Source organism: Anthonomus grandis, chromosome 4 (assembly GCF_022605725.1).
Source record: "Anthonomus grandis grandis chromosome 4, icAntGran1.3, whole genome shotgun sequence".
Lineage (NCBI taxonomy): Eukaryota > Metazoa > Arthropoda > Insecta > Coleoptera > Curculionidae > Anthonomus > Anthonomus grandis.
In genome coordinates this window covers 18,145,196-18,384,070 of record NC_065549.1, presented here as the reverse complement: position 1 = coordinate 18,384,070, position 238,875 = coordinate 18,145,196, and the positions used below count along the sequence as shown (strand labels likewise).

General features: G+C 31.4%; 11 protein-coding genes, 4 long non-coding RNA genes and 1 other non-coding gene across 19 annotated transcripts; 6 read left to right on the top strand and 10 right to left on the bottom strand.

Moving 5' to 3' along the window:
• Positions 1-2,257: 2,257 nt before the first annotated feature.
• Positions 2,258-3,077, bottom strand: LOC126735174 (cytochrome c oxidase assembly factor 1 homolog). The gene has a single exon (XM_050439123.1). The coding sequence runs from the start codon at positions 2,755-2,757 to the stop codon at positions 2,356-2,358; it is 402 nt and encodes a 133-aa protein (XP_050295080.1). The 5' UTR covers positions 2,758-3,077; the 3' UTR covers positions 2,258-2,355.
• A 2,678-nt stretch (positions 3,078-5,755) lies between these two features.
• On the bottom strand, positions 5,756-16,247 carry LOC126735173 (microsomal glutathione S-transferase 1). 2 transcript variants are annotated; one of them, XM_050439122.1, is made up of 3 exons: positions 15,936-16,247; positions 8,528-8,604; positions 5,756-6,365 (listed from the first exon to the last, which is right to left on the bottom strand). In XM_050439122.1, exons 1-3 carry the CDS (start codon positions 16,065-16,067, stop codon positions 6,119-6,121), a joined length of 456 nt encoding a protein of 151 aa, XP_050295079.1. In that variant the 5' UTR covers positions 16,068-16,247; the 3' UTR covers positions 5,756-6,118. The 2 variants fall into 2 exon arrangements, with proteins under 2 accessions (XP_050295079.1, XP_050295078.1); XM_050439121.1 differs by lacking the exon at positions 15,936-16,247 and adding an exon at positions 8,686-9,101.
• Positions 16,248-25,281: 9,034 nt separating this feature from the next.
• Positions 25,282-29,647, top strand: LOC126735554 (uncharacterized). The gene is made up of 3 exons (XR_007660439.1): positions 25,282-25,374; positions 29,161-29,246; positions 29,314-29,647. It is a non-coding gene; the product is annotated as an uncharacterized LOC126735554 (long non-coding RNA).
• A 15,154-nt stretch (positions 29,648-44,801) lies between these two features.
• On the bottom strand, positions 44,802-94,560 carry LOC126735367 (paired box pox-meso protein). The gene is made up of 3 exons (XM_050439335.1): positions 93,781-94,560; positions 49,090-49,270; positions 44,802-45,806 (listed from the first exon to the last, which is right to left on the bottom strand). The coding sequence occupies exons 1-3, from the start codon at positions 93,791-93,793 to the stop codon at positions 45,242-45,244; spliced, it is 759 nt and encodes a 252-aa protein (XP_050295292.1). The 5' UTR covers positions 93,794-94,560; the 3' UTR covers positions 44,802-45,241.
• On the bottom strand, positions 64,018-64,448 carry LOC126735368 (uncharacterized). Its single transcript, XR_007660386.1, has 2 exons — positions 64,271-64,448; positions 64,018-64,189 (listed from the first exon to the last, which is right to left on the bottom strand). It is a non-coding gene; the product is annotated as an uncharacterized LOC126735368 (long non-coding RNA).
• Positions 94,561-96,272: 1,712 nt separating the features above from the next.
• Positions 96,273-100,794, top strand: LOC126735582 (uncharacterized). The gene is made up of 4 exons (XR_007660456.1): positions 96,273-96,414; positions 96,557-96,665; positions 96,733-96,770; positions 100,705-100,794. It is a non-coding gene; the product is annotated as an uncharacterized LOC126735582 (long non-coding RNA).
• Positions 100,795-103,908: 3,114 nt separating this feature from the next.
• Positions 103,909-111,647, bottom strand: LOC126735555 (AP-2 complex subunit sigma). Its single transcript, XM_050439589.1, has 3 exons — positions 111,492-111,647; positions 111,224-111,373; positions 103,909-104,380 (listed from the first exon to the last, which is right to left on the bottom strand). Exons 1-3 carry the CDS (start codon positions 111,492-111,494, stop codon positions 104,105-104,107), a joined length of 429 nt encoding a protein of 142 aa, XP_050295546.1. The 5' UTR covers positions 111,495-111,647; the 3' UTR covers positions 103,909-104,104.
• A 3,049-nt stretch (positions 111,648-114,696) lies between these two features.
• LOC126735082 (integrator complex subunit 9) lies at positions 114,697-125,629 on the top strand. Of its 2 annotated transcripts, XM_050438979.1 has the most exons (12): positions 114,697-114,878; positions 114,940-115,131; positions 120,681-120,883; positions 120,945-121,146; positions 121,203-121,449; positions 121,504-121,709; positions 121,768-121,875; positions 121,939-122,041; positions 123,299-123,543; positions 125,063-125,215; positions 125,277-125,429; positions 125,484-125,629. In XM_050438979.1, the coding sequence occupies exons 1-12, from the start codon at positions 114,870-114,872 to the stop codon at positions 125,601-125,603; spliced, it is 1,941 nt and encodes a 646-aa protein (XP_050294936.1). In that variant the 5' UTR covers positions 114,697-114,869; the 3' UTR covers positions 125,604-125,629. The 2 variants fall into 2 exon arrangements, with proteins under 2 accessions (XP_050294936.1, XP_050294937.1); XM_050438980.1 differs by lacking the exons at positions 114,697-114,878; positions 114,940-115,131 and adding an exon at positions 116,874-116,963.
• Positions 123,751-178,457, bottom strand: LOC126735081 (uncharacterized). 2 transcript variants are annotated; one of them, XM_050438977.1, is made up of 9 exons: positions 178,233-178,457; positions 167,715-167,787; positions 163,056-163,145; positions 161,590-161,807; positions 145,855-145,976; positions 145,479-145,754; positions 133,454-133,573; positions 130,729-130,904; positions 123,751-130,663 (listed from the first exon to the last, which is right to left on the bottom strand). In XM_050438977.1, the coding sequence occupies exons 1-9, from the start codon at positions 178,274-178,276 to the stop codon at positions 128,363-128,365; spliced, it is 3,420 nt and encodes a 1,139-aa protein (XP_050294934.1). In that variant the 5' UTR covers positions 178,277-178,457; the 3' UTR covers positions 123,751-128,362. The 2 variants fall into 2 exon arrangements, with proteins under 2 accessions (XP_050294934.1, XP_050294935.1); XM_050438978.1 differs by lacking the exons at positions 161,590-161,807; positions 163,056-163,145; positions 167,715-167,787; positions 178,233-178,457 and adding an exon at positions 153,913-154,250.
• On the top strand, positions 160,425-161,840 carry LOC126735083 (uncharacterized). The gene is made up of 2 exons (XR_007660275.1): positions 160,425-160,776; positions 161,597-161,840. It is a non-coding gene; the product is annotated as an uncharacterized LOC126735083 (long non-coding RNA).
• A 3,722-nt stretch (positions 178,458-182,179) lies between the features above and the next one.
• Trnaq-cug (transfer RNA glutamine (anticodon CUG)) lies at positions 182,180-182,251 on the bottom strand. The gene has a single exon. It is a non-coding gene; the product is annotated as a tRNA-Gln (tRNA).
• Positions 182,252-182,411: 160 nt separating this feature from the next.
• Positions 182,412-193,710, top strand: LOC126735085 (E3 ubiquitin-protein ligase TRAIP). The gene is made up of 7 exons (XM_050438983.1): positions 182,412-182,639; positions 192,119-192,331; positions 192,381-192,641; positions 192,696-192,818; positions 192,872-193,124; positions 193,186-193,302; positions 193,362-193,710. Exons 1-7 carry the CDS (start codon positions 182,527-182,529, stop codon positions 193,602-193,604), a joined length of 1,323 nt encoding a protein of 440 aa, XP_050294940.1. The 5' UTR covers positions 182,412-182,526; the 3' UTR covers positions 193,605-193,710.
• A 3,906-nt stretch (positions 193,711-197,616) lies between these two features.
• Positions 197,617-200,791, bottom strand: LOC126735601 (uncharacterized). The gene is made up of 3 exons (XM_050439646.1): positions 200,489-200,791; positions 198,311-198,525; positions 197,617-198,253 (listed from the first exon to the last, which is right to left on the bottom strand). The coding sequence occupies exons 1-3, from the start codon at positions 200,694-200,696 to the stop codon at positions 197,693-197,695; spliced, it is 984 nt and encodes a 327-aa protein (XP_050295603.1). The 5' UTR covers positions 200,697-200,791; the 3' UTR covers positions 197,617-197,692.
• A 3,287-nt stretch (positions 200,792-204,078) lies between these two features.
• LOC126735026 (protein CLP1 homolog) lies at positions 204,079-216,599 on the top strand. Its single transcript, XM_050438896.1, has 5 exons — positions 204,079-204,744; positions 210,851-211,021; positions 211,086-211,276; positions 216,066-216,382; positions 216,451-216,599. Exons 1-5 carry the CDS (start codon positions 204,261-204,263, stop codon positions 216,560-216,562), a joined length of 1,275 nt encoding a protein of 424 aa, XP_050294853.1. The 5' UTR covers positions 204,079-204,260; the 3' UTR covers positions 216,563-216,599.
• Positions 216,600-216,687: 88 nt separating this feature from the next.
• On the bottom strand, positions 216,688-237,561 carry LOC126735027 (ADP-ribosylation factor-like protein 2). The gene is made up of 6 exons (XM_050438897.1): positions 237,397-237,561; positions 231,691-232,010; positions 231,502-231,612; positions 231,284-231,446; positions 216,967-217,047; positions 216,688-216,907 (listed from the first exon to the last, which is right to left on the bottom strand). The coding sequence occupies exons 2-6, from the start codon at positions 231,753-231,755 to the stop codon at positions 216,773-216,775; spliced, it is 555 nt and encodes a 184-aa protein (XP_050294854.1). The 5' UTR covers positions 231,756-232,010; positions 237,397-237,561; the 3' UTR covers positions 216,688-216,772.
• On the bottom strand, positions 232,423-237,390 carry LOC126735025 (uncharacterized). The gene has a single exon (XM_050438895.1). It carries the CDS (start codon positions 237,266-237,268, stop codon positions 235,835-235,837), a length of 1,434 nt encoding a protein of 477 aa, XP_050294852.1. The 5' UTR covers positions 237,269-237,390; the 3' UTR covers positions 232,423-235,834.
• Positions 237,562-238,875: the final 1,314 nt, after the last annotated feature.

The window sequence follows — 238,875 nt, the reverse complement described above, 5'->3', positions numbered from 1 at the left end:
AATATTATATATATATATTTGTTATAAAATGTTTTTTTAACTTCACCAACAGATAATTTTGTTATTATTACATTAAACTCCTCTCCAACAGTTTCTTTCATAAATCTTATATTGGGTCAAAGAAAAATACACCAAAAGTTTTAGTTTCCTTTTAGTTTCTTACAAAAGTAGGTATTGTAAGAAACTGGAATGGTAATCGTTAATTGTGAATTGAAGCTATGTACTTTCTAGAGAATATTTGAAGAAAGGATATGGACCAGATACATCGGAAATTTTCTGCAAATATCAACTTTATCAGTTTTCGTGACTACTTTATCAGTTAAATTAAATATTTTAATTTAACAAACAGCTTTCCAATTAAAAGAATCATAAGTTTCTATTGCAATGCAGAACAAATCAGTGCCCTAAGGATGACATTATAAAAGTTGAAACGTCGACATTTAGGCCAAAAGGCTTTTGTTTCAATTGGACTCCTATCCAATAATTGCCTTCATGCGCCTGATATTGGGTCACAAAAAATACAACAAAGAATTTTTTTTATAACAAAGGAACTTATATCATAAACATTTAACTTTTTGATCTAAGAGGCGTCAAAATTCTATTAAAAAAAGCAGGAATTATTCTTCAGTGTTTAGAAAAAACTGGCTATAATACCAGCACTATTCCTACAGTGCTAGGTATCATCAGCAAGAAACCAATAAGTATAAGGTTTAGATGCTTAACATTTGGACATAAGCCAGTCAGTTAATCTGGGATAACATTATTTATCTATAGAATAATTATAATAATTGTAACAATTTGTACAAAGAGTCTCCAGAAACTTAAGGGGTGATTTTATATAGGGTTTTTAAAGGCTTCTTTGGATTTAAATGAGTTCTTCAACATTAACCATCAGTAACATTTCAGCTCATATTTTTGTAAATTTGAATGATGGTACATTTTCTGTAAAGGAGAACTAAAAAATCATATACTGAAATTCCCTACATTTTATCTGCCTAGTCACAAAAATTTAATATTTTTTGAAAATTGGCATTGATATATTTCTTATGAAATGAAATCAATTATGTTGTATCTAACAGGTCAGAATTATGCAAATTAAATTTAGACTTCAATTTTATGATGTAAGGTGTTTTTTTTTAAACATTTAATCCTGTAAACTTTCTTTTATATACCTAGGCACTTTGTTACTAAGTTAACCAAGTTGTGTTGTAAGCTTCCTAATCATTATAATAACAAAATAACAGCAATAACTTGGTTACAAACCTTATAAAATTAGCAAAACAATATAAAATGAATTGAAATAACTAAATAATGAAAAAAATAACACTCAATAGATAATTCCAGACCAGATGTGAGAAAATTTCTAGGTAAAATAAACTGAATGAGCAAACAACTTTTCCAGCTCATGGCTGACAACTCAACACAAGAAAGCCCCAAAACATGATTATCAAATCTTGAACTGAAGAAGAACACAAATTGACAACAATTCATAACCTTATCAGAAACCCAAAATAAAATTTACATTAATATTGATTACACATTTGTTAACTGTTCAACTTTGTTAAGGTCCTCCTATAATGAGGGATCTAACTACTTTTTGGTCTTTATTATGTCTCAGAATAGTATCAAAATTGGCAAACATAGGTTGCATTGGTAGGTAAAGAGATTTGGTCATTGACATATAAGAGAAATAGGACTTAACACAGACCCTTGAGGCACTTTAAACTTAGTGTGAGCTTTGGACAGATCACAGAAAATTGCTGCTGCTGTGTCTTTGGTGTTCACAGAGAGATACACATGCTACAAGATTTTGCCAATGACACACTAAGTGTCTTGTTTTAGGTTAAAAAAAGAGAGTTCTTTTTGCCAGCCTTTTAAGAACCTTAGTAAGCATAGATAAAATAGATGTAGATACAGTTGCTTCTTTTAAACAGGACAGAAACTTGCCCCTTAAATAGGTATGTTTTTAAACAAAAATATAGGCAATTAATAAATAATTTAATTTTCTTGAAGAGGCCTCACATTAAATGGCAACAAAAAAACATTTAAGAGGAAAAAAACATGTTTCAATACAACAGTCTAATCCATGGTTAAATGTTTTGCTTCAGTGAGTATAAAAATCTAAAGGTTAATAGTGAATTGTATAAATTGACTATTTGGTGGTCTAATGATGACTTTGATTAAGTAATAGATGCAAATTATGTAATGGACCTTGACTTTTTTAAAATCTCCATTTGGGCAATGAAGAAGAATGCAATTTAATCAAAAACATTTATTATAGACTTACTTTTACATAAAACTCTTGCAACAACAATAATACTACTGAATTATAATATAAATTAAAATAAAATCTTACTAACTTTCAGGTTTTCTTATTATTAATCTTTTGTTAGGTTGATTTTTAAATTCAAGTTCAATTTTATCAAGACTCCACTCCAAATCTTCATCCTTTTTCTTTACATAAAGAAACATTGTCCCTTTCTGTTTAGGGGCCTTTAGTGGCACCTCAAACTGAGCTTGATTACCATCAATAAAATTTTTTTTGTTATTACCAACATCAATTCTACCAACTCTTATAGGTTCTCCAAATAAATGTACAGCTGCTGGATGGCTCCTCACTAATTTCATGCTCTCTTTGAAAAATGATGTTTCTGTTATGTTATTTTGGATTTTAACTTGTGTCATATATCCCAGTGCTACTGTCGCTATACCCCCAATAGAGGCTATTTTTACCAAGGTCCAATTATTTATTGTCATTTTGTATACCTTCTATTTATTAAGGACTTTCAATTTTTAGGCCTTAACGTAAATTTTATATTAGTATTACTATTCTTGCTATTGAGCAGAAAACACAACTATTGAGGTTAGAAACAGAAGCTTGTCTTGTCTTGTTTATTTACATTTTATTTTTGACATCTCAGTAATGTGGGAGCTGTGTAACATTGTTTAAGCCGTGTTCTCACAACATGCAAATAAAAGCGACAAAACGTTTCGTTCGTAAGATACGTGTTTATCTTTTTTTAGGCTCAATTTATCGTTAGGCTCAATATGAACCCGCCGTCTGGAATAAAAAGATGAATATTACAATTTTTACCAAATTTAAATAGAAAAAAAAGATTGATGTCACAGAATAGTCTAAAAATAATGCAAAGAAACGTCATACAAAAATTTAAAAAATCCTGGAATGTGCTGTAAAAATCTAAAACAATATGTTATATCAATTTTTTGATTGTTTTATCAATGATTTTTAATCTGTCTTTTCTGTCATATCATTTCTGATTTTTGCAGATGATGTAAAAATGTTTAGGGTTATATAAATAGCCACCTTCCGATTGTAAGTTGCTGCAAAATGATGACGGCTTTTTGCTGTGGTGCAATAAAAATAGATTATTTTTGAATACCTATAAATGTAAAGTTGTAATGTCCTTTAGTCGTAAGAAGAATCCATATACTTTCAAATATCAATTGGATGTTTTGTATTCAAGGATGTTTACATTTACATTGTTTTTTTATTAATTTCATTAAGTTGGATATTAACATTAATGTACATACATTGTGTCCCATTTTGGATGAGATTGCAGGGTGTTTGTCATTTTTTAAGATATAAATATTTAAATACAAAGAACTATCTCACATTTTGGCATAATAAATTAATAATTTGAATTGAATTCTTCTGATCCCTAATGTCCTTGTAAATCATATGTATAACATTTAAAATACATAATATGATGATTTCAAATTCTATTATGACATTTTAAAAAAAGTGACAACAACCAGCATTCTCAGTTTCTTCTTCATTATCTTGAAAGGCTGATATTCTTGAAGAAGAAGAATATTCTTGAGCCAACGACCTGGCAGTCCTTTGCCCGGGAAAGGACCTATTGTGGCGACGTATGCAGGACCCTGCGTATAAAAAGCAGGACTCTTAGTTTTCACAAGTAATTTTGACACACTAAATTGTATCTCTGTTAAAATTCAGACAGGATATCTTCAATTCTGGACGTCACAACTTATAGTCGGCATAGCCAAACGTGTAGCTGTCGCGTCACTAACGAGTCTGCTCCACAGCAAGATACTCCGGCGATGGACGGAAGCACCTGGCATAAGACAGGCCACCTTCTTATAGAAGTTAATAAGTTTATAGAAGTTAATAAGTTTTGGTGGCAGCAGATATGTCCAGATATGGATTCGCTTTGAGACTAATAACACAGGAGGTGGGTACAGTGGCTTCCCTTTCAGCATATCATGCCTATATACAGTCCAGAGTCAGATATGGTATAATTCTTTGGGGGAATTCGGGGGACTCTGAAAGAGTCAAAAAGCAAAAAAGCAAAAAAGGTGCTTGAGAACTATATTCAATTTACCCTATCAGGAATCCTGTAAACCATATTTTATTAATCATAACATCCTAACATTTTATTGTATTTATATCTATGAATGTGTTTCGTTTATCCTTGACAATAAAATCTTTTTTGAGAATCTGAAAGGGCAACATCCGCATAATACTAGGTTCAAAAACAATTTCAAGACTTGTAAACCAAATTTTACATTTGTTAAGAAAAATGTGGTACATAGTATTTTAGATGTCTGGAATAAACTCCCAATAAACTTCAGAGAAAAATCAGATAAAGAGATAAAGAAAGATCTAAAAATATATCTGCAAGAAAAGGCCTTTTATTCTCTTCATGAGTATATGGCTGAAAATTTAAATGAAACTCTCATCTGGTATTGTGTATTAGTGCATGAGTTAATTTGTGAATGAATGTTATATTTTCTTGTTATTTAATTTTTGTGTACTCGCGTTTTGCCTTTTTATTTATATTTAAATTTAATATTTTGATAAATCATGACATGAATGGATAAGTAACTGAATGCTTTAAATTTTATAAATATTTTAATTGTATACTTAATTAAGTTAGAATTTTTTTACTGACAAAATCCACACCTCACATAGGTAATAAAAAATGTGTATTGTTGTAACTACATGTTTTATGAATTTAATAAAGGATTTATAATTTATATAGGTATATGCAGGCCACACAGGGGGCTCTCTTATTAGACAATTACTGGACATTAACACATGTGAAATCCCGCTAGTGATAGATTTTTTAACTGGACACTGGAATTACATCCACACCTTAGGTATTGCGGAGTGCCGTTGGGAAGAGGAAGAAACTGAAAATTACGTCATCAGATAGTGTCCAGCGCACTCACATGCGCTTGGTTTTTTAATTTCGTAAGGTAACTGGGAACAAAAGTGTAAAAACATATTATGCCTCCTTCCGGCCCCAGAGTTCATTACAGCCTCTCGTACGAAAAAAAGGCAAACATCTTGATTTCAACTAAAAAACGTAAAAAGTAAAATAAGTGTTAAATTAAAATTTCCATATAAGACCAAAATAATGGTAAAAATAAAATTCTATAAATAATATAGAATTTTTTCATTTAGAAAAATTAAACGTTTTTTAAATAAATATTTTATCTTTTTTTAAATAATAATAATAATTCTAAATAATAATTATTACAAACATAATTTTATTTAAAATCAGATAATTTTTTGGTTCCAATTTATATTTCATTAAGTTTGCTTAAAGCCTCATAAGGGCTTAAAACAATTTAAAATAAAACCCCATCCTCGCACTGGATTGGAGCCGGTCTATTATTTAATGACCAGTATAATTTTATCCTAAATCAAAAATCTACAAAGGGATATGTATTATATATAATTTCCAATTAGGATATTAAAAATCGATAGTAATTTAAAATATTTATTCTACACAAAACCAAGCCTACAAGTCGGTATCAACAATAGTAAAAATAGTTCGCATTTAATCTATTAAAAATTTTAAATACCAAATATTTTTATATTAACAACTAGGAACCTATTTCTATATTAACATTAACTTCTTTTTAGCAATTTTATCAAGTATTTAATCCAAATTCCTCTTAGACCATACTATAGGGATTAATAACTCATAGCGGCAGTTTATAACCATAAAATTTATAGAAAAAAGTAAAAAAATTTAAAATTATGTTCACAATCAACTTATAAAGTATTACATATCATTTATAACATTTTTAACACTTAAAGTAAATTTAAAGAAATAATATGACTCCACTAAGCCAAATAATGCAAAATGGATGTAATACTCATGTAAATAGTTATAACGTATCCCGCAATCCAGGCTAAGGCCCTAGCAGGTTGAGGGATTACCACAACAGCATAAACTAGTGTGTGAAGGATTCTTGCAGCAGTAAAAACCCTAATCAAGGCAGATGCTACAATTGCTGAAGGGTTTGTTGTAAGATACACCAGGCAAACTATGATGAAAACTGGGATGTTTTCAAGGTCATTCAAATGAGCCCTAGAAATAAATAGGATAGGTTAAAAAAAATCTCTGAATACACATTACCAATATTTTGGTGTCAATGATGAGTTTTAACCAATTCCTTACAAGAAAATGTAGGATTTTGAAAAAAAAAATAGAAAGAAGCTAATATATCCTTTTTTATGATTAATAATGGCATGCTTAGACAATGCATTTTTTTACCAATTTTGCAATAACATTTCTCTATGTTTCGAAACAAAAGGCAATTACAAAAATTTAAATCATTAATCAGAATAATGTTATTGTCAGGAGGGCCTTTATTGCCTACACAAGCTCTAGACTGCCAGATAAAATAAATCGGTTTATTTTTGAAGCCGCCTAAAGAGTCTTTCCCTCCAAGTCTTCCGGACGCTTTTATCATTGTATGCTTTTTGGAAAAAATTAGTCTATAGGGAAGCAATAATTAATTACCTGTATCCAACTATCAATTATTAAAACTTAAATTTGAAGTATTATTTTCGTTACCATTTTAAATATTTTCCTATCATTTGCTTTTAAACAATTATTATAAGCTGCCCTCCCTCTTAAAGATGATCTCACAGAGATCAAAACGTCGCCCGGCGATATTAATGTATGGAAACCTCAAAACCTTGTAAAAGTTTGTAATGTGAACTATATTCGAAAAATGCTTCGTTACAAAGATACAGGGTGTCAAAGTTTTAATTAAAATATTTAAATTTGATTATATTTTTAAAACTAGATAACAAAGGTACATATTATTATTATTTTACGTCCACCAGTGGCGTGCGTACGGAAACACCTTCGCCCAATTTGATTGAAAAAAATTGTATGTTATTGATTTTATTTTGAATAAAAATTATCCTTGCTTAGGTTACAACAAAAGATTATTTATTTATTAATTTAATACATATTAGTATGCTAAAAAAAGTTTAAATTCATTAGACAATTGGAACTTAGTTTTTTTCAAATTTTGGAGAAGGCCATGAATTTGTTTGTATTTTATTATGATGGTTTTTTAAAATTTACGTCATTTATTTTAAAATTAATTAATATTAACATTGCCATTAAAGTTGTCGGTATTTAGGTATTAATCTAAACAATGTTGTTTTCTAAAAATGAATACTCAGATTTTCATTTTTGCTATGAATTTTGTGATGAAAATGAGGAAGCAGGAGTTCATGAATATTGTAGACGCTATCCTAATAAAAAAATTGCAGGTGCTCACGTTTTAATTAGAATTCATAATTTTGACCTTCATGGTAATAATGAACAAAATAAAAATTAGCTCTTGCAAAGCAGCTCAGCATCTTCAGATATCTAGGGCTAAAATACTATAAACACTACAGCCAGTTCAGGATTTGCATCCCGGCGACGGGAAAAAAGAATAATGTTGCCCATGGCTTTTAGGTTTAATGGAGGAAAATCCAAAGGTTTTAAATAAGATTCTTTGGACAGATGAGTCTTCTTTTACAAAATGTGGGGTACCAAATTACCATAATATCCATATTTGGGCATATCAAAATCTCAGAGAAATTCAGCCAAGATCATTGCAAAATGAATTTTTGGTAAATGTGTGGAATGATTATTAACAATATGTATGTTTGTGGTACACATTTCCTGCCTCCAGGATCGAACTCAGGACTGCTTATGGAGTTTCTAAATAATGATCTGCAGGATTACCTAAATGATTTACTCATTAATTTATGAATGAGAGTTGGATATTTAATTGAAGTAAACTATATTTATTATTCATATGCATGACACCATCGAACAGATCAATTACAAGTTCAAATGTCCCTCAGTTACAACAATATAAACTCCTCATACAAATGTGGAAAAATAAGAAATTATTTACATGTAGGTAAAAAAAATGGCTGCAAGTGTTTGATATATTAAAAGTGACTTCATGAAATTAAATATCATTTATGTCATGAAGTTGCTAAATCTGTTTTTATGGCTAGAAAAAAATAAAAATAAAATAAAATTATACTGGAATAAAGATTTACATAAGAAATTTTTAAATTGGAACACAGAGGTTACATCTGAGTACATTTTCTATTGTTGAGTGAGTAATAATTTAAAAACTAGTACTTTCATCAATTAACATAATTGGTTTAAAATACTAATTCTGAGAGATTGGAAGGACTGACACAAAATATTCCAAATGAACAACTTACCTCCTCACCCGCTCAACATCTTCATTAACCTTGACTTTCAGCTTTCTAGGCTCGGCATCTTCAGGGTTTGCAAATGCCTAAAGTAACAATGTGAGTAATTAAGTATATAGAAAATATTTAAAAATATGTAAAACAGATTAAAAAAAACTAAAATTAACCTTATTTTTGAACCTTTGTATGGCTGTTAGAACAGACATGAGCAGCATTTTTATACCTAAAACAGCTACATAAAACAAATATGTGCGGAAAATTGGCTGTTGAACAAAACTTTCTAGCACTGCTTGGGCCATACTTGCAGGTTATTTGACAAAAAGTAAGACAAAAAATCACTGATATTTTTAGTAATATGGAATAGTCTGTTCTATTTACTGTTAAAATGAGCAGAGCTCCAGTGTGATTACACCAAGTTTTTCGAAATTACAACTGATAGACTGACCAATGATCGAATACGTAATATTTAAGTAATCGAAAGATAATTTTGGCTTAAATTAGCAAAGTTGCCTCATCACGGTTTCAAATTATAGGTACGATAAAATACTTGTTTTTCGAAAAACTCGTTATGTATATTATTTTGAACTTTGAACTTTTGACGTAAATATAAATAAGCAAAACAGCAAGTTAAGGAACAGCAACTAAATCGAGAACGCAGCATATGTCTGTCGTTTGCCGACATAGGCTGTCGATGTTTATAGTCCGCGCCCGCTGTTATTTAATCGATGTAATGCCCGTATCTCCTGAAAATCCCAAGGGATTGTAATAATTTTCTTGTCCAGATATTAGGAATAAATAACTAAATCGATTTATAGAGGTTAAAAATCTCCACAAACTAAGTTTTAGTTGTAAAAACTAATTAAATAGTCAAATGTTAAAAAAAATTAAAATGGCTTTAACTTCCAAAGGATTTTAATAGAATTTAGTCCAGATGTCAATAATAGGTATTGATTTGATTTATAATTATTTCAAACCTCCACAAACGAAAGCTTTTTTGTAAAAAAATATTGAATAGTTCATTTTTAAAAAACTCAAAAAGTCTGTAACTCCTAAACAATGAAAATTTGTTATAAAGTCAAAAATCAATATTTAAATCTTTTTATACAGGTTTTAAACTTCTACAAACAAAATGTTTTTTTTTTTCATTATAGGTTAAGTGTGAAGCTAGCGTGCGATGCTAGAATTCCCAAAGGATTTAGTTAAAACTTTGTCCTGACATTTATATTAAAAGTAGGTTGCAAAGTTTTTCGTAAAAAATAATTAAATTGCTAGAAGTAAAAGAGAAACTAAATGGCTATAATTCACAAAATATTTGAATACAATTTTTTTTATATAAATAATAAAGGTCTAAGCTGATCCTTTACAACCGAAAGTTTTTTGGTAAAAAAATATTGAATTCAACCCAGCCCAACCACCCCCTACCTTGTATTCATGACAATTATCGTATTCGCCTGCGGCTCATGCTATAGGGAAGTTACTATAGAATATTTAGAAGAATAGTATACGTAGAATACTACCAAAAAAATCGAGAGCGAAATATAACTATCAAAATAAATGTATATGTAAATTGTATAATGTAAAATATTATCTAAGGAATGAAAAATAAAATACCATCACAATCCGGCAATGCGGTAATAGCAGTTACAAGTTATAAGTTTGATTCTCCTGAAAAGGTTATGTCCATTTTTTTTCGTTTACAAATGCCCCATCCAAGGATTTTTTTGTTTTAATAAAGTAGATTTAAGGTATATGGAATTAAATCTAAAAACTGTTGGGTAGTCAATAACTCCTCTATCACCCTCAAGAAGACTGGTAGGAGGAGAAATATCTCCTATGGCTGCATGCTTTATTTAACTGTGTCACAGCACGCCGCATTGTTTAATTTTAAAAAGCTATATTATTTTCAATTATTATGTTTATACTCCTTCCAAAAGAATTCAAATTATGAAATGAAGACAATTCTGTAGTACAATATAGAGATTTGTTTTTAAAATTACATTCGTCAAATAGATCGATTCCTTGCGAAAAACAAATTTTAAATACGACTTTGAATTTTAATATATTTTGAAAGGGTCCAGGAGTAAGAACGACTGGAAGAAATGGTTTGTAGTAACCTAGAAGGGGATTCAACGTGATCAAGAAGAAGTGTTGGAGAGAAACTGGGTATGTATTATAAAGCTGTTACCTATATTTGAACAAAACAGGGGTACAAATGTTTCAAATATTCGAAAAGCCAGGAGACATTTCCAAGGACAAGTGGCAAATAACAGAATTGTAAAACCATGATAGAAAAAGTAAATGAAAATGTGTAAAAATATTTTTTTTATTTACGAAACATTCTATTTGCAGATGAATCTTCTCTCTTAAAACTCTCTTGTAAGGAGTATAAATAATCGTAATAAGTTGAGAAAAAAATTATACCGTTTTAAACTTCACTAGTGCAGTCACACAAAAAGCACACAGCAAAATGGAGCAAGCCGATATTACTATTGTTATTCTGTAAAAAATAAAATCAGGAAATACCTATTAGACGACCAGACGCGGCCACTAGAGAGAAAACGGTCTTGCTATTAGTTTGGACAATGCGAAATATTTAATTTCCCAACCTGTATACTTGGTTTAAAGATCCAAAAAAATAAAAATAAGCCAAGATAATATGACACCAAACGCTAAATCTACTACCCGAAAATGTCTAAGGTTGGTAAATACACAGCCGACTTTACTCATACTCTGCCGCAAAATAATAGTTGGCAACGTTGCATCACGTGGGAGATTCGGATCCGTTTTGGTGGATCCGTTTATGCTTTGAAAGCGCGGCTCTGCCGAGATGGACGTTCAATTTTGATTTTGCTTTATTTACAAATGAGAATATTTTATTTATGTGATTGATTTATTGCTTCAAATACGTATAGGCGCCGTTTATAATTATATAAATGCATTATTAGACTTTTTCCCCTATATTCTAGTCTTTTAGTTATATAAATTTCATCAATTAATAAATTAACAACTTTCTCAGTCGGTGCTAAAGAAGTGGATACAATGTTTAAATAATTATGGTGTTATCATTATCGTTAGTTTAATTTAAGTCAGAATTTGGTGACACATCAAAGCTAGAAGAAAGATACTGTAGGTACCTCTTGGTGGGTAGATTAAAATAATCTCCAAGCAATTCATATGCGGAAGGGGATATAATATACAGATCGTGTTTTCGTTCGTTACGTATAGGAAACCGCATACAGGCGAAATTTTGCAACGTCGCGCGTGTACCAGTGCCTGCGACAGAGCACCGCCTCGGCCGGCCCGAGGACGGGATCATAAGTAAATATATAAATCACAGAACACAAATATAGGTACACAGAACACAAATATAGGATATAAATACGGGATTATAGCAGAGACAACCAAAGAGACGTGCAACTAGATAGAAATTTTTATCCTATTGTTGTTGCTCTCTTTAATCTGTATTTATTGTATTTCGTTGTCTCACTCTTCCTTTATAAAAGGTGAGCTAAGGTGGCGCAACAATACTAATCTTCCGCAATGATAAATGTATTTAATTATCAGAGCAGTCAAGAGAAAACATTCTTCCATCTCCGTCCAAATGAATGCAAAAATACGGGATAGCTTGTGTCCAGTCCTCTAGTATTTCTAAAATTATAATTAAATACGGCAACAGTGCAATCCTTGCTTAACATGAACACGTGAATTTCAATATGGCTGAATAGTTGTTGTTGCTGATTAATTTTTTTACATCATTAGTTGAGATTTTGGATGAGTGCTTAAATTTTACGTATTTTATTACCTACGGGATTTAGGTGAACTTGGTTACAGTAGTTAGTAGTTGTAGTTTTTTGTAGGTTACAGATTTTAGTGTTTTGACTTGTGTTAGGAACAGAAATATGTTTAATAAGGTAATTGTTAAAGCTGTAGCTAAAATAGGTATTCCTAGAGGTTCAAAAGGAAAAGTTAAGAGATTTGCAAAAAAACATTTAAAAAAAATTGAAAAACTAACATAAATAGTCAAATGAATTTAATTTTTATAATTAATAGAATAGAACAGACTTATCTATTCTTTACTACTTAGTAGAAAAACAGTTTACCAAATCAATTTCATTTATTCTGGATACCTGTTTCGCTAACGATATTAGCATCTTTAGCAAAACATTAAACTTTTTTTATTTTAAGTATTACACCAAAGGATATATTTTTTGGAATATTATTATAGTACTGTGATAATAAAAATCTTATCTAATCCTCTAGATTTTAATTGCATTTATGTATATGCATGTTACTGTTACCGTCTTAAATTATAAATTGTGAAAATAATTAAGAAAATGCATGCACATATTATAGTTATACCATATACTGAAAATACAATACAAAACGTTTCAGAATTATATTTAGTTTATTTAGTTTCCCAATTTAAATGTTATTAAATTGCATTCTTTTAATTAAATCGTTCTCGTTTATCGTTCTGAGCAATTAAAAACTTATCAATAACTTTTTATTTGTTTTAATTAAAATCAGCCGTTCTGTCTCCGAACATAATTATGATGTTCTGACTTCTGAGACATAATGGCTGATTTTAAATAAAATAAATCATTAAATGCTTAATAGCCGAGGTTTGAATTATGGCGGCAAACGCTATCTGCGCCATCTACGTTCACCTTTCACGAAGAGAGACAAAGATGGCAAATAATCGGATATTTTATTAGCGCACAGTTGGGTGTCTCTTTAATTGTCTCTGATTATAGTAAACATCTGACTTTCGTGAGAGCTGCGTCGTTTGGCGACAAAATGTCCCAAAATATTACGCGAAAATCCAGGCATTTTTAAAATATTTATTCTAATGCGGGTTTTACAGACATGACAATGTGTAAAACCCGCATAGAATCGTAATCTTAAAATGTTTAATATGCTGTGTTCTGCATAATGAAAATTAATCCGTTATTCTAATAAAAAACAAAATATCAATTCTGATAAAAATATAATAAAAAATCAGAAATAAAACTCTAATAAACAAACTTAACAACATATCATTTTTTAAATAAAAGGCTCAAATAAACCGCCTTCTTTCGCTAAACAAAAACTTAACCTACCGTAAAAGCTATTTCGCACCTCCAAAAGAGTTTCAGGTAAAATGGAATTGGTACCTTCGACAATTTTATTTCGCAACTCCTCTAAATTTGTTGGCCTACTAAATTCATGCTTGTAAATGGTCTGCTTAAGGTAACCCCACAGATAAAAGTCATTTGGAGACAAATCTGGAGATCTAGGAGGCCATTTAATATCGTCACTGAAAACAAATCTCTACATTGTACTGCCGAATTGCCTCCACAAAACCATTTAATTAGTTAAACTCTTTCGGAAGAGGTATAAACAGCCATAGTGAAAAAAACACGAAAATAACGCTAAAAAATTATTAATGCAACGTGCAGTAACACAGCAAAGTGAGGTCTGCTGACTCCCGGTTCAAAAAATAAAAACGAAAAATTCCGCCGCCTACAAGCCGCAACCAAGCGGTGTTGCCATTATTTTGGGTAATACATAGCTCACGATAACACGATCTGTATAACATAAAAGACATTACTATAATTGACGGGCAATAACGTTTTTGCTGTAAAATAAATAAAGTTATTTGGTCTATTAAAAGTATTACTCGATTATAATTGTCACTATCTTTTTCATCCTCTAAGTTATGTGAATCAGAACTTATAAAAACTCCAATAAATTTAATGTCTGTTTTAAGAAATCTGAACTTTGGATCATGAAGTCATGAAACTTCGCTAGAGATGAAGAGTATGGTTTAAATATAAATATGGATGGTTTAAATATGAGTATGGTTTAAATATAATAAGCTCACAAGAAGACTTATACCTAGTTAATAGATTTTCGAGTTGAAATCATCTACTTAATTTCAATTCGAAAGATAAAATCCATTTTAGGTCATTTTGGGACAACTCATTGTTTTTTGAAAAGACTTTAACATATAGGTCGCTATCTATTGATATTTGATCAATAATATTTATACAAGGATCATTCAAGTTTAAAGTATAGATATATAGTTTTGTATGCCCAACAATTTTTACATTCCACGGGTCAGATATTAGAATTTTTTGGGAATAATTACTCATCAGATTTTGAAAATTTGTTATGAAATCAGTAGCTCAAAGGCTTCATTGGCAAGTTCATTACGTTTTTGTTGTTCACTATTATTTCTTTTGTCTGGACTTTTTCTAGGAAGAGGCACTGTTTTTGTTAAATATGCAGATAAATTTGGAAAAATTCGAGGCAGTGCTGAGCAACTTAATCTTGCTTAATCTTAGTGACTGTGGCATCAGGTAAAAGATAATCATCTTCACGGATAATATCATTCAAAATGTAAGAGTAGGAGCCCAATTATCTCTAGGTATGGTTTTTAGCCATTTAATTTGTTCATCAAAACAGAAATACTTGTCTCCCCTGCTCTTAAACTACTTTTGTAATTACATTTACATCCACAAACACAGCAGGGACTTGGCATGTTTCAAAAGGCAAAAAAGTCTTCAATGAATTCCTATATATAAATAAAGCTAATAGATTTACCTATACTTACTTATACTATGGGTATTCCTTACCAGATTTCCTCCAAATATCTTTATAAATAAAACAAAACCTACATTTTTTGATGTGAATAAAGCATTAGCCTTGGCTCTTAGGTATAAATTTATAGTTTTAGTGGAACGAGAATGGAAATGAAAACGGATCTGAAAGCCATGTTGCCGATGTTATCATTTCGCGGCTTGAGTAAAGTCGGCTGTGGTAAATAAATGCTCTAACTAGACGGAGAATATCAATTTTACCCTACTTTGTACCAACAATTTACCGCCTTCTTTTACCAACAATTGTTATGAGAGATAAATAGTAAGTAAAAATGTAATTTTAATATTAGAAAATACTCCTTAACCGTTCATCATTCTGCCCTTAAAATCCACCATCAATAGGATGTTGCGACTTTAAGCGTTGCGCTTTGCAAACTTATGAGTTGGGCTTAATTGATACTCCAAATTTGTATGTATGAGGAGACTTTCCTCACTGTCAAAAGTTCAACCTTACTATTGTCACTTGTCATTCTTATCAAGATTGCCTGCCATAAGTGCCATAAATGATAAAAATGCAAATTGTAGGTAGATATAACGCAAAAGTAAGTAAAAAATGTAAAAAGTAGATAAAAATGCAAATTGTAGGTAGGTATAAACGAAGCGGCTGCGGAACTACAGAAAAACATTTCGGTAATAAAAAATGTAAAAACATACAAGATTAAAAATATAAATTGATTTTACCTTAACAAAATAAGTCTGATTTAAAATAATGTTAGTTACCTGTGATGTTTATCAAGGCTATATGAAACTTGTAAATACATACAAATAAAACTTACCTTGTTTTTGTACCTTTGTGCCCCAGTTAGAACGGACATTAGCAACATTTTGAACGATAAAATCCCCACATAAAATAAATATGTACGAATGACCGGTTGACTCAGGAAACTCTCCATCACTTTTTCTGCCATTTTTAATTTTTTTTTTGAGTTGATTTTCACTTTATGCTCCTTCGCTTATAGGTGTATGCAATAATAATGATATACTAATTGATAGTTTCCTTATTTTTACTGGTTAATATTAGGTATAGAATGACCTTTAGAATCGTAACAGAATAGATGCTATTGAACGGATGATTTCATACAATTGCTTATTTAATTATTTATAAGTACCCGACCAAACTTATGCGCAGTGGGAAATAAAACTAATATTCCATATAACTAACCTTGACATTTCTGGTGATCCTGAAAATAAAATCGTTATGACAATATGATGAAGGTGCCAGGAAACTACACTTAATACATTATCCGATGGCTTTAGTTGATTTCCCGATAGCACAGATGTTTAGGGAACAAACCTTTTCAGTTCTAATAATCAGGGCCGTTCCGACCCGGGGGTGCAGGGGGTGCGGGGCACCCGGGCGGCAGGTCAAAAAAAACTAAATAAATATTTTTAAAATTTAATAATTTGTTTCAAAAACTATTATACACATATTATTTTAAAATATTATACATATGTAAATATTATTAATTATTAATTAATGTATTAAAGTTACTTTATATCATTCTAAATATTATTAGTTATATTTCCGATTCAAATTTAATAGGTATACCTAGATATACGCTTCAGTCCGCTTCAGGTCGCAACGAGTTGGAAAAAATATGTCGCGACGAAGATTTTTCAGGAAAATACTTGCAGTGCGTGCACTTGTTTCATTTTACATTTTAAGCGTGTAGCCTGTAGTCGTGTAAATCGCAAGTCGTATAAAAGCTTTTGTTTAATATTGTGGTAAAACAGACAGTAAAAATTAAAAAGGTAAGTATCTCCACAGATACGTTAATTTGATTACATTTTTTTTGAGCTGTCATATAAAATTTAAATATAGTTTTTATATTTTTAAAAAATATAGGATGTTTGGAAAATGGGTAGCCAAACGGAAATGGTGGATGATTGAACCTACTGCCTATTTATAATGTATAATATTTTTTTATTTTTCCTGAAATGAGTTTTTTTTTTCCTTTTTTTAGATACCTATTACTCCTATTAGAAATCTCCCAATTTTTTTACTCTTGAGATTTTTTAAATTTTTTTTGCACAATTAATTTTATTTTAAAAAGTAATGTTGACTTATTTAGAGTCAAATAATATAATAATAACTAAAAAAAAATAATTAATTTTGAACTTGAGGAAAAAATGAAAAAATTATATGCGTTATGAATAGCCAGTAGTCGCACTCATCAATATTAGTCAAATATTAGTTAAATATTAGTTATTTGCTTAATAAAAAAGTAGCATTTAATCTTAATATTTTTTTTTTTTTATTTGAAACATTAAAAATATATCTCTTTATTCATTCAGGCAAAATATAGGATAACTTGGATTTATTTTAATTTTGGGTTTGTTTTATTATAGATTTCTGATAATCGAAAAAAGCTTTCTGGAGCACAGTACAGAAGACGAAAGCGTAAAAAAGAAGAATTAACTAAAAAGGCTTGCAGTTCACTCCAAGCGTTTTTAATCCCAACAAGATCACATGACAAACCATCAAGTTCCCAAGCCCGAGATGAAAATGTGACGGAGACTATATGTATAATGGTCAATAGCGGAGAAGAGAAGGAGAACTCATCGAATACCAAAACTATAGTGGAAGGTGATGTTTTATTAGCAGAACAAGGATCTGAAGTAAGCTTTGACAATATTAATGTCATAAGGATCCTGGCTATTGGCCAAATGTTTTATTGGATAAAATTAAATTAACTCTGATAGAGTTAGGGCCTACGCAACTAACGGAGGCTGATATGACGTTTCCTTTAAATAAAGACAATAGAGGATTCTCATCTATTTATTATAAAAAATCAACTTATAGAAAGACATGAAAAGTCAAAGGGGCATATTTGTAATACAAAATCTTGGCTTGATTTAAAACAATCAATTTCTTCTAAAACGACAACTGATTCACTAAACGAGAAATTAATAAACATGGAAAAAGATAGATGGGTTTCTGTTTGGAAAATTATAATTTATGTTGTCAAGTTTTTAGCCGGTCAAAATTTGAGTTTTAGAGGTGAAAATAACAAGATATACGAGCAAATGGAAACTTTTTAAAATTAATCGAAACAACTGCCAATTTTAATGAAACAATATGCGATCACATTAACAGGATTAAAAGAACTCCATCAAATATGCCTCATTATTTAGGTGTTCATATTCAAAATTAATTAATTTTCCTTCTGGGAGAGCAAATAAGACATGACATTATATCTATGTTAAATGCTAGTAAATATTTTTCAATTATTTTGGATACGACTCCCGAGGTGAGTCATCAAGACCAACTAATTATTGTAATAAGGTTTGTTTTATTAAATAATACATCAAAGCAAATCGAAATTAGAGAGCATTTTTTGGGATTCATTTCAATATCAGATTCGACAGGACAAGGCTTAACCAATCTTTTATTGGATTTTTTGGAGACTCACAACATTTGTTTAGGCGATTTAAGGGGTCAGGGATATGATAATGGAGCGAATATGAAGGGTCGCAATAATGGTTTACAAAAAAAAATTATTGAATTGAACCCTAGAGCTTTTTACGTGCCTTGTGCAGCCCATAGCTTAAATTTAGTTGTTAATGACTCTGCAAAAGCATCTTTAGAAATTACAAGTTTCTTTGCTATTGTGCAGGAACTTTACGTTTTTTTCTCCGCATCAACTAAACGTTGGCAAGTTTTAAAAGATGAAATCCCAACGTTAACACTAAAACCTCTTTCTAGTACTAGATGGGAAAGCAGAATAGATGCTCTGAAAGTTCTTAGACATAATTTAGGAAAAATATATGACGCTTTATTTGCACTTTACTCTGATAATAACAGGGACTCCGATACCAAAACTATGGCTAATTCATTACTCTTAAAAATTAAGTCGTTTCATTTATTTGTTCCATTATTATATGGTATAATGTGTTAACAAAAATTAATATTGCAAGTAAAGTGATGCAGGAATCCGATGTTGCCCTATTGCCCTACCTAATATTATTTTAATATTAAAACAGACTAAAACATATATATCTAGTATTAGATCAGATGAAGGTTTCACTAATATTTTAGAGGAGGCCAAAAAAGTTGCCGAAGATATTGATTGCGACCCTTCGTTTCCTCCGATTAATATTGTTAGACCCCCGAACAAAAAAGCGCTTATTTGACTATGAGTGTGTAGACGAGGCCCCTAAAAATCCAGTTGATCAGTTTAAAATTAATTTTTATTTTGTTATATTAGATACTACATTATTAAAATTGGAAGAAAGATTCGAGCAAATGAAGTAACATGATACGTTGTTTAATTTTTTTAACAACCTACATAGCTTTCTCCAAACAGAAAAATCAATTAGGTTTGCAAAATGTGAAGCTTTTGAGAAAATTTTATATGATCCATCAAAAAATGAAAAAGATATTTTAGCTCAAGATTGATCTGATGAAATTGATAATGTTGCACCCTATATTTCCCCTGAAATGAATGCCTTAAATGTTCTTACCTACCTATTTGTAAATAACCTCATCTATGTTTTTCCCAATTTAGTAATTTCCATTAGAATTTTCTTAACATTACCTGTCACAGTAGCTAGTGGAGAAAGAAGCTTTTCTAAACTCAAAATAAAAATTATTTACGATCCACAATGGGTCAAGAGAGGCTTTCTGACTTATCAATAATTAGTATTGAAAAAGAAATTGAAGAAAATATAGATGTGTCTAACATTGTTAAAACATTTGCATTAAAAAAAGCGAGAAAAGCAAACTTTGTATAATCATTGGATATGTTAGCTACCTGCCCCTTTATGTATACATATACATATTATAAAGTGCATGTTGCGTATGTAAATAATATGTATGTATGTATTTAATTACAACTTATTTGTAAATACATTACATTACAAATTATTATATATATAACAATAAATTGTAAATAAAATTATGATTTAATATAAAATAAAGTGTTTACGTTTCTAAAATGTTGTTTTTTTTAACGTTAAATTATTTCAAGTTATTTATTTACAAATGTTTATCAAAGCCCGGATTCGGTGGGGTAAAGGAGGGGCGGCAAAATTTTTTTCGCATCCGGGCGGCAGATACCCTAGGAACGGCCCTGCTAATAATGTTTGAGTATTCTAAACTTTGGGGGCTATTTCTGGAATGTTTGTTCAAAAATGCATAGTTTGAATATTCTCAATCAGTTTTGGTCAAATAAATACCATTTCTTATTCAATATAAGAAATTTTTTTGGATTTCAAAAATTTATCATCGTCTTAGATGCTATTTTGTCAACTAATGTTTCTGAGAATATATTTGAGCAGTAAAAACGGGATTCTGGGTTAATTTCGGGAAGAATATTTTCTCAACATACTTTGCATATTCTTAAAAGGATTTTAGTTAAAGATTATTTTAACCCTAATGTTTTTATATAAAGACGTTTCTTGTACTTAACTTAAAAAAGTTGGGACCAATTTTGTCCAACATACCAAATTTGAAATTTTTGCAACATAAATTATTAATAACTAAATAACATAGTTAGGGTTAATCAAAACTTGCCTATCCAAGATAAGTCCTAACGAAATTTTCTTTTTCTAAAATTTTTTCTTCTGTATTTTCTCGTCGAGAAAAATTTTGGTTTTTTCTACAAAAGCAAAAGCATTTTTTAAAAATTTTTACTTATTCAAAGTTAAAAAAATTGAGTTACAAGGTAAACATGTTTAATATAACAAAAATAATGTAATCAATTTAGAGATTACACACTGCTTTGCATTTTGTTTAAAAAAGGTAATCTGGCACAAGCACAAATTCATAAAACTCTAAATAGCTCATATGTTTCAAATTATAGGTAGTCATAATTCATAATTATTCCTTTCACAGCTGATAAAAGAAGGTCCCCTGAGCAGTGATAACTTAAAATCTATAATAATTTTTCCACATTGGTATTGCGACATGGGATTGCAAACAGAAATTCGGCTGTTTTAAGTAATTGTGAAAACATCTCTTCAGAAATACTTACACTAACATATTTTGCCCATTTTTCGTTAGTAGCCAAATTGCGGTTATAAGAATCAAACTTTTCCATTATATTTTTTAACTTACAAAAATTCATCAAAATAAAAATAAGGACAATCATCAGTTTTTTAAATATTGAATTAAATTATGATACAAAATAAAGAACTCTAATTTTATTTGGTCACATTCGCATTCTCTAAACCATTTTCAATTCACTAATTTAAAATTTCTCGAAGTTTGAGTTTCTAAAATTTCCATTATCCACCACAGAATTGTTTTGACATTGAATCTTTTCTATATTTGAATGGAAAACAGACATCAAAGAATGGACAAGAAAAAGATAGGCTTCTGAAAAATCGTTAGCATCAAATGATTTTAGTATATGAGTAGTATCTTGAGACAAGAAATATGCCTTAAGAGCGTGAACGATTTTTAAAACCCTTTCAATAGCGGGATAGAACATTGAAAGGCTAAAATTAGGATTGTCGTGGAACTATGGGCAGTTTGTTTACTTTGGCAAAGTTACATGAATGCAGATAACGTATATTAGAGAAAAGGGCAACAACATTGCAACGCCGCTTGATCGCATTGTTGATTCTACCGACACAAGGAATCTTTACCAGTGACGTCGTCAAAAAATATTTACATAATAAATAGTTATTAATTATAAATTATGCTTTAAATTATAAACAATACTACCGTTTATGAACTCTATGCGTTTTTAACGTACTTTATTAAAGTAATGGTACCTCTAATCAAAAGCATTTTTATGGAAATTAAATATTTTATAATTATTATAGATTTCTTAATATTTTTCTATTATTCTGCGTTTATGTTAACGGTATCATGATGTTATGACAGTATCGGTATTTACTTGTGAAAAGATCGGCTTGAATCACATTTTTTTTTAACCAAGAGCTAAAGAAAAAACGCAGAACTTCACAAATGCCGAATGTAAATACAAAGCCGTTTGACAAGATAACATTTCGCAAGAGCTTAGCTTCCGGTGTTGCCATTCCAATTTTTTAGAAGCGGTTTTGGTAATTAAATTGTTACATAAAAATTTTTTTTTGCTTTGCAGATCTTATTTTTGCGCTTAGTATAAATAAATAAATAAATAAATTTTATTGACGGAATTCCCATTTACAAAATTTACATATAAAACAATATAATAAATAGCGGTCTTAGTATTCTACAAATACATTAGAAAAGTTATAAATAACCTTTAGGTATAGTACAATAGAAATATAAATTAAAATTAAAATTAAAATATTAAAACACAAGTTATTTTTTGACAACAACAATCTTCAAATGTACTACAAACCGTCCCCAGCAAAAAACAAAAAGATGAAATTGTGTTCCAAACGTTACCTCATACCTATTTCTCCTAACAGGTACATGCAAATTAACTAGAGCAAGGAGATTAGGAGAATTGATCATACCATTCAGTAATTTAAATAAAGTACATAAATCTATATAAGTTCGTCTGTCTATTAATTTAAGATATATCTATATCTACTTTTTATTTTAAGTCTATTAAATTTTTATTAATCCAAAATCTAACAGCAATAAGTTAAATTGACATTATTATATGCGTTGATATAAACTGAAAATTTATTTTTTTGAAACTGTGTGTAAATAAAACACTGCCCTTGCCCCTGCGCACATGTTGAACTGAAACAAATTTGTTGTTTACTAATTCTAGTCTTTCAATGTTCTAAGGATAGCCATCTAGTTTTACAGTGATGTAAAAAAGTTTTATAATAAGTATATTCTGCCTATGCCATCAAAATTCGTATTGAATTTATCCCCTGAGGCCTAAACGTATCTAAAATTAAATCTCAAATTGTTTCTGCGGTTTGGATTACTCCTAATTTAGTTGAACTTGTACTATTAAATTTATCGGACGTAGCAAAACCCCTGAACATGTCTGGATTTATCCGGTTATTTGGTAACCCTAAACATAATGACCTAGGAGTTATTTAAAATATTTTCATATATTTTTACATTCATATAGAGAAGCTCTTTAAGATTTCTTCGAGGGTAAAAACGTGCAAATGGTTTAAGAATTTGGATAGGTAGGTATATTAACACTATTGTTTTATTAATTGTCTTATATCAAACTATTATAAGCCGCTAGGGGAACAAACGGTTTACTGTACGCATAACTGAATGGTTATAAGGTGTAACCTTAGAACATTGAAAGGCTAGAATTAGCAAACAACAACTTTGTTTGAATTCAAGATGTGCACAGGGGCAAGGGGAGTGTTTTGTTTACAAACATATTCATCGATTCTCTGTTGTCAAATTTGCAAGCATTTTCAAAAGAGGAAATTTTCAGCTGTATATCAACACATATATTAATGTTAATTTAACTTAAAGTATTTGTGAAGTTTTGGGTTTTTCTTTAGGTTTTGGTTAAAAAAGAAAAAAGGTTGAGTCATTTTAGTGTTTTTGTGAACTGTTACGATAGTAAAAACTTATGCCGTTTGTGTCGCATCATGGAAAAAAAGCGATTTAAGCCGATCTTTTCACAAATAAATACTGATATTATCATAACATCATATCAAGGGACAACCGTTGTCATAAACGTAGAATAATAAACACCTATTAAGAAATCTATAATAATTATAAATATTTAATTTCCATAAAAATGCTTTTTATTAGATGTTAGAAGTTACTCTAATGAAATACGTTAAAAAACACATAAAGAGTTCATAAACGGTAATATTGTTTATTGTTTATAATTTAAGGCAAAATCTATTAATAAATATTAAAATATTTATCATGTAAATATTTACATGATTACTTGTGTCAGTGGAATCAACAATGCGATTGAGCGGCGTTGTGATGTTGCCTTTTTCTCTAATATAGATACGTTATATACATTCATTTAACTTTTAATGTTGACTTCTTTATAGAGCATCTTATCATATTTTATGGAAAAACAATGCTTCATATTCATATTTTATTAAAGAAAAACAGTAGGTATTATTTTGCGCCTGTCCAAATAAGTGGTTGGATAATATTATAAAGTGTGTTTTTTTTGTCATTTCTACATAAGCATTTGGCATCAATGCATCAGAGATATTGCAAGCAAACAAACTGCGCATAGTTCCACAGCAATGCTCAATCTAGCCTCTCAATGTTCTAAGGATGTAACTTTGAAAATGTTTTGCTAAAGTTACCTTTTTCTAATGTAAATAAATATTTTAAACCTAAACAAACTTTGTAACAATACTGTTAATTTTAAGTAATATAATTGAATTTGAGTTTGAATTTTAAGGTAAATTTGCAGAGCAAAAGCCAATCCATCGTCTCATCTATAATCCATTTCAAAAACTCTCAATCTATTACATTAGTACAATCAATCTGGCATTTAAAATTAAAATAAAACTTTTTCAAAATGTTTTTTACCTATCGTTCGAGATCTTTAAAGAAAGGGTTGCATAGGGTGTAGGCTAGTTCGCACACTCGCTCGGAACAATTTATAAATTAAGTCGGGCTTTTATAAAATTTGAGTGATTGATTAACGGGAGCGATCAAGTTGACACTCGTCGTGCCTGATTTTTGTGCAAATTTCAATTGTTAATTTTAAAGTGGATATTTATTACTGTTTTTTTTTCGGGCGACTATGCAAATTTCAGAAACTTCTTGTAATAACGTTTTGCAAAATATTTTTTTATTAGGATTTACGAAGAGTACAGATTTGCTGGCGAAAAAGGAATAGAAGTTTTTATTTATTTGCTGGATTCAATCAGCACCATTACTTAAAAAAAAAAGCCAGTACTTTCATTAAATTTATGTTATAATTTTCTTTCGGTAGCCATTTTCCCCCATTTTTTTAGATGTTAAATTGGCACAATAGATATGATCCGTAATTTTTACCGTAAATGACAACGCTTTATCCGTAATAATTATATCTCTAATGATGCACCTGTAAATGTATTAAAAAGAGCATCTATTTCATGCATTTCACAGGTATAAAGATATTGTGTCAGCAAAAAATTCGAGTATTTCATAACATGTCTATTATGAACTATACTTCTTATCAGTTTTCGACGCGAGCAGTATGAATTCCAAATAACATAATATTATTTAATGATTGTGTTTTGCTGTATCATTACACTTTTAAACATAAAATTTGAAAACAAAAAGTAATGGGGATATCAAATAGAATGACAATTAACATCTTAAGTTATAATATGTACGATCTTTATCAGTGACTTGTATCTGTGAAAAGGGTTCGTATTAAAACAATTTATAATAAAAATCTGTAGTATTTATTAGGAAAAATAATTAACGCTAGACAAACATTAATTTCTTAAAAATTATTTAGCAATATCGGTAATATTTGTTACTCAAAGAATTGTAAAATGATATATTATGCATACTTTTAGATTTTTACAGATTTCCATAAAATTGCGTTTAAAATTTTAAATTTCGATTGAAAAATCGCTTTCCTACTCTATTTTTTTACTGGATGGTATGATTTGTTTTTCACGTTAATATATTTAGTATTTAATTTTTTCTGCTTTACGCGATTACGGCTCATTATTTAACTTACTATAATACTACGCTATAGCGTAGTTTTATGATAGTATGTTATGTATTATATGATAGATGGTAGTAGTATTATTGTAGTATAAAGTAAGTCGTCAATCTGGCGCGCTTCAAGTAAGTATACTTTTGGCGCAATCAATTTCCGTCTTATACTTAATAACTTATAGGTCAGGTAGGTATACAGATAGGTATACAGACTTAAATAGCTCCAATGTCCAATACTTCAAATATGTCTTAGCTTTTTTAAAGTTCTTAATTGGAATATGAAATCGTAATGGAAATATGGACAAAGGATTAAATTTTTAAATTGGTTTTATTTATTTTTGTGCATAATTTTAATGTACTTAAAGTACCAATTTTGGATACTTTTGCGGGGTATCTCTGTTATTTTTAACGTTACGGGATGCGACAGGTCCTACTTTTTCGTAAAGCTAAAGATGCCATTAACAGAATTATACATTTCTTTCCATGGAACGCAGTGCTGTAGATAATGTTTGTAACATATTTACTATTTTTAAGTAATAAATCAAACTGTCAAAAATGTTTTTTTAAATGGAACACCCTGTATATTTATAGAGCATACAATTTTTCAAAAATTCAAAAATATATAATAGTACACATTTTTTTTCATAAATACGTAAATAAATGACTGAGATAATGAATGAGTTTTCTAAAATTAAAATTAATTTCTTAAATTTTTTGAAATAGTTTATAGCATTTTTGAAGGAGATTTTACAGCACGTAGATAACTAGAAATCATTACGGAATTTATTCCAGAACTGCTCGAAAATATTTTATTAGCCCAATATAATGCTGTTTACCCACAGAAAGATGTGCACCAAGTCAATAACTCTAGACTCTTATAACCATTTCTTGATAATAACTTTCCTCAAAGATAGATAGGTGCCAACCTGTAAATTTAAATTTTTTTTATGGGAGTTTATACAAAATGAAATATATAAAACATCATATACCATAGCAGAATTTCGACAGACAATTCATTTAGCCTTTCAACATCTGCGAAGGAGACTAATGGTTCTTTTTAAGGCTATTCAAAGAATTACAAGCATACACCAATTTTGCATTAGAGAAAATGGTCCTCATTTTAAACATCACCTTTAGAACTTAGTTTTTTCTTTTTTTTTTTATAAAGTTATTTTTCTGTGTTTGTTATATTGTTACTGTATGCTACAAAACTGTTGTTAGAAACTCTGTTATAAAGAAACTCTAAGTATTGGAAATGCTTTTACAAAAGGATACGTATCTGCAAGGTATCTAATTCTTCATTAGTAATATGTAATTGTCAATTATTTATTATTGTTACTAATAGCCTACTATTAAATATTAATTATGCATTCAATTTTAGAAAATTCGGTCATTTATTTGCTGTTTATGAGAAATTATATATTTTTGAAACAGTAAATAAAAGACAAATTTTATAATCTATAAATATAATATCTATATTTGTACTACTTCATTCTACGGAAAAAAATCTAGAAGAATATTATTTAAAACAAACCATAAATCATCTGGAGCTGATGGGATATCTTCGAGGTTCTCTTTTTGCCTGATTTAGCCTTAAATGCTTTAGTTTCTGCCATAAACAATTCTTTACATATTGGCATTTTTCCTTCATGTTTAAAAGAGGCAGTGGTTCTCCCTCTTCATAAGGGTGGAGATTTGGATCAGTCTTTCGTCAGTAATTTCGGTCCCATTTCTATTTTGTCTACCCTCTCTAAGATAGTTGAAAAACTTGCAAAAAGCAGAATTTTGTCCTTTTTACATCATAATGGCATTTTGTCTGCAAATCAGTTTGGATTTCAAGCCGGTAAAAGGACTCATGATGCTGTTTTTAGCTTTTTGGAGAGCGTCTATGTGTCCTTGAATTCTGGAGAGTCATCGGCGGCAGTGTTTTGTGATCTATCCAAAGCATTTGACTGTGTGGATCATGGAATACTGTTATCTAAGCTCGATAAATATGGTTTTAGGAGCGTAGCGTTGCGATGGCTTGAGTCCTATCTATCAAATCGTACTCAGAAGATTACAGTGTCAGGGCGTTTGTCTGCTTCTAGATCCCTGAAATGCGGCGTTCCCCAGGGTTCAGTGTTGGGACCACTATTACTTTTACTGTATGTGGATGACTTGAGTTCATTCAAACTGCAGGGTAAAGTGGTTCAGTTTGCTGATGATACCACCATACTATGGAGCCATACAAATTCTGATTATATTAAGACTTGTATCCTTGAAGACCTTTAGATTTTATCAGGGTGGTGTGCTTCCAACAGGCTCGTGTTTAATGTAAGAAAGACGTCTATTATGGGGTTTAAGTGCGATGTTCAGGGTCTGATGTTTGACGAAAATTTCCTCTTGCAGAATAAAGAGTGCTGCAAGTTCCTAGGAATTACCATTGATGGTCGCCTTCGGTTTGAAGATCATATTTTACATTTAGCTGGGAAATTATCTTCTAGATGTTTTTCAGTAAGAATGGCAAAACAAGAGCTGGGAGGGGTGGTTGCACGTTCAGTGTATTTTTCACTTATTGAATCTCATATTCGGTATGGCTTGCCTTTTTGGGGTTTAACCAATAAGGGGCTACTTAACATTGTGTTTGTTATTAAAAAAAAACAGTTAGATACCTGTGTTCTGCTAAGTTAAGAGATTCTTGCAAACCCCTCTTCATTTCTAAAAAAATCTTTTTTCACTCTTTATCTTAGAAACAGCTGCTCTTATTCACAAAATTCCCAAACTACCCTCTGACACTGGCCATTTGACTCGTCGTGTAAATGATGTTCCTCTACCTATTCCTTCGTCTTCCCTTACCAAAAACTCATTAATTTACATAAGTAAAAAAATTTACAATCATGTTCCTCTATGTGTTAGACATATATCGGATGTTAAGAAATTTAAAAGAGAATTAAAGACGCTTTTATTGGCTAAGGCATATTATAACCTAGATGACTTTTTTAATGATAGGTTTTAACCTTGGACATGTTGGAAAGTTCTTTTTTTCTCTAGTTTTGTCAACAAGTTTACCTTTATTTAGTAATTGATTGTTTTATTTAGTTGTCTTTCATTCAAGTATGTTCAAAAAGTTCTTCTTGTGTTTAATTTTATTCATTGTTTTGTCAATTTTTGAAATTGTATTTTTGTTTTGTTTTTGTAGCTTATAGGATGCTTGTACACAAGATTATTCTTACGTAATATAGCACATTTTCTTTCTATCTTTTCGATAAGTTCAAGGATAACGGAGATACGAGAAAGGCCCAAAATGCAACATTTTGAAAAATGTCCTTTAGTGCTTGTTTAATTGTTGATTGTTGAATTTAATAAACTGTATTTTATTTGATAAGGAATAATTTATTGAGGAAATTAGAGAACTAATATATAGAAGGCACCCATATGGTAGCTCTCCAATTTGTTTATTAGAACATCATATGTGATACAGTCAAATGCTTTGTTTATGTCAGATAATGAAGCGAGCTTACCCTCTTCTAGTGCTGAAGTTAAAGTCATTGTTACTGAAGATTTGGGTCGGAAACCACATTATGTACTGGTAAGTAAGTTGTTGACTTTAAAATATGGCAATGAGCGGCAGTTTGTAGCAGATTCTATTATTTTAGATATTATGGGAGTTATGGAAACTTGATTTTAATTTCATGAATCAGCTACTGGACCTTGTCAATCAGACTTATTCTGGACCATTTTCTAACATGGAGTTCCTAAAGCAAAACAAACATCTCTCTGGACAAAGAATTCTTAAGGTTTTTAATCGATCCTTATATCATCTTATATCACTGGAGGTTACAGAATCAAACTTTTATAAGCTAATTCAGTTATCTACTGGAATTCAGACACTCAGAAAATCAAAGGAAGATTTTCTGGATTTATTAAATTTTCATATTTTGTGCAATGCGTGTAAAGTAAACTTTGAAATACGCCATAGTAGGAATATTAGACAGTTTGTTTTTTATTTATAAGCTTACAATTTGTTTGTTGACTGACCTGGCTGTTTTTCTGATATCATTAGTTCAATTGAGGTAGGTAACTATTAATCTGTCTATATAAAAATTCAGTAATTTGTTATTGATATAATGAACTCTCAGTATACAAAGTCTGTATGTTGCCCTGTATAAAACGGTACGACGAAATTTGAAACGACCCGTGTCCCGAAAGTTCTAGTGGCGCGCCCACTTCCTTTTGTCCGTCATTTGAGGTCCCCCAAAAGGTTATCCCGGTTAATTAGCTACATCTTTTCCTTCTCTCCCGAAACCCGACGTAATAACTCATATCTCTTTTGACACACTATTATGATTGCGATGTACAAATTGAAAAATCAGTAGTACTTACGAGATTTAAAAAAACAAATTTGATTTAAATGCATCTATCACCCTATACATTTTTGATTTCTAATTGTTAAGAAGGTTAAGAAATATTAAAAAATACACTTCATAACTTTCCAAATCTTATTTTTGTTTGAAATATTCGTCTCATCCTATAAAATTAAAAAAAAGAATATTTCAATGTTTTCAAGTCCATATCGGTTTCTCAAAAAGAGCCGACTTTTGTAATTAACCCACTACAAGTGAAATCCGAGAACTGGGTACGGCCCACTATATGACTTTGATGTCCCGACCCGAGAAAGAAACTTTTGATATGATATTTTTGAACTTTTTTCGGGGGCCTTTACGACTCTTACAGATGGTTTTTGCCATATTAAAACGACGAAGCTCCTTTTATTTCTTCATCTTTCTCTGGGTAGTTTATCAATTAATAATTTGTGGACTTAACTTCCGGCTGCTTTTATGTTAAAAGAAAATGTCAATAATAAAATTAGGCATTTTCACGCCTTGCATTGCCTTTGTCGGATGAAAAAGGCAATGCAAGAAAAATGAAATTATGAAATTAACCTAATGAAAGAAAATATAAGATTTCTTTTGAATTTAACAGACTTTAATGACTGCTAGTTTTTTAATGCAACTGGTTAAATTTTATAAAATTAAAGCATTTTTTAAGAATCATATAGGTCTAATTGTTAAGTTTCTAAGTCGGTTCGATTTATTCTAGACAGTCATTCCAGTGATTTTTTATTGTAATATCTTGATTTTCTACAGGATTTTTTTCCTTATGGTTAAAGCCACTTTAATTTTTTTCTCGCAATTGAATATATTTTCTATTTCAGTTACAGTTGGCTTATTTCTGTCTCAAGTCAGTAGCGTAAATTGTAATTTTTCAACCATAGAACACAAATATATAGAGAAGTAGTGGTTGCATACAGACTGAAATTCTTCTGACAAATCAGCTAGCATCCTCTCGCTTGGCAACGGAAACTGTTGTAACTAACTTGACAGTTTAACGTGCCTAATTGGACCAATCAAAATGGTAGAAGGGCGTGGCCAAATTAAGGCGGGAAATCAAATTTGATTGAATCTTACAATCATTTAATCGTAATATCTAAAGCAAATGCCTAATCAAACAGGTTACTCATAGAGAAAAGGGCCTTTTTGATTAGGTGTTAGCATCAGCAGATATTGATCTGAACAAAAATCAAACTTTTCAGCTTTATTTTACATAAATGAGTTAAAGTTACTTAAAAAATTTTTAAGTATCTTTAACTCATTCTAAAAATTACCCATGGACGACAACATGAAATAAAAACCAAGGATAGTTATAGTATTTTTAAAATACCATTATTTTTTTGAACCTTCATCGCCCTGTATCTCAGAAACAAAGCAACTCCCGACATACGTTCATAGGAACTTTTTTTCATAAAACGACCTAACGATTCACCCTGTATAGTTTCGTACCGTAGTTAGGGAACACCCTCTATTTGTTGGTCTCTTATAATACTAACAACATATCTTGGAACTATAATATTAATAAAAACTTGATTCAAGGACAGATGTTTACATAAAATAAAAATAATAAACTCTTAAAAAAACACAAGTTGTAAGAAAAACATTAATTCTGATCCATTCCGGATGCTCAGGTCTCTTAGTCTCTATACCTATGTCTCGTCTCAGTGAACACAGGAAGTGGTATGATACGAGCATGAAATAAAATAAAAAAATAGGCAGTGCAAACCTTATAAATCAATTTACTAAATGATTCATGTAATAAAAAGACAAAATAAATGTTTAAATAAATATGTATTGTAGTGTAAAGCCAGCAGTATCAGCATTATTAAAATTTGTGGAGAAAATTAATCAGAAGAAATTCTAGAGCTCAAAGTCTTAATGAAATTTACATTGCATATCGCTCTCCATGTTTTTCTCGAAATGAAAAACAAACTCAAATGGTATGACAATGACAAATGATGTTCTATCAGTCAATGTCAATAACTGTCTGTCAGGTCCCTGTCAATTTTGCCAAGCAAGATGGCCGACATACGATTCCGATTTTCACCATACAAGCTTCATACATGTGCTTTCAACTCTGTAAGGAGGATTTATGTCAGGAGTCGAACAATTATTGTTGAAAATCCGGAATCATCGCGGTGATGCAAGCGGGCACACGACAGACATCTTGACACTTTGAAGGCACTTGAAGGTTGACATTGATTGACACTTTGAAGGTAAGCGTATCTTCCGAAACCAAGGTTTAGCGAGTATATCAGGAGCCCTCACCGCCAGGAAGCCATTTTAAGTCGGAATGTTGGCGCGACTTTTAAATCGACATAAACTGAAGTAAGTTAATACAGTATAAATAAATCTTTATAGTAGTCTTAAGTAATCGTATTTAGTGTGTAAAATAAATCAGTTGACTTTTTTTGTGCATTAAGTATTTTAATTCACACCTACCTAACAGTAAAGACGCTACAGTATTTTTGCTAGCAAGTTAGATAGGGTATGGTTTTCATGATTTCACATTCTTCAATTTTTTTAAGATGACTGGAATCATTAGTTTCTACCTCACATGGGAATTATTGTCTTTTGGTAGTTTTAAATTTTTTAGATAGTTTGAAAGTAATTCTGTGTTTCGTCCAAGCAGTAACCGTTTTTCATGTCCTTCAAGCATTTGATGCTGCAGCAATTTTATATTGCTTATATGCAATACATGTTTCAGCCGTAACTATTCTTTTTGTACGGGCTTTATATTTTTCCAGGCAATTTGCCTATCCAGGGCAAGTTTCTTTCTTACATTGAAGTCATCTTTTATTTCTTTTGGCAGTTGAAATGTTAATACTTTTTTTCAGATAACTGGACAATAACTAGGAAATCATTAGTTTCTTCGTAAGAATAATTTAATCTTATTTATTTTTGGATCAATTTCTTAGCTCTTTTACATCTAGTAGAGTTATTTCCTTCTTTGCTTGAAGCAGCTTCAATAAGTTTATATTTCTCTCATGCCTTTTAATTCATTTCCATTTTGGCAATATAAATAGACAAATTATTTATGAGCGAACTGGACTGATTGCTTATATTGAAGTTCAAGAATAATTGGAATAGCTTTTATTTCTTCCATGCCTTTGAAGCAATTAGAGCTATTCTCTATCTTATCAAGGTGTAATTTTTTCTGGCTGTAGGCAATTGAGGCTATTTCGCTCTTTTCAGGTAGTAAAGTCTATATATCTTCTTTGAAATCACTCAAAGTTTTAACTTTTTCTTACAATTAGAGTTTTTTTTTAAATTTTTTTGGCGATTTTAGAGCAAAATTTTTCTGTATTTTACCAAATTGCAGTGACTTTCTGATTTCCAGTTAATTAAAATCATCTAATATCTTCTTTCAGGCAATTTTATTTAATCCTTATTTTTCTAATAGGTCCAGAAAATATATGTAATTTTTCAGTTTTTTCCTTAGCTAGATAAAGTCATTTCCGGTTTTCTTTAGCCAATGGATCTAATCTCCCAATTTTTGTCAGGCAACTGGATATATTTGCTTATTTTTAATTAAAATGGCATACAATAAATTGAATCTTTTTTTCTTCAACTAATTATTTATAATTATTTAGGCAGCTAAAGCTGTTTTTTACTCCTTCCACGCAGTGACAGGTTGGCCAAATTTCAATTTTTCTTACCAGTAAGTTTTTATTTGGGCAGCTTTAGCAAATGTTAGTTTCTTCCAGATAATTGCAAATCTTGCTTATTTTCTTTTATGTAATTAAAAGATAGATAAAGAACGATTCAGTATTTTTTACTTTTTTTCAGTAAGGTGACAGATAATTTTAAATTTCTTTAAATTAAATTGGAGCGTTTAGGTAATTGTTTCTTTTAGGTAATTATTTTTATGTATAACATTTTTCATTCGCCTAAAATTATTCTTCTGAAAAAATAGAGCAAATATCAAACATTCTTCTGATTTTGGGCCTTAAAGATGTTTTTCCAAATAAGTCTTTTTACCAAATATTGAAAAAAAAATTATTGAAATTCGGGACTGTTAGTAAAATATAAATAATGAAAATTATATTCATTTAAAAACACTAAACGAAAAATGCCATTGCCGAACTTTAAAAAATTTTATAGTATTTTTTGCCATTTAGAGAGTTCTTATAGTTTTCTAATAGGTGGAAGAAGGGAGTAATTCTCGTAAAAAATGTAGACCACCAGTCAGAACTACTCTGGGCAGTTTAAAATTTAAGGTAGAGGAGGTGAAAATGAGATAAATTCAGGTTTATTTTATTACTTCAACTATTCTTTCAAACCAAACCAAGACGTTTTTGAAATGTTCAATAATTCAAATATTTCAATTACGATACTAATTTTTTTTTCGTAGAACGTGCAACTCCAATATTTATACAGAGAGCTCCGATATACAGCAATCATTCGACACCTCCTTTGTTTATTTTACGGTTCATTATCAAAAGAGCCATAAAACTTAAGCTCCAAATTGAGTTTTAATAAAGTTACCAAACTGACCGCGAAGTGAGAAAAGGTGTAGAGTAACCCGGCCCTGATTCCCTATACGGCTGTCAGTTTGTTTTAATAGGCTTTGGTCATGGTAAGTTGAAGAAAACGTGTTTATTTTTCAGTTCGTCGAACGCTTTGGAATATTACAACTGAAAAACAATCATAATGCATATACCCGGATAGAAATTATCACAACTACCGTTTGGCAACTAATGAGGCCCATAAGCTCCTCTTATTACTAAGATCGTTTGTTCTTCGGCTTAACAAATTGCAGAAGTGACAACATCTGTGAACCAACTTTCCCCGAAAACTGAGATGGGAAAAAAAAATCGAATTCGGCATTAGCATACCGCCAGATTTAAATAGATCGCTCTGTACGGTCTTTCTTCGCATCAGTCAAACGGTTTGACTTCAAATAGGCCGACGGTCGTTCGTTATTAAGCCGGAACGCCCACAACTTGATAATAAGAGAGTTCTGTTGGTTTTTTCTTGGCAGGTTTATTTTTTCGACTGTTAGGAAGTTGATTCGATCGAGTGGCTCTTGAGAGGGTGAGAAATTAAAAGCAATTTGCACCTCTTGTTGAAAGGAAATTAGTTTTGGGGGTAATCCATCATTTTCCACCTCTATAAAGTGAGCGGTAGCAAAAAATATTTTTTCCTTATTTAAAAAAATTGTTATTCTTGGCTATTTAATTTAGTTGAAAACATTAGTAGAAAAATTTACAAAAAGTTTTTGTGTTTTGACATACCAAATTTGTCAGGAGTCTTTTAAATACCTATTACTGGAATATAGGAAAGTCGCTTAAACACATTATTGTGTTTAACAACTAGAAATGTGCGCTCATGTTTTTTGGGATACCGAATTTGTGGTTGGAAATAAGTATGGAAACTATGTATAGGGTGTATAGGTATAGTGTTGATAAGGGCAGAATTTGCACCTTGGTACAGCAGCAAAAGGCGCTCTTTGATTCAAGCGTACAAAAAAAATGTAACCTTAGTATTCATACAATAAAAAAAGCTATGCTAAATGCTAGTTTTATGTTAACTTCTCTATTTTTGAAACAATGGTATTTCTCTATATTGGCTTTCTCATAAATGATCTTCATAGATTAATACTTCTTAGACAGGAAACTCCCATAAAAGTCAATAGAACACTGAACGTCGTTTGACTGTTGCGCCCTCTGAATTTCGAAGATTGGTACTCTAACTAAAAGTGAAAATGGGGTTGTGACGTCATAATGGCGGGTAATTTAAAATTTGATAATGGCGCCAAATTTGAATTTCGCTCTACCATACCGTGCGTTTAAAATTAGTGGGAAATGTGAGGTTCCTTTGGAAATTATAGTAGTATAAAGAAAAAGTGTCAAACTGGAATGTTTTTGTCCCCATATTAAATAAAGTCCTCGATCTGCCACTTTTTTTCTATTTGAGTACTATAATTTCTGAACAACCCATCCATTTCCTACTAGATACAAAGGTCTGCGTTTCAAAAATTAAGCAATAAATATTCACAAAATGTATTACTATATTATTATAGCAAGAAAATCACAAGTTATAAATAAAAATAGTTATAAATAGTTTAATTAAAAATGTTGTAGTAAGAACAACAAACTTTGTAAAGTAGAATTTATTAAGGGTGTTCCAAATTTTACAGCACATGTATAAAAATACATAATCATACATATATAATTATATAAAAATACAGTCAATAAATATTTAATAAAATAACCAAGAAATTACTGCATACTCATTTCACCAGTAATGTTCCTTAGCAAATATTATAAATTAAATAACTAACAACAAATTAGTAATAAAAGAGGCAATAACTCCAAAACTGCTCATGCATTGAAACTGCTGAAATTGCTCAGGTTTGGTGTTGGATTTAGAGTAAGTTGTGATATTGAGGCTTTCAAAAAGTTTATACAGAAACAAGATGAATTCTGCTGCGTATTGAGCTTCACTGGGTAATTTATTTTTGGCTCCAATATCAAGAAATAGAAAGCATATTTTGAAGTATTAATTTTTAAAATTATTCAAAATATAAAATCTTACCCCATTTCGCCATATTGTCTATCTAAAATCATAAGGTATTACTAAAGACCTGGGTGCAGTTTTTAATTTATTCTGTTGTCGGCTGCTGTTCTATGTGATCAAAAGTGATGGGTTCTTTATAATCGTGGTCCTCCAATCCAATATCCTATACATTTTGGACTGAAAGAAATAAAAATATATTATTTTATTGATTTCAAATATAGCATACAAAACATCATTTGGCCACACACCAGTGGCGTCAGTCTAAGAGACATATTACTAAGTTAAGTATAATTTTTTTACCATGATAAAGTCAAATTATTAATTAAAGAGCTTAGCTTAAACCAAACAGTTTATAATTAAATTAAGCCTAAGCTTACAAGCTTACGTATGGAGAGGTCACTTGTTACGAAGACTATTCTAACTGATCTTGGATTAAGCGTTGGCGGTTAACCGAATGTTCTGAATCTGGTTTAAGGCCCCTCCTTGAATTGAGAATGAATGAATCAAAAGTAAAATAATTTTCACATGCATAAAATTTCAAATAAAATTGTTTATTACTGAGATTTTTATGGTTCCAAGGCTTAAGAATCTGAACCCAAGTATTAAATATATTAGGCCTATTAAAAAACCAGAAAATATGAGCAAATGTTCCGGAACATTGTTTCCTAATATATAAGGAGCCCTCGCCGCTAGGAGGCCAGTTCCAGTTGAAATATTGGAACTTTTAAATTGAACTAAATAGTAGAAAATAAATAAGTATGAACGTGTATAAATCAGTTTACTATATTTGTGCATCGAGTGTTTTAAATTATACCTTAATGAAGGGTAACAACCGCTACAGTATGATGAGCCGAAGATTTTCAAATTTACGAGGCAGTTTATGTTTTAGCAATTTGGTAACGAGAAGAATCACAGAAATGTGGAGTATTGTGTTTTGATAATCGAGTGCACTAAACGTCTTTGCCATATTTAGCCAACCCCATTGTTGAATTGGACCGGATATAATATGATTTCCAGGTCTAAGACAAGTCAGTCTTGCGCATGCATTTTGTATAAGTTGGAAACGCCTGCAGTCAACATGTCTTTAGTTACCGCCATATATCACAGTAACTGATATGTGGTGGGAGCAGAGATTTTTTGTAATCTATATTACGTGAATGCTAAAATAAAGCCTACCAGCCAGAAACAACCTGATATTTTTGATTGATTGAGGTGCCAGGATAAGAAGTTGTAGAGAGTATATCATCTGTCACTTTAGCAAGTGCACTGGTCGCTATATCCTCTTATAAAGTCTGATATTGGAAAAATGTTGTTATTATCATAACGCATTGGATATGAATTTCTAGATTTTTTTTAGACTGTCTTACCTAATTCTCCCTAGCATAACACCTGTTAATTCTTTCGCCATTTACCACCACTGTTACACATAAATAGCACAATAGAACGAGAGATTTTATCGGCGATTCGCAAGCTTAAATCAAAACCCCCTTCAGGTCCTAATACATATAATTCCCAGCCCTCTTGATTCGTATTGCCGTTTTGTATTTGTAAAGCCACTTAAAATACTATTTAACCTATGCCTTCAATATCTAAAAAACCATCTAGATTGCGAAATAAATCCAAAGTGTGTCCCATATTCAAAAAAGGAGGCGAATTGAATGAAAACTATACACCAATCTCAATTATTTGCAATTTTGCTAAAATTTTCGAAATCCAATCAGTATGGATTTTTTAAGGGCCGTTCAACAATATCCAACTTGATCCTAAAACCTCATGCTGAGTCTATTGATCGGAGCTACCAAGCTGACGTCATATATCTCGATTTCTCAAAGCGTTTGATAGGCTCGATCATGAAATCGTTTTGCTTATATTATCTAATTTGATTTTTTTAATAGCTTTTAAATCTTTTTAATTATGTACTACCTTTCAGACCGTTGCCAGTAGGTTACAATGAATGGTTTTTATTTTACAGAATATTTAGCAACCTCAGGTGTTCCGCAAGGCTCAGTCTTCCTTGGTCCTCAGGTCCTTGCTTTTTTAACATTGTTATAAATGACATCGGAGCCTTGCTTTTCTTAAATTAGCTACTATGCCGATGTTGTAAAATTTTATACTAAAACAAAATCTATTGACAATTGTCTTGCTATTCAAACGAACTTATGACGAATTAATAATTAACTTAATAATTTCCACTTAAACATACTAAAATGCGTTGTTCTATCTTAAACGAAGAGAAAGTTTCTTTGACTTGCATACACCTCGTACAAGCGTTCTTAAATTTCCACCGGTTTATTCAATGTGTGACCTATTTCATTCATCATCATTTTGCAGTAATAAAGTTTAAAAATAATATTTGAAACTATTGTTATTGACATCTATAGAGGTACAATGACAATTTTTCTGTATAATTTTAAATTAGTAGCAATATAGCTGCTATTATTAAATAATATATTATTGTTAAATTATTTTTAATAATTTGTTTTATTTAGTATTTATCTCGCTATCTATTTCAGTATTTGCTTTGATTTAATTTGGTATTTTATTTTGTAGCCTACAATTTTTTTTCTATAATCATCTGAACTTTAACGTAGTTATTTGCTGTACAATTTTTAATACTTATCTACATATAGGTACTTTATAATTGAGTTTATTACCTGTAAGGTCGTTTGATCTAAATAAATAAACCATATAGCAAACTAATCGGTTTATGATTTAAGAACTTTACCACCTTAAGAATTAGCATCTTATTTGGTAACACCTTGTATATTTTGCCTTCTAAAGTAGTCAGTATTTGTTTTACAGTAAAAATACCATTAAAGGTCATTTGGGGACACACAACTAAAATATTTTAGCTATATTTTAGCTATATATAGCTTTGACATTTCTAGTTATATCGGATCTAAATATCGACTTCGATAATTTAAATAAAATATCCTATATATTATTCAATTTTTAGATGCTACGTGTTGTCTTCTCTTAATTTTCTTTTATCTTAATTAGATAGTAGATGATAAACAAAAAAAAAAGTGTAAAGCGCAAAAGCTAATTTCGGTTCAAAAAGCGGTAAAAAGCGTTAAAGTTTTCGGGGATAACGAGTCCGCAGAGAGACGCGTTGACAGCTTTATAATCCCGGGGGATATCCAGACAGCCGATCGGGCGAGACGTCCCGTGACGAGACACGGTCCAGTGGAAGGCTCGCGCGCTTCGTTGCTAACGCACGTGCTATCCGATTTTCAAATTTTATGTCGGCGTGTTGTTTTTTCATTTTTCCAGATTTTTATTTTTGGCCGAAGTTTGGACGCCCAAGACGATTTTTAATTATTTTATTGGTAAACACACTACATTATTGATAATTCTAAATTTAATGTTTCTTTAAACCACATTCACATATCCTCGTTTTTTTTAAGATGAAAATAACCATTAATGAGGAGATTTGTGCAAAAAAAGTGTAAAGCAGCTTCTATCAAATTTACACACTGCAGAAATTCGTCGTGTATTTGGTTTAGTTTTTTCGGCGTTCAATTTAAAATATTCCGCCAAAAAAATACTACAAAGCCCGATTGCTTACTTGAGGACAGAAAGAAATAAATCTATAGCTGCATTATTGGAGTTTAGACGATGATTTTACATGATTTCTCTTATGATGATTTCCATGATTCTGGAATATTTTCCGAAAAAAAGGGAGAACATTGGGTTTATGGAAATTTTCGGTTAACTCACTCATCAATTTGGTTGAAATATTAGCTGTTTTTGAGGCTAAAAATTGCTCCTATAAGTACGCCAATCATTAATTATACAGTGTATTCGTAAAGTAGCGGATAAATTCAATAAAAATGAAATGGACCGTTTCTGAAAAAAATGCCCGAACCCGTCGATTTTAATATTGGGCTTACGGTTTTTCTACGTGGAAATTTAATATACAAGGTTTACTCAAAAAAAGATATGACATCTTTAATGTGTTTTTTAAATGGAAACCACTATTTTTAATGCAGAATCAGAAAGAACGCATCTTTTTACAAAGGATATGGTACAAAATGATTGGTTTACAAAGGATATTGTACATAACCAATTTTGAACGAAAAATGATAATAAAATGTAAAATTAAAGAAATATCTTTGGTGCAACTGTATGCGTTTTATTAGTAACTAGACTTTATTATCTACTGTTATTGTATGAAATATGAGAAAATTAACTGAAGATGAAAGATTCGAATTCTTGTACATGATTGGTTTCAGAGAGATGTCTCGTACTCAAAAGAGGTTCATTTGTTTAATGAAACTCATCCTGATCGGTCGCTTATTAGCCAAAGCATGGTAAGCAGAGTTGAAGCAAAGTTTCGTTAATTCGGGCATTTTCGGGAGACTCAAAAAGCTGGTCGTGGTTAAAAAACTGAAGAAGATTATCTTAACGTTCTGTTAACGGTCCAAAATAATCCGAAAGCCACAATCACAGGCACGGCACGAATTTTGTGAGCAAATGCAGCAATTATATTATGATAACAATTATTTTATAAAACGGATAATATTTTCTGACGAAGCAACGTTTACTCCAAACGGCCATGTAAACAGACAGAATTGTCGATACTGGGCGACCGAAAACCCTCATTGGTTCCCAGAATGTCATACACAACACCCTCAGAAAGTCAATGTGTAGTGCGGTATAGTGGAAGAAAGAGTGTGGTGAGAATTATTTGGCCTTTCTTCAAAATGATCTTATCCCCACTCTGATAACTTTATATCCGAATTTGAAAAAACCCGACATGCACCAACCTGATCTTTTTTTTTCAGCAAGATGGGGCCTCGCCACACTATGCTTTCGCAATAATCTAGATGAAGTTTTTCCAAATCGTTGGATAGGTAGACGAGTGTTCATTGAATGGCCACCCAGGTCGCCAGATTTAACTCCCCTCGATTACCTACTTTTTATAGGGATACTTAAGAACTAAAGTGTATGTCACTGAACCAGCGAGTTTAGAAGATTTAAAAGAAAAAATACGCCAGGAAATTAGAAATATTACTCCAGATGTCATTGACAACGTTCAAAAAGAATTTTTAAATCGCCTTGGTTATTGTCAGGTTGGTATCGGTGCTCAATTTAAACATTTAATTTAGATAGGTATTTTTTTAATTTTTACATTTTCCTATAGTTTTTTAAGTAACCACTATTCATTTGTACCATATCCTTTGTAAAAAACTGCGCTCTTTCTGATTCTGCATTAAAAAAATGGCGGTTTCCATTTAAAAACATATTGATGACGTTATTTTTTTTCGAGTCACCCTGTATATTTAATTTCCACCCTACACCAAATATTAAAATCGATGGATTCAGGCATTATTTTCAGAAACGGCTACTTTACGGATGCACTGTAGTAGTTTTAATTTTCATTTTTAGTTGAGAGTCTATTGAGAAAAGAGTATCTGCCTAAACAAAACATCAGTTTTGAAATATGAATTCTCGACATTTTTGTGGTTAAAAGTCCATTAAAGCGTGTAAGTAACATTAAAATATTAACTGCTTATACCACCAAAACCTAAAATTTTATTTGTGTAAAAAAAAACACTCGAATAAAAAAAAGACCAATTCTTTAATCTAGTAAATTTGGTAATAAAATATTTGTTAATAAATTTTATTCCATAACCGCATTATTAGAACTCAATACTGGTAACAGTTTTATTGTCCATTCCCAGTTGGTTTGTTTCGTATTGAATGAATTGAAAAAATTTCAGTTTGATCGTATTGAATCCACCTAGGGCACTACAAACTATTTCTTTCAGTCGTTCTTGCTCCTGGACTCGAAACTCTTGCGCTCGAAGGTTCTTGCACTTTAGTGCGGCATATATGAATCTTGAAAACAAAAAGATGACTCAAAATTTGAAACCACATTTACTTTTTTTTTTGGTTTGAAATCGATGTATTTTCAAGTGTAATTAAAACCAAATTTCTACATTATACCGCCGAATTACCTCTATAAGACCAGTTAATAATTTGAACTTTTTCGGAAGGAGTATAAATAGCCATTGAATTTAAAATTAAATTTAACAATGCACCGTACAGTTGAGAGGCATGCCGATATTATAATTGTTATTTTGCAAAAAATAAAAACAGCAAATACGTATCAGATGATCAAAGGCGGCCGCTCGTCGATCTCGGAAGCGGTGTTTTCATTAATTTGGACAATCTTCAATTCCCCAACCTGTATACTATCATTGTATATGCCATATGGCATTTGTGGTATAATTAATTAATATAATAATTTATGCATCAAAATCACAGTGAGCTTTGCAAGAATATGAATTCCTCTGTTCGGAATTTTAGCCTGTGTCTGAACTTCAGACTCCAGACTTCCGGGTAAGCCAAACCTTTATATAGACAGTTTTACAAATTTTACAAGAATGAAATGTTTGTAATTATTTGAGAATTTCTGGAAATCTCTGTAATATATTTATATTGTTATGAAAATTTAACAAAAAAACGTTATTTATTATCACACTTATTGTACTGTTTTGCTCTTATTTTGAAGTTTAGATTCGTTATTTAATGTTCTTTTCACCTATATAGGATATAGTTTTAAGTAGATGATGAACATCTTATTTGAAGACCCAATTCGAGCTTCAATTTGGGTTATTTAGGTTATTTTATTGTAAATCCTACAGCTTGCATTTTCTAGATTCTATAAGTCAAAACTATGTAACATGTTCCAAGTGTTTCCGAATTATTCTATGGGTCTTTAAAAGACACGAAGCGTCATGACATCTTTCAATCAGGAAACAAGAAAGGCAGTTACCGCAAGACAGATGAAAGTCTTGTAATCTCACCTTAACAATAAAAAATGTTTCAGAGACTACTTTGCATTATAGTTACCTACATTGGGCGATCGACTCCGTTACTAAGAGGACCGCCGCTCCACGACCAGTAGGGCCGGGGCCCTTCGTGGGTCTGACTATGGCGAATATGAAAGAACTAATAAAATCGTACTTTCAGTTCTCACACGCTTTTCAAAAAGCGGTGGGATGATACTCAAGACGCAATTTTCTAAGGAGCTTCTCAGATACCCAAACAAACTGCAAATTGTGTCTGACTAAAGGGAAACTACGTTTTATAGGTACCAGACATACTACTTACTAGTCAATGTCAATTAAGTGACCACTGTTTTTACATGTAACTAAACAGGAAGGAGTCTACTATGTAGGGTAAGCAACCATTAATACAAGATAATGAAACAACTACTTTATTAAAACCGAAGTAAACATAAACACAAAAACATTGAAATTAATGATTTTAAATCTGTACCTGTAAAGTTGAACATTAGCCCGGTAAGGAGTTTCACAAGTGTTAATTTATTGAATTATTATAAGGTGTATTTTTTTAAATAAGAGGTATGAATATTCTTCAAATAAAACATGAAAAAAAATGCCAGTGATATTTAAATTTCACTTGATTCTAAAATTTTTAGAAAATATGCACTCTGGTCAGATCTAAATGAAACACGGTTTATATTTCATACTCGTATAACGTTTATTGAAAAAATTCTCGGACCCGTCAAGGTCTATTTTTGGAAGAGTTTTCATATATCATGAGCTCTGTCACTTCAAACCACCGTGGGGGTGAGCTCTAACTTCAAAATCTTATGAGGGAATAATGATAGCGACTTGAGAGATAACTTATGTCAAAAAATCCCCTTTTTAAAACGATAAGCTGCCATTTTTCAGAAAATAAGGGAAGAATTGTTACAGCCTGTTGATTTTTATTTCTTATCTTCTACAATTTTCACCTCTTTCAACACCCCGCATGAGTAAGCTTGAACCCTTAAATTAAAATGGTATTAAGCTTTTTTAGTAGATCTTAAAAATCGTCTTTTAGTAGATTCAACAGTAACGTCTAAAATCAAAATCGACCAAAAATTATTTCCCTGAAACTAAGTATTTTCTTTAGCAAATGTCAAATCCTAGCAAAAAATTTATTTTATTCGATTTACCCTGATTTTTCAGCAGTATCCTCTGTAAGGATATATTTTGGTATTGTATGTTATTATTTTTTAATTTTCAGTAATGATAGAATTTGTGAATAGCATATCTAGTTCATTATTATATTATGCTCGTAAACGCTTCTGCAGCAAAATATATCTAAGACATAGTTTCTCCCACATGCACTCATGTTCATTGTAGGTAACCCAGTTGGCGCCGCCCAAAACCTAGTTCAATGGCACTTTGACAAAAATAAAACAAAAGATAAACAAATAAATAAATTTAATAATTTATTATTTACAAAATCATAAGTAAAGCTTCCGATGTTACAAATTATCATACAATATTGGCCATAACTAAGTGAGTAAAAACTATACGAAATTTTTTAAAAACTTGACTTACTTTCAAATATAATACATTTATTTAGTAACATATATATTAAAAAAAACATATATTTGAATATTGTTAAACAATCCTCTAAACTTTATCATTTAAGTATTTCTACCAAAAAGTATAAAAACACAAACTTATGGCTAATACTGACATACAAGAAGGCCCTTCACATCTTAAGATCCAAGCATAGGTAATCAAAATTATAAATTTCCATATAAATACCTACCTATCCATAATGTTTGAATATTAATATCTATATGTACATGAACTAACAGCACCATATTCCTTCCCCCCCAAATAATTCTCCCTTATAATCAAATATGAGGACCTCCCAGTGGATGTGGTGGCATCCCAGAATTCACCATATGCATCGCTGTATTGCCCCCTTGTAAATACATATAATAATTATAATTTTGTGTATGATCGGGTACTGGAGGTGAAGGGCCTGGTGGTAGGGCGGCACCTCCACCTCCATGTGTAGGCCTGAAGGTAGCCGCATGCACTCCTGCCAATATATCTTGTACGGAATGTGAACTTGGCCAGCATGGTGTATTAGCATACTTTTGGTGCGGACTTGGGGGTGCCTTTTGCTGCTGATAGGTGTAGCTTGGATAAATATTATAGATGGAGTGACCATGATGGTTAGAGTGCACTAAAGATCCAATTTTGTTGCGAAGAATTCTACTTATAGAGCTTACGGAGGGCACGTTGTACTTGTCACAGATACCATCGGACAGAAGTCGATCGCGAATTTCCCAAGCGAATATTCCTGGATCTTTTTGTTTAAGATTTTTGATATAGGCCACGACTTTAGGGGTTGTTACGCGCGGTTTGGATCCTCCAATTGCACCAGGAAGGATGGACCCAGTCTCGTGGTATCTGGAAAAGAATTTAATGTTAGTATTTCATACAAAAATCTGCTTTGATCGTAATGAATTATAAGTAATCGGACTACTTAGAAACTGTAAATATTAAATTAGGATGACCATTGATATCTTGACAACCATAGAAGATATAAGATCAGTTAACTTATGGTAAAGTTGCATAATTTGATTCTAATTAAAATGCCACTTAGAAATTTAATAAAATGCGAATATTTCCAGAGAAAAAAAACAAGACATTTTCTTTTTAATTTTTTTTTCTGCAGGTATTTGAAAATGTACTAGCTGTGCATATTAAAAAAATTAAGGTTAAAAATGATCTATTCATCTCTCTCTTTTTAATGGAGGTCTTATGGAAATAAATTATATATAAGTTAATAAATCATTTACGTCTAGTGAACAAAACCTGTGATTCTTTAAAACAAAGTTAGTTCAAAGTTAGCCTTTGAGAAAGTTTGTTTCAATAAAAAATCAGTGTTCTTTTTTATATGTACGGTTTTAACATTAGTTTAAAATATATTTATCCAGTTTCAATGTTTTAACTTTAGCTTTCCTGGTTTTAACTTTAGCTTTACAATATATTTAAATTTACGTAAGATTTAATTTTTGAGTTATAAAGCATATTGTATTTTCTGGTAGCACTGATGCTAAATAGATACTTTATTTATTCATTAATAATATTACAAGCTCTATAAAAATATTATTGTGAAATGGTATTTTGAAAACTCTTACAATGATTTTATTTATTTTAATATCATATGAAAATTATTAAGCCTCTGTACCAAAAAAGTTTCTTTATAAATGCCACCGTTTTGAAGTTATTGAATTGAGTAGTCTTTTATTAATTACTAAAATGTTGATAGTGTCACAGACTTTATTGATTTTAGTTCAATAAATTCGATGAAATCAGAAAGCTGATAAACTTCTCTTATGAAAAGTTATTAAACATATAAACGGATAAGGTCACATCTTCATGTGAATTAGTTTGGATTAGTTGTGATAAACGAAAAAAGAATTGAGAACTGAATGAACCCTCCATTAATACCACTGCGTCTCATTTCAGTTAATTTATAAGGAAGATACTTTCTTAGAAGGAAGTCTTTTTTCCATAAAGTCAAATGTTAGTAGTCATGGTGAACGAGGCTAAAATGGCTCCTTAGATAAAGTTTTTCATTTGTAAAAAGTTCATTAGTCTTGTAGGTGCCAATGAAAGTGACGGAAGTGCGGAGGCAGATGCTGATCTGGTCAATAGACTATTGAAATCAAATTTCTTTCAATGAAAAACAATATGAAACACTTCATATCTTTTTGAAGTACTTACAGACACTTTAAGTCTTATTTGTTTCAAAAGTGCTGGACAATCAATTAAACCGTAAAATTTTTCTTCTATGTGATAATGATTGTATACTGAATTTAGTTCTGAGTTATGATGTTCTGAACCAAAATCTGAACATATTCAAAATTATCCATGCGGATATCGTAAAAAGGAGACAAATATAACGATGGTTGACAGATTAAAAGGTACATAAGGGTCTCGTTGAGTGGCCAGATGTGAATAATACTAGATATGAAGTTTCCTACTATAACTTTCTGGGTATGACTAACCAACAATCTTGCTTTGTTATTGGGTCTTTAGATGCTGTAAATAATTTTAGACCAGTTTCCCTTATTTCGAATGTATCCAAGATAATTGAAATGATTTTGAAGCAAAGAGTAAATAACTTTTAAAAAAAATATAAGATCTTATCCCCAAACCAGTGTGGGTTTCGGAAGAAGACGTCAACCGAGGAAGCCAGTCTTTTTTCTATAACAACTGTATTCTCTTCTGTCTACACAGGAGAGACCTGGCAAGCCCTAAAACAAACAGCCGAAAATGATTTTCAATTAATTGCAGATTGGTTTAAGAAAAGCAAACTAACATTAAATAGGCAAAAAACAAAATATATTAGTTTTACTTCTTACACCAGAAATCTTCCCCAAATAGGTGCTTTAGAAATTAGTCAATCGTTGTCAATTGCTGCATCACCGCCATAAAATATTTGGGTATTATTGTAGACCAACATCTTAAATGAGATTTACAATTAAAGCAGTTGACCAATAAAATTAGAGGTTTGGTTTCAACTTTTAAATATTTAAAACAATACCTAAGTATCAAGAATCTTACCATAATATATTATTCGTTGGTTCAATCTCATTTGACATATGGATTTATCGGGTGGGGTGTGTCCGGGATTGCCACTTACAGCAATTAACCATCATTAACCATCATTCAAAAATGGATACTAAAAATTGTATTTGAAAAAAATCGAAATTTCCAACCAATTTACTTTATAAGGAAACAAAAATAATGGACATGAGCAAACTTTACTGTTTCAATTTAAGTATGAATGAAGAGAGAGAAGTAAGAATATTAAGTATGGGGAAAAAATTATTCTTGAAACTTTATCGCACACATACTCCACAAGAAATAGGTTTAATCAAAATGTGCGTGTTGGCGTTGACTGAAAGAGTTTGAGTTCTGAACTCTTTCAATCAACGGTGTTGGTAAGAACAAAAGAAGTATTGGTCAGCGTCATTTCAAATATTTAGCACCAAAACTTTATAATATTATACCAAGACCCATACAGGAAAAAATGTCTACAGCAACGTTTAAAGTTCATGTAAGGCAATGGATTGAACAGACAGATGTGGCTATATTTCATCATTTGGTAAATAACTTGCAGCTTGTTCTTATTATTTTTGTAATAACAGAGCGATAACTTTTATTGAACGTTTGATAATTCCCAAGTTACCATTCTTTTGTTGATTCCTATGTGCTACTGTGAGTATTTAAATTTAAATAATGTTGTCTTTTCTTATTGTATGTGTTGTACAAGATGTAGTTGTCCTTATTTTTAATTTTGTTTTAAAACCGGCAATAAGAATAATTGAATATGGACAGATACAAATAAATTATGAGTGATGTATTGAAATACCATTGATGGAATATTTTTTCGGACTTGACAAGAAAAACCCGATATTGACCTTTAAATCCAAATTGGAGTATATATATCCCTAAAGAAAAAGTACCAGTATGTAATCTGTGTTACAAATATTTGGAAGCAGCCAGTGAATTATTAACACATACATAGAGAAATACCAAAAAAATAAGATTAGCTATCAGATATTCGGGAATATCGTCAGATTCGCAACTAAATTACTTCGAAGTATTCAAGTTCATTAAAAATAATATATGTGCTTAGGAAAATCTAAATTAGCAGATAGTGCAGTATCCAACTTACCTTGCTAATATTTTAGAAACACACCCATGCGACACCCGAAGCTGCCTGGAAATATCACAAGGGCGGATTCCCACTTGGGAAAGCTCAACGATTCTCAATCTGACTGCGTTGGGAAGAGGCCTACCATTGACGAAAACTCCCCCTAGTTGATTTACTTCCCCATATTGTTGAACTTGAGCTTCTGTAACAAAAACAATCAGTATTATGACGTGAACATTACTTTTAATAGTTAGATTCTTATGTTATCTATGAGGCGTGATCTAGCCGTTGGTATCACTTACACTCACTAAAAATTTTGTTCTTTAATTTTCAATTTCTTGTAATCCCTAAAATTTTACTCGGATCCCGGTATTTGTGTGATCTATAGGGTAAAATTATTTAACGCGCTGATGCCATCAGAATGAAGATTGACAAAATTGATTTTTTTTGATAAATTTCCATGACAGGAGGTAGTGAAAAATTAAGACATCTGAAATTTTTAAAAATTTATTATTTCCTATATATCCTTTCAACTAAAGTTAAAAATAAAAGTTTAAAGCTATAAGCCGAGAGCTTCTTACAAATTAGTTCCATGATAGAGATTAAGTAATTTTGCAAAAAAAAAATTCTTTCAGAATGTTCACCCTTAACTTAATATACTGTTCTTAAATTTATTGATTTACGGTTCTATATTTGGTATCTTTAAAAGTCGCACTTCAGAATCCAAAGAATTCTTAACAAGATCATTTTCAAACGCCTACTTGGGGTTAAAATTCCAAAACCGAAGCTGTTACTTATTACATGCCAATATTTGAGGGTTAAAAGCCACAATCCCTCTTGATTTGCTTGTCAGTTAGTTGTAATACATCGTTTTTCTATATTTAGAGACTTTGAATTATTATGGGGAGGATATGGGTTACCGTTTTTGAATATGCCTAAATTGGATGGGATATAACTTAGGTATTAACGTAATGAACTGTACAGAAAAAAGAGTAAAATTCCCTTTAGCGAGATACTTAATCCGTCCCAAAACAAAAAGAGGACACCTCCGGCGTCTGAAATCCATTTAGTGAACAAATTTGATTAGTCGCTCAAATATTTACCCATCCGTTGCGGATTATTGGTTTAGGTAGCCCGAACACCCGGCTTAACAAATTTAATATACCATCGCCAAAATATTGACACGCTGCTGATGGTATGCTTTCTCCGGTGCGATGGTTTCTTGGAACGAGACCTGCAGAAGTGTTTGGCATAGTTGTGTTAAGACACCGAAAATACGTTTATTTTGGGTGACATGGTTCTCCAGAGTTCGATGACTTTTTTTGTTTAGCAATAATTTTAATATCTTCATAAATTGAAAAATTAATTTCATGGCTCGTGGATAATGGCCACTATTGAATCTTTCATTGAATGGTCTACAATCCACATCCTGACTTATCTAAGACGCTACTATAATTATAAACTATTTTACTTCACATCATAACTCTGTAAGAAGAAAACATGAAACACCGCTTTATGTTCAAGGGAATAAACTAGTTTTCAGTCTTTCATTGCCAGTTTAATTATATTTATAAAACGATTAATAATTAAGACAGTCTATATATGTCAACCATAATTCAATTCTACAAACATATTTCGATTTTCTTTGAAATATATAGAATTGAGTAAAATGTTTAAAGAAAATAGGAATTTATGACTTTTCAGTTATGCATAATAAATAGTTATTTAGTATGTTTTGATAACGATATTTATTGTATAGATTATGTATTTCAAGACTTTATAAGAACTCCAGACCAAAGCTATTGGCATTCGGTAACCCTCGGTAAGAAGCGACACGTCCATTGGGAGACTTATGCACATATCAGCATCCTTTGACCGCCCACTGTTTTAAAATTCATAACAATAAGTAAATCATTAAAATCATTAAAATACCCCCTATTAGAAGACAGATATTCAGAATTTTTTTCTTCAGGTAAAAGTCTTTTGCTTTTACTTTCTAATTCTTCTAGATTGTATTCGATGACCTTATATTCTTTCGGTAAATTAAAAGTAAAATAAAATATCAATAACATCTGTACAGTTTTCATGTAGTTAGGAATTGAATAAAAGCTGGTGTCTCAAGAATGACCAGAGTCACCATAAACTTAAAATTTGAATGATACCTTTTAGCTCATCCATTGTTCACCATTTGCCTGCTATTTCTTGGACTTTCAACTCAGTGTCAATAATGGCAGTTTAACTTACCTTAAGACGTTCTGGGTCCGATTGCCACTTCTTCCAGGCTTGGATTAATCTCAAACTCATTGCGGGCGTGTACTTCCATAAAAATAAGTATAATCTCTAATATATTCAATTAATATTCCTCGAATATTCAGTTAGCTATCAACAAATCTTTTATAAAGTTATAAAACATTTCAGGATTGTATATTGTGATGTACTTTTAAGTGTATTAGAAGCAATTTTCTAACTTTAAAATTATACTAACTTAACTTGTTAACCGTTCTAAACTTTTTTCCTACTACACAAACCAGAGCATACTCTGATGAAGTATCACTTTGTACCACCTCTTATCCTATCTGTTTTTATCATCTTCATTGATTTTGAGATCTTTATTGATTCAATGATAGGTTACTAGTTGCTTAAAGTTGATAATTTAAGTATTACTGAGTGGAGGCTTTGGAATTCAATAAAGATCATCGTTGTTTTCTTTATCCCAAGAACATTTCTTCAACTACAGCTTTTGTCCTCTATTGGTGACGTAAATAATACATGTTCTTTTATATGCATTGGCAGGATGTTTAAGAATTTTTATATGTTGTATACTTAACACGTACCAATATTTACAAATACCAATATTTTTTTATGGAACAGGTATACAAACAGAATATATCTAAAAGAGGAGAATTTATATTCTCCTACATAGATCTGGAGTTAAAAATTTTTAAAACAGTTTTTGACATACGTTACAATAAGACGTTTTTTAACTTCTCTTCAAAATGAATTTATGTCATCGTAGATATACTTGAGACGTCTCTTTAAAGCCTTTTGACGTATTCAATACGTTAATATGCTGCTTATATCAGATTGAAATAGGAAGCTTACTCTTCAAGCCCTTACTTCTAGGAATCATACCTAAAGTATTTTAAATTTCTAATATCTTATTGTGTTGCCAAAAAAGAGCTTCAACAGCTTTGAGAAAAACGCATTAACGTTCGACTTTAATCATTTTCTTGAAGGTCTTATTTAATATATCTTATTCATCAGAAATTATTTACACAAGATTCATAATAAACAATGCATATGAATATAAGAACATACATATATGAATTCATAATATTACCCCTGGTTCCCCTAATCTGAACTGACTGGAGCCTATAAGTTAATATTTGGATGTTGGCCAGTTTTGAAATTTAGTCTCGTTCTATAGAAAATTGGTTTAAAGCCTTTGTGTTCAAAAATGAATTACAATTATCTTTTGTGTAAGGTTTATTGTTTATCTGCCTGCCAAGTTCCATAAAGTGTTTTTAAATGGTTTTCTAAAAATAAATCATATTTAAGGGATATAAATTAATATATTAAAATCGGTTATGCTATGGGTAAGCTCCTGAGCCTCCTATGGGGCATGGGGTATTTCAACGATTGTTTATTCTCCAATCTTTGGAAAACTGGGTGAATAAAAATGGTCTCTAAGAAATAATAAGATAATTATTTACATTTCCACCTTGAGAAGACTTGGTTATATGCTTTAGGGAGTACCGTATATTTTTGGGGTTTCCGAGTTTCCAATTACTTTACTAATACCGGGTTAACATTTTTGTCATAAATTCTCATTATTTCTAATGACTTCAACAAATTAGCTTGGCTTCTCCGATTTCCTAGATACCAAGAATCCTGTCGCATTCCCCGATATCCATCAGGTACTTTTTCACGAGTTGCCAAGAATCGCGGCAGGCAGAAAAAATGCAGTCCGCAACATGTCATCGCATAAATTACGACTTTGCCAGATCAAAGCTGGCTGTGGTCTGGCTCAACGTCATTTGTTTCGTCGTTTTTTTCTCTGTTTAGTCGTGGCAGTCGACTACGATATGTTGATATTGTCAACACGTGTTAGATCATGTATCTTTCCAGAATCGAGATGTTGCCGGAGTTAGAAAAATGTTGGAAATTTAAGTTTTGTCTATCCAACGTGTTTTTCATTAAAATTACATAGATTTTATATTACATTTTTTTAATACATATATTAACTGCATGATTTTTTTAATCTCATCAAATGTATTACATCTTTGGGGCACAATAGGACTGCAACCACAAACTTAATAAATATACTTGAACTGCTAACGCATATGGCCACGATACCCAAAAATTACCACTGCCTGGTGGCTGCCATTTTTATAGTGGTTGTGTCCTTTTTATGTTGGTCACTCTGAACATTTGTAGTGTTGCCAACAAAAAATATATTAAATAACAGTAATGAAATTGACGACGCTGACGTTTGACGTGTGAGTATAGCGGATTGCATAGTTTTTGACGATTTGTAAACGACGCTTGGGTATATCGTCTGGAACAGGCGATGTATCTTTCTCCTTATTTAATACGTGAATAATGTATCAGCATCTTTATTTAAAGGTATTTGGTTCAGTTTCTCAAAACTGAATTAATGTGAATTGTCTGTCTGTGTTGTTTATTATAGAATAATATATAGAGTTGTTGACAGAACAATATAATTATTTTTACTATATAAACCCTTGCTAATTACAAACCCTCATAAAATCTTCTATATTTTGATTTTACATGAAACATACATGAAACGAAACTAAAAACTCGCAATAGTAAAAATAGAAAGAAAATAAAAGTGTTTTTAATTGAATTTGTTAAGTAAATACAAGCAAAAATTTAAATGAATATCATCATTTTCATGGTATTAGGATTTATAAGATTCAAGATTATCAGAATAATAAAACAAATATTTTAAAGTGCATGCATCTATTCCAAGTTGATTGAAACTTTGTCTCATTTTAGGTGAGGATTACTTTCTTTCATAAATTTTTAACGAAATTCTTAAAGAAGTACCAGAAAAATCACAGATCTAACGCAACTATGTTAAATTCTTACCTATATGTAACTTTCTATTTTGTATTTTTGTAAACATAACCTCTTACAAACTTTAATTGTTTTGTTTCCCTACAGTTGGCACAACTAAAATTTGTCAGAGTGACCAACATCGAAAAGACACAATCACGCAAAATGGCGGCCCTGTGGTAGTGGTCATTTACTTTTCATTGAATTGGCAGTCCAGGTATATTTATAAGTTCGTGACTGCAACAGAGCAGACCTCAGTGCAGGGATTATGCAGAGATTATATCTTTAATAATATTCTGATTAATATAATAGTTTGTTAATCAAATTTAGCTTTTCTTTTTAAAGAGTGAGAGCTTTTAAGGTAATTATTAAGTTCAGAGAGAGTGAAGCTACTATTGAAGCAACATTTTTTGGTGGAATTTTGTATCCAATTAGTGGATTTTAGTATTGCGTAGAGTTCGATAGGAATACTGGAAAAAAATGGGAGTAATCGTGGGGGGTAAAAATCATATTATTCCTATTTTCCTGTCCGATTTTGATGCAAATATAATTTCTTGGTTTCTACATTTACAGTGAATCGAGGCTGTGAAAATTTTCCTAAATGATTGGTTGTTGAACCATTTGGGTATTATAGAAGAGGAGGTGGAAAAGGTTAATGTAAGGTAAAGTAATTATCGAAATATTCCATATTTGAGGAGATAATGATGTCTTAAAGGAAATAAAAATCATCATGTTAGTAATATGTACTACACCATTGAAAGAGCGTTTCTTAGACAAATATGATTGGGTTTCAGTAGTTACTTGAGATTATGTAAGAACTGTAAACAAACAATATTTAGAGTTCCCAAAAAGTCTAGAGAGAACTTTATACTTTAGAAAATGAGTTGAGTAAAGTGAAAAAATCCATGAAGTTCATATCAGATTCTTTTGATGAGCAAAAATTGGAAATAAAAAAAATACGAGAAGAATTGAAGCAGACACGTAATGGAAATAGTTTACTTAAACCAAAATTAAGGATTAGATAGCAGAATTAATACTATTAAATAAAAGGAAAAATAAATGAACCTTGTAGTGGTCGGAATCTCAAGAAACAATACGAACCTAACGAATGCATTGAGAAGGTATTGAAAACTAAAAGTAACTAAAGAAATAATTGAAGTATAAAGGATTTCAACAAAGGATGATGCACTATAGGATGAAACAAAACAAAAAGTCTTCGAACATCATCTTTCGAGGAATTAAAAGTAATTGACTCCAAAGGGGGAACAAAAACTTTTAAAAAGTGAAAAAATTTACATAAAACAGAATGAATCTGATAGGGTAATACAACTTAAAACTGATGCTGAACTAGTGCAATAAAATAGGTTAGTTATAATTAGATAATTATCATAAAATAAAATAAAATAAAATTATTATTAATTATTAGAAAATCAATACCAACAGAATGGTGCGACATGTCACAATACACGCCAAGCTCTTCAGTTCTTGCAAGGAAAGTTTCTTTATACACTAATAACCCAACAACAATTCCACATATTGAAGAACCAAAGTAAACGCATTTTTAGCGAAATTGAGCCACAATTGTATGAAAATGTAATTAAAAGTTTCTCAAAACGAATAAGAGTCTGTAACCAAAGTCGAGACACCAACTTTAATGACAGTTTATTAGCTTTAAATTTAAAAAATAATATTCAGTTTCAGTTGCATTCTTATCGACTTATTATGTGGAACATAAGTTACATTTTTCTGGAAAAATATTTATTTTTATTCGCATTTCTATATTCTATTTTTGATATTATTTGATCATACCGATTATCCTCCTAAGTTTCTATAAAGTTTAACTAAAAAGGCTGCTAAGCACTTCAAGTGAAGCCATCAGTCAGCCTTAAATGCTTAGTTAATATAGATAGAGAAGGGAAGAGTTTAATAAAACTTTAAATATGAAATTAATAACTAATCGTTTACCTAATTCTCTTAAACGCGTATACCGCACTCCATTATTCTTAAAAACTATTTCGTTAATAAACCTATATAGGAAACCCACCGCTATTATTCTAAGTATCCGCTACCTTTAACAAATTTCCCAATATTTTTCCTTTTTACTTGGTCTATAAACATAAAACGAGAAGCAACAAAGTGCCGGCTACCGGTATTCGTCTACATCACACAAATGTCAAGTACCTTCTGGCTCTAGACGTACTTTTTCAATAATTCCCAAGCAAATACTCGTAGAACCGAAATTTGAAAGCAAACACTTTAGACTAATAGCATCTTTTCTGTTTGGGTTAGTTTAACCGCTCTGATGCTCAAAATAATGATAAATGTTTTTTTGCTATGATTCATCTCCACATTTATTAATACTATTGTTCTTTTGACAAACTTAAATGGCCGTAAGGATTCTATAAAGCCTATAAAATATACATTGAAGACATATATAATATAATACATACATACATAATATAATACTGTATTGTATATTCTGTAAACTTTGGCAGTAGTTTTCAATTTTAGACGATGATGGAAGATGTCACTTAATGCATGATGTTCCGAATAATATTACTGTGTTTCTTATATAAGTGAATTAATGAAAAAGCTTTCTATATTGATGGAGTTTCATATATATTTGACAAAATTTTGCAATTATTTCTAACAATTAATTCTTAAAAAAGCTTTTGCTCTTCCTTTCTAAACCATTAAATGTTATATTAAAAATAATTTTACAGATATTAAGTATATAAGATTGTCGTGTAGAGTCATAGTAGAGTGTCGTGTTCTTTAATAGACAATTTTGGGACCAGAACATACTATAAACTTTACAGAATAGACTATATAGTATTTTCTGTAATTTATATAGTAATTATATAATTATATATAGTATATTCTGTAAACTTTGCTACTATTAAGTAATTTGTAGTAAAGGGAATTCTTCCCTGTAGACGAAGAAGTGTTTAACAAAAAAGAAGTTACGTACAATGAACCGGATTTAATGATAAATAAATTATCTCTATGTTGGTCACTAAGATTGCCAAATCACATTAAAAAAAAACGAACTTTGTAACACCAAATAAAATATAAATGAGCCCCGCTAAACATGTGACTTTCCAACCGCCAACAAACGGCTTAGAACAGCCTCTTTTTATGGCTTGTTGGCACATTTACTGTACCGTATAAACTTTATGGAATTGTTGGGGCCATTTAAGCTTCTCAGAAGAGTAAAAGTACTAGTAAATGTTAACATGAATCATATTAAAATAAATAAATATCATTATTTTTGACATCAAAGTGGGTAAACTATCCTATACTGAAAACATGGTAATAATTAGTCTAAGTGTAAAATGCAAACGTTAAAGTTTGATTTCTATTACTTGCGAATTATAGAAAAAGCGGGTCTAGAGTCATATATAGAAAATTACACCTAAAATTATTGGAAGAAAATACAATTTATTATGGAGAACGTATCGAAACTGCCTTCAAGAAAGCATTTTCTTGCTATCTCCTATAGAAAAGCGCCATTTTCGAAAATGTTTAGTTTTAATCGACACTCTTACGCTCCTTCTGTAAGTAGGCCTTTTAACTGATCTTTATCTATTATAGTAATTTAATGGTCACGTTTCTTGATAAATCCCCAAATGCAAAGAATCAAGAGAACGGGATGGCCATCTTAAAAAGGCCAATCTTGTTGATTATTAGATCACTGGCTATTATTAAAAAAAAGGATCACGGTTTACAAATCTAACGCTTTGAATCTTTAAAATTACAGTGAAACCCATAAAGTTTCTATTAAATCCACTACTTCTTCTTCGAACTCGCAACCGGGCAAATCTACACACCTCCCTATACAATAGAATTCGCCGAAGAGCAAGTCTCTAAATTACTTCCGATTGATCATGTATGAAAAACGAAAGCTTCCTGGTGATTTAATTTTACATTCAGAATCCTTTATAATTATTTAGGATGTAATCTAAACGAACTATTTGAAAGAAATCAAGATATTATACTTCGCAATCACACTTTTGACAATACGTCAAATGTTTTTGCCTAATAGAGTGCTCGATGTTTGGATTCGTTACCCATAGATGTCATAACTGCTCCTTCTGTAAGCTGTTTTAAGAATCATCTGGAAAAATTGGACATGTTTAGTGTTTAAATTTGGAAGCTGACATTTGAAGATTTATTAAAATATATTGTAAGGCCTACTTAGTTCCTAGACCTATACAGAACGTAAATTCTTGGCTTTTATCTAATAAAATAGTAATAATAATAACAAAATAAAAATCAATCAATTAGAACAACGACTAAGATCATCATGAGATCGTACTTTAAAGAGAAATAATAAATACGCGAAGAAATTAGTGACAATAATGGGAATTCTAGAGCGAATATTAAAGAAGACACAAAATGTCAGTAGTTCTATGATACTTCCCACGGTAATCATCAAATAGTGACAATAAATACTGAGATTTAAGTGCAGGTCCAACTGCAAAATCATTAAAAGCTAACGATAACCAAGTGAAACCGGATTTATTAGATACTACTAGCTTTTGGCGTTTAAGACTTTTATAAATTATAATTTTATTTTATCCTTTGTTTATTACTGTAAATATTTGTGAATTATTTTAATGTTTTCTATATATTTTTTTAAAACTTATAAAAAATGTTTTGGAAATACTGATAGATTTTGATTAGGTGATCAGTCGAGTTAAAATGACTTTTACCCGTTTAATAAAAAATATATGATTAATCGATTGACCTACTCATTCATAGTACTTGGTATGTCCATTTTTCAACAGATAATACATAGAAAAAAACAAAGTCAATATGGCAATTATTTATAATTTATTATGAGTTCCTATGCGATTGGGCATGTTTATTAGAAATATACTGGTAGAACTACAAAAACATTTAATATTGAAATCAGCCTTAGATAGAGATTTCATGCACAATTTCTTGAACGAAAAAGTGTCTTAAAACAAAAAAGAAACTGCGTGCTGAAATCGGATTTTATGTTAAGGGATTGCATGTATATGTACTAATGCTTAATGCTAAATTTAAGCTGAAAATTTCAATTTAATCAAAACACAAGTAATAGATAAATAAAGTTTAGTAAAATGCCTCCACATGTACCTCAAACGGCTAATAAACCACTTAATTAGAGCAAAATTCATCGTGAAAATACTGTCTAACAATCAAAAGAGACACAAAACAAGTACTCAAAATCCACAGTATCACAAAAACATGTGATTGAAACTATGGTTACCCCCTTAGAACATTGAAAGGCCTTTAAATGTTCTAAGTTTGCCCTACTAAGGCATCATCAGACCATTACCAAATAAGTTTTTACGACACCCACGACACAAACATCAGATTTCTTAAATACAAGCCGTCAATTTTTTTCGAATTTATATACGAACTGATGATAGTCGATTTCGTTCTCGTCCTTTGATTTAAATCGTCCTTTGACTTAAATCTCCTTTGATTTAAACCTCTCGGTTTGATTTAAATTTTTTCATGGATTGCATACATACGTCATCAATTCATAGTACTACAATTTTCTATATTTATACTTATATAATTTTCTATTCATAGAACTACAAATTTCTTCGAGAATATTTGTCAGGATTTGTAAGGAGTTTAATGTTAAAAGAGACTGTCTAGATTCTAGAAGTACCGGATGACAGAATAGGAAGTGTGAATAAGTTATCTTAATAGGTTTCAAGGTTTAATGTGGAGGATAAAAGAAGGCGACTTTGCAATAATTTTTATCACAATATGCCATAATTACACCTTTTAGGTACCAGTACATAAAAAATTTCATATTACCTTTGTTTTCAAATTTAAAAAAATAAGGAATTATTATTATTCATATTCATAGACATATTAATATTCTAGCCGCGTAAAAATTTTTATTTAGAAAATCAAAGTTGTATTTGTTTAGATTCAAAATTTAATTTTTTCAGATATGTGAGAATGTGAATGCGAGTATCAATATTCGTTTTATCTGTTTCAGTATATTTATCGGCATCTTACTTTTTTCTTCCCTTAGACATAAATTTCCGAATATTTCTTCACACTAGTTTTAGATTTCAAATTCGGTACCAAAAAAACGAGAATAAATAAATTCGCAGCCTTCAAAAGCAAGTATTACAATTTTTTTAAAAATGTATACAAAATAGTAAAAAGTTTTATAAACATTTACAGTAACAAACAAACATTAAAATAAAATCATAATTTATAAAAATATTAAATTTCAAGAGTTAGTAGTATTCAATAAATTCGGTTTTACTTGGTTCATCTGGTTATTTTACTACTTTTGGTTTTCAACCAAGACAGTTAGCTTTTAATGATTTTGGAGGATTAAAAAGAATGGGAAATATTTGAGATATCTATTTCCCCTTGGTACAGGTAGTAAAATTAGCTCTTGTTTATAGGATTAAGACTGTTCAGGCTATAAACATTGAGGTAAAAGCCTTACTTTTAATTTTATTTAATATAAAAATACATAATAAACTAAAAATACTTAAATTTAAAAAAAATTAAAAGAATAATAATTTATTTACAATAGAACTAAAATAAAAATTGAAATAAAGTCGATGTTGAAATTAAAAAAAATCGGATTTAATATTCTATATAAGGCGAGCCTCAAAACTTGTTATAGAGAAAGAAGAACGGTAAAATGAGAAAGGTTTTTTAATGCAACTTTTCATGTAGAAAATTATTTTATGATCAAATTATATTTACAATGTTTTGTTTTGTTAAAATCATCATATTGGATTTTTACATCTATAAAGACCCTGTTTTTTTACCTAATGTTTATAAACAAACAAACAAAAAACAATGTCACGGTCTCATAAGCAAATTTTTTTGGCTACACATGTTTCGCTCTGTATAAGCAGGGCATCATCAGGCCTTAGGACCTACACGTACACTGTAAAAATAACAACAATAATTATTGTTACTGTTGTTATTGTTGTTGTTGTTATAAAAATTTGCTTATGAGACCGTGACATTGTTTTTTGTTTGTTTGTTTACATTTGGTGTGGTCTCTTGGAGAAAATGGATGAGGATTTTACCAATGTTTATAAGTTTATGACGGGAATATTAATATATCTATTTACTTTATTGTCAAAAAAATATTTAGATATTTTGTATATAAAGTAGGTAAAACATAAAAAAACGAACAAAAACACAATACAGAAAACATGCACATTAGAAGTGGGTTTATTACTCAAATAACCTTAAAATCTAGATCCTCTTGAGACCTTAGAACATAATATTTACAAAAGTGGATATAAAAGTCTATGTTCTTATGTATGGATATCCTTCATTATTCTAATAAAATTGAGACATTAACAGCAAATACTAAGAAATATTTATAATATGTGTCATTATTACCTATTTTTCCCCATAAAAACCTAAATATAACACATAAAGGTGTTTTACTTAGTAGTTTAATAATACCAAAAGTACACACTTAAGTTAACACAGCTAGTTATGTAGTTAATTAAGCCAATCTGATATATGCGTTTTACTCATCATAATTTATCTTATTTTTACTGTTTGTTTTGCGCGCGACAGACAAGAAAATTAACTGAAAGATCGCGAAATGAGAAATAGATCTAAGCTGTTAGAGGATAAAAGGCCGGCATTCAGTACGATCAAGATCAAACAATTTAATGACCAATGATTCCCAACTGACTGTTGCCGCCATTGTTCGCCATCGAGTGGCGGTATCCAACTGAAGCTGCTCATATAACTACCATAATATATTATTCATAAAAATTTGCTTAATGCAATGGTAATAATTCAAGTTTAATACTATATAGGTAATACGCATATGAAACAATTATATAGTATAATTCAACAGTCACTAAATCTAATATTCACTAAATTAACCTTACTAGCTACCTTACTACCAATTAACTGATACGAAGGCATCGTAAAAAATCCCTAATCTTTCTACGAAAGATTTGAAACTAAATGAAGATGAAGTTCTATTAATGCTAAAGCGCAGTGAATTAATTGCATGAGTTGCTGAATAGCTGAAACATTTAAAGAATTAATTTTTCTGTCTTGGTGTAAAGTACCGATCACCATGACAAGTCCCAACCGAACCCGTAGCATGGAAATCAGAAATAGTGTTAAGTCTCTGGTATAGGTAATCTGGAAAATGACTTTGTCTGGCTTTTAAGACCAAATATGTAACTGGTATCTTTCTCTTATAGTAAGCCAGCCGGATTCTTTTAGATGCGGTGATATATGATCAAATTTACGAACGCGATAACTAAACCTCAGGCTAATTTTCTGCAAAGACAAATGATCATGCTTAACAGCTGCAGTTAAACAAGACATGTAAATAATACTACAGCCATGCAAATGGATTAGTACTAATGAGTGACACAAACTTAGCCTAGTTGGTATATTAAAGGCTTTTCTATGCATATACAATAATCTAAGTTTTGCATAACTTTTTTGTATTACTGATGAAACATAACCCGAGATTTTTTTTATTATTCAAAATGTTCGGAACTGACTTAACAAAAAAATCGCCAAGGGAACCTGTCAGTTTCAGGCCGACCTTAATTTATTAAAAATAAATGAGTGATATAAGGTTATGATATACAGGGTATCCCGCCAAATAAGGGACAAAATTTCATTACGTCTTCTTTACGTAAACTCGAGTCGAAAACATCCTATGAACATGAGCCCACAAATGCTTCCTTACCAAGATATATTTTTTTTTAAATGTATTAGTGATATTGTGCCGAGTTATTAAAATTAATAAGTTAAAATTAATAAGTTAATAATAAAGTTATTTAAATATATATTAGTTATTTTTTAAATATTCAGTTACATTTCTTCTACTGTGAGGCGGAGCACCATCATGTTTTAATCACATTTGTGATCTTCTTTGAATCAGAATCTCTTCTAACAACACAGGAATTTCTTCTCGTAAAAACTGAATGTAAATTTCAGATGGCAAACAACCGTTAAATACATAAGGGCCGACTAATTAATCTCCTAACACATGACACCAAACATTAACCGGAAAACGGTGTTGGAAATGCCGTTCGATTGTTGCATTAGGATTTTCAAGCTACCAAGAATGAGAATTCTTTAAATTATTGACACCGTCTCGGGTGAATGTTGCGTCATTGGTGGACCAAATGTTATTAGCCAAATTACGACGTGCAATGAGCCAATTGAAGAACTGCATACGAGGACCCAGATCGGTGGGTACAAACCAAAGTTACGCATTGTTCTCCCTACCGGCATTCGGGTAAAAGCAGTGCGATGTTATATTCTGCGAACACTAGTTGATAGTGACCGCTTAACAGTATCCAGTAATACATCTTGGGCAACTGCTGATGGATGTATGAGAAAAGCATTTAGAAGTGATTCTGTTGCTCTCAGTTCACTAAAAATTATCCCAAATGGGCTTTAACTCTTCCAAATGGCGGCGGTATTTAACAATTGCTAGTCTACCACTTCCGTTACAATATCCATATTCTAGCAGCATGTTTGTGGTTTCTTTATTTGTAAAAACATACATGACACTGATTTGTGCAAATTTGTGTCAAATTGATGCAACTCCTGTAACAAAATAATAAACGAAAGAAGTATATATGGCACTCGGTCTCATTGATGTTGATATAACGTCATACTAGAGATAATTACGATTAAAAAAGAACACCAAAAACTTCAAAATAAGAAAAATATTTTTAAATTTCTCTAATTTATAACAATAATGAATAATGAGTTGCAGTTGAGTTACAGATTTCCCAAACAACACAGATACGTACTAGAGATCATTTTTTTTGTGTGGTAAAATGTATTTGGGAGAAAAAAACTCATTTATAACAACTGAAAATATGTTGGTTGTAAAAAAATATATATAAAAATATAAAACAAAACATGCATATGTCTAAACAGAAAATAAACGTTTAAGAAAATAGAAAAAAAACACCATTTGTCCTTCGCAACTATTGTGAAATACAGTCTTTAATTTTCTTTGTGCTTCCAATCCCTGCTTGTAGTGCTGCACCTTAAAATTTTATTTTAACTTGGGCAAATTACCAAATAAGTAATTCATTGCTACTAAAATGAATAAATAATATGCTCTTACCATGAATTGAGCTAGATCGTAGTCTACTACAATCCTTCCTATCACTGAGTGAACAGTAAAACTAAATTCAAATGTAAAAAGAAAGAGTTATTATAAGTCGAATTTTGATAAATCGTAAATTCACAGAAGTGTAAACTTTTATTACAAAGGGTCAACCCACGCTATGACGCCAATATTGCCAAGCTGACTGAAAGAAGGGCGTTCTTTCTCGCATCTGTGGCTTGTCTTAAACACTGTCAACAGTGTCAACTCCATCATGTTGCCAACTACTTTGACAGTCAGTGGGGGCAACATAAACACTGGGTTGCTTTTGCGACGATCTTGATTCTTTTGATAGATTATTATGACAAATACTATTATCTATAGTTTTTAGATGTTTGAAAATCCTATACCTAATCACTTTTCGACCACATTAACATGTAAATTAACTAAATTTATACTATTATTATAGGGTATGTTAGTCCTTTGGAAAGAGGGAATCTCGATTTTACAGTTGCTGTCTGATTTATACCGAATTCGGTGACTTTTTCTGTCACAGCAAAGAAACATGCAATTAGTTTTTTTTTTGTTTACCCTACTGAAATTAGAAATATTAGAAATAAAATTAGAAGTATGTAAAAATACTTATATTTGAAAAAAAAATCTTTCCTGTCATATAGTTTTGTGTATTAACAAAAATCTATGTTTTTTTATTCTTGTATACTACACAAGAGCTAAAACATTTTCTAAGTATTTATATGTACATCTACATATGTACGTCCTCGAGACGTACCTAATGTACGTACGAACTACGTATCCAACAGTACGTACTAAATACGTTTTTTTATAACAATGGACGTATGGACATAAATATGACATCAAAATTACATACCCAGGACGTATGATGCTGTTTGGATCTCAACAAAATACTGTAATAAGTTGTCAATACCATCCTCGAGCCTCATACAGTCCAGCTTAGATTTAATTTTTAAAAGGCAGTCTGATGATATTATTACAAATTACAAATAAAAGTGATTCAATATGGGAGCCCTCTAAGACCGTGAAAGATAGGCATTTTTCAATGAAAGCAGAATAACCCTCCAAGGAAATATTAAAAAATTCATAGTTATGGTTTTTATTAGCTACTTTTCCTCATAACAACCTAAACATAACACATAAAGGTGTTTTAGTTAGTAGTTTTATAATATAAAAAGTACACACTTCAGTTAAATGAATTTAACAGTGCTAATACAGCTGGTTATATACTTAATTAAGCCTATCTGATAAATGTATCGCACTCATCATAATTTATCTTATTTTTACTATTTATTTTGAAATTAATATCCGCGCGACAAACATGAAAATTAATTAAAAGATCGCGAAATGAAAAACAGATCTAATGACCGTTACTTAGAGGATGAAAGGCCGGCATTCAGTCTCATCAAGATGAAACAATTTAATGACCAATGATTCCCAACTGACTGTGGCCACCATTGTTAGTCGTGGCGCAGCATATTGTGATGACGACTGGCCGTCGTCGTCGTCAAAAGACTCAAAGACTCTCAAGTGGACCATGGACGGTTGCCATGTCAATTTCGCAAAAACATCTGTCTGATGCCGTTGATGCGGCTACGCTTTCTAGGTGCCAAATGGCGCGGCCATAACTTAATCAAACCGTAAGATATTGTAATTTTCGACGTTCTACTTTGGTGCACCTAGATATTTATTATATTTAAAATATCAAATGTGTTGGGCAATCGGATGATTTATGCCGCAATTTTTCGGATGGCGCGTTCAAATCGTCGCGAATGTTTTTTTGGCCCGCGTGCTGTTATATATATATGAAATTTTGATTAATATCTTAACCACGGTTGCACTACTATTTATATATTCCTGGCTTAATAGATTAAATTTACGAAATTGCTAAGCAGACATGAAAAAATGTTATTTTACGTAAATTGGAAAACCTCCCTCGGACTAGTTATAGTTATTTATGTGACAACCTTTTTTTATTAATGGAAAATTTCTTGCATTGGCGTATGTCTCTTGCGGCACATGCCTCATCCTTAATTTTAAAAATATCTTATGCTAATTAAGAAGAATACGATCCTTAAAAAATTTTAATAATATAGTTACATTCATATTATTAAAAAGGATTTTTAATTATTATTATTAATGTAATAAATATTTTTATACTGAAGTAAGTAAGAACATTATTAAAACAAGCATACATAAGTATTTTAACGTGTAATAAAATAAATAATTCAAATATGTAAGAAATATTAATGTGGGTATGACCGCTACCATGTATAAATTTTTCATTTACATTAAAAGTTTTCCTATGGTTAGAGCCTTTGGTATGGCACTTAAGTAATAAAACAGTTTTACCACTAACCAACTTAAGATTTAAGTATCACACCAAAGGTTCCAATCATAAGGCTATTAAGGTGGCTTCACTTACTAAAATTAGAATAATTAATGCAGATGTTTGGTTTCTAAAATCTGGCAAACGCCTTTCAGTCTTGCTAAGCAAAAATGGCTACATTTAGAGATTAACCATTTGTTTAGTATACGTAGCATTTTAGAGTTAGAAGAGTTAGAAGCATACACACTCTTTAATAAAACTCACATTTAGAAAAACTAAGAGATTTTCTAATAACTATATAAAAAACGAATATAGAATCTACTAATAGATCAAAATTGCAATGGCTTTAAAGTATAAAGTGATCTGTATTACCTGTTTGTTATATTAATATATTTTAATATCATAAGCCGAAAATGTTACTCTTTAAGCATCAATAATAAATGTACATGTAAAAACGCATGTCCCTACTACGAATTTTGAATACAGTGCTCATGGAGTTCATCAAGTTTCACGTAGGGTTTCAATTAATTTTCCAGATTTTAAGAATTTTCTTAATTTACGTGCAAAAATTAATCCAAAAATATAATAATTTCATCTTCCACCTACTATTTCACCGCACTATCCACCTGTATCTAGTATAATCGATCTTATGTAAGCTTAAGAATAATTTTTGCACGCAGGTATAAAAAAGTATTTTAAGACCACAGAAAGGTTAATAAAGCTGCATAAATTGGATTACCTGTTGGATTAAATTTACCCATTGCAGGTAAGCGCAAGAGTTTGGATTTCTATTGGCTCACGAGGTCAACCACCCCCAGGGATATAAATAGGAAAGATAATTTTTACATTATTTATTCAAGTTCGTTTATCAGTCGAAACAACATCTATTTAAAAAAAATGTGTCGATCGAAAATAGCCAAAAAGATGAAAACCAGCAAAGTTTCAACTAGTAGATCTCATAAGCCAAAATCGGCCAAACTTCGTCCGATCCCTTCGAACTTGCAGTACCAGCCTTTTCAATTCTTACCAACTAAACCTGAGGATATGAGTCAGGCGGAGTTTTTTGTCAATTTTTGTTTGGCTACTCATGCCATGCAAGATGAGATGAAAAAGAGGCGGCCACGAAGGAAGATCGCGAACTACGAAAGAACGAGATCTGCAACTACTACGAAAAAGAGTAAAAAAAACCATCGTAGCGACCTATCAAAAGTGAAGGATGCAAAGCACAAGTAAATATCCAGAGAATTTGATGCTGCAGACAAAATCGCAATTTCCCGTGAGCCAGAAACTGTGATGTAGGGAATAATTTATTTATATTGTACCTATGTATATGTAAAAAAAGTAATGTAAATATGTAGATATATTTTAAGAAACGTTCAATTTCTCCAAAAATATTATAGTTTTTATTTTTTTAATTAGGGCTCCACGAAAATTGATAAAAAGAGTATTATTATTTCTTTTGAATCTGTTCGATTTCAACCAATAACATAACAACTCTGCTTTTGGGAAGAATAATTGATCTTATTATAAAATCAAGAATAAAATGCTAATTATTATTATTCTTAACACGTGACCATGGACACATTAAGCCCCATCATGTGATCTATGAGATCTAATGTGGGATAATTCACATAACGCTCATGCGACATTTTGTAAGCAGAGCCTTAGGGACTATTATACAGAAAAGTGATTTTTATGATTGTAATTTTACTCTTTTTGTGCCGAGAAAAACATTTGATAATGCTCTTTACTACTATTTCAAATTAGAATCATGTTAGAATGTGGCCTGGTTCTTGATTGTTTTCTAGAGCAGGGATGTCTTCACAATTTTTATAAACCTTTGATCACTTCTTCTTGAAATCTAGGGATGGGCATTTTATCATTTTTTATTTGCTGATGCCAGATTTATGGACGATGTTTTCGCTTCCTGAACTAAACCTACAATTATTAGACTGCTAGCTTTTGGTAACATTTTATTTCACTACGCAGAGCAGAATTAATTTGATTACATATCGATATAGCTTTATTAACTATATTAACTATGTATGTATGTATGTATTTGTTTTTTTTGGATTGAAATAAAAATACTTTATTATTATTATTATTATTATTATTATTATTATTATTATTATTATTATTATGTTTCTTATACAAAGCATCAAAGTCTCGTTTTATTTTTATTTATACAGAGTTCTAAGTATATAAAAAATATTTGATATACAGGTTGAGGAATCGATTCGCTTACAGTCAAAATATGGCAACTCGCACGCAGTTTATTCGTGCGCTCTGCTACTCACCTGCTACGTGGTTGTTTTTCAGTACGACCTTAGTAAGCGTCTGACTTTGATGGAGGTAACTATATTATTTGAATTAAAATATTGAGCGGGGATAAACTAAGGATACCTATATAGGTATGAATATTCAGGAGTGAAAGGAAATGGCTGCGAAAGAGGGAGAAGAAGACTCGCAATATCCTGAAAAAATAAATGCGTGGGCCGGCATTTTCGGTAATCATTTTGTAGGACCTTTTTTTATTCCTGGAAACTGGGCGGGCGAGATGTACTTAGACATGTTAGAAAATACAATAGAGCCCCAAATTATAGAAAACCAAAATAATAGAAAATGACGTTAATTGGAATGAAAATTACATTTATTTTTAACAATATGCACCACCGCACTATGAGGGTCGAGATACTTCATTAAGTCAGTTAACTTTCGTTGGGTGCATTTGAGGAGTTGAGTTAAGTTTTTAGTACGAAGCAAGTGTCTTCGTTCTAAATCTTCGGGAGCAAATTATGGCAAAATGTAGACAAATAGCTCAAGATTGAAAATGTAATAAATAGATTCGAACTAATTTTTTAATATTGCATGGAGGAATTGGAACCTTTTTAATCTTAGTTCTTGCTCTACTACTTCTTGTCTTCTTTTGCAATCTATAGCGAAAATTTTTTCTAGCAAAGTCATATTTCTAAATCAGATTGGTATGCTAGAATCACATGAAAATAGCCTGGACGACTAATTAAAGCAAAGTATTTGCGGTCAATTTTTTCGTCGCCGCGATGGTAATTTGTTCGTTTGGCGTGGCACATAATTTTCTTAGCGGCCACGCAACACTAATCGCGCAAAAGTGATTATTTCATTTTGGGGTACGCCGCCGCCGCTTCTCGCTTTCCTCTCTGGTTTCTGCACGTATTAAAGGCCTTTATTGCGGCGTGTCTAATGTTTATGACTTCTCAGGAATAAGCCGTACTTGCTTATAGTATTACTTTCTCGGAGGAATAATTAATATTTTACTGCACAGCACTGCGCGATTTATAATTAACTTTTGAAATTTCAGACCAATACGAAAGCAGAATGCTTTTCATATGATGCCGGGCTATAAAACAGGCTGCATTAATTTACACGTATCAAAAAGAAAAAAAGACTTAAGGGAAAAATTCTATTAAAGCGTTTATTATAAATTTCTGAGTGTAATGAGGAAAACAAATAGCCACACGACCCATCAAAAACCTAAGCGAAAGCAGATTTATGATTTCACAAATGCGAAAACACGTGTTTTCCCGTCCAGAGCTCATTAGTTGGCGCTTTTAAAAATAGGTTACCCAATTTACAAGGATTTTAATTAAATTTTTCAAAAAAGCCCCGCTAATGCAATCACGACTGCAAGTCGACCGTCGTAATTTATTGAACTTCTTTACAAGGGGCGACGTAATGCACATGTAAACTAATTAAAAGAAATTAGAGGTCGTTCTTGGCGACTATAAATCCTGTCTGTACAAATGGATCCCGAAAGGAATAAGACATCATACGACCTGCTCTGTTGCCAAATGGTTTTTAATTTTCTGGATCGAATTTGGTATAACGTTTGGCTGACTTGACAGTTCATGCCTATCTGCGATAAATATTAGACTATGCTGAATAAGTAGGGTAAATTTTAATTAATATAAATAGTAGGAAAACATTGACATATTTCGCGCCAAAATCATTCCAATTTCTTTCTAATACATGCTTTCATCACTGTTGCATCAACAATATATTGAGCACCTATAGGATAAGAAAAGGATTGACATCAAGAATACGTTTACATTATCCCGAAAGAGTATTAACATTATTTAGCCAATTTCCGTAAAATAGGAAAGGCATGCTGGGGTAGAAAATGGCAAGTAAGTACTTACATTTTAAACAAAATTAGTATTTCATTATATTTTCGTTCCGACCGTAAATTTTTGTCGAAAGTATGAGATTCCAAAGCGTTCAATTCCTTAACCGAAGATAATGCCTCGCACAATGCAAGGCAAATCGGGTCGTTTGGGTAAATAGTATGTTGAAGAGACGATGAAGTAGACCAATAGACCGAATGTAATGTAATGTATAATAGACGTTTTGCTTTTCCATACTTGCTTTGCTTTAAGAAATATATGTATGTAGATATCAACCAATGGTACTTTAGGGAGTATCTAAGATGCTTGTTGCAACGGCTTTTGTTTTTATGCTGATCATCAATATTTTATATTTTTGCAGCTCGTAATAAGAAAAACTGTACTCGCATTTAGGTAAAAAAGAATTCCTTAAAAAGAAAGATGTTTAAATACTCGCAAAAAGATCTTAAAGGCTAAAAGACTATCAGGAAAAAGACCTAAGGAACTTCCGAAAACCTGAACCTCCTTCGTTTCTAACTCAAGCAGGGAAAAACGTATTAAGAACTGGGTTGTCAATATTGCTAAACTCATATTTCCAATACAAAAACATATTCAGAAACAATGATTGCCAAGATATCCATTAAAGCAGTATTTAAAGATAACATACCAGGGCAAAGCTGGTATTTCAGATTCTTAAGAAGAAATCCAGAAATATCTCTAATAGAAGCCTAAAGCGTTAATAAGGCTAAGGCCGATGTCACTGAAAAAAAAAATTTAGATTCACAAGAATACTTAACTGAAATGATCTCATGGACATACTTAATGATCCTACTAGGATCTTTAACTGTGAAGATTCAGGATTTTGTCTATGTCACCAGTCATAAAAAGTTCTGGGACCTAGAGACTACAATCTTTATAATATTAAGCTTGGGAACAAAAAGAAAAACTTAACTTCTTCTTCTTCTTCTTCTTTAAGTGTCTTATCCTGTACGAATGTTGGCAATCATTAGCTCTATCTGTAATTTGTTAAGCGCTCTTCTAAAGAAACTTGTCTCACTATACTATAAATTCAACAAACATTATAAAAAATCTTGTTAAGCCACTGATATTTCTGTTAATGAGCACAAATCGCACTTAACCATCGTCTTTGAGTAAATGGTACGGGAAAAATCAAGTTTTGTTGTATGCACTACTCCTAAACACATCCCACATGCTACAAAGGGCTGATAGTAAGTTTGTTTAAACCCATGAAATCCGATTGAGAAAAAAAAACAAAAAAAATCAACTTAACAGTAACAAAAGGAAATTTTTGCAATATTTTTAGGTATTTTTTAAATTGACATACAATGTTAAAGAATTTTAAGTTAATATAAAAAATGGTTTTCGAAAATCTTATTTCCTTTGTTTTTAGATTAGGTTGAATAGAAAAAATGTGTCAAGGATGATGCCGAAGCTCTATCGACAAAGCACAGGTAATCAGGCGAGTAACATTTCCGATCGGCAAGAAAAGTAATCCATTCAATTAAAGAAGATTTGGAATCCTATGAAATTAAGTAGGATATAATGAGATCAAGAGTCTTCAAAAAGAAAAAAAATCCTGATGATCCAAATACTATAGATAGACAATGGTTTAAACGATTCTCACTGCTCTACTCAACCTACAGTTACACCTTATGAACCTAGAATGAATCCTCGGTCTCAAAAAATCCTGATTTGCAAGATGATTACTAGTTAGTGGCAAAAATTTTATGAAGAGAAAGAAAATGACAAATAGCAAAAAAAATTAAAACAAAAGCCAATAAAGAAAAAATGGCAGAAAAATAATTGTGCAAACCCTGAAAACTTGACAGAAAAGATAAGTAAAATACCGTGGCAACATGCTTCGAAGAACTTGACAAGAACGGACCACGATAATAGAAAAAAGTATAGGATGTAACTATTGCGAAAAATGCTATTACAAAAAACTTGTGAAATATATTCATACTTTGTATACAGTGCGAACGTAAAGGTTGGAATAAATTCATTTAAAATTCAGGGGTATGTTCAAAAAAAAAACGCTCGGACATGTCGATTTTTATTTTTAACTGCGGGTTTTCTTACTATAATTTTATGTATACAGGGTGGCCCAAAAATAAGTTACGGTCATCAACGTAATTTTTTAAAATGTAAACACCTATTTTTTATTTTAGATTTAGGTTCTACATCAAATTCTAAGTACATTTCATGTACCATGTCCTATACCTAAACTCGACCGTTGACGATTGAACACAATAAAAGGCTTATTTTATATCAAGCAAGAATACATAAAAATATTTTAATTAATTTATTAAGTGTTGAAACTGGCTGCCACGAACCTCTTGGCAATATCCCAGTCGATGCTGAAATTCTTGTAAAACGTTATCGATAACAGAAGGTTCTATCAATCTTATTTCTTCCGTTTTTCTAATTTTTAAGTCTTCAATGTTGTTTGGCCGATTAACATAAACTTTGGACTTAAGATACCCTCACAAAAAAAAATCTAAAGGAGTCAGATCCGGCGATCTGGCCGGCCATTCAATTGCACCCCTCCGACCAATCCAACATCCAGGGAAAACGGTATCCAGGTACTGGCGCACGGGACGAGTGTAATGGGCTGGAGCTCCATCTTGCTGATACCATAAGGAATTATCTAATATATCCGGGTCTTTTGGATCGGGGTATAAAGTGGCAAGGCATGGAACCAAGTCATTTTCTAAAAACTCTAAATACCTCTCACCATTCAAGTATCCTTCAAAGAAAAAGGGCCCTATAACCCTGTTTTCAATCACCCCCGCCCAAACATTTACTTTTTGAGGGACTTGGCTGTGGCACTCCATCATCCAGTGCGGATTTTCAGTAGCCCAATATCGGCAGTTTTGCCGGTTTACACTACCATGAAGACAAAACGTTGCCTCATCAGAAAATACAATTTTTTTTGAAAATTGTGGATTAGCATGGCACAAGTCCATAAGTCTCCCACAAAATTCTAAACGCCTATCTGGGTCATCTTCATTTAGTTCATGAACCAATTGAACTTTGTAAGGGTGCCATTTATTTATACCTAAATACTTAACGACGGATGTCTGGGATATCTGATTTTCTAACGCAATATTGCGAGACGTTTTATGGCAATCTTCTTCAACTGCCAGCAAAACATTTAGTTGCTTCTCTTCTGATATACTTGACCGACCTTTCGTATAATTATCCCTGACATGACCCAAATCCCGATATTTCTGTTCTATTTTACTGACAGTACTTTGAGATATACGTGGCCTATCAGGATACTTGGCATGATAAATTTCACAGACTTCCATCTGAGTGCGCATCCTGTTTCCATAACCAATCATCATCAAAATCTTTATTCGCTCTCGCTCACTAAGACGTACCATTTTTTGAAATTTTAATTTTATCTTTTGATAAACTTAATACAAGCAAAACTTTGCTTAGGCATCTAAATCAAACTAAATTCACTCAAAATTATTTGATGTCAACAAATTGTGACAAGTTAACAATCAAAAACACCAACCACAAATGTAAATAACCAAACAATAACTGATAGGTTGCTTGATATAAATAACTCTTCCAAAAATAGCCTTTTATTGTGTTCAATCGTCAACGGTCGAGTTTAGGTATAGGACATGGTACATGAAATGTACTTAGAATTTGATGTAGAACCTAAATCTAAAATAAAAAATAGGTGTTTACATTTAAAAAAATTACGTTGATGACCGTAACTTATTTTTGGGCCACCCTGTATACATAAAATTATAGTAAGAAAACCCGCAGTTAAAAATAAAAATCAACATGTCCGAGCGTTTTTTTTTTGAACATACCCCTGAATTTTAAATGAATTTATTCCAACCTTTACGTTCGCACTGTATATTCTTGTAGTTCGAGACGATAAATGCGAAGAATGTCGGTTATATTTTTCATATATCTTTTTAAATAAATTGTTGTTTATGTTTTAGTACCTATTTTTATTATGATTTTCTCTTATACCCCGCTAGCTACTCGACATGAAAAGAATGGTTGAGAACTAGCATATAAATGGACGCGAGTGCTGTGGTACGTTTAAGAACTAGCGAAACAATACTTTTTTCTTAATTCATTTAAAGATATCATTTATTATAAAGATATAAACAAGTCAGTATTATATTATATAGGGATCTAATATTTTAGTTACTAGGGCATTTTAAAGTAAAAATGTAAGTTAGTTGGTCGCAAATTAGCGCATTGAATATCACAATATTAGAAAATAACAAGGAAGTAATTACTTACTTTTTGTTGTAAGCGCGAACGCTTCATAGATTTAAAAATATTTTAGATCGTTAGATTATAAGCCACTTAGCCACAATAGTTATTGCACATTTTAAAAACCGGGTATGTAGCTTTTTAATATAATAAAAATCTAATAAATAATTAAAAAAACATTTAATTATCATTAAATTAAATCGACTTAATTAATACACTGTTCCTATCGGTGTTTATATATTTTTGGCTTTTTACTGCAAAACACTATTCTGTACCCACTAACTGTGGGCCGACAGTTATTTTATTTTTGGCCTTCCTTTGACTTATAATTTGGCTAATACAAAATATACATGCCTTAAAAACTTTGGTTAAAAGTAAACTTGCCATATATTTTACACACCGCTTACTAAGCGTAGTTACTAACATGACACGGCGATGTTGGGAAAACTGCAACATAGGTTTGGAAAATGTCAAAATTGGATTAGTATATAAAGAATAATAGACAGCAACGGTAATTTTTGAGGTCATAGCGCAAAAAAACGGATTCGTGTCGCGTTTTTTATAACCGAAGTAATTTATAGAACTTTTGTGTTTGCTACATTTTTACATTTTTAGCTTACAATACTTTACTAGTATAATATTCTATTCAATTGGAAGGTCTGTAAATTTTATTTTTCTTTAATAAAAAGCGACTAAAGCCGAAGTACTGAACCGGATGTAGAAGGAGTGTGAAATCATTAACACCATAAAGAAAGTTTCAATATCTGGGCCATATAATAAGAGAACAGAAATACACATTTCTCCAACGGATTGTCCAGAGAAGAAAGATTTCTGGAAAGCGGAGCATTGGCAGACGCCGGATGTTCTGGATAAAGAACTTAAGAGAATGGTTTCATAAGTAATACACTTTTTCTGAATAAAAAACGACATAAAACGCAAACATCTTCCTACAATTTTAAACATTAAATAACATTTAAAATAGTAATTTTTTTTTCGATTCAACTGCATTGAGCCACTACTCAATACTCTAAAAAACATCGTTCTCATCTTTTAAGAACATAAAATATTAGACGAGGGCACACGTTTCACATCACAAGGCAAACAAAAATAGACCAACGGAATGAGATAAGGTTGTGGAGACAGGCAAAGAATAACTATTTTTTAATCCTTAAATCTTTTTCTTACAAACTTAACAAAACTATGAAAAATTCTCGAGTTTTCTTTCAAAAATATAAAAAAGGTATGGACATTTGGTGGAGGTTTACATCTTCGTTTTAAAAATGTATGCTCATAGATCTATTGGCAAATAAAATGAATAAATCATGAAAATCATCAAGACTACAGTCCTATGAACAATATGGATTCTCTGCTATGAACGAAGTGCATTTTGTGCAACAAGACAGCAACCTGTCCTTGGCCAGTCGTAAATTTCTGTTCATTTATTTTATTTTAATAGTGAGGTTTGTCGGCAAAAACCTATGACCGCAATTTTAATAATTCGGATTAATAATATCATCTAGCTGTATTCGTTTTTCCATTGTTTGCTTAAAAATACCTTTTAGTTGAGTTGATATATCGTATAACTGTAGTATACATTCCATGAATCGTAGAACGATCCTGAATACCTTTTCTTGCATAAAAATCAAGCCTCTTTATTTCCACATATTTCACCAGACAAAAGACACAACAGCATTACTATTCTCGAAAATATTGGAAAATATGGAGTAAAATCCCTTAAGAAAAAACATAGGTTTTATGCAACTTTACATTATCCGAATTTTTTTTTTATATTAAAATTACAAATTCGTATATTCGAGTAGATGGTTTCTAATACTGGTGGTCGATACAAACAATTTTAATTGTTTGAGACACTTTAGAATGATTTTTTTAATTATCTTTTTTATGTATTTTATACTACAATCCTAAATATAATTATTATTCATTAAATTGAATAATTTTATCCTAATTATTCAATAATAGTTTTTTTATACAGGGTCCGGCAAAATGATCTCCCACATTTTGCGCCGCCACTGAGCCCGAATCAGTAAAGAGGGAGCCAGCTTAGCGTAGTCGGTTGGCTGCGCGCGCCTTGCCATTTCTGTTATCGCCGTGGACTGGACGGGCGAGCATCGTGCCTTCGTTATCGAAACATTTTTCAAAAGTAACGAATCTGTGATTACGACACAAAGAAATTTTTTGCGTTTGTCAGATCGTTCTGTGAGAAGAATTTCCACCCATACAAAATGATGATCGTGCAAGAACTTGTGAACGGGACTGGGAAAATCGCCGAGAATGTTCCAATGATATTCTTCAGAACGTCCCACAAAATGCGCTTTTAATAACGAGTGACGAGGCTCATTTCCATTTGTCTGGCTGTGTGAACAAGCAGAATTTTCGCTACTGGGCACCAGAAAATCCACGGCAGCTCCATGAAAGGCCACCTCACAGCCAACGTGTTACCGTTTGGTGTGCTATTGGTTCTTTTGGTGTTTGGGGTCCCTATTTTTTTTGAAGAAGGAGGGGTAACGGTTACTGCTGATCGATATGTCGACATGCTACGTAATTTTTTGGAACCAAAACTTAGGGAACTTGAATATCCGGAAGTGTGGTTTCAACAGGATGGGGCTACAGCTCATACGGCAAGAAGGACAATGGACCTGTTAAGGGAAATGTGTCCAGGACGCGTAATCTTGTTACGTGGAGACGTTGGATGGCCTGCGCGTTCACCCGATCTTGCCCCATGCGACTTTTTCCTTTGGGGCTACCTGAAAGAGAAGGTTTTCAACATCATCCCCGAACCATTGATGAATTGAAAGCAGCAATACGCCACGAAATTACAGGAATATCGCCTCAAATTACTGCTCGAGTAATGGAAACTTTCAAAAATCAGCTTCGAATGTGTGTCGAAAGAAATGGTCGCCACTTGGACTCTGTAATTTTCAAAACTTAATAAAAACAAAATGGCATACCATATATTTTTAGTTAATAAAAATAAAATATAAATAGCATTTACGTTGACGTTTTTATTAAAAATCAAAATGTGGGAGATCATTTTGCCGGATTCTGTATATCTGTAATGTAGTACCACGTGCGCAAAATTACCTATTAATATTGACCAAGTTCTGGGGAGTTTTAATGGCGAACCCTGTATATAAAATTATTAGGACTTTTATTCTCTAAATTTTAATATTTTTTAGTTATTTATTTTTTATGTTTTTTAGTACCAATATTTGCCAAAACCTTTCTAAAAATAAATACTCAAATATAATAATTTGTAAATCTAAAGTTGAATTTTTATGGTCGCTTAGTCCGAGCATAAGCAGTGATTGGAACGAATATGCAATAATAAGTAAATTTACGTAAACCTAAACTAAGTGTGTTTTATTTTTTCAATTTGTAGAAAATCGGGTATTTTTAGGTTTATTTCACAGGCAAATTTTTTTGAAAACCCGTTGTAAAGTAAAATAAAAAAAGTATAAGTTGTAAATAAAGAGTTATGATTATAGTTTTGAGTTATGAAATTGAAATGATTATAGGAAATAAATGAAAAAATCACGGCTTTGCTATATTATAAATATATCATGAATCTTATTGCAATTATAGTGAACATTGATAATTGTTTGAATTGAAAAGTTTTTCTTTAGGATTTTATAAATTAGAGAAATGACAAATTTTTAGGCCATACTTATACATATGCCAATTATATATTTTTGTCACATTAACTTTAAGGTGGCTTGTACCAACGATTTTAACTTTTCTACAAAATAAGTCGGTTTGGTACTTAGTACCTACAGATAATATTTAATTTTTGCTTGGTATTTTTAAAGTTGTTTTAATTTTCTTTAAAACAATGCATAGTTTAGGTATCTTTTCCGATGTTCTTGTATGAAAGTAGCAATCGTCAGAGATTTGTCATCATCTTATAATAATATTTTATATTTATATATTAGTGCATAAAACATTTTTACTTTAAGCACTAGTACATACAAAACTGTTAAAAAATACAAACAAAATATTTTGTCCCTGTCCTTGATGTCCCTGATAAATTTGACAAATTAGAAATTAAATATCAAAATAATGTCAGATTTACTGTGCTCACTGCATTAAATAGATAAACTTTATATACCTCGAAGAATCATAATAGTATATTATGATACTATATTATTATAGTACATTTTGCTAATAAGTGAACAGGAGAATTTTAAATTCCACACAAGTTATAGGCTTTACTTTTTATACAACAATCAATTTATTTTTTTTCATCTTTTTCCATATTTGTTTGAATAGTTTACCCTTTCACTTACAGATACCTTGATACAAGTTTTAAAATACGGCTGTTAGATGGTGCCATGGCGTAAAAATGAAAACGGGACACATTTGTTTAAATGCTTCACCGTTTCAGATCCAGTTACCGTAATAGATATTTAAGGACATGACTTTTAGATGGTGCCACAGGTACTCATTCTAAAACGAGTGCGAGAATATTCATTATCGCACTACTAAATGAAACTATTCCTTTCTCAAAAACTATATCGGAATGCAATAATTTTGTAATAGAAACAAAATGTAAGAATTGGAAAAATGGCCTCAGAAAAAACTAAAACTTGAACTTTTTCACGCATGTTTTCCTTTCGCGTAGTACTCATTTTTTCTGAAATATATCGTCAAATTCCATTTATTTGGAAAATCGTCCACAAAAAAAAAATTACTGGCCCATGCCTTGCGGTACAGGGGTATGCGGACCTGTATAAGATATAACTGTTATACGTTTTTAGTTCATTTTAACTCTGGAAATGTAACTTTAATATTTAGAGAAATAATATAGAAAAATACTGTATCTTGTTCATAGTTTTTTTTTTAATTAAATGTAAAATAAAACATTAAGCGGAACTAAAAATCGCTTCTTCGAAGTAAACACCTCATAACCATAATCATATACAAATACCCAAAACTAAACAGCCGTAACTTTAAATAATAAATCTACAACTATTTGGCGTGATGGTGTTAAGTGTAGCGTGTATAATGCGGCTCGAAATTTAAAACAATACAATAAAATATAAAACAGAAATGGCATAGATCATTGAAAGTAAGTGAGCCTTAAAGATGACAAAAACCGTGAAATATGTACTGTTTCACTGGCTTTGTAAATACGTTATCGGGTGACATTTTGATAGCCTTTGACTCCGGTTCACTAGAAACGATATCATCCGTTCAATGGTTCGGAGATATCGGCGACCGTTAAGGAAAATTGAATAAAATTGTTATAGTTTTTGATGTTGATTGTTGTTGAAGCATTTGAAAATACAGCTGATTAAAAACATAATAACTTAAATCGATCCTTTGCCTTTCACTTATTAAAAATTTGTGGATAGCAATTAAATTAATATATGCTAAAATGTATCATTAATAATTAAAAGTGGCTGATCAATATAGCCGTATTACCTTCAGAAAATTATACTTTTTTTAAATAACGAATTTTTAAACTAATTACTATAATGTAATAAGTAAAAGAGTTGCGCAACTTTTTATTAATCTTAAACTTTTATTACTAATTTTAATTAATTTTTTTAGACGCATAAAAAATTATTATCAGTAAAAAAATTTTGGTTCCATTGTTTTATTTAGTTTTACCACATATCTTTACGTTTTAATTATAATATTGTTATTTTATTTGATTGTAAGGTATACCCTATTAATTATTTATGCGCAGCACCATTATGCGAAAATAATTAAATTAGTAAAGGCCAATTATCTTGCCAATATTAAAAATTTTATAAATAACTAAATACATTAGGGTATTCTATGACCAGCTCAATGATAAACACTAGAAGATCATCGCTGGATACATTTTCCAGTAATTTATTGAGAGTTTTAAGCATTTAAAATATTAATTAGTACAGGAAATTTGTTTTTGCCATCCTGCGTGCGGAAAGTGCCACTTGAAAAGGAAAGTTCATCACTATACTTTTCATTCAATCTTGAGTCTGAGGCAAAACATATATTTTCTAGATTATAATAACGTGATCCCTTACACATACTTACTTTTACCATATTTACTTTGTCATATTCAAGATATTCAGGATTTTAATGGCTTGAATTAAAAAAAATTATTTCGTTCTTGCCTTTTTTCTATCGTTATTATTTAGACATAATAAAGAAATAGGCAAAAATATACAGGATGTTTCTGAACTATGGGATCAAACTTCTAGGGGTTATTCAATGCCAACATTTGAGTACAGGGACCTATATCCGGAAAAGTGTCACTATGTATTTAATGTATTTAATTTTCACCTTTAGTACATAATATCATCACAACAATTGCTCAAAATGTCAATGTCACTGCTAATGTTTAAAAATTTTATAGCTGATGATTTTAAACAATTTACCGACGTCTGTATGTTGTTATCTTTAAAAACGATAACAGAGGTTGTTTTTGTAGTTGCATTCCATATCGAACAACAACTTTATCCTTACCACTTTCAGAAAGTTTAAGGATTGTCTGCAGCCGATTATTATCCCGTATAGAGTTCAATTTTGTCAACTTTTTCAAGTTCATAAAATATAGCAACATTTTTTTTCAATTTTGTCGCTATATTTTATGAACCGATGAAGCCTCTTTCACAAGAAACGGTATTTTTAATAGTAGGAATAGCCATGTTTGCGGGACGAAGGAAATCCCCATGCAATTTTTCTTAGAAAACAACAGTCTGTCAACGTATGGGCAGCCATTGTTGATTATTAAGTACGTGAGGATTTGGCTTGCGAGGATTGCCAGAGGTGGAGCAGTTTCTTAGGTCACCTGATTTAACTTCGCTAGATTTTTTCCAGTCTTTGATCTACGAAACTCAAGTATAGAAACAGAACAAGACTTAATTGAAATCATTCAAAACGAGTATTAAATTTTAGTCATAAGTTATGTGCGCGAAATCATGTGCGATTAAATCGGTGCATTCAGGTTGGAGAAAGACATCTACAAAAATTATTGTGATATCATGCACAAAAGGCAAAAATTACATGCGTTAAATCCTATTTGGGCGATGAACTGTCCTTCTAAATTTTACCGCGTCTTAGGGCCGTAGTGCAGTAGTGACACTTTTCCGAACATGGGTTCCTATACTCAAATGTTTTCTACTGTTGCACTGAATAACCTTGCATATTGCATTTCTAGATCGTCTTGGCATTTTTTTATTTAAATCATAGTAACTGCCTATACTAACTAACATAGTAACAGTCATTTTAGTAGCAGACAAATCAATATTTAATTTGATTAGAAGTAATAGGATTTGCTGTGGACAAAGCCCCATCAGTTTAAAATATGTTTACCTATTTTTGTAAAACGTGATCATGGTACCACCATAAGAAATTAGCACCACTAATAAGAAAAGACATTTCTATATTTCATCATGTCCGATTCCAACAAAACTCTAAAACGAAAAACGAATTTATACAGATAAATACTTTTAGACAAATTTTAAGCTATAGACAATACAATTAATAAAAAACATAGAGGTTAAACAACATAAAATGTCTAACAAATGCAAACAAAGAAAAGGCGTTTTAGCAAAAGGAAGAAAAAAGATAGAAAAGTAAGGAACATAATTAAAATTATAAATACATGATAATAAAAGACGTATTTTAATTTTTATAAGCTGTGATTTCCCCCCTCAAATTTTTTTTTATGGATCCGCCACTGCTTTTGTCACATTTAAAATGTCACTGCACACCCATGCACAGAACTTCCCGGTGCGTGGATCAATTGTGTTCAGTGGACATTTAAACCATAGACCATTTGCCTGCTGGCATAAGGCATTATGAAAGGCAAGATTATTTAGGAAAAAATGCACTCACGCCCTGCATGTAACATGCATTCTTTTTTGATGTGTCAAAAAAAAATTATTACATTTTCAGGTGCCTATATTTTATTTATTTTATAAATTCTTTTTAATTCTTAGTAACCGTATCTTATTCTCTTTTAAGTGTAATTGTATTGGGCATGCTTCGTTAGTTCTAAAATATTTACTTTAAAACATATTTTGGTTTGATTTTTTACCTTTTTATGAAGATTCATAGCGGCAGAAGCTGAAAGGCACTTAACATTTTCAGGAGTTACTATCAGTAATAAATAATGCAAATAACTTTAAGTCTCCTTGCGAGAGGTAAGTTACCATGTTTGTTTTATCGTTATAAAGAAATATACTCTAATAATATATAACAATTATAATTTATTTACATACATACAAATTTTATAAAAATTTCTTTTTGTCTAGTAATGATTTGAAAAAATTCAAACGTAATACAGCCTTCCTTAGGTCTTTTTCTATTTCCGCTTCCGCCTCTAACGTAAAAAGAGTTTTGATGGCCTCCTTCTCTACATTCTTCAAAAATGCAATCTTCTTCCTTTTGATTCCTCTTGATCTTCTACTTTTCGCTATCATTTTATTTTTCTTAAGATGTTCAGCATGACGGTGATAACGCAAAAATTCAAGAATTTCCAAGTTTCCATCCGTTTCTAATCTGGCCGGACACTGGTTTTTGATACATGCCCAATAAATCCTTCCATTAGATTTCACGACACTAACTTTAAATTTCTCTCCCTGTACTTTTAAATATTTCCTGGTGGTATTTTTAACTCTTGACATTTTGAATGGTTCACACGACAGGAAGCTTGAAGTGTAAATGATTGATTTTGTCAGAAGATGAGTGGTTTTATACTTGATTTAAGTTACCTGTTCCTTTAATCGAAGAGGTAAATTTAACAACTTAGGTACTTGATAAGTATACTGAATACTATCAAGTACCTCAGAGGATTAAAATTTATAGAACAAACTATTATTCTCCCTTCATGACACATCTCGTGAGAGTCGGTTATTCAATTATTAACCTAAATAATCCTATTTTTCGGTTTTATTGCTCTTGTTAGTTATGAGAAATAATTTTATGCAAGATATTGAAATTTCCCAGAAAAAATTTGCCTGTATTACACCAAAAAAATATTTTTAATAATAACAAATTTCATATCGGTAAAAAAATATATAAATTGTAGTTTTACGGATTAATAATTGCGATTTTAATATTTAAAATAGCTTACATGGAAGATTAAAGAATAATAAATTATTAAAGATATCAGCATATACATGGTGTTTTTTTATAACATATACAGGGTTGTGTCACTACAGGGTGGTAAAATACTTGTAAATGTTTTAAATGAAAAACATTCCATTTCTAATGCATCTCAGATATAGGCATGTATTTGAATGTTTTGTCGGAAAAACTTTTTAAAAAATGCTGAAAATAATGTTATAAAGGACCTTCCTAGATCAACTGAAAACATGATTGGTTGCCTAAGGATAACTTTTCTCAAAATAAAAGAATTTTATATTGTATTTTTAACCGTAAAAGTAGGAAAGAGATTCTTTTTTTTAATTAATATTTACCATACCTGTTAATGCTTTTCAAAAGTTGCGTCCTATATTAGAAATTTAAATCAGCAAACCGATTTTTTAAGTTGATTTTTAGCATTGGGGTTTTTTGGTTTTTTGCGAAGTTGATATTTGGTACAGTAGGCTCACAGGACGCATCAATACCGCTTAGATAGGCAGTTAAATATTAAAATCACAATTAATTACTAAATTAAAAACTAGAATTTAAATTTACACCTAAATACATATATATATATATATATATATATATATATATATATATATATATATATATATATATATATATATATATATATATATATATATATATATATATATATATATATATATATATATATATATATATATATATATATATATATATATATATATATATATATATATATATATATATATATATATATATATGTATTTAGGTGTAAATTTAAATTTATATATATATATATATATATATGGATAGTATATATATATATATGGATAGTATATAATATTTATTTGGATTTCCATATAACCACAATTTCTCCTTACACATTCTTGAGAGTCATAAAATTACAATATACATCATATTATTAACAAGAGCTACAAAACTCAAATATAGGATTTAATAATTTTATTTTATTTCCATTATAAAGGATTAACATATATATTACAGCTCACTACAGGTACTACCATCAAAGCGGAAAAATATTTTTATAAATAAATTTTAACCCTTTCAGGTACTATCAAGTCATTGTATTTATTTCTTCGATTAAAGGAACAGGTAACCCAAATCAACTATTAAACTATTCACCTAATAAATCTTTTCTATCGTGCCAAAGATAATTATACTAACGAAGTTTTATTTAAGTAATTTTAATAAGTAGTTTACGATTATTTTCTTTGATCGTGCTAATCATTCAAAATGTCAAGAGTAAAGAATACCACCATGCTCATGCTGAACATCGCAAGATAAATAAAATGACGAGAAATACAAGACCAAGGGGAATTCAAAGGACGAGGACTGAAGTTTTAATGAATGGAGAAAAGCAGACTTTACTCTCGAGGAAGACCTAAGGAAGCAAATAAAGGAAACTTCAGGAGAAGAATGTACTGATATGCATTTTTTTGTGTATGCTTAATCAAAACTATGTTGCTTTTTTTTGCCATTTTGTTTAACTTATAGCTGTTTAAATAACGTTTCGTATTATGGGTGCTAAGTAAATGGTGTTTGAAACTTTTATTATCATTATTTTTTTCAAATTTTAATAACATTTTTTATTTATTTATATATTATATTAAATCTTGGTAAACAGCTTTAATTTTATTTTAAGTGCAATTGTGTTCAATCATCCATTTTTCTCTAAGAGACCAAACGAAAACAAAAACAAAGGTAAGGACACAAAGTCACGGTCTCATCAAATCCATATAATTTCTTAAAAAAGCTTAAAAGCTACACGTGTTTCGCTCCTGTCGGAGCATCATCAGGCCTAGACCTACACAGATCACATTACAACTATCAGTTGTTGATGATGCTCCGACAGGAGCGAAACACGTGTAGCTTTTAAGCTTTTTTAAGAAATTATATGGATTTGATGAGACCGTGACTTTGTGTCCTTACCTTTGTTTTTGTCAACTTTACCACCCTGTAGTGTAAAATCTAACAGGTTTAGGACTTAGCATTAGCATATTCATAGCATTTTTTTGCCTGATTTCGTCCGAAGAACACCCCTGAATTTTGTCGCAATATTAAAAAAACACCCTGTATAAGTACTAGAGTATTTAAAGATCTTAGATGTACTAATAAGGGATGGCGTTAGTATTGGGAGCTCACAGTGGACCACATCTTTAGGAAGTCCTCTGGTACTCAGATAAATAAGGTTTAAATGTCTGGGCAACTTTTCCCACCGACGTAACACGCCTCAAGCCCGCAGAGTCTCATTGGCATTTGAAAGACGATTGGCCTCTAATAACTCTCTCTGTGAGAAATATTTTCTAATGCATAAAAAATTTAACATTACTCTTTAGGATAATTGAGAAAAATCAAAGAAAATTTACTTATTATACCAGATATCAGGATTTTTATATCAGGAATTTCTATTTAGTTAGCACATTTGAAAATTTGAGATATTCCTTTACGGAAGATTTCTAAGAAGTTTATACATAACCCAATATGTAATTCTGGTACAGATTTGCGATATGAGGTTACAAGCTTGAGGCTGTTTTTTCCATCGTAGTATACTCTATAGAAATAGTGTAAGACACTTCTAAATGTACAGTTAAAAATACAAAAACTAAAGGGAAGAGTAAGTTATTTATTACCTTGGATCATCACTGTAACCGGACCTGTAGAACTTATGTATGGAGGAAATGTAGATATTATATTGTTTAAAAAAATCTTTCTAGTTTGGATCAGAATCCTGAAGCTTGGAACACAGTTGATAGGCATATTACTAATAATATTGGTCATCGATCGTGAGAGAGAGTTTTCTTAAGAGAGTCTTTCCTAAACTGTTATGCTGATAAGTTAAAATGAAAATGGCTTACCGCTGTCCTTCATTTTGTTGCTTTGTAAGTCTACAAAACTATCATGATATGAACTGTTGTATAACTTTCACTTAAAGTTTAAACAATAAAAAATAAAAATCTAAAAGTACTCTAAAGGATAATTGAGCAGAATCGAATAATATTTAGATACCAGACATATCAGGAATTTCTATTTAACTGGCAGATTTTGGATATGCCAGATATTCCTTTACAGAAGCTTTCCAGTTATGGCTTTAGAGGTGCTAGTGTAAACAGGCTTCGATCATACTTAAGTAATAGGAAGCAATTTGTGAGAGCGTAAATGATTTATCAATGGGTCAGAGTATTGAGCATGGAATTCCTCAAAGCTAAGTGCTTGGTCTGCTTCCGTTTCTTATTTACATTAATGATCTAGCGACTATCAGCATTAGTGGATCATGTACACTATTTGCTGATGATACATCTGGCTATTGATCGTGATATTGGGATGATAATGGGTGGCCAGAATCAATTATGGGATTCAATTCTGGGGCCTTGCAAACAGTGTGTGGAGTTGGTCCTAGGAAGCACTGCAGGCCTCTGTTTATGTACGAGAGGATTCTTACTTTGACCGGCGTATTTATTCTTGTGACAGTAAACATGGTCCATAAAAAATAAAAATGTTCTGTTAATAACAAAGCAAGAGTGACAAGATTTAACAGTACCAACTTAGGATTGTTTATCCCAAGAACCACCTTAATAAAAAATTAAATTATTAACCATTTGCCTCTGGAAATTAAAAATATAGAAAGTAATTGTCACTACAATAGGCAAATTCCTTTGAAGAATTTTAATGTGATGATTTCTTTGAAGAATTTTTAGTGATGGGATGTGCAAGTTCTGATGTTAAAAAGATAATGTAATGTAAACGCGAATATATAAAATTAAAAGCGTTATACAAATCGCTTCTCGCATTTTATTAATGTCGCTATTTATCTATGTGTACATAGTCACTCTTGTAAGTTAATTATATTCATGTTAAACTACTTTCATATATAAAAATTTTACAGTCTAATTTTATTCTATAGATATTATTGACACTTCTTTGTTTATAAAGTATTATTTGTTTATTTTTTATAATTTTTTTTCTCAGCTTTGTAAATAAGGGAGTTGAGCTCTTCTATAAGGCATGCCTATAATAAGGCATTTCTGAATTTGAATCTCAAAAAAGTTCTACATAAACCAATATTCGGATAGATTCAAAAGCTTTGCATCACCTTGTTTTTATACGAAGAAATTCTTTACCATCCGCAATTTTTGTGGGCTTATTTATTAATGTTTATATTTCGGATTTGTCGCATATTTTTTGCGCGACAAAAAAGTAAAGTTTTTGTTTTGTAAGTTCCCTTTTTGGTTCGATTATTAAGGTCAAGACGGATAAAGACATTTTATGAGTTGATGTGAAAAGATTCCTCGACAAGTCATAAATAAGATTGACCGTGCAAGAATATAGTGACTTTATTAAGGCGTTCGACACTGTGTACTACTCAATCTTGCCTCAAATTTTGGAGGGGTATGGGATTAGGTGCATAGTATTAAATGTCTTTAAAAATTATCTTTTGGATCGAACCCAGTGTGTTAGGATACATGGCGTAGTAAGTGATTCTTTGACAGTACAGTATGGGATGCCTCAGGGCACAGTCATTGGACTTATCTTATTTAATATATATATTAATTACCTATTTGAAGTTGATATAAAAGAAAAAATCATTGCCTATGCTGATGCCTGGCATGCTATTACACAAGAAGTGAAATTAGGTTTTAAAAAAATAAATTACATATTTGATACATTAAAGCTAACTATAAACATGCGAAAATCTATGTATATCGCCTTTCCATCACAAAAGCAAATAAACCAGATATTTACTACATACAAATCGATAACAGTATTTAAGTAAAAAAAGAAACAATAGTGAATAAAGTATTTAGGTTTCATAATTGATAATTATCTGAAATGGGATCTACATGTACCATAACCAAAAAAGAACAGTGTCTACTATTTATACATTTTACATGCTCAAAGAAATTCTAAAAACCTCATGGTCATAAATTATAAAGCACTTGTGAAGCCTATTCTCAGATACGCAATTTTGATCTGGGGTGGAATGTACTCGAGTAATATTCAATCAAGTCGCTCAAAATTATATAGTAAAACTAACTTTAAATAAACCAAAATTATATTTTGCCTCAATGCTGTACTCCCCAATAATTTATCATATAAGATGCCTTTACGTAATAGTAGTATGCAATTACCTACATTGTTCTTCAAAAATAAAATATGATGTAAAATATACTTACCCAACATGAACATTAATAAATCAGAAGCTAAACATACCCATTTCAAAGAAAAATGTAAATCAGCGGTTTATATCTTACTTAGGACCCAACTTTTATAATTCAATCCCTATCGAAATAAGAAGTGTATTAAATAACACAAAATTCAGTGAAATATCCAAAACATACTTATATAGAAATAAAGAGGTTTTTCTGAATATCTGGGTATAAAGGATGATCGTTGGTTCTACTTGATTGGTGTAGTTTTTTGGGTGTGAGATTTTATTATATTTCTAGGGATGTAAATTGATTGTTGGGATTGGTGTTTCATATTGACTGATATGTAGTTAAGATGTTTGAGCACAGAACTTAATGCGTAACATTTTGTTATAACGTTAAAATTTCTATGGGTTTATATATTTATATGGATTTTTATGTCATTATAAATTATTAGGAACATTTCTTTCATGTTAACTAGTAAGTAAGATTTTTCTATACTATTATGCAGAGTTCAGGTACATAGTGGGAGTACTAAAATATAATAGTCATATGAGTCATGTACCTAGAATTGTAGAATTAAATTCAGAAATTGTTAGCTATATTATGAATCAATAAAAAAATTATTATGACTTAAAGAAGGATATTCTCACAGGTTAGTCCCTAATAGAGTTGGGGCTTGCCAAAGTAATGTGTCTCGCATTTGGAATCGTTATCTCCAGAATAATTCTCTTTATGATAGACCGAAAAGCGGTTGAAGGAGTGTAACTAATCAATAGCAGAACCGTTATATTCAATCCCAATTTCCAACAAGAAACTCCCAAAATTAAGATTAAAAAATGTCTTATTTTTCGCTCACTTGTCCTACATTTATACTAAAGGTATACATAAATAAATAAGAAATATCACATACTGAATCATATTTCAAGTATGTTTTTCTTAAAATTGCATATACATTTAACAAACCGACATGGCGGAAATAAACCTAAATAAATGTTATCAAAAAATCGCGTCATTAGATAAATCTATTTAATTTTATAAGACACACTAATATCACATAATTATTTTTTCTCTAATAAAAATGATTTATTTTTAATTTATAAAGAATCGGCTAAAGACATAATGGTTTTATTCGCGAATGCTATCACTTAAGACTTAAACACTTAAGAGATGGCGCTTTACAGGTGTAGAATTCAAAGGTCAGTTGTTTTTGGTCAAATATTTTTTCGGCGGAACGCATTTTAACATTCCGATATAGGATTTGACACCCAGGCGAATTTAATTGGTTGATTTGAGTTCGTTTCGCCAATAAATGCAAAGTGCCAAAATAAGGGTCAGAATGTTGGACGGTACTAAAACACAAGTCGGATTGTTGCAATGTAGTTGGCGCGGTTTTTCTATTAAATAGGCTGACCACGTGTCAACAATCCGTTAATGCGTTCTCGGTTCGTGCAGTATTACAGTGCAATATTACTTCGTTAAAATTAGTGCAATATTGGAGTGTAATAATTAATTAATTATGGAGAGACTAATAAAAGTTGATATAAGCGGTATACTATCGTTTACAAGGTTTCTTGGCAGTAAACGCATTTTATGAAGACCTTACAAGAATTGTTTTGAGTACAATGAATTAGAGGGTAGCGTTCTATTCTGATTGAAGGAACCATTTTTTATTTATGATTAGAAAAACGTCGTATCAAAAATGGGTTAGCACTTAGTTCGATGTTAAAACAATAAGTAATTGTTATTATTCAATTTTCAACATTCAATTCAAGAATATTTATGTATAAGTCTTATAGTTAAATTTGTCAATTCATGAAAAGCCTAGTCATTTGATATAACGTCAGCACATACCTAGCATAAAGAATAAACATTGTTATGCTATCTACCAAAAACTATGACAAACTACCTCAACTGTTCCTATTAAAATATAGATATTAAACAATTATTTGTTCTTAATAAGAACAGCTACGGTAGTTTAGATAAGCTGTTTATTTTAACATTTGTATTTGCAAAAAGTAATGCGCAACGTTCTGACCTACATTTGAGCACCGTTCAACATTTTGCCATCGTTTTCAGCTCTACTTTGTGATTAGTTGATTATTTGAAATGGACCAATCAAATTCGCCTAAGTGTCAAATCCTATACCGGAATGTTTAAATGCCGGCGGGACCAAGAGGAAAGGTTTGCGCGACTGTTTTACCTTTTTAATGATTTTATTATTCTGAGACATCTGAAAGAATATTTGGAATTTTTTTAGTAAAAACATTGATTTATATTATAGTTTATTGCCCACATATTTCGCTCATTGCTGGTCTCTATATTTTTAGAAATGTAAAGTTTGTAAGCTTTATTATTACTATATACAACTTCCACTTCATCATCAATTTCCAACGGTTCAGGTTGGGAAATGTCCTCTGATGAAATAGGGATCTGATTGCCTCACTAATATTTGAATATGACTGAATGATCTTTATTGATATAGTTTTTAAAATATTCCTCTTTACATTCCTTTTAAAACTTCCGGATTTTTTATGTTTTTCCAAGATGAAATACTAACCATTTATAAAAGAATTATACTTTATATATAAGTATTGGCTTTCAAAATAGGTTCTATTCTAACAGATATTCTAAATTAATTGTTGTTTCTTATATTTGTAAATTCATTGCCTGCAGATTTACTGTATAGTCACGTTACTATATACGCGGACAATACATCAGTCCTTGTTCGGCAACAAAGTACAGAAAATATACACATTACTGCGGGAAAAGCATTGCACGAGCGAAATAACTGGTTTACTCTAAACGAACTTTTTCTTAATACCAAGAAAACAAATTATATGGTTTTTCGCACTCATCGGGGTCAATTAAATCTTGATCTTGACATGCATTTGAGCAATAATGGTAGTTTATTGCAACGTCAACCAACAATAAAGTTTCTTGGCTTGATACTGGATGGCACTCTTTCATGGGTGCCCCTCCATTGCAATGATTTGGCATTAAAATTAGGTAGCCTTTGTTATGCCATAAGAAATATTAGGTCCTTAATGGATAAAAACCAGTTAGTTTGTGTATACTATGCCATAATCCACTCTAGAATTCTGTATGGGATCCAATTCTGGGGTTTTTCAGCGTATGGGCGTCGTGTATTTATTGGTCAAAAACGAGTTATTAGATGTATGGCGGGAGTACCCCCTAAAACATTCTGTAGATCGCTTTTTTATCACTTTGAGATTTTAGCTGTTCCGTGTATGTATATATTTCAAGTGTGTTTATTTGTTTTTAAAAATCTTAATTTATTTGTGACAAATGCTTTTTTTCATAATTATCCAACTAGACTAAGAATTGATTTATCTTTGTTGCTTACTAGATTAACTCTTTCAAAAAATGTTATCCTGAAAATATGTCCAAAAGTATTAAATGACATAAAAAATTGCAATAGTTTGTCAACATTTAAAAAGAAATTGAAAACTTTTTTAGTTTTGAAGTGTTACTATGATATTAAGATCTACCTTTCGGAGCTGTAACGTATATATTTATTTCTGTTACTGTTTTATATGCTTAATAATTTCTTTGAGGATGTAAACTATAGGTTTAGTGATAGTGTAGATTCAAGTATATAATGTTTGAAATTTTAGCTTCTTTGAACATGGACGAATTCCATACACTGTATTGTGTCAATTTTGGATAATAAAGATTTGAATTTTGAATTTTTGAATTAATTTTCAGGTTATAGTCTTCAAAAAGTTATAAGCCCTTTTTAAACAACAAATTCGTAAACAAAAAAACATATTTATTTTATAAAACCTTTATAAATACTAAATGAATAAGATTTTAAAGAGTATAAGTCTTTGTTCACCTAGCATAACTTACTACAAAACCTTTATAAAATAATTGTATACATATCTTAAAACAGTTATAAACAAACTAAATAACAAATTTTGCTTAACAAAATATAGTTATATAAGATTGTTTTATAAATGTTTTATATCAAATTACTTATTGCATTATAAAAATATTTTAATAAACTGTCACATAGGTACTTATCTATAAAACTTTGTTATAAAATAAGGTTCTTTATAAAACAGAATTATTTTAATTAAAGCCGTTAAATAATATTTTAATGTTCAATACGCCCTTAATATAACTAATTTATTTAATTTTAGACTTTGTGTGAGTATAGAAATGGTAGGAAACAATTCTAGATGTACATCTAAACATACAAAAACTAAAAGGAAGAGAGAAGAACAAGTTCATCACTGTCACCGGACTTAGTAGTAAATGTAGAACATATATTGTTTTAAAAAAACCTTTTCAGTTGGAGTTTGGATCAGAATTCTGAAGCTTGGACCACAGTTTATTGATGTAATAACTAATATAACTGATTATATTGCTCATCGATCGTGAGAGGGAGATCACTAAAGAGAGAATATACTAAATAGTGATATAATGTATTTTTCCTAAACTTTGGCAACTAACAGCAACTTAAGTAAAAAAATGGCTTACCGCTGTCCATCATTTTGTTACTTTTCAAGTCTAAAAAATTATCAAAATATGAAACTCTAATAACTTTCACTTAAAGTTCAAACAAATCACTTAAAAAATCAAGTCCGTATCCAACCGACAGCGCTCCAACGACCGCCAATTTTCCACCATCCGGAGCGTATCGACGCGTACGTCCAGATAAAATCGCCTCAAACCACCCGGAACACTCTCTAGCACCTCGCACCTCACTCGCTCGATCTCTCTCTTGTTCCGCTTGCCCATCCAAAACTAAAGCCTCGTGCGTCGCGGAATTCCCGCTGGGACCATTTGAGTGGAACTTTTTCGGGGATTAACTTGTTAAAAACCGTTTCCGAGATTGTTGTCACGCCACGCCCTGGTAGCGGTTAAAATGGTCGGTACGCGCCAATGACGCGAGCCCGAAGGCGGCGAGCCACGTTTATTGGGCGAGGATAAGCGCGTTCGGCGAGTTTGCCGCCTAGCTGGAGTCATGTGGGTTCTTTTTGTGCCTTTTTTTTCTTGGTGAGATGAGAGTGTGACAATTGAGAAGATGAAGAAGAAGAGCAAATGGTGTTGACTAGAGAGCATAAACTTAAGAGAGTTAAAGATATTCTTACATAGACGTAGATTCATGAGTATGAAGGTTGAATATGGCAAGTCGGAATAGTCTGCCATCCAAGATGGTCGATTGATTCTGATTGTCTAATTTTTAACTTACAGGGTGTCCCATTTTCATGCGTTTTATGGGGTATCTCGCTTAGGCGTGGAGATAGAAACTTGCGTTTTAGGACAGTTTACTACTTTTTTGTAAAACTTAATATGCCGTTGTCAAAACTTTGACAGCTGTCATAGGTTTAATCTACTAGGTCTTTAAAAATTTTAGATTTTCGAACACTCCTCGTATCTTTATTACTGTATAACATATTAAAAAAGTAAAAAATGTTTTTGATAGGATTTTTTCCGTAGATTTGATTTGATTCCGGCATCCATTTTATTTTAAGGTTTTTTATTTTTGAGAAAAAAAAATATAGTTTTCTTAAACATAGTCTAAAACTAAAAATAGTATATTTATAGACCTTTTAAAAAATATATAACACTATGCACTTTTTTTCAAAAATAGGCAAATAAATAACGATTTTAGAAATTTAAATACAAATTTTGATATAGTAGGCCATGATTTAATAATAAAAATTATAAAAATTAGGTGCTTATAATCGTAATTACACCGATTTGTATTAAATAAATCTAATTCTACATAAAAAGAACTAACTTGTATCTTAGAATAAAACATTAAATAAATTAACAATAATTATTAAGGAAATGCCACTACATATATAAAATTATAAGCATTGCTCAAATTGTAACCCATTTTCTCTAATACACAGCCGGAATAGCTTTTGGATTCTTTCAAAGGCTTTCAGAATAATCATAGGGCGACTTCTTAATTCTATAAAGGCATCTTCTATAGCGCCACGCATATTTTTAATTGAATCATATCGCCTTTTGTAAACCTTATTTTGAAGATAGCCCCATATAAAAAAAACGAAAATCGAAAGGTCAGGAAACCACCGAATAGGTCCATTTGTCCCAATCCAATGATTGGGGAAATGTTCGTCCAGCCAGTATTTCACAGCTCGTACATTGCGCGCTCGAGCGCCATCTTGCTGGAAATATATATTTTGAACTTGAGCTGGCGAACATCATCCAAGAGTTCGAATAGGTTGATGTGAAGAATTTTTAAGTAGCTATTAAGCTACCTTCATACATAACATTTGCAATTTTTCTTCCAAAAATAAAACATAAGACGCACTCAACCCAAATCTGCCCTGACGTTCTCTTGGAAAAATGTTATGCGGATTTTCTTGATCCCAGTTTCGCGAAATATGTCTATTTAAAATTCCACTACTTGAGAAAAATTTCTCGTCCGACCATATAACTTGCCCCTCAAAATTTCTGGTACGGCACCGGTCTACAAACCAATGACAAAATTGAAGCCGTCTTTGGGCATCGCCAGGGCGGAAATTGTGAACGAACTTAAACCTATATGGCTTAAATTTATTTGTTTTGAGTATTCTTTACACGCTCTATTTTTTTACAAGAGTTTTCCGGATCTACAGCAACACTTGCTAGCACGTTAATAGTGTCTTCTTCAATTTGTAGATTATAATTTTTTGGTCTTGGTTTTTTAAATGAACCATATTGTATTAAATTGTTTTTAATTTGGTTAAATAATCTTGTATTAGGCTGATGCCTTTCTAAATATCTATATTTTAAAAAATAATAGAATTAGAATTACTTCACGAAATTCTAAATTAAAAAATAAAATCTTACCTCTGAAAGTAAAGTTCATCCGCATTATCATTACATTGGATATAGCAAGCAATCATATCATACTTATGACGATTTTCAAATCTATTTTGCATAGCCATTATTTTATTGCTTAAAAATTGATAAACACAAATTTATAATTTTTTAATAATTTTGAGTCTTGCAGCAGAAAGTTGAACATTGGACAACAACAACAGAAACATTGGCGTAAGAGTGTTAGGAAATGTAAGATAGGTCGAGTTTAAATATTAACAATTTACCAAGAAACGCGTGTGTTATACCGGGAGAACTTTTATATGCAAAATCAATGTAAATAAACCAAAATAAACAAAGTATTACCGAATTAATTATTAAATATCTTAAACTTTAAAGAAAACTTATGTTAACTAAAAATAAGTAAAATTAGCAAAAAGTAATATAGGACACTCTATTTAAAAATGTATTTTTTCAGATTATGATTATCAAGAACTGACCACTTTTGATTGCACTTTTCATGATTGAAAATTGAAAGCTCCCAGGTCTTTAGTAATACGTACCATAGGATAATCTGGCAAAATGGGGTAAGATTTTTTTTTTTTTTGAATGATTTAAAAATGTAATACTTCAAAATATGTTTTCTATTTCTAGACATTGGATTGGACATTGGGCGTCTGAAATTTTTAAAGGTAAATAGAAAAATGGTAACTCCTGTAAAGTTTACTTTTAACGTATTTACTTATTGTCTCTTTCATTACTAATTTGTTGATAGTTATTTAATTTATAATATTTACTAAGAAACCCTACTAGTGAATCGAGAAGGGGGTAATTCCTTAGTGATTTTATAAAAATACAACCTTTTGCCACACCCTGTATAAATTTTATTTTCCAAACTTTGCTCTTTATGCAACAAAGTCCTGCATTAATTTAAGTTGTAAGTTTATACATCATGGAATTTGGAAGACCTTTATACAGGGTGTCGACATTACATCGCAATATTTTACAAGCCGCTTTCTCTAAAAATAAGACAAAAACTTCATATACAGGAATCTTGAAAAGTGAATCGTTTAAATTCAAGCACTAAACAAATTGTCAAAAAGCACTGCCAACTACTATTTTTTATTTTATACATAGTTACATTTTACAAAATATTGCGATGTAATTTCGGGACACCCTGTATTTTATTTAATATGTTAACAAGCATGTATAAATTTCTCTTGATCGTCAGTAATTATCGCATTTACTTCCTTGTCTTCGAAACATCTTTTGAGTTTTCTCCTTCAAATAGTGGCTACTGCTTGATGATTCTTAGGAACTTTCTTCTCCAGCAAATAATTTCATTACTTTTCAGTAGAACTGGTTGGCGATTGTGTTTTTTCCATGCAAAATCCATATCTTTTAAAGTAATCCATGAGTTTTTTACTCATCAAAGCAATTCAATCGTCCCGGTCAAGCTCTATTAAAATTTTGTCCAATGTTGCTATTCACACTAGTAAGTAATTGAAATAAAAATACTAGTAATTTCTTCTAACTGCACGTATAGTGTCTTTATCAAGGACTCTGGCTGGCCTTTCTGTACTATGCCAGATTACCCGGCGGAAGCCACGAACTTAATAAATATACCTGGACTGGTAATGCATATGGCCACCATACCCAAAAATGACCACTGCCTGGTGGCCGCCATTTTTATAGTGGTTGTGTCCTTTTGATGTTGGTCACTCTGAACATTTTCAGTGTTGCCAACAAAAAATATATTAAATAACGATAATGAAGTTGACGACGCTGACGTTTGACATGTGACCTGTCACGAACTAAATTAATTTTTTTCATTGACTTTGTTTTTAAACCATCATTGGGATTCTAAAATCACGACTCGACACAATCACTCGATATGACTGATTCTAAATAACATTGCCAATAGTATAGCGGATTGCCTAGTTTTTGGCGTTTGTAAACGACATGCTTGGGTATGTGGTCTGCATCAGGAGATATAGCTTCCTCCTTATTCAATACATGGATAATGTATCAGAAATATCAGCATCCTTATTTAAACGTAATCTGTCTGTTATTTATTATAGAATAATATACAGTGCTTTCATTTCAAAACGATCCACCCTTAATAACTTACTTAAAAAAAAAAAAAGAAAAAAAAAAACACGTCAAATTAGATATACAGGGGAACGTTTAATTATGCATTTACTGAAGTTCTGTCAATCACCTCCAGCTTACCTCACTTTAATATGTCAAATGGGAACCCCCATCGTGTGATACATCATCGTAAGCAGCGTAAAATTCTCCATTCAACGGTACCAAAAAAATTAAATCGGTAAATGTGTAAGCAAATAGTTAGCGAAGATGTCTAGAAATAATGAATATTTTATTTACGCCAAACTTTGGTATTTTAAATGAATACTTTTAGTGTGGTACCTACATCATTTTAAAATTCTTACATTTTTTATAATAGATCATCAAAAAAAAAAAAAAAAATACAAGCAATTTAGAAGTTAAAATGTGTGGTAACAAACAGTACATTTAGTTCAAGCAAATTATTTATTTTTTTAAGTAAAGAATGTGTTCCGTTATTTGCGAGAAAAAAGAGTGTCTTCAAATTTTTATATCAAAGTCTTATAACTTTGTATGTGTATTTATTTCACTTATATTTTTTACGAAACCTACCTAATAGGTACAAAAAAACACTGCAATACCTTACATTTTTAAGGCGTTTTAAAAGCAGGCGATTTATTATTGTTAAAACTGTCAGTTTGACGCGTGCAATTTTTCAATTTTAGTTAAAACAGTGAGTTAATAAAATGGTGTATACGCTAGCCGAAAGAATAGAAATAATTTTCATTTATGGAGCTCAAGATCGGTGTGCTCGCGAGCCATAAATACGTATTAGAATTGATACGAAAATTTGAAGAGACGGGATCGATTTGCAATAAGAAAAAATATGAAAATAGAGTTGTCGATGAAGCATGCCAAGTCTAAGTACTAGGACAATTTGCTATGGATTCAACTTTGTCAATTAGATCCAAAGGCCGCAAAACTAACAAATATTTTCACTGGTTCCGTACATACAGTTTAAAAAAAAAAGTTCTTTCCTTATAAAATTCATATTCTTCATGAACTCGGAGAAGATGATTTTGATACTTGATAGGATAATTCAATTTTGTGAAGTGATGTGCCAGCGAATTGACGACGATCCCCATTTATTGAAGAATATTTGCTTCAGTGACGAATCGACCTTTTTTTTAAATGGCCTGGTGAACAGACATAACTTTAGATACTGGGATAATGAAAATCCGCATGTTTTTCGGGAAGGCCATACCCAATATCCCCAAAAAATTAATGTTTGGGCAGGCATTTATGGGAATGAAATAATCGGGCCATTTTTTTTGGACAAAAAAATTTGACTGCCGAAATTTACTTAAACTTTTTAGAGAATGCAATATACCCTTCCATCATCCAATCTATGGAAAATCAAGTAGATCAACATGGTGCTGTATTATTGAATGAAAATAATATACATTTTCAGCAGAATGGAGCTCCCGCGCACTACACTTTGGTAGTTCGAGAGTGGCTTGATGAAAATTTTCGAGAAAAGTGGATTGGCAGACGTGGTGCAATCGAATGGCCTGCGCGGTCTCCGGACCTAACCCCACTAGACTTTTTTCTTTGGGGCTACTTAAAAAGCAAAGTTTATAAAACCCCACCTGAGAGTATTGAAAATTCAAAAAATAGAATATTTCAAGAATGCAGAGAATTTAGCGGGCAGACCCTTGCCAATGTTCGTAAGGAGTTTGAAAATAGGTTTTTTTATTGCCTTGCTAATAACGGCGCGCATTTTGAACATTTAATAAAATAAATTTGTTAAACTAATTAAATTTATTTTTCTACCCTACCGATTTACACCTAATTGCTTCTTGGTCAATCAATTTTATTTTTTTTTACAACCATTGATAGCATAATGAATGCCCTTTAAAATAATGTATCACACCATGGGGTAGCCATTTGACATACCAAAGTTTGGCGTAAATAAAATATTCATTATTTCTAGACATTTTCGCTAACTATTTGCTTACACATTTATCGATTTAATTTTTTTTTGGTACCGTTGAATAGAGAATTTTACGCTCCTTACTATGATGTATCACACGATGGGGTTCCCATTTGACATATTAAACTGAGGTTAGCTGGAGGTGAGGAGGTGATTGATAGAACTTCAGTAAATGCATAATTAAACGTCCCCCTGTATATCTAATTTGTCGTGTTTTTTTTTTTTTGTAAGAAAGTTATTAAGGGTGGATCGTTTTGAAATGAAAGCACTGTGTAGAGTTTATTTTTACTATATAAACCTTTCCTAACTACAAACCCTCATAAAATCATTTATATTTTGATTTTTATAGATGGTTGTACCTATTAATGTGGAAACTCTGTTTATAGAAGGAAAGTAGAAGTAGTAAAGTAAGAATAGAAAGAAAATAAGTGTTCTTAAATAAATTTCTTAAAAATCATAATTTTCATGGTAGTAGGATTAAGATTCAAATTTATCAGAATAATAAAACAAATATTTTAAAGTGCATGCATCCATCCCAAGTTTATTAAAACTTTGTCTCATTTTAGGTGAGGATTACTTTCTTTCATAAATTTTAACGAAATTCTTAAAGAAGTACATGAAAAATACTCAGATCTGATAACGCAACTATCTTATCGTATCTATTCTAACTAAATGTAATTCATAGAGTAATTAAAAGTATAATATTTATTTCTCTATGATGTAATTATATAATTGTATGATGTTTTTATTTTGTTTTTTTAAATATAATAACCTCCCAAAAACTTTAATTGTTTTAAGTATTTCCCTACAATTGGCACACCTGAAATTTGTCAGAGTGACCAACATCGAAAGGACGCAATCACGGAAAGTGGCGGCCACCTAGTAGTGGTCATTTACTTTTCATTGAATTGGCAGTCCAGCTATATTTATTAAGTTCGTGGCGGAAGCACAATGAAATTTACATTACCTGCCAAATTAGTATATTAAATAATATGCTAATCTGTTACAATTAAAAATCTCACATGGCACATACCGCTGTACCCTTCTTATAGCGTTCGAAGCTTATCTTTTTCTCTCGCTTTAGTCATTAACTAGGTACTAAGTTTATGTACTCCCATGGATGACCACAAAGCTCTCCGAAATTTAAATTTTATTACTCTCTACCTATATGAAATACAGTACCAAAAAAATTCCAGTATCTTTATTAAGAAAAACTATCAATTTATTAATTTTAATTTGTATTAAAAAATAATCCTATACTTAAACAAAAATCTTAAAAGTAACAAAGTTTTATTTTTACAAGCACTTTAGTTTAGCTTTCTCAATTAAAACTAATCAAATAATAAAAGTTTTTAATTAATTTTTTCCGATAAATAAAAACGTTCGGAAATGTAGGGTAATGCAGAACTTTTGAATCTATATGTATTTGTGGTTAACTATAGGTGTAGGCACACTCTTTGATTTTTAAAAATAAGAAACGTTTTGAGGTAATCACTTATTGTATAGATCAAAAATTTGAACAAAAAAGAATGACAATAATAGAGAAGAAGGTGAAGCTTAAGATAAATTATTGGTGTTGATTGAGGGACATAAGCTCAACTCAAGTGTAGGATATTTTTTCATATTGATGTGCTGACGGTGGTAATCCGATTCCGAAGGAATACAAATTATAAATGGTTTTACAAATTATAATGGTTTTATGTAGGCAATTCGGCGGTTCAATTAAAAAGATGAATGACCGATGATTGTTTTCGATCATATTTGAAATCAGACGGATTACTATTGCAAAAAAAACAATTTCAAATATCCTTTTTAGCAAAAAGTTGTAATTAATTTATTTTAAAGAAAAATATAACAAATATATTATAGATATAAAAATATTGCCAGTCGTCAAAATTTTTTAAAGAAAATTATCATGATCCAAAATAATTCGACAGATTATTTTAAAACATTTTATTTTTAATTTTATATTAGTAAATAAGAAAACAAAGAAAGAAACACGTTTAATATTTACTGACCTAGAAAAAGCATATGACACGGCTCAAAAAACTTTATGAGATTCAAGAAAATATAGTAACATACGTGGAAGACATCGTGGCGACTGTCTATTAGTCGCCATAAAATCGTTGTACAAGGGGTTAGAGACGAAAATAAAGGTTGGTAGGAGGCTATCCAAATTTTTAAAACCGACAAAAAAGGCCTCCGGTAGGCTTGTTGCTTATGACTAACCCTATATAAAATTTATATCAACCAAATACTTGAGGTATGGCAAAACAAAATATTCCGGTGTAGGACTGGATATAAATGGAAGTTTCCTACACACTTTATTTTTCGCAGATGACCCAATCGTAATAGCTAACGACACATATATGACATAGAATACATGAATACAGCGAAAAATATATGAAACCTATAAGCATACAGGCTTAAAGATAAACTTCTCTACAACTAAGTATCTGTCAATTGATTCCCCTCAGCTTGATTTATAAAAAGAAGCATGTATGATTCAATCTTGTCAAGACTACATCTATTTAGTAGTGAAAATAACAAAAGAAGGATCCAGCAAAAAAACCATCGCATATATCAGGAAATAAATAAAATAAACTTTCTCCTGTGGTAAAATAATATCTAAAAACGAACAAAAAAAAAATCGAATGAAACTATTGAAATTTTTTTTTTATTATATACGGCTCAGAGACAAAGGTTAGAAGTGGCTTAAATGTGCTTCCTACGAAGGAATTCTAGAGTATCAACAATTCCTACAATTCAATATTCCAAACAATGCAATAAGACAGAGAATGGCAGCAGAAACGTGTGTTATCTATAACCGACGAAATGGAGAGACGATGACTTAAACGGACGGTAGGGACACGTAAAACGCAAGGAAGATGATCGATGGGCCAAAAAGATATTGAATCGCAACCAGGCGAAAGCGCGGAAAACCATCAGAACAGTAGTTGAAACAAACAAAAAAGGACATGGAGAAAGAAGGATTGGCAGAATAGAGAGGAATGGAGAAGAGCAGACATAAAACAAAAACCTTTTTATTCGGTTATCAAAATTAGCTGAACAGACTTAAAAAAAGCTGTGTATGTAACAAATATTATTGTTAATATTTTTATATTTCCTAAGATTAAAAAACGTATAAATTATCCAAACATAAATATTTTAAGAAACAACTTACAGCAAAATTATATTAACTCCGACCTATACAATATTTTATACTTGTTTACACTAAACGAATTCAAAGAAAACTTTTATCAAGAGTCATTTTCGAGTTCAGAGACATCTCCGCGGATATTTCTGTCAGTGACAAATGCCATTTGAAATGGTGCTCATCTTCTCGGGCGAAAAAAAATTAATAAGAAAAGTGAAATATTATTATTTGGGATATACGCTGAGCAGTGTAGCCCATTAGTGCGGGCAATGGTGCGTGGTAAAGCATTGCAGCAGGCCTGCTGCCTATTTTTGTTTAATTTTTAACAAAATTAGTTTCTGGAATCCAGTGGGTTGTGTTAACGTCAATCTTTTGTACGTACAATAAAAGTGTAATGTAAATCTTTATGAGTTCTTAATGTTGCTGGGGGTTTACATTCATTTATCTGTTGAATTAAGAAATATTGCAATGGATAAAATAAAATATGTTAAAGGTATAATTCGAGTATTTATTTTGTATGCTTTACATGCCATCAATTTATTTTGACCTTTTACATACCTACTATAAAACTAAAACATGGGAATATATACCCAATATAATAAAAGTCCAATAGTCTACAATATGAGTTTTATAAGACATTCTGTGAGATACAATACATTAAATAAAAACTTATAAAAAAGTAACAAGGACTATTATAACTAAAGCACTTTCATATAATATTTATAAAGAAAGATCAATAATTGCTTACATACACAACGTATAAACTATCAATAATAATTCTTATACACAAAACATGTAACAAGGAATATCTACTCTAATGAATTTAACATCAATAACTGCTTTAACACCTTTGTTTGGGATGTTTCCCGAATTTCACCGGCCAAAAACATTTCATCCACCACAGTATATACCTTATAAAAATTGAAAACTAAGTCTAGCTCACATACATTGTGGAAATATTCATTTAAAACCTCTACAAAATTATGAATAGCTTCTAAATAACATAAATTGTTATCATTTACGTCCACGCAAATGCAGAAATAGAGACCAGCATACCTCCTGTACACTATTTTGAAGTTCCTGAACTGAAATTGAAAAAAGTATGTAATAACTAACCATTTGAAGTGTGAAAGTCAGGCAAAAGGATATTGTCAAATATTAATAAACTTAAATATGTTATCTTTAAATATAGCCCATGTAAAACCATATTTTAATAAAGGCTTTGTCAAAGGTTACATATTTCAGTTGAATATCTGACATTTGAGGTGGACTAAATAAGTAGAATGTTTAACAAAATAAATTTAGAAAATCATATACATATCAATTTGAGTTCAATAATTTATATTAACATTATTATACATAATAGGAGTACATAGTTAAAATGCTAACTGGTCATGAAAATTAAAATGAAAAAACTCATTCACACCCTAAGAAAACATTTTCTAATAAAATTTGTTCTATTTTTAAAATTATATATAGCTTCCCATATAGTGAAAAAAATTTTATTATATTAATTTATGTATTTATTATAGAATTTTATTTATTATATAAGTATAGTCTTATGAGATGAGTTGAGTATTGTAACAATAATAAACCTAAACAGGTTGAGGTTAAACAATAGTAAAGTTGTTGATTGGGATAAGCATGTTTGGGTTGACAATTGGTCAACTGATTCACTCAAAAATATTCTTTCAAATTGAAACCAATATATTGTCTTACATGATTGGTAATCCTAATACAAGGCAATTAATATTAACAGTACTTGTCTGGACCAGACAAACTAGTTACATAAGGGGTATGTACCGTTTTCAACTGTCAGTACAGGATTGTACTGTGCTGATTTTACTGTAATTTGTCGTTCCGATTTTATACAGCGTGCTGTTTTGCTCCAAAAAAGGAACAGTTTTCAGCACTGTTTTCACAACCACAACATAACCTATAAAACTTTCGAGCAAACATATTTCCTGTGAGAAAGTAAAATACACATGTACTTTTGTGCCTTTTACTTTCTACAGTGCAGTATGTGCACAATTACGAGTTTTCTAAAAAATTTAAAGGGCTAAAGAGCGCAAATTTGTGGTCTTAGGAAAAATTGTGTATACCTACATTACTCATGAAAAAAGTAAATTTCATACACTCGTGTGAATTTCAAAAACATCACCACTTGAGTGAAAAATATTACTTTCTTCACTAGTAATGTAATATACTATATTATCTTTTGAATTTGTACCTAGGTACCTGAAATGCATCCTAAATTCCTCTTCGGAATATAGGTTTATCACGTTTTCCAAATAATTTGGAAGGCGAATACGGGCCTGTCCTTAAGCCTATAATTGGGCAATATAAAAGTCTTCTTGGTCCAGTTCATCTTCCTCGTCATCAGTTAATAATAAAACGGAGACGGTGTTTGCCACTATCATGGCTGCTACATTATTGGGGTTCATAGCCATAGCTTTTATTTTGAACAATTTATGTTTTGAACTTGGAAAATAATTCCCACAACGTAAACAAGAAGATTCAAGAAATCAACATCAACAACACTTCTGACAGTTTTGACATTCCCCCACTATTTTACTGTACCTACAGTAGCTTTTATCCCCAGTCAATCCAGTAAAGATTAATGACGTCACTGACGCATTTATGACGTCATTCAGTACTGAATCAGTAAACTGAAATAAATATCGGAACAACGTCCAGTAAATTCAGTACTGACAGTTGATAACGGTACATACCCAAGATCTGTATGTTATATATTTCAAGGAAATTGCATAAAGAAATTAAATTGGTTAACCAATTCAGGTGAATTAATTAAGTTGTTACCTAATGACTCCTTAAATTAGGAGGATATACAATATAGATTATCTTGTTTAAAACGCAAGTGCTTCAAAAAATGTGCTGGACATATTCAAGCCTATTCACATGTACATCATAATATGGAAACCACACTTATGCAGCAAAGAGAAGTTTGGATTTGACTAAACTATTATAGAGTAATGATACTGTCGACATTTGTAGATTATCAAATTCTCTGACTACAAAATTTTTGAGTCACGTGCGATTAATAGAGAAATGAAAGAAATGGAGTCATTAAAATCATTCACAAAGAGTGCAAATATTGGTGCAAGATTGCTACCCCGTGAAGCTCCACGACTCAATAGGACCACTAAAACCTATTATATTTGATCAATTCATTTCTACTTTCAAAACTATTTCAGTTCAAAAATGTTTTATTGTATGAGCCCAATACTCTTATGTACAAAGCTAAAAAAAAAAACATCTTATCAAGTTGAATAATTTGAAGTGGCAGTTTAAAATATAACATGTATGATATGACTCAAAAACTACAAAAGACATGAAATGCAATAAACCATAAAAGAGTTAATAGTCAATATAAGCAGAATTATTAAAAAATTAAAAAATAGTATTGAAATACCACGCACTAAAAAACAAAAACAAAATACATCCATACCTGCTTATTTACAAGCAACAAAAGAGATAAAAACAAATAGTAAAATTGTAGAATTTGTTGTAATAAAATAGTAAAAAACACACTTCTATAAAATTACAATCTATCATTAAAAAATTCGTCAAGAGAATAATAGGTCATAGTCAACAATAACATCCTAACCTGCTTAATTAAAAGTCTACCCCACCAAACATTTGATTTCCAGAGGAAGATGATTGAATATTTTTATTCCCTTATACAGCGTGTCCAAGATAAGAATCCTAAGCATGGGGATCTCGGTACCTGTTGGAGATACAGCTTCGGTTAAATTAGGAAAACGTTGTGCACTTTGAAGCGTATTTACATGAGTTGAGAAACTTCAAAAATTTCCATGGCCTGCTGAGATATTTGGAAAAAACGGAAATTTGCCAATATCGATTTTATTTTTTCCTGGCTTTATTTTAAAAAATATCAAAAAACTATTGACACTTTCTCATTGACACTTTTGAAGTAGTACGTGATGGCGCTTTTAAATTTGATATCCGACGTTTCGTTTCCGAGAAACCACCATCAACTTTATATTTTTATATGGCGCAAAAAGAAAGTACACCCTGTATCTGATTCCATTTTTTATTACAAATTCAACGATGTATCACATGTCACATTTTTTTTGTTAGTTAAAAGGAAAAATACAATTTTTCTTTTTTTTTAAACATATTATTAAGTAGGCTTTGGAAACAAATGCTTTGACACTTTGACGTAAATACCTTTTACCCTGTCACATATTTTTTATTAAATATTAATTGCCGTTGTTGTTACCGTGATTGTCGAGGTGTTGTTTGTTGAGTAATTATTGTTATTATTATTTACTGTTGTCGTTATTATTGCTAAAATTGTGTTATTATCTTCAAATATGCCTGGTGGTCATTATAGTCATGAAGAGAAGTTTGACATGCTGTCGTGCTACATTTTGTGCTACAAAAATACTGTAAATACAGCAGCAATGTATCTTAATAAATTTCCAGATAGAAAGCAACCATGTAAATCCATTTTCTTAGAGTTGGCTCGAAATTTAAAAGAATATGGTTCGTTTAAAAAGCCTGTTTTATCTCGAAAAAAGGAATCTCTTGAAGAAACTCAAAATAATGTTTTACAAGCAGTTATTGAAAACCCCGAGATATCAACCAGGCAAATTGAAAAAAATGTAGGAGTGGCCAAATCTACAGCATTTTTTTTTTACGTAATTTATTTTACGTAAAAACAGATATCACCCCTACAAATTTAGAATTTGCCAAGGACTTAAACCTGGGGATTTCGAACGACGTCGGCATTTTTGTGAGTGCTATACACGTGCCTGTGAAGAGGATTTTAATTTTCCATCAAAAATAATATGGTCCGACGAAAGTATGGTCACTAATAATGGTATGTTTAACCGCCGCAATAGTCATTACTGGGTCCAACAGAATCCGCGTGTTAAGAAAATATCTAGACAACAACAACGTTTTGGGTTTAATATGTGGTGTGGAATTTTAGGAACCAAAATACTAGGTCCATTTATTTACCATTATTCATTAACAGCAGAACGATATCTTAATTTATTGCAAAATGATTTAGAAGACTGCTTAGATGATTTACCTCTGGCACAAGTCAATAGCTGTTGGTTTCAACAAGATGAGGCGAAAAGTGGATTGGAACCTCCAGTGAAGTGTCTTGGCCAGCGCGATCCCCGGACTTAACCCCTTTGGACTTCTTCCTTTGGGGATATATTAAAAACCGAGTCTATCAACATTCTTTTGGAACTGAGCAGGAGTTACGAGAATGTGGGACGGCCGCTTTTCAAAGTATTACGCCAGAGATATTGCGTGATGTTTTAACTGCTACTGTAAGAAGATCATACTTATGTCTAGAAAATAACAGAAACCTGTTTGAACACCTGTTTTAAATTAAATTTATAAAATGCGTTAATTTATTTGCTTTTTTCATTATTTTTAAAATGTATTCATTATTTGTTGCATATCGTTAGAAAAATCATAAAACATTTGTCTATTACTGGTTACATTTTTTTATTTATAAGTATTACAATGTACAATGCAAATCAATGCTTCATTTAGCTTCATCACTCTCTAAATAGATATTAAGAAAAATGTGACAGACTCGGTAACAGGTATTTACATACGTCAAAGCATTTGTTTCCAAAGCTTACTTAAAAAATATGCTAAAAAAATAGAAAATTTGCATTTTTTCTTTCAACTAACAAAAAAAATGTGACATGTGATACATCATTGAATTTGTAATAAAAAATGGAATTAGATACAGGGTGTACTTTCTTTTCGCGCCATATAAAAAAATAAAGTTGATGCTGGTTTCTCGAAAACGAAACGTCGGATATAAAATTTAAAAGCGCCATCACGTACTACATCAAAAGTGTCAATGAGAAAGTATCAATAGTGTTTTCATATCTTTTAAAATAAAGCCAGGAAAAAATAAAATCGATATTGGGAAATTTCCGTTTTTTCCAAATATCTCAGCAGGCCATGGAAATTTTTGAAGTTTCTCAATGGCATGTAAATATGCTTCAAAGTGCACAACTTTTTCCTAATTTAACCGAAGCTGTATGTCTAACAGATACCGAGATCCCCATGCTTAGGATCCTTATCATGGACACCCTGTATATGATTGAATATTTTCTATTTACTTCTTTGACCAATCTTCATCAGAGATGTTTTGTGCATGAGTAATCCCCATTCTATATTATTAAATTGTGCTTTATATTTCTTCTGGATCATATTCACTGTCATTAAAAGAAAAATTCCAGTCAATGTTACATTTTTTCACAAATAATGAGGCATGCAGTGTTCTTTAGGACTAATCCCACATAAGTATCTTACAGCTCATTTTTGGATGACAAAAATTGAGTGCATTACTGGGCTTTACTTGCAAATCATCAAAATTATACTCCATATCGTAACTGGGACTCAATTAACTCAAAATATATCTGTCTAGAAATATCATGTGCTAGATTTAATCTTACTGTCCTTGTGGCATAGCATGCTGATCAAACTTTAATGTGGTATCAATGAACAGTGCCAAAAAGTCATAGCTCTCTTGGATATTTATAGCAAGATGATTTAAGGTTACATTTGTAACTAAACAATTAAGATTCAAGATATTGGTTTTTCCAATATTAAATATTAACCTATTGATATTCCAACACTCCATTATTTCTTTAACATTGCATAAATAGTATTTGTTAATATCTTAGTATCTGTTCCCAACGTAGGCTGGGATATTATCAACAAATAAAGTGAATGATCCATTAATGTCAATAGAAGCCAGATCATTTATATATAAGAAAAATAAAAGTGTAATTTATTTATTCATCTATTAGTGTGAACAAGCAAAGCACTCTTACAAGTCAGGAAATATAAAATGCAAACACATATATCTAAAAAATACATTACGTACAAAAATACAATGAAAAATATGACCAAAAATTTTTATGTCTATAATTACTCAGAACTAACAATGCTATATTATAAATAGGTTGGCAAAATTGGACGAAAGCTACTCCTCAAATGAGTAAAAGGCATTTTTAATTAGGTACTCCTTAATCTTGGCCTTAAATGCAAAAAAGGACAGATTCTTAACAAAGACAGGCAACACATTGAAAGAGTGTATTCCTTAGTAAGATGGGCCATTATGGGACCTGTAAAGTCTCTGATATTGTGGTACCCAAGAACCATTGTTCCTGGTATAGTTGGAGTGAATGTCAGCATATGAGAGTATAGGCATAAGGCAGGGTAGGAATTATCAGTTTTCTAAAATGTAAACTGCAGCACTCTCAATGGTTCAGATTAACAACCACTCTTATACATTTGCATTGTAAGGCTAATATTTTAAACATATGAGCAGACTGAGCACAATTAAACATTATATCATTACAAAGTGGATCTATTCAAAACATGCAGTCCCGAGTGTGCAAACCATAACAAAAGTGGACAAATTTCATATTAGGAATATATATCTTGATAACTTATTAATATCTAGATGAGACTTGCTTAACATGGGAGTGCCAGGTTAATCCTGAATCCAGAGTCACAACAAGAAGAGTTACAACTTCATCCGGAATTTGTTGACTATCAGTACAATCTCTAAGCAAAAAAATTAACTTCTTGGTTCTGTTGCGAGGCTTAATCAATATGATACCTCCTATTCCCCCAAGTCACTGCATGATTAATCAGCTGTAATATCCAGGCTGGATAGGTTGCTATCAGCAATCAAGGATGTTGTGTGATCAGCATAAAGGATGTTGTGTCATCAGCATAGAGATAAAATACAGACTGATGATAATTTACAACATTACAAAGATTGCTACTAACACCTAGTTCTATGATTTCATTCAAAAAAAGAGTATTAAATACAATAATTTCTAAGAAGCGCTTGAAGAATTTAATTAAAAAGTAGAAAAAGTGTCATATTTTACCTCTACAAAGTTGGTATGTTTTGCATCTCGGACAGTAACTACTGCATGAACTTCCTCAATTAATTTTTGCTTTTCATCATCATCAAAGTTCATATACCATTTAGCTAACCGGGTCTTTCCAGCTCTGTTTTGGATAAGGATAAATCGAATCTGAAACAAATTTATCTAGTTGTAAAAAGTAGGCGTATTGTGCTTTTTCAATATTTTTTTTAGAATAGGGCTTTGATGAATGTGAATTACTATCTGGAAGGTTTTTAGAATCTCTTACCATTTTTTATGGTTAAACTAAGACCTTTGATACAGGAATTTGTTTATTTTATTTATGAAATTTAAGTTTCAAAAAATGGGCCAAATTCGCCAAATATAAACTTTTATAATAAACAAATGTCAAATGCAAACGTCAAAAAGTTCATTAGAATGAAACTAGGTAAAGAAATTCTAGGCCTTTGCTGAAAAATCTAGCGGTGTGAAGTTAGCCTGCTAAAGCCGAAGACTCATAACTCCGAAGGTTGCCTCACGCACAGAACACAAATATAGGCCTTACGGTTAACCTTTTGGCGAGCAAAATGCGAGGTGTGGTGAGAAAATGACATCGACTCTCGTAGTCTCGTTATCCGTAGATCGGTGAGGACAGCGGAGCGTTCAATTGACTATAAATTTAATATGAATAGCTACACATACGGCAGAGCGCATGGTCTACGGACGCATACTTGCTAGGTTGGATAATTTCTCCAAAACTCTGGCCGTATTTTATACAGGCAAATTATAGATGTTGCAGTTGACTGACATACATGCTGGGCACTTGCTTATTATTCTTCCTACTAGCCATAGCCTTCTCAATCTAAAAGGCATTTCAGTCACTTCACTGAGCGGAATATTCATTGGCGAAAAGCTTATTATCTTCAAAGCCATTCTAAATGTCTGAAAATGTATTTGGTCTATAGTCGCTTTTAATGTTGTTCTCAGACCAGCTCCCCAATAAGATGGACGCATAATCAAGGTGAGACCTCACTAATGTTATTGTATAATGTCAGTATTCATCTGTGATCTGCACCCCACATTCTGGCTAGACATCTCATGATGTTCACGCCTTTAAGGGATTTTTAGCATGTATGGGTGTTATGATCTCTTCATGTCATGATGACCAAGTGTATTATAGATCTCTGTTCACCGTATATTATCACGAGTGTGAGAGGAATATTTTAGCTTCTTCTGCTGAATATTATTGCGGCTGATTTTGTACTGGAAAGTTCCCTGAGGGCTTTGTTGATGTTTTCTGCCAATATTTCTAAATTTCCTCCGGTTTCCAGAGTATTACTGTGTATTATGGGTCTTTTAGGTGAATCACTCTATCCGACGTTAACCCATTCACGGACACGTCTACATATGCAGACAGACTATGTTCCATCAAATAATAGCTCTGATGAAACTCAAGAAAGTACCGCTTCTGAGAACGAGGATATCAGTTCAGCATCGAATGACGCAGAACCTTCGTTACCATCGCCAAGCTCTAATCAGTCAGACAGCGATAAGGAATGGCACAGCGACGTTGAAGACATTCCGGATTTCAACTTTGACAACGCAAATGCTGGGATCAAATTAAGATTTGATCATGTACCATCACCGCTGGAAGTTTTCAAAACTTTGTGGGATGATGAAGTGATGGATCTTTTGACATCATGCACTAATGAGTATGGGAAAAAAATGGAAACGACCAACAGACCCCATGCAAGGTATGCGCGAATGGTATCATTTCCGAACACCAATTTTGAAGAAATTTGTAAGTTTTTTGGATTGTCACTTCTTCAAGCCCAAGTACGTTTTCCAACTCTGCGAAAAATATTCTCCTTGGATTCCCTTTACTATCATCCCATATTTTCCAACGTAATGACTGGAAGGAGGTATGAGCAATTACTACGGGCGTTCAACTGCACCAAGGAAAAAGGAAATGTCGATCGTCTGAATAAAGTTACTTCTCTACTACAAATTTTGATACGCAATTATCAAAAAGCCTTTTCCCCGGAAGAGGCATTAGCACTGGATGAGTCGCTATTATTGCACCGAGGCAGATTGAGCTTTAGGCAATATATAAAAATAAACGTGCCAAATATGGAATTAAATTCTTTGAATTATGCTCTCCAAATGGGTACAATCATAACATTGAAATATATAAAGGAAAACAGGACGATGGAGAAGTTTCCAAGCTACAGGCATTATTATACAATTATTATAATAGCGTGGGGTTGTCCAAAATTCTCCTTCGTAGAAAAACTCACACGACAGGTACTTTGAGATCAAATCGAAAACAAAACCCAAAAGTAGTTACGACAAAAAAACTCAAAAGAGGCGACCATATTTGGAAAAGAAATGGTAAAGTGTATGTCAGCAAATGGAAGGACAAGCGCGATGTTTTGTGCATTACTACCAAATTTAACCCAACGATGATAGAGGTTTCGAATTTTTATGGGAAAAAACTACAAAAGCCAAAAGAAATTCACGAATATAACATGAATATGTCAGGGGTAGACAGATGTGATCAGTTTACTTCCTATTATAGCTGCCCCAGAAAATCAATCAGATGGTACAAAAAGGTGATATTTCATCTGTTAGATGTTACAGTTATAAATAGTTTCTTGCTGTATCGAGATATCACAAAATCAAAAATAAATTTACTTCAATTTCGGGAGAGTATTATTAGGGGATTATTTGGGATTCCAAACAATTTGAGAGACGGAAGAAAACTGGTGAACCAAGGTGCAGTAAAAGCTGCAAAAGTTTCAGTCCCTGCGGCACACGTTACAGCTGAGGAGACAATTATTGTACCTCAAGTTTTACATGTCTTAGAAAAAATACCAGTCCCGCCCAACTCTAAACGCAAAAGTCATTTCCTGCGATGCCGGGAGTGTTCTAAGCATGACAAACGCGGGCAGACATCATGGAGATGTAAGGTTTGCGAAACGCATCCCCCATTGTGTGTTGGGCAATGCTTTGAAAATTTTAATTCCAATAAATGAATTTCGGTTTTTGTAATACCTATGTTATAACCATATGAATTAATATTTTTGTAGTTTCTTACTTTTGTGAATAAAAACTTTTATTTTTATTCATGATATATTATTTCGTAGTACCTATGCAACCTTTCAATAAATATATTGTCTGCGTAAGCAGTCTTGTCCCTATATAACGCAAGTTGTTATCCAAAAGGACAGGTCTGCAATAACAGTCTGGCTGTTTCTTTACGAAAAAAGACGACAAACAAAAAAATTCTAACTGACATATAAGTTATGACCTTAAGAAATGCCGATTCTAAAAAAAAAAAATGTCCCAGGAAGACCCCAAAAAATGTTGTTTTGTCCGCGAATGGGTTAACCTAAAACTAAGTTCCGCCAGATTTTATTAAACATTCTAGAGCAAGATTTTGCGAATGCGAAAAATTATGAACTGAGCTTTACACCGAACAGTGCAACATAACCTCAAATAAATGCCTATGTTATTGTTTATAACATTTTTTGAATGTATTTATTTTAAATCTTACTATTTTTATGTTTTTTTTTCTGTTTAGATTCTTATTTTAGTTTTAATGTATATGTATTAAATTATTAAGCCACAATTTTTAATTCAACAGAAATCGTTAAAGAATATAACTATGAAGCTGGTAATAATACAAAATACATTATTTGTATAAACTTACTCAAATATTGTTAAAATGTTTCTAGTATTGTTTAAGCAATGACCCGAACAAACCATGTCATATACTCACATTTAGAGAAATAACCATGATGCTTGATTGTGGCCTATCAATGCAGTCCCTTTTGAATTTCTTGCCCCTGTCTTTTGTTCCATCACAAAGATTATTAAATTTGAATGGGTATATGCCTCCTGATGTCTCAGATCCTGACTTAGAAGGGGTAAGTAACCGGTACCATTTGGAAATAGAAAAATGTATAAATAAAAAATGATAGAAAATCAAAAGAAGGGCTTTTTTTCTGTAGCAAAATTATTTTTTTATAACATGCCTAGGTTTCAATACAACTCAGTTGTTCTAAAATGAACATAATAATTAACAATCTTCAGGCATTTATTTATTTTTTGTTATTTATTAATGATACCTCATAACATAAGTTAACAATATAATACCAGCATTCTACAAGCTAACTAAAAGTTATCCAATATAAGCATCAAAAGTAGTATTCCAAAAACTCAAGACTAATCCCCTGTAGATAACTAAAGCAAATCAAATTACAAAAAAATGTAATATATAAACTGACATAACACATAAACTTAAAAGGTTCAAACATTTAAACTAAATAAGAGAATTGACCAATTGCTTCTTAAATAAAATCACTGACATGTCAAACACTTCAATGTTGCAATTATTTATGAGTTTACAGTAACTATTTATGGGACAATTTTGACCATAGTTAGTATGGTGAAACGGAAAGATTGAAAGGCACCCTTCTAATATGAGCTGGTAAATCTTAGTTTATGCACTCCAAGAAGCTGCTACAATCTATATAACAATTACATGTGACAACATATCTTATGTATGAACATCATACCCAATATGTTATTCCACCTACATTCCAATGTAACCAGATGTAAATGACTCTCAATTAATACATAGTCATCAATAGCAATAATCAAACCCTGAATGTACAAAATCACAAAAATTTATGCTGAACACTTTTCACAGTCAAGTTGTGTACTGTCTAATAAGATGACCAAACTATGGAGGCATATTAAAGGGAATCAGCGAGCCTTAGACACCCTTTATAGTATTCAATAAAAAATTCTTACAATGCCTGAGAACAAATCCAAGCATTTTTGATGATTTAGCTGTAATTTCGTTCAGATGTTAATTGAAAGATAGATTCTTTTGAAAAATGACTCCCAAATCTCTTACTTTGGTTAAATATTTTAACTGTTCCCCATCAATAAGATAGGAAGTAGTATGTTTTCTGACCCCTGAAAAGTAATAAAACAGCACTTTGACACACTCAGACTGCTAAGCTTACTATTCTTACACCAATCGGCAAGTCTTCCTGCAAAAGTGTCTGATTCCCTTGACAGTGAATTGTTTTCATAATTTTAAAGTCATCAGCGAAAGCCAAAGCAAACCTGTTTTGAAAGCAATTAAAAAAAGTATTTGCAAATAAATTTAAAAAAATTGGAGAACAATGTCCCCCAGAGGTAACAAAAATTGCTTCAGAAAAGAACCTATTTTTACCCTCTACTGATGACCCACAATAAAACTAGCGATCGAATCGAGAGTAGCTGCACCGAAATCCAAATCGAACAACCTACTCAAAAAAACCCCATGATCAACTCGATTGAAGAAAAATCTGTATAAATTGAGTCAACCTGTTTCAAATCCTCCAAGGCATTAATTAGCCTATTTTGATATAGCATCAAATTTGAGACTGTCAATCGACCAGAAAAAAAGCAATGCTGATGCATATTGACTAAATTTCGGCACATCCACCTCAATTGATCACTTACTACCAAGCTATGAAAGAGTTTAGGAATAGAGGACTTAATGCATACACCTATAGTTTCTGACCTCACTCCTTTCCCCATTCTTACAAACAGGCATTCCAAAACTATGCTTCCATTTCTCAAGTTTTCAATGACATATTGACATATTTTGATGCAGCTTGAAGATTATTGTGAAAATTAGGTTGCACACTATTTTTTTTTGGAATCGGACTACAATAAATTCATTTTTATAATACAACTTATAGTAAGTCAGGCAAATTACTTACAGTTAATTACCCAACTTTTTGTTTTATGTAATACTGCCAAATATTCATATTTGGAAACAGTGTTGTTTTACACAATATGTAGAAAAAATGTGTAGCAATAATAAATGAAACTCTTGACATCAACCAGAATATTGAAATTGAGGTTCCTAAAGTACATAGAGACTATTTATTTCAAAAATATATTAGAAACTAGGTATAGTGAATATCACCAATACAGTTTATCAAATTGGTACCCCACATGGCTTAATAAATCAATAGTTTTCCAGAGATTACATTTCCTATTACCAAACCAGTTAAATAATTATAGTAGTCTGGAAGTAAAAACAATTTCCTTAAGAATAATTTCTATCCTGATATAATCCTGAATCCTAAAATAATTTTTAAAATTTGAAGGACAGGGACTTGTGGGAACAGGAAAAGTCTTCTTGGAAACCAAGCAAGGCATGTCAAAGCAATAAATGTTAGGATAAATAATTATATGGCTAATACTATTGAAGTATCTTCAGGTGTGTGCCTCAGGGTTTGCATATTGACCTTGTCTTTTTTGTTTTGTTGTGTAATAGCAATAATCTGGAACTGATTTTAAAGAAGTGTGTATGTGTTTCATTTGATCATTCTTATCAAATTATTATCAATACACAATCAAGAATAAAGAACGTAGGTGAGTTATAATTATAATTAAAGACTTTGTTGCCCCACATTTTGGATTTTATTAACATCTTGGATTTATTCCTAGAAATAGTGTAAATACATCTTTCACCTTATTGTTCAAATTACTTTATTGCTCTTTGGTTTGTTCCTTGCTTGAGTATGCTTCTATAATTTGTTCCCTTTATTATGATTGTCATATTGAACACAATGAGGCTGTACAGAGAAGATTCTAATGATCCCTTGATTATAGAGCTGAAGGCAGTTAAAACCTGTCATAATAATTACATTGACTGTAATGCATCATCAGTATGTGGTTACATATCCCTAACTATATCCCTAATCTTGAAATCAGCAGGCATTATTCTGATGCTTTAACATTTTAGAAGATCTTGAACAGCTTATATTACTGTCATACTATCTTGGAAGCAATTCCTTTTATCACCGGATAAAGAAGGGTTTACTCCCCTATGTTTCATTGACATTTTCATTCAGCCAACTATGGCTTTTTTTCTTCACTGACTATGAGTTTGCGTTCTTTTAATGAAAATATCATTGATTAATTTTCCAGCATGTTATGGTCATTCAGATCAAAAATGATGACCATAAGCTGATCAATCTTAGACTTTAACCTACATTCCTTGTTCTGAGATTCTAACTTGATGAATTTGATTTTTTTTTCTAATTCTAGTATTATTTTTATCTTATAGTATTATCTAGTATTTTGTAATATCTTAACATTATTTTTGTAAATGGGCTTTGCCATATATTGCAATAAATAAATAAATGGCTGTGTTTTAAAGCTCTTATGAAATGTATTAGTGGATGTCATAAAAAAGTTTTTTAATAAATAATCTAAAATGTAATTTGTATTTTAAACAATGTGAAAGATGATGAAAGTGATTCGGCTGCCATACCATCAGTCATACATATTATAATATGAAAACATTAATGTACTCAGATTCAGAAACAATTCTGTACAGGTCAATTTTCAGAATAATCCTGATGAAATGCATATGTATTAACACCTCAAATTATTAATAAATTTTGAAAAATTTTAGGTGTAAAAAAATAAAACTAATTTTACAATAAGCCTACTACATAAACGCTTTGAACTAATCTTCCAACTCACCAAACCAATTATGTATCCCAAATCGCACATTTATTGGCAAAAATCTATACTCTTAATTAAAAAACTACAGTCATACACCTAATATAAATATCATAAAATATTAATGAAATATAAATATTTAATTAATATTTTTGGCTCTGAAATTCCAAATAGCCAAAGACATCTGTTCTCAACCTGAATCCTTTTATTATAATTCATGTAATCCAACTTGTAAATGAAATTAAAAATATTAAAATTTAACAAAACTATGAAATCACATTAGTGCTGCCACTTTAAGAAAAAAATAAATACTTTTTCCAATTTAAATCATTAAGGCTTTAATCTTTTCCAAGTAATTTTTTTTATCCTTAATTTAAATCAGTTTATGAAAATATTTGACTTTTTTAAACAAAAAAAGCTTTCCATCTTCCTAAAAAGATGTAAGTATTTTTTAAAGGTTCAAAATTTAGTTCGGACAGTAAACTTAATTTTATTTAAAAAAAACTATGAATTAGTTAATTGAACTCAATACAAAAAATACATAACTAATATAGATATATTTATTTTAAATTGTAAATTCAACAGTAATTTATTATTAAAATATTTGAAAAGAAAAATTAAATAAAAAAATTATATCAAAGAGTAAATGAGAAGAACCGTAGTATTTTTAAAATGGTAAATTTACAGTTTCAATTGTCTCAAGTTGCTACCAAGTCTCAAAATAAGTACAGCTGATATGTTGTTTACTTTATAAATTAAAAACCAATTTAATTTATAAAGTAAATAATTATGTAGAGTCCTTGTACTATTTCTAGTATAGAAGAGATCTATTACTTTTGTAATCTGGTACCCTATACAATTTCTTTAACTTAGAACTTATGTTCAGTTTATTCCATGCTATACCTACATTTAGATATAGCAACATCATATAAATGTATACTACTTTCAAAAGACATGGTACTTTCGCAGTACACATAAAACTTACAGGTAACATTTTCTAAATAAAAGCATATATGCATATTGTACATCAAACATGTTAAGTTTATTAACATTAAATAATTAAACATTAAAAAATTAAAATGCCAATTAAAGTGAATATTAAGTTTCTTGCTATTCTTAAGTTTATTGCTACTCTCAGTGATTTGTTTGTGACAAAAAAAAGATTTGAGCCACAGAAATTATTATTAAAAAAATGAGATATCCACTGTATTTTATCTTCCTCAAGATGCCATCCATTTAGATTCCTCTACTGAATAATATGTTGAAGAAGTAGTTCATTCTTGCAGTCTTGAGTTAATAGGTCAATGGGTAACTAAATATACTTCGGTGATCCACTAAATTTATTTAAAAATTTTTAATCCGACATGATTTGGACATATAACATGTCTATCATCAGGGACATCAAATTAAGGGGTTCCGTCAATACGTCTTACAGATCTATTGCCTCAGACAAGGTTAAAACGAATTAATATACATGAGAATGGGACCAAACATGGATTTACAAAAACTTTGAAATTACATCATTACGACAATACGATAATTAAGTATCTTTAGTTACCCATTGAATGTACAATAATCAACTACAATGGATACCCATTGCATTTGGATGTAATTATAGACTTGAGGTATTCTTCAGGGTGGAGTGTCATATTATTAAGGGAAAGAAAATAAAAAATCAAAATCTCCACTGTTCAGTTAAAACTTTAATTTGTTGTTTTAATTGTTGTACCGTGATTCATTCATTTAAATATTACACCAAAATATAATATGTATAATTAAAACACAAAAGGCTTGTATGTTTTCGTTTCATTGATTTTGTATCCATTCCAACTATATTTTCACTTCTTGAAATATTCGCATTCAATCTGATTTACCTATATCTACCTATACCCTATACAATGCTATTATAATTATATTTCTCTTCTTTATTTTTAAGGAACTAAAAGAAAATGGTGAAAGAATTTTTGTTGATTCACCTCCAGAATTTTGCCCTCCTCTAGACAAACTGATAGATTTCTCTCAGGTTGATGTAATTTTAATATCAAATTACTTATGTATGATGGCGCTGCCATTTATAACAGAGGGCACTGGTTTTCAAGGCAGAGTCTATGCTACAGAACCCACATTACATATTGGGAGGTAATGCGCTATAGTCTACACACTACTTAAAACACTTTTTTAGCAGGGATATTTTTTTTAGGCTGTTACTTGAAGAACTAGTTATATATATTGAGCAGTGTCCTAAGTCATCTTTGGCCATCCAGTGGAAGAATTTTGTACACAAATTTCCCTTTCCTTTGAAAGAGGCCTTTATGCCTAAATCTTGGAAGCAAATTTACAATATGAACAGCCTTAATGCCAGCTTATCTAGGATACACATGGTGGGATACAATGAAAAAATTGTATGGTTATTAGGAACTAGTATTACTTGTAAGACATTACTTAATAATGTTTTTAGGATGTGTATGGAGCTCTTCAAGTGCTTCCGGCAAGTTCAGGCTACTGTTTAGGTTCCGCCAATTGGGTTATAACTTCTGATCATGAAAAAATTGTTTATTTAAGCGGGTCTAGTACCTTAACTACCCATCCAAGACCTGTGGATTATAATTCACTTAAAAATGCGGATGTTTTTATTATGACTGATTTGACGCAGACCCCAATTAGCAATCCTGATTCTATGTTGGGAGTACTTTGTGCAGTAGTTGGTAAACTAATTTTACATATTATACTATTAACGTTTTTATCTAAGCCTATTTTAGGTTTAACGTTAAGAGGAGGTGGTAACGTCCTAATCCCTTGCTACCCCACAGGAGTGGTTTATGACTTATTTGAGTGTCTCTCAGTAAAAATGCAAGAATTAGGAGTATCTAATTGTCCAATGTTCTTTGTCTCCCCTGTTGCTGATACTTCTTTAGCTTACTCTAATATTTTGGCTGAATGGCTTAGTTCAGCTAAGCAAAATAAAGTAAGTAACTTGAAAATGACATCAAACAAACTCGTAGCTAGTCTGTTTAATTTTTTAGGTTTATGTACCAGATGAGCCTTTTCCACATGCTGTCTTAGTCAAAAATTCTAAACTTAAACATTTTAAGCATATATTCTCGGAGGGGTTTAGCACAGATTTTCAAGAGGTAAAAAGATCTCTAAATATTACGTTAAGTTGTTTTTTAAAATTTTATTTGGTTTTTACTTAGCCTTGTGTGGTATTTTGTGGGCATCCAAGTCTAAGGTTCGGCGATGTGGTGCAGTTTATTGAACTATGGGGAAACAATCCTAGAAACTGTATTGTCTTTACAGGTAAGCAATTTAAAAAGAATATATATTTTAGCATCAAGCCTTTATGGTCAAACACTACGTGTTCATAATTAAAAAAAAACAGTTATGTATACTTTTGTATGCCAAGAATAAACATGAGAGATCCTGTTTAACCTTCTGAACTACTTTAGCATACAGTAGCAAATATTCACACTGCAATAAATATAACGAAATCTAAAGAATCGAATAACAAATTTCTACGTATTTGCAGTCGACCACATTGTCATTATGTATATTAATTCAGCTTGAAAAATGCAAAAAGATATCTTCATTTCGTTAATAAGATTTTAAAAAATTAGAAAGTTTTTATATTGGGTAAAAGTCCTACATCTTCGCAACATGGCAATAAGTAGATCCTGATATCATACCAACGGAATTGATTTTCAGGTTACTTTACTATTTTTTCCTTCTTGAACTTTTGGAACAAGTCATAGGAAATTTTTTAATTTCTTTAAATAATTTTTCATTAACAAAAATTGCTCTCATTTTTTTCACTGAAGAAAATACGTAATACCCGTAAAATAAACTTATAAAGGTTTCCTAGTGCGATTGGAACCTTTAGTGTAAACTTACCTTAATTAAAATAAAATTAAAAATTACCTTCACCAAAACACATTATTTAAATCTGTAAGAGTCTTTTGGCGAAGTAATGACTATTTTTATTTATTCATATAAGTTCTACGAAGATCCAAAATTATTGGTTTTAAAATAGTAAAATTAATTAAGTGTTTATATTTATTCCACTGTTTCCTAATTAGTTTGCCACAACTATATCCTCTTTTAAAATAAGATACTTGATTTTACTGATTTTTTTTTCATTTAATTAACATGTTGCATTTTGATTATCAGAGGTATAATATATCCAATGTTTGATTACTCCGATTTTCTATTATTATAAATTTTTTAGCTGACAGATTAATTATATTAAATAAATATATCTTTTTGTATTGGATGTAATTAGTTTAGAAAATATATATTTTGGCCAAAACAAAATAGGTATTTACTTATATACGCATACTAAGAAATATTTTTTACAATTACCTTAGCATTGAGCAGTAAAATACAAAAATTCAGTAGAATTTAAAATTTGTGTAAAGGTTTTTAGTTCACACGAGAAGTTGCTTCAATTTTAACATATAAAACCTTGCTTACCATATTTTAGCAGGACCTCTCGTGTATAATTATTATTTTAAATATCGCAAATAAAAATATAAAAACTAGTGATTTTATTTATTTTAGAACCAGACTACGACTACATAGAGGCTCTCGCCCCTTACCAGCCCTTACAAATGAAAATAGCCCATTGCGCCATAGATACGTCATTAAATTTCACACAGGCTAACAAACTAATAAAGGATCTGAAGCCGGCCACTTTGGTAGTGCCTGAATGTTATACCAAGCCGCCAGTAAATGCTCCTAATTTGACTGAGCTCGTCATACACAGCAATCCTGATGTGAATTTGATTCCTTACAAGTGGGGCGAGGTAAGATAGAAAATAGTGTTTTAGTATTTTACTATTAAATCGAAAAAATTCGGTAAAAAACACGAAATCTACAGAATTAGCATTTAAAAAAAAAAAAAAAAGATTAATTGTATAAAACTTAAAGGTGATGTTCATAACAAGACAACTTGACAACTTTTACGCCCTAAATACAAATACCGAAATTGCTGAAATAAGAAGTAACAAAAATATATTATATCTATTTATTGATAACTAATTACATTAAGTGAGAAACTATTAATGGGAAATAGGCATTTTAGCCTAGTTTTCGCTGCGTACCTGAGCATCGCAGCACTGCACTGCTGTTCTTTAAATCCTGGCCTTTCGACATGTGTATGTTTTTCCAAATAGAATTATGTAAATAGCCAGACACTATTTCGGCTGCTTGAAGCTATTATCCCCAGGTATTTAAAACTCATCATTTGTTCGATTGGATGGTTGTTTAGTGCCAGCTTGCATCGTATCGGTTCTTTGCCTTTCGATTTGGTTTTCGATCTCGAGATGCTCATGTTATATTTCTTTGCGGCTTGGTTTTGCTCGAATAGAATTCGCTGCAGGTTATACTAATTTTCTGCTATGAGAACCGCATCGTCTGCATAGCACAATATTTTGAGTTCTGTTCGTCCCATTCTGTAACTTTGTTCTACATTTTTCACCTGGTTTATGATGCGGTCCATTAACAGGTTGAAGAGTATCGGACTCATCTCCTTGCCTGATATTGGTTGGTATTGGGTTGTCTTATTACCTGGATTATATTATTGGCTCCTTATTCTTGTAGGATTTTTAGCACATTCTTTACTTGCACTCTATCAAATGCTTGAGCTAGGTCATCAAAGCAGAAGAACGCAGGTTTGCTAAATTTTTTTAGACTTTTCGATGATTTGTCGCAGTATAAATATAGCGTCGATTATTGATCTATTCTTCCTAAAGCCTTGTTGTTCTTCATTGATGCTGACTGTACTTGATAGATGTTGGATTATTATTTTGATGAGTAGCTTCATGGCGGTGTTGAGCAGGCTTATGCCTCGCTAGTTCCTTGGGTCTTTCTTTTCTACCTTCTTGCAGATAGGGATTGTATTGCTAGATTTCCATTCCTGGGAGACTTCTCCTGTGCACATAATCATACTGTAAAAGTGTGATAGTTCTATCATTAGTTCATCGCCTCCATATTTGGGGATTTCGTTTGTTATTCTATCTGGGCCTGGTAATTTTTTGTTCTTCAGTTTGTTGGTTTCATCTCTGTTTTGTTTATAATATAGTCGTTGATGTTGTTGGGCATGGTCCATAGATCTGCTTATTCTTCGGTGTTGTATAGACTCTTGAGGTTATTATTTATTATTTATTCCTCAGCGATAATATTGACTGCGATTTATTCGTTAACTGGTTTCTCCTGCGATCTAATGAGGTTCCATATTTTCCGTCGTCCTCCGTACAGGTTATGTTAGCATTGGCTCTATTTCTTATGGCGACGTATTGCTGACGTTCTTCTTCTTTTTTTTAGATAATAAATCTCCCATTAAAAAGAAAACAGGGTCAAATTTTTGTAGATACCGACGTAGCTAAAAAAATTGTTCCCGTCGAAGTAAAACCTGGAGTCAGTTTATCCACTATCACTGGTACTTTAAATGTGAAGGATAACATTCATAATGTGCAGGTAATATGCATTTTAGTTGATTTTTATTAAAGATTAAAGCTTATTAAAATATTTGTTTTAGGATATATCAGCAGAACAAAAACTACTTAATAAAAACGTAAAATACGAGTGGGGTTCGGTCAGTATTAACGAATTCAAACAAAAATTGTTCCAAGAAGGAATTACCGATGCGAAAGTTGAATCGTTGGGAGGAAATGTAGTAGTGATACATTTGGTAAAAAAATATATTATCGACTTTTTAAACTTTAACAACTTGTTCCACTTTCAGCAAGACGAAGACGCCCTAATTCAATTAGAAGATAACAACACTCACGTAGTATGCAATGGAGATGAAGTTCTCAGGACTAAGTTAAGGAATATTGTAATGCAATGTTTAAAATCGTTTTAGGGTAATATATTATTTATTTTTTTTAATATTTAGTTATTTTGGTCCGTTAACAACTTCAATATTAATCAGTTTATACAAAAAAATGTTAAGAAAAATGTATCAACTATTATATAGTGTATGCTTCATATAATTTATAGTATTTAGAAAATCTTATATCTACAGTAATAAATGCCAAAAGTCAACTTAGTAAGTTAAGTACAAAAATCTATATCCAATTAGTAAGTATTTTTATGTTTACATACAAATTTTACAAAATCTTTTTTTTTACAAAATTTTGAGATTTTCTTCCAAACTTTTTAAATTATCTTAATTCGGTTTTTATAATTTTATAATAAAAACTTCAATTATTTAATTATATAGGTCGATATACCATTTTAAGTGCTTATTACTTACAAATTCATTGTAATAATTGCTAAAAAGATGTGCCAACTCATTTGGTCTACCCCTTCGCCTTGGTCCAAAGGTTTTTTTACTAATGCTACCAATTTGGATAAATGAATTTTTACAAATAATTTAATAAATAATCCTTAATTTATGAGGATAATTATTACGAAAAAAAAAACTATAAATAATTTGCTATATATTACCTTGAAATCCTGATTTATGTTAATTTGATTTATACCTTTTTTGAATTTGAGGTCTAGGGTCGTAATAATTAATGATATACTAATTTACAGCTCGTCAAAGACTAAGCTGTGGGACTAATTTTATTTGTTTGGGCCTTTTTTAGTTACCTTTTTTTCAGTTTGAGTTAATAAAAGATTATACTTCTTGATTAAATATGTAGCTATTTAATTTTATTAACGTTCAAGTAAAAATTTAACAATAAATATAAAAATATAGTATTATTTAAAGGGTTAGTTCATAGATAGTTTTATTCAATTAATTCAATAGATTGTATTTGGTAAATAAATGTCACTGGACTATTACTAGAGCATGTATAATAAAATGTGAAGAAACTGAACTGCAGAAACTTATCCTCATTCATTGAAAATTCAATAAAATTTATAAATGTTAGGGATTGCTGAAACTAGATACAAGAATGCGGTTGTTATGACTAAAAAGGAAGTTCAATTTGCATGCAGAGTTCGAATTAATCAGCCATGCTTTACATTATGGAAATGATACCTTACATTACGGATATGAAAAATGCTATTAAAAGCTAAATCACTATTTGGGCAATAGTGTATTGCTAAACAAATTCCAGTTTAAATTTGGATTAGGAAGGCAAAAACCTAAACTTTCAAAGTTCAGAAACATGGAAGATGAATTAAACATTTTAATTAAAATAATTGTTTTCTATTATTTTCGTCAACGAATACCTAGCTAATTTTTGATCGAAATAATTTTTACTATAGCAATTAAAGTGAGTGAGAAATAGAAAAAAAAACCATTATTTGTATCTGAGTTTATTTGAGTGCTTTTATGATTTAAATTTAGAAATATTTTATGATTTAAATATATTAAAATCCTTTGAATGAAATCCTGAAAACAATAAACTTTTAAATATTTCATATTATTCTCTGGGAAATATTTATTTTCCTAGGGATATTTACGAGGTTTAAATACTGTTTCTTTGATTTGTTTTTTTAGAAAAACGATAAAAACAGCAACTGTGTAGTTACTAGAATTTTCAAAAGAAATTTTGAAAGATGCCATTTTAAATGACATTATTATTAAATGAGGAATTTATAATTTTTATAGGAATTCCCTAGTCTAAAGGATCCTATTGACGTAAAAATATCTTTATGTTAATTTCTTTTTCTAAAAGCACTTATTTAACGCTGGTTTTTCACAATGGTTTTGTATTTTTATTCTTTGTAATAAAATATGTTAAATTATGTATTGCAGTTGTATGAGACATAAAAGTTAAAAAGATAATATATTTTTGTAAGTCGTCCTCTTATAGTATTCTGACTGATTTCATCTTGTGTCTTATCAGTGTCTTAATGCTTCATTTTATTCAGCTTTTTAGCAATTGTGCATCCTTATCTTTGCTCCTTACATGTGCTTTAGTTTCTTTTTATTCTTTTACTTTTAATAAATCAATATTTCAGTTTAATAACGTTGCAAGATTACTTTAGGTAATAGGCCATCTTTTGGTATTGGCTAGAACAATTAAAGATAAAACGATTAGTACATTATATGATATCGATGCTAATAAATTTTCTTATGGCATCTATTTTGGGGCTCTTGATTGATTCTTCTCTGTCGTTACTATTTTTAAGTGATTATTGATCGCCTTTAGAAGAAAAATATACAGAGTGATTTAAATTAATTTAACATACTAAATTTAATTTTGAAAATCGGTATTTTTTTTATCAAAATTCTAAAAATTTCACTAGCAATTAAAAACATTTGACCAAGAGAAATCGAATAAAGTAAACCATATGCGGCACAACAATTTAAAAGTTATATATAATAAAAATAGATCACTTTTATTCCGATTTGGGTACAAATTCAAATAATTTTCACTATTTTTTATAGAAAATAGAAAAACTTCCTAGAAAAACGTGTATACTCAGATAAAGATTACTGAGTTACTCAGCAAATTTTTGAATACAGTTTATGGTTTACACAAGTTACTTATAAATCATTTGGAAAAATATTAACATTTATTCTAGGGACTCGTCTCTGTCAGTATTTTATTGAGAATCGCCTAGATACCCTGCCAACCACCTACAAAGGTATGTGCCTTTCACAAATTCAACACTGTTAAAAGCTTTATGATAATAACCTCCAACACTAGTGAGGGATTTTTACTTGCTCCCACTAGCACCTTGCAACATCAATTCTTCACGTGAACTTTCAATAATTTGCCTTCTCATGTGAGTTAGTTGCCTTAAAAAGGCACTGGGACTACAAGTTGGAGTTCTTTGCCTCTTATGAGTCTTCCTGGGCAAACTTCCATAATCAGAAAACGTAATTGGGTTACTTTCCAAGCTAGAATCCTCAACTTCAACGTTACTAAGATCCCAAGGGTTATACCTAGGACGTTCGAAGAGAATGTCATCGTCGAAATCTTCTGATGCTATGCTGACGTGTCTGGATCTCGGCTGTTTGTTTATATGTTGCTCCAGCCTTTTGCAAGAATCCTCTAAAATGGCCTCATATTTATTTACGGGCACCATATATTCTGCAAAGTCTAAGTTTGTTTGTGAATGGCAGCTTTCCATAGAGGGTGGTGCTTCGGTTTGTGTTGAATTAGTTTCTCTTGTGCGCCTTCTGTGGCTTTTTCTTGAGCCTTTGCCCAAACCTGATATTTCGTTAACAGTCACTTGAATATCAAAATCATCTAAATGTGCTTGTTGACATTTGGGACTGCTACTGCGTGACTTTTCAGCCGCGTGACTGATGTTTGACATGAGTAATTTTGCCTCCTCAAGGAAATCTTTCATTGCTTTCAACATACGATCGTTTTTTTGTTTTCTCACCTTTTTGTCGAATTGCACTTTTTTCTGGTTCGCCAAGTGATACTCGATAGAATCCGGGAGATTTACACTCATTCTGTCTTCACTGCTCTCACTGCTAAGGCTTTCATAGTCTGGACATCGGTAAACTTGAACTTTTTTAATGGAGGCTTTTTTAAATATGTCCGGGCAAATCGAACCTTTGGCTTCTAGAGCCCTGGGATAAATGTCTGGCAAATATTGGCATCTTTCCCAAACAGGTTCTTCTAGGAACATAACAGGTGCCTGAGCAACGTTTACGTCAACAGTTTTGAAATGTTTACAATAGTTGGGTGCCGTGAGGGTACTGGCTGTGCTAGCGCATACTTGACTACTAGGAATATAATGTACAGTTTCGTAAATATCGTCCAAGACACCAAGTTCTGCATGGCAAATTGTCGGTTCATTAGATTCGGTACTAACAGTTCTATCCAGCCCATGCTGTTCCAAGGAGTTATGATTGCTAATCAGATCTGGCGTATGTAATGGCACACGATTTTCCAAGCTGTCATCTGAAAAGCTCCCATTACGATCCCCTCCAATATAATTATGAGATATGTTTATATTTACTGCTTCACTAAAAATAGGTGAGCTACCTGTAAGATATTTGGTAAAAGAGACACTACTTGTAGGTTTATCTTCCGCAATGGTTTGTATACCACAACTCTTGGTTAAAACCAAGAGATTTTTCAAAGTTCCCTCAATAAACTGATTTAGTAGGGTACATCCCACTTGCGCATCTTTAAATTCCAAATCATGCAGGGTAGAAGCATCTTTAACCTGTCCTTGCTGCAGCTCCAAATCAGCACAGTCTGTCCCTATCTCCTTTACTCTAAGTACAGGAAACAAATCTGTCTGCGTCTCTTCGTTTTTGCTTCTGTGGGCCTTTAATGCTCTATGTGTAAGATCTCGCAGCCTGTTTCGCGCGTTACTGCATATAGAAAGTTCTTTTGGTGCCTCTTTAGCTACCACTGCCAAATTTTCTGTTGAAGTACCTATGTCTTTCTTATTAACTTTGCTGTAAAGTCTGCTAGTGACCGCAGCCACGATTTGCGCTCTAGGTTTTGTCTTGGTTTTGATTTCCGGAGGTTTTTTAGCGTGTTCTACGGCCTCTGTGCCCACTCCTTTTTCTTTTTTGTTTCCACCTAGGAGCCGTTTTTGAGTAATGGTTTTTAAAGATGGGTTACTTTTATGGATTGATAATCGTCTTAGTGACAGAGCGGTTTGTTTTGGCTGAGGTGTAGTCGATAGCCTCCTTGCAGGTTGAGCTTTGTGCTTTGGGCTTTGTAAAGATTCCTGCGAACTGCAAGACTTTTCCGTTTCCAAACTGTACTTTCTATCAATGCTATATGTTCTTGTGAACTTTTTTGGAGCTACTAAGCTTTTTACTTCCATTACTGGTAACAGGGTTTCAGTTGTGATGGTTTCTTCTTGGCTATTTAGGGTTGACCCACCGGTTGTTCCTGTAGTTCTTAAGGGACCCTTTGAAGCCTCTGATAATGATGTTAGAGTGGAGGATTCCGAGATGTCTTGAGTTGAACTCGAGAGGGATTGAGAGGAGTTCTTAGGTGTAGTTGTCATTAAGGATAGTGTATCAATAGTCGAAGGAATCTATAAAAGAAAAAGAAATAACAGTGATTTTAATATTTTCAGTAGCATTTTAGGTGTAATGTTACCTGAACTGATAATCTTAACAGTTCTTTCAGTCTGGCAATTTCCGTTCTAAGTTCCCTAATGGTTTTCTCCTTGGAGTCTTCCAGAATTATAGGTTTGTATACAATTAGTTTGGCTCTTTGGCCGAAACGTAATGTATTCACTGTTTCGCTGTAATAGTTACTCGATGGTGAGATTGCTGTAAAAATAAAATTTCTTTAATTCTTTTCAAGAGACAGACTTTTAGTGTATTTGCATTAATAGTTAATGCTATAAATTAATATCTAAATATAATTTAAAATTCTTGGGGCTTACATTACAAGTAATCTTCTACGTCCATTTATCAAGAGTTTTAAGCATTCTTAAAAACCAGTTATCACTCTAGAACACGCATATACAACTTTGAAACGATTTACCTGTTTGTCTTACACTACTATATACGCATTTTGGAGTCGCGCCAAAAATAAAACAGACGGCGGATTATATTCGGTTTACATGCAATATTATATAGGGGGTTCAAAAGATTATGGTTAAGAACTTTTTTAGTTAATTGTTAAGTAGTAGCTCATGTATTTAAAATAATAATAAAAAAACCAATGCACATGAGAAAGGTGAGCGAAGGAAAAAGAATTGTGGCATACATTTGCGTATACAAACACCGCTCCCCATATCTTACTGCAAAATGCATTCTCGAGAAAACTGTGAATGATAACACCTTTTGCTGTTTGAAATCCGAACAATTCATTGAATTACTGGAATGGTGAGTTTTCTCCATTCTCACCATTTTACTACTACCATATTTATCCAAAAATGATTGTTGATACTTATCACTGGTCCTACTTGGCATAATCCAGCGCTTTTTTTCTGCCAAATTTATTCATAAGATCAGAGAAAGGCTCTGGTATCGCACACTAACATGGTCAATAGACAACATTTTTTATTAGTTTAAAATTTAGGAAAAACAGATCATAAACATCAGCTTTAATTAAGACATGATACTAGGTAGTTTCAGATTGCTCACTGAGTATTCTGATTTCCTTTGTGTTTGACTATATGTTGTCGAGTAAATAGAGCAAGAAGAGAAACTGAAACTAGAAAAGAAGATGAATTGAAACAAGTAAAGGATAAATTAGAACGCCTAATTAAAATCGCGGAGGAGTATAAAACAGCCCAGCAACCCAACCAGAAAGCCCAAGAGGAAAAGCTATTTTACAAGAGCAATTACAAGCCGAAGTTGAGTTGTGTGCGGAAGCTGAAGAAATGTGGGCCAGATTCACGGCCAGGAAAGAAGAGTTGGAGGAGATTCTTCATGATTTAGCAGCCAGAATTGAGGAGGAAGAGGAGAGATCCAGTACTTAAAATGTTGAAAAGAAGAAATTGCAAACGACGATTTCTGACTTGGAGCAGCAGTTGGAAGAAGAAGAGGCTGCCAGACAGAAGCTACAGCTCGAAAAGGTCCAATGTGATGCAAAAATCAAGAAGCTCGAAGAAAACTTGGCTCTTTCGAAAGACACAAATCAAAAACTCATAAAAGAAAATAAGATTCTTGAAGAACACTCCAATGAGCTTAGCCAGCCCAGGAGGCAGGAAAAGCCAAGCATTTGACTAAATTAAAAATCAAACCTGAGGCGACCATAGCTGAACTGGAAGAGAGACTATTGAAGGACCATTAACAAAGGCAAGAATCCTATAGGACAAAAAGAAAAGTGGAAACGGAAGTAAATGGCTTAAAAGACCAACATTTCTACTAAGATTTATATATTCTCCAAAGTAAGTAACTATTTCCAAGTAAGACTATGGGTCGATAATGTATTCGACAAAAACTGACCAATCTATAGCTAGAGTGGAGCTGTTCAAATAAGTATGATGGGCAGGAATTGCTTCTATGATAAACATGTGGGACTTGACATTTTCATCAAAGAGAAGCCAAAATATAGGAATATAGACTTCAATATAATCAGACGTGGTATATTACATGCACCTCTAGTAACGCCAGAATTTTTTTCCCTTTTCGAAATGAGCATGATAACATAACTCCAAAAAATTAATACTATTAATCGTTTCTAGGTCAACTTAACTTAAGACCTGATTCTGGAAAACCATTCATAGGACATGAATATGTTTGGTGTATGTTTGAAAATGGAGATACAATAAGCTATTAGCTGCAGTGTCAGGTTCAGTCAAGACCTTAAACTGTTATTATATTTGATCAATCAATTGGGTAACTGACAATCGCTCAAGTTACGATAATTGATACATAATGCATGGTCTATTGAATGGTTTCATTGTTGTGACTGGCTATTCTTCAAATAAGTTTTTTTTCTACAATTACAAGAAATTACTGGAAGGAGAACTTCTTTTAATGGTATTGTGCTTTCAGCTCTGTCATATATGTTCCTAGTTGATACTTTTTGCACGTTTTGGGCATACTATAGGTGCGAAACTACAAGTCGAGACTTTAATCAAAGGTATTTAATTCAAACCAAGATTGAGCTTTAAATTCTTGGACTTGAATTGAATTTTATAATAACATCTAGTAAAAAATAATCGGTTGACTTATTTTTCAAAAACAAAACGTCATTTTGTAATTCATTAATAATATTTGAAATGACGTCAACATCATAATAATTCAAGTAAAGTTGATATATGAAGATAGAGCATGCATGGGTTTGTATAGAATTTAAGTAATATATAAATATAAAAAACAGAAATTCAAAATAAGTAACAATAACTGTCTTCTTTACTTACTTGCTATCATTACTGTATTCGAGTTCCCTTGAAGAGTATCTTTGAGCAGCCATGTCAAGACTGAGTCTCTATAAGGGACGAATTTATTCCTTGAAGAGTGTGAAGAACGAGACTGATCGGCTGTAATAAAAATTGCATTAATAATTTTTGTCTAAACATTGGCTTTCAAAACTAATAACTTAATATTTATTAACAATATCTTATTATTTCTTCAAAAATACAAGAATTATTTTAACTCTTCTATGTATTATGGTGTACGTAGTCAAACTGGAGCCAACGGATCCTCATTCAATTCAAAAAATCTATAGAAGTTCATGTCATTTTTAAACTAGATAGAATCTAGAATTAGTATATTTTTTTCTTCTTTTTAATAATTGAGTTTATGAGCTAGTATTTTCTAAAGTTAACATGTATTTAAATACTGATCATTTTCAATAAAGTAGGTGATTAACTATGAATTCGTCACAAGCTAATTATGTAGCCAATTTTTCATTTTATGTAATTTCTTCTTAATTAACAATTCATCAATCAATCAATTAACAATTAGTAATTTAGGGTTATTATTTGAGGCTGATAATATATTTTGGTGAAAGATTCTTGGTACTATTTAAGAATGTTCTCTTAAGGACAGTTTTTTACACATAACATTTTTCACTATATCTATTTAAGGCTAATCAAATGTTATGAAACAGACAAAAAATAAAACAAACCCCTTTGGAGCCTCAATTCCAAGAGGATTCAAAATTTGAAGAGCGGGAAAATAAATAAACCCGGGAATAACGACATAAAAAGTCGACTTTTTAAAAATAAGTGGCGACCATTATATAATTCCTTGTTGCTTTTTAAAATTTTTTATTAATTATTATTATTATAAATTTCATACATCAAAAATGATGTGTAATACTACAGTTTAATTTTGCTCTACCGAAAAATTAGATTTTTTTCACTTACGACTTTTGTGCGCATATTGGAAAATACAATGTTACTAATTAGAGAAAAATATATGCCTTTGCGATGGATGTTTTAACAGGATAATGATCCAAAACAGGCGTCCAAGTATAAATCAGGGTGCACAAAAAATTTAAAAATTAATAGATACCTGCGATTCATATTTTAATTATGTGTATGCTTCAATAAGTTGCGGTAAGTAGTTAAGATCGAAGAGTGCGGTTTTTTTTAATTCTAACTAAACCCTTTTAAAACAGTACCTTATTAACAGAAGTATCTTTTTTACATTGATAGACGTTTTCACGCATTTTATCCCATAAAACCTTAAAAGGCAAAATTTAAAAAACTTTTAAGACTGTTTAGGAGAATAAAAAACCAACAAAAAAGTTTTGTTCTTATATTTGAATAATAAGAAATTTTACCAGCACGGATGGAACATATACAGGGTGTTCATTTGAAAACTTCCCATCACGGATTTATCGAAAATCGGTTTGTCAAGGGGGACAACTTTCTAACCTAAAATTACTTCACCCTCTGCCTCCCAGGGTCATCCCCTTAAAAATTTTAAATTGCAAGGTAATAAAAGGTCTTTCGAAATCTTTTATTTTGACGTCTGATTTTTTTAAATCGGTCGATTCGTTTTCGAGAAAATTAGAAAAATCTTAATTTGTTCAGATAGAAAACAAAAACATGAAAATATTAGTTTTTATTTCAATAAGTGTTCAAAATGTTGCCCGTTAGGGTTTGCCAAATCTACAATTCGTTTATAATTTAAAACGGAAACTACCAACATAAACAGCAATTCCGAAGATTAGACGTGGAAAAAACTAAATAACAACCTGAATTTTTTTCCGCATTCTTTTCATCAATACAGATATCCTGGGCGAACTGTATTTATTGTTATACCTGCTTAGTTATTTATAGTTGCTAAGGAAAATAAAGAATTTATTTTGCCGTCAGTTACATTTGTGACAGTCTTGGAATAGTGAAAATTTATTTGTTGAATTGAAGATTTTACCTCCAAAATGATGTCTAGCCGAAAGAGTGGAAATTATTCTAATTTATGGTGCCCAAAATCAATGTGCTCGGCAAACTGCCGTCACGTTTAACGCCAGACATCCGGAGAAGATGACTTCGCATAGGTATGTTTTGGACCTTGTTACTAAGTTTACTAACTGGATCTGTTGCAAAAAAAACGTGATCATCGGCAAGATTTGGATGAAGCCGTTCAAATTGAAGTTTTGGACGATTTCGATAGGCGAGTTGAGTTTTGTGAAAAAATGACTAAAGCAGTTAATGATATTACTATTCATGTAAAGAATATCTGCTTCAGCAATGAATGCACATTTTATCTAAATGGATTTTTTAATAAGCATAACTGTAGATATTGGAGCAATGAAAATCCTCATGCATTTGTAAAAGGGCATACCCAGTACCCTCAAAAAATTAATGTATGGCCAGGCATTTTAGGAAATAAAGTGATTGGGCCATTATTTATTAACGGAAATTTAAATGGAGACATTTATTTGGATATGTTGGAAAATACCATCAATCCGCTTATCACTGAATCCATTGAAAACCAAATCGATAATGATGGAAACCCTATACTTGAGGGTTTGAGGCTGAAATATATTTCCAGCAAGACGGCGCTCCTCCTCACTATGTTCTTCCCGTTGGGCAATGGCTAGACGACAAGTTTCCAGATAAATAGATAGGGCGAAGGGGGCCTATAGAATGGCCTGCTAGATCTCCTGATATAACGCCGTTAGACTTTTTTCTATGGGGTCATTTGAAATCTATTGTGTTTACTCCCCAACCTGAAAGTTTGGATGAACTTCGTCAACGCATCATCGACAACTGCCATGATATCTCACAACATGTTTTTAAAAATGTCCGTCAGGAATTTGAACATCGCCCATATCAAAGTATATAGATTTGTTAGACTGTACCTATATCTTCAGTTTTGTGTTTGTGACCCAATATCTTCAATATTGCGGAGGGTTGTTGGGTGGGGTCAGAAATAAAACAGAAACCTGTTTACTTAAATGTCGACGTTTCGACTTATATTAAGTCATCCTCAGGACACTGAAATCGATTCAAGTAATCACAGAGATAAAACAAAGTAATTTTAAGTACATAAAAACACTATTAAAATAAATGTTCTTTGTACGTGTACAAAAATTAAAACAACAAAAAACAAAAGCCACAACACAGTTAAAATTACATTAAGGTACCGTTAAAAAAAAATTCATAAAAAAAAATATATTTTTTATACATTACACCTCTTACCTAAGTCTAGGTTTCTTTAGTTATAATTAAAACACATTTATAATAGGAGCGTAGAATTATTTTTAACATGGGTTAAATTGTAGGTGTTATTGTGGGCAAACTAGAATCAACAATAAGCCAAGAAACAAATGTTTTTATTCTTCCGAGCGTTTATTTATTTAATTTTTATGATTCAATGTTATGTTGATAAGTTAAGGATTAGTATATAAGGAAGATGTATGTACCTATACCTTCAAAACCAGATTCTGACCCCATCCAACAACACTCCGCAATTTCGCCTATATCATTGTTTGGCCAAAAACGGGCAACATTTTGAACACTTATTGAAATAAAAACTCATATTTTTATGTTTTTGTTTTCTATCTGAACAAATTAAGATACACAAAGATTTTTCTAATTTTCTCGAAAACGAATCGATCGATTTAAAAAAATCAAACGTCAAAATAAAAGACTTCGAAAGACCTTTTAAACAACCTATTACTCGATACCCCTTGCCATTTAAAATTTTTAAGGGGATGACCCTGGGGGGCAATGGATGAAAGGGGGTGTAGTAATTTTAGGTTAGAAAGTTGTCCCCCTTGACAAACCTTTTGACGTATTTTCGATAAATCCGTGGTGGGAAGTTTTCAAATGAACACCCTTTATAAAATACCCAAGGCATTGCTATTTTCTGTATATTTCCTTCCGTACATTTTTTTATACAAAATCTGTGGGTCAGAGATAAAAATGATATAAACATTAATATTATATAACATTGTCCCAAATAATAATTCCTAGAAAAATAAATTTGGATTGTATTTTGTATATACTGGCAGAGATACTTGGAAATCATCTACTGCAAATAAGGGATTTTACTCTACAGAGATGGATTTTTTAAATTTTCACAAAAACCAAGAAGTTATATATATTTTCATAATTTTCACACACTGAACAACTTTCCTAAAGTATATAGAAAATTTTAAAAAATATATTAGGCTATTATAAGTTCAAAAGATAATACGTTCTTTTTTTACATTTTATGCTTAAAAATTCTGCTACTTTCATAAGTTTGACAGAATCCATTTTTGCAATTTTTTTCTAATAAATATAAAAAAGTAGTAATTATAAATTAATATATCAATAAAAAAATTAAATAAAAATGCAAATATGTTAAAACTTATTTTTTTATCGAAAATCATACATAATGACTCCGGAATAAACAATTACCCCAAAATCTATATGTTCTTTAATAGATTCACTGTTCTATTTTTTTATTATTAAAATTTATAAATAAAATTTTCAAAATAACAATTTATATACCGGAATATAACTGCTTAAGAACATTTTAGGAGTGTTAATGTTCCTCTTTCGAATTCACTACAATTTTTTAAAGGCTAAAATAAACCTAAAATTATGATTTCCACAATATATCTCACTATGACTTCCCGGTTAAACTGTCACACAAAATTAAAATAAGCATCACCTACCAAAAAAACCGGAAATATACAAATAATCCTACACTAAAACGGATATCAAAAACTTTTAGGATGCGGTTACGGCAGAACGGAAACTTACAACTGGTCTAGAATGGCAGACGGACGATGCGAGTCGTCGAATTTAAAAGAGACGCCGTCTACTTGGCGTCGGCATTTAAATTCTAAAAATTCGCTCTCCAGAAATACATTTTGGGAGCGCATCTCTTAATGTTCTTTGGATGACATCGGGATTAAAAGTGCAGTAGCGGAGAAATAGAAACAGGTTATTTGAAACACGATTTAATATTTTGGTATTATGTTTTTGTTGCTACAAAACTTTGAAATCTTTATAGGGTGTCCCAAATTCGAGGGTACCTACCTAGTGGGATCTCGGAAACCGTAAAATTAATCGCCTTATATCATGGTTGATTTAAAATTGGTACGACGCTTCGTCTTTTGACAATAATCGTCATATTTTTTTCTTATGGGCGCCATATTGGATTATACCATATTTAAATAGTCCCTATAAATTTAGTTACTTAGACCCCTCAATCTATAATAAATATTGAGATTTTTGTAAAGACTGTAATAATATCCAACAATTATTTCGGGTCCTTAAAAATAAGAGAAATAAAAATGTTTTTAAAATACAAGCCATATATCGTTGAAAATTTAATAAAAGGGACTATTTAAAATCCGGAAAAAAGTCGAAAACAGTCATAATACAAGGAAACTTGTAGAAACTCTTTTGAAAAACTCAATAGCTTTCATATAAAACTAAAATTGCTAAATGAGTTTTCAGTATGTTCAGATATTTATAAAGCCTTTGACAGTATCAAGATTTTTCGATTAAATCGGGTTTAAAATCTTGATTGAATTAAGATCACTAAAAATAAGATTTTTTTCACAAAACTTCAGAAAGTCATCCGGTTTAATATGAAATTCGAATTAATAAACTTGTAACATGAGGTTTTAAAATATTTAGATGGTTGTTAAGGGTTTGACAATATTAAAACTTTTTTAATCAACTAAAATTTAAAAATACAGACAGAATTGAAAAAAAATCATATTATTTGAAATAAAAATAATTCTATTAGTGTATTGTTTATGTCTCCTTGGTAAAAATTAATAAAACTGTAATACTTGCATATTATGTAACTATGTGGATAAAGCAAAAGGACGCCACTGGTTCCAGAATGCATAAAGTCTAAATTAATTTTAAATTCCTTCAGGAAAAATATTTTTTTATTTAAAAATAGGCTGTTTTTATTTTTTGACTCGAAAGAGGTTAAAGGAATTCATTTTGTGAAGGCAAAGAGTTATCTATTTACGTCTAGGCACATATTTTATGGTTTTGAATGAATATTCAAAGATCTACAGATTGTTTTTAGCCAAAATTTAAATTTATTTTTAATTTAATAGTGTATAAATATTTTTGTTGTACTTTGCTGTAATTTTTGAATTATTATACATATTTCTTAACTAGCAACTATATGAAGTTGTTTTGATGGTTCTTAAATATTTTTTCTATGTGGTCACAGAATCAATTTTTGAAATAATTTTTATTATTTATTTAGGGCTTTCAGAAGTGCGAGTAAAGTAAATAAAAATAAAAAGGACAATTTGGAACTACATTTATTTTACAAATACCAGACGAAAAAAAAAAGTTTATTTTATGATGGTAGCCAAAAGGCAAAGTGGGATAATAACAAAAATGTTGTAATGTAAATATAAATGTCCAAGGAAATTTTCAAAAACGACCAATTTCGAAGTTTGTTGAAAAAAAATGCCCGAAATTCGTACTCGAAAAATAAAAAATCGCAAAACTTTGAATATTCGATTGCAGGAAAACTTGCACTCTTTTTTCATAATTCCATATTTATTTATTTCAACGACACAGCCAGCTTACAAGAATATAATAAAATACATAACAATAACAATAAGTGGCAAAGAATAAGAAGAACTATAGTAAAAATAAAGAACAAAAAAAAAACAAATATAAGACATAACCCCACAGACAATTTCAGCACTTTAGTTTTTTAAGTCTTAATATAAATGAATTAAAAGACCTATGTGAGAAGGGGTCAAAATTAAGCTCATTAAATGCTCTCATCATTCTGGTGATTGGAGAAAAGAATCCTTAATTAGCATGGTGGAAAGAGAAACGAAACTTAGCAGGATTCTTACATCTATTATTGATATTGACATTGAATGGTACAGTTTTCAACATATCAGTTCAATAAAAAAATCCATTTAATATTTTATAAAAATTGGAGTAAATCTGATCGAGTTGTCCTTGCCTGAAGACTTTCAATGTTAAATATATCCTCTACTATCTTACAATTACTATGAAAATTGTGGTAAATATTAATGTCAGCCTTGAAGACTAGAGAACGAAGAAATGCTTCTTGAACGGCTTCAATTGCTTCCACATGGTTAGAATAAAAAGGTGACCATACAGGTGAGGCATTTTCAAGCCCAAAACAAAAAATTGAATAGTAGAACATCTTGAAACAAAAGACAGACAATTTGCCAGAGTTACGCACAACAAAACCAAGATTACGCAGTCTGATCATAATGAGGCACAAATGTCAATTTACTGTCCAGTAACAGTAACAGATCTGAGAATCAAGACATTTATTGTGTAACGACGTACAGCTAATTTCAGAGAACGACCAAAAGAATTGCCTAAGGATTTTTAGATATTAAGCGCCAAACCATTATTTACTGAGCATAAAAAGATACTATCCACATCAGCTCGTAAAAGTTGCGCAATAATTGAGGATTTTATCACCTTGTACAATTTTAGGTCGTCTGCAAATAATAAAAAATCCGAGTGATGTGTAACACAACAAAGGTCGATTATACGAGTAAATAGAAAGAATAAAATGGGCCCTGTGTGGGAACCCTGAGGTACACCGGAAAAAATTTGAATTTCTGCAGATATGATGGTCTTTATACGCGAAAAATTGAATACAATTCGACAAAAATCCATCAATCCACTTCAAAAGATTATCGACCAGACCCATTGCACGCAACTTCTAAATGAGATGTCCATGGCGCACTTCGTCAAACGCCTTCGAGAAGTCAGTATAAATACTGACTATAATTCTCAAAAGCATCCAACAGCTGATATGTAAGCAAATTAGTTGCGGTAGATTTACCCTCAGAAAAACCATGTTGCTGATGTATAATTATGTTCAGACTACGCCATGAGGGCTCTCTGGCAAAAAGACTATCAATAATTTTGGGTTTTTTAGATTGAATGCTTTCACCCCTGTAGTTGCAAATTGCATTTATATCCCCACTCTTATATATCAGAGTCAAGAAACTTGTTTTCCAGTAATCTGGAAAACATCCTGAATCCAACGAAAGGCAAAACAGGGGTCTGGTTAGGGAACACACACAATTTTTTAGTAATACTGATGGTATGTCATCAGGTTCATAAGAATATTTAGTTTTGAGGCCGTCAATCGCTTTGAAAACATCAGTAAGAAATATGTTAATAGAATCAAAATTAAGATTGTAATCAAAACTATAATTGGGAACTGTACCTTCATGTTTTTTGTAGGTTGCTGAAAAATTACGAGCAAACAAATTAACTATATCCTGACCGCCTTCAGCAAATCTGCCATTCAGCTGCATACTATTGGGATAGGAGTTCGATCTTCATAAATTATTTACATGTTTCCAAAAGTTTGGGCTAAATCATGATTCATTTTAGCAATGTAGGATTTATAGCAATTATCGCTTATAACTTTGCACCTACTTGGTAAATTGGAAAATACTATGTAATCCACTGGAAGTTTGGAAGTTTTATATTTTTTATGTGCTGTTTTTTTCTCTATGAATAAATTTTGTAATTCACGACTGAACCAGGGAGGAAATTTAGATGATTTATGATGCTTAACTGGAAATAATAACTATAAGAATAACTACCTAAAGCCTCATGGTTTCATGTTATGTAAATACATAGATTTGTTTTGTTGCAGCACTTTTTTACTTAATTTTTCAGGCGATAAATTTTCCTACTATTTGGAAGATCTGTAAGATGGCTGATTTCTATCCTATATCTAAGATGGACACTCTCTACATTAAGCGCCCGTGGACTTTCCTGCTCTTCCAGCTTTCTTCCAATTATTCTAATTAGATTCTTGGACAGTAAACAGTTTTTCACATTCCTTATTGCGTGCATCTCTTTTATTGTTGATACCACCTACTCTCTTTTCCTCTTGGCAAGTGCAGATATGCATTACGATAATATCCACAGCTAGAATCAACACTTACATTGTGCGACGCTTTCAAGAAAATGTTAACAACTTTTGAAGAGTTGACGATGAATACAAAAAGATCCTGAAGCATCTCAGCTAGTACTTTTTTAATTTTTGATAACTATTCAACACTAGGATTAAACTATCAAAACAAAACACAAGTATCATGCCATTTGAGTTTAATATAAATTATTATACAAATGGATTGAGAAGGCGAATTTCTAATTATTCATGTTTGTCTTAATCACCAAATCTGCACCAAATTTATATTTATATTTAATATATATGATATATAATTAATATTATTTATATTTTATATATACTGCTAAAATGATGAAGCTATAATAAGTGTTATTACAATCAAAAGAGAACAATACCTTACCATTCTTAGATTTATTACTTCAGAGAGAAAAAAATAATACATGCTTTAAAATATTTAGTAAACAACGAACAATAGATAATATTATACAATACAATTCAACATCACCATCCTCACATAAATTTGCTGCTTTTTATTACTTATTTTACAGACTTTTTAATATTCCAATTTCTTGTGAAGCTTTAAAAAAATAATTCCTTCCCATTAAATAATTAACAGTCAATAACTTCTTCCACCTTAAACACATAAAATGTATTTTCAGTAATTGAACAAGTATAAATTATCATTTAATTTAATCCAACAACAAACAAACTATATTATTTCTTTTATATCTTTTACTAATTTTGGACCAATCTCGTCCCAACTATCCCGATTCTTTTCTCCCTTTGGCATAAGCTCAGCTTTTAAAATCAATAATTCATTAAAAAGCGCTATCTTTTCCGGGAGTTTATGAGATTAGGTGCGAAGAGTGCCCTGCAGTTTACGTCGGCTAGCATAATATGAATTAGTGAACCCAAGTCCCAATATAATAAATTTAAAAATACCGATATCACAGTGACCAGATCGGCTTTTGCTAATCATCTCCTTGACTCCAAGCATAATTTTCTCGACAGCCAAAATATCAAAGTACTTCACCAGTGCAACAAAAGTAAAAAAATAGACTTGCTGGAGGCAATGGAAATTAATAAAGCTGTTAAAAGCCCAAAACTGTCCTCTGTTAAGAATAAGTTCGAATTTGATGGCCACCTGGTTTTTAATAACCTAAAATAATTTTAGACTCTCACATAATTAGAGAAAAAAATGAAAACTCCAAGTCTCAGTCTCAAAATGTCTATTTAATTATTCAGGTGACATGTTTCGCTAATGAAGCATCATCAGACCTATAATAAACAGAAAAACACACGTAACTACAATAAAACCTTACACTAAAACAAAATCAAATATTAAAAATTAGATAAAATTACCTTATAGCTAGGTGACCTGCTAAGTACTGACAAATATAATTTAAATATGAGAATACCGACATATTTTGTAATAAAAAACAATAACACGGCACAAAAATTCAACAAAACGAATTGTTGAAAAGAATTGTTGTTTTTGTGCCGTGTTATTGTTTTTTATTATTTTTTATATTGTTTGTTATTAGTGGTGGTTTTTAATAGTGAAAGCTATCCGATTTATTATTAGTTGCATTGCAATCATTTGAATGATATAAATTTTAGCCACTTATACCGTCTAACCATACTTAAAACTGCATTTTTTTCGTCATTAAGGGTGGTTTTTAAGGGTTTAAGTTTCAAAATATTCATGTGTACTATAATCCCCAATGTAAAACTATATTTATTTTGCATAGTTATATGAATTCTACGTTGTAAAACACCTATTTTCGTTTTATTTTAATTTTAGTGGTTTGTTCTTTCATCCTCTATTTTAAAAGCAAATAATTAGGCATTTAATAAGTGTTTTTTATTTAACTGCCTTTTTATATTTCACTGTTACCGAGTTCCATATGCTGAGTGTTGTTATCACATTATTATGTAAATTTTATTAAATATTTAAAAAATGGCTATATTAACGAAGTTATTATTAATTAAGTGTATGTAATATTAGGTAGGTAGTTTCTTGATCAGTTGAGAAAAGAGCATGAAAGGAACATAAAACTAAGATTTAATTGTGTACATTCTAATAAACTTAATTTTAAAGCTATCTACCAAGTGTTTTTCTTACAGTTATTTGTTCAAAAGAGACACTTAATAATATTCTTTCAATTTCATTTTTAACAATAATACAAAGCGCCTTTAATTTCAAAAAATTCCATATATTACACGCTGCCCTCCGCGATGTACGAAAATATTCCTTATTAAAAATGTTTCAAACACCCCCCGTATCGTAAAGGATTGCCGCCGAAACTAAATAATGATTTACGACCGCGTAAAAAAAGTCGGCACTGTTTAGAAGTCCCTACTTCAAACGGCCGCAAGAGAGTGAACCTACTGTTTTGTTCTTTATACTGTGCTATAAGGTAATTTTATCTAATTTTTAATATTTGATTTTGTTTTAGTGTAAGGTTTTATTGTAGTTACGTGTGTTTTTCGGTTTATTATAGGTCTGATAATGCTTCATTAGCGAAACATGTCACCTGAATAATTAAATAGACATTTTGAGACTGAGACTTGGAGTTTTCATTTTTTTTTCTCTAGTTACGTAAGTCTCTTTGAGATAATGGACGAGTTCTTTCAATCTCACATAATTGTTAGAGTTTGGTATGTATAAAGTAATATGATTGTTTATTTAAGTTCCTTATGCATATATAGTGCCACTTTATTGTAAGCTTTGTTCATTTATATGTTAGGTATTTTGTGCATGTTATGGTAAGTTTTTTCTTGAATTTTCATTTCTTCGTGTTACATCATCATAATTATTGTTGGTCTGATGATGCCCTATTTGGGAGAAACATCTATCCTTTGTCTTGTTATTAAATGGTTATGTAGTGCTGTAGATTTTATGTTGATACTTTTTATAAATCGTACGACCAGCATCTTTGTGAAAATGGATGAATTTCTCGATTTAAGTGTTATGTGTGCCGGAAATGAAACAAGTTAATTTAACCCACCACTTCTTCAATACGAAATAATTTGGGGTGATATTGCTTTTTACAAAAAATACTCTAATTACTTACTTACCTAAAGTAGACACGACATTTCCTAATGCCACAAGACTTTTATTGATATTGGCCCCCTCACGAAACCTATTAGGACCATAACCCCTGCTACCAGCGCGTTCGTTCCCAGCTAAATCCACTAGATGGAGCTTTACTCCGTCACAGCTCACGGAAAAAACCGAGTGACTTCTACTCGATTTCTGATTAGTCGCGGTGGATCCTACTCGTCTTCTATTGGTCCCCGATTCAAGACGTTCTAGTAGTTCCGTATCGGTGGTTACTGTATGTTGGGAGAGGCCTAAAGAATTGAAAATTGTTGTACAATGTACAGTTTTAGTATTTAGTTCTAGAATATGTAATGTTCTGTTCTAAGGTAGGTAATGTTCTAGGATTATTACCTTCTACGTAAGGACCTTTTTTCGGATGCTCCCTGACTTTTAAATGTCTATGTCGTCCGTTGAATAATTTCTCGTTGTCGCCTAGTAGGTCTGCGACTTTTTCGTTGTAGATCTCCAAGTAACTGCAATGAAAAAATATAATTTAACTAGATAATTTAGTTCTTGAACCATTTACGATTTGGAGTAATAGTCGTATTTTATCATATTTTATCAGTGATACTGCTGTTATTGCTAAAGCTTAAATTTTTTCTAGAGAATTTCTAAAGTCGACTTAGCTCTAGTTATGACGTGATGCCAGGGGTCACCTCATCATTACGTTGGAGATTATTTTTCACGTCAATCTCGAACAGACCGAATGTTAAATATTTCCACAACCGCTTCAAGCTTTCAGAAAAACGTTAAGTTTAAGCAAAAAATGGTTAAAGAGCTTCTTTCCACAGATGAGGTGCTTTCATTTACAATGTTTTCTATTGAAATTTTCGGTATAGTACAATCTACAGTAGACTTCTATGGTATCGTTCATCATATGGTAATGGCAAAACCTTCTAGGGCTATACTTTATAGTATAAAACATACCGCAGCAGATCGTCACGGTCATCTGATAATTAAATAAAATAATAAATATAATTATAAATATAGTAAAAAATATTTTTTCAGCAATGTTGGTTTGAAGATGGTTTTTGCCCTAAATCGGAACAACTTTTACATTCTAGTTGTTATTATAGAGAACATGCTATTATGATTAATGCGTGGATCAAGATCATAAAATAAGTAGGAATAGTATAAAATTATCTGAGGATCCAGGAGATAATGTAGAGGCGAGAAATACAGCGAACCAAACTGATAAAAATTCTAAAAGGTGTGAAAAAAGATACGAAAAGGCTAAATAAAGAAGAAGTAGAGGTATTTAAGTTCTCATCAGTATCGCCTTTAACACAGTTCTCGTACTTGCATTTTATTGAGATATACGATATAGAGAAGATGATTGCTATGAATGAGTAAAAATTTTAAACATTACCAATAATTACCGTGTTTCCATCAAGCTTGTATCAATTCAATCGAAAAAATTGGAAAAATACTTCAAATTGTGTTTTTTTGTTCAGATCCTTCAATCTTCAGCTCAAATCTCATTAATTAAGGTTTAAATAGATGAATTGCTATCCTGTAAGATATTAATTCCATCCAGAAAAAAATAAGAACTAGAAATTAAGAATTGAATTAAAAACATTGACTTGAAATCAGAAAAAAAAAAGGGAAAGAAGAGGAGAGAAAATACTTATCGTAGAAAACATGTCATTAAGATTAATGTGGATTATGAGTGAATCAGGGCAAAAGTAGCGTTACTAAAAATATCTGGAGTTCTTCAAGACAGCATAGAAGTGGCAAATACCATAGAACTAAATTAGTAAAAAATCCTAAAGAATGGTAACATATTCTGACTGACAAACCATTATCAAGTCTCAAGGGGTGCAAATGGAAGATATTCTGACTGTTAACTCTAAAGGGGTTTAAAAACGCTAACATCGGACAGACCGGTCACCTCAAATCTCATTAGAGTCAAGTCACTTCCAATTATTAGTTTTATACAGAACAAACTAGCGTTAATGGAAGGTTAACTAGGATTAAAATGAAAACGATGATATTAAAGGTGACCAGCCAGTGATGATTTGTCTGAAAGTCATCAAAAAAATGGAGAGGAAATAAAAAGTTTTTTTTTGCTTTTACAAAATTTGCTTTCTCCTTTTAATTTTCTGCTTTCTATCTTTGCAAAGCTTATATATTGTCTCAATCATGCCGAATAAACTGTAATAGAACCGAGATGATTAACTAATCTGAATACTGTTTTGTTCTTATATATTTTAAGAGGAGCATTTTACATTGAGGCTAAAATGGTAAAAAGCTGTCTAATATTATGGAGCTAGAATTATTTTATATTAATTTGCTTCAGATTTATATTTTCAATAAAGAATACAATGTTAACGCCTGCATAGAATATATATTAAAATAATCTAATGACATTGCGAATTTTAGTTTAGTGAAATATGCACTTTTTTTCAGAGATCCACTTCTACAATGATTATTAAATGCGAACTAGGATCTTCAAAACGATATTGTAATTGTAATTATATGGCAGTCAGCCAAAGAACCCGTCGTGCTCCACCGAGGGTTACCAGAGGCCAATAGCCTTGCAAAAACCAACGAGTAAACTTGAGTCAACTTGATCAAACTTCCTTTCAGAGTATCTCAAGTTTGAAAGACTTAATATCCCCGTGCACACTGTAGGTGTTAACCAGATATTTGAACCGCGCGCTCACGTGCTGGCTACTCGCCGATAATGTGGTCTGCAGTTTATCTTTCTCCTTGCACTACCGGCATTCCGGATTATCCGCAATACCAATGGTGTGGAGATGACATCTTAAATGCTAATGTTTGGTTAGAAGCCGAACTTTGCTGAATTTTGCATCTCTTTAAGCGCAGTAGTTGTCAGGTAAGACAGGCAGATGGCCTATCTGATGCAACAGCTATACATTTGGCTATACCGATTATATGTTCGGTGCCTACCGGCTGTTTCGCAAATCAAAGTATAGCAAGGATGCCCGCTTTCTAGTTTTAAGCATAGCCTCAGTGGCTTGGCATCCAGACAAGCCAAACCCTGCATTTCACCTTCACCAGCTTCTCCAGGGCCTTTATGCACTCCGGTCGGATCTTGGATCTCACCTTTTCGGCAGTAATAGCCTTAATTACAGCCCTGCTGTCCGAGCAGATTGATGCGATTGTATTACGGTGTCGACAATTTCTGTATTTCAGGATTTTCTGTCCGGTTTTTAATACAGCCAAAACCTTAGCTTGGAAAACAGTAGCGTGCTTCCCCAACTGCCCTATTGCAGTATTGCTGCCCTGCTGGTATACGGAGCCTCACCACAGAACCCTGCACCAGTTCTAATGTTTATTATGGAGGCATCTGTATACCAGATGGGGGACCATCTGTTTAGCAATGTAAACTTATTAGAGTCCTGCTACTCATGTCTGCCCGCAGTGGGTCACGAAACCCTTACCATCCGTTATCTCAGGTGATATATAGTCAGTGCCTATTAAAAGGAGAGGACATTCTTGTACGGAGTGTGACCAGAGTTTTGCATTACCAGTCTTACCAGCCCCGTAGTTCACCAAGGATATATAGGCTATTGCACTATAACATCCAGAGGCGGAAGGCTCAACATTGTCTTATGCGCTCTAGTTGGGGCCGTTCGCATGCCTAAGCATAACGTAAGGCGTTATACTCTATTTAGTTGAGCTCGCATTTTTGCTTTTTCTGCAGAGCCACCAATCGATAGTCCGGTATGTGAGAAGAGATTTGACAATAGATAAGTAGATCCAGCGAAGAATCTTAGGGGACAGATTCCAAGTCCTACCCAAAGCCCTCCTGCAAGTCCAAAGCGCGCAAGTGGCTTTAAAACGTTTGAGGAGTGTTTAAACTAGTTTATTAACATCTGCATTATAGCGCTTGCGTAAACGTGGTAAATGTTATACAGTGCGTTCACGATGAAGGGAACAAATTCATTTAAAATTTAGGTATTTTTTTCTTCTTTTATTTTTCGGACACGTCGATTATCATTGTCACTTGGGCGTTTTTTGCGTTAAAAATTTTCAATAGAGGGTACCTCAGGTTGAAAGTATGGCGTCAACATTATTTTTTTTAAATGGAACACTCTGTGTATCATGGTATTTTACATTTCTGCGATATATTATGAATACTTTTTGAATAGCATACCATATGCATAAAGTTCACGGTTTGTCAAATTTGACGTATTAGATAAATGACACATACGACATTAAAAAATAAAAATGTATAGAATATTTATTGCAACTGAAGTTCAATTTGTTATCCATTTACTGCAATGCATTTTTGAAGTCAAAACTATAAAAAAATTCCAATTGCATATTTTCTATCACTTGTTAGTGATCGATTAGTCTAATTTCTTGTCGAATTCTTTGCTTTAAATCATCAACATTATTTGGTCTATTCACAAAAACTTTGGACTTTAAATTGCCCCATAAGAAAAATATAATGGGGTTATATCCGGTGGCGTTGGTGGCCATTTAATCGGTTCTCAATGCATCTCAAGTAGGTTTTTAAATAAAAAACTGTTCGAAAATAATAAGGTTTACTTACTTTCTAAGAAGTCACATTAAAAATTAATGTTGGGGCATAGTTTCTATTCGAGACACCCTGTAACCGAAATGTTCATTGCAAAGCACGGATTGAATTAAATGGACAACAAATAAAACATTAGTTGCAATAAATTATTTATTTTACTTTATGTGTTTTTTTAAGGTACTTCATTAGAGTAAAGGATCTAATAAAAAGCATTTTTATGGAAATTAAATATTTTATAATTATTATATGTACATTTCTTAATAAGCTTTTATTATTCTACGTTTATGATGACGGTTGTCCCTTGATATGATGTTATGACAGTATCGGTATTTACTTGTGAAAAGATCGGCTTAAATCGTCTTTTTTCCCATAGTGGGACACAAACGGCACAAGTTTTAGTAAAAACTTGTAAAACTAAGTTCACAAAAACACTCAAATGAGACTTTTTCGTTTTTCAACCAAAAATTAAAGAAGAAAAAACAGAACTCCACAAATGCCGAATGTAGACTCAAATGCGCTTGACAAGATGACATTTCGCAAGATAATAAGCATGATGAATAACTGTAGTGTATGCGTGGTGGATCCTAACCCTCAGCCCAACAAATTGATATTTCAGCTTTCAAAGTAGATAAAAGAAAAAAATAGTTCGACACATAATTTAGGTTTGTAGAAACATTTTTTTTACTTGATAAAAAATATATGTCCTGGAATTTTATAACTGATGAAACCCAGTTTAATAATGCTGTCAATCATACGTGATCATTTAGTTTTTCTTTGTATATTCCAAAAATCTACTCTACAACTGAAAATATTAGATTAAAAAACGATTACACGAAAACATAAAAATTCCAGTAAATATTGCTAAGCCTAATTATAATAACAAATTGATAATCCCAATGCAGATTGAAGGTACACGTGGGAAGAGATCAATAATTATTATAGAAAATGTCTGAAAACAACACTGCAAAAAAGTGACTTAAAACAAGTAAAGACTGCAAAGTTCCCGACCAGAAAATGATTTAGTGATGACTTCATTATAGACACTCGAAGCCATATTAGAACCAGATCTTCTAACTGTTGAATGACTTCTTGACAATTGCAGAAACTGAAAGTTGTATTCAGACATTGATTCCAAAGTTGTGTGAATTGAAATCCCTATTTTGGTATCTATATCTGCACCATTTATTTGTCTATGCGTGAGTTTCAAGTTTCCTACGAAAAAACTTTTATTCCTGGATACAGTTATCCAAGAGTCTAATTCTTTAAAATCGACGTGTTCTAGAAGTGAACCTTTCGGACCTTTTTTTTTCCACTAAGATATAGCCTAGAACCTTTTATCTAAACAAACAATTATTTGTAAATTTTTTAAGAGTAATATTTGGTAACCTTCTCAGAAAAGAGGAGGGGAGTTATATTGGGTTGAATCCTTTCAAGTTATCAAGGAACTATCAAAAATAGACTGTATTTCATCCTGAAAGGGAATAAGATGATCTTGAGGTGTTGATCAGGAGTCAATAGCAGTTAGAACCAGTACGAGCGTTTCCAGTTACTAAAATAGTCCTGAATATCCTATAAGAAAGTCTAAAAAACCTTTACCTACTAATTACTGTGAGGAATCATCGGAAAAACAAATGTCTAAAGCATTGAAAGTTTGTCAAGAGCTAATAGAAGTTAGACTAGATGTGAAAAATGTTAGTTAGTGTAATAGTATTAGATAAAGCCTGTACGAAAATCTGAAATTACTTTCACTGGATTGACTGCGAACCTTTACAAATATAGGCATAAGATTGTGTATATATCAACAATTTCTACTTTACCAAATACATAGAGGAACTGAGTGTTATGACCGAAGAGATAAAACTTTAACAGAGAAACTTTAGTTTCTCTGTTAAAGTTTTATTGAGAGAATCTTTTAAGTACAAAATTTTTTATGTGCATTACCAAAAGAATTGTTGAATATCTGAAATAGGCTAGTCTGCTTACTGATCGGCAATTTGGGATTTAGGGCAGATTTAGCACAATACTGTTTCGGGTATAATGGATTTAGTATTCTGTATCGACTGTACCTGATGCTTTTGAGGGTAAAAGTACTGTGACCTATGCCAAGCTTTTGAATGTATTTTACCTGACCTGCTAATTCATGAACTTAAATATTATCAGTTTAGTGCAAGCTCTGTTGAAATAATGCAGTCTTCCTTGTGTGCCTGCTCTCTCACAGTACTTTCTTACATGCTGTGGTCTGCAAGAGGCCCTTTAATTTTAAAAGAAGGAACCTTTGAATTTTTCGAAACAGTTAGTCAAGCTATTAATCAACCGTCAATTTATAAAAAAAGGATTTTAATTATTGTCGAGTTAAGAAGGAATTTTAAAGGGAGTGCAGACGAGAGATTAAAAAGATAAGTATATTTTTTTCATATATTTAATTTAATTTAACTTTATTTACCTTGATAACGGTAGTAGATAGAACTATCGAAACTATAACTATCGAAACGTTGGTTCAAATTAGTTATTGTTATTAAATAACTAGGTTTTCTTATCGTTTTCAATTTCAATATTCATAACAAAGGTAAGATATTAAAAAGAAGAATCGAGCTCAGAGATTAATAGATTAAACCTCAGCTCCTGGGTATATATAAAAAAAATCTATTATACCTCAAGTAATTTATTGTATTTAAAACGTATTGGTGTAAGTATCCCAAGCGCAAGCCTAAAAAACGAAAAAAAAACTTATTGAACTTAAATTAAGTTAAATCGATTAAGGTCTCGGTAAAGGTTTGAGTTCATATTTCTTTTAATCATTTAATGAATTAGTCTATTTTCTTCTTTTTTTCAATTTGTGAGCGTGTGAGAGAGTATTTTCTAAATTGATTTTTACTATAAGTAACGGAATACCTACTTACTTTACTTACAATACAGATTTTACTTGCAGCATAGGGATATGTCCTATGTTGGTATTGGAATTTGTTCATAAGTAAAGTCTACACAAATATTGAAGAGCAATTTATCAATTATCCTTTTTAAAATACCGTCGTGGTATGTTTGGTGGAATTGTTAATTTTTAAATTGTTAATGGAATAATTTATTGCTCCAGATATATTATAAAAAATTAGCATTTAGTACTATCTTTGAATCTAATTATTTGGCGTTTCGTCATAAACCTATTTATAACATATTATTGCACCGTATGTATAATGCACACAATCTATGTAATGTATAGATATGATGACCGGCAAAAATATGGAATAAATTTAATAAAAAATAAATGACGAAAAGAAAGTTGATATTGACCACGGCTACATGAGACACCCTGTATACAAATTTTTTGTTGAAAAAAATGCGCAACCAAAAAGATTAATCAACAATCAATTGAATTTGTTTCATATTTTTGCCGTTCACTGTATGTATTTACTAAATAAATTGAAAGTTGATGTCGTCTATGTATCTTTGAGACAAATAAAAAATAATATATTTATATTGTAAATAAGTTTTGTTTTAACTTCTTAGTAGTTATATGTTAATGATTTTTAATTTTTAATATATGTATAGCTTAACTGTGTTATTTTTATATTGATTTATTCATTTATTGTGTTAGTTAATGGGGTTTTCCCGTAGTTGAATAAATAAATAAATAGATTAATGAGTAGTCTTGGAGGAATCACATACGATTTAAACCAAAGTTGTCTTTAAAGCTTTTAGTCTTTAAATGTTGTTATTCTAATTTTTTAATATGTAGTATTATAATAAACTGACATGTGTTTGTGTACACATGTAAAGAGTTTTATGTATTAACATAAGAGTGTATCTATATCGAAATAATATATATATAAATATTAATCTTTCCTAATAAAATCTCACCTAGATATTAGATTATTTTTTTACTAAAAAATTTTCAAAATTACCATTCTACTATTGTTCCATATATCCTAAATAGGCTTTTAATAACCATCGATTGTGAACATTAATCACTCACTAAACCAAACTATGTAAAAATAAAAAAACACAATTGTCAAATTTGTCACTCATTCGTATCCCAATTTCCAAGTTTGTTAAATAAGCCGTCTAAATTTTCAAAAACAATCCTAAATCGCGTGTTCCTCGCTCTTAAAAAAGTTTTAAAACACTTCTTACACCCCGGCCGCACGAAAACGTAATAACTGAAAAGCCCATTTAAACCTGAAACTCTAAAGGTCTATTTCCGCCTCGGCTTAGTTTTTCATTGTTAGACAGATACTATTGTGCAAAAATGTTTTCCCATAGTTTTGCAAGTTACCTATACATCTTTTGAGAACTTGTTTTACCAGAATTATAAATTAGGTCATTGCATGTGGTATATTGTAATAATAATATAAACAATTGTTTTGTTAATACATAATTGCCATATGTTGTTAGAATGTTATCGCCTAATACCACCTGTCGTTATTCCCATGAACTGAGAATAATCGAACATTAATTTAAACTTAGTGGTTTCGGTGTTACGTAGAGGTAATCTTACAAAACAGAAACTTTTTCAATTTGAGTTGTGCGAAAGCGAATAGAGGATGGCAATGAAATCGTAATAAGTTTATTTATTTTAGTTAGAATATTTATTGTATCTAATTAGGTCTAAGACCTAATTAAATACAGAGACAGATACAGAGACCCTAAGGGTTAGTATCATCAGATCTTAATAATCAAATTTGATTTCTGGCTTTACCGTAGGATACTAAAACGTTATGCATATAAAAAAAAGATTAAAACATGCTCTCTAGATGTCACTTTGTAGGTATCCAGTCCCAAATATTTTTTATTTAGCAAAGACGGTGAAAGAGCTTTATAAATCACATATATTTTTTTTTTGCAATTGATTTTTGTAATTCTTTTTTAAAAATAATAAACTAGTAAGAGGACGGTGTGGAATCAAATATCAGTAAAATTCACTGAAAATTAAATTCATTTTGCTGAAAAACGATTTGCATACTAAATTCAAGTCTAAATTAGGATAATTTGATTTTTTTTGTCTGCATGTATACAAAACGAAAGAAGATGAAGAGGAATATCTTATGAAGCTTTACACTTAATAAATTTATTTAATAAATCTATTACAGATTCACCTGATTAACGTCAATAGTTAATCGCGTAGCAATGCGATTGATTTCTTAAATACCACAATAGGATGAGGTCTCACTAATGCATGATACTGCAGCTAATAAGAATACTGTATCCTCTAGTTTCTAATTGAGGAGGTTATTTATTTTTGTGGCTTTTTTGGCCTGCAGTCGCCTCCTGTATGCTTCCTCCAGTAGGTGTTCTCTAATCAATAAGTGAAGAGCTCTCGCATCGAACTTATCACATAGTCTATAGAAGATCTATTCTATTTAGTTGATAATTTTATATTTAATTATGTGCATTTCTGTTGCTTCTAGTAGAATTAGACCAATGAAAATTGAACAACATGGAGAAATCATTTTAATTTTAAAACCCAAAAAAGCTGAATTAAAATATAAATTGAAAGATTAGAAATTTGCGAAGAAAAGTAGATAAAAGTTTGTTCCAACCTTAGGTGATGCTTCAATCTCACTTATTGAACAACAAATATGTCACTAAAAAAGTACAAAGGAAGTTGTTAGGTAAAAGAAGATAGTGTAGTTGTTGTTGTAATGTAGTTGTACTTGAGAATCTTTCTCCTGTAAATTCCTTACAAAAATAACTTTTTTAATATTTCATTTAATTAATGGGATTTATCACATCTACTCTATTTTCCTACAGGAGCAAATCCACTTTTAGACAGAGTTTAACGTCAGTCAAAATTATATTGAAAGATTACCTATATAAGACAAGGAAGGGCCTGAGAAAACATTTTATGAATACACAAAGTTGATAGGAATTATGGGCAAAAAGCTACATTTAATATTTGCAAAAAATTTAGAACATTGTAGGTCAACAGCTTTAATTAATTAAATTTAATAACAGGGTAAGGTCATCCTAATTCGAACTGAGGTCAATAATTTTTTAGGTAAAATAGCATTCCTATTTTTTCTTCTTTTTTAAACTTTTTTTATCATAATATATTCTCATTCAATACAGCTGGTATTTCCTTATTGTGCATTGATTTCTTTTATAATTTTACACAACATCCTTTTGCTGTGGCCTTACCTTATTATTTCAACCCAGTAGTTATAATGTGTTTCTTTGGTCCAATATTTTAGGCCATATAGGAATGCCAGACATAGGTCATTTCCATTACTTCTGAAACCTGTATGCTTCGAGCCTTCTTTTGTTGTATCTTTATTTTTCTTAAAAAGATATTGTTAATAATTATGTATTCTTGCTCTAAAATGCATCTTTTGTTGATTGAATTATCATACTCATTAGATTTTCATCGTCCAGAAAGCTTTTTTTTGTGTTTGACGAAGGTTGAAAAGAAATTGTAGAGAATAATATATTCTTTCTCTAAAATGCATCTTTTATTGATTAGAATCATGATACTCATATGATTTTTATTCCACACCTTCATTAACGTCAAATCATACTCATATGTGTACAGTTTTTGATCAACAGTTCAGCGGAATCAAGTCCAGAGTAATACAGTTAATGGCATATGTTCTAATTGGCATTGTACCAAAATAAAATTGCTTGCATTCCTCATTTGATATGTTTATTGAATTGAAAAATTCCAATGATGCACGTACAAGGATTTATCTTATATATATCCGTCAAGTCATTTAAAAGATTGCTAGATGAAGTCACATTTACTTTTTATAACCTACATTTAATAACACCTATTCATTTGGTGAAAATAATGAAAATATTCTTATCAATATCCATTTGAATTTGGGAAGAGTGAGCAGCCAAGAGGGTCATTGTGCATTCGGTCTTCGTGACAGGTCTTCGTCAAAGCTCATCAAGGCTTACCAGATGCCAATAGCTTTATGTCGCTGAGCTAAGCTAGTGTGTTAGTGCTGGGCATTCCCCGATCTGTAGTTTCTTTCTTCTCCCAATAGCAACGGCACTCCGAGTTGTCCGCAATACCTATAGGGTGTGGAGACAGCGTCTTAAGTACCAGCACAGTTTAAAGACCCGTCTCTGAAGGTGCAGTATTATCTTGTAAGACAGGCAGCGGTCTACCCACCTTTATGTACCTTAGCCTTTGAGTATCTTATACCAGGTGCTTTCTTCCATCTCAGAAGTGTCTTGCTTTTGAGCAGACTCTGTATGCGACAGTTATATGTTTAGCTATGTCTATTCTTGGTTCAGAGCCTATCGGCAATGTAGCTGATACCAGTCTAGCTCGTTACCAACCATTACCGTTTAACTATTCACTGTTAACTGAACGCTACAATCCTCCTTCAGCAGTCCCTTTTATACAGTCTTTTTTATGAAGAAATTTTTTACAGTCCAGAACTAGCTTGTAATCCACGTTATCTCACGACTGTTTTGGCGTATTTGGTAAATAGTGGTCTAATATATCAGAATGCTTGGGAACAAATTAAAAATCTGCAAATTCCAACCAGCCCTTTCCAACCCGCTATATTATCGCCACTCAACTTGAATGGACTTCTACTTACAAATTTAATATACTTCCTGCAAACCAGTATATCGATCGGGTTTCTTGTGTAACAGCAATGGCCGTGGTATTTGATAGTTATTGGACCAAAAGTAAAGTCCCGATATTTGTGCTACTTGATTATGTAAAAGCATTTTTTTTGTCGTCTTATCGCCCTGGCAGAACACAGCAGCTTAGATTGTGTAATAGTTTCACGTGAAGTTCCAGTTGAACACAGTTCCAAGAGGTAGTATTCTGGGACCTTTCTTGTATATTTTTTATACTTCCGGATTTTATTCTTGCATAAAGTTTTGCAAATATTATTCTTATGCTGACGAAGCGTAAACTTATAATTCATTTGATAGATCCGAATACAATATACAATGCGGTAATAAAGTCGAAATTATACCCATTTGTAGTTACGTCATCCAGGTGAGAAAAAACGTATGGCGTAGATATTTTTGCCAATCAATATTAGGTTAGAAACTTTACCATCGCCTTCAGAAATTAATAGTCTGCTATGTATTTTTATGCGTTCAGAAATTCACAAATGATTTATTTTAGCAGCATATTATTATATTTAATATTCGTGTATATTCTTTCATTCCCAAAAAATTTAAAAAAATCTTGTAGTATTTATTGTATTATTAACAAACTTAACAATTAACAAATATTATTATAATTATTCATAAATAATGGAACATAAACAACAAGTCTGAAACGGAATTGCACTTCAAATTAAGAATGTGATAGAGCGAGCCGCAGATGCATCAAAATTGAGCACAACAACGATCGCAAATATAAAGAAGAATGGGATAAAATCAGATCAGCATTACGCTGCTCATATATTTTCCAAGCAAAAGACCGCAAAAACCAAATCTACAACATATTTGAAAAGTAGAATTCGGCACGAGCAGTAGACGTAACAAAACCGAGCTTACAAAAATTGGGAATAATGGTATAAAATTATTTTAACTCACTGGGAAAAATTTAAATACTGACAATTTATTTTCTTGTTTATGAAAAAAATGCTGCTTGAAGGAATATGTTAACACATTAAAATGAAAATACCATTCCAAAAAATAAAACATACAAACTCAAAACACGCCATATTGCATTACCAAGTTAATGAAATTGCAACGATATGATTGAATGCTTAAACGACGATCATAAAATAAAATTTGCTAGAACAAAAAAAGCTTAATCAATCTCGTCAGTATTGTCAGAGTCAGAACTTAAATTAGAGATATTGTCTTCGTCATCGTCGTCTTCGTCAGTCGTAATCACAAGTGGCAGAATGTCATAGGCATCACACACTTGTATTGCCTCCGAAGCCTTTTCAATTACCTTTTTTGTATGAAAAACATTTTTGCCAATGATTTATAGAAATTTCGTTTATTACCCTTTCCCATGTAGTCAGAACTTCTGAAGGTGACCCCTTAAAATTGGAAATATATTGATCATATTTTCGCTTACATTCCGACCATACCATTTCAATTGCATTAAATTGGCAATGATATGGTGGCAGTCGCAAAATTTTGTGTCCTAAAGGTTTAACATATTCATCAAGAAAGTACTTTTTTTCACTAGGGCAGTTTCTGCGTGCAATACTCCATATTTTATGTTTCATGGCTTTTTCTGGAAAGCCAATATCTTCTTCAACCATTCGGTCAGTCTCTGCTTTGTCCAAGATTTTCTCGGGATTTCTTCTAATAAACCAGAATGGTAACTTGCATTGTCCATGATTATAAATGACTTTGGGGGACGATTTGGAACCAGCTGAGTTTTAAACCAGTTTTCGAAGTTTTTCCTGACCTTAAAAATAAAAGATAATTCAATTCTCTTCTTTTAGAAATAATTCTTCCAGAACATAAATTTAATATAATTAATAAGTAATGTTCCATGCACATGCGAGTAGTGTATGGAGTTAAATTCCCTCATATTGTCTTAGAGAGAAATTATATGAAACTTGAAACAGATGAAATTATGAAGTTAGAGGGCCCCCAAGGGCAATAGTTTTTATTAAAAAAAATCTAAAAAGATAACCAGATAATTTTTACCTTCACTGTTTTTCCTTAAATCCATGTACTTAGTGTCATCTTGCCAGCTACGAAATGATCCCTTGCTAAAAATCCACGTCTCGTCAATGAAAACTAGAGTAAAACCTTCCGGACCTACATTTCTATTTTTGATATACTCCCTTAAAAAATTGATTTTTTTATGAACAATATTTGGCAAGTCCATCAAATATTTTCTGTTATTTAATTTTTTCCACTTGAAGCCTATACTATTGATCCATCTTCTTAAGGAGTCAATGGAAAACTCAAAATATTCAATTTCTTCGCTGAACTTTTTTCTTACTGTTGCCAATATTACATATTCTTTTCTGGCGTACATAGAATAAATTGTGTCCCGAATTTTATGTTTCAAATCTGCTGTAATTTTGGTTTTTGCTGTCTTTGGCTTGGAAGATATACGGGCTGCGTAATCCTGATCTGATTTTATCCCATTCTTCTTTATATTTGCGATTGTTATTGTGCTCAATTTTGTTGCATCTGCGGCTCGCTGTATCACATTCTCAATTTGAAGTGCAATTCCGTTTCGGACTTGTTCCTTTTCCAGTTGAAAAAAAGCCAATATATTTGAAATCATCAGCTGCGATTGTTCATTATACCTATTATATCTTTTTTTAGGCATTATCTAACACTTTTCGAAATAACTTTCAAGAACAAGTTGACAAACCAATATTTTTGATTGACAGTGACGGATATTTCACATAACCTAGTATATAAAAGATAAATAATCATCAGACACCATTTTTTTTAAAAAGTTTGTTGTCGCCGCTGTTTGGAATATGCTAAACAAAGATTTAGATAATATAAATTCTCATTTCCATAACATTTTCCTTAAATCTAGCGATGACTCTCTAAAGATCAATGCATAAAAATCGTTTTTTATGTATTCGGTAAAAAGTATCTTCCTCATGATAGTCCTAACATTACCTAATTGGGGTGATTTGATTCCGGCGAAGACAACCTGCAAAAGCTTGATGTGTTTTTAGATGAAAAGTTGTCCTTCAAGGAACACATTATTATTCAGAAGAGCTTAGGATGCACTTAAAATAATTTATGCACATAAAGAATACCTTGCCAGGAATTTTTGCAGTTCTGAGTATAGATAGTCCTTGTTTGAATTAAATTGACCAAAAAACGGTTCAGAAAGTCTAAAATAGATGTTTAAGGTTAGTTTTTGGTATTTCTCGTCCTATACCAATCTCTCAAACTTAAATGGTTGAATAAGCAAAATATATTATCATTACAAAAAAGTGTTTTTTTCCAAATAATCAAGAAAAAGCTACCTAAATATTTTTTTAATATGCTTTCTTTTCTGCGCATCGAAGTCCATAACTTCAATTTAAGACACAGAAACACCATAATTATTTCAAAGTAAAAGAAAGAAATTTTTAAAAGATCTTTTATCTATAATGCGACCACGGCTATAAATGCAGTGCATGTTTCTTTATCTGTTAATATATTTAAAATAAACTTGTTTAATACTCTCTATCTGAATCAAAGTCGGTAGGTTTAAGCTTGGGTACATTTTATTTGTAGATGAAATACACTACTTGATGTATAGGTAAACGTCTCTTTGTTATCTGATCGCTAAATTAGTTTTTCAAGTCTTATTAGCTTGCTTTCTTTTCACATTCTTTATGTAGAAGTCTCTTTCATAATATAATACGAGCTATTTAAAACGCTAAACTGCAAATATTCATGTTGAAATGATAGACCTTTTGTGTACATATCTTTATTGTTAGTTTTATAATGTATCTCTTTTATCTGTTTTTTATATGTATATTTACTCTTAATTTTAAGTATGTTTAACAAATGTTGGTGGAGAATTGGCATCTTCTTGCCTACCAATATGCCTTAATTTCCAATAAATAACGATAATGTTGAGATATGGATTGAACTTTAATAGATAAAAATTGTTTATTATTATTGTTATTAAATTGTTAATTATTATTATATTTTATAATAATAAGATATCTAACCTTACAGTCACCTGTAACCTTCCAGTCTCACTACTAGAAGTTCCCTCCTCGAAATATTTGAATATCCTCCTGCAGAGCCTGGGTGTAAGGCCAGGATCATGGGGAAATCCCATCATGGTATGAGTCTTTCCTGAAGACGTCTGTCCATACGCCAAGACGCAGGAGTGGTTACGATTTTTCAGCGAGGTCCCCACAATATCTTCTATGGTTTGGAATAACTAGGAAAATTCATTAAAAAATATTAAATTTTTTTTTTGTTTAAATTTTGTAAAATGCTAAATTTATTGCAGCGTATCTTAAATTTAGAAACGAAAGTAGAAATTCTTAATTTTATAGAAGTTAATTTTACTAGTAAAGTCTATTAGCCAACGGACCGTTTAAATTTCACAGTTGTTGGAAACACAAATATTTGGAAATCGCTGGCGCTCGCGATAGCGATCTTTCAAATACGAATAAATTAGTTTAGCTTCTTGACATTTTGTTTCGGGAACTGTGGACAAGACATTTGTTTCTTTTAGTAAAAATTAAGTTGCTTAGCTGTTAAGGGATGTATCACATCGGCGAAAACGAAATTCTTTTATAATGTATAATCTGTATAGATTGAAAACATATAATTACATACTCCAAATCTCCGAAACAGTATCAGTGTTTTGATACCTCCTAGTTTCCAGTAAATTTCTTCCTCTCTATTTCACACATAATTTATTTAACTAATTTACTGTCTAATCTGCTAAGATAAAAAAGAAAGAGTATCCTATATATGTAAATTCAACTAAAATCCCCAAAAAAATTATATAAAGAGTTATTGAGGATGTTTTGGAAATATTTAATTAGGTAGGAGCTTTTAGAAAATTTGCAGACTATTCGACGAATGTTTGTTTATTCATGTTTTTCTTGCGATATACCCAAGCATGTCCTAGTCAAGAAATATTGCAAGTATAGTATACCGTTGTATCATTCTTTGTACCATAAAGTAAGTTTAAATCAGAATGTTTATTACAATTATTTATAAGTTTATGTTCCTATTATGATTTAATTTGTTAAATTTTTGTTATATAAATGATTTTTTTTGTGTAATTTTTTTTTCTTATCATTTCATGTCACAAAAAAATTATATTTTTTAGAGTGTTTTGTCATCACTTAAAAAAAAAAATTTATCATTATACAGATAGTCATATTCAGTCCAGAGATGGAAAAAACTCGGTAGGATGACACTATTTTTCTTTGCACTTTCTATTGCATATTAGTGCATAAGTATTTGGGCACCAAAGAAAGAAATTTGCCACAAATATGTATGTTATTTTTTAAATATCAACACTAGTTTCAAATTCTGGATGTTTAGATTGACAAAAAAAAGAAATAGATGGGATTCTAATAAAACATTATTAATGATTATATAATGATTATGACTCTTTAGGTCGGTTAATTTTGCGTAAAAATAATAAGATTATTATTGGTTTACTTACTTCTTCCTGACTAGTATCTTCGGAAAAACAATAGTCAAAAGCAAATCGCCGTATCCTTTCCCTACTATCTCCGGTATTTTGCACGGGGACCTAAAATATAAAAGAGTTCACCCAGTTAAAAGAAAAACTACTTTCCAGGTAACTTTTCTCACACAAGACGATAAAGTTAATATTTCTGTCGCCAGTGTTTCGCCGGCCTATTTTAGATCAAACGAAAGGATCGCCTGAATTACTGCATAGATTTTGCCAAGTTTTAAATATGCTATTTAATAACTGTTTAGCCATGTGTCATACATCATAGAGTCGGCAACTTGAGAAGACGACTTTACGCCGCTTTAAAGCGCGAAAAATCGATTTTCAGATTCTCTGCGGTTAATCACAAATTTGAATTTAAAAAAAATCATTTACGGGTATTATAACGTACTTAAGTTTTCCTTTGCTTATTAAAGTTTGTTATTTATTAGTATCCAAACCAAACAAGATCCAGTTAAAAAGATAAATTATAAAATGTGTGCAACATTGTATACAGACCTTGTTACACATTTCCTGGCAAGAACGATGCCAAGGCCCTCTTAACGAGAGTCAATACAGCGAAAATCCAATTTACTTGAACTAAAGCCACCCAATATTAAACGATAAAAAAAATCACAGTAAATAGTATTTACTTGAAAGTACCATGGAGAGATAACTCTTATGAATGCCCTTTGTAAAATTAACTAAAGAAATGCTACAAATCTTTCAATCAATGATGAATTGGTCGGTTATTTCCATATCGGTATTTTTAGAAGAATAAGTTGTCCTTACACAACTTATTCAGCCGGCAAATCTTTAAACTAGACTTAGATATGGTAAGCAACGAGTCGTTGCGCTATTCAATTTTTTTAATGAGGGTCTTTCCAACAAATAAATAGCGCGATTATCTTCAACTTCAATCAACTTCTAGATAGTAAAGGGTATTTTCTGTATCATTTTTCACACTTCATTTTCTTTTTGTGTTCGGCATATTTAGGTATTAATTCATGTATGTATATTAATTAATAGGATAGATAGTTGATGAAAAATGCGTCTTCAAGTCTTAAAATAGGAACCTGCGTTCCAAAAATTCATTATATTGTAATATATTTTAGAAATCCGATAACACTTATTCTTTGGAATATAACAATTTGTTTTTAAGAAAATTAATCATTTCATTAATTTCCTTCATTCAACAATTACTGATGAGTTATATAGTGGTGAACGCTTAATTGTGCAGTCAGTACGCTATCAAGGTTTTCCAATAAGTTAATCTTTTAAAATTTCATTAACATCTAATTTACCGAAAAATCATTTATTTTATGTGATATTTCAGTTTTCTTACGTTAAGTACCTTTATATCCTTCAGTTTGCAAGTAAAGGGTTAATAATTTAAACAGGGAACAGAATACCAAAAGTTTAAAAGAAAATGCTGTTGAGCAGTCATAAGATAAAATTTAAAAAACTCATTTTGTTTTTTTTTCAAGTCAAGTGCTTCAAAAGAGCTAAAAATTAAAGTCGAAAATCCATTAGGAATAAATAGGAAGTAATGAATTGAATTTTCTTTGTACAATGTATTGGAGGATAAACGAGTGCCCGTCCAGACCACGGCAAAAACGTTAAAAAAAAAGACTCCTTATTTCTCTTTATTGGGATTTTTTCTCTTAGGAGTTCATTTTTGTTGAACCTTGGTTAACCCTGTTCTCTCACCGTCTGTGAACCTTGTTCTGTCATCTATCGAACAACAACTGCAACTGCAACTAGCTAAACTGCTAAACAATTTGATGAACAAGTCACACGAGGACAATTTCTTGTATGTATTGGCAGTGAAAATTAACCGGTGTAGATATAGCCAATCGATTATTCAACAGAACCAACTTTAGAAGCATTAAAAGTTGCAGAATTTATTGTTCTGGTTCATACTAGATAAACTACGATGCACAATTGAATTTCCAATCGTATTAATTTCTGGCGCGAACAACTGATTATATGTATAAACCGTTGATTGAAAAGGGACTTGAAAAGGGACCTCTTCAATCAACTTATAAACTTAAAAATCCCGGTGTTATGCCCGACTAGATACATCGAAGTTTATTTTATATGAAATAAATTTTTTGCTTCGAAGTCTTTTTGATCATTGAATGTTCTTTAAAATAAATTAGATAAGTTAAAACTACCATCTCGATCGGCACTAAATACAAGAATTTTTATCCGAGCTTGATTTACTTTTAGAAGCAATTCTACCGACTGCGCCAATTATTAACGTACAACCAATAAAAGCCTTTAAGCAAAAACAATGTTTGTAGTTCTTATATACTCAAAAATTAAAAAATATTTTTATAAAATAAATTAAGATAACTTAAATAAAAAGAGGAATTATCTACCATCCTAATTTACTGTTTAAACGATCAATGTGACCATATCTACCATCCTAATTTACTGTTTAAACGAAAATTCAAACATTTATGTCTCTACTTTATGATTGATAAACAAACTGTACATAATTAAAGACATAATTAATATATAATTAAAGACAAATTCCGCATGTTTTATCCACCATATTTTAGATAAAAATTATGGATCTAACATTTGTATCCAGCCTGGCATGGGTACAAATATTCCAAGACATCTTAGAACTATTCTTTCTTATTTGCCATATTATCACCGTTCTATCTCCGTATTCATCCACAAACTCTTGCACTTGACATTTTCAGATCGACCAGTACTTGCAATACAAACTAATGATCATCTAACTAAATGTCTAAATCATCTTGTTGGTTTATCGTTGATTCTGATAATAAATCTGTGATCAGCATATGTATGTCTCTGATCAATAGAGTAAGAAGATGCGAGTATCGATATGGAATAATAGCAGTAGTAGTCGAGGTCTAGGAGTCTCTTCGTCTCCCTAACTCTTATCCATCTATCATCACTTTGCCATTGGCACTACGCAGTCTTTCCTGAACAGATACTGTTACACTACTAGTAGACCCTTCTCATCTTTTCTGCTGTTTGGATGGAGTGACTCTCACGCCAAAAAGTTCTTTATATTTATTCAGATTAGCGTCCTGTCAGAATTCCAACCAAGTTCTTGATACTGATCGGATCTCCTCAGACGATAAGTACCTCGAGAGCCGCCATGTTTTGGTATCATTTTCTTTTCTTTTATCCCTAGCTCCTATATCTTAACTCCTTTAATCCCTAGTTTTTTACACATCGGATTAAGTACTTAGTTTTCATGGCATTGCTTTCTACTGAGAGCATGGGTCTGAACGTACCTACATAGCAAGTTCGTGAGCATTGTAATATAAAATACTGCTTACTATAAACTTTTCCATTCGGCCTATGGTCCTATGGCATCATTGCATGGGGGAAAGTGTGCTCCGTCACTAAGTTTTTTGCATTGCAAACACGAGTGGTTCGAATTCTGGTTGGTTTGCATTACAAGGAAGAAAATCAGACAGGCTTTCCAGAATTTGAAGATTCTCTCTTTTCATGCCTCTACGTTTTTATCTATGAATATCTTGTGTATGTTAAAGAAAATATAATGAAGTTTTAAACACACCACCATGTTCATGAGTATCCCACGCGTCATGGAGGGTATGTAAGGGCAGTTTCCTATCGCTTGCCGAAGACCCAGTAAATCTGTTTAATACCTTTTATATGAATCCTCTTGTGTGTAAAACTGTAATTTGTATTTGATTTTGTAACCCTTCAGCTTGTTTGTTGCCTTCGTCACCATTAGGTCCTATCTTGTGCATTATCACTTATCTTATCTTGTGTCACTCCTAATTAGGGAGCAAGATAATTTAATCCTGATTTTCTTTTTTTAAATTTATCAATTTTTCTATTGAATTTTGCATACTAAACTGTTTTTGGTAATACTATAAGTGAACTAAATTTGGAAAATTTTATTTCAAGAATGAAAAAAATTGTGCAAAAATTGGTATAGACCCAGATTTGAGTCCAAGCGAAAATCTATTTTCGTAAAAACCTAAGACTAATATTTACTATGTCGTAAGGTTAGGCCATTCAGTAGAAAAAAAATGGATGTAACCGCGGCTCGCTCTAATTTATAATTAGGTGTTTACAAGCAGGGACTCGTGTTTTAAAATTAGAAAAGTGCACCGTAAGTGAGTAAGAGAGCGACCCGTAAATTTGGCGGTTTGGATAGTAGTTGGACGACCGTGAACAGGTTGTTGGGAATGAATCATTCAACCGTTTCTTGGAATAAACGTGAAAAGTCTTAGTAAAACTGTATGTTTATAGAAAATATTTTTTATCCAGATGGGTGTTTTCGAAGACATTCAAATTAATAGACTACAATTGCTTTTCTTTTCAAACAACAAAACATTGTTATCTTAATGGGAATCACGTAAGACTAATAGAAATTTCTCAGAAATTTTAAGTGCATTAGCAACGCACTTAATTTCTGTTAACGTGAGTATTTATGAATTAATATCGCTGATAGCTTGATACTTGCTAAGATTTTTTATGGTATATTAAAACAACAAAATTATGACATGTGATATAATAGTGATACACAGCGTTACATAGGTGCAAATAGATATCTCTCGTACTCTCCATTTCGACATTTTGTTTTTTTATTATTATATATGTGGTACTTTATTAATATTCGTTACTTACCTTTAGGTTTGTTATAGCTATACTTTGTTGACTCTCCACTTGGACCACTTGTTGCCCTCCAGAGTTTTTCTCCCTAAAAATAATAATACAAAATTAATATTGTAAAATACAAAAAATTTATATTGAAATACAAATGAAGGAAGCATTATTATAAGAATTAATTTTAGATTATGAAAAGTATTTTAGCTTTATTAGTAAATTGAAAGTTTTTTGTGAGGAAAATTGACTTCAAGAATGTTTGCTGTTTTAAACTGTTGCACTACTACTACTGGTTTCATAGAGTTATTTGCTTGGTGGGTTTAAAATGGCCAACGACACACCTTGACCTTAAGATCAACGCATACATTGCCTTTGTTATTATTTCATCAAAGCAGAACTAAAAAAAAATTATATTAAGCAGTTTTTTAAGCATTTGATCTTGTCAAGTTGATGAAAACAAAAAAAAAATGATTACAAACGCAAAAATCTAAATCCGGGACGATCGATAAACCCTAAGGTCAAACCCATTATACCATAAGTTTTATTTAAAGTAAGTATGTTTTTCTTTTCATTTTTGCACAATCTTAAGCATATTACTATTCTGTGAATGAAAAGAAAAATGCCGAAAATGTCACTTCTTCTATAAAACAAATAAAGTACAGATCAACAGGTTAAAAATTCATACTAAAACGATTTGACTCATTATTAGGACACGAGATAGTATTATCTGTAAATATGAAAATCCCTTATGTATATTAGTAGAATAAATTTATAAATCCAATAAATATAAGTTAACTGCGACCCAAAAATATTATGCTATATTTGATATAAATAAAAAGCCGAAAACTATTCAGATATGTTATAAATTAGTTCAATAAGCTCGAAATTCACTCAGTATCATGAATCGTTGTCTGATCCTCGACTATTACCTTGATGATGCGACCCAGCGTAGAGAGTAGATCAAAAATCAATAAACTATCAGTATTCAAATTCGTGACTTTTATATTAATGAGATAGAAACATCAATTTTTATCAATGCACTCATGCCTCAGGAGGCTATTAATTTTAATTTGAACCATTTGTTACAGGAATCGTGAAGATAATTTTTTACTGACGTTTTTAGCCTTACCAAAACTGGTTCAAATAATTTTTTATGAATTTTGAAAAGCACTCTATCTTAGGTAACAATGCAGTTAATTTTTGTCATTGCTATGAGTGGAACTCGGAAAAATTAATTGTAGATCGTTTATATACAATATACTGCATCTCAGGAGCGTAGCCAGGGCGTCAAATTTGGGACTCATTTCAATAAATTGCTGACTACATGAATTATGATTGGGTAGAAGTAGAAGTAGGAGATCATGGAAGTGTATATAATAAATAATCAAATATCTATATTGCAGTAAAAGTTTAATGTCGCAAGGCAAGTATAAGATATAGGATGAATGAGTACATTCCTGAGTTATTAGTAATACATGATATTATCACAGCGAGTATAATTCAACGTAAGTAGTAAATGCATGTCAAATAGCCGATTTTGTATTTGAATATTTTTATTTTTTCCCGGTTTTTGCGTAAAAAATCCGAAATGTACCGTCTGCTGACTGTTTGGAGGGATTCACACCACCCACACCCCTCCCCTCGTTACACCTCTGCTGGATCAAAAAAAAACTAAATATAAATATAAGAAGCTACTCAAAAATTCTATACTTATCTCCTTTTCCTTTGGAGCCTCTCCTTTCCATTTCCTCAGCAAAAAAACAGACCATATTAGCCAAATGTTGAAATTGCTGTTCAATTTTTTTTTCGGAATGGTCACATATAATTTCTGCAGCTACTTAATGCAACTTAATTGGATGTTTATATCTTCATATTGGATGTCCATAGGTCGATTAAATATGTGTTTTGTAGGTCAAAGTATCGATTTAAGGCATAAAAGTGTGGTGAAATCCTTATATTTAGAAATCGATGCCGAAAATTTATAGCCACCAGGTTTGTTCTCTTAAGTTTCGACTTCCGTATTTTTAAGAAATTCTTACTTAATCCAATAAAAATTTACCGCAGAAAATTTTTATTTTAAAAACGGAGTCAAAAGGTGAATAATATTGGTTTATTTATGTTTTAAGATACAGCGATATATAATGCAGGATAAAAATCTTCTAATTATATTATAATAAAGAACTGTTGTTATAAAATCATTTACTCTCTCAACGGCTCCTTTAATTACCAGTATTTTTTTCCATCTAAATTAAAGACAGAATCAAAACATTTTTCATGCCAAAGAGAACTTCCTCCGCTGGATACTAAATCATGCAAGAAATTCTATTTTTAAAGCCATTAAAGCGGAAAATATAATGGGGGAGTGAAATCTTAAAATAGGGTGCACAGATTGTTGACAATTATGTTTTGAAATAATATGGGTTCGGTTGTAACAAATCGTATCATTCTATAAATTATAATTGGTTATTAATCATTCAACATAGTAAGATTGCCCCTGGTGCTGCAGCTCACTGTATTGTCTATGGATTCATCTGATTAAGGAGCTTCTAGTTTTTCACATAAAGCTTATATTCTATGGGTGTTTCGCTAGTGCGCAGTATCCAGTTTAGTCATATTCTTTTGATCGTTCCAAGTTCTAGAATTTTGTTTGCCAATTATTGCTTTGTCAACAAATTTATTATTTAACAAATACATGTTCAAAGTGTATGAATTGTTCTTCAGCCCATGTCTTTGTTGGGAGATATTTGTTGTTTTTTTTAAAATATTTTTAAGGATTCAAGAGGTAATATTTTTTTTAAGTTACAGAGAATAATGATAATATTACAGAAACTGCGTAAAGCATTAATAAAGCCATCAAAGATCATTAATTCAGTTTTTTAATAATTGTGTTACTATTTTATTATGATTAAGATAACTTGATCTTAATTTGAGTTTTTTCTATAATTGACAGAGATTGAAAGTACAGGGTGTTTCAGAACTATGGGATCAAACTTCTGGGGGTTGTTCAGTGCAACAGAAGAATCCATTTGAGTATAGGAACCCATGTCCGGAAATGCGCCACTACGGCCCTAAGACGCGTTCAAATTTATAAAAAACATTAATTACCTAAATAGGATCTGCTGCATTTATTTTTAACTTTTGTACATGATACCATAACAACAATTGTTTAAAATTAACGCTTATCAATGTCATCTTTAAACATTTTATAGCTTACAATTTTTAAACATTTATTGCTAAGGGAAAACTTTACCAATCAAGAATTGGCGGATATGTATTTGGCATATGGAGCAACAAACTGCAATGCACGAGCAGCATCGCGGTTGTATCATGAACGTTATCCCGAACGACAGCATCCTGGATACAAAAAGTTTATTGCGGTTCATCGGCGGCTCGCTGAGACAAGCATGTTTAAGACCAAGATGCATGATACTGGTGTTGCTCGAACCATAAGAACGGTAGAATTTAAAGAAGAGGTACTTCAGCGAGTTGCCGATGAATTATCAAATAGCACACGTGACGTCGCTAAGAATATGAATACGAGTAACGCTTCTGTCTGGCGGGTACTACACGAGCAACAACTCCATCCTTACCATACCTTACCACTTCCAGAAACTTCAAGGTATGACTGCAGCCGGTTATCATCCTAGAGTTCAATTTTGTCGATGGCTTCTGGATCACATCATTGCACAACCAAATTTTTTACGATATGTTTTGTGGACCGATGAAGCCTCTTTCACAAGAGACGGTATTTTTAATAGTAGGAATAGCCATGTTTGGGACGAAGGAAATGCTTGGGGGCATTGTTGATGATTATTTAATTGGGCCATACCTTCTACCGGAACGGTTAACAGGACCTATTTATCTGCGTTTCTTGGAGGAATTTCTCCCAGAACTCCTTGAAAATGTTCCACTAAAGGTTAGACAGCAAATGTGGTTTGAGCATGATGGAGCGCCGGCTCACTTTGCTGTACAAGTACGCGAGTATTTGGCTCAGCGGTTTGGGCACCGTTGGATTGCCAGAGGTGGAGCAGTTTCTTGGCCTCCTAGGTCACCCGATTGAACGTCGCTCGATTTCTTCTTGTGGGGACATGTAAAGTCTTTAGTCTACGAAACTCCAGTAGAATCAGAGTTAGACTTAATTGGACGAATAACAGCAGCATTTAAAATCATTCAAAACGAGGATCAAATTTTTAGTGTAGTCCGCCGAAATCATGTGCGGCGTTTAAATCGGTGTATTGAGGTTGGAGGAAGACATTTTCAACAATTCTTGTTATGGTATCATATACAAAAGGTAAAAATAAATTCATCAGATCCTATTTAGGTAATTAATATTTTTTTTTAAATTTAAACGCAGGCAGTAGTGGCGTAGTGACACATTTCCGGACATGGGTTCCTATACTCAAATGGATTCTACTGTTGCACTGAACAACCCCTAGAAGTTTGATCCCATAGTTCTGAAACACCCTGTATAATTTTACATGAATGAACTCTTAAACCTATAGTTTTTTTAGATAACTGGACGGATAGAGGAGAATACTTACAACTACTTTAGGAATCGACGAAAACCTATTGCGAATCACCCTGCGAAAAGACTGATTTCCGGAAGTATCTCTTATTTATTCTTCTTTGACATCTATCGAAAAATTAGCTGAATAAATTGATATTTACTGAATAATTTCAATAAAGAAGCAAAGCGGTTACTACACTCAGAAACTCACCTTCCAAACAGTTCGTAAACAAGAAAATTAGCAATGTTAAACCAATAACGAATTTATATTCGCTCCTTTTATTCTATAAAAGCAGTGTTTTCAAAAGTGCTTTTATTACAAAACGACGTTTTTGCATGTTGCAGTAAAAATATTTCCGTGAAACAGATATAGTATACATCAAATTAGACTAGGTAATGTAATGGGATTTTTGGTCCCGGGAGTTCTTAGGTCAAAGAAACCACTAATTTCGGGAAATCTCACTTTCAGTTTTGTCACAGGCTTGTACCCTACACCTTTTAATAATAAAAGCACTGAACCGGATTAAAACCTTTTACCGAAATCCCGGAGTCAAAAGCGCCACACTTCTTCATTAAATGGTGATAAACGAAGTAATAATCATAGGAACATATAGGAAGTAATAATAATAGAGCAAACTGTAGCAAAGGTATAGGTCGTTCCGATACAGTAATGTTTATTATGCCTAGTGCAGCTGTTGAAGTTATTAGAAAAACTTATGGAATATTTTCTAGTTATAGTTACATACCAGTCTACGTTGTTATTTAAGTAATGTCAAATGATGCATTTAATGCAAAGTAATATAAAATGGCATTACAGCTGAACATATCATCTGTAAATGCCATCAAGGAAAGCAAAACTATTAAGATTTTTGGCTTCAAATCGCCATATTTGTTTTTTTCCAAATCGATATCCTAGTTGCCTTTATCTAAAGGGTTTTTGTGTTAACAGTGTACAGAGTTGACTCGACTGTTGGGTCTAAAATTATTAAAAAAAAATAGTTTGATAGAATTGATTTATTGATTGAACTTGAGTTGATTAGCAATAAACCTCTTTTCAGCAGTCTCCTGTATCTTCAAGAAGTCTCAAAAGTGTAGGCTTGGTACATAAAAAAAGAAATACAGTTATTATTTTGCCCACTTTGGTGCCTGTTTATTAAAAACGATTTTAAGAAGTTCTGTCATAAAATTCTGTTACTGTTCTATTACTGCCATTGTTGAAGTTGTATGCTCAAATTTTCTACAAAAGCTTTCAATAGTGTCAATACAATCGAAAGCTTTATTAAGATTAGCAAAAAAGACTGTAAATTAAAGGCATCCAAAATCATTTTACAAATTTAGTAAACAAAAGTGTAATTTATATTGGATAATATGGTTGCTTGCTCGTATTATATAAATGTAAATCTCATGCATTCCAAAAATACATTAAATCATCAACTTTATCTTGCTATGAAAATCTATTAAGGGCAACTTCTTTGTTAAAATCTTTTTACGACACCTAAAAATAAAATCCTATTAAAATCCTATAGGCGCGTACTATAATTGCCAATGTTTGCTTTTCCAGGTTCGAGACCAAACATACGTCTAACTCATATACAGACGAACACACCTCTATTTATGAAAGGCATCCGCTTTGAAATCGGCAACTTTTCTCGTCTCCGCTTCTTATTTTTCTTGTTTCTTGTTTTCAACATCCGCTTTTCTTGGTGCGCTAAGAATACGTCTGCATGCAGTTTATGGCCGACTGGGAAAGGTATTTCACAAAGAAAGGAATATCTGTCTAACGAGTTACCGAAACGGTTACTTTGAGGAAGACGAAACATTCTGGGAAAATATGAATTTTTGAGTTATGACTCATATGATAAAAATCGTAAAGACTAAAATGTGTACCTAAGATGGTATGGCAACAAAATGCACAGCATGTTTTGTTGCCATACGTCATTCTATATGAAGAACCTAGAAACTTTTAGTTTTTATGTATAGAATAACATATTTGTCAAAAAAGTTCACGTTAGCATCAAATAAATAAGAGCAATTGCAGAGTTCTTTATGAATCAATTTTTACATCAAGTTTATTCGTTTGTTGTTTGTATACGAGTGTTTCATCGAGAAAGAGAGATATTTTAAACGTAAAAAGAAGTTATACAGGAAATTCCAAATAACCTACATTATGCGTATATCGCCCTTTACAATATTATAGGGCAGCATATCAGAAATTCATATATAAATATTAAAAAACCCCGCATTTTCCGTTCACATTTGGTGTAACACACTTCGATGGACAACTGAAAACTCAGTACTGAAACTTTTTTAATTGACAATATAATTTTTAATTTTTTCCACATACAATTTTATTACAAAAGTTGCAGTTTTCAGTTGTCACATTTTGTTAATATTTATGGACGGCATCTTATCATTCCTTTCTAGTATCGTTTAAACAGTAGGTTTTAGAATTAAAGTTGCTGTTTTGAATATCTTTTGTTTTGATTTTGCTATTTTAAAATATTAAACAATGACAGCAAGTTCTGTAATGGAAGTGCTGGTGCTGTAAAAGTGGAATATGAAAAAAAAATCTAACAAGAATCACAGTCAAGTCGACTAACTTTTAAAGTTTTCAAGAGTGCTCGGATACCTTAAAGATTATGATACATTTCTCACATAAAAATTTAATAAACGTCAAGAAATGCATCATTTAGATATTAAAGAAAATATCATGGGTATCAAAAATAAGAATGCAGAAATTAGTACCAGAAGAATAAGCAATGCCTTAGACGAACCCCATGTTACGGTTTGGCGACAGTTACAGCAACATAGACATTATCCATATCAATTTTATCAACTAAAGTTGGATATGATATGGAAAAAAAGTTCAAAGGTTAGAAACGGTGGATCATTCAAAATCAAGGAATTTTTAGGCGCTGTTTGTTTCTGAATGTGGCTCAATTTATACAATTATTCATGAAATGAAACATGCATATTTGGTTATCCAAAAATCTAAGAGCTATCCTCGAGAAGTACACACTCCCAGCAAATTTTCTATTATTAGTGGTGTGGGCTCTATGGCAATAAGACGTCATCTCATTTGATTTTTGACGAAATATATGGCCATATTATGCCCAAAACATTCTACAAATATGCTAAGTATCGTATGTGCATATGCCTGACAAATATCTAACAGATGTGCCGAAAATATTCAATTTTCATATCTGTTAGGTATTCCAGCAGCATACGTCTGAAAATAAATAAAACGTTTTTTTTTCATTAATAAAATATTGATTTATTATATTGTATTATATTATTGTATATAGTATATATACAATAATAGTAGTTTTCTCACCTATTTGTTAAAAAAAGCAGAAAATATATTTTCTCAACAAACTTTAAAATATATAAGCATGTGCTATAAAATATCGCTGCAGCCAATCTGCAGTGGTCTATTGTTCGTTGATATTTTGAAGACTTTGATGTGAATACCTGTGATTTCTGTTTGATAAAGCTGACAGATAGAAGTGGCATTCTGGTTAGCCTAATTTTTTAGAAGCTCAATGGAGGAAGTAGTTCTACCCTAAGGGTGAAAGTAAACGTTGATTTCTACGCTGGCTAAGAATTCTCTATTTTATTCAAGCTCAGTATGCAACAATATATGAAGATATAAACAGAAATTTAAATAATTTTTTATGCTTTTGGTGTTTGGGGAACGATATTCTCTTTTTCTTATACTGTACTAAAAGCCAAAAGACTGGAGGTAGTCTCCTTGACGAAATGTTGGTTAATTGATAACATAAATTGATAAGACATATAAAACATAAGCTTAATTATTAGAGTAATCCCAAAATTAGTAAATTCACACAAATTCAAGCTATAAATTATATGCTTTTATTTATAATATAGATACTTTTCCGTCCACCCCTCCTCATTAAATTCCTGCAAATAAAATCTGTACACTAAACCAATTTTTAGATAAATGCAATGAATATTATTTGCTTTATGCTCTTTAATGGAAATTTCCTCAAATATGACTTTCATACTATTTTCTTGGTCACTTAGTTTTAAAAGCTATTTGTGCGATATCTACTATACCATCTTTTGTATAAAAAATCTGAAGGCTATTTGAGCCTTTTCCAGAAGACACTTTTATTAAATTTAAAATACTACTAAGAATGGTTCGCAAGTATTCTTGATATGTTTCAAGTTTAAAATATCTTTAGGTAATAGGATAAGAATATTCTTACAATATTATATTTTTACATTTATGCGATATTTTTGTTACTGTAAATAAAATGTAATGATCACGATATGTCCAATACGTTCTTTCTATTGAACAAAAACGTTACTCATAACTGTGTTACAGTTAAACACAAAATTTATGAAATTAGCGGGGGAAATCATTTAATACACTCCAAGCCTCGGATAATGGATGGTATTGTAAACACTATTTCGTTGCTCTCTCGATGTACTATTTTATAAATAGAAACCAGGGAGAACTTAAATTTCTCCCTGGTTTTCCAATATTAATTTTTTCTAATCGTGTAATTTATTTATACTCGTACTATACCCTATAAATTCTATGCACGTTATCAAGTATGTTCTGGAAATATTTAACATATTATTTAAATATTCATTGTATTTGAAACTTCAGGAAGGAACATTATTTATAGAACATCTTCATGATTATATTTAGTGATGAGTTTCGATTTCTATTTAAGACTTATTATAAGATGTTAATATGTAAGGAAAAGATACATTTATGTCAATATCAATGTGTAAGGCAAAGAAGTTGGTTTTGAGGGATCATAAAAATTAAATAAGTGTAGTACAATATTTAAAAGAATAAATTTAATAGAGCCATGTCAAATTCTAAATTTAATAGTAGAAAAAAGAAAAAAAAATAGCAAGAAATTGCGATTTTCTGCGGCATAAAATGTTCGACGCCTCGTATAAAAATCCATGATTTAACTGTAAGAAACTTAGTAATGTGCAGCCAACTGCAAAAATTCAAATTAATTGCTATTGAGCAATGAGCAATTGAGCAATTAATATTTTACTTTTAATCCATATAGACTTAGACCAAGGTATAGTATTACTCTGATAAAAAATATATATTGTTTTATAAAATCGCAAGAGTAATTAAATAAGTTTAATAATAAGCTGTGTGAATAATTTATTATTAACTCAACAATGTATTCTTTAATTTGGCGATTTGGAAATTGCAAACATAATATCAATAGCACTGTTATTTTAGATATTGGCAAAAAGTATATAAAAATGATTTTCATTTCAATGATTTTCCTGAAAATTCTGAAACAAAATACATAAAACTACCTGGTTTAGAATAAAAATACCTAGAGTCATTTATTTTAATAAAAAAAAATTAAGAGATTGGCATAATTCAGATTTTTTCAATATTTCGAATTTTAAATTTCAAAACGGTATTTTTTTATTATGCACTAATCACATCACTTTGTTCCAATACCATCACTTACTATAAACATAATTTAAAAGAATCATACGAAATTTATTAACACTTCAATAATGAATTATTTAAATTGACTCATTCGCAAGAGGTAACAAATATTTTTTGTTTTAACTTTAAATTTAAAAATTGCTGACTTATTCATTTTTAACGTGCTTCTTGTTACTGTAAACGCATCAATAGCATTGTTATTTTTAAATTGGGATATTTTGACGACATCAAAACAAAACACACAAAAGTATACAAAAAATCAACGTACTCATTAGAAGGGTCCCGAGAACGATAATCTGCGGTAAACTAACGAAAAAATCATAAATCATTATTGTCTGTCGGAACTTTTCAAAGGCGATTGTGCAATATCTCTGTCGAGATAATTGCTTTAGATGAGCTGTTTTTTACTTATAAACATCGGCATTTAGGCCTAAATAAATGAACAATCTCTAGTCTCTTCCTTGCTTAAAATATTTTTTATATATTCTGGTGAAGCCCTTTCATAATTGTTGTTAAAACTGGCAAAATAACAAATTTCAGTTATATTTATTTCAACTCTAATTAGTCTTACCTTTGTGACATGGGCCTTACTCTCACAATAACTTTAAGCTTCATTGTCTTATTCACTTATGAATACAGATACTGGTTAAACAAATTTTAGAAAACTGACCCTGAACTAATTTACAATAAAAAAAAAGTAAATAAAGATTAACGGTTGCGTAAAAGTAACGAAAACATGGAAAAACTTGCGTGGCTGGATTCGTATGTGCCAGCTACGATGTATGCGAGAAGAAATTTGACTGAAGCCGGGGCCTCTCAACGCCAGATGCTGAGGCTTCTGTAAAGAGTAGTTTCTAAAATTAACTTTTAAACTTGAAAGTTTCGATTTGAACGCCCCCAAGCCGATTTTTTATGGGAAATTCTCTTAATTGGAGTGTTTGATAAAAATGTTAATTTTTTACACGTTTACTTTTGACCCGTAATCCTCGCATGAAACTCAAGTCAAAGGGTTTCTAATAACATTGGTCGAAAAGTAATAATAAATAAGGTTTTTGTACCGGGTGGCCACTTAAGCGAGCTTTGCGGCTGTATGTCAGAAACTAATAATCGTAGAACGTTCAAACAAAAAATGTTGTTATGAAGGCGGGCAAAAAAAAATGCTGGAAAATATTTTTAAGTTTATTTGTCGGCCGCTAGACGGCGTTACAGCTACCTCAAAATTTAAAATTAAATTTTTTTCAAAAATCTTGCAATAACAAGCATATTAAAATATTATTGTAATAATCTCCAAACATTTCCATACAAAAAAGTTCACTTGTAAAATCAATTAGTGGGGGGAGTTTTTAGCTCTAGTGAGAAAAACAGCTGAAAGTGGGCTCTGGGTGGGCCGATTCTTTTGAAATAAGTTTTGGTGAACACGTGAAAGGTATCGCTATATATATTTTATGCTATTAGAAGCAGGGACCAGATTGGTGAAAACCTCATTCAGATATCACTACTCAAACTAAAGTTATTAAAAAAAATTTAACAATTAAAAATTAGAATTACAAAAATCGTCGTAAATTCCCCTTAGTCGAGTTACGAAAACTTGCTTTTAAATGAATATTTGTTTAAAGAAAGAAACTACAAATACTAGTTTTTCGAAAATCCGCGAGGCGGCGCTCTTTTATACATTTATTTTTTATATATTTTATTTTATATATTTTATTATATATTTTTTATTTTATATACATTTATTGACACGAAAAAGACCGTTTTTTTTTAAACATTGGTTTACCCAATTAGCAATTTGTCGACGCGACAACGTTGCAAATTGCAACGCAACGTTGCATTGTTACGTTGTCTTAACCGTAGAGACAACCCCGTTTTACACCAATGTGAAAGAGATTTTTTTGGTTGTCTCAACGTTATGCAGTGACTACCCGTTAACTTTCTAAACGCTTTTGCAACGTTTTTAGAGTTACTGATTTTTGGACGGATGGACGCCATAACGACAGAAAAATTAATTATTTTTTTAACAATAAACTAATAGATAACTCCAGTACCACCTTTTTAATCCATCTTTTGAACAGTCCTTATTAATTTTTGTTTGGTATGTAGTTTAATATAGTGAATTATACGGGTAAAATACCCATTTGAAAGATTTACAAGCACTTAATTTATAAACGGAACATAGTTTACTGTAAAAATATGTTATTGTAGCCCTAAATAACACGCGCACGAATTTATAGCGGATTTCGAAAAAAAAAGTAATTTTTTTTATTGATTACATAAAAAACCCGCTGTCGTTGTCCCTGGTTAGCCCGAAGCAAGAGGAAGAACGGATGGACCTAACACCTAACCTAAAATTTTAATATTTCAATTATTGTTTGCAGTTTGTTGCGCGTATGCAGCACGTTTTTTTACAAACTTTAATAAACAAAAACTTAAACTTTTACAAAAAAATTCATAAGCTCTTCGAAAAATATAAACTCAGAATGTAATGTTAACATTACATTCTGAGTTCTCATTGCTGCTGCTGCTATATAAGTCCTAAAAAATAAAACTTAATAAAATTTACCATTGTTTTCAAACTGGTTAGTCTCTTGTTTGTGTAAAGAAAGGCTATAAACTAGGATATAGGAACCATGAAGTAAACCCAGTATTTTAAACTTTAAATATGTAAAATTTAATACAAACCTTTTCACTGCTATCTTCCACCACTTCTTGATTGATTCACATCCACTTCCACCATTGATTCTACATAATCCATAGCAACTTTAGGTAAGCTAGTTGTAGGCATTTTTGCTTCCATTGCATTTTTCATTTCCATTTTTTGCATTATGTTCGTTTTTAAGTGATTGCAAAACTGATGACACTTGTATCATCTTTTAATATTAATTTTCGGAAGAATAAAGGTACAACCTGCACCATCACCAGTTTTTGATCCATGTGTATATATACTAAGTAATTTTGAAATTTATTTAAAGTATCCTCAAGAATAGTTTGATTGGCTTTATGACAATTAGTAAATTTAGTAAATATTATTGTTGGGTCAAAAAAATTAACTCCAAAAGGTAATTCGTAGATCCACGGTATATTTGTTTCATTAATGAACTGATGGAGGTTTTTTTTGTTTCAGTATAAGCTTCAACCAAAGGAGGACTATTTTTTAACTTTTTAAATTATTTTAACTCATTAGTCTCTGCCAGTAAGGCTTCAATCGGCGTGGATCGTAAAGCGTCTGTGACTAATCTCAAAGCTCTATATTGTATACTATCAACCTTTAATAATCTCGTTTTAGTAGCAAAAGCATAAAACATTGAGCCATATCGATATCCAGCAACGATCTAGTAAATGCTCGATAGAACATTAAAAATGTCTTAAGATCAGAGCCCCATTTTAGGGCAGTAACTGACTAAAATAATCAAGCTCTTTTCAGCTTTTGGTAAGATATAATTTATATGGGTCTTCCATGTCAATTTTTGGTCTAAATATACACCAAGGTTTTTAGCTCATTATTTATTTGTGGTTTGTGTCGTGTGAAAATTACTAAGGCTGATTTTTTGCTAGAAATAGTAAAACCATTGCTTGAAAAATATTTGTTACAATATACGAGAAATAATTAAATTAACAAAACTTCGTATGTCACAAAATATTTGTCAATACAACAAAACAGTCATGGATAATTGCCTGTCGCCATTTCTAGCAGAGCTCTTCAAGAACCGTTTTGAGTTAAATGCAAAAAATGCATTCCAATACTTTCCACGAGATTGGTTAAGACACAGATGAAACTAGTTACGCAACTAAGTGAAAAAATGTTTTTTTGAATAAATTTGTTTACCGCCATATCAAGATCCCCATGTACCTATATCATTTTATCTGGGACACTCTGTATATAAGTCCAGTTGTAAGTAGTTTTAGTTATATGGCATTCTGTAGACACATGTTATTCTCTAATAAATATTCTACGAACATTAATTACTTCAGTACGTAAAGAACATTCAAACTTTGACAAAATTTTGAAAAGATATTTTGAGAATATCCCCATCTCTTTTAGGGTTTCGAAATTTTTTTGAATTTGAATTGAAAAACATTTTTTAAACGTCTTTAGAAGACTTTAAAATAATAAATCTGATATACCTAATCCAATATGGCGCCCATAAGAAAAAAAAAAGTTGATGATGGTTGTCAAAAAACTAAAATCTTAAATTTTAAATCACTATCATGTACCTAGAATGTATAGGGTAAAAATGTGGCCATAATAAAATGTCCTTTATTGAACTACAACGGCTACGTCAGAAATTTGTTCTTTTTAAATATTCGTTTTCTTTGGATTTTTTTTTTCGGGAATATTCAAAATTATTTTTAATCTTAGTGCAAGAGACATGACATTAAACTAATTTTTCCATTAGCCTTAGAAAAAACTGTTATTTAATAAACAACTTAAATTCAAATATCTAATTTACGAACTTAATAAGGTGAATTAGCAAAATTAGTTTATAAATCCTACATACCAAAAACAAAACAAAAAAAATCAGGTCCCACCGAGATTTGAACTCGGATCGCTGGATTCAGAGTCCAGAGTGCTAACCATTACACCATGGGACCTTGTGTAAACGAAGCGTTGCTACAGTTATATCAACGGACATTAAAGATGATATAACTAACCGATCAATCAAGAGGCTTATTTAGCTCGTGCTTACCTGGTTGCCTAACAATAAACACGTGAAAAAATTATAGTTACTTTAGTCGAAAAGGCAGCAGCTACCGATATTTAAAAGTCTAATTTTTAGGCCATGTAAATTCTGGCGGTTAGATAGTAAACAACATAAAAACAAACAAAAAATTCTTTAATATTTCTTAAATGTGAAGAGAACGAGAAAATGAATATTATCTGTCCCATTTGCAGTGACTTTCTTACACCTTTATCTGATATTTATAGTACCCCATGTGGGCATATTTTTCATTATACTTGCCTAATCCCTTGGTTTGAAAAGTAAGTGTTCTTATTTTTTTTGCTTTAATTAAATATTGATAAATCAAGATAAAATCTGAAAAAAAAAATGAATGAGAAATAGAAAAAGAAAAAATCAGTAGCGGGTCACTGAGTAACAGCAAATATTTGCCCAATGAGCTCTCACAAGAGAGGGTGAGGGAGCTCTAGATTTAGCAGTATTATATAAAACAAAAGCAAGATTGATTAAATTAAAACATATCATAAAAATACAAATATAAACTTTTCATAAAATCAATGATATCGAATGGGTAAATGAAATGAAATATCTTGGATTTGTGTTTCAACACACTTCCCTTAAAACATTATTTTTAGTGTATTCAATGGAAGATATCTAAGAAACTATTTTTCATTAACAGAATTCGCAAACATGCATCCCTATTTGCAAAAATAATTGTTTTTAATACCATAATACAACCTCACTTCAATTATTGTTTAAATGTCTTATACTCAAGTGATGGTCAACTCACATGTCATTCTTAATATTGCATAATAGCATTATGAGAACAACTTTTCAATAAAACTTCAAAAATTTGTCATACCTATTTTGATGAATTTGTCAGAGCAAAAGTGTATTAAGTCACAAATCAAGAATTTTATAGGAGAGCGAAAACAAAACAAAAATTGTGTTAATAATTTTATTTTTCTGATAGTTTAAGCAGTTTTTTAATATTATTAAAGAATTTAAATACTTAGTAAGGTCACAAACCAAAATATTTTGTTTGTTTTTTTTTTAAGTATTTCTTTTTGCAAAAAATTGGACTTAATAAATTTTTTTCAATTTTTTTTTAAAATATTGGACTTAATATTTAAAAAAAAAAACAAAATAATAGTTTACAACAAAAAAAATGTATTGGCATTTTCTAGGAAAACCTCTAAGAAATAGGTTAACATAAAAACATCATAACTATTAGGAAAAAATAAAACAAAAAAAACTTTAAAAAATTACCTTTTTTTTTATTTTCAAAAACTACAGTCACTTTTACTACTCTGCATTATTCTCTTGAATGGTTTCCTTATGTTTGAGATTCTGGAAAAAATTATGAAACCTTACTGGCACCCACTTTAGAAGTTTTTGCAGATCATTAAATTTTTTTGTGCTTATTGGATTTAAAGTATCCCGTAATAAGACTACTGAATCCTTAATAATTTTATGACTTTTTCTAGCTGCTCTTCTGTTGAAGTCCATGCTTTGAAATTCTTGATCAAAATTAGTTTTAAAAAACAAAATACCAGGCTGATCTTTCCTAACCTGCATGAATACTGTTTGGGAGATTAAAAATTTATGGAGCCAATCCCATGGAGTTATTATTTAAAAGTTTGGACATTTTTTAGCTTCCCTTTCTATTACTGAATGCACATTATCCACCTCCATGTGTGTGTGGCCACGAAGAAGATATTTGTGACTTGTTTCTTTGATATGGGGATTTAATGCAAGCAGATAAAAATAACACATCATCTGTAAATTGCGGTTTTGTGATGGGCAATTATCAGTCCAAATAATTATTGACAATATAGTTTTTGGTAAAGATTGTATGTATTGGACTAAACATGAAGCCATTTCGTTCCCACCGCGCCCAACAATTGACTCATCCCACATTAGGCAATTGGCCTGTTGTTCGGTTAAATCATAAATGGTATAATTAAAACACCATAGCTTAAGACTATAAAAGCTCTGAGAATTAGTAAGCTTAGAACAGGGAAGGCATTTTTGTAAGTCATTAATACTTTTTATTCTTTATTATTCTTTGACATTTCTTTGTCTGCCTTCTTAAGCTTGTATCTTTTATCTGCTTCCAATAAGTGAGATTCATACTCAGCTTGTAAAGTTTGCCTCTCATCTGCATTATCTGACTGTCTTAGATTAATGAAAAACTCATCACACACATCGCAGGTATCTTTTGATGGAAGGGCAAATGACAAATTAAACTCAGTGTTAAAAGTTTGACTGTAGAGCCATTCTTTGCCAACTTCTTCAGGTAAAAGATTTTTTAAATCACAATCTTTTTTGTACATCCTATACATTGTTGAAATGTTAAGATGATTTCCCAAATATTTTTTTGCGGTTCTTCTGCGACTGTAGTGGGATTCTTCACAAGGAAATTATGTGAAATGCTCTTGAATGTGATTTTTCACATCATCACTACTTTTATTAATTGATGGCTGCTTTCCTCTTTTGTCACATTTAACAATTCCACTGGATTGGCGTGTTTGAAGTGCACACCTGATAAATTGTTTGGGATATATCTAATGTACGCAAAAAAAAATGTTTTGCAAACTTGATATTTATTGCTGTTAAGAGTAAAAAAATATTTCAAATTGTACAGCCGTTTTCCGGAACGACTTCCTGTGCGTTCTCTCTTTCGTTCTATAGAAGTCAGTTCAATGCAAGAACATAAAAATTGTCGTTTTTGATTTATAGTTGTTTCTTGGTTCCAAAATCTTGATTTATCTGAATTCTTTCAGGACCCGCAATTTTTTCGTTGCATTTTAAACGGCAATTCCTACAAGATTCTTTAACTTTCTTTTCTTTTATGATTTTCTTACTCTTTGAAGATTTATACTTTTCGCCAGCCATTCTCTTCTTTTTTCGCACATTTCTTTTCAAGACGATTCATTCCTTACAGACTTCTTTCCCTTTTTTAAATTCTTTAGCTCATTGTCTTCTTCCATAATTTCTTCTTTTTGATTTTCATCTGTGGCCACCGATTTGCTATCACTGTTTGAAACACTACTGGGAACAAAGGAACTACCTGATTCGGCAAATGGATCTTCTTCGTCTTCGCCTATTACACGTGAGGACTGTGAAACATGTGACAATTGCAAAATTTCTTCAAGTCCTTGATTCGCGGTACTGCAACCTGCTATATGGCTATCGGCAGGATTACTATTTGCAAATGTTGGAGATATAATAACATTGTCTTCTTTTGTGTTATCTGCCATGATTTGTACAAAATACTAGATACCTTTTGCAACGCTCATTTCTTTATATTTTAAAAAATAAAGTGGTGAGGGAAGGAGCAGAGAAGGAACTTATGTTGGGAGCATTCATATTATTATACTTCTACAGTGTCACCACCGTAATGCTCAGGGCTGCTAGGATTGTTTAATGCCATCCAAAGTAGCTTTCGAGATCTTTCTTCCATTTTTAAAATATCAAGTAGGTAGTCCTGCACATAACACTAACACAAAATCGCACACTTAGACTTATTTAATACCAATAGATCTATGCTTTTAACCAATAAAAGCAATAATTTTAGGTTACCGCAAAACTAACAAAACACGTGTTGACCTGTTGACTCTAAACGCTGAATGATAAAACGCAACAAATCAAATAGAAACAAATGTTTGGACTTAATACTGTTTTTCTCTTAATGTTTGGATGATATCATCTTGGACTTAATATTAGAAAATAAATATAATACTGTTTTGCTCTAGAACTTGGGTGGACTTAATACGGTTTACAATATGCTAATTTCGCTATTCTATGTCCAAATCACCATTGGATTGAATGGGCAAAAAGAGCGGGAAATTTAAATAATATTTCTATAAAAACCAGAAAAAATGTTTTTTTTGGACTTAATACACGTTTGCTCTGAGTTACGGATATGTTCTAATAAGTGCCAAATTTACACATATGGAACAAGAAGTATAAATTATATTAATTTTTAAGTGCTTGAGTGATTTTAACTTCACTTCATTCACAATTCAAAAGTGCTGTGCCAGTGATTTTTAAAAATACATTAAAAAGCTACATTTTAGAATTTTAAAGTTTCACTTGGGTACTAGTGTATTGATTTTTAGAATAAATGTGTAGGTATTTAAAAAAAAATTGTATTTGTAAAAAGTTTGATTTTTTTACTATTAGTAACAATTCTATTTATTAGATTTGCAAGAACAAGAAATATTAATTATTTAATTTTTTGGCAGTAAAAAATTTCATCCCTCTAAAACAATTGATTTACAAGCCAGTGAGATAACAATTTGATAAACTCTATTAAGGTTATTTACCAATGTTCTTAATATATTTTTTTTTTTGGATTCAAGTGGCCTTTATCTACTTTAGGATGTTCAATTGCAATATTCTGGCTTAAATTCAGAGACTTGCAGAGCATGTCCTTCTTTTTAAACACCTAGGTAATTAAGATGTGACTTATTTTGCAAATTTTCTGATGAACCAATAGTCCTATTAGAATACAACAGATTTGATGTTAATTTCAAAGATTCAAAAACAATGATGACAGGTTTTCAGATTAACCCCAACCCTAATATCATACAACTGAAATTAATTGTCATTGTGAGATTCTTAAGTTTAAGTATTAGTATAAGTTAAGGTTTGACTGTATAGCAAGTTTGCAGTAAATAAATGACTTCATTGTCTGTATCCATACCTCTAACAATTGAGACTGTAAACCAGGAGGTTAAATTAGTGAGGCTGCACCCAGACCCTAAATCTCTCTGGAATAGACAAACTGGATGGTATGAAAAGTCATGAGCAGCATTCCACTTTAAGCTAGGCATATTTTTCTCTCTTTCACTCAAATATAATCTATGTCAAGCTAATATTAGGTCATAGTGCTTGTGCACTGTATGTTTTCACATTCTGATAAGAGTGATTTATTTATTTATTTATTTAAGTACATGGCTCTCCTACAGATAGACTAAGCAATCCAATAACAGGAAAGCACAAAGTATCTTATGAATTTAAATACAAGTAAGCGCTTTGCCAAACATTACATTTTTACCAAACCTAACAAATACACCAAGCAATATAAACCTAACTAATTTATTTAATAGTATCTCTTATAAACAATAAAAAAACATATATACATATGAATAATGACAATAGGGAAAAAAAGGACAATATTTATCGTTCTTTACGAAATTAGGTAGAATTTTTTAAGTATCGCTTAAATGAAGCCATTCTGGAGAAAAATATATCATCATTCAAATTAGTTTCTTGAAAATTATTAAAACTACGGGCGCATCTGAACAATGGAGAGTTAGACAAATAGTTTGAAGAATATCTTGAGATGCTAAAGGTCGATCTATTACGCAAAATATAAGGATTAGCGTTGATATGTAAATTTTCCAGACAGAAAGGGCAGTCTATTAAATTATTAATAAATTTATAAATCAATATTAAATCAAAATTGTTTCTACGACTCGCTAAGGGCTTCATACCATAAAATTTTAAGTTATCATAGTAAGTAAAAAATATCTCTGTCTATTAAAGCGAAAATTACTTTCGTTGAACTCTTTCAATTTGGTCAATATATTTGTGATACATCGGATTCCAAGCCACTGTCGCATATTCTATAGTAGGTTTAACGAACGCATTATATAATAATATTAATGATGATTGATTACTAAAACCCTTTGTAATTCGAGTTATAAAACCTAGATTTTTTAGAGCTTTCTGAACAATGTTTTCTATATGAACGTCGAAGAGCAGTCTGGAATCCAACGTCACACCTAAATCCTTAATAAACTCCACATACTTCAGGATAGTGCCCCCGAGATAGACATCACATTTGTTTTGTGTCTGAGATAGTTTTCTGCTAAAAAGTATATAATGACATTTTTCTGGATTAATAAATACCTTTCAAAATTTGCAAGATCAGATAGCAGGGCACGAAAATCTGATACCTTCTTAATTGTTGTAAAGATTTTTAGGTCATCTGCATATGCAAGATATCTACAGGTAGAGAAACATTGACCAATGTCATTTAAAAAAATTGAGAACAAAATCGGTCCCAAATGAGAACCTTGCGGTACTCCTGAAGTTACGGTTGTACAAGAAGACTTTACTCCATTTACGACAACGTACTGAGAGCGATTTGTTAGATAACTTTTAATGAGTTTGAGCAGAGCCCCGTGCACACCGAAATCCTCCAACTTCACGAAAAGTGTAGGATGATATACCTTATCAAAAGCCTTGGAAAAGTCAGTGTACACGGCACAAGTTTCCAGACCACTATCCATACTTTCATTTATACTCTGAATAAATGGTATTAAGTTGGTTATTACCGATCTTTTTTGGAAAACGCCATGTTGGTTAACATCAGTAGCTTCCTTGACCTTAAAGAATAATTGTTTTAACAGCAAAGATTCAAAACGTTTACCAAAGTGACTAAGTAGGGAAATAGGCCTGTAATTCCGTACATAAGTTTTTTCTCCAGATTTAAATACTGGCACAATTTGAGCTGTTTTTCAAATATTAGGAAAAATGCCGCTGGATAAAGATTGATTATACAAAATATGCAAAGGCTCGCACAAACTAGGACAAGACTTCAAAAAAAATGAAGGAAAACCGTCTGGGCCAGGTCCCTTTTTAGGATCCATAGATATAAGTGCGGATTTAATGTCATTTATATCAATATTGTTAACTACAAAACATTCTTGACATTGACTAGGCTCAATTAAAGTTGGTGTTTCAGAAGGTTCAAATACTCCACTAAAATACTTAGAAAAGAGTTCACTAATGTCAACACAATTCGAAGCTTCCTGATCATTAAATTTCATTTTTATTGGTAAGCTTTTAGTGTTTTTTTTGTTGTGAAAAAATTACCAGAAATATTTAACGTCTTTGACAATGTTTATTTCTGTTTTATAAATATAATCTTTGTAATCATTGCGTATATTAATCTTTACTGTTTTGCGTAAATTTGAAAAGTTGTCGTAATCAGATTGTCTTCGGTACAGTTTCCACATTTTATGTGCCTTTTGTTTATTTTTAATTAGATTGATTGTGTGTTTGGAAAACCATAGAGGGTAGTGTCGTAATTGGCATTGTTAAATTTTAACTTGGTATATGAATTACTAATAATGTTTTTCTCCGATATTAAATTAACATTTATATCCAAAGACATGTGATGGCTATCTTCAGGCACAAATGGATCCATTCTTTTATTTACAATAACTTTTGTAGAATTAGAAATAATAAGATCCAGAATTTTATCACGAGCATTGAAGACGTGATTAAATTGCTTAAGATTATTAAAGTAAAAAGCATCAGAAAATGCTTTGCTGCAAGGATCAGTGGCGTTGATAGGCAATAAATCCTTAACATTCGGTTTTTGTGACCATATTAAATTAGGTAGATTAAAGTCACCCATTATTAAAAATTAACTATTAATATTAGTGCTTATAATATTTTCTAGTTTAGACAAAAAGTTTAGATAGTTATTTACTGCCGCCGGAGGTGGAATATAAACAGTGCATAAAAATAATTTTCTGCCCCCCTCTATAGTAACGCTCACCCATATGTCTTCGATTATTGTGTTAGAATTACACCACTTAGAGACAAGTTCCGTGTGGTATACGTCACGAATCGCCAATAAGACACCGCCACCATCACTTTTGCCACTAATGTTAGCGTTCCTATCAAGTCTAAAAACATTATAGTTGTCAGGAAACAGCTCCGAGTCCAGAACGTTGGGATTTAACCAAGACTCGGTTATTGAGATACAGTCGTATAGACAGGTGCAGGCAGACTGATAGAAGTCTACTGTCTTTGTCCTAAGGCCTCTGGTGTTTTGGTAGTAAATAAAAAATTGCTGAGACGAAGTCGTTAAAAAAAAAGTTGTAAATTGACACAAGAAATTACAAAAGTACTAATTAGAAGATATGGTTTATAGTGATGCTAGCACGGAAGACAGAGTGTCCTCATTAATAATATTAATGGCTTTGCTATTCTCGTCCCTCTTTATGAAAACTTTAATTTCTTTCACCCAGCAAAATTTGAAGTTAGAATATTTACAAAATTCCCTAGCTTTCTTGTGAAGTTGCTTATAGTAGGCTGAAAGGTGTTCGTTAACAAATATTTTTGGGCCATGTTCAAATCCTAAGTCTGTTGCCTTTAACCCGTGATTTCTTTTCAATTTAGCGGCATTAATAAATTCGTTCTTTTAGCTACGGATGAGAATTTGACCACTATGTTTTTGGGTTGTGTTGAACTATTTGTACCCTTAGCATATCTGGCAACCCTATGACATGATACGATATTGTCATCTTGAATGTTACTCCCAATGAAAGAACCTAACTCCTTTACGAGAGTGAGGACGTTTTCCTGTTTCTTCTCGGGGATGCCACATAATTCAGCATTATATTTACGACTATTTTGCTGCATTAATTAAATTTGGGACCTCAAAGACATACACTCCTTACGCACTTCGATCAATTCGTGCTGCATGTTCCCCACAGTCTTAGATAGAGTATTTACTTTCTCCATTTGGACTGAGAAATCGTCTATTTTCCCACTAAAAAAGTTTAGCGAGTCCGTAAATCCCGACTGAGCTGATTTTAAAGCCGCTACATCAGACATAATAAAGTTGACGTTTTTAAGGAGCTCCTGGAGAACCTTTTCATTGGCCCCCGTAGAAGCGCCAACGATGAGTGTGTGTGTGCGTGTTGAGTGTGTTGGCACTCAAAATTTTGATTTTATGGAATTAATTAATCCATCTACATACTAGACATAATGAGGCCACCATATTGATACACTAATGTTTCACCATACAGGAGACTTGATCAAAAGTTCAGATGATTCAAATTCTTGTGGGTTAAACTTTTAAGAAACTACCTTTGATAATTTGTACATTTTCTCTTACTACATTTAAAATACATATAAAAAACTTTCTGAAGCAATGATTTTTAAGAAGATTTATTTGAATTTCAGTTTTGACATTAGCTAGCTTTTTAAATGCTTTTTAAACTTTATTCTCTGATGTATATAAATATTGAGATGAATATATTATGTGGATACAATAAGTTAAGAGCTTTTTTGCATTCTCAATTGATTTCATCCAGCAATGAATTTAGACCTTTTTTTCTTAAGACTATTTTATCTACTATTAATCCACTTGATTGATCACTTTTATTTTAATATTTTTTAATTACCATTCATCTTTAATAGAAAATATAATTTATATCTCTCAGTCAAATTTATGGAATTTAATCATATGGCTATATTTCACAGTCACTATGTAAAATTATAAAATAAAATTATTTGGAAAAGAAGTGAAGAAAAAGTTAATTATTAAGGCTTAATATTAAATTATATTAGCAATATTTATTTATTCAGCACTTGACTAATACAAATAAATAATTATATTTTGTTTAAATACATGGTGACAGGCTTACTTAAACAAGAGTTACTTAAAGCAGCAGTTTTTTGAGATTATAAAAAACAGTAGTAAGATGAAGAGCAAGATCGTACAATATCCTCCAAAGATTTGTTTTTGCACAGATAACACTTCAGATGTATTTGGTTACAATATTTTAAAAGTGTCATTTTCCCAATTGCATTCTTAATTTGTTTCATGTGCATTTTATAATAAATTTTGTACTAATGTACATTTCCAGTTACATCTTATGTATTATTTTAATAGCATCATTGTATCTTTTTATGCACTTTTAAATTGATCACTTTAACATTTAGTTTAGTAATCTTACCTTTTTAGTTCAAAAACGTGCCCGCAATGCAGGACAAAAGTAACGAACAAACAGCTTGTACGCCTCTTTGTAACCCAGTCCTCAGGAAGCAACGAAGTTGACTGTTCTGTACTTCAGAATAAAATTGAAAATTTAGAATGGAATATGAAGCTAAAAGATCAGGAAGTAAAAAGTGTGGGAACCAAAAATAAAGAGTTGAGCACCCAAAACAAAAATCTTAGGCATGAAGTTAATGCAATAAATTTGCAAATTTTTAATAGTGGTTTTTAGGCAGTATATAAAAAAGTTAGAAGCAGATGAGAGAGGCCATGAATCAGTTATAGTAGCTCTTAAAGATCAAATTAAGTTTTTTAAAACAGAAGCTCAACAGGCGAATAAATACAGGGATGAAGCAGTTAGTTTAAGAAACGAGTTGAAAAATGTTGAACTGGTCCAAAAAGCTGTGAGTAGTACCCGGTCACAAGTGGAAGATCTTATTAGAAATGAAACTAGCATTGACAATCTGGCACTGTTGGCTGCTACATTAAAAAAGTAGGGTAACATTCATAATATTCACATGATAATTTATTTGAGCAAGCTCTTTAGGTCCCTCATTGATACTACCAATAAGAAATTAGACTATCAGTGTAAGCTTAAAAAAACACAAAATGAACTATCCCAAGAGAAAAGAAAGTTTAGTGAATTGAAGTGCCAGTATAATAGTGTTAAGTAAGTATATTATTTATCTAGCAAATTCCATAAATTTTAATTCTTTGGTTTAGAAAGGAACTTGATACATTGCAAATAAATTATCAAAAAGAAGTGGCTTACCTCAAAGAGAAATTTACACAACTACAAGAAAAAGCGAATTCGAAAGACGAGTCGTTAAGCAGAAGTATTAAAAGAATTGTATCAGAAAGTCCAGTTAACTATAATAGAACCCCAGTGCTAACAGAAAGGAAGGAGGAAGTAATAGATCTGTCTGAATCTCTTTCACTTACTCCCCCTTGTTCTGGAACATCACAGAGCAAAAGAGTAAATGCAAACTTTATTGATTTTTTTTATATCAACGAGTAAATTAATGAATTTTTTACAGAATGAAAACAAGGAATTAGATGAGTTACAAGATGACTCGCCTCTGCCGGCTTCAAGTATGGGCATATTCGGCATCCAAAGATCAAAAACTATGGGACTTAATAAAGATCCTAGTAAAGTAAGTAATATTTTAATCTATATGGTGATATATTTAATGAAAAAAAATGTTTTTTGCAGTTTTCAATATTCAAACCAAGAACATCTGTACAACAGATGTCAATAAAACCAAACTTTAAAAGACCAGATACTTCCTACGATGGGTTCGGTGGATCGAATAAAGAAGAAATTTTTCCAACATCACAAGCCACCAAGAGACTAAAAACTTCCAAATCTTCTGCATCTTCTAGGTTTAAAAAGATGTCGGCAGAAGCCGGTAAGGCAAATAGGAAAATGGAGGATTTTCTAAATAAAAGTTCCTAAATAATTAGTTTGTAGGTATAAATACTTTTTTTAATTTTGAATATTTTAGTTATTTATCATTAATATGTTTTTCTTTAATTTACATTATACTAGTTTATTTTTGCAAGTGATCTTTATTACAATTTCTGAGTGGCAGTAAGTGTTTGGATTTTAATTTTTTGGTAATTAACATGCCATCTTAAAACTTTTGTGCCTTAAAGTTTAACGAAGCAGCAGAGGGAGAGGTTGTACCAGGCTCTAACTAAATTGTCCCTGATATTTTAATTTTCACTTTTCAAGCAAATTATTAGCAGTTAACAAAAACTAAAAATCGTGCTTGTTTTGAAAGTTATACGTCGCACTTGGGTTCGTGTTTCTAATTGCCGAGGTATAGTTGAACTTTCTCAACAAGTTAGACGAATAAATTTAACTCATTTAACATGTATTATTGTTTATATGTTAATTTGTTAAATGTATTTGCTCTGACAGTCTCATTTCTACCAAAGCCATATTTTAGCCATTAAGACACGCTTCTTACAAACATTACTAAATTAAAATATTTTAAGATTTTATTTCAATGATAAGTTTTCGTTGAGCTCAACGAACTCCTTAAGAAAAGGGAGTAAATGAAAGCTTAATAAGGTCTGACTTTTTTGTGCATATTTTTACAAATGTGTGATTTTAAATAGCAGTTTTCAAATAAATAAGAATTGCTATAAATGGCAATGGAGTATTGATGTGCATGAAAACTATTATAATTCGCATAGATTGTGTATGCTCTAATATTAATATTTCTTTTAAGTATTAAATGTGTCTCTTTCGGGTCATAAAGCGGTTTCGTCTCAATTTAGTTTATCAACAGTATCTCGACAATCAGCCTGTCATTGAAGTCGTCGGACAAATATTTTTTTTACAATGAAATGTTACTTTATGCTGAAATTTGCTTTTTTTTTATAAATAAGCTGTGTTGTCCCGTAAGAGTCAAAATTGAGTAAGTTTTTTCACAATCCCTCACATGGTATCCATAGTTATATGCCAAATATAGATATCAAAACTGAGCGAAATAAGTGCTTTAAATTGCGGACTATTCTAGAAAGACTCAGGAAAGGGCGAACATAAATCCTACATTTATAGAAAATATTTGATTCACTAACGAGTCGTCTTTTCCTATTCATGGTCGTCACAATCCATCTGTTGCCGTCGATTACTCAATAGAAAATAAACACTTGAGTATCGCAAAAAGTAGGTACGCAGTACCCTTAGAAGGTTATTGTATGGACTGGTATTTTAGGAAACCAAATTATAGGACGCTTTTTTATTGATAGCAATCTAAATGCCGAAAAATTCGATGGCCTAGATCTCCAGATTTATCCCTTAATGATTTTTTTTCTTTTGGGGATACCTCAAACAGACCATCTATCACCATAAACATGAACGTGCTAATACTTTGGAAGAGCTTCGTGCAAAAATAGTTCATGTCACAAACAATATACCAGTCGAAATGTTGGAAAACTCTAAAACAGAGTTTTACAATACATTAGGATATTATTGCGGAGGGTTGTTGGGTGGGGTCAGAAATAAAACAGAAACCTGTTTACCTAAATGTCGACGTTTCGACTTATATTAAGTCATCCTCAGGACACTAAGTCTAGGTTTCTTAAGTTATAATTAAAATACATTTATAATAGGAGCGTAGAATTATTTTTAACATGGGTTTAATTTGTAGGTGTTATTGTGGGCAAACTAGAATCAACAATTTGTTGATTCTAGTTTCAACAATTTGTTGATTGTAGTTTGCCCACAATAACACCTACAAATTAAACCCATGTTAAAAATAATTCTACGCTCCTATTATAAATGCATTTTAATTATAACTTAAGAAACCTAGACTTAGTGTCCTGAGGATGACTTAATATAAGTCGAAACGTCGACATTTAGGTAAACAGGTTTCTGTTTTATTTCTGACTCCACCCAACAACCCTCCGCAATATTGAAGATATTGGGTCACAAACACGAAATTGAAAATTAGGATATCGTTTGGCTCAATCAGGCGGCCTTTTGAGTACCTTTTAAAATAGAAAACTTTTGCCGGCATTTTTATTTTTATTTATTATATTTTTTCATTAATAAATTCTAAAATAAATAAAATACTTCATGCAGAATGTTTTATGTAACAGAATACCAGTGTTATTTCGCTTTGCGGCAAAAAAGATGGGAAAATAAATCGAGTATTTGACATAGGCTAGCATATCGTAATTTTTCTCCGGTTGAGAAGGCATCGAACTGGCAGAAGAAGTAAGAAGCCAATAGTCTTCAGGACAACGTAACCAGAAGAAGAATATAAAGATTAAACCAATCTCGATCAGAATCAGCGACCCTAAAAACTACAATTTACTCTATAATAATATAACTCTATAATATCACTTATAGTGATACTAATTTATACTTCAGACGTAATCACACAGAATGGTCGAACAAAGTGTAGGTGATTAAGTTCGCGTGTGGCATTAGATATTTATATTGCCAAGGTTAGGTTAGTTAATTAGACTACTTCTGAATTTGCAGGTGTTGTTTTTATGGGTTTAATAGGTTGGCCGTTAAGGGTTCCAGGGCTTAATGTGATATTGTGTGGTGCGGAATTTAAATATTTTAGGTGAAATATTCCAATAAATTCTTGTTTTCAGAGCTAGGTGGGTTACACAGCTCCTGCTTTAAAGGGGGTGATTTTTAGAGTTTAGCGGGGCTTATCTCAGATACCATGGGGTTCCAGGAGTTGAGCCCATGGAGACTATCAAGTGACCAAAATATACAATATACTAAAATATTAAAAATTTTACGGAAACAAGATTTCCATAAGCTTCGATCAGATTTTTTTTGTCGTTGAGCGTTATACCGTTATTTTGGAAACATCCTATATCTATATTTTATTAAATGATTAATAATAAGTTGGATATAGTTAAAATGCCCTTAATAGAAAAATGTTTATTGATTGGTAACAAAATAAAAATACTCTATTCTAAAAAATACTTTACTTAAGTAACTAATATAAGTGCCTTCTGTACAGAGTGCCTCCGATTAAGTCGGCACTATTGGTATCTTCATTAATATTTAAGATACAGGATCGGTTAAATTAGCAAACTAAGAGAATTTTTTTGTGTTGATTAAAATGGTGACAACAGAAAAAAAAATGAACATCTCGTTTTCGAGACAATGTAAAAAATAAACTTTTGTTAAATGGAATCCCCCGTATATTTTTACGTAAATCAAAAGATAATAATTTTCTTAATTAAAAGTTTTTTTACACTAATAGCTAAACCTAAAAATAAAGTTATAGCGATATTAATAATTTTCCAACAGTATTATCAAAAGTATAGGTAAATATATAAGTTTTCGGGAAAAAAAAGTTTTTCTTAGTTATTTTTAGTTACGCCCTCTAGTGATGATATAAGGAACTTAAAAATAATTTCCAGATTTTTCCTATGGTCGCTTTTATAATTGAAAAAATTCCATTGTTATCAGATGTACAGGTTCTGAGATACAGCCGCTTACCTCACTTTTTGCCCCGCCCTGTACATGTTAATGTACACATAGAGCTTGACTGAAAGCCGACTATAGATTTTTTTAAATTTACCTATTTACATAGTTTTACGAGACAACTAAACCAACCCTATATTCAATTGTCCGTCAAAATCCGTTGGATTTAACATTGATCGTTTAAATATCTTGCTATACTCGTAATAATCTTGTAACTGAAGGTAATTTTCAGTATCTCGAACTTATATAAGTATAATAAGAATTTTTTTAAAATTCTGAATTTTTCATTCAGTTCAATTCAGAAATTTTGAATTTTTCAAAAAACTATAATAAGAATTTTCAAGCCAATCAAATAAATATATTAATAGCATATCCTTTTCTTAGGAGTTCTAATTGATAATGGTGTCCCCACTGACTATAGTATATAAGAAACCGTTTGCTTTGGATATAGCTTGCATTTTGTTTAAACTCAGAAGAGTAAAATAAATAAAACAATAAATTGAGTCATTTTTATAAAATATTACAAACTTTACATAATTTAACCACACATTAATAAAAAATTAAACATTAAAACATTAATCGCCTTCACATACTTTCCCGACATTTCTCCTGTCAAATTTCAAAAAATCGTTGGACTGTTTATCAAAGAGATCACTTAGTGACCCACTGGATTTTAAGCTAAGGCTGCAGACTGAAGACTTGTTCCTTTCAAATCCCACCTTTTCATCTTTACCTTTCTTAGCCCTAATATCCGTCATGCTTCTCGTAAAATTGGTATTTGAAGTGTGATAAATGGAGGAAATCAAATTTGGAGACAGGGTATTTTCCATTAGTCTTTTGGCAGATGATTTTTCAATTAAGCTTTGAAGGCTTGGCGAGGGAAAGTCACATAGTTGGTTTAAAGCAGTTTGGTTATTACTATTTAATTGGTTTTCAAAGTTTTCCTTGAGTGACCTGATGCTCTTTTTAATATCTTCCTTCGACATGTTCCTAATCTCCAAAGCCTCATTTTCAAGGGCTTTTTCGAGGAGTGACGTTAGGGACTGTATGCATGATTTCAAACCTTGCTCCCTGTTCAGACGTTCTTTGTCACGCCTCACGTACTCACTGGGGCTTATGGAAAGCAGCTGCTCAACCTAAAATATCGAACCTCATAAACATGAATGTTATAGAAACACGAAAACAAAACTCACCCTTTCAGAAACTTTACTTTTTAATATAGACGAGTCGCCTTTAGCCAGTATCAAACCAAAATTGCCGCTACTCATCATTTTCCTCGGGGGGATCCTTGAATTTACGGGAACGAATACTTGTGGTCTTTGGTAAAACGGCATCTCAGTTGGTTTCTTTTGGAAAATATGATGGGCCGTTTGCAGTGTTACCAAGCTGTGAAAAGAGGTTTCACTTTCTAGGGAATGAAAAAAAAAATTGGTGGTTTAATGGCCAAGCTGTTACTATTTATGCTTAATTTCGTTATTGTTTAACAGTACAAAATATACTGTTTACCTAAGCAAAATAAAAACAGCAGTTCTATCAAATTTTTAAAGTTACTGTACAGTTGCCTTCACTTCTATTTTGTTGTTTATAAAAATACACTATCGGTGACGGCAACTATAGTTATATGTCGGAGTTGGGGCTAATAATCACATTTTGACATATTTGCATGGATTTGTGCCTTCCTCTGATTACATTTTGTTCAAAATTCAGAATATAAGTATAAATTATTTAACAAAAAAATCCTAAGGAAGTCGTGATTTAAAAAAAAGGATATTCTTATACTATATTTAGATTAGATATTAAAATTCATTTTAAGATCAAATTAACAATTAACAAAAATTCACAATAACTCAGTAATACAAAATTTTAAAAAATAAGATAAAGATTTATGGAATCACCAAATTTTAAAATAATGCTCATAAGACACCTCACTTAGACAGCTCATAAGAACTTAAGCAAAAAAGCCATATGTGATAAATGCGATTGAGGGAAAATGTACTGATAAGGAAGAGGTAAGTAGTTGAAATAAATAATCATTTATGAAGTGTGAAAATTTTATGCCAAAAGATTTCGTAAAGTTGTTGAGCTAATCTGTTGAATCTGTTGAAAATCCGTTTATACTAAGGGGATTAACCATAATTTCTGTTAAAAAATTGCAATGTATTAAGTTTGAAATTACTGAATTATTCCAGAAGAAATCATTCCTAACTTATTAGAAAGGTATTTTAATAGATTTTTTAAAATATGTATTAAAGAAATGAAGTTTTTATGTTTTATATTTTCATGTTGCTAATATGAATTAATTATAACTTGTCCTTTTTTTGCTTATATTACATTTCTAGGTTGTCTCTCTGTTTGAATTGTCTATAATGCGTACTTTTTTATCTTTTTCTGGTTAATAATTTTAAATTGAGAGAATGTTGATTTCTCATGGATCAACCAGACAACGTGCACATTTTATTAACTAAAATATTAAAATAATCGTTCGACTCATTTCAAAAAAAAAGTCAAAGTGCTCGAAAACAAAATTTTATTTTCAAAGTAATTACATCATAGATCATAGCTATCAAACATGTATTTGTATTTTATTTCGATTCAGATGCTATACGGTTAATCTATTGCGTTTTAAAATTTTATTTTCGGCACCCTTTGACTTATTGATTTGGGAATCTAAAAATTATTATGGTTTTACAAGTAGTCTCTTAAAATACATCTATTAAATCAAAATTCTTCTGTCTAATTTCTTAAGGTGTGTAATAAAAAAAATTAAAATTTATTAGAACTTTTTAGAAATTATAGGCATTTTGGCAACGTTGCATTAGATTTTTACGCAAATTTTATAGGCGCCTGCGTGACATTTGATTGAATATAAGAGAATGGTAGACACGTAAATTTTTACTACGAATATGTTAAATATTAATTAGGCTTTATCTTGTTTCTATCATACATGAAGAGTGAGATATAATATCCTAAAAAGTTCAACTTTCGTTTTCACCATGTATCTCAGAAAAAAATTGATCTTGATTTACTCTGTTTATGGCACTAAACATTACACAAAGTGGTGGGATATGTACGTCAAAACTGCAGGTCTCAACTGAAATAGGACACTATTGTGTAACAAGCAAAACGCTACACCAGTGTTAACCAAATCAAACTAAATATTAAAATAATGCAAAGAATAAAGCAACGTTGCCAAGCAGCAAATAGATCTCGTGTTCTCTCATCCCCATGGCTTATTATATTTAGAAATAACCATTTTTAACGGTAACTAACGAATGGAACGTGTTATCTATTATCTCTACATACCCACTTTTAATGTCTTTGGTATTTAGACATAAGAATTCAAAACAAACCCTGGAAATGTAAAAACTTACCTTTGATAGGGTGTCTCATTCTTAGTCTAGCCGCAGCCTTCGAGTTTGTCCTTCTCACCAAAGTGTTAATTTCAAAAAGGAGAAGGATGTGCACCACACAGACTACAGCGGCCAAAAATATTTCAATAGCAAAAGGAGGATATGATAGTAACCTTACTACTACCGTGCTGGACAAGAATTTCACCGTATTTATTATAATTTCGTCCATCTTTGGTAATTTTAATTTTACGAAAATTTTGAAAATTGACAAAAATAATGACGTGATGACGGATATGGACGACTTTTTTTACCTCACTTACTTAGGTATGACATTTTAAATGGTTGCGTTAATTGGGTTTGGTTTTCCCAGGTATAATTTAAAGAATTAAAGCTGCATTCACGCGGACAAATACTATGTTAGTTGATTTAAAAATGTGTGCAACTCTAGTTATGGATGTCCAGTTTTGTAATATCTGAACTCCTTCCCAGAACATTGGCTGACAGTACTTGTGGCTTAGGAACATTAGTTATCACTCTGCAATTCTCTCTCGGACTAATATCTAAATGTTCATGCTCTTTTATTTAAGTTATCTCAACTAAGATAATTCAGCAGTACAATGTAGAGATTTGTCGAATTGAACAAAAAGCCATTTTAAATGTTTTGAATTTTAAGACGTCCTTTTGACTTAAAGATTGTTATAAATCCTCTATCGAAAGTGTCCAGGACCAAGAACGACTGGAAGAAATAGTTTGTAGTATCATAGAAGTGGATTCAACATGAGAAGAAAGAATAGACTCTTGTAGAGAAACTGGATATCGATTATAAAAGTGTTACAGTATTTGGAAAAAATATGGGTACCAATGTTTCAAATATTCCAAAACTCGAAGAATTTTACCTTTAAGCGCCCTTCTCTGCATAATCATAGATTCCCCCACTTGTATACCTTGAGAAAGCTGAAATCATTTTATGCTTGTAGGGACCTCCAAACTGGCAACATCGAAATCGGTATCTAAATTGCAAACAGCATTTCATACTTGGAATTGCCAAATGACGAGCGGATTGCTCAAATGAATTTCGGTATTGGAAAATTTTGTCAGGTTAAGTTTTCCCGGTGGCTTATTGCCTAAAACATGAATCGGCAGAAGCAGGTAGTTGAACAATTGAATAATAGAAAGCTAGCTTTAGGAAGGAAACAGTAACGAAGAAATGGCAAGGTTGCCTAAATTGGGCTATCAGGCTATAAAAAACTACATAAATCAGCTTTAGAATTGGACATAATTATGCATAACGCGACCAAGCGCCAAATTCGTTTTTTTTTTGGTATTATTGTGTCATCTGACGGCCAAATACCATATTTATCTACGAAAAAAATCTCGAGCGTTAGAAAGCTATAAGTTAAGGATATATTTTAAATTAAACTAAGCGCCAAACGGTTTATAACACTAGTTGAATTTTGCATAAAACGACTAAATGCCACGAAATTGCATAGGTCAATTAAACGCCATGATACTGGGCGCTTGGCTTAGTAATGCAAATAGCAGTTAAGTGCGGTCACGTGATCTGGCATCGAAAAATAGGTAATATATCACGTGATATTTATCAAATTTTGATCATTTTTCTCGCAGATGCATTTACCGAACTTAGCTAGGAAATATCAACAGACGTTTCTTGAGTGATTTAATTTAAATTTTAAAAAAATCCTGACTGCTATTTTACTAAATCGCGCATATGAAATAAATTTAGAGGTAAGTAGATACTAAACTATCTAGTGCTACTATGAAATGGGGCAGTAATAGAACTTTTTAGATAATCGTTAGTTGTTACAAAGAAACTCTAGTTTTATTTGAAGTTTTTCAAGGTATACTATAGCTATGCAGTTGTAATTTGCTTAGCTTATTATGTTAATAAATAAAATGGTTTAGTTTTACTGTAATTTTGTTGTTTCTTTTACTTTAAAAGAAAAAGTGCTTTTACAGGATTTTCTAAAAGATTTGTAAGGGTTTTAAATAGTCACTTTTCATTTTAAGTCGGTGTTTCTAACAAAATTTTCGGCTGTTCATAGACTACCTTAATGAAAAATAGGGCTGTCAGTCGAAATATATAGTCTAAAAAGAAAATAAATGGCATTGCATAAACGCGCTATGCGACAAGTTTGGCGTGTGGTTCAATTTTGTAAAATAAAAAACCTAATAAGTAAAAAAGCATAACCAGACTAGGTGAAATTTTTTATCATAACTTCTAAAGTTTATTATTTTTTCCTAAAAGCTTACATAGTATAATTTGAAATAGTGTCTTGGTTATAGCTTGCAAAAATTAGATTTGTCAATTTTTAAGGGCATTCGAAACTTAATTGTGTTTTCCCACAATTGTTATTCTGGTGCTTGGTCGCGTTATGCATAACTACGTCCAATTATTCCAAGTGCAATAGTTTTCCCATTTCACCAAATGCGACCACTACTAGTTCAAAACCAAAGGTTCTTTTACATATAAGCACGGATATAGTCCCTTCGATAATATTCGAGATTCTCAACTCACTGCGCACCATAGTGCCGCAATATAATGATGATTCGATGAAACTATTCCAATATCAGACTTCGATAAGTCTAATATTGGAATAGAGTTCCCATTTAACTTAATACGTCAACATAGCTTAGGTTCTTTTACATTTCAAACGCCGATCGCAACAAAAATTAAAGGTAATTACAGTTCGGTTTTAGCAATAGTCGTGTTCGTATCACGACTTAGTTAGCTCCATTTCGGCGGGAATAAGCGTGGAAACCCCGAATGTGGAAATCGACTTCCACTAGCCAGTCGGAAAGTTACTGCAATCGGAACTAGGCGCTGTGAGTGAAGATTCCTATTAATCCAGAGTCCTTAAGAAGACACAAAAGAAATTGTATGTGGTGGCCAATTTAATTTAAATTTAATTAGCAAAGTTCGTCTGAAATCTTGAGACTTTAGAGGTGAGAGAGACCGGTTATTCGTAAAATCATTAGCAGTCTGGAAAGGTCACTTGAGTACAACTGTGCCCCGAAACAGAAGAGCCCCATTCTAAAGAGCGAAGGTATGAGGACACATATTATAAAGAAATACAAAGTCTCCTAAAAAGATCTCCCTCCACATGGCAATTTGGAAGGGAGCAGGCAAAAAAGGAAGTTTTCAAACAAAAAAATTGGATGAACAGCCATATTTGCTTATTCGAAAACCGCCCTCTTTGGACTTCTGGAGATAATATCTCTACAACCCAGAGGAGCACGTGAGGACAAGAAGAAAAATAATTGATTTTGATCTTCAAACTTCTCTTGTACGAAAGGCGAGAGGAACAAAATGATTAGTAAAAACTTCGCTTCAAGTTACTTTAAGCAACTCACTGCGCCACCTTTTTGTCCGACGGTTGCTGCAACCTAGGAATTGGAGTTATAGGCAGCAATTGTCGCGGAACCTTTTATGATATACGTAGACGCAGCCTAACTTATTGCAGCCGTTTTCCTATTTGTCCAATATAAAAAATCGCTATTGATATCGGTTGAGAGCCTCGCGGGCGAAAATCGCTGAATGTAAAACACTCCTTAAAGTATAACATCCGACAACTAAGCATACAGTGAACAGGAAAAACGTAAACAAATGAAGTAACATAACCTTAAAAGTGTTATGAAAGTTGTTAGCTTTTTATGAAAATTCTTTTTTTGTTGGATTTTTTCTGTTTTATTTAGTTTAATTGGTATTAATTCGTCGTACGACACCAGTATAATTCACGTTCATTTGTTTTAACCCACACTTTAAGTAGTTAAAATGAGCGAAGATAAAAAATCGGTCCTACAAGAATTCAAACTCGACGCCGACAATGAACTCCGCTTCGAAGTCGAATCTAAAGGCGAAAAAGTGTATTTAACACTAAAAAGCGGCCTGGCAGAGATATTCGGCACAGAACTGGTAAAAGGTAAAACTTACGAATTTACTGCGGGCGCCAAAGTAGCAGTGTTTACATGGCAGGGCTGTACCATTGAAGTTAAAGGCAAAACTGATGTCATTTATACTGCCAAAGAAACCCCAATGGTAGTTTATTCTAATTGCCATGCAGCCTTAGAGATTATGCGCTCTGAAAGTGAAAAAGACAATAAAAGGGGTCCTATTGCTATGGTTGTTGGGCCAACAGATGTTGGAAAGTCAACTTTGTGCAGGATCTTGCTAAATTATGGTGTTAGAATGGGTCGAAGACCTATATTTGTAGATTTAGATGTTGGGCAGGGTAAAGTCACTATTCCAGGATGTGTTGGTAAGACCTTAATTACATTATTTTGCTGGATAAAACCTTTGGTAATTTTTCTAAAGCATTTAATAAATCAGTCAGTATTTTAAACTAAATTATATTTCATACTTATGACATGAAATAAAATTCATCATCAAAATAAAACCATGTAATACTAATTTTAAGTCATAGTGTATGTAGCATACACAAAACATAAAATAATAACTGGAGATGCTTAAATGGTAGACAGTTTGAATTAACATTTCAAAATTTTGCCTGCAAGAATTCCTTGATGAGATAAAAAGGCTGGTGCCACCATTTCTTTAAGGTACATGCAAATAATTTGTCTGATATAGGGATTATAGTAAATTTTGCAGATGATTTGTGTTTTGCTCTGTTAACAATCAGAATAGTATTTTCTGATTTGCATAATATTAATATTTCAGCTACTGTTGGCTACATTTTTAGTAATAGTTTGCACCACGTTTCTTATCATATTAATATTCTAACTGACTCATCTTCATTAATGCTTGATGAATTTTATTTTGATTTTCGGAATGGCGACTTTGGGGCTATTAACTTTCATTTGGGGGCTATTGATTGGAGTATGAATTGTGATGGGTTGAATGTTGATGGTGCTGCGGGTAAGGTAAATGATATTTTACAGGATTGCATTGATTTGTATGTTCCTAAAAAGAGACTAAGGTCTTCATCTTTTCCTAAATGGTTTAGTCCTTTACTTAAAGACTTAATTTGTAAAAAGAAGGCTGCACACAGAAAATATACATCTACTCCCTCACCTGACTCTTATGCTCGTTTTTCGACTCTTAGATCTCGATGTAAAGTAGAACACGATCTTTGCTTTAGTAAATATATTAGTAAAGTGGAGAGGTCAGTGGTGGATGATAGTCGTTACTTTTGGAGGTTTGTCAATGACAAAAGAAAGAGCAATGCATTTCCAAATTCGATGTTTTTGGCTGGGAAATGGCAGAGTCTAGGAAAGCAATTACTGATTTGTTTGTTCTGTTGAAACTGTAGCAAAGTTTTTTGCTACAGTTTACGACAACTCTACTTATCCCATTCCTGATTCTCTTGAATTTGGTTCCCAGAATATTATTGTTGGACGCTTCACTCTCTCGGAGGTATTTTCTAAGATCCAGAAATTACCTAACAAGTTTATCTGTGGGCCAGGTAATATAATGTCTTTTTAAAGAGCTGTATTTATACAATTAGTAGGCCTCTCCAGATGATCTTTAATATGTCTTTACAGGACTCTACCTTCCCAGAAGCTTGGAAGCACAGTTTCATCATGCCTATATTTAAGGCTGGCAATAGGGAGGATATTGCCAATTATCGTGGAGTATGTATTCAAAACTCATTGGCCAAATTGTTTAATAGTTTGGTTTGCGGTCAGCTAATATGGCAATGCAAAGGAATCGTTAGTGAAAAACAGTCAGGATTCTCTTCTGGGAAATCCACAACCAGCAGTTTGGTTCAATACGAGTGTGATCTGTTGGGGGCTTTGGAGGGGGGGATTCAGACTGATGCAGTCTATACCAACTTCTCCAAGGCCTTCGACAGGGTGAACTTTGGTCTCTTGCTGGCCAAGTTGGAAAGTGCTGGTTTTTATGACTCCCTCTTAAAATGGCTAAAGAGTTTTCTGATAGGAAGAACTCAGAGTGTGAAGGTGCATGGCTGTACTTCTGCACCTACTAATGTAGTCTCAGGGGTTCCTCAGGGATCTCACTGTGTCTCTCTGCTCTTCAATCTATTTGTGAATGATATTGTTAATGTGATCAATCATAATTCTGTAAGTTTGTATGCTGATGACCTGAAGCTCTACATGCAGGTGAATGATATAGCCAAACTTCAGGAAGACCTTGATGCTTTGTGTGAGTTGTCAGTGATGAACGGATTGAGGCTCAATATTTTTAAGTGTTGCTACATATCATTTCATAGAGGTTCAAAGAGATTCAATTCTACATATAGTATCCTTGGTAAGTCCTTGCAGTATGTGAATGTAGTCAAGGATTTGGGTGTGTGGTTCGATGAGCATCTGAGATTTGTCATCATATCTCTAAAATAACTTTAAAGGGACTAAGAGTGTTGGGTGCTGTAAACAGGTATAGTTCACATCTCTCTCTGCAAGCCTATAGACTCCTTTATGTCTCACTGGTTAGATCTTATCTTGAATTCTCTTCAGTAGTGTGGTCTCCTCTATATCAGAATTCAATAGATATGATTGAGAGAGTACAAGATGGATTTTTACGGTGTGCTGCATTTAGAATGGGCATTAGCTTTGACGAGTACCATCGTGAGGACATGAGAGTAAGATTTAACCTGGATACATTGGCCAAAAGGCGTGTGAACTCTGATCTTTGTTTTGTCTTTAAGCTGGTTAATGGCCTGATTAATGCTCCTGACCTTCTTTCTAAAGTGGGTCTCAATGTTCCAAATAGAACTCTACCCAATTTTGACCTTTTTCATGTTCCTATGCACAGAACTGAATATGGCCGTCATTCTCCTATCGATAGATCTCTGAGTGTCTTAAACGCTCATAACATTGATTTATCTAGTAGTTCACTGTCCGTTTTTAAGAATAGCCTGAGCAGACTATGGCTGTAATGGTGTCAACTCAGTTCTTAGATATATATATATTTATTTACATTGTATCAACTCACTAGGTTAAGTTATCTATTATGTAATAATCTATTTTGTACATTTATTTTGGAAAATGGGAATTCCCGTAAATTTAATAAAATAAAAAAAAAAAAACTGTAAAACTAAAAAACTAAATGTTGATGTATTGAATCTATATGCAAAGACAAAAGCTTGTTGATATATAATAATAAACCAGATTAAAACTTTAAACCACTAAACACAAGATTAGGAAACGTGTTTAAGTGGCTTCTCTCAAATTGAAAATAAGCTTTATTGTTTAGAACACAAAATGCTTATAACAAAGCTATCACAAAAATATTGAATTAACCAGTAAAAGAAAATGCAATAATAAAATAAGAAGACAGTATAAAATTTGTTTAGAAAGTATTCAAGTAGTTAGCTTTTTCTAACATTAATTTCTTAACTCCTATCCTAAATTATTTATAAGATAATTATAGTCTTTCTAAGCAACAGTGTTTTGGATAAAGCCATTGTGGGTATTGGCAATTTTATAGTAAATGATGAACAGGTGGGATTTTAAATATTGAGTGAATGATGAAGAATACTTTTTATGCATTTATGTCTTAAGTATAAAAATCATATTAACCCTCTTTATTGTCAAAGTAATTCTATGCTTTTCTTACTCTATAGTATAGATTACTTTATATGTAAATGCTCCTGGTCACAATATTTCCTCCTGTTAGTCCTGGTTACAATATTGACTAAACATTCAGCCATTGTAAATTAAAAGAGCTAATTTAAAGTTTAAGTTGTCTTATAAAATTATAAAAATTTCATAGAACAAATTAGCAATTACTGTTGCTGAGCTGATATAAACTACATAACCATGTCATTTTGTGCGATACTAAGTTTAAATTTTTTTTATTTCCAAATCCAAACCATTATCAAAGGATCACTATAACCAGTGCGAGTCTGTGAGTGTTTGTGTTTTGTATAGGTTGACATGCTCTTTAGAAATAAACAATAAAAGGCATTTTTTTAAAAATTATCCATAATATATGTATTTCAATTTTGGGACCCACTGGATAATTTTCACATAAAGCTTTAAAAATGTTCAAAACTGTTTTTAAGTATATTTAAGATAATATTAAATAGTAAATGGGCTACATTTTAAGCATTTGTTAAACATTTTTTTGAATATAACAACATAAATTATACTAAATTAAAAAAAAATCATTTTAATTGTATAATTTTTTTAATCTTTCAAAATATGCAATAGAAAATTAGGGTTGCTATTTCAAAAAATCCCCAACGACGTCATATTTTATTTTTGGGACACACTATATAACTTCAACAAAAAAAGCGCAGGTAAAAATAATTAACCCCAAGTTACACACCCGCACTGTATATAGAGGTTGGTAGGTCAATGTGTGTTATTTTTCAAAAAATACAGTTGACCCTGATGACACTGTCTTTTTGTTACACTTTCTTCCATCTTAAGTTTTTAGTATGTCTCTTAAGATATTATCTAAATACAGATTAGAATTTCATCTTCATATTAAAACTTTTTGAGATAGAAACTTTCCTCAGGAAACAAAATTAGGTTCGTTTATTGTTTATTTGTAATTTAAAGTAAATCAAATATATATATTTATAATCAAATATATATATATATATATATATATATTCTTCAGTATTTAGTATAATACCCTTTAGCCCTTATAACAGCAATGCATCCTTTTGGCATGGATAAAATAAGTTTGTTTATAACATCATGATCGATTGACAACCAAGTATCCTGAAGAGCTTCGAAAAGTTCTCCAGCATTTTTGAAATTCCTGGTTCTACACCTGTTATCCACAATTTCCCAAAGATTTTCTATTGGATTTAAATCCGGAGATTGGGAGGGCCACTTCATAACATTAATTTTTTCATCATGAAGAAACTCTTTTATTAGCCTTGAAGAATGTTTTGGATCATTGTCATGTTGAAATTGATATAACAGCGGCATATTTTCTTCAGAATAGGGTAACATAACATTCTTTAATATATCCTTGTACATAAATCGATCCATAATCCCTTCTATTCTGTGAAGAGGTCCCATACCATACCCCAGCAGCCCCACACTAAAACTGAACCACCACCATGCTTAACTGTAGGAGAAGTGTACCGAGGATTAAATCTTTTGCCTACAGGACGTCGAACGTATGCAGCACCATCACTTTTAAATAAATTGAATTTTGATTCATCGCTAAAAATAACTCTGCGCCACTGATCAATAGTCCAGCCCTGGTGTTCTCGAGCAAATTCAAGTCGGGCCTTCACGTTCTTCTTGCCTTCACGTTCTTCTTGGAAAGAAGAGGCTTTTTTGCTGGTCTGCGTCCAAACAACTTATTTTTAAATAGACGCCGCCTTATGGATCGTTCACTAAGATCGGAACACCCACTGCCATCCAAAAGTCCTTTAATTTTTGAAGAGGACAAAAATGGGTTTTGCCTGGAAATCCGAACAATCATTTTGTCACTTTTTTTTTAAGTTTTCCGGGGACGTCCCGAATTTTTTTTGGGTACTACCAGCCCTGTGTTATTGTATCTTTTTACTACACGTTATACAACTGATCTGTGAAGAGCAAAATTTTTTGCAATGGATGACTGTTTGATGCCTGACTTATACTGATTAATTATAAGTTGCCTCACTTCAACAGACACGGCTTTACCACGACTCATACTGTTATTTAAATAAGTTAAAATAACTACCAAGAAATCACAATATAAATTGTTTCAATATTGCACTTCAACAGATTGAAAGAGCACTAAATTTCAAATGTTGCTATAATTATGACCAGGTGAAATATTTGCAATTATAAATATTTATTGTCAGCAAAAAAACAGGTAGGCTTTTTTTATTTGAATGAGAAATTTTGTTTAAATATTAAGAGGCCAATTAAACCAGTGGCGTACTTTATATAACTATATATATATATATATATAATCGTAAAAGTTATATATATATAGTAGTTATAAGTTATATATATATAGTAGTATATATATATATATATATAATGAGGCGAGATTTGAATGTAATGTATAATGTCATTTCTAAATCAGTCATCAGTCTTCTGTGAATGGGGTGTGAATTAAAATAATTTTTATTTACAAAATTATATGCATTTATGGAAATAAATAATGTTTTTTAACTTTTATTATTTCTAACATGAAATCTTTTTGTTTATCTATTTTGTTGGGTATTATGTCACTATTTCAATAAATATCAATTTAGAAAATACTATCTTATACACTCTTATTATTCCCTCATTTAGAAGAAATATTCTTTTCAATAATTGAGCGTAGATTGAGATAAAATTTTTTAAATTGATATTATTGAAATAGTGACATAATACCCAATGTATAAAGATAATAAATAATAGATAACTATAATTGTGAATTTGTCGGAACCATTTTGATTTTACTCACAAACATGTTAAAAATTATTTGTTTTTTCTAATAATTAGGAGCACTTGTAATTGAACGTCCTGCATCAATAGACGAAGGGTTTTCTCAAGAGGCGCCCTTGGTATATAATTTTGGCCACAAGAGTCCTTCAGACAATTTTAAGCTATATAAAAAGATCGTCAACCAATTGGCGTCTACTGTTAAAGAAAGGCTGGAAGTTAACAAAAAAAGTATGGTTTGTTATATATCTGAATGAAAGAATTGTAATTAAGGAATAGATATTCGTTTTTTTAGCAAGACATTCAGGTGTAATTATAAACACTTGCGGTTGGATAAAAGGGAATGGTTATAAGCTGCTACTTGATTCATGCCATGCATTCGAAGTAGATGTTATTATGGTGTTGGATCAAGAAAGACTATATAATGAATTGGTTAGAGACATGCCTGCATATGTTAAGATTGTCTTTCTACAGAAAAGTGGTGGGGTAAGTTCCTATTTTGTTTTTTGATTATTGGGCAAACCGTAAAAATTTTTGAAATGGTTTTTTCAATATAGAGAATCATATGAATTTTGGTTTTATGCCTACATCTTTAGAAAAGTTTAATGAAAGATTAAAGAAAAGGTGATATAGGTCTTAGTATATTCCTAGAACTGTCCTAGAAGGGCGTTCTATTAAGTGGATCAGAATTTTCCTTTATAAACATTTTATATGAATATAATATGTAATAATGTGTTGGAGTCTTAAATGGTTTCATGACATTCTTTCATATTGATCCGCTAAATAAGAAATTACAAATTCTGTGTCTGTATGTGGTTTCAGTTAAAACATCATAATTATGATGACTGGATTTTAATTTTGCAGTTAGGTACTATCTATAGGCACATTATACATATTTAAAATTGTGTTCAGAAAAAAGTATTATTTTGAAATCTCTCAGAAAGAAATTGTCACATGCTATTTATCTTAAGTTCTTTTGAAAAAGGAAAATGTTACCCTTCCTTGCATAAAATACCAAAAACTAGTGTGTCTATACGTAACAGCACCTGTCACAACATAACATCCATGGGGCATTACTGAAATTGATGCTACTTCATTCGATTTTTCAAGGCAAAGCCAGACTAGAATTACAACGGATGAGATGTAACTACAGCTAACTCGAATAATAGGATAGCAAGAAATTGGGACAATCTGTGAAGATAAAAAATTAGAAATTATGTCAGATTACATGATTGGGAATCATAAACTTTAATAGAAATAGTGTATCAGAGCAGAAAAGAGTGAATACGACAGTAAGCGTAGGATCCGTGGGGATTTGATATGGTAGATAGACGGATCAAAGACCGATGAAGGCGTGGGTATTAGACGAGATATTCCGTCCATTAGGAAATCTTGCCTCGGTCTTTTAAACAGAAATGTGCAATACTCGAATGTGGAAGAGAACATAATAGGAGAGCCAGAGCCTATATATCTATCTATATCCTAATAATATCTGAGAGCCAGGCAGCCCTTGCTAACCCTAGTTATATTACAGCTGGTATGAAACTCCCCATTATCTCTAAAGAAGCTGGAGCAACCTAGCCCTAAATAAAACTTGTGTGGATACCGGGACCCAGTGGTGTACCAAAAAATGAAAAAATTGATGAACTTGCTAGAAGAGGATCTATTAGTCCCTTTATTAGAGCCTACATTGGTGTTGCCCAAAAATACCACCTCTTTGCAGAAAAGAACCAAAAAACGTCCGACATATAATCTCCACTGTGTTGAGAAGGGGTAAGCACAAACTAGACCTAGAGACTAGACACACTAAGACCACATCAGCAAAATACCTATGCAGGGCGCATATTCGTATGTAGCGGACGCAATTCTGCACGTTGTCTCGATCGGGTCCAGTCTAACTACATCTCGTTAAAGTACAAGTTAGAGACGTATTAGAATTAAAATTGCTTACACGTGTCTTCTACATACGTGACGTTTAAATGCATGTCATTATGTATAGGTAGAAAAGTTTATAAAGAACCGGCTGCTCAATATGCGCACAAACCCATTTTTCAACACAAAATCGATAGAAAATCCGGTGGCAGAGAGAAAAGACGAACGCAATATATTTTCTCTCGCTTCTTATTAAAGAAACCGCAAGAACAAAGCAGCCGCCGTACTTCGTTTCTTTGTACCTGCCGGGGATTTAAAGCCTATGACGTAGCCTGAAGGCCTACTCAGTGTCGGCTCGTACGGGAAGTGAGTTAATCGTGTTATAAGGCATTTAAAATCTGTTGTGTGTTTTTTTTTAAGTATAATAGTGAAATAGACTATAGTTTTTTTAGTTAGACTATCCGATTTTTATTGTAAAAGGTAAGTAAAATTGGTTTAAATTATTCAATTGTCTGATAATTTTAAAAAAATAAATGAAAATTAATTACTGTTTCGTAAATAATGGGTTACTGATTTTTCGCTCAGGCCAAATTTTTTTGTTATTTCTATATAAAGTAATACCAAAAATGATATTAAAATGTAATACGCAGAAATGATACTCTTAGTTCATTGATTGGATAAGCGGGTACTTATACTTTTCAGTCCCAGTTCCCTACCCACATTTTCACCTATAATATTTAGTCAACCTTTTACCATTATCAATATTGATATTTTGATAATTAATACCACACTGACAACTTTATACGATTATTTTAAAATCTTTTATTCTTCTGTTTTTAGGGTCAAAAAGCGGAGACTATCATGATGACATGAACCATCACAACTTCATGAAATGGGCCGAAAATCAGTTAATTTCAAATTTACTACCTAATTCCGTCCTAGTATTAGACAATGCAGCTTATCACAATGTGCCTGTAGTCAAGAATGTTACATCTGGAAGTAAAAAGCAGGAAATAGTTGACTGGCTCAAGAAACGTAATTTTACATTTGATGCAAAACTCACCAAGACAGAGTTATATGAAGTAGTGTCTGAAAATAAAAAAAATTATCCTGTAAAAACCAAGTTGGACGACCTAATGGAAAAGCATGGACACATTGTGTTACGTTTGCCTCCATACCACCCAGAGCTTAATCCGATAGAAAAAATTTGGGCAACTGTTAAGAATTGGGTGGCAAGCAGAAATTCCACTTTTAAATTGGCGGATGTTGAAACTTTGACAAGGCAGAAATTTGCGGAAATTTCGAATGATGAGTGGATAAATATTTGCAACCATATAGACAACATAGAAAAACAATATTTCGAAAGTCATCACCTTTTTGATGAAGCATTGGATTATTTAAAATTTACAGTAAATACAGGCTCATCTGATGAAGAGATCGAATGGTCTTCATCGGATGAATCTGATTTAGGTTGTAATACACTATCTGATAGTGAATAAAAATATATAATATTTAATTTTATTTTTATTTATAATATAAGAAACAAATTATATATATTATATAAATATATAATATATATAATTTGTTTCTTTACACAAGTCGTTTAAAATACCTAATCCTTAAAAAAAAATGCGAATAAAGAATAATTTTCAGCTACCTATTTGAAGTCCTGTTTTAAAAATAATTAGCGAACTGCATCCTCCTGTAAATAAAACTATTTTTTATTAGATATTTTATGGGCAAATCACAATGCTAAAAAATATAATTTTAATTTATCTAAATTTTTTTAAACGAATCTCGGAGCAATTAAATTCATATATATGCATTCTTAGTTGGTATTTCAACTAAATCAAACGCACTTATAATATCGCTAGCTATACCTACTAAAAATCTAGGGCTATTTAAACTCTAGTACAAATAAATATTAATAATTTCAACAAGTGTGCCGCCTCCACTGTCTTCAGACCTCGACATAGTCATCTGACCCGATCGATAGAATAACGAGATGCGCGAATTTTGCCGCCTGTTGATGTCACCGGTTCTTTATAAACTTTTCTAACTATACATATATTTATTAACATTACTTATTTTAAAAAATGAACAAGAATAACAAATTATTGTCAAAAATAAATATATTATTTTTTTAACTTATTTCCTCCAAGTCTCACTTTTTTTCTACACACATTTTTAATGAATCTGCGGTCTGTTTTTTCCATTGTGGCCAAGAGATCTTCCAGAATTGTCTTTAAATAAATAAATAAATAATGCTGTTATTTATACTTTCCAATAATGTACATAGGCGACGTCTAGCCAAAGGCTAATCTACTTTTTCCTCCAATTTTTCTTCTTGCTGCTGATGTTCGCTGAATAGGTATTTGATTTTCCACGACTTGATGGAGCAGAAATCTTTTTTTTTGAAGGAATGCAGAATGATAACAAAGAACGACCGGTAACCGGAAAAAATTGTTTAGGATATTGTTCGAGTCTAGTGACTATACCATTAGAAAATTTACCAGGCAAAGACACAGTAGGTTGCAGTGTCCCATTGCTAGATGGTATGACGCTTTCCAAGATAGGTTCTGTTATTTGAGTATCTTATTGCTGGAAAAGCATTCCTTATGGTGCATTTTTACCTTGTCTTTAGGTGGTTAGTTCTGGGAGTGGTATTACTTATGTCTTTACAAACCTAAATACAAGTAAAGCTAATATATAAAATAATATGGGCATTAAATTACTTTACATTAAGTAAAAGAATAATGTAAATTTGGTAAACCTCTTAAAAAGCACTTCCTTGTTAGTCTTAAATCCAACATAATATATTTGATTTGATGTTGATTTGATTAGTACAGAGAGTTGACTGATAAAAATACGTTTCCTGTTTAATCCTTTTGTATTTTCTTTTCCTTTCCTTTGGCTTTCTGGTTGCCTAACCCTGAAGAAGTCAATAAGGAGAGACATGTGTCAACGAGTACTATTGTTGCGTTTTTTATTTTAATTTTTAATGATCGTTCCCCTTTAATATTCTTTGTGGCAACGTCGCATATAATATGTTGTGTCATTACTACGTCTTAACATGCCAGACAAGAAGCATGTAATTATTAATTATTATATTCTATACTTTCTATAGTATTTTGTATTTTTTAAGTTTCGTAAGGAGAAGTAATCAATAGAAACTAAACACAAATTCAACAATGTGTATCCAATTTACCGGCCATTTCGAACAGCAATATTTTCATCATTTCGAACTAGCAATATAAAACTACAGGGAAATGGAAAGCTCCAACTAATGTGTCAGCAACGTAATCCCCAACAACCATCTATATTTTTTTATATTTCTTTCGAACTTGCGGAGTATCTCGACAAAACTAGTTTCTTATAATAAATTATCTTGTTGTATTTACAGGTTGTAGAGCTGTCAAAGAGTGCCAGAATAGAAGCGAGAGACCAAAGAATTAAAGAATACTTTTATGGAACGCCAAAAAATCAGCTGTACCCCCATTCTTTTGATCTAAAATGGTCCGAAGTAAAAATTTTTAAAATAGGGGCACCTCCACTACCTGATTCATGTCTACCACATGGTATGAAACCGGAGGATCATCTAACCAAACTAGTCCCGATAACTCCAAATCCAGGAATTTCGCATCACATTTTAGCAGTCAGTTTTGCTGAAAAGGAAGATGATGATGTAATTTTATCGCATGTAGCCGGATTTGTATGTGTGTAAGTAACTATGCTTTAACTTAAACCAGCTGTATTTTGCCTAACGAGCGTTTATTAAAATTTTATAGTTCACATATTGATACAGAGAGGCAAACTATTACTTTGTTATCACCACAGCCTAAGCCACTACCCAACAATATCCTTGTGTTGTCTGAGTTACAATTTATGGATAGTCACTGATTCCCGTATCTGTAGGGTGGTACATAGGATTTCATTTCTAGAAGTTAGTATTTATTATGGTTGGATTATTATATAAATTATAAGGACATAATTGTTATTTTTTATAGAATACACATTTTTATAAAAAAATGACTTCTTTTTTATCCTAGTACAAAACACTATAAAAAAGCATTAAATAAATCACAGATAGTCAAAACCGGAAGGCAACTTTCAATCCAAAGTAAAAATTCTCGCAGCTATATCATTTATAAGCCAGTCAATCCCTTCAAGTAGATTTTCACCAGTTACAGCACTGCAAGATACAATTTTCCAGTGATGAGTTTTGATTGTATCTAATTCCAAGGCCTTAAAAGTGTACAAAATTAGTTGTGTTTAATAATAATCGAACTTGCATAATAGCATACCTCTTTTAGTTGGTCAATATTGTACGCTCCTGGTAAGTCTTGTTTGTTGGCAAATATAAGTAATGTGGCTCCAGCGAGTCTCTGAAAGACACAATTTACTGAGTTATGTATTCATGCCACATGTTGGTAGTTGTCTATTCTTAAATTTAGATAATAAAAATATTAAGGCTGGACACTGATCATTAACTATTAAATAAGACCAAGAACATTTTTTCCTTAAAGATATGATCTGAATAGGAAATGTGAGTCTATATCTAAAGTATTTATTTGTTTCACAATACTGTGACAGAAAGATCACTTAAAAAATTCAGTTCGATGTGTTCGGGAATTTAAAGCGTTTTTATCCAAGGATTTAATTAATGAACTGTAATTCTAAAGAATTTTATGATAAAAAGATAAATCATGCAATACCGGGCGGCTTGTCATATTTAACCACAATAATTCTAAAATATAAATACATGAATTTTAAAAATTATGTAACCTTTACCTATTACAGTCCAAGCACTATAATTATAACCTATATATTATAACCATACAGTAAACACACAGTAATTAAACTGAGATGAAACCGGCTAATCGCAAAATGCAAAATAACTTTTTGATGGCGCAATCTACATTTTGTCTGTATATACCTCAATATATAAATTTAAAAGCCACACAGGCCTTTTTACAGCTGACGCATGATTACCAAAATAAGTGGCAGAATTCAATACCAACTTCGAATTTTGCACCTTTCAACAAAACGGTATGCCTTCGTGATTTAATTATAATGATTTATTGATGTATCAGAAAAAAAAAGTTAATTTTGGGTTAAGTTTTAATTTTGATAGGTTAAATTGCACTCAAATCTTGGTTAATTTTATTTTCAGAATATTTTGAGACATCAGAGAAAATGAAACATGACTAGAATATGGTAACGTCTGTATCCTAGCAATAATAGGGGAGCCCAAGCAGATATTTTGCGCGTTACTCGAGCGCGTCAGAAAATCATATAGGAAGAAACTTTATACCCTATAATGTACCCCTACCATATATGGATCCTTAGTATAGAGGCGTGCGTTGCCAGCTGTCAGATTAGTAAAAAAAATGTATTATCAGAAAGAAATGGCAAGTGCATAAAAAAGAGTGTATATTTCAATAATCTGACGAATTGAGCGTGAAAATGGGCGAGTCACAAAGTTGTGTAAAAAAGTAACCTTGAAATACTCAAGCGTGATTGATTTTTTTTTATTTTGAAGGAAATCTTTTAAGAATTACAGAAAAAATATCTGACAATTTTCATGGGGCTATAAAACCATAAATATAGCGTGGACAGTACAGCTACTGAGAATTGTATTTCCGACTTCGCGTCTCTCTTTCCTTGTCACACTTTGTCTATCTTTCACTCTCTCGCGCCATCCCCACTCTATTGTCTGCCGCCAGGATGCCATTTCAGCTCCTTACCCCTTACAATAGAACGGGTTTGACGCTTCGATTTGTTTGTTGTATCAAAACGATTATGTTAATTTAATGCTATAAGCTTTATATGCATTACAATAATAAGTGTGAAATGTGTATTTTGTGGAGAAAAAACCTGGTTTAGTTTCTTGGTTTGGTTATCGACTTGGTTTGTTGGTAACCAACGACCAAGAAAGAAAAATCTAGAAGCATGGGAAGATATCGTCATAGTACCTGACATTTTAGGAGATACAGATTTACATTCAGGTACGTGTTCCTTTTAATAGTATAAAATAAATAAAAAAGTGTATAGTTCATAATCCATGTTTATTTACAGAACCACGAGATGATGAAGAAATTTACCAAGTGTAAACCAACTTTATAGAGGAATCCAGTGAGGATTTTCTATCTATTTTGTATTAATAAATGATAGAATTATACAAATAACTGTATATTGTTTAATTACATCCAGTAATATAAAAATGATTTTTTTTCTAATTGTCATATTAACGATGTTGAGTATTTCAAGATCGCATTTTTTTTACATCTTAAAAATCGGTCATGACTTGTGGTCCCGTCGAAATCGTCAGACATTTGAATATGACACTTTTTGAGTTTACTACTCGTCAGATTAATATCTCTTGGTTATCAGAAAGACAGCGCATATACACGATGAATGTCTGACGCGCTTAAATATTTCCATGTAATCGTTTTTTTTTTTACATTTTTGGAGATTTGAATATGCTCACCTCCTCATTAAAATGGCAAACTTAACATAAATTTTTTTTTCGTTTTAGGACTTAATCTTCTAAATCCAATAAACCCCATGACGCTTTAGTAACTGCAAATTTAGCATCCGAGGCTCCGCTACTACAATATTGTCAGTTATGTTAGCATAGCAGATTAGTAATAGCGAACCCGGAACTGTCTCAGTTTCTCTTAGGAGCCTCAGCTTGGGAGCAAGATAGCATTATCTTATGAAAAATTTCAATTTTAAGAACACACTCTAGTACTTTCGAAAGTGAAAAAAGATACTTTATTAATCTAAAATGACTTAATTCTGATGGATCAGATAATTTAGGTACGGGGATAATAAAGGCTTGTTTGCAAATTTTAGGGACATAGTTTTGCAATATACATTCATTAATAATATCTAATCTATACATTTAATGTGAAAATCTGGTTGTTTATTTTTTTATAACTTAAGAAATACGGAATGGAACTTCTTTGATCCCCGGAAAGGTAATAGGCATTATTCTATTGCAATATCGCTATTTTGCAATAACAAATCAACCTGCTTGACGCAAGGTCATACATAAGCGCTTGACGCTCTTATCGCATGTGTAAAAATTCTACAACGCGAGCGGAGCTACAGGTTAAGGCTAATAATAACTAACAATGTATGTGCAAAAGAGCCGAACAAAAGAAATATTTAACGGGTCCATCCCAAAATCTTTAGTTTAAATTTGTAATAAAATAGGTTTTACTTGAAAACATTTTAAAAAGAAAGTAAGTTATTAACAATAATGTTCCTTGAATAAAATTGCAAAAATTCATTATTATTATCAGATCCTGATTCTGATTCTCCCAAATGAATGTATGGAGTGTGACAAATTTCTCTGCAAAGGTGGCCAAACATATGCAATATTCGTTTCTTTATTAATAAATAAAAATTAATGTATTTGTCTCTGATCTGAACAATATGACAATTACTTATAGTAAAATTACGTATTTGCGCCAGAGTACTCTTAATCTAATTGGCTAAACAGCCTGGCATTATGGCCGAGTAAGGTTTCCACCATCGTCACACGATGTGCGTGGGGGCGATCCATAACAATCAGGTGCGTCGGTATTTATTAATGGTTTAACGCGTTTGCATGATTTGCATTTTTGTTGCTCTTTTGATTTTATCATCATGCATTTGTGGTCTACTGATGACATTTGCGTCATGGACATATTCTCAAGTGTGACACCAATACAGAAGTTTTAACAACAAAAATCATACTCATAAGCATCACTACAAATGTACCTATTCAAACAATGTTGGTTAATGCTTGTTCTCATTTTTTTCATGCTATTAATTCCTGATTCTTTTATTGCTTAAAAAGGTGATAGCACATAAAATACATAATAATGTATTATACTTGACACATTACTGCACATATTCTTGAAGTTGTTTGTCTCAATCAGCTTTTTTTCTTAACTCTTACTTTTCGTTTAACCAAACAACTACTAGTATTCTAAATTCTAGGATTAGGAAGCTTTTAGCACAAGTTTGTAAACTTAGCAAATAAAAGTGAATTTTGACTTAGACTTTCTAAACAACAGAATAGTGTACGTCAATGAAGCGGCCATATTTACTTCCCGTCTCACTTACTAGTATGAGACAGGTATCATTGTCACACTGTATTTTGATTTACAAAATTATTAACATTTTTCATATATTCAGGAATTGTGTGATCTTTGAAATGTTTAAACTTTTTTTATTGGGAAAGTCAAATAGGCGAAGTATGTCAACTTAACTTGGTGAAGTATGTATTGGTTGGTGCACAAATTTCAGCAAAAACCATTTATATAATGATGATCTACAATTTTTCTTTTTCTTTTTTTTTAGTAAAGTTTTCTTTTAAGAAAGTCATAGCTCGGATAATGGCCTACTGCCAAAATCTCTAGGCTATTGTTAACACAGTGTTTCTTACACTGAATATATGGTTTATTTTATTTTGACTTTCCTAATAGTCAATTACAGGGTATGACTGATGAAGTCTAATTTCTAGTCTAAGTTTTATAATTCTTTCCACTTTTCCTTAATATTGGAATTTTGAAATATAAGTCCACTTACCTACTTTTATTGGAAAATTGGTAAAATTCCTAATTTGGTTATAATAATCACACTAAATTTTATATGTTTTAAAGTCCTTTTTTATTTTTTTTTGATCTTAAGACATGATATTATCTTAGATCCATGGTGAATACTTCTTCTTTTCTCTTTTTAATAATGTATACTCCAGCCTGAACAACCATTCAACAGCGACACTTTTTTTTATGAATTTCTCCACTTCTAGAACAGTGTATTATGCCTTTTTTGACTTGTATCTCCATTAAGCCCTACCATTCTGGGGTATATGTTGGCATTATTCAATTTGACTGTATTTTTAAGCTTCAAAAAAGAGTTGTTTGTTACTCACTTGGGCTAAACTATTTGTTTAATCTGTAAACATGTTACAGCTATTTCGGAAGGGCCACTTCACAGTTACTCGCTCAGGAATGCAGATCTTCCAACCCTTTGCTCAGAGCTAGTAAAAATATCGATTGTGTATAATATGAAAAAAATTCACAATCTGCCATTAGAAATAAAGTCCATACCTTCCTTTCCTTCATTTCACAAAGCATTAAAATTGTACTTACTGGAGAGAGCCTTGTATGCAGTAAAAGACTTTTTTATTCATACTTAAATTTAATTTCCCATTCACTTTTTTTTTTAATTTTTATTTTTTTGTTTGACAAATGTAGGAAACTGTAATAAACAATAAATATGGCTACAAACTTTGTGTTGTAACGATAAACCGCAAAATAACTTTTTCTGTGTTGTATGTAAAAGTGTGTATCATCCAAGCTGCTTAAAACATACCGACAGTTTTTAATAAAAATACACAGTTTTTAATACACAGTTTTTAATAAAAATTTGGTATGGTGCTCTGTGGGGTGTGCTGAAAAGGCGAAACATGAAGAAGAACATATAGACTCACTAAAATCTAATATCAATAAACTGGAGGACAAACTAAAACAACAGCAACTTCAGATACAAAGACTCAAAAGAAATTCATGTGCCTTTGAGGAACATGCTCTGGAAACAGAGAGTAATTTAATGTCCGACGTGGAACACAAAACCAAAATGATAGCAGATCTTACAGAATTAGTTAACAACCTCTCAGAACAGATAAATACCCTTACGCCACGACCTTTAATAGATAGCTGCACTCAAACTGTATGGTTATCTAAACAAGAAAAAGATACGCAGACAGTGACTCAAAGGCAAACTGTTTTACTACAAACAAAACCTATTTCCATTAACCATAAGGTTATACAGACTTATCCTGAGAAAGACATGTCAGATAAGGGTATGTCAGTAGAAAACAAGCTGAGAGTAATGGAACAACAAAGACAGGAATTGCTTGTCACAGTCGAGACTCTAAACGCTGAAAATGACTACTATGCCAAAAAATTGTCTGGCTTAAACAATTTACACAGCTCGCCAGTGCAGCTTTTCCAAGAACAAACTCCTGATGACAGAAATAATACAGCATCCCCTACGCCCGTCACTAATGCGACTGAGAATAAAAAGGAGATAATGGAAAACCTTAATGTAAAGAAAAAGGTCATCCTGATAGGAGACGAAACTGCAAAGCAATGTTCTAAATATTTTTTCCCCAGCTCAATACAGCATGTTCTTCATACACAGGAATCATTAAGCCATGGGGCATATGAAGAAGTTATATCAAATCTGTTTATAGAAACAATGAAATTTAGTAGTAAGGACAATGTCATCATGTGTATACGTATTAATAAGTTTAAAACTTCCCTGCTATACAAATTGTTTTCTCTTGGAAAATACACAAATTTAATTCTGTATTTAACGTATGACTCTCTCGGCTTATTTAGAAAAGTGCATCTCCTTGTGCGTAAATATATGAATAAAAAGATTACAAAATGGGGAAGTCTTTATCTCCAAGAAAAATGCATGTAGGTCACTTAGGTAAATGTATTATGCATTTCGGTAGGGCATTTAGGCATTTTGTAGAATTAAGTAAATTTGACTATTTAAATGAAGACAAGGCGCTTGAATTGTCTATTATACATAGTAAGACTGCAAACTTGTAGGTACATTATATGTTTATATAGAACTCCTGGCGCTAGTGTGGGTGATTTCTTGTTTAAGTTAGAAGTTTTACTGAGTGGCTTAAATGTTAGTTCTAGGATAATTTTGTGTGGTGATTTTAACGTCGACTTACTAGACCTTTCAAATAACAACACCAATTTGTCTTGTTTATTAAAGTCTTACGATTTAAATGTAATGTTTGAGGGTCCTACCCGGATCACTGCCCATTCTGCGACTCAAATTGATTATGTTTGTTCTAATATTAATGAAGAAAATTTTTTGTGTAAAATTGTAAATTTTTTCATAAAATTTTGTGTGAACATATTAATAAAGCCTTTCCAATTAGATTATTAAAGAAAAAATCAAGAAAGAAATGGATTACCAAAGGTATTCAAACCTCTGCAAGAAACCTCAGGTGCCTACACTATATTCGTAAATGTTAAATTAATAATAATGCATTTTTAAATTATTTTAATGCTTATAGGGCATTATATAGAGCAATCATTAAAAATGCTAAAGAAAGTTATCATAAAAAAAAGTAATTCAAGCAATATTCAAAGAGAAGCTTGGAAGATAGTTAATGAGTTGTGGGGAAAGCAGGGGGATTGATCATGTTTGGAAACAAATATTAGGCCTGACAAACTAAATGACTTCTACTGTACTATTGGTAGAAACTTGGCAAATAAAATCCAGGGCGACTCTAATTATCAGCAGTATCTTGATCGTCCTGCTGAGCCCGATTCATTCTTTTTCCTGCCTGTTGATATTGCGGAAATTAAATCTACCCTTAGGGAAATTAAGAAAAAAAAGTCTTTTGGCTATGATGGTCTAACTGTGCAGCATTTCCTTAACTTGCGCATTGGAGCTATTAGTTAGTGCCATAAATCACTCTTTTACCACAGGTACATTTCTGGATTGCCTTAAGATAGCTAAAGTAATTCCATTATTTAAAGGAGGTGATCCAGAGTCTCCCTCTAATTATAGACCCATAGCACTGCTGTCAACACTTTCCAAAATTATTGAAAGACTAGTAAAGAGCCACATGATGTCCTATTTGACCCAAAAAAATATAATTGGAAGCAAACAACTTGGATTCCAGGAAGGTAAGGGAACGTCTGAGGCTATTTTCTTATTCCTAGAGTCCTTCATTTTGGAACTGAACAGTGTCGGGTTGGCTGCGGCAGCGTTCTGTGATATGACCAAGGCCTTTGATTGTGTTGATCACGGAATACTGCTGTGGAAGCTTCAGCTTTATGGTTTTCAGGGGGCCGCTATGCAATGGTTCGCATCATATATGAAAGATGTTTCCTCAGGTGGTTTCAAATTGTAAAATTTCTTGACATTAAAGCATTATATTAATAATAATAATAAGCCTTTATTTCAGACAGGCAACTTGCCCAATAACAGGAAACAGTTGCAAAACATTGAAAAATATAGTTAAAAAAAACACACACAAATAAACCTAAAAGAATGAAAAGAAAAGAAAAAGGGTAAAGTAAAGTTTAACAAGATAATCACATATTCAACAAAATTAAATTAAATTAACTGCAATATACCTACTAACTATAACTTAAACACATGGGCCCTAATCCCGAGAGTAATGATCCACCAAGATATTGATAATCACATGAACCGGAGAGAAATTTATATCGCACATGTGACAGATCCGATTAAATATAGCGCATATTGGATATAGTGGCGATTTCAACAGGATGTTAGTATGAGGTCTTGGCAGAAAGAATGTTATGGAATGTATATGAATGTATATAGCATCAAGCCTAGGCACCATGAAACACCAGAAAGAAGTACAGGACTATCAATGAATTCATTCAGTAACCTATGCAGGAATTTTACAGAGAAGATCATTCTTCTGAGATGTAATAGATGTAGATTGAAGTGTTCCAATAGTTGCCGATGATCAAACCCTCTTACAGGATATATGCCATCCTGCCTGAAGGCCAAAAACTTAGCAAATCTACGCTGAACAGATTTAAGAAGACCAACATGATTCTGATAGAGCGGGTTCCATATAATGCAGCCAAACTCCAGTTTTGATCTCACAAAGCAACAGAAAAGCAGTTTTAATGTAGATTCCAAAGTAAAACTCTGAGAACTTCTAATTATGAACCCAAGCCTTCTCAGGGCTGACTTGACTATGTTATTGAAGTGTGGAATGAATGTAAATTCAGAGTCAAAGGTTATACCAAGATCAGTAATTTGCTCTAATCTACTCAAAATAGTATCATTAATAAAGTAATTAAAATTTAAGGATGTTTTTGATCTAGAGTAACTGACCACACTACACTTAGCCGCATTCAAGCCTAACCTGTTAACAGCGCACCATACCTCCAATGTATTTAGACAGTTCTGAAGAAAAACACAATCCTCCAAACCATATACATTTAAATATAGCTTCAAATCATCGGCAAAAGCCAGCCTATGACAAGTGAGTGACTCAATCAAGTCATTTATAAAAAAACTAAACAGGAGCGGACCCAGGTTCGAGCCCTGTGGCACACCCGACGTTACGTTAAAAAGTTTCGATTTAAAGCCCTCATATTCAACATATTGAGATCTACCAATCAAGTAGGAATGTAATAAATTAAATAATCTCCCTGAAGAACCATACTGAGTTAATTTATGCAGCAAAATATAGTGATCTATCCGATCAAAGGCTTTTTTGAAGTCGGTATAAATAACATCGACTTGAGTATTAACATCAAGTAATTCACAGATGTGGCTAGACAGACAGGATAAGTTAGTAACACAAGATCACCCGCTAAAAAATCCATGCTGGTCTACAGAGATGACTTCTTTTGAGTGACTAAATAGCGACCGATTCAGGATAATTTCAAAAATTTTTGAGAAGTTACAGAGTAATGAGATTGGCCTGTAGTTCACAATTTGATCAGAGCCCCAGCTTTTAAAATAGGTATTATCTTAGCAGTCTTCTAAATTTCAGGGATTTGTTCTGTTGACAGTATTAAGTTGAAAATGTAGGTCAGCGGATCAGCCAGGACACCAATGCAATCTTTAAACAAAAATGTAGTGAACTCTCTATACACTAGATAGATTTTTTTGGAGATCTTTATAATTTAATCTCACCTCCAAATTTTAAATGACCTTTAAAATAAACATTTTAACAGATCCCAGTATAGCATTTAAAAAAAAGGATTTAAAGCTGGCATTTTGACATGAAGTTATCATATTAAGCTTAAAACTAATATTTTGAATTTGATGTGTGTGAAGCTAGCGTCCGATCGATATCCAGCAACCAAAATCGAGAACGCAGCATATGCCGGTTGCCAGCGACCAATTTATAGTCCGCGCTCCCTGTTATTTAATCAATATAATGCCCGTATCTCCAAAAATGCCCAAGGGATTTTAATAATTTTTTGTCCAGATATTAACAATGAATACCTAGATCGACTAACGATGGTCTCAAACCTCTACAAACTAAGGTTTTGTTGTGAAAATTAATTAAAAAGTCAAATGGTAAAAAAATGAAAAAGGCTCTAACTCCCAAAATTCCCAAAGGATTTGGATAAAACTTTTTTTTATAAAAGATAATAAATATCTAAATTGATTTTAGATGGTTGCAAACCTCTACAAACGAAAGTTTTTTGGTAAAAAATTATTGAATTTTTAGATGTACAAAAAAAATTTAAAAGCTATAACTTCCAAAACTCCCACAGGATTCGAATGAAACTTTTTTATACAACTAACAATAAATATCTAAATCGATTTTACATGGTTGCAAATCTCTACAAACGAAAGTTTTTTGGTAAAAAATTATTGAAGTGTTAGATGTAAAAAAATATAAACGGCTATAACTCCCAAAACTCCCAAAGGATTTGAATGAAACTTTTTTACGCAATTAGTAATAAATATTTAAATCGATTTTACATGGTTGCAAACCTCTACAAACGAAAGTTTTTTGGTAAAAAATTATTGAATTTTTAGATGTACAAAAAAAATTTAAAAGCTATAACTTCCAAAACTCCCAAAGGATTCGAATGAAACTTTTTTATACAACTAACAATAAATATCTAAATCGATTTTACATGGTTGCAAATCTCTACAAACGAAAGTTTTTTGGCAAAAAATTATTGAAGTGTTAGATGTAAAAAAATATAAACGGCTATAACTCCCAAAACTCCCAAAGGATTTGAATGAAACTTTTTTACGCAACTAGCAATAAATATTTAAATCGATTTTACATGGTTGCAAATCTCTACAAACGAAAGTTTTTTGGTAAAAAATTATTGAAGTGTTAGATGTAAAAAAATAGAAACGGCTATAACTCCCAAAACTCCCAAAGGATTTGAATGAAACTTTTTTACGCAGTTAGTAATAAATATTTAAATCGATTTTACATGGTTGCAAACCTCTACAAACGAAAGTTTTTTGGTAAAAAATTATTGAAATGTTAGATGTACAAAAAAAATTTAAAAGCTATAACTTCCAAAACTCCCAAAGGATTTAAATGAAACATTTTTACGCAACTAGTAATAAACATTTAAATCGATTTTACATGGTTGCAAACCTCTACAAACGAAAGTTTTTTGGTAAAAAATTATTGAAATGTTAGATGTAGAAAAAAATAAACGACTATAACTTCCAAAACTCCCAAAGGATTCGAATGAAACTTTTTTATACAACTAATAATAAATATCTAAATCGATTTTACATGGTTGCAAATCTCTACAAACGAAAGTTTTTTGGTAAAAAATTATTGAAGTGTTAGATGTAGAAAAATATAAACGACTATAACTTCCAAAACTCCCAAAGGATTTGAATGAAACTTTTTTACGCAATTAGTAATAAATATTTAAATCGATTTTACATGGTTGCAAATCTCTACAAACGAAAGCTTTTTGGCAAAAAATTATTGAAATGTTAGATGTAAAAAAATATAAACGGCTATAACTTCCAAAACTCCCAAAGGATTTAAATGAAACTTTTTTACGCAATTAGCAATAAATATTTAAATCGATTTTACATGGTTGCAAATCTCTACAAACGAAAGTTTTTTGGCAAAAAATTATTGAAATGTTAGATGTAAAAAAATATAAACGGCTATACCTCCCAAAACTCCCAAAGGATTTGAATGAAACTTTTTTACGCAATTAGTAATAAATATTTAAATTGATTTTACATGGTTGCAAATCTCTACAAACGAAAGTTTTTTGGTAAAAAATTATTGAAATGTTAGATGTAAAAAAATATAAACGGCTATAACTCCCAAAACTCCCAAAGGATTTGAATGAAACTTTTTTACGCAATTAGTAATAAATATTTAAATCGATTTTACATGGTTGCAAATCTCTACAAACGAAAGTTTTTTGGTAAAAAATTATTGAAGTGTTAGATGTATTAAAAAAAACTTAAGGCTATAACTTCCAAAACTCTCACAGGATTTGAATAAAACTTTTTTATACAACTAATAATAAATATTTAAATCGATTTTACATAGTTGCAAACCTCTACAAATGAAAGTTTTTTGGTAAAAAATTATTGAATTGTTAGATGTATTAAAAAAACTTAAGGCTATAACTTCCAAAACTCTCACAGGATTTGAATAAAACTTTTTTTTAAAATTAATAATAAACATTTTAAGTGATGAGATTTAAGACATGTTGCAAAATTCTCTATTTAAACTAATTAAATTGAGTTATTTTAACCAATCAAAAGACCATAATAATTTTCCAATTGTTTATTTTATATAACAAATACAAAGATAGTGATTTCTGAGTAGAAATACAAGATCCAAGTCCAGCCAAATAGTAGTATGGAATAATATGGAGTGCCTTGTGCGTCCCAGTTCGTGCGTAAATGCATTCCCCGTCGTGTAATAAAACAAAATTAAAAAAAAAATTACACCAAAGTGCACAAAGAATTTTATTGCTGGGCAGTTCAGTGGGTAAAAACTTAACTGCTTCTAACAACATATGCAAATTCCTGGATGAATTTCCAAAAGGATCTTAACTGAGACCACACACTGCTACAAACGGGGCCTATGTAAGTTTTCCTTAAATACAATTAATGAAACCTCCTCAGGTATACTTTCTAGGCATCTTGGTAACAATCCAGCCAGTGGTTTTAACGTAATTTTTGATTGGACCTTTATGGAGAATATTGACTGTTGTCTCCTGAAAGAGAGCGATTACCTAAAGGGAAGACCCGGACTCCTTTTGTAGCACCTGACTGTAGTATCGACGACTTAGAGCTACTAGCCCCGATGGTTTAATTCCCTACTACTATTTGGCTGGACTTGGATCTTGTATTTCTACTCAGAAATCACTATCTTTGTATTTGTTATATAAAATAAACAATTGGAAAATTATTATGGCCTTTTGATTAGTTAAAATAACTCAATTTAATTAGTTTAAATAGAGAGTTTTGCAACATGTCTTAAATCTCATCACTTAAAATGTTTATTATTAATATTAAAAAAAGTTTTATTCAAATCCTGTGAGAGTTTTGGAAGTTATAGCCTTAAGTTTTTTTTAATACATCTAACACTTCAATAATTTTTTACCAAAAAACTTTCGTTTGTAGAGATTTGCAACCATGTAAAATCGATTTAAATATTTATTACTAATTGCGTAAAAAAGTTTCATTCAAATCCTTTGGGAGTTTTGGGAGTTATAGCCGTTTATATTTTTTTACATCTAACATTTCAATAATTTTTTGCCAAAAAACTTTCGTTTGTAGAGATTTGCAACCATGTAAAATCGATTTAAATATTTATTGCTAGTTGCGTAAAAAAGTTTCATTCAAATCCTTTGGGAGTTTTGGGAGTTATAGCCGTTTATATTTTTTTACATCTAACATTTCAATAATTTTTTGCCAAAAAACTTTCGTTTGTAGAGATTTGCAACCATGTAAAATCGATTTAGATATTTATTATTAGTTGTATAAAAAAGTTTCATTCGAATCCTTTGGGAGTTTTGGAAGTTATAGTCGTTTATATTTTTCTACATCTAACATTTCAATAATTTTTTGCCAAAAAACTTTCGTTTGTAGAGATTTGCAACCATGTAAAATCGATTTAGATATTTATTGTTAGTTGTATAAAAACGTTTCATTCGAATCCTTTGGGAGTTTTGGAAGTTATAGCTTTTAAATTTTTTTTGTACATCTAAAAATTCAATAATTTTTTACCAAAAAACTTTCGTTTGTAGAGGTTTGCAACCATGTAAAATCGATTTAAATATTTATTACTAACTGCGTAAAAAAGTTTCATTCAAATCCTTTGGGAGTTTTGGGAGTTATAGCCGTTTATATTTTTTTACATCTAACACTTCAATAATTTTTTACCAAAAAACTTTCGTTTGTAGAGATTTGCAACCATGTAAAATCGATTTAGATATTTATTGTTAGTTGTATAAAAACGTTTCATTCGAATCCTTTGGGAGTTTTGGAAGTTATAGCTTTTAAATTTTTTTTGTACATCTAAAAATTCAATAATTTTTTACCAAAAAACTTTCGTTTGTAGAGGTTTGCAACCATCTAAAATCAATTTAGATATTTATTATCTTTTATAAAAAAAAGTTTTATCCAAATCCTTTGGGAATTTTGGGAGTTAGAGCCTTTTTCATTTTTTTACCATTTGACTTTTTAATTAATTTTCACAACAAAACCTTAGTTTGTAGAGGTTTGAGACCATCGTCAGTCGATCTAGGTATTCATTGTTAATATCTGGACAAAAAATTATTAAAATCCCTTGGGAATTTTTGGAGATACGGGCATTATATTGATTAAATAACAGGGAGCGCGGACTATAAATTGGTCGCTGGCAACCGGCATATGCTGCGTTCTCGATTTTGGTTGCTGGATATCGATCGGACGCTAGCTTCACACACATTTGAATTTGAACCATTGACTAGGTTCTCAACAGTTAAATAGTAGAAGACAGACTTTATAATTAAACTTGTGAAGCAGTCAAAAGAGAAATGAAAAAATATTTACTAACACCCTTTATAAAATAAACCATACCTCCTCTAGGAGAAGAGAGTGAAGTTCCTTCATACAATCTTCAAGTCTTCTTTTATCAGCACTATCAACGACCCATATAAGACCATCAGTGCATTCAAAATAGTTTCTCCAATATGATCTAAGAGACTTTTGACCACCAACATCCCACATATTCAATTTGAACCTAAAAATTATTGTTTAATATCAACGAAGGTCATTGACTTGACAACTCTACTTACTCTCTGTGTTCTAGAGTTTTTATATTGAAACCCAAAGTCGGTGAAATAGTGTCGATCGGTTCGCCGTTGAATCTTTTGAGGATTGTTGTTTTTCCTGCATTATCTAAGCCCCTAGACGTTTTTGTTAAGTAAAATATTGACCATCTGTTCAAATTTCTTCAAAAAATGACAGGTATATTAAAAGGATACAGAATCAGGATGCGAATTTCTTTTTCCTTTTGCTTAATTTTTTTCAATACCGTTAAAAAACCCATATTTTACCTATAGTTGTTGTGATAATAAAGGCTACTTAAATATTTTGTCCAACCTTGTTGTTGTTGTTGTTTGTTTAGTTGATGGCTTTGCTGCGAGGCAATTGCCAGCCCGATTTGGGGGAGACTCCTTCTTTGTCTGGCTCTGGACCATGCAGGAATCTCCGAAATATCTTCTTATATTACAACTTTGCTCGTTCTGTTTAGCTTGTGACTATAGCTTTGTCTTGTATCGGCCGTCGGCTTTATGGTTTGTAGCTATAATACGGGAGGAAAACGTTAGTATTACAACAAAAGGAATGAGGGACCACACCAAGCACTAAAACAAGCGGGATTGTAGGATACAAGAGGGGTATTGGATAGTTGAGCTTCAAAGTTTAATCTTATTGATGTTTATAAATCGCATGATTATTTCTATTGATTCGTCGTCGGGGGCAGACAGAATTTGAGTTATGGATAATGGTGATATTTTCTTTTTCAATACAAAGATTTTATACAAGTCTAGATCGGGTATATTATTAATAGGGCATTCAAAAAATATGTGGTTTAGGTCATCAAGCATACCGCAGTCGCAATAAGGGCTACCTTTCATTTTAATCTTATATAGATGGGCGTTAGTCAGGCAATGACCTGTGCGCATTCTAATTATTGTTGTAACGTGTTTTCTATCCCTATAGGTCAAATTGGCGTACCATTTTTTACTGTTAAAAGTAGATTGAACCCCGGCATAGCCGTGATGTTTCGTTGTAACCAAAGCTTTCCATTTATTTTTGAAGACGTTTGAAATTTCTTGCTTAAGAGGATTAAAAATATCTTTTATGTCATATAATATTTTTCTAGGAATATTTAAGTCTGTCCCAATCTTGGCCAGAGTATCTGCCTCCGTATTTCCGGTTATACCAGAGTGTCCTGGAATCCAGGATAATTTGATGTTATAATCATTTTTGTTAGTCGTGACAATCAGCCTTTTTGTAGACAGAACCCAATGTTCGGAGTTAGCTGCAAAGGAAGGGTTGCAGAGTTTTGTTATGGCTCCCTTTGAATCTGAAAAGACTATCGCATTTTTAATTTTTTGGTTAATAGCAGTTTTAATGGCATCATGTATTGCAATTATTTCTGCTTTATATATACTTAAATTGTTGGGAAGTCTTTGTGAGAATTTATAATTCAAAGAGGGGATGGATATGCCAAACCCCACCCTTTCACATTTTTTTGATGCATCAGAAAAAATAAATGTATATTGGGCTTTTAATTTGTTGGATTCTGCCGCAAATATGTTTTTAGATATACCATCCCCTTTTTTACAGTTAAGATTTATGGGTTTTAAAGGTTTGCAAAGAATAGGAAAGTCAATCTCATAACAGGGAAAAGTTGGACCCCTATAAATTGATTTTAAATGTGGCCTATAAGATTGTAATGCTTCCACTAAATATGGCATTTTGTTCTCATTCCAGAATTCTGGTCTATGGATTACTTTCATTCGGATATTATTTATTATTTGTATGGTCGGGTGATTTGTTATAGATAGGATTTTAGAAATGAATTTAAGGGCAATTATCTTTCTTCTGTGTTCTAGATCCATGACAGATGCTTCTGCCAAAAGTGCAACCTTAGGGGTAGACCGCATACATCCCAGACATATACGTAAGCCTTCATAAAAAACCACATCTAATCTATTGAGTGCAGTGTTTGAACAAGGCTTGAAAAAAATTGATCCAAAATCCAGGTGGGATTGTACTAAAGCAAAGAAGACAATTAGGAGGGTTTTTGGGTCGGCACCCCACCATACCCTACAAAGTGCTCTTAGGACATTTAATGATTTTTTGGCCTTATTAGTAATATTAATAATATGAGGTGCCCATTTTAGGTTCTCATGTAGAATTACACCCAGATATTTTACCTGTCGTTTATAAGAAATAACTGAATTGTTGAATTGTATAGGTGGTGGGGCATTGCTTCTCCTCCCTCTAGTAAACCAAATTGCCTCGCTTTTGTTATAAGAGACAGATAGGTTATGTTCACTGAGAAATAAGTGTATGCGCTCTAGGGCATTATTTATTTTATTCACCATGGAAGTGACATTTTTACCCTTAATAATTACTGCCAGATCATCAGCATACCCAATTATAGATGCTTCTCCCAGATTTAAATTAAAAATGTCCCTTATATATATGTTGAATAAAATCGTACTTAGGGGGGAGCCCTGTGGTACCCCCGTAGTTGATTGAACTGGTCCTAAAAAGGACCCATCATTACCCCTACAAAATAAAGACCGTTCCGTCAGGAGATTAAAAATTAAATTACACAATAAACCAGGCACTTGGAGATTTTTAATTTTGTCGTAAAGTTTGTATATATTTACGTTATCGTATGCTGCCTTGATATCTAAAAAAACGGCAATAACTGATTCGGAGGATTGAAAAGCAAGGTTAATGTATGAAGTGATATATGCAATATTATTGTATATACCCTTTCCCTTGCGAAAACCTGTCTGTTTATGTGAAAATTCTAAGTTATGTTCCAATCGCCAGTCTAGTCGATTTTTAACCATAATTTCTAAGATTTTGGCTCCGCATGAAGATAAGACAATTGGTCTATAATTTTCAGGATTTGATGGATCCCTCTCTGGCTTTAAGAAACTAATGACATTGAATTTTTTCCAAGATATAGGTATTTCACCCCCCATCAAAGTGTTATTGTAAATATTCAGGAGAATTTGCTTTGCTTTAAATGGTAAGAATTTGAACATTTGATATGACATGTCATCCATACCTGGTGCAGATGATTTTTTATTTTTTAAGGCTAGATTTAGCTCATTTAATGAAAAAAGCTTTATGTTCTCAGTATCATTGACCCGAACAAAGTTAAAGTTGGGGTCTACGTTTACAACTGTCATATTATTAAGGATCAATTGTTTAAAGTTGTCTGAAATTGTAACATTAAATCGGTTTACTTTAGAGTTGTTGTTAAATTTTTTTACCTTGTTCCAAACATATTTAATACTAGAATTTCTATTTAAAGTTTCACAAAATAGTCTAAACTTTTCCTTTTTTTTATTGTTTAATTTTTTTCTAGTAATGGCTATGGCCTTTTTGGCTGCAATATAATTTTCTATTGATGGGTTATTATTAAATGTTGCTATGGCCGTTTTTCTTTCTCTGATCCAGGATGTACAATCAACATCCCACCACGGATTACCCCTTTTTTTAAACGTGCCAACTGTTTTAATTGGGATTACCTGATCGGCTACTATGTTTATATGACCAATTAATTCGTTATAAGACAGGTTGTAATTCAAATCTGAAAGGGCTATTAACACTTTATCATGAAAACTTTCCCAATCCACTTTTTTGAAGTTTCTAATATTATAGGGCCTAATGATGTTATGTAAGTCATTATTGTCATGGTTGTTAAGTATAAAACGTATGGGAAAGTGGTCACTGTTTCCACAATCCCTGATGGTGTTCCAGGTTGCTTGTAAAGCTAAATTTCCGCTTACCATAGTTAAGTCTACAGCACTTGGCAATGACAGGGACAGTTGAAAAAGTGTTGGTGAACCATCATTCATGATTACAAGTCCATTGTTTGAAATAAAATCATTTATTATTCTGCCCCCTTTATTGGGTGTAGCTTTATCCCACAAGGGAGAATGAGAATTAAAATCTCCCATTATAACAATATTTTTAGGGTTAAAAGAAATCAGATCATTAAGGATGTCCTCATTAATGTGATTATGTGAGTTACAATAAAAGTTAACAACTTGCAATTTACCTATCTCAATTATAATATATTGTATATGGTCGGAAGAAAAAGATTTAATTGTCTTAAAAATCAGATTATTTTTGATACATGTGACCACTCCGCCATAACCATCATTTCTATCTTGCCTAACTATGTTGTAAGAATTTAGTTTAAAGTTATCAGAGGTTTTTAGCCATGATTCATTTATTAAAAAAATGTCAGGGGTTTCTTTGTAAATTAGGTTTATTAAGTTGCCCCTATTAGAGTTTATACTTCTTAGATTCCAAAAGATGATCTTTAAATTATTTACTCCTGACATTAATGTGAAGGGAAAATTGATTTTAGTTAAATGAATCTGACTGAGAGCCGGGATCAATATCCATATCAAAATTTTGATTGAATAAAAAGGTTTTTATTGTCCTTTTATTGTTTTCTGACATGTTTAAAAATGCATCGATGATGCTTTTAACTTCATCTGGGTACCAAGAAGATTCATGAGAATTAAAACTATGAACTGCACTTGTAGAAGGCATTTGTGTTTTGAGACTGTTTTCTTTTGTTAATGAAAAAATTGGAGAGCTAGCTTCTTTTTGGGGTCTAGAGTTAGGGGAAATTAAGTTATCATTATGTGCCTTTACATCATAACCTTTATGAATTATTCTTTTCTTTGTATTATTTTCAGAGACTACTTGTTGGTATGATCTTTTAATAGGGTCAGTTTTTGCATGTTGGGTTCGTCTTTGTGATGGTTGGATTACTTTCTCTTTTAGATAGTTCTTTTCAGGACTATTTAGATTTTTAATATTAGGGAAGTCAGAAGGATGATATACAAATTCATTACGTGTCAAATACGTCTTTTTAACAATTTCGCTTGCATCAAAAAAGGGAATATTTTCGAATGCCATTAACTCTTTTATGTTTTTTTGCCTAGTATATTCGGGGCAGCTTTTGTCTGTAGATTTATGGGGACCTTTACAATAAAAACATTTAGTTTCGCAAGAGGGGTGCTCCTCTAAATCAGATTTTTTTTCCTCACCACATGTGAAGCACCTTTCTTTGCCTTTACAGTTAGTGCGAGTATGACCATACCGTAAACATCTAAAGCACTGCGTTACAGGGGAGATGTATATAGAAATGGGTCTTTCCAGTCTGTAGATATTTAGGGATTTGGGAAGACAAACACCTTTAAATGTAATAAGAACCGAGCCAGTGGGTTCATATGTTATATCTTTGTCTTTAATTATTTTTCGGTTTAATCTTTTAACCTCTAGAATTTCTATGCCGGTATCAGTTTTAGAACATTCTAATATTTCTTTTTCGCCTATTTCTATGTCAATTTGCCTGACTAACCCTTTACAAGTCACAAAGTTAAATGGAATATAGATTTTATAGCCCTTATTTATCAGGGTTTTGTTTTTAACAAAATTATTTGCAGACAGGAAATTAATGAATTCTACAGAGATTCTGTTTAAGCCTTTATTTTTAATTTTTTTAACGTCTGTCAGATTTAGGTTAAAAATGTCTCTAGCAATTTTAATATTATTAAATTTGCCTACATTAAAACCCACTTTTTCGGTGGATTCTAAATAGACAAGAAATGGGCCAGTATCATTTTTAGAATAAAAAACTGGTTCTTTTTCAAGGTCGTTTTTTTTAGTATTTGAAGCCTCTATTGAAATACTACAAACATCAACATTGCCATTATCTATAGCGTCACATTCTTTTGGCATTGTTGCCATGGGCTGGGGGGGGCCGCCCCCCCCTGCTTCACTCATAATACTTTAACTTTAAGCAATGTAATTGGAAATAAGCATGCACAAAATGGAAATTTTTAAGCCAAAAAGCAAATAAAAGCAAGCTAGTATGTAGAAAGCTTTAACCACTTAGAGTAAGCTCAACTTACCTTTTACACGCACACAAAAAGAAAATAAATTAGTAGGACAAGATCGAAACACAGCCTCCAAAAATATAATGTAGCCTGTCTCGAATAATGCAGTAAATAAAAAATGTTGTCCAACCTTGTATGACAATTCTGGAACTCTTAGGTTATGTTTATTTGCTTACCTTTTTATTTGTAGCTAGGGTAACTCCTTTTTGAAGGTGGATTTACATGAGCTTGATTTTAATTGCGAGTCTCAGCAACTTAGTACCTACCGAGAATCAAGTTCTGTAGTACAAAACAGAAAGTGAATGTGAATGACAAGTTCTTGTAGTTCAGTTAGTTATATATTTATACGTTGAATACATCTGTGATTTTATGGAACAGTCTTAAATCTTCTGCAGACTCGCATATTATACTAACAAATTGGGGATTGATTTCAAGAGCACCGTTATAATAATTAAATTATAGTAATTACATGTAAAGTTATTAGCCAAAAACCACAACATAAAAACCTAAAATAGCTTAAGTCGCATTTAAATTATTATAAGTACTTAATATTAATATGGAATAGATTTCTTTGAATTTCGCTAGAAATCACGTTCGTAATCTGTTGAAAGGAGAAGTCGAAGTACTGAAGGCATTTATATAAAATAATCTCTGTTTAGTAGGAATTCTCAGATTTATCTTTTGTATATGATTAGCTTATATAATTAATTAAATTACATATTCCTGATACTTATTAACCATATATAAAATACAATAGAGATGTATCAAAGCATGTTGCTTTCTTCTTTGTAAAAGAGATCTGAACTTAAAGCTGTCTAGCATAGATTTATTTGATACCTAGTAAGGACATAAAGAACGCATAGTATTGTTTTTTAAGACATAAAGAACGCAGAAATCTTTGTCAATATTTTCGATTTATACGGCTTCGAAAGGCATACATATCTGAATCATTCTCTAGATGAGGTCTAACCAGAGCCACATTTTACATTAACTCTACTTTAAACTGGAACTGTCACCCTAATGTTTACACTGTTACATTCGTGAATATAACACGAAATTTAATACCAATTCTCAAGTGCTTGGTCACAATCTATAAGGCGCGGGTTAAAGAGAATTCTCGTTATATGGGGGTAAGACTGTAAACTGCCTATTCATATAAAAAAAGATGAATTTTTCTATGTTTAAAAATAATATTCCCGAGTACCTGGTAGCTTCGGTACCGTATAACTTAGAAGAATTCTTAATAATGGATCTGGCCTGATCACTTGTCTTAAATATTTGCATTTTAAACATTTTATATATTTTTTCTCACTCGCATGTATTTACTATTCTAAAAGTTTCAAATTGCGAATATGTATAATGCTGATATTAATATGTTTCATTCTTTTTTCTCTTTTCTTCTGACAGTTTCAAAACCATTTACGGCATTGACCTTATGAAATAAAAGCTTTATTTCTTAGACAGTCTAATTATAGTAGAGATTTTAAAATTCTT

Coding starts and splice junctions, on each gene's coding strand:
- LOC126735174 (XM_050439123.1), bottom strand. CDS start 2,757: ATGACAATAAATAATTGGACCTTGGTAAAAATAGCCTCTATTGGGGGT.
- LOC126735173 (XM_050439122.1), bottom strand. CDS start 16,067: ATGGCAGAAAAAGTGATGGAGAGTTTCCTGAGTCAACCGGTCATTCGT. Junction 8,605..15,935: donor CACAAAGGTACAAAAACAAG/GTAAGTTTTATT, acceptor TTGTTACTTTAG/GCATTTGCAAACCCTGAAGA. Junction 6,366..8,527: donor GATGTTGAGCGGGTGAGGAG/GTAAGTTGTTCA, acceptor ATTTATTTCTAG/GGCTCATTTGAATGACCTTG.
- LOC126735367 (XM_050439335.1), bottom strand. Junction 45,807..49,089: donor GTTTCTAAAATATTAGCAAG/GTAAGTTGGATA, acceptor ATTCTTTTCCAG/ATACCACGAGACTGGGTCCA.
- LOC126735555 (XM_050439589.1), bottom strand. Junction 104,381..111,223: donor AACATACCAACTTTGTAGAG/GTAAAATATGAC, acceptor TTTCAATTTCAG/TTCAGGAACTTCAAAATAGT.
- LOC126735082 (XM_050438979.1), top strand. Junction 121,450..121,503: donor AGTACTTTGTGCAGTAGTTG/GTAAACTAATTT, acceptor AGCCTATTTTAG/GTTTAACGTTAAGAGGAGGT. Junction 121,710..121,767: donor GTTCAGCTAAGCAAAATAAA/GTAAGTAACTTG, acceptor TTAATTTTTTAG/GTTTATGTACCAGATGAGCC.
- LOC126735081 (XM_050438977.1), bottom strand. CDS start 178,276: ATGAAGCTTAAAGTTATTGTGAGAGTAAGGCCCATGTCACAAAG. Junction 130,905..133,453: donor GAATACAGTAATGATAGCAA/GTAAGTAAAGAA, acceptor TTATTTTTACAG/CAATCTCACCATCGAGTAAC. Junction 130,664..130,728: donor TGTTAAGATTATCAGTTCAG/GTAACATTACAC, acceptor TTTCTTTTATAG/ATTCCTTCGACTATTGATAC.
- LOC126735085 (XM_050438983.1), top strand. CDS start 182,527: ATGAATATTATCTGTCCCATTTGCAGTGACTTTCTTACACCTTTATCT. Junction 192,642..192,695: donor TTGGCTGCTACATTAAAAAA/GTAGGGTAACAT, acceptor CAAGCTCTTTAG/GTCCCTCATTGATACTACCA. Junction 193,303..193,361: donor TTAATAAAGATCCTAGTAAA/GTAAGTAATATT, acceptor TGTTTTTTGCAG/TTTTCAATATTCAAACCAAG.
- LOC126735601 (XM_050439646.1), bottom strand. CDS start 200,696: ATGGACGAAATTATAATAAATACGGTGAAATTCTTGTCCAGCACGGTA. Junction 198,526..200,488: donor AATGAGACACCCTATCAAAG/GTAAGTTTTTAC, acceptor TTCATTCCCTAG/AAAGTGAAACCTCTTTTCAC. Junction 198,254..198,310: donor AAAGTAAAGTTTCTGAAAGG/GTGAGTTTTGTT, acceptor TCGATATTTTAG/GTTGAGCAGCTGCTTTCCAT.
- LOC126735026 (XM_050438896.1), top strand. CDS start 204,261: ATGAGCGAAGATAAAAAATCGGTCCTACAAGAATTCAAACTCGACGCC. Junction 204,745..210,850: donor CACTATTCCAGGATGTGTTG/GTAAGACCTTAA, acceptor TCTAATAATTAG/GAGCACTTGTAATTGAACGT. Junction 216,383..216,450: donor GTAGCCGGATTTGTATGTGT/GTAAGTAACTAT, acceptor AAAATTTTATAG/TTCACATATTGATACAGAGA.
- LOC126735027 (XM_050438897.1), bottom strand. CDS start 231,755: ATGGGTTTTTTAACGGTATTGAAAAAAATTAAGCAAAAGGAAAAAGAA. Junction 217,048..231,283: donor ACTCTCTTCTCCTAGAGGAG/GTATGGTTTATT, acceptor TGTGTCTTTCAG/AGACTCGCTGGAGCCACATT. Junction 216,908..216,966: donor ATATTGACCAACTAAAAGAG/GTATGCTATTAT, acceptor TACACTTTTAAG/GCCTTGGAATTAGATACAAT.
- LOC126735025 (XM_050438895.1), bottom strand. CDS start 237,268: ATGAGTGAAGCAGGGGGGGGCGGCCCCCCCCAGCCCATGGCAACAATG.